The sequence below is a fragment of the Drosophila albomicans genome, chromosome X (genome assembly GCF_009650485.2).
Source record: "Drosophila albomicans strain 15112-1751.03 chromosome X, ASM965048v2, whole genome shotgun sequence".
Taxonomy (NCBI): Eukaryota; Metazoa; Arthropoda; class Insecta; order Diptera; family Drosophilidae; genus Drosophila; species Drosophila albomicans.
In genome coordinates, this window is record NC_047627.2 from 17,868,850 (window position 1) to 18,095,685 (window position 226,836).

At 37.2% G+C, this 226,836-nt stretch overlaps 10 protein-coding genes and 1 long non-coding RNA gene across 21 annotated transcripts in view; 7 read left to right on the forward strand and 4 right to left on the reverse strand.

The window, feature by feature from the left end:
- The window catches only part of LOC117563560 (AP-1 complex subunit gamma-1), a 9,984-nt gene extending 7,206 nt beyond the window's left edge, over window positions 1-2,778 (reverse strand). Inside the window, exons 1-4 of one of the 6 annotated variants that reach the window (XM_034241959.2) lie at window positions 2,299-2,449; window positions 394-604; window positions 236-297; window positions 1-2 (exon numbers count right to left, since the gene is read on the reverse strand). The exon at window positions 1-2 is cut by the window's left edge and continues 140 nt beyond it. In XM_034241959.2, the coding sequence (XP_034097850.1) occupies window positions 1-2; window positions 236-297; window positions 394-410 (81 nt within the window). In that variant the 5' untranslated portion in view covers window positions 411-604; window positions 2,299-2,449. The other 5 variants (XM_052006476.1, XM_052006508.1, XM_034241943.2 and 2 more) reach the window with 5 other exon arrangements.
- Window positions 2,779-3,802: 1,024 nt separating this feature from the next.
- LOC117563588 (ADP-ribosylation factor-related protein 1) lies at window positions 3,803-4,992 on the reverse strand. Its single transcript, XM_034241977.2, has 3 exons — window positions 4,619-4,992; window positions 4,293-4,545; window positions 3,803-4,233 (listed from the first exon to the last, which is right to left on the reverse strand). Exons 1-3 carry the CDS (start codon window positions 4,709-4,711, stop codon window positions 3,977-3,979), a joined length of 603 nt encoding a protein of 200 aa, XP_034097868.1. The 5' UTR covers window positions 4,712-4,992; the 3' UTR covers window positions 3,803-3,976.
- A 175-nt stretch (window positions 4,993-5,167) lies between these two features.
- On the reverse strand, window positions 5,168-16,738 carry LOC117576869 (uncharacterized). Of its 2 annotated transcripts, none has more exons than XM_034261975.2 (9): window positions 16,587-16,738; window positions 16,050-16,242; window positions 10,978-11,071; window positions 10,767-10,870; window positions 6,870-6,980; window positions 6,557-6,791; window positions 5,925-6,045; window positions 5,750-5,866; window positions 5,168-5,679 (listed from the first exon to the last, which is right to left on the reverse strand). In XM_034261975.2, exons 2-9 carry the CDS (start codon window positions 16,146-16,148, stop codon window positions 5,385-5,387), a joined length of 1,176 nt encoding a protein of 391 aa, XP_034117866.1. In that variant the 5' UTR covers window positions 16,149-16,242; window positions 16,587-16,738; the 3' UTR covers window positions 5,168-5,384. The 2 variants fall into 2 exon arrangements, with proteins under 2 accessions (XP_034117866.1, XP_034117875.1); XM_034261984.2 differs by having other exon boundaries at window positions 16,593-16,728.
- On the forward strand, window positions 15,812-16,650 carry LOC127565682 (uncharacterized). Its single transcript, XR_007955012.1, has 2 exons — window positions 15,812-15,930; window positions 15,988-16,650. It is a non-coding gene; the product is annotated as an uncharacterized LOC127565682 (long non-coding RNA).
- A 1,720-nt stretch (window positions 16,739-18,458) lies between the features above and the next one.
- Window positions 18,459-21,442, forward strand: LOC117575534 (atypical kinase COQ8B, mitochondrial). Of its 2 annotated transcripts, XM_034259795.2 has the most exons (3): window positions 18,460-19,406; window positions 19,476-20,268; window positions 20,761-21,442. In XM_034259795.2, the coding sequence occupies exons 1-3, from the start codon at window positions 18,746-18,748 to the stop codon at window positions 21,311-21,313; spliced, it is 2,007 nt and encodes a 668-aa protein (XP_034115686.1). In that variant the 5' UTR covers window positions 18,460-18,745; the 3' UTR covers window positions 21,314-21,442. The 2 variants fall into 2 exon arrangements, with proteins under 2 accessions (XP_034115678.1, XP_034115686.1); XM_034259787.2 differs by having other exon boundaries at window positions 18,459-20,268.
- Window positions 21,443-23,012: 1,570 nt separating this feature from the next.
- LOC117577874 (high affinity cGMP-specific 3',5'-cyclic phosphodiesterase 9A) lies at window positions 23,013-163,874 on the forward strand. Its single transcript, XM_034262832.2, has 11 exons — window positions 23,013-23,349; window positions 38,921-38,967; window positions 58,547-58,582; window positions 110,800-113,696; window positions 143,304-143,629; window positions 149,395-149,546; window positions 149,611-149,718; window positions 159,614-159,740; window positions 160,278-160,573; window positions 160,634-161,132; window positions 161,840-163,874. Exons 4-11 carry the CDS (start codon window positions 111,527-111,529, stop codon window positions 163,250-163,252), a joined length of 5,091 nt encoding a protein of 1,696 aa, XP_034118723.1. The 5' UTR covers window positions 23,013-23,349; window positions 38,921-38,967; window positions 58,547-58,582; window positions 110,800-111,526; the 3' UTR covers window positions 163,253-163,874.
- On the reverse strand, window positions 151,726-154,141 carry LOC117577875 (neprilysin-4). Its single transcript, XM_034262833.2, has one exon. It carries the CDS (start codon window positions 154,060-154,062, stop codon window positions 152,041-152,043), a length of 2,022 nt encoding a protein of 673 aa, XP_034118724.1. The 5' UTR covers window positions 154,063-154,141; the 3' UTR covers window positions 151,726-152,040.
- Window positions 163,875-174,042: 10,168 nt separating the features above from the next.
- On the forward strand, window positions 174,043-180,146 carry LOC117577639 (PDZ domain-containing protein 8). The gene is made up of 8 exons (XM_034262508.2): window positions 174,043-174,549; window positions 174,609-174,851; window positions 174,915-175,107; window positions 175,377-176,664; window positions 176,728-176,868; window positions 177,267-177,869; window positions 177,949-178,201; window positions 178,268-180,146. Exons 1-8 carry the CDS (start codon window positions 174,385-174,387, stop codon window positions 178,478-178,480), a joined length of 3,099 nt encoding a protein of 1,032 aa, XP_034118399.1. The 5' UTR covers window positions 174,043-174,384; the 3' UTR covers window positions 178,481-180,146.
- A 551-nt stretch (window positions 180,147-180,697) lies between these two features.
- On the forward strand, window positions 180,698-184,699 carry LOC117577935 (leucine-rich repeat-containing protein 20). 2 transcript variants are annotated; one of them, XM_034262940.2, is made up of 5 exons: window positions 180,698-181,046; window positions 181,114-181,442; window positions 183,956-184,099; window positions 184,165-184,332; window positions 184,405-184,699. In XM_034262940.2, exons 2-5 carry the CDS (start codon window positions 181,133-181,135, stop codon window positions 184,554-184,556), a joined length of 774 nt encoding a protein of 257 aa, XP_034118831.1. In that variant the 5' UTR covers window positions 180,698-181,046; window positions 181,114-181,132; the 3' UTR covers window positions 184,557-184,699. The 2 variants fall into 2 exon arrangements, with proteins under 2 accessions (XP_034118831.1, XP_034118832.1); XM_034262941.2 differs by lacking the exons at window positions 180,698-181,046; window positions 181,114-181,442 and adding an exon at window positions 182,962-183,128.
- A 2,059-nt stretch (window positions 184,700-186,758) lies between these two features.
- Window positions 186,759-199,035, forward strand: LOC117570887 (uncharacterized). 2 transcript variants are annotated; one of them, XM_034252797.2, is made up of 7 exons: window positions 186,759-186,927; window positions 192,501-192,712; window positions 193,797-193,880; window positions 193,950-194,087; window positions 194,152-194,291; window positions 194,356-196,555; window positions 197,224-199,035. In XM_034252797.2, the coding sequence occupies exons 2-7, from the start codon at window positions 192,533-192,535 to the stop codon at window positions 197,353-197,355; spliced, it is 2,874 nt and encodes a 957-aa protein (XP_034108688.1). In that variant the 5' UTR covers window positions 186,759-186,927; window positions 192,501-192,532; the 3' UTR covers window positions 197,356-199,035. The 2 variants fall into 2 exon arrangements, with proteins under 2 accessions (XP_034108688.1, XP_034108679.1); XM_034252788.2 differs by having other exon boundaries at window positions 192,518-192,712.
- Window positions 199,036-203,018: 3,983 nt separating this feature from the next.
- On the forward strand, window positions 203,019-224,911 carry LOC117577813 (protein lozenge). 2 transcript variants are annotated; one of them, XM_034262744.2, is made up of 5 exons: window positions 203,019-203,685; window positions 205,329-205,568; window positions 213,724-213,837; window positions 215,735-216,019; window positions 223,171-224,909. In XM_034262744.2, the coding sequence occupies exons 1-5, from the start codon at window positions 203,328-203,330 to the stop codon at window positions 224,289-224,291; spliced, it is 2,118 nt and encodes a 705-aa protein (XP_034118635.1). In that variant the 5' UTR covers window positions 203,019-203,327; the 3' UTR covers window positions 224,292-224,909. The 2 variants fall into 2 exon arrangements, with proteins under 2 accessions (XP_034118635.1, XP_051857851.1); XM_052001891.1 differs by lacking the exon at window positions 213,724-213,837 and having other exon boundaries at window positions 223,171-224,911.
- Window positions 224,912-226,836: the final 1,925 nt, after the last annotated feature.

The following is a 226,836-nucleotide window of genomic DNA, read 5'->3' on the forward strand; positions in this document are numbered from 1 at the left end:
CACTGTACATCAACAACAACAACGAATGAAAGAAAGAGAACGAAGTGCGCACACGCGTAGGCGAAGGCAATTCAAGTTGGATGATTAGTTGAGTTGGTTGGCAACACAAGCCATGTAGGCAAATGCATTTAGGTTGGCAACGCGTACAAGTAGGCAAAGGCATGGCAATGCAAAAAGGCATTTCCAATTGGATGCTTGCTTGAATTGGTTGTCAACACATTTCTATTTTGCATACCTCGTTCAACGGCCTCTGTGAATGCCTGGCGTATGGTGGCCATATTGAAGGCTGGATTGAATCTGTAGAGTATTAAAGAGTCAACATTAGTATAGTGAATATTTTGCGCATATGCAGTGAACACTCCCGTTTTCACTGTATTTATTTGAGGCATTTACCCATGCTCGGAATTCATTGTGAGGCGATGCTACTGCTCTACTGCGCTGCTGCGGCGGCCGCACTTTGTAGCACTTTGGTAGTGGCAAGCAGACGAAACTGCTGATGTTGCTTGTTTGCTTTTTTTGTTGCTGTTGTTGTTTGCTTGTTCAACTCTTTATCTTTGCACTTTTTCTTCTTCTGCCGTTGCTGCTGCTTCTTCTTCTTGCCGGCCTATGCTTTCACACACGCAAACACCTTTAGTTGTTGCTGTTGTTACAGCTGCGTTGCGATCGCAGCAACAGTAACAACAACATTGACAGCCGGCCGCTATTTGCTTGCAATTTTTGGTCTCTCTTTTCTTGTGCTCTCCCACACACACGCACACACACACACATGCACATGTATACGCATACACTGAGTTGCACTTGCAAAACTTTTAACACTGCAATATGAACTTTAGCTGCTAACTAGCTACCTCTCGCTCACGCTATCTCTCTATGCTGCTCACTCTTGATATCGGACGGTGATGCTGGGCTTCTTTATTGTTATTACTAACACACACATGCACGCACAAACAATATCAGCACAATCAACACAGTGCTGCTGCTGACTGCGCTAGTTATGAAACGTTTACATACAAAAATACATATGTATGTATGTATATATTTATGAATGTGTGCGTAAGCTGAGGCTTAAAACAAATATACAGTTATATGGATGTGCGTACATATGATCTGTCGCCGTTCAGTGCAAACAAAAAAGCTCTAAGCTTACACACGCATACATAGATTTGTACTTTATGCATGGGCAATGAAGTACCTTTTAGATGGGCATACACGTATGTAAGTATGTGTCCATATGTATGTAGTTGGCCAGTGCTGGCCAACGAAGCGCAGCGCAACGCAAAGGCAGCAAAAAGTAGGCTAGGCTGTGTAGGGTGTTAATTAAGACGACAAAAAAATAAAAAGAAATGGCAGGCTCACACTCAAAGAATGCAAAACACAGTTTTGTTTGCTGCCCCTATGCTGATGAAATGATTAATTCAGTTGTGTGAATAATACGAAAACCGCACTTGAAGCATGAGCCAAGGTAGACGACGATTAGCGCGCATTGAGTTGACAGCAACTCACACAGTCACACACACACTACAGCACACACACATATGTAGAGAAAGAGAGGCGTATTAAAATCCAATTGGAATTTATAGCGTAACTGCTAATTAATTGTATAGATCCTGCAAACGCTATTATTTGTTTGCTAGCAGCAGCACAACACAACGTGAAATTATTGCAATCGCAATTGCCACATCAAATTAACTCTTTAAAAAACTTGATCACACTTTTTGGTTTTGGTTTAAAGAGTAGCCCGAACGGCAGTCACACAGTTTGGTTACAAAGTCAGTCACCAGTCATGGCTAAAAACCAAAACAGCTGCCGTCATTCGTGCGTTGTTTTTCTTATCGATACTCTCGATATCGATATGCACGGCACTTTTTTTTATATCGAGTGCATTGCATGCGTTGCAAAAACACATATATATTTGTTGTATGTATGTATTTGCATAAAATCACAGTGAGAAACACGTATGCGTCGTTTTGTTCCATTCACAACCCCATATGCCACTTGTAACTTAACACGTATTTTTTTTTGCAAAAATATTGCATTACTCTTTTCGGGTTAATGTGATTTCATTGGAAAGCCCAAGTTACATAGACACATCAAAAGAGACACACACACACATATATATATACACTTGTCACACGCACACAACAACACAGCAATGAGCGTTAAGCGTATGCTGCTTTTTGGTCACAAGGAAAACGAAACATTTAATTAATTTGTGTGTGTGCGTGCGTTTTAATGGCTTTTTATAGTTTGCATGCACTAAATGTATACGTTTTTATTTTATTGGGTTTTATTAGCAACCTGGCCGCCTTCAAAACTTCTAAAAAATGCAAATTTTAACAACGCGACAAAAATGCTCCGTCCACACAAATGTTGACGATGGATGGATGAGCGCAACAGTAGTAGTAGTAGTATTTTGTAGTAGTAGTTGTCTTGTGTGTAGCCCAACAGCAGTGAGAGCGAGAGAGCGCTAGCGCGCTCAAGCGGTTGACATTTCGTATTTTTGACAGTAGCAGCAACAGCAGTGCTGTGTTATCGTCAACTATCGATAGGCCTGCCGCCCAATGTAATCGCAAGATATCGCAAAGAAACGCATCGCTCACAAGAATATAACGTCATTTTTGTATTTAAAAACTGAAAACTAACCTGCGATTGTTTTCCGGTGGCAAAACACTCCAATCCTGCTCGTAATAGGGATACATGACGATGATAGCGGCGTATTTTTTTGTTGTTGTTCGTAAATACACTCACACACACGAAAATAAATAAAACTCTTTCACTCCACACGTTGGTGGTATAATATCAATGATAAGCGACTACGACGACGACGACAGTGTGCTCCACATTCGTGTGTAGGTGTTATCTAATGTACATTTATATGTAATTACGATTTCAATCCCTCCCCCCAAAAAACACACACAGACACACGCGCTCTTTTGCTTTCCTTTTTTTGTTTTTCCTCGTTTTTCTGGATGATGCATCGATACCGAACGCAAACAAGAGTCGAAGATCGTTATAAAGAAACAGCACCGATCATAGAGTTCATTATAATTATGACTGTTAGGGCGCCCTGATCTGCGGTTATTGCACACATGAGACACGATATTACAAATATGTTGACTTGTATTATAATATAGTATAATATAATGTTGTGTGTGGTCGCCACAATCCGTGCGGTTGTACCACTAACAGAAGACTAACTGACTGACTGAACATTATTATATATGGGGTGGCATTCATTCCCATTCATCGACATCGCGGACATGGGGCTGGCTGCAGTTGAGCTGCAGATAGACCTAGAGGTAGTATAGTAGTTATCACACAACAACTAGACGCTCTCATATTGCTTTTGCCATGTCAGGCATACCAAAAGCCACTCACACTAACTTATCTCGCTTTTTTAGCTCAGCCCTGATAAGAAACAGGTAAGCAAAGCGCGATAGTTGAGCGTACTCGACTCTCTATCACTGAGTCATAAAATGTTAGTTAAACAGTTTACCATTTTAAAATAGTGAGTGAATTACAAACAATGGCTGAGTATTCAAGGCTTTTAGCTGTTTGACTAGACGGACAGAAAAGCAGATAGTAAGTTTGGAAAGTTATTTACAAATGGTGCTTAATTAATGTCTCCTGCTGGCACACAAACTTATAATACCCAGTGAGTTGCTGAGAGGGAGCGGGTATAACAATCGTGAGAACGCCACACGGCAAATTCATTTGGTTTTCGGATAAGCAAACGGCGTCATCGACTGGGCTGATAAGCTAGCAATAGCGTTGGGTGAAAGTCAATTCTTGAAAATGTATATAATATATAGTACATCTATTATCCTTGTTGAGCTATATAAATATATGAAATGTATTTGATACATGTTTAAACGCTATGTTCTGTACACGTTCCTCTCTCTCTCTCTCTCTGTTTCGCTCTGGAATCATTCGTTGGCCTGTGTTTCTCCTCTCCTCTATAAGCATTAGCTTCTCTCTAGTCGTTTACACGCGGCGGACGCACTACAGCATGTCGTTTGATGGCCTCCACCAGCCATTTGATGCCCTCGTCGACGCCTTCGCCTGTGAGCGCTGAGACGGGAATTGTAAGACAATCACGACGTCCAATTAAGGTACCAGCTTGCTGAAAGACGGGCTTAATCTCGCGCACGCCCATTACATCGGGCAGGTCCTGTTTGTTGGCCAATATCAACAACGGCACACCCGACAACAGCTCGTTCTTAATCATTTTATCTGTCAAACAGAAATATGAACATGAAACATCATTAAGATAATCGACTCTAAAGACATACCAAAGATCACTTTGCTTTCGTCCATGCGTTCGCGATCGTTGGAGTCGATCACATAGATGACGCCATGTGATTCTTGATAGTATTTGTCCCATAGCGATTGCAGCTCCTGTTGTCCACCCAAGTCCCAGAAATTGAGTCGCACGCTCTGCACATCGATGGTGCCTATGTTGAGGCCGACTGTTGTCGTTATCTTGGCCGGATTGAGGCCTTTGTAGTTCTTTGTAAACTTGGTCTTGGCTGCCTCCAGATAGGTCTGCAATTTGTTTAATTACGTTCGAACTTTAAACGTGTCCCAAACAAGTTGTTATCGCTGTTTTTTTGCTTACCGTTTTGCCTGCATTATCAAGGCCCAGAATAACCACGCAATATTCATCTTTTTGTGTCAGATGCTTATAGAAGCCATGCATTAATGTGTACATTGTATTTATTTATAATCTATAAGCTAAGCTAGCAAATATTGCATTTAAATTAAAGTCACAACACAAAATACGAACAAGAGACTGGAGAGACAGTATAGAATTTTGAGATTTCGTTATAGTTGGATGCTTTATGCTTTGGTTTCTACTATGTCGGCATAGCAGAGAGACTATGTATTTTGCATTTGTTTTTGTTTCTTAACAGCAATAATAATGTGTTGTAATTTAGCATTTCTTGTTAACAACTGCGTTTGCTGGCAAATTTCACTTGTCGTTATCGTTGTCATCGATTTATCGATAGGCAACCAGTGGTGATTCAATAGGTAGCAACAGCTGTTTATGCGCCACTGGCAACGCCCTGCACTTTGTTTACATTTTTATTGCGGCGATCTGGCAGCGCCACAACAGAGTTCGGCGACGTGGCGCCAATTAACGTATAAATTTAAAAACACATTTAAAAACCATTTCAAATGTATTTATTTATTGGAATATATGCAGATATCGTTTTAGCTAAACCCACAAACAAAAAAAGTACATATATATGTATATTGTTACGTCTTATATGATATTAATGGAAATTTATAATACCGATAGCACACAAATAAAAAGCGCTAAATAAATTTGTTAAGTAAAATGAGTTCATAATGTGTTTAAAAATAATCACTTTAAAAAAAATCTATTTGTAAAGTAGAGGCAACGTGCAGTGAGGCTCCGTATAACTCGGATTGTCCGAATAGAGTGAAAAGGTTTTGGCATTCAAGTCGAAAATGCCCATAGAAATGGTTTTAACCACTTCATCCGGTTTGCCATTATCACGCCACACACAATAACAGCCGCCCGAAGCATCGCCCAGCATGTTGCGCACATCCTGCTCACTGGCCGGCGGCTTGTAAGTGCAGAAAGTACGCATTCTCGAGACACTCGATTCCACCATGGGCTCATTGGCCTGATCCATGTGAATGCGATCAAATCTGTCAAAAATAATATTTATTTTTTATTTGTTCTTAAAAAAAATGACTAAGAGGGGCAGCTGAAGCTTACTGATTAGCATGGAAATTGAAGGAACCCATGGGCACCTCCTTAATACTTAAATGGGATTCATTTTTACGCTCTGGATTCGGCGCCATCTCCACGTTGTAGAACATTTGCCGAGGATCGCTGCAAGGAAATTAAGTCATAAGTAGTGTTGCAAAACGCAAAACGCGATATTGCATACCCCAAGAAGGTGAAGTTAATGGAGCACGCATCGGCGGCACCAACGCCAGCATCTTGCAGCACCCTGAAGGCATCATCCACATTGCTGGTGGCGAGCAACGCTCGAGTGATGAAATGACGTGCTGCAAGCAAATTGAGTATACGACGTGTATGTTAGTTTAAGGTATCAGAAAAAAACACAAAATTTGTATAAAAAAATTAAAGCCAAAGAATTTGCCACTTTAAAAAAATCAAACAAAATTAAAATTTTTCTTTATCGAATAAAAAAATAATTAAGCTTGAGTACTTCAGTACATCTAAAATGAGGAATTTTTAAAATAATTTTTGAGATAATCGTTATGAAATTAGAAATTAAATTTGTAGTTTGATTTACATAATACTGTATTAATTGAAAATCTTGAGTTTTGCATTAATTTTTTAAATGTTTTATTGAAAAGTCGATAATCTTTATGGAATTTTAAGTTGAATTTAAATTCTTATTTACAGAATACTGTTTGAATTGAAACAGTTTATTTCTACCTTAACCTTTAACAAATTTGAATTTCGAATTGCAATTTCAATAATTAAAATATTCTTAATATTTTTATATTTTTTATTATATTTGAATTCATAGACTGGAAATTGACCACTTACGTGTTTTGCCACTGCGCAACAATTCGGCACTGATCGTGTTAATGCTAAACACGAGACCATGTTGATTGTGGCTCATTGTGTAGCCGGGCAAGTGTCCAGCATAGCAGAGGGACATGAAGTGCTCCTCCTTCACATTGTATTTGCCCTCCGGCTTATCGCTGATGATGTGAGCGACCACAAAGTAATAATGATTGAGCGTCTCTGTCAAAGCATCCTCAGTGTGGCCAAGCAAGCGCTAAAGACATGGGGAGAGAGGGAGAGATAGAAAAGGGGTATGTGATTGCCGTCAACAGTTGAGCAACAGTTGACTTACGCAGTGCGGCTTGTTCACAATGATCGAGGAGCAGCCAGTTGGTTGATTCTTGCTGCGCGGCTGATGCTTCAGAGATTGCGGTAATATTTCATCCAAGTGCAGCAGAAATAGCTAAAAATGAAAAGATTGAAAGCAGAGAACAAATTACTATATAACAACAATATTTATTAAATTTAATTAAACATTGAATATTATAATTATGATTTGATTTCTAAACATTAATACAAATATCAATGCTGAACATTAGATGTAATTTAAATTGAAGTCACTCATCTATAATAAAAAGCCAAACTTTAATTTAAATAGATTTTTATTTTAAAAATCAAAAAATAAACAATCAACTTCCAAGCAATCAGAAACGTTAGAAGCTATCACCGAATAAAAAAGCCTGTTATCGACTAAAAGATCGATAACAGTCCGATGAAGTGATCAACATCTCTTTTTCGCTTATTTTGATCTCTATTGTTGTCGCTGATCCGGGGTTAAGGAACACTTAATGAAAAGCACACACAAAATTGGCGAAGCAATTTAAAAAGCATGTTATTAATTATGATGAATTGCACGTTCAACGCTGAGCTGCAACACTTTGCTGCATATTAATTGAAATGAGCAAAAAACATGCACAAAACAATTTAACTCCCAATTGCAATTAAGTGAAATGTGCAACCCATAATTATACAAAATTTCCATTTTTGGCAATAAATCATATCAAATTTTGAAGACCAAGTGATGCAGTCTGCATTTTAAATAAGGAGATCAATTAGAGATGGGTGCGTGACTGCAATAGTGACGAACCTTCGATCACAATTGTTTATGACAAGTAATTAATTGAAAATTAATTGAAATGTGCAGTTCATAAATATTCAATATTTGAATTTTGAACAATAAATTAAAACCAATTTTAATGAACATGTGATGTATTCTCCTGTTTAATAAGCCAGCTTATTTAGAGATGGATCGATATCGATCGATAACATCGCGAATTCAAGGAATGTTAAATGGTATTTTAAATTTAAATTTTTGGCAATAAATAATACAAATTTTAAAGGCCAAGATGCAGTCTGCATTTTAAATAAGGAGATCAATTAGAGATGGGTGCGTGACTAGAATAGTGACAAACATCGAATAAGTGTATTGCAAATTAAAAGCGAATACAAAGAATGTTAAACAGCATTTAAGAATTCAATATCTGTCAATGAATTATGACAGATTATAATGATCATGCGTTGCATTCTTCATTTGAACAAGCCAGCTTCATTAGAGATGGATGCGTGACTGCAATAGTGACAAAGATCGATCGCGATAGCATCGCGAACTCAAAGCGAATGCAAAGAATTTTAAGTTGTAGGCTTTATGCTGTTAATTGGCAGCTGAAAATTGCTAATTTGATCTGTATTGAATGATAATTATGCAATTGCCAGCCGAATGCAAGCCAAAGCCAAAGCCAAAGTGTTGTCATTCCCTTGACTGGCTTCGTCGTGAGCTCTGATGATAAGCCGACAACGGTCGCTAGGCGGTTAGGCCAAGGTTACTTTTGCGATTTTTGCGTGCATTTAATTGGCCAACTAATAGCACGCAAAAAATTATAACACATTATATTGGCAGCTGCGCATTGCAGCCGAAAAAAAAAATATAAATATACATAAAAAACAACCCGTCATGTTGTTACGATGCTAATAAGCCACGTCTGTGAAGCCAATGTGAGACCCTTGTAACGCTCTCAGACTAGTTCTTCTTCTTCTTCTTCTTGTTCTTCTGCTTCTTCTTATTCAGCACTATTGACGGGCTTCTCTCTGTCACTTGACTGCATTTTCATTTTATATGACCAAATTGGCTTAAAAACAAAAACAAAAAAACAAGAGGCGAAAACGGAACTAGTTCAATGACCAATGTGCGTTTAGCACCTACAGTAAACGCTGCCTACAACTGCTGCTGTCCAATTGGACAGCTAAATTGTGCTGGCAATTAACTGGAAAATCAATCCAAAAATCATCAAAAATATGATCGACATGTTGCATGATCTGGCATGATCTGAATTGGCAGCAGCTGTCGGTATTGCTCAAGAGTATGATTTAAAAATTACTGCACTAAATTGTATTGCGTGTGTGACTTGCATAATTAATTGCCGCAAGTATTTAGCAGTGCAATCAAAATAATAACAAAGAATCGACAGCTCACATCATAATAATAATACTTGATCACAATTTCAGACACTGAATATTATTGATTTTTTTTGATTCGTTACAAAAAACAGACAAACATTGTGTGTAATACTCATTACAATTATTTTAAGTTTTGAAATTCTAATAATAATGATTGAATTTAAGCAGTTTCGTTAATTTCAAATAAAATGTATTATTTTTGAGTATTACTACTTTTTATCGATAAAGATAAAACTTTGTATTTATAACCCTATTGACAATTTTTTACTTTTTCTTATTTTAAAATTTTATAGAATACTATTATTTGAACTGATTGGTTTATTACAAAATATTGAAAAATTTTAAAAGTAGTTTGTAATGGAATTCCCAAATTCATTCTTTAAGTGATTTAAAATTCAAGTAGTTTTATTAAACAACAATTAAGTTTTATTTTGTGCGAACATTTAAAAAAGTCATTAATAAAATATGAGTTTGTTTTTAGTAAAAAGGTAGTATTTACATTGTCGTTTAAATATCTTAAAGTAAATTATAGATCAAATGATTGTATAATTATACTCATATAATACATCCTTTTTATAGAAACAAAATAAAATAAAAACTTGTTAAAACAAAGTTTAATTTTAAATAGGAATAAAAACTTCTTAGGATCAATTATAAATACAGAAAAAATATTATACGTTTTTTTTTTAATGTTTTTGTATTTTAAATTTAGCGTTTTTTAAATACGTTAGTTTTCCTTTATACAATGAAAAAACACTCAAAAAATGATTAATCTCCTATTTTTATGTTTTTCAAATTGCTTTTTTTTTAAATATTATAGTTTTTATTTTATTTTTAGATACGAAATCTATTTTCTTTTTCGTTCTAAGCTAAGATTTGAATCATCAATCTTCCATTCCTAATACTTTTAAAAATGAAAATCTATTTTGTTGTTAATTTTTTTAAAATTGTTTTATTTTTTTTTATTTTAAAAATTATGATAAACTTTAAAAATGCATAAAATTACTAGAGTTTACTAGTTATTAATAGTGAATGTCAAAGAAAAGCTCGGAACATCAAAAGATAATTAAAACAATGGCATTTTTATAAAGCAACTGATAACGATTCCATTCCCTGACAAGTCAAAAAATGAATGAAAAAAGATAGAAAAACAATAGGCGCCACAGTTGAGTGCATCGCTGAGATGGCGATTAATAGTTCATAAATGTAATTTAATTAAAATACACAATTTATATTGAGCGCTAATTATGTTTGTGCTCGTTTTAGGCGAGTGCCAATTGTAATTAACTGTTATACAAACATATATACTTAGTATATCTTGAATTGGTTAAGTATGCATGTGGCATGTTGTTGTGCATAAGTCGTTGTCATTGAAAACATTATGGGCTTTGCAACTTGCAACTTGAACAACAAAAATAGCAACAAAACAAATAGTAAGAAAAAAATAAGTTCGCAGCACGCAACACGCAACAAATGCGACGACGACTTTGGCATTAGCTTTACCGTTAGAAAGCTCAAGTTGAAGTTTGTTTTGGCCCCCGCTTTCCGCCCACAGATTAGCTTATTTCATTTATTTTTTTATATTTTGTATTTGTTTTAATGGCCAGTTAATTGTTAACAGCTGGAGTGCTAATTATTACAGCTACTCAAAGGGGGGTCGATTCATGTTTTTTTTTTCGTTTTTTTTTTTGTTGTGGGGTAATCATAATTTTCAAAATCATTGTGATTCACTCACCTTATGGAATTCAACTTCGGCACCATCGGCCACGCCCTCCAATTCGCGTATATATTGCGGAAAACTACATTTCACCGATTCGAGCGTCTCATTATAGATTTGCCCTGTAACGATTCCATTCGATTCCAAATGATTCACATTAGTCACTCACTTCTTGCTCAATGAGTACTCCAAGTTGATTGCTTTTTGAAGTTCGGGGTAGAATACTTACTGCCTTTTGTGGTCGCATATTGCGGCAAGTAGGTTTCGTTCAGTGGCTGCGATAAGATCAGAAAGTTCTTGATCATCGAGCCGAATGTGCGACCCTGTAATAAAAAAAAAGAACAAAAAATTGAGAAGTGAATACATTTGAGTACTTTCTAACCAATTTGCCAATTGAGTTTGTTCTTGCTTTGTTTATCTCCGCGGGGAGCATTCTTGATTACTAACTAAACGCGATTTCTAATGACCAATCGTAAATTTGATTACTGCTCAAAATTAAACTCGAAGCTGCTTATTAAGAGTTCAAGTAATTTCTTATAATATTTTGCAAGTCAAGTTCTCATTTCCTGAAGTCTTTTTACAATGGCTGTAAAATTAAATTATTGCTTTTGAATGAAGAACATAAGGAAAACAAACATAATTTGTTCTATTTACTAATGACTTATTTTGGCTCTAGTTTAATTGTTGTTCTTTTCAAAAATTTTAAATTACAATTACTTTAGAACACTTTTTTTATTTATATTTATAATACAAAAAAAAGGAATTAAGTCATTTGCACTTTTATTGTTAAGCAGATTAATCATTTCATTTAATTAGAACATTTTATTAAAGCATAAAATTCAAATTTTACAAATGAACTTGTTTAGCGAAAACCCAATTTGGTTTTTTTAACTTAAACAGATGATACTAATTCAAAAGCAAAACATGATATATGATTTATAACTTTAAGAGAAAAAAGGAGTATATAGAACCTCACAGAATAAACTGATTAATAATGAAACTAATGAAAAACAATGTAAAAAAGTAATATAATAAATTGTGGAGGTATTAACAAAAAAAAAGCCCATCAAATGTAAATTCGTAATAAATAGAATGATATAAAAAATATTCAATATACAAAAACCTCACAGAAGCAACTGGTAAATAATTAAGCTAAAGAAAACCATTGTTTAGAACTTAATGTATCAAATTGTTGGGGTAATATATAAGGCAATAATGATTAAGACTAGAAATAATTCAAATAAAAGGCTACAGAGATTCAAATAAAATATAGAATTTGTAAATTACACTTATTATTCAATCTGTTTTCTTTTTCTGCTTTTTTATTATTCTATTTAGGTAAATAAAAACACAACACTGCAAATAAATAGTTATTTTTAGAGTATTATTTTATGAGACTTATTTGGCTACAGATTTTCGCAATTTGAATATGCAAATCAGACAGACAACGAAATATGAGTGCATGTTTCAAGCAATTGCTGAAAGAGATTATAAAATAGACATAGCAACAGCGACAGCAACAAATGTAAGAAAAAAAAAGCATAATCGATCACGACCGATCACAGTGCAAACAAAAAATAAAAAAAAATAAAATAAAGCGACAGTACAGTGAATAGTATGAATAATGGGCATTGTTAGTGAGTCTTGTTCGCCGTTGTTGGCCGCAATTGAATACTTGTATTCATTTTAAAAATAAAATCACCATCAGGGTGGGCCCCCCAACAGGTCGCTCTACGTGAATATGTAACAACAAACTATATATATACATAGAGTAGTCGACAACTAAATGTCCAGAGGTGACTATTGACATTCGACACCCTCGGATTTCTGGCACTGATCTTGGGCCCCGGGAGCGTGCCTGCATGCTAATTGCCATTTGCCCTTGATATTGGCCAATTGTTCACGCTTTTTCGCTTTTTTCTTATACTAAGCTTTATTATATATATTTAGCTGCAACCGATTCCGGTTCAAAGCTACAGCAAGTGAGTGTGAGCGACAAAGTGAAGGTTAAACAGGAACTGGGTCAAGCAACAAAGAAATAATACGATGAAAGCTAGAAAAGAATAAAGTCTAACTTATTTAATTAATATTGAAATTTAATACTCAACTTTGCCTTTAAAAAATTTGAAACTAATTATGAAATGTTCTCTGCAGTAAAGCGAAAATTTGTACATATAAATGTATTGTGTAAAATGATGAAACTAACTGTATCGTTAGAAATTACTCACTTTATTAGTTAAATTATTTTATTTATAGATATTATTTATTTAAAGTATAGTATATCAATGCAAAATGTCCTAAGCTATATACAAATACTTTCAATTTAAATGATAAATTTACATTATTCTTTTTGTGCCAAATCATTGGAGAAATTATGAAAATTTGAATCTTATCTAAATCAAGAATGGATGTTATTAAACTTAATTAATGCTCTAGGGACATATCTGCATCAAATCTTAATACAAATGATGAAAATTTAAAACACCGCTAAATTAAGATACGATCTTCAAATACATATAACTTTCTCGATGCAGAAACTTTAGGTAAATAATTAAGAAATGTATTTTAAAAATATTTGCAGAAATAATTAAAATGGTTAAGACCTTTAAATATATCTTTATAAATGCAAAGTCTTGTTAAACTTTAATTTAGAACTATTAGAATTTTAATCTGAAGATACATTACTTTTATTGGCATCAAATTTATGCAGAAATTTTTATAATTTTCATCATATCTATATAAATACTTTCAATTTAAATGCTGAATTAAATATTTTAGAATTTACATCATCTAATACTTGTAGAAATTATTACAATTTTTAAATATTTGTAAATCAAGATATAATCTTGATATTACTAAACTTTAAATAAATACCTAAGATTTACATGCTGAAGATACATTACTTTTATTGGCATCAAGTCTTTGCAAAAATTATAGAAATGTTAATCATATCAAAGTTTAAGTAGTTTTGCAAGTAAACTTTTTCATTAATAAAGTTCTACATCGACTAAATTAGTTCAATTGAAGCGATATCAAAATCTATAGTATATTTTTGCTATCTACGAAAAATAATTAGGTCAACTATATTTGTGCGATTACTGAAAGCTAAAGTTTACATAGACTTCAGGCAGATTAAAATTGTAGATGAATAGCTAAAAGTTGACAGAAAAGTGCAACGCGCATTAAAAATAAAAATGTAATTTTTTGTCTCTATCTGATTCTCGCTCTCTTTGTAATCTATATGGAGCAACAGATCTATTTTCGTTTTTTATTTGTGCAGTATCATTTAATAATTTCTCTGTCAGTTTGTTTGTTATTTTTATGGATGCGTGGAGAGTGTTAAACGGCTGATTGTTATTAACACAGTTTCGCTTATCGGGATTTTAGTACAACGCCTTCAAGTCTATACATATATATATATATAAATATACGATAAGAATAAAGTACTGGGACAATGCAAAAACAATCTGCAAATAAATGCTAATTGCACTGCGAGAAATAAGTTTTCAATGAACATTTTCGTTTCGTTTTTGAATGAAAGCCAATTGTATTTGGATTTTACGTGTATTCCATATTTATCTATTTGTTTTTTTTTTACTATGCCAATTTCGATTTGAATAGCTAATTAGTTTTGCATTGAGTTTATGCGAATGCAATTTATTTATTTATTTATAGTTTGTTCTTTCCCTTTTTTTTATTTGCAGTTTTCGCAGTTTTTGTATTAATTTTGAATTCGCACATTTTCACAGCACATCCATATAAAAATTTGAATTTTCTGCTTGAATGACAATTCAAAATGCATTGTGAATTCGATCATCATTCGATCATATTACAAATGCAATTTCCAGTCTGCTCTCTTAATTAATCAGCGATCTTGAAAGTTGCCAAGATTGAATAATACTTCCAACTAGATATAGCACACATGCTACAGCTAATTAGATCGCTCAGTTATATACTATATAAAGCGGGGAATGCTGAATTCTGAATTTCATATTTGGGATTATTATTTTTCCAAACAGCTGTCGAATGTTTTAATGTTAGAGCATTAATTAGTCGTTATCGTTGACTTCGCTTCCCATTCGTAATTAGAAATTAAAATCGTATATGTTATCGAACAATTAGAAATTGTAAATTCCCTATAGTCGCTCACGTTTTAATGCCCCAACAGTGGGTATTTCAGATATCAGATTTTTATTTTGAAATTTCTTTAAGTTTTTATTTTTGTTCTTAGAAGTCACTTCAACACTGCTATTGACTTTTTTTGATACAACAATTAACAAGTAACTCGTTTATTTACTTTAAATGTGCTCTATAAAAAATGTAAAATGTAAATTTCTTACTCAGTATTTCTTGTCTATAATCTATAAAAATAATGAAAATTGCCTCAGGAAATTTCTCTTTTGAAGTCTCTTTCAGCTTTTTCGTAGACTAAATTAGAAAACTACAAATTAATAAAATATTTCTAAATATTCAAATTTATCTCTCGGATCTCAGAAGACTTTTTTTACACTATACTTTACAGCACTTACTTACTTACTTTTATTACCTTTACTAAAGCCTTTACTTAACAGTAGATTATAATACTTATATTAAAGCATAGATCTATTAAATTAATTTGTGAAGAATTTTATTTTTGAAATTTGCAGCCCTTTTGTAATTCAGTTTGTTTATAAAAGTTGTTTCTAGTTTTGGAAATATACTATATGTTTCTATGTTGACTGCAACTTATATGATCTATAAAATATTTAAATTGCTTTCTCAGAACTCAGAACATTTCTTCTTTACGAAATTTCTACATGCTGCATGCTCTAGCTGTTTATAATTAATATTATCTCTAAAAAAATATATTTTAATTTTATTTTTATTCATTTCTTTTAAGTTCTAAGTTTTGTTGAAGGTAATTACTGATTGATTTATGATATGATTTGTAAAATAATAAAACAGCAGTTCACGAATGACAAAAAAAAAAAGAATTTTTTTTAAATATATATTTTTAGCAATTATTAATATTTATATCTACAACAATGCAAAATATTTGAAGCAAGTTTTTCGTTTTACGTCAATCTAAACTGTAGTCAAAAATGTTAATATCGATCAAAATTAGTCAAAGAAGCAAAGTGCTCATAAAAAAAAGAATTTTACAATTTCCTGCATTTGAAATCCCCCCAAAACGTAAACTGTGGTATGTCTTTTGTGTGGGTTGCCGTTCTATATAGTTTATTATAGACTCTATAATTAGGTTGGCGTGACTTGAACTTGGTGTTCCCCAGTGAAAGGTCAAAGGACAATTGCAGTGCTTACCATATCGAAGCCGACCTCATAGTGAGTGCCTCTGGTATAGAGAACAGGAATCGCTTGGCGACGGGGCAAAATCTTTCCGGACGACATGCTCGATAGCATTTGGTGGGCGGCGGGGGAGGTGAAAATGGCGGCGTTTGCTTTCGTCCTCGGTTATTTTGTGTGGACCGTTTATCGTTCCTCTCACTTCTTGGCACTGAAATTCGAGCAGAACAGCGATGAGCAATGACTTTAAATCTATCTCTCTCTCTCTCTCTCTTGCTTTCGTTCGCACACTAAAACTGTAAACTCTCTCTTTAGTTTGCGTTCGTATGTGTGTAAGAGTATGTGTGCAAGTGTATGTGTGTGTTTAGGCTTTCGCGACGCGTCTCAGTTTGTTATCAACGAATCGATCGCGTAAGAAAAGCAAAAGCAAACAAAACTAAATTAAAATTGCAAATTGCAACGCTGGAAAACCAAAAACACAACAACAATCCAGACTTAATAATTAATTAATATGTCAAAAAACAATAAAAAAAAACACAACAAATTAATACGCACACACACAATTTCAATGTTTGTGTCAACAATAATTTTTAGCTACAAATAATTCGCGCTAAAATAATGGCCAAGTTTTATTTTATTGTTTTTCTGTGTTTTGTATTTTTTCGTATGTTCTAAAGCGCTTGAAGGCAGAATTCAAACTGAATTGTCTGTGAGTTTTGGCGGCGGCAAATCGAGCTGCCCGAATGAACGGCCAACAATCTAACAGCGGCAACAACAATAACAACAACAAGAACAACCGCAATGCAACAACACGAAGACAGCGACGTCAACGTCAGCGTCAACGACGACGACGACGCCGCGATAACAACAACAGCAACGGCGCTGACTGCGGCGTCAGCAGAGACAGCAGCGACAGCGACTGCGACGCTGATGATCCCAGAGAGTTTGAAACGGATTTCAATTCAAATTTCTTATGCGCCATGCGCAGCAAGAATATTAGTTATTTTGATAAAAATCAACAAATTTATGGATGTCATATGCATATCCAATCAATTATACAATGAAATGTTGCAAAAAAAAAAAGAGAATGCAATGCACAAAGAATTTAAGGTGTATGCTAAAAGCAAAAAGTAATTAGTGAGTGTAAAACTGTAATTGGCTAATTAAATGGCATAATATTTAACTCATCTGCGAGCTGAACTGTTTTACAACGCTCGTAAGCTAATTAGTTGGCTAATAGGCTTTTCTTGTCATACCCTATAATGCAATACATCGGGTATGCTCACTCGATCTGTCTAACACAATACACAGAATAAAAGGCGTTAATGACTAAACAAACGTGTGATGCTGCAAAATAGCGAAATCAAAATCACAACAAAAAAGAATCCAGTTCTGCTTACAACCAAAAAACAAAAAAAAAAAAAGACATTTAAATAACCTGTATGAATGGGGAAGACCTGAAATTGATGTTTGATTATTGTTATTGCTGTTTAACGAAACTAGAAACTAAAAAAAAAAAACGAAATCATTCTAGGCTTTGCTTTGCATTTAATGCCCGACGACTTTTTGTTGTATTTGTTGTTTTCTTTTTGGTTCTAGGGTATAATAGTTTCACGTTACGTATACGCGACGTAATCGACTAAACTTTGACCATGAAAATCTAACGTGCTTTGGTCTGTGTGTCATTTGCCTTTTGCTTAGCTTTTGCTTTCCATGGAAACACGTTTCTTGCCATTTGTTGTGTTCTTTCTCTTCATTTTTTTTTTTGTGTTTTTGTTTTTATTATCGCCTGCATAAATTGTGCATACGCCAAGGCGGATTCCAATGGTCGACAATCACAGTCAGTGTCAAGGACAACCACCAACTGCAGCACTGCATTGCACTCTGGCTAATCTAATTTGCTATCAAAAGCTGTTTTTATTTTTTTTAGGTTGATTGACTGCATCTTCGCATTTATAACTGACAAATTCAATTTTGTTGTTGCCACACACTGGCTAATGGCGCTGCCAGAGCGTTAACTGCTGTGAAGATGGCAGCACTGTAATCAATCAATCAACTGCAGAATTTTTTGCAACTTTGTTGCAACAATTTCAGCAGTAACCTAGTTATGAATTTATTTGAAATGTATGCCCTGTGCATACAAATTTCTGTCTTTTAAATTTATATTTATATTTAAGTGCACGCAAATTTCAGTGTTCGCTCAGATATCGATAACTATATTTTACAAGCTATTTCCTTGGCTTACGTTATTCATTATTTATTTATTGAATTTATTAAAAATAAAACTATTTAAAAGCGTGGTAGTTATTTTACACTTGTTAAAAATTAAAAAAAAAAAGCTACTCTTTTAAATGCAGCGATAATACGCAGCGAATTTATCGATATTACTCGCAGCTGTTGTGCGTTTTCTGGCAACGCTAGCACACACATTGTTGTTGTTGCTGTTTGCTAAACAGCTGTTTTTAATTTCGCAACTTTCGGTGCGAGCATTTTATTTATTTATGTTTACGTAACTGTAAACATTTTTGGACATCAGCGAGCTAAACTAAATTGTGTGTGGCAGCCAAGTGACACAATAATATAACGCTAAATGCAATACCAAAGCAGCCGCTGACTAACGTTGCCGGCAACAACAAGTGACTGAGAGAAGCGTGCGAGAGTGAGAGAGAGATCAAGAGAGTGAGACACCCACTCGTGTGTGAGAGTGAGTGGTCATGAGTCGGGCAGCGCAAGACGTGCTCGGGGTGCTGCGCGGCCTGCAATTGGTTGCGGAGGCGTGCGGACGCGAGCATCTGGCGTTGACTAAGCATCTGTGGAGCAATTCGAGTCTACGCGAACTGCTCAGCGAGAATGTGACTCAGACAACGAACTCGCTGCGTGCAGCACAACAGCAACCAGGTGTCGAGCTGCAGAAGTTGCAACAGCTGCTGCAAGAAAGTGGCGAACGTGGTTACGTAGTGGCCCAGGGATTGTGTCAGCTGTTGGAAACATCGAGATTACGCTGCGATCACTTGGCAGCCATGCAACGCACCAACAACAACATCAACAGCACGCAAAATGTTGCTGCAGGTCCAGCAGCAGCAACAGTTGCTGCTACTCCCAGCAACAACGTCAGCGGTCAAGTGGATGCTAGCCAACTGGATATCTCCTCTATAACGTTGCAAGAATTTGAGGAGATTTTGTCGCAACGTAACAAGAATCGCAATGTGAGCTTGCGCACAGCAAACACTGAGAAGAAGCAGCTGCCTGCCAAGGAGACGCCTCCCGTGGATACCTCGAAGCTCAACAAGGACACACAGTATGTGGACAACATAATGCGCATGGTAGCCAGCGACAACAGCAGCAGCACGGCAACAGCCACTGAAGCTACGCCAGGTAAGTGGCAAATGCGCTTAGCTAATCCTCGCCAGCTTTTAAGTCATTTTCTCTCATTCTCTCGTTTAGTCGCGCTACCCGAACTGAGCAAAGTGGCCAAGCAGCGTCGTGTGCCTGCCTCGCGTCTTGGTCGCATGGCCTCGTTTGGCGGCCTCTTCGCTGGCCTAGGCATCGGCACCATCAACGAGCTGACCAAAGGCGCCCTCGGTTTGGGTGGCTCCACGAATATGCGCGAAGCGTTGCTCAGTCCGGCGAATGCGGAACGCATCGTGGACACGCTGTGCAAGGTGCGTGGCGCAGCGCTGAAGATTGGGCAAATCCTGAGCATTCAGGACACGAATGTAGTGTCGCCGCAGCTGGCCAAGGCTTTCGAGCGTGTGCGTCAGGCGGCGGACTACATGCCCGACTGGCAGGTGGAGCGTGTGATGACCACCCAACTGGGCGCCGAGTGGCGTCAACGTTTGTCCAGCTTCGATGACAAACCATTTGCTGCCGCCTCCATTGGTCAAGTGCATCGAGCCACCTTGCAAGACGGCGGCATGGAAGTGGCTATTAAGATTCAGTATCCCGGTGTGGCACAGAGCATTGAGAGCGATATTGATAATCTGGTGGGCATGCTCAAGGTGTGGGATGTCTTTCCCCAAGGCTTCTTCATTGACAACGTCGTGCGCGTGGCGAAGCGCGAGCTGCAATGGGAGGTGGACTATGCCAGGGAGGCGGAGTACACGGAAAAGTTTCGCCAGATGATTGCCCCCTATCCGGAGTACTATGTGCCCAGAGTGGTGCGTGAGCTGACCACGTCCAGTGTGCTTACCACGGAATTGGTGCCTGGAGTGCCACTCGACAAGTGCTTCGACTTGAGGTGAGTACGAAAGGGAGAGAGAGCGAGAGTGAAAGAAGGAGATGAAGAGAACTATTGTAGCAGATAGAGTAGAGAGACATTATCATAAAGTTATTGCTTGCTGGCATGTCGTCCGTCTTTCAGACTGTCCGCTTATAAAAATAGCTAGAACTTAATAAATATACCGACTAAAAATTTTGTTGATAACAATGCTTATACTCAATGAATGCGTTTTGTAAATCAATAGAAGCATTAAAAGGCAGTTAAAACGCAAAATCTATGTTTGTTCTTCCGTCTTTCTGTCTGTCCGCTTGTAGAAATAGCTATAGCTTAACAAATATAAGAGCTAAAGACAACAAATTTGCTGAGGTTTGAAACTTGTTATACATAAAATTAAACACCTACTTAAATTTCGTAACGAGCGTAAATCGAGACACAAAGTCAATGGGTTCCAAAAAAGGGCCAACCTTCAGCTTATTCGATAACTTATTTTCAATTCTTGTACTCTTTCAGCTATGAACATCGTTCGCATATTGCCGCCTCCGTGTTGAAGCTGTGTTTGCGCGAACTGTTCGAGATTGAGTGCATGCAAACGGATCCCAATTGGTCGAATTTCCTATACGATGCGCCAAGTCGCCGACTGATGCTCATCGACTTTGGCTCGACGCGTTTCTATAAGCACGAATTCATACGCAGCTATCGCCAGGTGATCATCAGTGCGGCGCAAAATAATCGCCAGGGCGTGTTGGAGATGTCACGCGAGATGGGCTTCCTCACTGGCTACGAGACGAAGCAGATGGAGCAGGCGCACGTCGATGCCGTGATGATCTTGGGCGAGATCTTTCGCTATGATGGCGAATTTGATTTTGGCAAACAGAATACGACGGAACGCTTGGCCGCTTTGGTGCCCACAATGGTGGCGCATCGTTTGTGTCCGCCACCCGAGGAGATTTACTCCATTCATCGAAAGTTGTCGGGCATCTTTTTGCTCTGCGCTCGTCTCAATGTGCGTATGAATTGTGTTCCCTTCTACAATGAGATCATCTTGGGCAAGTTCAAGGATTAATTTGATGGAGATATCATTGGCTTCGTTTTTTTTTCTATATATAACTAAGTGCTCTTAATGTAAATGTATTGAAAATATTATTTGTAAACCAGTTGAAAAGGGGATGGAATAAAACAACGTTTGATAAACTTTTGAAAATGAAAAAGACGGTAAACCACAAAGTACGTCTCAAACTGTACAGTTTGAGTGTAGTTCTATGAGCTAATTATTGTGGTTTATTGCTTTGGTTGTTTTTTACGAAAAAGACTTGATTGATCAATGCAATTTGCCATTTATTTGGACATACATGCAACACCACCATCGTTAACAAATGAAAAACGTTTTGCATCAAATATTAATTAAAAAATTCAATTGAATTAGACATAGAATGATAACAGACTCAATTAGTACTGCAGCTTTCTAAGTTTAGTGCAGAAAATGTTAAATACAGCAGCTTAACAGCGCTCTGTTAAATACAGAGTATGATCTGGAGGTGGCTAAACCAAACCAACATAGATCGTTCGCGCGAAAAATTTAAAGTTCGACGTTTTTTAATGCCGCGTTCGGAAAGTGTTATTTTTTAAAGGTAGAAATAGTGATTTGTGAGTTAACGACAGAAATTAATGAAAACCTTTGCAAAACCCCCGTTTTTTAAATCGTCGCGCTTTTTTTACGCGCTTTTTAAATCCAGAGTGACCGTTGACAATTATCACATGCGGTATATGTCTGCGGTATATTTTCACAAGTTTTATTTGAGGTCACATCTCGACACAGCTGTTAAATGAAACCGCAATTGGAAAAGCTAATAACATAAGATATCAATTGAGCTAAATTATAATTTATTCAATAATACAAATATAAAACCAACGAATTTATATGCTTTGATTGGCAATACAGCAATTTTGGCAACAATAAAACGAATTTTGAAAATGTTGAGTAAATCGATTGTGCGCCACCGATATGCTAATTGTGATCGATAACGGTGCCAATTTGAGTAATTTGCGTTATTTTTGCTTTTCATTTGAATGAACCTGTCGTCTTGCAACCTGTGGACAGAATTTTAACAGAAAACGGAAGAAAAACGAGAAACGCAATTAATTTGTGCAGCTAATAAAACGGTATCAGTGCATAATGAAAGGCGGTAAACAAGCTGAAAGAATCAAAAAAATGAATGTGCAATGCAATTTATGGAATAGATTCTCGCTCAAATGCGCGCGCGTGGGCTTCATACGTAAATAAAAAGGAAAAAAAATGTCGCTGCCTACTCTCTTTTAAATATCAGTTTTCAGTGCGTTTTTGCATTTCGTGCGTGTCAGATCGTTGATCGTTCGTCGTGCACTTCGTGCGTTCGTCGTTCGTTGGTGTGGTGACCGTCATCGTAAGCGATAGAGAAGCCGTCGTCGCCGTCGCCGCTGCCGCCGTCACAGTAGCAGCAGCAGCAGCAGAGACAGCAGCAGCAGCAACAAGAATTATTATTATAATAACAATAAAAACAACAGACGGACGTATTATGTACAGACAAACATGCTTGTATTTTACTTAATTTAAATTCTTGACTCTTTATTTAATTCAATATTTGATGCCGCCTGTCGTTTTTGTTGTTGTAGTTGCTGTTGCTCTTATTGTTGTTGCTGTTGTGCGACTTAAAACCGCGCGCGCGCAACTTAAAGCCGCCTTTATTACTATTATTATTTCGTTTTGTTTTTTAATTGTTTTATATTTTTTTCAAGTTTAGTATTTTTTTTATAAACGTGCGTGCAATAAATAATAACAATTGCAATAAGCAAATAGCAAAAACACTACAATAGTGCAAATATTATTACAACAGCAGTGTCAGTGTGTGTGAGTGAGAAAGAGAGAGTGTATTTGTGACTGCATACACACACATATGCATATGTATAACGGCGTGTATATGTGTGAGGAAGTTACAGTTTAATGTTGGTTAGTCTCAATTGTCGACGACGACGACGACGCATTGTAGCTGATTGATGCCAGTTTGCTGTTTTGTTGTTGCGGCTACTTTGGACACATACAAACACATGCAACTACATGTCAATGTAAGTACGAATGCATACGTATTCAAATCTACATATATGTACTCCCATAAAGAGAGACAGAGAGAGAAAGAGCGTAAAACAAAAGCCGCAAAGACAAAGTGCAGCAACAGCAGCCGTTGATCTCTCTGTGTTGCTGTCGTTTATCAATGAAAGTGATTTCAAGTTGTTGTTGCTGTTGTTTCTGTTGTTGTTGTACTTCTTTTCGGGTGCTGCCAACTTGTCGCATAAACGGCAAACTTCAAGTATTATTACTTTTTAATATCATTTTTATTGCATGCACTTCAATTTTTAGTATGTAGTACTTTTTAATATTTTTATTTTATGATTAAGTACTTTGAAATTAATTGGAATTCATTTACTTAATATTATTCCAAGAAATTCCATCAGGTTACTATTAGTAGTATTAATATTCATATTATTTCAATAAAATATGTTATTATTCACATGTGTTTATTACAATCAAGCAGCATTATTATTACACTTCATAATTATATTAAGATCATGTTTTTTTTTTTTTAAGTTTTAAAGCATCGTATTCTAATAATTTATTTGTATGTGCAATTATTATTAGACCAATTAATTTAAATATTATTATTACAATTTAATACATATTCTAAGGTATTCAATTCAAATGAACCTTAGTAATTTGATTAGATTTGCATTATGTTGTCTAAATATTTTGAAAGTGTTAGTGTATACAGCAAGTTAACGTTAACTGTGATAAACGTGACATTTACTTTAGCTTAATTTATAATAATTTTTGCACGAGGGCTTATACGGCTTATTCGCTCTTGTTTATTTAATGTGTACTATCAAAGCACGTCGAAAAATGTCTTTATTATGTAGGTATATAGATTCTGTATAGTATATATATGGTATGTATGTCTGTGATACACACATATGTGCAGACATATGTACGTACGGGGCAAATAAACTGTTTTACATATGTAGCATGTGTATTGAGAAATGCCGTTGCCAGCAACAGCAATAGCAACAGCAACAGCAACAGCAGCAGCAACAATAAGAAGAAACCCCTCTTTTGATAATCATATCACGCAGTCCACTGATAATTCCCATTGTATTCTACTATTGTTGTTGTTGGTGTTGTACTTATTGTTATTGTTGCCAGGGATCGGCGCGCGTTCAGCGTCACATTATCAGCAGCTCTCTTTCTCTCTCCCATTCTCCGGCATTCTCTCGGATCTTTTATTCGCTCTTTCTTGTCGCCCACTCTTTATTATCGTTGTTGTTGTACTTCAAGAGAGACGCATGGTATAAAAAAAGATCGCGACTCTTTTTTGATTGGAATTCTTTCTTTGCATACAAGTAAATTTTGATTTTCTTTTTAGCTATATGTACTTAATTTTAGAATACAGTGAAATTTCCAAGAAAGTTCGATACATCTATTGATAAGAAAATTCTTTACCAACATATTGTATACACACATCAGCATGGAATTGATCTTTCAACAGATTCGAGGAAATCTAGAAATATCTTTTTTGCATTAAACATTTGTTTTTTGCTTTATCATGGGCGAGAGATTTGCTTTATTTATCACATTGTACTCGAGTTGTTCTAATTAAAAATTTATTTACATTTCGCTCAGTGTAATATCAGATAAGTTCCACACCATATCATATCTTTATCATCTGTTAAAGTCTGAGTTTTTATGCCATGTATTCATGAAATGTTGTTTACATATAGTTTTCGCAATATAAGATAAATTCACACTTCCCTTAAACTAAACAATTCTATGTTGCTATGTGTTCTCAAATATTCTAAACAAACTGGAATTGTTTGTATTTAGATATCACTTTCTTTCGAATATCAAATGAGAATGTAACTTTTTGCAATCAATGGAAAATCACAGTTAGCGAATAATGCATACGAATTTGTATGCAATGGAATGGAAAAGAAACGTTAAAGCAACAAAGAATGAAAAAAAAAACACAGAAGAAAAAAAAAAACTGAAAATTATTTCAAACTATTGTGTAATTTACATTAACGAGCGGAAGTCGTTGGCTTCTACAATATAATGAACCAATTACCCAGTTTGTCTCTTGATTCGATTGCTTGCACACACAGAGCCAGAGACAGAGACAGACACAGATACAGCGACAGATACAGATACAGATACAAATACATTCTGAGATACAATGCGAGTATGTGGGTAAATTGTACTACGAGTGAACATTTTGCACAGCAACTGGCGAGATTTGTGCGCCTTTTGCGCTTCCATTTAAATTTCATTCATGTTGGAAGAAGACTCCCACTTGATGATTATCAACATTAAAGCACTGCAAAATGCTGCGAAATACACAGAGATACAGATACAGATACAGTCACAAGATATGAAATACTTGCACATATATTTTTTGAGATTTGTTTCTCTTTCGTTAACTTTTTTCTCATTTTTTCTTTTTGTGGGGGGGACTTCAAGTGCCGCTTCCGCATTTGCCGGCCACCCACGTGCCAAGCGCCAAATATTTACGAGTAGTACTCATAGTTAAGTAGTTGTACTCGAAAAGCATTCCAAAAATGCGAGCCATCTACTCAAGAACACACACAGTGTCTGCCTGGGATGCTGTCACCGGGATTTGCTTGGCAAATATTTCGATTAAATTGTTCAATTTGCTTTGAGCTTAACCAGTGCTTGCACTCTCTATATAGTATACTATATACTCATGTATATAAATGCGTCCTATCTGAATAACCAAATAATCTATCTGAGTACATACGTATCAGTTGATTCTGGCAGAATTCGGCATTTTATTTGACCAAAAGACATTTGCGTACTTCTTTTATGAACTCTCAAATTATACGTTGGCCTTATCTAAATTCTTAATAATTGTCAAATAATGATTTTGCGTAGATAAATTAAATGAGTTGACCCAAGATATTCATAGATCATTGTTATATCGATTTGTGTTAAATTTAAAGTTATAGTTAAAATTATAGTTAAAGTTAAAGTTAAAGTTAAACACAAAAAATCTTAAAATAATTAAAATAAAAAAAAAATTAAAATGTTGTTTATTTGATAAGCTGATTGGCTGTTTAATGAGAGTATTAAATCAGTGTTAAAGCTAACTGTATAGTGTTTATCTAAATGATTATCGTTATTATTGTTGTTGATGTCGTAGTCGTTGTCGTTGTCGCTGTCGTTTGCCGACTCTTATTATTGCTATTACATGTGTAGTTATATACGATACTTGTCTTATTATCATCGTCATATTGTTTCTTGTGTGTTGTATTTCTTACGCTGGTTTGCGCTGTTGACACTTCTAAGACGTTTGTGATTGACACGTTTACTTGATTTTAACACACACACAGACACATACACACACACACACATACGCACTTGTCGCTCTCTTGAATCAACGACTTTACGAGTTTATGCACGATACCCGTGCGATAAAGTGACTAGCCGTGGAGCTCTCGAGCCCCGGAGGCCTTCGCCCGCCTCTTAGTTGAAAGGCGCAGTTCAACAGCTTGTAGTTGAATTCGTTTTGCGCAGCTATTAGATAATGATATAGTACTCGTACTACGAGTACTAACTGTCCCACTGCCCCAGCCCAACCCATCATCATCATCCCCACCAAAAAAAAAAAGAAAAAAAAACAGGAACAAAATACAAACACCCACACCCCGTTATGTAACCAGTTGAGACAGTTTGTATCATTTGTCCAGACCCCTCAGAAGAAGAATACCAAAATTACTCACGAATACCGCCATAAACTGGCTAAGGGCTGATCTGCTCTGATCCGATCTGATCTTAGCTTTAGTCTGACAATTGAGTGAAATCCTTCAATTATGATTAATACAAGACCTGACTTTTCGCCTCGCAGCTATCTCTATTTATTGCAATTACCCAACAAAAATATATGCATATAAAATATGCTGTGGAAAAACACTTTTCGCATTGAATGAAATTTTCCATCGCATTTTGTGTGTTTACTTTGAAATATTTATTTAGATTTTCGATTGCATTTCCGAGAGTTTAAGTTCTAAATAAATATTTTTTTTACGTATACTTTATTTACTTATGCTTGAGCTGATTGAAATTTAATTTCTTTGTTTATTAATCTGTTATTTATTAATTTCATATTGTTACGATGGATTTTCGGTTATATTTCATTGTTGTATATTTATTTTAAATAAATTTATTTAAAAATTGCGTTAAATTTCATGTTATTTATGTTAAAAAACTTTGATTACACATTCATTGAATACGTTCATTTAGTAAACTTTATATCCAAAGCACCATTCATCGCTAAATAAATAAATATAGCCCCGTTTCACATTTTCCATCTGTTTCGCTAGATAATAATATGTTTATTTTAGAATACGCACTCGACTTGAATGCCTATATCAAGTCAATTTGAAATGTATATAATTAAATACGCATAAAATTGTTTTAGGTAACCAGTTAAATTGAATAGAGTAGCTAACAACTGGTTGAGGATGATTATGAAGGCAGCAGAAAAAAAGAGGCAGAGGCAGAAAAAAAAAACAACAATGTTATGTCTTTGGCGCCACTAAGAAACGCCACGAGAACAACAACAAGCACTTATTTCAACAGCAACAGCAACAACAACAACAAACAACAACCACAACCAGCAATTATCAGATCCATAATTTATCAACAATTTTCATACCAAGACCAAGGCGTTTGTTAAGTGTTATTAAAATTACAAACAACAGCAACAATTTAACAGCATGCATGCAATTGTGTGTGTGTGTGTATGAGTGTGTGTGCGTATGCGTATTCGTGTGTGTGTGTGTGTGTGTGTGTGTGTGTGTGTGAATAACTCATTTGTAAGCAAGTTCGAATCTATCGGGGCATTTTGCGAGTCTCATGAATATGCAAAAGGCAACGAACGCATCGAAGGAAATGCCGGATAGTTTTCCAATCATAAATTATAGTGGCAACAACGACAACGACAACAGCAGCAGCAAACAGTAGCAACAGCAACAGCAACAGCAACGACCAAGTTTTCAGCGGAAACTTGCAACCTGACAGCTAGCCTGGGATATTAAAAACAATTATAACTGTCCCAGGCACCGCAAGACTCAGAAAATAAACGCTGAGAATGACAACAGAAAACGCCAAAGAAAAGATACAATATACGATAGTCGAATGTTAGAGACCCATCGTTGTTGTCCTATCATTAAAATACAAAATTCGAAAAAAATTCCAAAAACGAAACGCAGTGGAGCAACTTGTTTTCTTTTTTTCTCTTTTTGTTTAAGTGGAATTGGAAATGCGAGTTGAAACAAATAAAAAAAAAAAACGTATTCTTATCAATTGATAGATGATATTGGTGGTATATACACAAATGGAATAGTTTTTTTTTTTGTAATTTAAGTGTAAATGATATTTTCATTTCATTGTTTTCTATCGTACGTAATTATGTAGGTCAACTACTAAAATGTGGGTATTTTAGAGTGGAAACAACTGCTCAAAGACTGTCGTCGTAGATCTGTGAATCAGCAGTCATATGTGGGCTTCTGAATTGGCATCGCTATCACACACAATATCATCCGATTCATCGGTGCACATAGTATATACATATATAAGAATGAGTATAGAACTTGGGATTGGGAAATGGAAATGAGAATGGGATTGGGATTGGGAATGGGAATTGGAATGGTAATGAGAATCGGAATGGGAATGAGAATAGTAAATAAAAATTCATGTGTTGTTTGCATTTCAACGCAACAAAATTTGCCGCAATGGCAGCTGAGAAAGCTTTAAGGTGGGACTGATAGATACCCTGTAATCGCTTCTCAAACATAATAACTTTTATTCAAAAGTATTGCAGAAATATTTATTCAAGTTTATACTTCTTTTAAGACATTAAAGTTCTAGCTTCGATACCCTTTAGTTGCATTCCAATAAGTACAGGGTATGCAGAATAAACAAAAATTGTCGAAATATTACTTAGTAATACTAATAACGTTATATTGTTTGTGTAGTTTTTGTTTTTTCCTCCTTTTTTGTTTTGTTTTTGGTTTTGTATTTGTTGTTAATATATTTCTGTTGTTGTCGTTGTATATTTAAAATTGTTTCTTTTTTGTTTTGTTTTTTGTTTTTGGCATTTTTAATGTTTTGTTAACTACGAAAAATTGTATAAACAATGAAACACTTAAGCACCGCACCGAAAAAGCAAAAAGCGAAAAGCGCATTGTGCGGGCGTTGTTTGTGCCCGCTAAATCAACTAGTTAAGAATTTAGATTTTTGCTTTCGATTATTTAATTATGGATATGCAAAAATGTTGTGTACATATATTTTAGAAATAATGTAATTACTTCTACAATATTATTGTTTTAGCTAAGAGAAGAAATTTCGATATAAAATACTTTTTTAAAATAAGTATATATAAACAGATATTCTGAAACTGAATGAAGATCATATTTGAAGGCTATGAAATATACTACTTAGTAAAAGAATTTGCTGAAAATTAACAAACTTAAATATGTTTTTAATAATCAGTTAAACAACTATTAAAATGTTGTGTTGCTATAAAACGGATTAGGGGATTTTTTTGAGATGTTTTTAATGCTCTTTTTGGACTTAGAGCTGCCAGAGAATAGTTATTCTAATGATATTCTGTTGATCACAAATATTAACATTTTATTAAATTAAAAATACAAATTTGATAAGTTTGCGTTCAGGTTGCTTGGTTTGGTTTGGTTTGGTGTTGGTTCGCTTAACTTTCTTTGCGAAGATGATGATAATCCCTAAACGAAACCTGATCTTCACTACCTTTTGGCACAGCATGTACTAAGCAACTGCGCTCACGTATAACATTCGACTACATGAACCTGTAAGCCAGTTACCAGTTGTCAGTTGGTGTTGCATGTGCAACAAACTCCTCAAAAACGAAAACTAAAGAAAAAAATGAAAACCCAACCCAGCCCAGAACCCAACCCATAGCATTCGATTCGATCTTGGTCTGTTTATGAACGATCTTGACAGTACACAACACGATCGCAAAACTGAGCGAAACTTGTTCTTGGTCTCTGTATGTGTGTGTGTGAGTGTGTGGATGGAAGATGGGAGGATGAGGTTGGCACATTCTTGAGCGGCGTCATCAATGTTTGCGATGATGACGTTGAGAGAGTGTCGCTGCATGTTGATCACGATGATCATGATGATGATCATTCCGTATTGAACTGGCTGTTTAGCCAGTTGCTGCTGCTTCTGCTTCTTCTTATCTCTCGCTGTCGTCTTTGGGTTCCGTTCTACAGACGACCTTAAGCGGGGCAAAGAACAGGCACCACCAAAGTTGGGGACTGGAGCAAACCACTTTTGGTTTTGTTGTTTTTTTTCTCATTTTTTTTTGTTGTGTTCTCCCTGCTGTTGTTGTTTTTATTTAATAGCAAACAAAGATCGCTACAATGTAGACCTGTTGCCGCATAGTTCGACTCGATTACTACTCACAAGATATTTTCCCGTGCCTTGCCCACCAAGTTTTTACAACCGGTTCGCTTCGTCTCTGCTATTTTTGTGTCTCTGCATCACCAAACAAACTCGACAACAAAATTTACAAAAAAAAAAGCAGAAATCAAACAACGACATTATAAGAAAATAAACGAAGAACAACAAAAAAAAGTGTGTGTGTAATAATAATAAAGGTGTAGGGGGAAGCAGAAGAAAAACAACTAGAAGAGAGTGTAATAAAACGCAAAAGAATTGATAAGGTGTGCAAACGCATTCGAAACGCATTTCCATGAGTACTCGATTATATGGTCAAGAGGTACGCAATTAACTCTGAGAGAGAGACAGAGAGAGAGAGTATACTCCAATTCATTTTAATACTGAATCTGCTATATAGCGAAGCAAAAGTTCACCTCAACCTCTTGCTGCACATTTGTTCTTGTTGTCCTAGTTCTTTTTTGTGTTCGTGAACTTTGGGGGCTTGGACTTGGGAGGGTGGACGGTTGGCTTTCACTTTTGATTACGCGTCGATCGCATACTATATAGCTGCTCATTTGCCATGTTCTTCCCTATCAATGCTACGTAATGAAAATACCCGAGCAACAGCAACAGCAACAGTAACAGAAACAACAACAAATAAATAAATAAAAACTGTCGCCAATCGTTGATAAGAGACCACCGAAAGCAGCTCAAATGACTGGAAAGTACTAGGCACGGGTGATGGCAATGTAATAGCAATAATAATGCCTCAAATAACTAATAATCAAGAGGCTTAATAGTGCGCATTTTGGACTTATTAGTCAGCTGCTGTTGCTGTTGCCGTTGCTATTGCTCATTGTCATTGTTGATCTTGCAAATGATTCAGCTGAGTTGGTTTAGTTTTCAAATGCACTCTCGAGTCCAAAGCTTACAACTGATTGTCATCATCGCTCTCAATCAGCTGATTACGTTGAAATGGAAAAAACTTTCCATTTAAGCGCAACAAATTGTTTGTCAAACTTGTGTCAAATCAATCACATTAATGACGTACATCGTTCACTGAGCAATGAAATAATCTTTTCGAAATCTTTTCTAGAAAAATGAATAGAAATTTCCTGATCTTATATGTGAAATTAATTATTAATTTAATTTAAATGTGAATATACAAATTGCAATTTCTAGCATTTCTTAAGTTCAGAAAAAGCAGAAAACTTCGTTTTGAACTTTTTATTTCAAAGATGTTGATTTTAAATAATAATAATTAGGGTGTCAAATAAATTTGTTTCATCGCCATGTGTATTACAAAATCAAAATCAAATTTGTATATAAATTTTAGCTTAATATAGTAAAATAGTAAAAGAAAGTAAAGCTTTTAATTATGTATTCCATTGCGATAGAAATATAAAGAACTTCAAGTTAAAACTTTGAATTCAGATTTCGAGTGTCAAATAAATGAGCATATGTTTATACCCGCTACCCATAGGGTAGAAGGGTATTATAACTTTGTGCCGACAGGAAATGTATGTAACAGGTAAAAGGAGGCATCTCCGACCCTATAAAGTATATATATTCTTGATCAGCGTCAACAGCCGAGACGATCTAGCCATGTCCGTCTGTCCGTCTGTGTGTCTGTCCGTCTGTCCGTATGAACACCTAGATCTCAGAGACTATAAGAGATAGAGCTATAATTTTTTTTCGACAGCATTTGTTATGTTTGCACGCAGATCAAGTTTGTTTCAAATTTTTGCCACGCCCACTTCCGCCCCCGCAAACCAAAAAATATCGAATAACAAGCGTAATTTTAAAGCTAGAGTTGCAAATTTTGGTACATATAATAACAACTATAGTAGTTATGATTCCTGAAAATTTGGTTGCGATCAGATAAAAATTGTCGAAGTTATTAAAGAAATACTTTTGTATGGGCAAAAAACGCCTACTTATAAGGGTCTTAGTTACTTTGGCTGACAATCTGGTATATTGAGCCGTCTATGGTATATTTTGAATGCGGTACTATATTGATATACCAAACATACCATTTGGTATATTTTTAGTATTTTTTTAAGTATTTTCGGTATATTTTCAAAATGATACCGCAATATTTTGCCTTTATTAAAAATGGGTAGCGGGTATCTCACAGTCGAGCACACTCGACTGTAACTTTCTTACTTGTTTATTTTATGCGATCTAATTTATAGTTTAAAATATTTGTATTATATTATGATTTGATTGATTTGCTTGCATTATGAATACAAAGAATCTTACTAAATAATATTTATTAAATTTCTTATTTTCTGAAATAATATTAATTCTATAATGCAATTTTATTAAAAAAAAGTATTTCAAATGTGAATAAATTAGTTTAACTTTGAATTTATACTTAATTAAATAAGAATTTATCTAAATTATAGTTGAAAACATTATTAATATGATATGGAAATAAAATGATATTCAAATATGAAAATAAATGAGCAATATAATATAAAATATAAAGATAATTAATTCAATTATAGATCATTATTGATAATTAAGACTTTACAATGAAATTAAATTAGTTTGCTAATTTATAGTTCAAAATATTATTAATATATGAAATTGAAGTCTGTTTCACTGACTGTGAATTTGATAATGTTTGCAGTTGATCCTCGCAGAGATCAGAGATTAAATCAAGTTACTTGCGTATCTTGAGTGCATCTTGCACTTTGTAATAATTTTGTGGACTTTGAACGCAATGCCTGGTATGTGTGTGTGAGTGTGTGCGTGTGTGTGTGTGTGTGAGTGACAAACGAGTCTTGCATTGCCCATAAAAGAGCTTAACAGTGAGAGCAAAATAGAGGGAGAGCGAGCGTGCAACTTGCACGTGCTGAGAGAGGAAGAGACAGAAAGAGAGAGAAAGAGAGAGAGAGCAATTGAGCGTCGCGTTAAGTGAGAAAGAATTGAAATTCCAAGCGATTCTACAACAAGGGAGATATGCCGAAGACGCGTCTTCTCTGTATGCAGACAAGTGCACAACATAAATTGCAAAACAATCTGAGCTCGAGACTCACTGTTAACTGGTAAAGCTTATGCTTATATCTCTCTTTGTGTGTGTGTGTGTGTAAAAAACTAAATAAATACAAAAAAAAGGGGCAAAAAATAAAGTTATCAGCGTAACGCTTCGATGAACTGTCAAAAAAGTTTGTGACTCTAAATTTAGAATGTTCAACTACGAGCGTCGTTTTTTCTTTTTTGCTTTTTTTTTTTTTTTTTGGCCAACAGTTCATTCGCATTCGCAATCTCGTATTCACATTCTCCACACTTATTCTTCATACGCATTGCGATTGCGATTCCGATTCCCATTCGCATTCGCATTCCCATTTTCATTAGTCTAGTTAACAATGAGAAGTGCCTTTGCCTGATAACAAGCTACCTTGTCACACGTTGGGCGAGTTCTGTTATTTTCTTTTCCTACTATATCACCAAATGTGTTAAGTGCAATTTGTTAGCCCAATTTGCGTATCAAGCGAATACCTAATGAGCTCTGCAAATGATATTGCTGAAGAGCTGAACTTTGCACCCAAAATCGAATTGATTAATGGATCTTCAAAGTCTTCGAATCATAATCGTCTCACGAAGGTCTTTGATCTGGCGAGTGCCTAACGAAAGCGATCAATAATACTTTTTTTTTTACGATTATGTCTTGCATTGTCTTAGTTTTAAGAGTATCTGAGAGTCGTTCAACTTTGCTGTGTTTAGCTAGTGAATAATCTTGTGATCTTAACGCTCTTGAGTTGTTGAGTTCATAATATGTACAGGTTAAAAACCTTTGTGCTGTTGCTGCTTTGTTCTTTTCAACTTTTATTGGGGCCAAGTGTGGCAAAAATATAATTTAATTATCTTTTCTTTTTGACAGCAGCCGGCAGTTGTGAGAGAAACTATTTTTAAACATTTTTGTTGTGCGAGTGTGTGTGTGCTATTTATGAAAAGATTATTATTATTTTGCATTTGGCAAGTAGATAAAGTGTATTAAGATAAAACGCATAACGTTTTCCAAAACAATTCGAACGAAAGTCAACTAGATAATGCTTTATCATGTGTGATCTTTGTTCTTTGAGTGGGAAGTTGTTACAAATTCCCAAGGGGATTTGACATTAGTTTCATTTTATATCTTGGTATTCATTAGATAAAGCACACGAGCAAATCGACATTGAAGTTCTTCTGTTCGATTCTGTAAATGTATCCGCTAATTAGCGCTTATAAATGACCAGACAATAGAGTTTCCAGACTGAAACCCAGAAGTGAATTGTCACACACAGACTTATTTATTGTGTGGTTTAGTTTCTAACACCTTAACGCTTGCTTTATTATTATTTTGGCTCAATTTGTCAACGCGCTACGTAAAAAATGCCAAAGCCAAAACGTAAAACGACGCGACATGACTCGCAATTTATGAGATACATTTTGTTTTTGTTTTCCGTTTTCTGTCTGTTTTATTTTTTGTCTTTTTTTTTATTTTTGGGGGCAACGCATGCGCAGAGTCGCGTGCCAGCTGAAATTGAAACCGATACAAAACAAAAAAATATAACAAACTGAAATGAAATTGAAACTGAAACAGGAGGCGACAAATTATCAGTTCGCGTCAGAGTCTGACAGTTGGAATCAGTTTAAAGGGTGACACTTATAATTCACAAGCTGCCACTGTCGATTATCGGCAGAAACCTTGGCTTTATTCGCAGTCGCAGTCGCAATCGTCAACGTTGGCCATGCAAATCGCTCTGATCTAAGGGCACCCGCAGAACCGCAATTTTTAGTTTTTTTATATTTTATTTTTGATCAAGGCAAAGTCTTCGTTAAAGAAATCACATGTGTTGTGCGGTTGGCAAGCGTCGAATTTAATAGAAGACACGTGTGAAGACTGGAAGCGATTGGCACACAAACTATAAATAGCATACCACAAGATTAATTTTATCTGGAAAACAATGAAAGAATTTTTAGCAAGTGAAACTGTCTTTTGTATTGCTAATGGCACTTCTGTGCTGTCAATTTATGACGATGCGAAGATAAAAGCTGTTGTAGAAATGATCACCGAATTCTTGAGACTAATTTTCGGCATCGTTAGAGGTAATATTTGTAATTTCATTTAGTTCTTAATTCTTATTAGATTATAAATTAAGCATGTATGAGTTATATAAATATAAAATATTGTATAACAGTTAACAATAGGGAATAACAGAAATAGTGTCAGAACAATCAAAAATATAATTACTTGAAAAACTATAAATTGTTTAATCGCTGTCAATTTATAGGGATGCGAAGCTAAAAGTTCTTGTAGAAAAGATCACGAAATTCTTAAGAGTTTGGTATATCTCTTTTCGCTTAGTATACTAAATAGAATAATTGAAATATCAACAATATAGAAGTATTAGAATATAAAATATGATGTGAATTAAATGGGAAATACTTAAAAAATAATCATGTTTTTGGCCTGTTTATCAAATGCACAGATAGATGTTAATTAAGGAATGATCGCAATATTCTTTTGAGATCAATTTATTAGATTTTTGGTGTTAAAAATAAAATATTGCATTTATTAAAAGTGTAAGTAAATTGTTTAATTTATTATTACTTAAAATGGAAGATACTTAAAATTGAAATATATATTTTCTTTGCACTACTAAATACAAAACTAATGACAAACTAGAAAGAAGTAAACTGAGCGAACTTAATGAATAAAATTCTTAGATGTATGAGAAGTGAAACAGAAAATGATGGGAAACCCATTAAGTGGAAATGTTTGTATATTTTTGTGTTTTTTTATTTCACACAACGCAAGTCCGATCATTTCCTTTGGCCAAGAGTTGCATGCTTGGGTAAACATTTCCAAGTTATTTGTTTGTTTGTTTATTAGTATAGGAATTTCTATGGGCACAACAACAAGTAAATATCTATTTGTATATATTTCGATATATATACATATATCGTGTGTATGTCACTTGGTTTTTGGTTTTCAAAATGTTTTAATCAATTGATTTAAAAAGTTCGCCTTGCAACAACTTATTGTGGCTGGCTGTGTGAGTGTGTGACTGTGCGACTGTGCGTGTGGATGGATGGATGGATAGATGGATGGATGGATACTTCTCGAGTACACTCAAAAGTCCATTAGCAAGTCAAAAAACTTTGCGAGATTTTATAAAGTATTATGTAATAACATTAAGACAAGTTTCGGGGTTTATTTACGCTTTTGCATATTGAAATTGAATTTGTGCCAAACTGCAGATTGAGCTTCAAAAATCAATCTGTTGTGTTTTCGTTCGTTGAATATTGATTAAAATGTGAGCGATGTGCCGTGTAATCCTTAAAGCAAGAAATTATTCAATTGTTTCGTTTTTATCAACTTAACCTATGAGAGAGCCAGTGTGTGTGTGTGTGTGTGTTTGGGTGTGTGTGTTTGTGTGCCACAAAAATGCAGTCCGGAAATGGCTAGTGAAAATATGCAGCTCAATTTGCTCGATTTTGTTCGAGCTTTCGTTGCGTTCAAGTTTGCGGCTTGTGTTGACAATGACAGTGTGTTTTTCTACCTCTCTTTTGTCAGTGTATGTGTGTACCTGAGTATGTGTGTGAAGAGGAATCTGTGTGCACGTAAGTGTGTGTGTGTGTGTTTGTAATTCTTTATTTATTTTTAATAAAGCAGAGACTATCATTTTAGTCCTTTGGAGCTCTTCTGTTGTGTATGTCAAGCACAGAGTTTGCAGGCAATTTTATAGTTATCAACACTCGGCAAATTTAATACATTTCATATGCAGCATGCACACAAACACAGTAAGCCTTAAGCTATGACCACGTTGCGTATGCGTGATATACATACATACGTATGCAATGCTGTCTCGTTGCATCTTTTAATCCCAATTTTCAAATAGTTTCCGCTCGCAATGCTTGTTACAAGTTAATTTTGTACATTTTGTGCAACAACTGCAAATAATTCGAGGTATTAAATCAATCAGCAAATAATTAGTTTGAACTAGGCAAAACCAAATAAATCACTTATGAACTGATTCATATAATTTGCGGATAGTAAAACGAATTGCTTTTATATTTTAGTACTTTTTTTTTATTTCGATGATGGCGGTGAAACACTTTCGGACTTTGTGTGTGCGCGCTGAAATTAAATGCTGTGTGTTTGTGTTTAAAAGTTTATAGCTGGGCAGCTCTCTAATCTATTGATCGTTTTAGTATTTCATATATGTATGTACATACATATATATGCGTACTCATAACTGACCACATAAGTCATAAAAAACACACACATACACTGACACCGACACACAGAAAGATACAAATACAGATACACAGTTAGTCGCAGTTGTAGTTGTAGTTGTGTGTTTGTAGCAGTTACTTTCTGGCCACAACAATTAACAATTGAAATTGATAACAATTTTTAATTACGCCGCCGTCGAAGCCTAAAGGCAACAACACACAACATCAAGCGGCGTTTTGTTTTTTATATACCCTGTAGCCCATAAAAACGAAACGAACAAAAAACAAAATAACACTGAGCAAACAGTCGTCTCATAAAGCGCGACAAAACAGATAGAGATATGCGAGCGATATATTAAGTATACGTACGCTTGGGTTGACCTAGTCAACTAGCTAGAATTTCCGCAACAAAACTCTAGTAAAGTGTTGTAAAATTTAAATAGTGTCATAAAAATCGTAGTGCAAACTGATCACAGGGTAGCTGTGTGTCGTGCAGCATGCTCTATGCTCTTACTTTGTTACATTTGCCTTTGTTTTGCTTTTATATTTATCTTTTGCTGCGGGCAGCATTGAAATGTTGGTCTAGATTTCGAAAGCCGCCATATATGAGTAAATAAATAAATTGACACACACATATGTAGATACCAAACACACACACACACGCACACGCACAATTGTAGATACAATAAAACTTGCAGCAACAGTTACAGCAACAGTTATAGATACAGATATATAGATACAGATACTTATTGGCCATATCAAGGTGCGATTGTTGAATTGTTAACATGTCTGTTTACACACTCATTTTGATGTAACAATTAATCAAATAAATACCATTCTAATTGCATACAAAGATTGTTTTCAAATGAGATTTCAAATGTTTGCCTTTTCCATAATTTGTGTCAATTATTTTACTTACAGTGCGCAACATGAGCTGAGAATTGTATGGAGAATTGGATATCTTTAAAGTAAGTTGAAATAAATACATAAATTCCTATCTTGATTTTTGGATTTCATTTAAATGAATATTTATTTATTTTACCATTAAAATGAATTTCCATTTCTGATGTAAATGCAAAATATTTACTTAATTTTATTCGAGATGAGAGATGGCAAGTTAAGCTGCAAATGAATGTGTGAGTTATATGTATTTATTCACATATCACATTATTCATTATCTGCACCTCCGACTCGCACTCATCTCTCACTGTCAACGGTGGGGCGATTTAAGCAAGCGGAACGAACACTTGTCGCCGTATTCAAAAAAAAAAAAAAAAAAAAAAAAAAAACGGAGCGAGTTGAAGCGAGTTGTGAGTGTAAAGCGCCATTGATCAATGGGTGTATCAAGGCGGTATTAGCCGACTAAAGCCCTTCTCCAGATGTCACTGTGAGCAACGATAACAGCACACTTCAGTTTGTGGCTGTTGTTGTTCTATTTCATTAAATTTCTGTTTATTCCGTGTGCTCTGCGTTATTGTAGATACAATTGTATCTGCAAGTGTCGCTCACATGTCAAGTTCAATTAATTGCGACTTCCTTTAGTTTTTGCCACATTAGCGTAATTATTTATACACATTCATACATATTCTTTATGCTCCCTTCGCCTTAATTACTCAAAACGTTCTCTTAGATGTGAGTCTCACATACAACTAACACTTATCGATATTGGCAAAAAAGTTTTCTCAATTTATGTTGCATGCAAAATTCAAGTTTTTCACTGTCTGACAAATTGCTAACTCTCCAGCTTTCGTTTTGGGATTCAAATGTAGCTATAATATAATATAAGCTTTTGTAGTTTTTAGTATATTGGTTTATTTCTTTAATTTTACAATTAGAAAATAAAAGAAAAAAAAATATATCTGAAATGTGTTTAAAAAGATTAGTACAAAATTTGAAATTTTTCAATTATGAAATGAATTATGTTAAAAATGATAGAAAAGAAAGCGAGAAAAATAGCAAATTGAATTTATGACTAAAATTACTAATAGTAATTTTTAAAATGTTTCTCATACAATTATAAATACTTTTTTTGAGAGTCAGAAAAATTAATATAAATCAGGGTGTCGAAAATGATTTATATGTGTTTTTTTTTTTTAATTAACAAGTTTTGTATGACACTTACTGATATTTAATTAACCTTTATTAATTTGTCAATTATAAAATACAAGATGAAAGCCTAGAATGAAATAAATTACTTTATATCAAATTTGTAATGTAATCTCAATTTTGAAGTAAATTTAATATAAAATAAATTGAATTTAAAGAAGCTTTTGGAAATAAATCAGTGTGTCTAAATTGTTTGCTTCCAATAAGTAGTTGAAACTGTTCATGTATGTGTTTCAAGCAATTTCTTTTGAAATGTGTGCTATTTATTTGTATTTGTCGTTTTACGTTTTGTTTTTTGTTTAAATAGATTGCTTGTCTGTTGCCTGTATCGCTAGGGGCATCATTTAACTGCCTTTCACTTTGAAGTTTTCCCAGCGGTCGCGTTTTGTTTTCGCTTGTTTTTAATCATTTGTCATTGCAATGTAGTTGCAGTTGTTGTTGTTGTTGTTTCTCTTTCTCCGTGTTTTGTTGCATTGTTGTCAGTGTTGCACTGATGGCGGTGCGTGTGTGTTTTCATTGACGTCACAGGGCGAATGCCACCACCAGGCACTCAACCACTTACTCAACCACTGAACTACCGAACGAACCATCATCCAGACAACGACTACAGTATAGTATATAGTATATGGCATAAAGTGTGTTGTGTGTGCATGTTGCACGCAAACACAAAATACCCAAACACAAACTGTTTGCCACATTGTCCCACCAACATTGCCACATTGTCCCAATCGTTGTCGTTGCTCTACTCTATGTGTATGTGTGCCTGTGTGTGTGTGTGTGTAAAGCTCTCTCAAGTAAGCAGGTCAGGCCGCAGTTCGCTGAGTGCGCCTGGCGAGCGGTTCTTGCGGTTGTCCAATCCCTCAACCTCCTCCTCGCTCTTGCTCCTTCTATGCTACTAACATACAACAAGTAAGAAAGCTACAGTCGAGTGTGCTTGACGGTGAGATACCCGTTTATACACTTTTTGAATAGAGGCAAAGCAGTGCGGTATTATTCTTCCAATATACCAAATTACCACAAAATACTAAAGCGTACCGAATGGTATATTTGATATATTGGTATACATATGTAGCTACCCATTTTGAATAAACGCTCAACAGTGCGGTATTATTCGTAAAATATACCAAATTGACATGCCGCAAATATACTTAAATATACCGAATGCTTTATTTGGTATATTGATATATCTACCCATTTTGAATAAACTCAAAACAGTAAGGTATTATTTTTAAATTATTCCAAATTAATATACCAAAATACTAAAATATATCGAATGCTATATTTGGTATATTTATATAATAGCTACCCATTGTGAATAAATACAAATCAGTGAGATATAATAAAATCTACCGAGAGCTATATTTGGTACAGTATTACTGGCAAAATATACCATTAATTACGAAATATATCGAATTTAACCCGATTTCGAAAGTCTCTGAGATCTAGATCGTCGATTCTGTTGACGCTGATTTAGAATAGTACTTTATGGGGTCATGGATGTCTTCTACTGCCTGTTATTATACCCTTCTACCCTATGGGTAGCGGGTATAACATGCAGAAGCAGCAAACGAAGCAGCAACATCAACAGCAACAGCAACTTGGTTGCTTTCGCGGTTAACTTCAAGTTGTTCTGTTCTGCACTTTCTTTTGGCCGCTGCCTTCACCTACACTACTTTGTTGCATAATAATATTTTTCGTTAGTTAAAATTGAAATTGATTTTCATGAGTTGTGACCGCAAGGTGAGATACCCGCTGTACTTTAGCCATGTCTCCGCTTTCGTTTCCGTTGCCGCTGCCTTTGCTGCTGCTCTGTCATTGCCAGTTGTCTGTTTTCCCATTTGCCGTTGTGTTTTGGCCAATTGCAGTTGAATTGGCGCCCGTAAGTATGCAGTCGACTTTTGTGTTTTCGACATAAAAATCAATTTCAATTAACCAAATATGCAAATATTTATGCGACTATATAGTATATCACTGGACTGAGCCATAAATATACACGCCTATTGATCCAATCAAAGCTGTCAGCTTTCCCTCCTTGTTTTCTTTTTTTTTTTTTTTCGATTTTTTTTTGCATTTTATTATATTGGTTGTTTTGGTTTTTTTCCCCCTTTTTGTGACTTTATTCCTGCGCTTTGTAATGCCACGCGCTTATTGATATTTAAAGAACTTTGGCTTGTTGACTTTTCTCGTGCGCCGAGGCAAACAAATTTACAAATTTACCAACACACACAGACGACAGGGTCGGTCCATCAGTTCATCAAGCAGTCGAGGCAGACAGTGGCAGCATTTGGTTGAATCAGTTGATGATGCCTCAGTCGACGGTTGTGGCAAAAGTCACGTTTTGCATATTGCTTGAAATCTTAATAGACTCTTATAGGTGGCAAATAGACTTAATAACTTCATTAAATTTATGAAAATTAACTACGCAAGTGAATGCTACACAAATGCTGCAAATATTGAAATAGGAAAGTAATTAGAAAATAAGTAAAATTGAGGAGGGAAAGAAATGTATAAGAGCCTTGAGTAGATCATTTATTTAATAATATAACGTATCTTGTCTTAAATTGTAGAATAAAGATGGCTGCATAACATTTTTGATCATCAAAAAGTGCATTATGAATTACCCATAAAGAAATTAATTCGACTTATACATAAATAGTGAACAAGTCAATAAATTTGTTGTCTGAATTGCGAAATCTGTGTGAGCCAAAAAAGTAAATAGAATAAGGTAAAAGACGATAAAATAAATATGAAAAAGTTTTGCTTTATTTCTATAAAATCGAAATAGTTTTCTGATGACAGCAGAGTAGTAATCAATCGGGGCTTGAATGCATGATTGTTTATCCTTTATCTTTATTGCTGTTTATTTTGCACGTGTCACAAAGGAAACCGCAACTGGCTCTTCGGGCTCTTTTGTTTTCGAGCATATTTACACTATTGTTTGTCATGTCCTTCAATCTCGGCCCGCCCTTGAAGTTTACACCTGATTTGTGTGCAGCAATTTCGATTGACAAATACTTTGTTTTGAGCACTGAACGACATTGCGTATACGCAATTTGTTTGCCGCATGCCATTTGAATAGAGAGAGAGAGAGAGAGAGAGAGAGAGAGAAAGAGAGGTTGTGAATTGCAACCTCAGACAAACAGAGCAATGCAGCAGAAGGGGTAAACAATGCCACCGGGAGACGGTGGTGGGCGGTTGTGGTACTATATATGTGTGTGGGCGTGGCCCGTAAGTCAGCATCACGAGTGGCAACGCAGGACAAAAGCAAAGCAGAGCAGAGCAAAAGCAGTGCAAAGTGCAAAGTGAAGTAAACAAACAAACAAAAACCAAAAACCATACTCTCGCTCTCTATGCTTTGACTTTTGTTGAGATAACTGTGTGTGCGTGTGTGTGTGTGTTGTGTCCTGTGTGTAGGGTTTGCGGCCAGCTGAAGCAGTTGCTCCTCTTCCTTTTTGCTTTAATAACTGTTGCTACGCAATTGCAGCGACAAGTTAATAATAAGCATAACGCAAAATGCAAAACGAATGAATTTCACGTCCTTTCTGAAAACGTCGATGTGCTGTCCTTTTGTGATGCATCCTCACTTTGTACTCTCACTTTGTGCTCTCTCCTGCCCGTAATTGGAGACACACAAATTTATTGAATTTTCCAACAAATGCCACTGAAATCTTTTGAAGCGTTACAAGCAATAACGTCATTGTGTTCGCAAATTTAATTAGTTTTGATTACAACTTCGAATGCAGCCAAATTTTCTCGTCTTTCATGGATGAAGTCGTTGAAGAACCTTTGAAATTCTATTTCATTTTGATAGTTCCTGAGCAGTGCTAAGAGATTACTCTGCATTGATTTGAGATTTATGTCGAAGAGAGAACGCATTGTTGGAAAAGTGCTTTGTAAAGTGCTTAAAACATTTAATTACTATTTCAGAATTTGAGCTTTCTCTTTAGAACTCTTAGAGTGTAATTGAAGAGTTTAGTTTAGTGTTAGAAAATTGGTTTAGTTGTTTGGAATTATGAAATAAAAATACAATTTTAATTGTATATATTAAACGCATAAAAATCATTCATTCATTCATAACTCAAATGTTATTTTTATTATTTTATTTAATACATAATTCATATTAAATATGAAATTAAAGTGTCTCAGCTTTAAAATGCAGCGCAGTATTATAATGCCGCTAATTATTAATTAGAAACTAATCTGATTTGTAATTAGCAGCTGTTGTTGATCAACTTTACCAATTTAATGTGCCACAAAAAAAGTAGAGAAAGAGATGCGAATGGAAAATAAAATAAAATTCATATCTGTGCGCATATATTGTCTGGTTAATTGCGCGGCTTTGCTTGCCACTTTAAATACATATTTATATGAAAATTAAAACACACTCACACACACACACAAACAGCTGTGTGTGTGCGTGTTGACAATATAAGTTAATTGAGTTATGTTATCAAAGGTATTTGCTGTGTTGCGGCTTTCAGCAGCAACTTTTTGTCAACGCATCACAAACATGAATTCAAGGTGGCCCCCGAGTTTGTGTGTGTGTGTGCGTTCGTATGTGTGTGTATGTGAGGTAGGGTATTTTGGTTTCGAGTCGTTAGTTGGCCATTTGTTTTTTAGTTTTCTAGCTTTGCTCATTTTGGACATTGCTTTGACATGGGTAAACATTTGGCCTAAACATTTTCCGAGTTTAAAGTTCATTGCATTGTGCTCACTCTCTCTTTCGCTCTTCCTTTCTCTTCCTCTCTCTCTTTCGCTTGCTGTCTGTGTAAATATGTGCTGGACTAGCCCTTAATCCATGCATTATTCACCTGCCCTGTCGTAGCCTGGCCTTGTTTTTAGCTGCCCCACTGAATCACTGCCAACACAAAACAGAAATGACTAGAGAAACTACAGAGAAAGCACTAACAAAAAAAAAAACAAAAAAAAAATGAATTGAAAACGTAGAGCAGCACTTTCATTTCCATGCCTAAATGCTTTCACTATTTCCCTTTTGCTCATATCTTACACCGCCTTCGTCTTCAACCACGCCTCTTGCTTCTCGCTTCTCGAGTCTCGTTCTCTTTCTCGTCCTTGTCGCAGCGCCTGTTCAACTTTAGCTATTCAGGCAAAACATTCATTCAAACACTCAAATGTAATGCATTTTTAAAATTTGCATGTGCTTCAGCCAGGCTACAATGGTAGCTGTTAGTGTTTAACTAGTTAGTTAGTGCCCAGGTGCTCTCAGCTGCTCTCTCTCTCTCTTACCTCTTACCTCTCACCTCTCACCTCTCACATCCTCCCTCCCTCTCTCTCGCTTTCTCTCCCTCCTTACTACTTGATGTTCTTCGGCTTGATGATGACTGCTTTGCTTTGCTTGGCTTTGGCTTTGCCTGCTCGAGCTGCGTTTGCTGTTCCAGGCGCAAAAACACGCGAATTGACTTCATCAAACGCTCGCAAGCTGCTCAAAATTGGTTCGCTTCACTGTCGCACAGTGGTGCCTAGTGTTGTTCGTCAGCTCTTAAAGTACATTTTTTTAAGGTTGTACAATTCTAGAAGAATATACAAAACAATCACAAGTGCTCAAAGAAAAATGTATTTAAGAATCAAAGCACTATTTGTCTTGACGTATTAATCCAACTTAAACTATAAATCATCAAAAGTCTAGAATCAGTGAAGTGTTTTTTACGTCGATTTTTCTACAACTTTTTACAGTATTTTAATGTTGTTTTTGACCCACATATTATTATTCCCAACATTTATTTTACAGTAGAATTATTGAATATATCCGACATATGTATGTATCTCTGGATTTGACAGTCTCTATGTTGTTCTGTTCTCTCTGTTACGACATGGATACAATTAAACTGTTTGATTAATTGTGTTGTCATTCAAAAATGCGTATACGTAATTTGCTAAACCATATTTGTCCATTTAAATGTATCTCTTTAAAATTACGTATACGTAATGTGGCCATTTAATGTGGTTGCAAAATGTGACACTGCTAAAAAATTTCCTCTACGCTCTAAATCATCTTTAAAGTCTGTCTAAATGTGCTGCGCCTAAGTATTACGTATACGTCATGTGGTTAATAATCTTTAGAGGCAGCATATTTGTCTGTCTGATTACGTATACGTAATTTGGTAAATCATTTTTGTCTTTTTCAATGTGTTGCTCTCAAGTATTACGTAAACGTAATCTGCTGAATTATTTTGGCCTGTTTTAAGATGTCTCTTAAAATGTATACGAAATATATTGAAATAAGCTTTATAGACAGTATCTCTGCTTGTTTAAATGTGTTGCTATTAAATATTACGTATACGTAATGTTGTAAATTTTCCTTGGTTTTGCTGTTTCTCTATGGTTGGCTTTGAAAAAAAAAAGTTCTTTAAAGATAAGTTCGATACACGCCAGATTAATTGTCGTTGGTCAATTGGTTGCTTGGCAATTTTGGTGACACTGTGCGGTTGAAGGTATTGCTGCCACTGCCATCAGCGATTGCATTCGCTACGACTAGGCAAGAGCAAAAACTACAACTACAATAACGAGTAGCAAGCAGCAAGCAGCAAGTAACGGCAACAATAACAGCAACAATAACAAGCAACACGGTAAACAGCAACAACATTGCACTTTGACTTTAACGCTGTTGCATTTTACTAGGTCAAAAGCAACGTCACCGCCCGCAAAGGTTGTGCATGGCCTGAGACCGAGTGAGAAGGAGTGCCCAAGCGAGAGAGCGGGAGAGAGAGAGTGTAAAAGAGCTAACATATGTGTGTGTGTGTGTGAGTGTGTTTGTCTGCGTGTGTGGTGTCAAACATAAATATGGTGTAAAGGTGAAACTGTTGCTGCTCCTTGCTGACTTCTGGGCATAAATCGGTGCTTGTGTGTGCAACTGTGTGTGTCGCTGTGTTAGTGTGTGTGTGTGTGTGTGTGTGTGTGTTGCAGTATTGCGCGCTAAATTTCACACACACACACTCGCATACATAAGCGAGCGCGGCCAAATAGCAAACTATTTCTAATTGGAGGTCGTTCTGCTTGTGTTGTCTTCGCTGCTCTGCCTTTTGCCCAACTTGTTGTTGTTGTTGTTGTTGTTGTTATCGTTGTTAACTTTGTTGTCGTTGCTGTTGTTGGCAGTTTGCTGCTTATGTTGCGGAGCGCCATCATTTTTCTTATGATATGCACGCAAGGACGAAGGACGAAGCCAGTTGCTAGTAGCAGGCAAAATGTTTGCAAGCTTTTCGTAAATAATGCAATGAGCCAATGCCAACGCAGCCAGCAGAACTTTGGCTAACCAAAAACGCAGTGAGAATTCAAAAATCAAATGCTCTCAAGGGAGTTTGTCACAATTGCAAGCAGCTGATGATTGTGGCGGGGGAGGGGGAAAAGAAAAGGATAACACTTGTTCTAGCATGCTGCATATGGTTTGTGTCTCCTTAGAGTTGCGTAAATTTTGAACTTGCCTTGGGTCCTTGTGTCATCAACGCAATAAGCTGCAAGCCCTGCGGATGCCAACTGCTTAGTTGGTTGGACAGTTTCTTATCAGTTGAATGAAGTAGATGGAATTTATGCGTTTATCGATAAGATCAATTGAAATGAATACTGCATTTGGATTGAATTTATGCGCTGATAGATACGGGTTTGAATTATTGTATGTTATTTATTTTATATAAAATAATGAAAATATATTCTGCTTAGCATTCAAGAGTTTAAACGCACTTTCCATTTGTCACTTTGCATTGTCAAGAATAAATTAAAATTATTATACGTATTTAGTTGTAATTTTTCAATACCAAAATGAAATTGCGATCGTAATATAAACACGAATTGCGTATGTTCTATTGATAGTTTAGTTAGTAAGTCAGCTTAGGCAATATGCCTTTCTGCAAGCTGTTGGTAATCGATCCAATTATACAATTATTACTGCGGTTCCATTTTCAAGTATAAAGTATTTGTAATTAAATTTATTAATAGTAATTTAAAAAAAGAAAATCTAAATATTAAAAGTCAATATTTGAATGTCGTTTTTGAATTTAAGTTTTATTTCATTTCATTACATCGCTTACGTATTATGTAATAATATGAACAAAATGTGAAGAACAACTTTCACATATTTAATTGTGCATTCACTGCATAACAAATAAATTGAATAATAATAAAAACACAAAATTTAATTCTATAATTTTCGTTTTACAAGTTTATTGACTTGTATAAGAGGAAGGCAAGTTTTGCGGTACTAAATCAAATGCAGTTTACCTGCTAAATAACAAATCACCTTTAACAATTTGATCCATCAGAGTTTTGCAGAGTATGTAAATGGTTGCGTCTTACACGAAGTTTTCAGCTTGTTCTTAACTTGTTTGCGTTTCGCATTTATCTTTGGCCACTCTTTGGAAACTCGTTGCAAGCTGGCGACCATGAGCGCTTTTCATTGTCAATGCTGTCGCTGACTGCCGCGCTCCGGCTTTCCATTTATCCTCTTTGCCATTGAGGAGATTGAGAGATGGTGACGCAGATGGAGATGGAGATTCTGCCCACATTCGGGTGGGATTCGATAGGTCGCTTAGTATCTGGTTTAGGCACGTGCGGCATGCCACAAATGATTGACATGGCAGTTTCTGCGGCGAATGGATGTTGGACTGTTCTGGCTTTCAATTGCAACTTAGTTAGTTGTTTAGTTTGTATTTTGCTTAATTTTCCCAATGGCCTTTACCTTGTTGCTTGGTGGCTTGTGTTTGTGTTGTTGCTCTTTGTTGCTTTCATTCTGTTTTTGTTGAGTTTTCGTTCAATGTTTGTGTTTGTGTTTGTGTATGTGTGGTGACCTGTCCGGTCATTTAATTGAATCGTGAATGCACTCATGTAAAATTCAATAATTTCCACCTACTAACTCAATTAAATTGCCATTTAAGTTGTACGTTATGTGGGTGGAGACAGAGGCGGGGGCGGCGGTGAAAGGAAATGATGTGAGGTGTTTATCCATCAGCAGCAGCATCAATAGCAACAGCAATACCAACACTTTGCAGCATCGTCTTTATCTTTATCAGGCGACTTGGCTCAAAAGAATCTTCTTGATTTTCGTCAAGACCGAAAAGGTCACTTGACATCGCATCTGCAGCTCACACAAAAATTAAGCAAAATCAATTTGATGCTGACATTCTGCACATTTGACTTAAGGTCACAAGTTCACGGCTTTGCTAAAATAACACACATCAATGCATTTGAAGTTTCATTATCAAATGTCTGACAATTAGCTAAGCAACCGAGCTAAGTGTTTACTTAACTGAGCACCGAAAGACAGGTGAATTTATATTAAATTAAATAAACAATGCAATCCACACAAATGGATTCTCATAATTGACAGCGAATAATTGCTAAAGTGGTATTTTAAGCAAAGACAATTTGAGAAGAAGAACATGAAATGTTTATTGAGACTAGAAGTAAAAGTGGAACTAGAAGTAAGAGTGGGAGGAGAAGTATACAAGAATGTAAGTATTGAGGAATAGAAGTATAGAAGAGTATAAGTATAGCGAAATAAAATAATAGAGAAATAGAAGTATAGAGAAATAAAATAATAGAAGAATAGAACTAAAATTATAGAAGAGTAAAAGTATAAAAGAATGGAAGTATGAAAGAATAAATGTACAGAAAAATAAAAGCATTGAAGTATTGAAGAATAATAAGTATACAAGCATTGAGGACTATAGGTATATAAGAAAATAAGTATAGAAGTGTAGAAGAATAGAATACTAAAAGAATAGAGGAATAAAAGTATATAAGAATTAAAGAATAGAAAAATAGAAGTGTTGAGGAATAGACGTATAGAACTTTAAAGGTATATCATACTAATAAAAATTAAAACAAGTAAGAAAGCTACAGTCGAGTGTACTCTACAGTGAGATACCCGCTACCCATTTTGAATAAAAGAAATATATTTTGCGGTATTTTTCTCAAAATATGCCGATTATACTGCAAAAATACTAAAAATATACCAAATGATATATTTGGTATATCGATATAGTACTGCATTCAAAATATATGTACCATAGACGGCACAATATACCAGAATGTCAGTCAAAGCAACTAAGACCCCTAGTAAGTAGGCGTTTTTGCACATACAAAATTATTTCTTTAATAACTTCGACAATTTTTATCTGATCGCAACCAAATGTTCAGGAATCATAACTACTATAGTAATTATTGTATATACCAATTCGCAACTAGCTTGAAAACTACGCTTGTTATTAGATTTTTTGATTTGCGGGGGCGGAGGTGGACGTGGCAAAAATTTGAAACAAACTTGATCTGCGTGCAAACATAACAAATGCTGTCGAAAAATATAGCTCTATCTTTTATAGTCTCTGAGATCTAGGTGTTCATACGGACGGACGGACAGACGGACATGGCTAGATCGTCTCGGCTGTTGACGCTGATCAAGAATATATACTTTATAGGGTCGGAGATGCCTCGTTCTACCTGTTACATACATTTCCTGCCGGCACAAAGTTATAATACCCTTCTACTCTATGGGTAGCGGGTATAAAAAACTGTCATGCAACTTTACGACATATTAACTACATATGTATATTTCCTCATTTGTACTTAATGATGCCTTAATATATTCATTTAAAGCCTTTGATTGGTATTATTGTAATACAGATACAGTTATTATTTATTATTTAGAAAATTATTAAGAAACAAATGTGGAGAGAAAACCGTACATTTACTTTATTACTTTACTTACAGTACATTCAAATACTTAGTATTTAGTACGCTGCACTTTTAGAATAACAAATGAATATTTCCGGATATATATCTGTTACTTCATACAGATAACAGATAAATAAAGCTCGCATTGCGATGCGGATGTGAAAAGCAGCGTGCGGAAATGTGCGATGATGATTGATTGATCGATTGATTGAATTATGGACAATGCTGAGCAGCTGCATTTACTAGAGAGCTTCGCTAAGCTGCTGCTGCTGTTGTTGTTGTTGTTGTTGTTGTTGATGCTCTTGTTAGTGGCAGATAGCAGAGATAGTAGACTGTTGATGCCGCCTTGTGGCAAACGCAACAACATCGCTATAAACGGGCGAACGGAGTGTGATTATGGCTGGCCAAATAGGTGTTGTAGCGAGTGCGATTGCTATTGCGATTGTGAGTGCGAGCGCGATTGCTGTTGGCTGTTGGCGTCGCATTTGGTCAAGAAATGCCACCTTGCCCTTGTCAATGTGATCCACTTGATGGCAGCGAGCGATGGCATCCTCATTAATCACAACGCCCAATCGCTCAAAGTGCTTCGACAATGCTGCCGCTGCTGCTGCTTGTGGCAACATTCGTGCTGTTGCTGCTGCAAATTGCATTCAACAGTGGCGCATATAATTGCAGCTTGCTGCGCTGCTGCTGCTGCTGCTGCTGTCTGTGGCATTAATATTTGAACTTGCGTCGTGCTACTGCGAATTTATGGTATGCCAGACAATGGCAATTACCTCACCATCGTTGAGCGGACATTTGATGCTGTCGCTGAAATTGTCACATAATGTCGCAAGCACACTTGCACCTGCGGCAACTTGGCGCAAAACGTTGCAACGTTGCCTCGTGCTATTATGATTATCGCAATGAATTTATGTTGCTAATACAACTGACGAGAGCAGAGATCACTGCGCGATAGCAAACTAATGATCTTGCAAGATTTCTTGAGCAGCAGCTGCTTAAGTTTCTAAACTTTTAAGTTTAGAAAACTTCGATGGGAAAAATTCTACAATGTTAACCAATGACAGAAAATACTCTCATCAACATGGCAAGGCGTTCAGACAGCATTGAGGTGCTGCATTGAAGTTGCTTAATTAACTCCTCATAGCCATGAAGAGCTTTGAGCGAATTCTGGCTGTTGAGCACACTCCCTGGTAATTTTAGATCATCGCGAGTCGAGAAAAGTTGTCCTTGGGACAATGTAATACCTTGCAGCTGCTCTTAAGTTTGCCTCAGCAATACTTAATCTTTTTCTAAAAGAAAATAATATTTACCTCGTTACCACGCTTAAGTCAAATGTACTGCAGCAATAGAAACTACTTTTACACTGTCTTTATCTTTTGTGATTAGCTTAAATATAAAAAAAAAAACAGTTAAGTTAATAAAATGAAGACAATGAATACCTCAATAAATAAAATTCCTAAGAACTGAGAAAACCAAAAAAAAAAAAAATTAAATTTTAAATAAAAGTAAGAAAACTGTGAGAATGAAATAAAATAAAAATAGGAAAAATGTGTGAATGAAATAAAATGAAATAATGAGTAACTTTTACTCTCCAGTTATTCATTTAATGCTGCCAAAATACTAAAGAGTTGCGTTGGTTAATTTTCTGGAAGCATTTTTTGTTTTTTGTTTTTTGTTTTTTTTTTTTGTGGAACTGGAGTGTTAGCCGCAACCCTTGACCTGGGCTGAGAACAGCCAGCAGCTGTGTTCGGTTGATGCAAAAATTCCCTTAGATCTGTTTGCTTTCTAAGAAGTCGAACTGGGTAACCATTATCTTAATTAGGAGTTGGGACAATCGCATGTTGTTCGGGCTGTGTAACTGGGTTTGTTTATTTTGGCCAGTTGATTCCATATTTCGTTTGTTGTGCCATATCATTTGTCATATCATAGTGATAACTTTATGTGTATGCGTGTGTGTTTGTGTGTTGAAAAGTAGACATGATAAAATGGCCGCTTAGGCGCTGTCAGCAGCACAAAATGCAAATACCAAACACAGATACACACACACAGAGGCAACTAAAGCTACACTTTATGGTATATGCTTGAAAGATTATATTGTGGAGTGTGTGTGTGTTGGAATGTATGCCTGACAAATGAGACACTGACGAGCAACAATGTTGACATGTAGATGTCTTTAGACAAGTATATTTCTTTACAGCCAGTTATTCTCTTTATTCTCCCCCATCGAAGATGATGATGTAGACGATGATAGATAGCATCAATCAATTGTAAATAGCTGAAAAAGGACACAACGTCGAGGTGAATTAAGCGATTAATGTTAAATCAACATCGACAACCAATTGCTGTTAATATTAATGTTGTCCTAATTGAGCTCGCTTCGCGATTTGATTTAAGCTTTGACACAAGTTTTGTGTCCAATAATTTAAATGAATTCATATTTACTCAGCTGACACTCGGTAATTATTGTCCAATATTATCAAATGTGTTGCCCGTATGCCATTTTGACGTTTGGCAACACTGGCTGGCTGATTGATTGATTGATTCATGCGTATAATCGACGCAAATCTGATTACTTGAGTTAACTCTAATTGCAATCATTTCATTTGATTGATCTTTGACAACGCGGCCCTTGGTTATGATGCTATCAGTTAAGCATTTCACATCACTGATTTGATTGATTGATATAAGTTTATAATTTATTTATGTGAATGATTTTAATTACTGTTTTGTAAAAATTGTAAATGATTGTGATTGATTTATCACACTCACTTTGAAAGATAAGAAGACTTTTTAGTCAAGTGTAATTTGATTGCATTGCCGATAAGCGGCTTAGTTCTCTTCACATATTATTGATGTCTTAGTTTGTCTCTGATTGACAACTTGACACACGATAATCGCAGCAATTTCCATGGCCAAGTGAGAAAGCAGATTACTTACTGTTTAGTATGCCGATGCAGCATCAATCAGATGTTCCAATTGACGCAGACATGGCTCATTCAATTACAGGCTAAAGTTGCCACTTTTAGTTGTCAGTTTTCTCCTATTTTTTTTGTTTTGTTTTTGAGTTTTGTAATTTGATACTGGGGACTGACTTGATAACGCCTTTGATTAAGTGACTGCCAGGCAAGACACTTATTGATGGCACACTAGCTATTTATCTATTTGTTGTTGTGCTTGCTTTATTTTAGTAATCGAGATATGTTTAACTGATTGATGATTGACGAAATAATTTGCCCAGATCAATAACGAGTAATTCCCCCAATTGATTGAAGTTAATCGATAATAGCTTTTAATATTTTGTTTGGTAAATTTGTATTAAATTATGAGCCACTTCTTCTTATCCACAGTTTGGCAAAGCGAAACAGTAAATAAACGCTGCCAAGTCCTTAAGCTATTTACTGCTTGACCCCTTTTTTCCGAACCTGAATTGGATATACATGAGAATGTATCTTGAAGTTCGTCGCTCGCTTTCAATGTATCCAGTGTAGGCAGCTTTGCTTCGAGTACTTCTGTGGAAGCCCGAAAAAAAAACTTTTTTTTTGAGACCAGTTGTGCTGCCGCCGCCTTTCGTTTTATTGACATTGGAAGCAGCAGCTCAAATATTTAGATAAGCCGAAAGGTGTCGCTGGCAGAGAGACGAGTATATCCTGTAGATACACACAAACACACACACAGATACAGACACAGAGAAATTAGGATGGGTCGTGTTGCAACCGCTGGCTGTTACCTGCTGCCTGCCGCTGTCATGTAAACGGTTTCATAATCCAAACGAAACGCTTGAAGATGTAACTAGACCGCGATTTTTCATGACAGCGCCCAAGCCCAAGCCCAAAAATGAAACAAGTACGAAAGCTACAGTCAAGTGTGCTCGACTGTGTGATATCCGCTACTAATTCTGAATAAAACCAAAGCAATGCGGAATTATTTTTGAAATATACCAAATACCTAAAAATACTAAAATATGCCATAGGTTATATTTTGTATATTGCTATATTATTAGTGGAAAATATACCATTGTGTGCAAAAAACATTGCGGTATTATTCTTAAAATACCAAATACTAAAAAATACAAATTATACCAAATCATATATTTGGTATATAGATACATATGTAGATACATTATTATTATTCTTCAAATATACCAAATCATTATACGGAATGATTCTGTTTTTGGTAGATCGTTATATTATTGGGTGCAAAAAATACCATTGAATACACTAATATTTTGGTATTATATACCAAATCAACACACTGAAAAATATTAAATGAAATAACCATAGGCTATATTTAGTATATCGAATATTGTAACGTAATAAATATATCTTATAGTCTATGAGATACCGTGTTTCACACGCACATATGGACATGGCTATAACGGGTCGAAAATGTCTCCTTCAGCCTATTGCATACATTTCCTGTAGTCACAATGTTATGATACCCTTCTACTCTGTGGGTAGCGGGTATGAAAACTCCAGCCCAAGCCCAAGTCCAACTTCAGCTGCTGTTCGCCACGCACATAGTTGTCAGTTATTTTATTTTGTATTTTCATTTTTTTTTTGTGTGTTTGGTAGGGAAACGGCCCTGGAAAGGATTTGCCTGTCATCTTTAGCCAAATGCCATTTGACATTTATGTTGGTCCCGTAGCCTCGCTGTGATTTGCTTTTTTGTCACATTAAATCTTGTTTATGATGTTTAAGCACTTTATTTTCGCTCGATTAAATTGCCATAATGACAGGCTGAGAATTTTCATTATATTTCGCTTGGCTTTTTTCTTCGTTTCTCGTTTCTCGTTGTTTTTTGTTTTTCATCTTTTCTTGCGCTGCTTTTACCTTTCGAGGAGTTTGACAACAAACAAACAGACAGCGGAAAAAAGAGACAGCAGCGAAACAGAGAGAAATGGACGGCGAAAAGAGCAACGAAAAACGGGCTAAAACAGCTGGTTGCTGCATTAACTTCAATTGACTGTAATGAGCATCAAGTGGGCAGGACAACGGGTCGTCTCTTGCTCTCTCTCTCTCTCTCCCTGTCGCTCTTTAGCTCTATGCTTTGCTCTTTGTCAGTCTGTGTCTGTGGGCATCATCAACATCAACATCGTCATCGTCATCCTCATCGTCATTCGCTGGCATCCAACCGATTTGGGTAACAGCTTCTGGCATGCGGCACAATGCTCCATTTGCTGCAACTCGTCCATAAAATTTAAGTGTGCATTTTGTCGCTCGCCTTTTGGCCAGCATTTCAAATGTGTTTGATCTTCGTTGTCGTTGTCGTTGTTGTCTTTGCCGTTGTTGTTGTTGTTGTTGTTGGTGTTGTCGACGCTGCCAAAATGTATTGGCATGTTTTAATTAAACGAAATTGCTTGTATCCATTGATGGCCTAATACGACGAGTGACTGTTTCTCTCACATCCCCTTGCCCCTGCTTCCTCGCTTCTGTGTCCCCTGTACTAATTCCAAACAATTTTGTCTCCACTTGCCGGGGATAATTTAACCAAGTGTGAAGCCATCGTTTTGTCTGCCTCCTTGTATTCTTGTCTACAATATACGAGTATGTATGTATCTCACCAAATTGCTAAGATATTGACACTTTTGTTGACCAGGCAATGTTTCAATTATTACACGTACTTGCTGTCGCCCATCTTTGGTAATTAAAAGCATGCTAAAGAGACTTAAGCGCCTTATCACAGCATTAAGATATTAGATGCAACAATTTATTTCACTGCAAACTGAACAGTATTTAAAACTTGTTTATTTGCCAGTTGCTTTTTCTTGGAATTATGAATTTAATTGTAATAATTCACACAATATTTCTGAAGTGTTTATGCTTTTACGCTACTTTAATTATTGCTATAGTGAACAAATATATTTATGTGCTGTCAAATTATGATATTGAAGTTATGATAATAAAGATGGCTGACACAAAATTTGAATCTTAAAATAATATGTTTTTAATCCTAGAATGCAAATTTAGCATTCATATCTTGATTTAAGATTTTTCGACTTAAAATTCTTATTTTAAGATTGATGTTTGTTAAGGTTGAAAAAATCTTAAATCAAGATTTACAATCTACTTTTCAATCTCGATTTTTTTCTCTCTGTGCAGTTAATCTCTTAATTGAGTAAGCCAACATGAAGTTCATTCTATTTATTTGATATTTTGTTGCACTAACTTGACTTAATGGATAACGATAAGGAACGGTTTGGAAGTCGTGTAAGTAGTAATGCTAATGGCTGTATTTATGTCTTTGCTCGCTAGCTAATCATATGAAAACAAGGTAAACCATCATGGGCCATAATTCGAGCCATGCTTTTTGGGTAGCAACTGGCATAAGTAAGTACGAACGTGAATTGCTTGCTTAGTTTGCCATTTGTCGTTTGTCGTTTGTTGTTCGTCGTTCGCTGTTTGCTGTTCGTTGTCGTTCTGCCACACTAACTGAACCATTCAAAAGTTACAAAAATCAACAAAAGCCACAGCACACACCACAGCACACACTAGCTGTAATTTATGCAGACACAACAACACACGACACACTCTTGCCTTTTTGGCAGGCTGCTGCTGCTGCTGCTGCTGGGAAGGAGCGTTGTGGGTGATGATAAGATAAACTCAAACTAAGGCCTCGTCCTTCCTGTAAAGTGTACAATACGACAGCAGAAGCAGCGTGTATTGTGTACCTCACTTTCTCTCTCACTCTCTCTCTCTCTGTCGCTTGCTCTGCCTATCGCACTTATTGTTGCTTGTTGTAATGCCATAACAATCAACTGAAATTACGCTAAATGACATGCTCATTACGGCTACTTGCCCGGAATTTAAAGAGCGACAAAGAGAGAGAGAGAGAGAGTGTGAGACGGGAGGGAAGGGAGTAGGGAAGTCTCACAAGCCACAACAAAGCAAAAGTTATTGCCTACTTATGAGCGCCTCTCTGATGATCGACTCGACCTAAGCTCGCGCCCATTTATTATTTAAATAATCACATACAAATAAGCGCTTTAAAAGCGCTTTACAACACTTTAACACACGCACACACACACACACACACACACACTGGCACATTATTATGATTATTTGCATATAAAAAGTGTTCATTGTGTTGTGAGCACAGAGATGACGACGACAATACGCATTGTTGTTGCTTGTTGTTGGCATTCTGATACCCTGTAATTGACAGAATTTAATAAGCAGGAGTTTAATCAAATGAACCGGGCTTATAGCTAGATAATTGACAATTTGGAAGGGACGAAAAGAGAAGAGAGGATAGCAAATATATTTAAAATGTGTCGTTAACAATATTATTATTACTGCAGTCTAAAAATTGAGATTGATAAAATAGTATTAAAGTTTGTGTAGTCACTTTTTTATTCTAAAATTCATATACTATGTTTCTTTCATTATTTTTCTTTCATTTAAGGTAAAAAAGTTCAAATATATTCTTTTACTTTTCTGTTTTTTTCTTTCAAACAAGTTCATATTTACATTTTATTCCCATAAAGTGTACCAATTATCATCTTTTCTTTGAAGAAATCATACACATCAATTTATTTGTATATTACATAAATATATTAAATATGTAATATATATTAATTATTATTTCTGCAGTGTCAAAAAGTTATATTAAAAATTATATTACGAAAATTATTTATTAAATGTGGTTTCTTTAAAGAAATATTATTATTACTTCAACTGTTGTTGACTGCATAATATTAATTATGATTTCTTTAAACATACTAATTAATTTTGATGTGTTTTCTTCTTTTATTTTTAGCTCAGCGCACAGAAGAATTTTATCTTTAACATACAGGTAAATTTCTCTTTAAATTAGTAATTTCTAATTTTTATTTGCTCGCTTTTAATTCACTTCTCTGGTTGCTCTTAGTAACCGAGCTAATTGTTGTTGCCTATGCCTTGGAGGGTATCTCTAGCCTAGTCACATTTGTGCCTCCAGTTCATGTTAATTTTTGTGTGCCTCCGCGAAAGTTGTCCACTAAAATCTGTCACGCATTTGGCTTGATGAGCCGCACTGAATGTGGGCGACGCGGAGGCAGAGGCCGGGCGGAGTCTTTGCTTTGAAACGGCTCTTTAAACGCTTTTATTGGCTCTCAAATTGGCTACAGGCACAGCAACAGCAACAGCAACGGCAACAAAAACAACAACAACGAAAGCAGAAACAGAAAGAAAAAATATTGTACATAAAGTCAAATTATATTGCGCCCAGTGAATCGCGCAAAGTTTGCTTCTGGACGAGAGGCTTTTGAAGTTTTTTACCCCGCCAAAACGCCGACGTTCAAGCCGAAGTCGAAGTCGCTCTCGAAGTCGCCTTCGTTGTCGCCCCTTTCCTTCCCCTCCCTCTCGGCTCTCCCCTGGCCCTGCACTTACCTTGTAAGTATCTGGCAAAAGTGAAAGTGAAAGTAAAGTGTAATTAGGTTTATTTTGTGTTGCGTCTGCAAATGAAATGCCTGCGTCTCTGACTTCGTCCTGGTAGCGTCCTTTCGAAGCAACAGGACGAAGGAAATAGCATTGAGCCGTTCATTATTGGACACAGAACGCGTTGGCAAAGCTGTAAAATTTAATAGACTTTTAACTACAATTTCGATTGGCACATGCAAATCCATCTACGTGTATATCACGTATACGCAGCGTACAACAACAATTGCCATTGCCAAGCACATAATAAAGCCTTGTTCTACACGTTCTCAATAAACACCGGCGTCCATTTTGAACGTCCATTTCGAACAGGCATATAATGAACTTCACATTGCAGATTTAAGGCTTACAGCCATATAATCCGATTTAGTAATTTGCAATTGATTTCGCTAGGCGTAACAAAAGAGTTTTCCCCATTGTGTTTGACAATGCATGTACACGGGAGCCATTTCGCATAGAAAATAGCGACAAATGTTTTGGTTTATGAAGCATCAAGCAATTTGCTTAGATGTAGTTGCGATTAATTATCATAAAGTTCAAAAATATAAAGGGAGATTTAATGTCGAAAATGTTTTTGAAGAAGAACTCACACAAAATTTCTACTCCACTCTTTCTTTCCTTTTTTGGTTTAAGAAAAGGAGCGTTGAATATGTTTTGTTATGAAATACTTTTTTGGTAAAGTGTTTTGGAAGCTGAACTTGTAATCAATATCAAAAACATCTTCCTCAATATTTATCAAAAAGCGTTGAATATGCTGCGTAATTTAAATTATGTTATTTATGAAGCACTTTTTGCGATATTAAAAACAATTACTCACTACTATTTTTAAGTGGTTAAATTTAGTTTAAATTCTTTATTTTACAAAGCTCGACATTAATTTTACTTACTTTTTCTATTTTAAGGTGAATGAATATGTTTTTTTTTTGTTTCGTTTTTTACGAGTGTGTTTTAGAAAGACAACTTTCATTTCATATAAAATACATTTTGCAGACTATTTGTATACCCGCTATTTCTCTTGTTTACAATTTGCAAGGTTTGCAATTCTTAATCATACATTGAGTAATAAAAACATGTATAATTGCATATTGAATCATTCAGCAAAAACAAAAAAAATCGAGGGCTATTTATTTAGCGACGCCTCAAGAGCTTCCAGCGAATTTATTGGCTTCAGTTCACTCACTCACTCAACGGCGGCATTGTGTTAAAGTCAAAGGGAAAAATATCGATAAAAAAAAAAATAGAAACAAAAAGTATGCAGACATAAAGACATGTTGTGAGTATGACAAGTAGAGTACAATATCTATCATTGGCATTTCTTCAAATGCTAAGAGACGCAAAAAAGAAACACAAAAAATAAACAAAACCAAAAAGAAACAAAAACAACTGATGGTTAAGTGTCAATTGAGGACTGAGGACTGGTGAAGTCAGACACACGATTGCCTTGTCAACTGTTATCTGGCCATAAATAAGCCGGTCAATGCGACTCTCTGATACCATCAAAGATTATTATTAAAGTCTATGGCCAATGCCCAATATGGAGGGTTAGACTCTGCCTGTGCTGCTAACATACAAGTATATTCCGCATCCATCCCCGCAAAACTTGTACACATAATCTGCTTCATAAGTATTTGATGTGTTCGAAAATAATTTGATTTGCATGGTTGTCCCAGTGGTTTATTTTCTTCGGGCATTGATTGTGCAGCCTCTCCTCCTTCCCCTCCTCACCACATAGTAATAAAGACATAAGTATTATCCCATCAATTTTCCTCGGCCCCCTTTTTTTTTTGCAATTAACGTCGTACAAAAGTTTATGACAAACCACATTTATGAACTGGCCAAAAATATCATTACTTTTTATAGATAAATACATATATGTGATCTGCCCCTAAATATAATGGACCAGTAAAACTTGACCTTGAGCGAATTGTAATAACAGTGGGAATGAGTTAAGGAAATATTCTTTCTTATTTTGTTAATAAGTTAGAACTGTCTAGGGTCAAAATCGACAAGTCAGAGCAACTAAATTCTTTAAGCTAAATAAAATATTTATAAAATGATACTGCGCTACAATTTTTTCTAAATATAATTCGACTTCTTCTTTTCTTTGGCGAATAAGTTTTGTCTAAATTCATTATTTTGCAAAAGTATTTTAGCAGCTAAGCTTTCATTCCACATTAAAACAATCTCCCACAATATTTCTACTCCCATTTTGATATTGTTAGCTAAAAAAAAGTAACTAACTCTGTTATTTAAGTTTTTGCCTTTGCTGGTCTAATAATTCAATCATTGCAAAATATATCACTTTTAAGCAGAATTGGGTTTGCTTATTTTTTAATAGAATTTACATTATTTATTTTTTAAACTAAGGATAAATCTTGTTTTTCAGTTTTCATCTTAAATTATACAAACTTCTATATCTTAAAATGTTGAGTATAAAAGTTAACTCCTAATAAATGGGATACCTATATTTTAATCTGCAAGAATGTGAAAATTAACATAACAAACGCTTATTAAATGTTAAATATTCGAATCTAAGAATCTTCGAATCAACATCAAAACAATTCAAAATAAACAATTTATAGTACTGAAAATGTGAAAATTTTGATTTAAATCGAAAAACAAGATCAACAACTTTTTTTAAATCGTACATTTCAAAACTAAAAATGATTAATTTTGGTTTGTAAGTTCTTGAATCACATTATTTGAAACATAATCAATACTTTTAAATTGAATTTAGCTTGCCTTTTATATAATTAAATATCTTTTATTAATTCATGAATTTCCTAAAAAAGAAGGACAACCTTATTATATTTACTATACTTATTGGCAAGTATTATCAACATTTTTGTAGCAGAATTTCGTTTGCTTTCAGAATGTATTTTTTCGTAGGCGTCGACAATGTTTAATAAGCCTTTTTTCGCGGAAGTCAAGTTAATTTGCCTGTTTCTAGCCTGCTATTTAAATAAAGTCATGGTACAAAATAAACCCAGTTAATTTTATAAAGTGCTAAAAAAAGCAGAGCAGAACAGAGAAAGTTGAGAAATCAGTCGATGACAGCCTTCAGGTTCGGTTCATAAGCCATATCCAAATGGGAAGCAGCTTCATTACAAACTTCTGGCACTCAAAAAAAAAAAAAAAACAAAAAATAAAAGCAAACGTGTAAAAAAATGACGAAGTGACTGGCTGACTGAGTGACTGGCGGACTACTTTAAGCAACGGCAAACATTAGCATAAACCAGGGCTATCATTCCTAAGTGCGTTTGTGAATAAAGCGTTGCGTTATTGTTGTTGTGTCTAGTGTTGCTTTTTTGTTTCTCGTTATCTTTTTTTGTTTTTTTTTTTTTTGTTGTCGTTGTCGTCTTCTTCTTCGTGGTGTTGCTGCTTGGCTGTGGGGAATAAGGTAAATATCAGCTGGCAGCAAGCTGGCAACGAGGACAACGTGGACAACTCTCGGCCTCGTCCACGTCCTCGTCGACGTCGACGTCCTCGTGCACGTCCTCGCCAAATCACAGGTGTGCGAGACCAGCAACAACAACAGCAACGTGCGAAACATAAGAAGCCTTTCGTCCTTTCTCTCTCTCTCTGTCTCTCTCTGTGCTATAAGCTATGCTTTGGCTATGCTATCCTATGCTATCCTATGCTCAACTCTCTTTATCCCTGCGTCGAAGCGCAGGCGCCGAGAGCAGTCGCCGAAAGCTTCGCAGGATAACACGAAATTGTTGAATTAAATTGCATGACTGTGTATGCTTCTCACTCTACTCGCTGTCGCGCCGTCTCCCTCTCTCGCTCTTTCCCATTCGCCAGAGCCTTGAAAGCTCAGCTCTCAAAGGACAAAAAGCTCGCTCTTTCTCGCTCTCTGTGTGTGTTATACTGCTTGCAGTCGGTTTTTGTAAACTGTTCGTTCTGTTCGGTCAGTCAGTTGTTGCTTCACTTCAGTTCTGTACAGTTCACAGCAGTCACAGCTGAGAGAAGTCGCTCAAAGAGTCATTTTTCAACCGTTAGAGAAGCGCAGTGATTATTTTCAAAGTGTTTCCCCAAATTCAACTATTTTCGATTTATTTTTTAATTTTATTAATTTTTAAAATCATATTTCTTATTATTTTTATTTGAGTGTGTGTTTTGTGTGTCTGACAAAACTCTTAGAAAAATTTAAATATATTAAAAGTTTAAAAATGAAGATGAGTAAATCATATTTTTCAATTGCGATCAGCAATTTTTGAAGCACTGTTGATAATAGCAAAGATCTTGCGGGCTGTTATACACGTACAGTGCATTGTATAACAGTTGTTAAAATGCAACGTTTTCAATGATAACGGATATTTCGTGCCAAATATTGGCCAGAAAACGAAAAAAAAGAACAGAAATATAAAATAAAATAGGTGCAAACCTGTTTGAAAGTTTTTTTTACTTGGTGAGCTTTTCACGCGTTCGCTCTCTTCTTCCCGAACTTTTGTTCAGCCTCGTTCCTCGTTTTTGGTCTGTGGCGGCATCGCTCGGACATTGTTCGTGTGCGACTCATCGTCGCACAGTCGTCAGTCGTCGTCAGTCGCAAGTTGCGAGCGCAACGCCAATCAACTGAACCGTTTCGGTATGCTAACTCATTTTAGCTTTTGAACTCATTCAGTTCAAATTTACCAGCGGATTTGTGCGGATTACAGAGCACACGCACACACACACACTTTTACACAGAGAGAAAGACACACTCGCGCGTTGACACGCAAACAAACCATAGTTACACACACACACACACACACACATTTATGCACTCAGCGAAACCGAAAGTCGCATCAAGTGCCACACACACACACACACACTCTCACACAGTCAACGTCGCGAACGCAAACAAAACAAAAGCGTGACCAAAAAACAAAAAAAAAAAAAAAATGAAAACGAAATAATATAAAAAAAGCGAATGCGAAAAAAATTATATTAAAATAACACAAAAAAAGAAAGCGAGCGAATCAAATTTAATTATTTAAAGCTAAACGAAAACTAGAATATATCTGAGAGCTTGTGCGCGAAATTTGTTAATTTTGTGTTCTTCATGTTTGTTTATTATTCCATCTCTCTCCCCCATTGTTTTTAACTTTATACTGTATGTGAGTCAACTATAACAAATAGTAAAAAGAAAGAAATCTATATTTTTTTGCAATTGTTTTTTCTGGTGCAATCAGTCTACAGTGCGTATGTGCAATATTTTTGGAGAAGCAGTGCTCGATGCATACTAATTATAGCAACAACAACAACAAAAATATAGATAAACAAACAAAAATCAAACAACAACAAAGACAACAAGTCTCCGACAACGATAACAACAACAACAACAAGAACAACAACTGCATCAGCAGCAGCAACAAAAACAAATTGAAAAGCAAAGCAAACGGAGACACAGGCAAGTCTTAGTAGAATCCTAACATTCTACGGCTAAGCTGTGTATGAGTAATCTAAACACACACACACACACACACACACACACACACACACACACACACACACACACACACACAGACGATTGCAACTACACACATGCACATCAATTTTATTCATTTTGCCTTTTGCTTTTTATGTGGTTTTTGCCTCGTATGTCGCAATCTTCGCCCCTGCTGTGCCCGCCCCCTCTTTACTCAACCTCCTCCTGCTCCTCGCATCTTATCCTACTTTTCATCTGTGTTCATTTGTCTGTCTGCCTGCATAGCTTGTGTGTGCCTAGCTAGCTTGTCTGCCTGTTTTCCCCCCATTGTTGGGGTTAGCGGCAAACAACAGAAATTAACAAAAGCAAAACACACACACATACACATGGAATTCAAGTCAAGTGTTGCGGCAAATGCTCAAGTTCCCATCTGAAAGGGGCACTAAGACCCAGGCTCTAACCCCACTCTAACCCTTTTATTTTTTTATTTTTGTGCTCGTGCCCTAACAAGCTACAACTTTTACTTCTAAGCTAATCGATTTCCCAGCATTGTATTCCCATTTCAATTTGATTTCAAGTTGCATGCTGCCAACACACAAAAATAAATGCAAACAACTAATACGTAACGCGTTGCACTAATTAAGCAAAAATTTCCCTAGATACTCGGCTCAGTTCTTTGTGCGTTGCTTTTGCTTTGGCGAGCTTTTCCTTAATCCCCCCGTCGAGCATACGGCGAAATAGTTTTGCTGCTACCAAGTGCAAAAAGTTGTAATAATAATTATAATATGGCCAAGCATTAAATCGGGTTATCGCTGCAGCAACAGCCACAGAGAGTTGGCAAAAATACAAAGCAGTTGACATTTTAATTATAAACAAGTTTTTACACAACAAAAAAATGCGACTTTGTGTGTGTGTGTGTGTAAAATACAAAATAGTACAATCATCATTATAGCACGCTGGTTTTTTTTCTTTTTTTTTTTTTTGGGGTCAGCAAGCCAAGGCAAGTCAGGAAGTTAACACGATAAGCAGGCTGAAGCCAGACAGCCAGCAACACGCCTTGAAGCAAGCCTTTCTTTTTGACTGGCATGTCATTTAATGTGCGCCTAAGTGTAGGCTATAAATTTTTTATATGCATTTTAACGCATTTCGAGTTATGATTTCGCTCGCTCACTGACGTGCATAAAAATTTCATTTGTTTAATGAACATGAAAATGCATATGGAACGCCTAGAAATATACACATGTATTTGAAATAAGAAAGAGCCGTCGAAGGTGATCGACTGCGAGATACCCATACACATAAAATCAGTTGATAGAAAAGATACTAAGATATCGTAAAGATCATGTTTGGTATACATATACTATTGCTTTAAATATATACCGTATTGTTCAAAATATACCAAAGTGTCAAAAATACTATAATATATCATAATCGATATACTACTACATTTCAAATATACCAGAGTATTCAAAGTATACCAGATTGCAATAATATGCAAATATTAAGCAGACCACAATTAGTATATTGATATACCATTAAGTTAAAAGTTTACTAGATTTTTATAATACCCTTCTACTCTGTGGGTAGCGGGTATAGAAATTGACTCTTCTAGCTCCACTTTGGGTAAATGGGTAATGATACTGCAACGACAATTTGACGACCTAGTTATGTCAAGACTGCGGTTGCTTTTCTTTTCGTTTTTTTTTTTTTATTAAAACATATTTCACTCGATAGGTGCAAAATTTATGTTGAAATCGAAAAAAGCCAATTTGTGGCGTTTTTAGAATCTTCTTTGAATATTTAGTGTAAGTCTTGTAGCGTAAATGGCAGAGAGAGACTATGCCAATATATTTATAAATTCAATTTGCTGAAATTGCTCACATTATTGATTTTGTGTGTGTGAGTGTTGTGTGTGTGTGTGTGTGCGGAGGGTGCAGTCGGGGAAAAAACATGTTGAGCTGAAGAAGTTTATGATTCAATCAGCAATTTGGATCAGCTAAGTGCCGTTGCTCCCTCATTAACTTGACTCGTAAATTTTAAAAGCATTCAAACTACGAGCAACTGCAATAGTTTCGCTTTCATCTCTCTCTCTCTCTCTGTCTCTTGCAAAGGTGTCGCAAGCTATATAAATATATGTACCATATATAGAGAGAGAGTGAGAGAGAGTGCGAGGGAAGCTGCTTGGTTGAGCTGAGCGCTGTGTGCAGCTTAAGTACTATATATATATGCATATACATGTCCTGATACGTACTTTATCACCTATAAATTTTTATGGAACTCTATACAAAATGCCTGAAAACTCGGTTTTTGCGATTGACTTGAGTTCGAATTGGGGAATTTTCTTTTCTATTTTCGTTTTTTTTTGTTGGTGTGGTTTCAAGTGTTCTTCAAAAATTCCATTTTACTACTGACCTGTCTGTCTGTCTGTCTGACTGTCTGGCGCTTTGCTTGTGCTTGTCAAGCTCGTAAAATTATGGAAATTTTCTTGCCCTTTTCCGGCCATTACCAAAAAGCATCTTCTCACTGTTCGCTTTCTCTCTCTTTCTCTTTCGCTTCACGCATAGATAACAGAGAGATAGCATTTTTAACGATGCGAACTCTGTGTTGGGTGATGTTTGTATGTGTGTGTGTGTGCTCTGTGCACCTGTCCAAGTTTTGCGGCTTGAGCAAAGTTTCCGAAATTTCCCGGTCGCTGCAACAAACAAAGGCAGCTGCCAATCAAAACTTTACCTCAGGCGATTCACTTCAATACACGCTGTCTGTCTCGACTGCCTCGACTGCGTTTGTCTGCCTGCTAACTACAGGCTTAATAACATCCAACAGCGTTTGGCAAGTTAGTTAGCATTTTGTGGCTACAAGCAAGCATACATACCTATACAAAACAGTTGCTGACAGTTTCAGGGAAGGGGAGGAGGAGGAGAAGGGGAAGAAAGGGTGTTGTAGGGTGTCTACTAGCATTGTCATCAACTTTCATCGTTTCAATGCACGCCGCGCGCTTTGCCTTCAGTCATCGCCTGTCAAGCGTGAATTTTGTTGTACTCAAGCCACACGCTGATAGTAATGACAAAGCAATCAGCAGCGAGAGACAGATACATGGAACGAACAGGAAATAGTGCTTAAAAAGAAAAGGGCAAAACGCATAAAGAGAGAGAGAGACTATTAGAAATGGTCAGTTTATTAACTAGCTTTTGTATTCACTTTGGTCTAGCGAAAAAGAGGATAAGCCAGTAATTATTATTTATTGATTAGCTGTAAGTATAATAGATTTAAATTATTGCCAGAGTTACAATAAAAAAAGACTCTTTAACACATTTGGCTACATAAAATTAAAGGAGAGATTTATAGTGAGAAGGACAGATGAAGCATTCATTTGCTTGCAAGTAATGAACATTTAAATTTAAAAAAGTCAAACATACACTGGCAACATTGTTGTAGCAATAAAATAAATATATTTACGATTTATTATTCAGTTTCTTTTGATTTTTAAATACATATATTTTAGTTTAGCTAACTGTTCTATTATTTGCATTTTAAATTATTATTACGCATTGAAGATAACCTTGCAATATTCATTTTATTTTAAAAGACTTTAGTTGTCAAAATGTGATATATAAAATTTAAAGTTCAACTATTGTATTATGGAAAAATAATGCTAAAAAAATATAACCCAAAATAAAAAGAACCTTCCAAAATTGATCATAAATCTATAGAACCAAATTCGAATAAAATTATAATTGAAAAAAAGTTGTTTCGTAAAAAGGTATTTACAAAAACAATTATAAAAGACAACCTGTTGTTTCCATGCTTGATTTCAATTGTTGCGCTGATTAGCAACTCTATGCAAGCGAATAGCTATAACAAAAATATGTATTTAACATATATGATATAGCCATTGTATAATCAAGATGGCTGCTCAATTGCTCTAATTTTATGGAGATTCACTCCTTAACGAATGCAACAATTCGCGTGCTCATGTGGTGACAGATTTGCTTGCCTTCGTAGCTAAATGAAAACGTTGTGCTCGAATGGCTTTCGCATTCAGCTTGTAAACTTTGCCGCAAGTTTTTCTTTTTTTTTTTTTTGTTCCTATCCGCTTGCTACCCACGCAACTCATATTCATACAACATGATGGAAAGATGGATGTGTGACAGGCTGTGACATAATTGCATGCATTTGCCTGACATTCGCATAGACAGGGGCCCCGCTTCAAGTTAATTATATGCACCAAAAAAAAAAAACGAAACCACAAACAACAACAAAGAAGATGACAAAATTATGAGTAAAAACAGCAAAGAGTAGAAAACAAAAGCAACAAAACATGAGAAATAAAAAATAAGAAATGAAAAGAGGGTTCCGAGTAACATGCAAATTTCATCAGCAACCGCAAGCAAACTAACAAACATGTCTTTGCCCCTCTCTCTCTCTTTCTATCTCTCTCTAAGTGTGTGTGTGTGCATGTGTGTGTGTGTCAAGTGGAGGCAAAAAATTTGTAAGCCAAGCTTACATTAATTTGTTGATAAATTGCGCAAAAATAGGAAAATAGGTTAAAAGCACTTAACAGCTATGAGACAAGAATAAAAAAAAAACGAAAAACGAAATAAGACGACGAAGGCGACGCTTGTTTTATACACTGTACGACTGGACGATACCCTAGAAAATATGAATATTTTTTAGAGAATTTTCAATACTTGTAGATGCTTCTATAAATCTTGGCAACATTCAATTTACGATGCTACTTATTTCCTTCGGAAATTGCTCAAGTGATTTCAACTCACTTCGGTGTAAAATACCATGCGTATACTTAATTTACTAGATCTCAAGATGACGCATTCCCTTACTATCCGCTTTCCACATACATTAATTTCCCCCGCTCTCTGCTCGCTTTCGTTAATAATGATGATGTTCTATGGAAATGGAAAATGATGGCCGCAGACTTGAGCACAACTTTGCTCAACGCAAGAGCAACGACTGCAGGGGTAAATGCTTTGTGAAAACTCTCGCGTTAAGATACGGAAATTATTTTTGCTACCGTTGGTTTTCAGCTGATGTGTGTGTGTGTGTGTGCTGACAGCGCTTAAAATATGTGCGTATGTATGTGTGTGTGTGTATGAAATTTATGCCTGTGTATGTTGTGTGTGTGTGTATGTTTTTTTATAATGCGCGCGAAATTAGCAAAATAATAAAAATGGCGCAAAACAAGGTCGCGCATAAATAATGAGAAAAGAGCGCGAGCTGCTCGCTTCGGTGGGTCGATTGGAGCGCTGTGTTGTGCACCTCTATGACGTTGTGTCATGCTCTTGCAGCGCAAAAGAGACAGCAATCGAGAGAGAGAGAGAGAGAGAGAGAGAGAGAGAGAGAGAGAGACGACCACGACGAGAAGGAAAGAAAGCGGCGGTGTCGACGGCGGGGAAATGTGTGCAAAGAGTTTTCCTCATTGTTTGCGCGTATGTGTGTCAATTGTAGATTAGGCGTTCAGTTTGTTTTCCTTTTCTCTGTCTGTGTGTGTGTGTGTGTAAGCATTTATGCATGTGTGTGTGTGTGGTGGGGGAGCAGAAGGCAGAGGGGAGCAAGTTATGCGCCAATTAACTGCCAAGGCGCCATTGTTTGTGGAAAAAACAATTTGGTTGAACAACAATGCTGCGAAAATTTTGTTTTGCAATGATAAAACTCAAAAGTTGATTTCAACAGCAATTCCAATGGCCCAAAAGCCCGGCATTTCAATTCAACACACCCCCCCCACGTCCCGCACAAAACAACAGCAGCAGCAGCATATCAATTTACAGCGCTCAGTTATGAACAATACACGAAATCAAGCAACGCGGCAAATGCTTGCCTTCTATATTTCGATATTGGGACTATGCGAAAACAACATTAATTGTGTACTCCAAATATGGTGTAAACAAAACTATAGATACGAGATGTGCATATGTAAATATATCAATTTGTCATTATCTTAAATAAGTCGTTGAATATTTGTGTCCTGCTACTTTTTAATTTAATGTATTAACTTGAAATTAATTAAATTGAGAAATATGTGTTTCTTCAGAATGTATGCAGTACTTTATTTATAAAAAGTGAAACCTATCTAATTTTTTTAATTTTAGCATTTAAGTAAATAATTATAGCCTTATTATTACACATTAACTAGATTTACGCTAAAACAAAATTTACCAAAACATTGTTAAATCTTTGGTGTTGTCTAATAGTCATTTTCTCACTTATTTAAACGAATCGATTACCAGTCACTTACTTGCACTTACTCTGTCAGTACCTTTCAAAATTTATTAAATTTCTTATCTTGACTTCTGCCTTGGAAGTTATTTAAAATTATTATTTTTTTATATATTAAGTCAAGTAAGAAAGATACAGTAAAAAATACTGTTGTCAGTATCGTCTGTAACAAAATTCTCGACAATTGAAAATATTCTAAAATTGTATTTTTATATATAATTTTAAAAATAATATTATGAAATTATTCTAAAAATGTATTTTTTATATTTATTTTAATTCACTTTAATTTATTTTTCTTTTTCAATTTAATGTAATATATATGTATTATGTTTTATTTTGAAGTGAAGCGATGCTTCTTTTAATACTTTTAAATACTCTATTTCCATTACATAAATAGAAATTATGTATTTACATTTATGTGGGTAAAAATGCAAAATCGTATGTCAAATGCGCAGTGTACGCTTCATTTTAATGCGATTTTCATTGAGCTGCTAATGGAATCGCATCGCATGTTTAATGCTATTTTGTGGTTATGCTTAAGATGTCGTTTCAGCGACGCGCTGCAGGATGCGATGGAGGGAAGTGGAGGTGGGTGAGGATGGGAAGAGGATGCGAAGGGTGCGAGTATGCAATGGCACTTGAAAGTTAAACCATAATTAGCGCAACGCATCAGACGGGCCCACTTTGAGTAGCACAATTTTCTCGCGCTGAAATCCATTTAACTACTTAATTTTTCTTCGTTTTTTTTTTGTTGCTGTTGCTGCTGCTGATGTATATTATATATTATATGCATATATACGTATATATTTTTATTAAAATTATGAAGATTGCAGCAGTAACAGCAGTGGCAAATGGCATTGCCTACTTAGCGGCGCTGCTGAGTGGCCCTTAATGTGTGTGTGTGAGAGAGAGAGTGTGTGTGTATGTGTGTGTGGGTGTTGCTCTTAATGCTAATAACATTTTCGCATTTTGCGCTGAAAGCAAGAAAACAAAAGCAAAATAAGATGATGAAGCAGAATTAAATACGAAATGGACAACGAGCTAAATTTGTATGTGTGTGTGTGTGTGCAGTAGTAGTAGTAGTGTTTGTGTGTGTGTGTGTGTCATTAGCTGTGAATGGCAGCCATGTTGCATTTTTGCCATGCTGTAAATAAACGTAGTAAAGCGTCAAATGCAAATGTTAAAACCGCATTTTCATTTGCCAGCTGTCAACGTTCGCAGTCTACGCTAATGGGATGTCGAGGGGCGTGGCAAACATCACACACACACTCACATCAAAAGAGAAAGCGAGTGAGAGAGAGAAAAGTCTAACACGTCCATTAGCTATGCCAGAAATGTCTTCGAGATGCAACTGAAAATCCAATATAAAATGGAATACAGACTTTCGCTCTCCCTCTTTCTCTCTTTTATGTAGCCATTATATTTGTATTATAAGCTAGTTGAGTATAGGAAGGGACTGCGACTTATAGACTGATATAAGCGGATGCGTAGACACAAGTGGCATTATGCCATGAGAATATAACAAGCATGAAAATGTGAAAAGTGCATTTTTTCTGCTTTTTTTGTTTTCGTTTCGTTCTGATTTCTTATGCAGAGCAGAACGCAAGGGGCGAGTGCATTAAATTCGAATTCGAATGAATGCCTCAAACACACGCAAACGCAATACAACATACAAGTTGCCTGTGGCAAGGACCTCGACTGCTTAAATTATTAAACACCTTGGCCGAATGGCAAAGTAAGCCCTCCAGAAATAGTCAAATTGAATGCCATAAACCAATGCACGCATCACGCGCGATTCTCTCAATGTGTATTAGAGAGAGAGAGAGCGAGAAAGTGCGAGAGAGAGAGAGAGAGAGAGAGAGAGAGAGAGATGGAGCGTGGGCCGGGCAAATATGGATATGTTATAATTAGTTGTGTGGATTAGTTACCCAGTACAGCAAACCAAATGTGGCTGCTTTATCTTGCGTGCCTCATTTGAGAATCGCCGAGAGAGGCGTGCTCGCATATTTAACTAACTAACATTTCGGTTAAGCACAGTTAACTTTTGCATTCATTAGTTATATTATACTACATCAACATATCTAGAAATGTGTTTATCGATCTGCGAACTAACTCAAATCCATGTTACTTTAATTAATTTCAAATTCAATGCAATTACTATTACACAGATATTCGATAAACTCAAGTGTTGAGTTACATCTACTGTCCACATTTGACCTTTAACATTTGCAATAGTCGTCTGCATATATTAATTTCAACTACTATTTTCCTTTTTCTATTTACAGGTGAGCTGATAATTAAATGAAAATCAATTAAACACAAGCCAACGGTGAGTTGGATGCAATCCAAATCAAATCCAAATTGATGGAAATTGTTATGCAAAATATATGAAAAGTTTTGTTTACTAGCTAAACGATTCTTTAATTTCTGGTTTATAAATAACTTTGATTTTGAGTATAGCTTCGAACATTGATACTGACTGCATTAATGTGCTCGCATTGTATTATTATCTTAGGTTTGGGGTATTGGGACGTGTCTTTTTCTTCTTTCTTGTTTTTTTTTAATGGTCGCATTCAATGAAGCGTTTAAATTGAGCACTTGATAGCTGTAAGCATATCGCATTACTTCCCACTGCCAACTCGATTGCCATACACTATATTGCTTTCTATCCATGTCCGTGTCCGTGTCCATGTTTCGTGTCCCTCTCTCTCTCTCTCTCTCTCTCTCTCTCTCTCTCTCTTTCTCTCTGTCTCTGTCGCTTTTGGCTGCTCGCGTTCACGTTGACGACGTTCACGTAATATGGCTCTTATCCCTCATATGGTCGTTATCTACATATTGTCTCGCGACAGGCCCAGACGACGCCCCTATGCCTTCAACGTCGTCGCTGTCGTTGTAGTTGTCGTTGTCGCTGACCTGCCAATTAACACTGAAACATTATCATCCATGAGCAAGCAAGCAACACATTCACATATGCATATACATATGTGCATGTGTGTGAGTGTGTGGCCAAGCACTTTGGCCAAGTAAAACGGCGGCTCAACCAACAACATCAATTAACCTCGTCGACGCTCGCCTTTTCTTACCCGCAAACCAAGATATACATACAAACACACAAACACATCTATGGGAATGTCTGCAAGTGTGGAAGTGTGAGTGGTTCATTATTATGTGTGCTTGTCCATGTGTGTGTGTGTCTCTCTCTCTCTCTCTCTCTCTCTCTCTGGCTCTGTGCTGTGCTGTGCCTCTTGATGTGCCGTCGTGTCCGAGCTGAGCTCTGGTGTCCGTTCTTCATCTTGGGCAAATAAACAATCAATGTTCATTATTTATTTACGTTTGTTTACGTTAGCATTTTACGTTTTTCTTTTCACGCTATTACGCACGGCCATTTGCCTTTGGGCTAATGAAATTTCCGCCACGGATTGCTTACCATTAAGGATTGTAGCTTCGTCCACTACTACTTCGCGTCGATAGCTCAATCTGCCGCCCGAGTGGGTAAAGCCTGAAGTTGATGAAAACCGCACACAGAAAATCCAATTGATTAACTAAATTCCTAGCGTATTAGAGGTAAAAATTATAAAAGGGGGAAAGAAATATATAATTAAACTCAATAAATTACCAAAGAACAATCGATAAACTAAGCGATAGTGTTGTGAAGTATTAACAATCGATAGTATTAGTACTATCTAATTTACCACAGTTACTTACAGTTGTGTATATATATATGTTTATATATTTCAATTCTGTGCAGCATCTAATAAGTTGTTTCAAAATAGTCGAAACCCTTAAAATCAGCATTCAATAGTCTAAGCGATAGTGATTGTTATCGATAGTATTATTATACGATAGCGTTAGAAATATTTTTTATATTTTACTACAGATGATAATTGTCATACAATTTTATATTAATTGTATTTGCATTTTTTTTTGCAAATTGTTATTTCAATGAAAGCCAACCGTAAGCGTCAGCGATAGTATTGCTTATCGATAGTATTAGAACTATTATTACCACTATTTAACTACAGATTCTATTTGTGTTGAGCAGTTGTTTTTGTTGCTTTCTTTATATCATGGTAATGCAGTTCAGCATTTGATAACTTGCTGTTTCGTTATATAGTATAGCCAAACAAGCCCCAAAAAGGCATCATTCAATATTATATTGCCAGCTGAGTTTGTTTAGCTAACTTACGAAAAATAATAGCAATAATAATTATAAGCTGTTGTACGTGCTGGCGAAATTTCGCGCAGCACTTAAAGCTGCAGCAGAGTTTTTTAATCGAATCTCGATGGCAAACAAACCCAAAACAAAACTGCAGCCAAGTGAGGCTATAAAATACCAATCGGATTACGCGGCGTATTATCAACGACACACGCACGTAGCGGCAATAGTTTGGCTGTTTGTACAAAACACATATAATATATATAATAGAATTTAAAATACAATCTGTTTACTTGGTGGTATTTCATTTATGTCCCAGCACACACACGCACACAGCACAATAAATGCGAGTAGCAAATCACACAAATTGCATTTTCGCAAGTCTTTTGAAATGCCATTTGATTCGATTTACAATAGTTGTATAGAGAGAACAGCGCTCTCCATGCATGTCATCGCTCAATTAGCGCTGCGGCAGACAATATAATTTCACTGCCATAAGCACTAAGCTATGGTATGTTGTGTGCAGCAGTAGTAACATAAAAAGAGAGTCTACTCGACACAGCGAGACGCTGCAGCAGGTATTTCTAATAAACTTTGATAGCAGTTTCAAAGTGAAGCCAATATACCCATTTGATTGCAGCAAAGCTATTTTAAGCTCACTCTGCCATACCACATCCATATTTATGATATATATGCGTAGCTATTTGTGAGATTTTCCATATATGCAAATGACTGCCTATAATTGCATTTGCTGCCTATGTGTGTGCGTGGATGTTTTATGGTTCAATTAATGCTTTTTTAATAGACGACATCAAACCAAACCGAAAAAAAACTCAATTCTGAGGCTAACATTTGTTTATTGGTAATTATGACAAGCAATTTATTTGCTTTCTTATTTGTAATTTGTAATTGGCGTATTATAAACAAATAAACGCGAGCGCGTTAAGTTAATTAACTAAATTTGTTAGCTTTATTTAAAGTACAAATTGGATTAGTATATTTTAGTTTTATCAGGTATCTGTTGGTCATGCAACAGCAAAAGTATTGCGCAAAGTTTTGTTGCTTGGCAAGTTTGTTATGCTATGTTTCGCCTAAAACATCCATTTATCGTCATAAAAGTCTGTGATCTGTTGATCCTTCAGCCACTTAGTTATGGGGCAAACACATGCAACTGCGCCGTCAAGTTTGTGCAGCAGCAGCATGAAAACTTTTTACGTATAGTTTGCAGTTTTCCTTCGGGGCGTATACTTGTTTTTTTTTTCTTCCTCGTTTTGGGGTTCGTTTTGGTATTTAGTTTTTGGTTTTCTGGCAAGTTATAAGCTGATAACTTGCTGTCTAAGTTGATTGATTAGTCGGGTTAAAGTTGATAAAACAGATTTCAAAAGCAACAGAAACAGGACCAAATGCAACCAACGTTTATGATTAGCTTCTGGCCTTTAAACACACTCGCACACACACTCATATACACTCAAGAGATTGCATGAGTAGACAGAGTGAAATTCAGATGGGTTATTTTTACGTATTCGTTTTTCCAGCTCTTGCATTTTGCTGGCAGGTCTTAACCAACACACACCCAAATACACACTCACACACAGACTCACACACACGACAGAAACAACTGCAACTTGTCGTATCCTTTTGCCCATTTCAGTTGCTGTTTCAGTTCCTGTCGTTGTTGCGTTCTGCATTCGCTTAAGCCGCAATGCAAATTGACTTGTTTCCGCTTTTTTCTTTTTGCTCTCTTTCTTTTTTTTTTTACCTGTGCTCTCCGCCATGTATTATGTACATAGCAAAAGCAACCAGCAAAAAGAGAAAAAAGAAAGCGAAACGAAACGAGTCACTTTTCCTCCTTCATGGTGTCCTTCTTGAAATTGTTTCGATTTTCTCCATTTTCCATTCTCGCTGTTCGCTGTTCGCTTCGCTTGCTGCAAAATACTCTAACTAAAGGGCAACAGCACTTTGTCGAGTGGCTCAACTAAAAACTTTGCTAGTTGTTCGAGTGGAAAGTGAAGACGAAAGTTCGGCTTGCCTTTCCCATTTCGCCTTTGCTTTAACCGTTCGGGTTTAAGTTTGTAATTTTGAGCTAATTCCTGCGCCTTTACTGCCAGCAGCCAGCAGCCAGCTCCGGTTTGTTTATCTGCCTCGTACCGCAGCTGTCCTTAAAAATGGCTCGATTTCCAGATTTATGCGTTGTCCTGGCAACACACAGTCACAGCCACAGCCACTGCCACAGCCACTGCCACAGTCACTGCCACAGCCTTGTCCTTGTCTTTTTGTCTTTGTCTCTTTCATGAAGATTTATTATTGTTGCACTCTAATTACAATATAGCATTGTGGCGTCGCCTTCGTCGCTGTTGCTGTTGCTGCCGCAAACGAAGCGCACTCAGAAATTGAATTTAAATGACTTTTTAATTTGCTTCTGCTGTTGCTCGGCTGACTCGATTAGTTTTACTTGAAATTGCATTTCATTTGGGGCCGAAGACCTTTTGCCAAGCATTATTATTATGTATAGTATATTTAACCCCAGCTGAGAATCGACTTTCTTTTTATTTTGGTTTCAATAATTTCACATATCAAATACATTTTTGCATATGGCAATATTCGCTACGTACTTAGAACGGATTATTTGCTTTGATTTCTTCTTTCAAACATGCATAAATAAATTCATATGCAGATATTGCGACTGTTACACTGCTATAAATTTGCGGTGGAGTTAAGGTATTTTGAATCATATATTTCTGAGATTTTCTTGGTGAATTGTTGAAGCTTATAAACAGAATTTGTCTCTTCTTTCATCCGCCTCTTTCCTTGCCATTTATTGTGTCGATATTGAAGTTATCCGAATATATGCTGAGATTATATTGATAGCACTAATATTCAACACAAACTTATTCACTATGTGTACGCAAATTTCTTGAATAATCTCAGAATTTTTTACTAAGCATAAAATCAACAAGTGCTGCAACAATTTCTTCGAGTGTAATAGGATGACACGAGTGAGAAGTTGCGCATATTTTGGCACTCAACATGAATTTTGAAAGTATGTTAAGCCTTTTTTTTTCAAATAATCTGCTTAGAAGCGAAGGCTTTTCTAGTAGCCTTCGACTTTGACATTGTGTTTGAGTTTTGTTCGCAGCGCACACAAAATACACATAAAGCACAACGAACACGAGCGAAGAAACACACAACGTAATATTCTAACTGGAATAGAATTACAATCACTACAACAATAACAACAACAATCACAAAAGTTACGCTCATCAGACTAGACACACAACAATCTCAACAATAACAAAAAAACCAAAATTTAAAAAAGGATTTTTTTTTTTTGCAATTTTGGTTGGGCACAAAAAAATGTTGGCGCTAATCACGCAGACGAAGGTGCAGCGTGCTTGGATTCAGTTGGGCACTGGCAGCGGCATTCCCCTAGCCTTGAAGCCCTCAGATGAGGAAAAGGCAACGCCAACAGAGTTGTCAGCGGCGGAAGAGTTTCAAGTGGAAACAGAGTCGACAGTGTTACCAGTAAGGACGGATCTGGAATTACCAGTGGAAACAGAGTTGCCAACGATGTCGGAGTTGCAATCGCAAATCGAGTTGCCAGGGTTGCCAACACAAACAGAGTTGCCAAAACATCCAATATTACAAGAGCAATCAGAGTTGCCAGAACTGTCAGCGCAAAAAGCGTTGCCAACGCTTTCAGAGTTTCAATCGCAAACGGATTTGCCAGGGTTGGCAAAGCAAATAGAGTTGCCAGCATTGTCTACGCAGACTGAGTTGCAACTTTTCCCAGATCTGTTGACGTTACCATCACAAACAGAGTTGCCAGAATTGCCATCACAAACAGAGTTGCCAGCGTTGCCAGAGTTGAAGACTCCTATTAAGAGTTGCCAGCGAAAGAAGTCGAGAATCCCTCGCATGATCAGGCCAGCAAACAATCAGCCTAAGGAGCCACGGCAAGCCAACGAAGTCGTGATCAATCGACAACCTGTGGCAACAATAAGCACACCACTTGTGGTACGTAGCACACGCACTTCGCGATGTCGCATTAAATTGGCGCATCCCGAGTGGGAAGACACGCAAGAGGACTCGCTACATCCTCTCAGCTCCAGTCCCAGCGTCAGTTGCTGCAGCAAACGCGACGTCTCGGAGCCACAGAATGCAGTAGGAGGCAAGCGCAAGCGTCTTACAGAGCCGCAAACCTCGACAATAGTGATTGAGATCAGTGATCGATTGCAGAATGGTCACAAGCAGCGTCTGTGGCGCTTGAAGTGTTGCGATCAGAAGCAGATTCATGTGCCCAGCCAGCTGATCAATCGCTACTCAGTCGCATTGAGTGAACGCGAAAGGGAGCCAAGCTTTAGCTTCAGTCGTGCCATCTACTTGGACTCGATTAGCTCGTTGACGGTGCTGCGTGTGGTGCAGTGGATGCAACATCATTGCAACGAGGATATCTCGCAGCTGTCGAAGACATTGCCATCGTTGCACAATGCCCAAAGCACCGACTGCACTTGGGATGAACGCTTTTTGGGTGTCGAGCTGGAGCCGGTGTTGCAGCTGCTGTTGGCCGCCAGAGTTTTGGGCATCAATCCGTTAATGGAGCACACAATGCTCTATTTTATGCAGCTTATCGAGCAACGGCCGAATGCACAATCAACTGCTGTTGCTGCTGCTGCTGCTGGCGATGATCAACTGCAAATGCAGCTGCAGCTGCAGCTGGCATTAGACAATGTGACAGAGACAGACGCCACTTCAGAGTTGCCGCAAACTGTTGCAGATGACGAAGATGGCAGCACAGTTGAAGTTGAGTTTAAGTAAAATTAGAAGCCCAACAAAATTCTATTATTTCTTTCCTTCTCTTTTTTTTATTTATTTATTATATGTGTATATGTTTCTATATATCTGTGGATAGTATATACATATATTTCTGTCACTCGCACACACCTTGAATTCAATTAACGGTCATTCGCACAAATAATGGCCACAATTTTCTCCATTTCTCTGTTCGCTATTCACTGCAGACATTGCTGTCTCCGCGTGGGCAAAAAGATTTCGCCCGCGACACACCTTAAAATCGTTGAAAGCCAAAGGCAGCACATTTAGCTGGTTATTTTCTACAGTATTGTAATCCTTTTTTGTACACCCGCTAGCTATAGGGTAGAAGGGTATTATAACTTTGTGCCTGCAGGAAATGTGTGTAACAGTCAGAAGGAGGCATCTCTGACTCTATAAAGTATATATATTCTTAATCTTAATCTTTTCAAATTAATACTGCACTGTTTTACTTTTATTCACCATGGGTAGCACATACTTGTTTTTGTAGAATTTGTAGTATTGATATCAATATTTAATATCAGTTTGAAGAATATGTTTCTGTATAACAAGTCGCTGTTCTGCAGTGCTCTTTAAGTGCACTCATGTTTCACATCGCACTCTCTTTAAAGTGGCCATGGAGGGGCGTTGAACTTAATTGCTTTCTCCACAAGCATTTCGCATTCAGTTAACACATTTGCAAGTTTTATGTGATGCTGCTTCTGTTGCTGCTGCTGTGCTTTGTAGTCTTCAAAACCTGACCATGGAGGGCGCCGAGCATGAAAAGCATTTTCGCCTGGTCACTTAGCACGCAACAGTAACAGCAATAGCAACAGCAACAGTAGTCGCAGTTTTACATTTGGCACTTCGCGCACTTCATGGTCACATTAAAAATAAGTACACATTTCCGACGTCGCGACGTCTCAGGCTTTAGTTCTCAGCAACTACTTTAATTACTTAAGACTTATGAGTGTGTGTGTGGTTGTGGGTGTGTGTTTGTGCTTGTGCTTGTATTTCGTATTTTGTATTTTGCCTGCCTTGAAATGCGTAGCAATTAAGCGATAAAATATGCAAGAAGCCAATTATGCGCACATTAAATGCTTCGAACTACCTTTTTGTGCTCTCCTCTGCTCTGCTCTGCTCTGCCAGCACATCCCACAAAAGCAAAGATCATTTACACAGCTGTGACACGCCCACCATTTTTGCCAATTGTCTTGTGCCAACAAAGCAGCCCAGGTCCTGAACTCCAGGTAGACAGACTACAGGCAAGGCGCGCAGAGAGAGAGAGATAAAAAAACAAAGTTTTCGACAAGTTGTTTGGCTTGCTGAAAGGTCAGGACGCATAAATATTTAATGTCATTGCCGCGAATTGGAAAGGTTTTTGTTTTTTTTTTCTTCATTGACTTTGCGCCTGAGGTCGCTGCCATAAGCCTTTAAGCAAGCTGTCTGATTGTTGGCTATTCGCACGCACGTTGGGCGCCAATGTTGCAGCTCACTTGCCAGTGAATGAAGCTGAAACGTTTTGTGTGTTGAGTTGAGTTAAGTTGAATTTAGAAGTTTGCAATGCAATTGTTTAGCGACTGTATCTCACTTGCCAATCTCACTTGCCATTGATTGAATTCAAGTAAAGTACGAATTGCGTTGCCGATGAGCTGACACGTTATGTGAGTTGAGAAGTTTGCAATTGTTTTATCTACCGCACGTTGGGCGCCACATTACTCCAGAATTCCTGTCCCACTGTCACCGTGTCAGTCTTAAACTTAGCTTTGGTCCAACTTGCAACTGGCAACTGCAGAGCTTAGACTAAAGCTCAACTGTGGCGAATCTGCGTCTTGACATGCAGAACAGTGCGAGAGTCAGTGTGTTGACTGGCAATTGTTCTGTGCTGTGTGTGTGTGCATTGAGCAAAGTCAGTTAGCAGCGTGTCAGCTGGCAATCACATTGCACATTGCCTCGCCTCGTTGCGCCTCGCACACAACACCTCTAATAGCAATCACAAACAAAGAGCACACACAGTCATCGCTTCATCTCTGTCGCTCTGGTGTGAAGTTCAAGGACCTGGTTGACTTGGTCGTAACTAAAAATACGTAAAAATAATGTACGTAACGGCGTCGTCATAATGAGTAGCTATGCCACGTTACACACCCAGTTTTCCCAGCTGTTTGTCTCTGTGTGTGTTCCTGCGTGGGTGTGTGTGTGTGTGTGTGTCTGTAACCATTTTTATTTTTGTATCACGCATACGCCACGGTGACAGCTCGTGGGGTGGTTGAGGATTAGTCTTGCTCTGGTCTTTCGCCTTTCGTTGGGCGCCAGTTTCTTGACAGTTGCCTCACCTCACCATTCACCACTCACCTCTTCCCCCTCTCTCTCTTTGGCTTTGCTTTGCTTCGCTTCGCGTCACGTCGCGTGAGCGCCTTAAATGTTATAAATTTATTTGGCCCGCTGAGCGCAGCGTCAAATCGACTTCGATTGCTTTTCGGTTGTGTGTGTGTGTATGTGTTTGTGTGTTTTGTGTGTCTCGCAACAGGTAGAACAATCCGTTTGCTCTTTCTCCCTTCCTATGGTTGGTCGTATGTATGTTTCATTTATTTGATTTCATTGCTGGCCATTGTCATTGCTAATGAAAATCTACACGAAACTTGTAGACTTGTTTTAGTTGTGGTTTCTATTTTTATAAAAGTATTTTATTATTTTGCTCTCGTCTAGCTAGCTCCTCTTCCTTCTGTTATGTTTGTCTGTCATTTTCAGTCTGTTACTGCAATTTAACAGTTGGTATTTGTCGTTAACGTTAATATATAGCAGCTTGCACAACTTAGCCCCTCCCAGTTGGCAAAAAGGAGGAAAAAAAAAGAAACGAAACGAGAAAAACTTATAACCACCCATGGACCCTTGAGTATACGCGTTGGGGCGCACAATAAAACACGATTCGCGCGCCCCGCCCTCCATTTACTGCCTCCATCCACAAACGAAATAAAAAAGGAAAACTTTTCGTTTTCGTCGTTGTTGTTGTTTTTCCATGTTGTTGCTGTCGTCCACCCCCCCCTGAAAGAAGTAAAGTGAAAATCGTCCATTGAACTGTGAGCGCGCCCTTCTTCCTTTCTCTCCTTATGTGTTTTGCCTCTAGTTGAATTTAGCACGATTCTGTTGAGAGCTGCTGCGCTGCTTACTGCGCTTACTTCCCTGCTTCTCGATGCTTTGTCATTTACTTAATACGCTTTCACGTTGTTGCGCTTTAAGCATTCAACAACATTTTTTTTTTGAAGTGCTATCGCAACTTTTATCTGCAAAAACTATACTAAGCGAGATGTCTTTAAGGCACAACTTAAACGTAGTTCAACAATGTACGAAGAAGCTAGCACATTTTAATTAAGAAGCGAGAAAAAGTATAAAGACCTTTCATTAAGTGGCAAATACAAATGTATAAGTATAATAACAAAATGAATTAAGAAGCAATCAATTGCAGCTGCATTTAATGCACTCGAAATGTGCGTTGTATCAAAGTAAATGAAGTGGCTGGAAGATTACTACTTAAGCTGCTGACAATTATAGCTTAATTAATCAAGGAAAGGAAACGAATGGAAAGGAAAGGAAAGGAATTCATGCAATTAATTGCATACAAATTGAAACAAAGAAAACCAGCAAGTGGCGAAACTGCGATTGATTCAAGTATTTTGGTTGCAGTGCAAAAGATAATATAAATGTGGCCAAGAAAGTGAATGAGAGAGAGAGAGACAGAGACAGAGACAAAGGCTAATTCAGCCACATAATCAAATGAAAGCCAGTGAATGTGAGCGGGTGAGTGTGAGTCAACAATTTGTTTTACAGCTTTTATGCTCAATTACTTTTGTTGATGCTTTCAATTTATGCCACACACACACACACACACACACACAGACGCACACACGTATGATTTTTAATGCTATTGTTGCTGCAACAGCATCTTGCAACGTCTCCGAGTGGACAGCATAATTAAGTTTAATTGACAACCGCTGACTGTTTGATTGGCTTCGCTTTTCGGGGTGGGTTCTTGCTCTCTCCCCCCTTCCCTCCCTCTCCGTCTCTCGCTTTTTGTTATTGCTCTGCGACCTCATGCTGTCGTGGCAGTCTCTCCGCCCCTCCCACCGCCCACTTTTGCTGTGGCTTTTGCCTATGCATGCGCAACAATTGCTGTTTGCTTTCGCACGTCTCAGTTGCCGCTCTTGCGGTCAACGCTGGCGTATACTTAATGTCAGCCCCATTGCGTATGCAATGTGCATTTACATTGTGGCAAGATTAAAACATTTGCACTTGAAATGCGCATACTTAAATCATTAATCCGCTGGCAAAATCCATGCTCGCTCATGTTCGTTCGCTTCACTTCGATTCTCTTAATTCATACGTGTGTGTGTGTGTACTACACACGCTTTATTTATTCATCATCGATTTTTAGCAGTGCATAAGTGTTTGTGTGTGTGTGTATTTTCTCGAGTGTATGTGCGTGCGTCATCAGGCTATGGCTCAGATAATTGCCGTAATTGCGCACATAATTAATTTATGTCGCAACTTGTGTCGTCTATTGTTCTTGTTGTTGTTGTTGTTGCTCCTCTTCCAATTGTTCCAAATGCTCATTTTGTATTTTCTTTTCGACGTTACACATTTTATTTAGCTTTATTTTTGCTATTTTGTTAATCTAATTCATGTTTTGGGACTGCATTTTCATGATGATCGCCATTGCATGGCTATTTTCCATTATCTAACTGGCAATTCGATACCAAAAAGGGCAGCGTTTAATGGCCATATGAGAGCTAATTGCCAAACTCGCGTTTCAGGGGCTTAAAGTGCATTTAAATTGTTAACAATTTTGTTGTGTAGCATAATGTAGTCATTAGTGTTGCAATTAATTAAAATGTAATTAAGCTTTAGTTTAGCGTTTAGCTTTAAAATTTAAGGCGCATAGCAAATAAATATTAGGTGTTTTAATTTTCGTAATTTTATTTCACGTAATTTTTCGTAATTTTATTTTATTCTACAATTTTATGGTTTTAATCTTTATGTGCTAAACGTTTTAATAATTTATGTTCAAGCTTTTAATTTTAAACGCTTGATGTGCAGTAGTTTTATTTTACGTTTACGTTTAGCTTTTGAATTTTAGGCGTTTAATCTTTGTGTGTTAAGCGATTACGCTTACGACTAAAATTGTAAGAGGTTAAATTGTGGTATTGATTGTAAATTGGTTGCGATCAGATCAAAATTGCAAAAGTTGATCAAGAAATACTTTTGAATAAGGAAAAACGCCTATCAACTAGGGTTTTTACTTGCTTTGGCTGACAATCAGGTATATTTTGCACTCCATGGTATATTTTCAATGTCGTTCCATATTAATAAAATAAATTCAGCTTTTGGTATATTTTTAGTAATTTTACGGTATATTAATTTGCACGAGCACGCTAGACTATAACTTTTATATTTGTTATTTCATTTTCATTTCTTAATATTCAAATGGCCATAACATTATTTAAATTGGCAAGCAAAAAGAATCAAAATTCAAAGGACGAGATTCAAAGGCATCGCCAAATGTATCAGCAATTGATTCCCATTTAATATTAATGTTCACAATTTGTGCAAACAACCGCCCGTTGCGCCTGCTATGAAGGTAAGACAAGTCGTAACAATTAGCTAAATGCGAAGGCAGTTCAAGCAAGTTGAATATTACAAAATATGAGAGGCTAACAAGGAGCAAAACAATCGAATAATGGGCAGCAATTAATTTGTAAACATAATTAAACTTATAATTAAAGTCTGGCAGACTGCTGGCTGGCTGGCTGAACCCTCAATTGACCTCGTTTAATGATGATGCCAGATGGCAAACTGTGTTTGAACCAGCTTCTGTGTTGACCATTTGTAAATGCATTTGATAATTCTAGACAGTGTGTGTGTGTGTGTGTGTGTAAGCAGAGATTGAAATGCAAATTGCATTGCAGTTTGCCCTCACTTAATCTGGCGCCCACACATGAAGTTAAAACACAGCAAGGAAGAGACAGTGAAAGAGGGAGAGAGCGAGAGCGAGAGGAGTGAGATGGCAAGCAAATTACATAGTACTAATGGCATTTCGCACAGCTCTGGAAATGAAATTTAAGATACTCTTGATACGCACTTACGACTTGCTTCTTGTCTTCGTCTTCGTCTTCGTCTTCGACTTGTGTCTTTGGTTATGCAAATAACAATTTACTTGGCAGTTTATTGCGCAAAACTTTTGCCCAAAACACACGACTGGACGGAAGCCAAGCAATTTATGCATTAATATGCAAATCTTATAAAACAAGTTTTAGGCTAGAAATTAAAATCGTTCAACTACACAAATTGACATTAAAAACCGTTAAGGTAGCGATCCTTATTCTGCCTAAAACGTTAAAGCAACTTTTTTTTCTTCGGAAAATGCTCGAAATCTGCTTTCACTGCCTGCAAAATGGATTTTCACTTGAGAAAAAAAGGGACATAACTTTTCGCAAAATAGTAATGAGATTTCACAAACTTTATCACAAGTTGTTTAAAAAACAACTCTTGCTCTGCTCTGCTCTGCGTTGTGATTTCTCTGTGTATTCATTGATCTCAGCAATATACACCATATACATATACATACATATATACGACTTGTCAATCTAATGTTCATCTTCTTCTCGCTTTTGCGCTCCTGTTTTCATTAAAGTAAATTGGATTCGTCCATATCAATCATATTAAGGTCTGGCAGAAAACTTTTCTGGCTTCAGGTTTCCTTAGCGAAGCGCACAAAAAAAACCATTGCCTACTTATTGGCGCAGCGTTTTTTCGTTTTTCGTTTTTTTTTTTTAAAGAGCCCCAAAGAACATTGAATGCGTAATGTGTATTTGACATGGCGCGAACTCGTCACTCAAGCAGCTGTAATGAGTTTTGATTTTGTACACAGGGCGTATAAATAAATAAATAAGTAAATAAATAAATAAAATATATATATTGCTAAGCGCCACCAGCAACAGCATTTAAATCAAGAAAATAAAACAAAAAAAAAAGAATGCTGAGTGGATTTTGAAGCTGAATTCATATTTGATATTTATTTGTGCAAACGTTTTGCGCCTCATCGTTTTCCCCACACACTCCCTCTGTGTGCGAGAACAGCCTGAGCTCTATTTATGGAAAATCGTTATGCAAAAAAAACTCGAGAAAAAAACTGCAGAAAATAACAATAACAAATACAACGAAACCCTTTTTTTCTGTGTGTTGGTTGGCCAGGATATGTGGGGAGCTCGTTTTTATGATTGTCTTGAGGATTTTCGTTTTACATTTGTATGAAATTTTAATATGCCAAGATATAAAACAAAAACAACAACAATAACAACAAGAGCAACAAATGCGTATATCGTGCAGCATAAATAGCAAACAGCCAAAAGCGAAAAAGGAATCGGAATCAAAATCAGCAACAGCAACAGCAATAGAGAAACCAAGCAAGATGATGTGGTAGACATATCAACGGGGGGAGGGGAGGAGGAGAAACGGAAGAGGAAAAGAAGTGGGGGAGAGCGGGCGGGAACAAAGAAACGACAGGCCAACAAAATATAAAGATAAAAAGGAATATCAAGCCAAATAAACCTTAAGGACATTGTAATATTAATTCAAACGGACATATACAAAAGTCAAAATACATATGTACACACAAACACACACTCACTCACACACACACACACACACACACACACTCGCACACTCACTCAGTTGTCTTTTTGCCAAAATTGAAGCGGTCTTAAGGCTTTTTTTCTTGGTCGCTTTCTTTCATTTCTCTCAGTTTCTCTGTTCTTGCTACTTGTGGCTTATAAAAGCGAAAGCTGGCGCTGCTTTTGATTGCGAGCTACACACACATACGTGCATATATAAATACATTCATAATATATTTTTATATATATTATTTATGTGTACCTTCAACGTGTGCTCAAGATATACAAACATGATATATTATGTAATATATTTGATATTATAAAATGCGCTAATAATATGCCCAAATCACACACACAAAACGTGTTTTTCAGTTCTTCCTCCAAACGGAACCGCCAAATAGAGAATCTCTAACTATTTGAATTCTATTTCGTCTTGGCCTTTGATCCCTTTTTTGCGAAATATCAAAGAAACTGTTTGCAAGAACTCGCCTGGAACTTGTGTGTGTCTTTGCTGTCGGCGATGTCAGAGCCTTAAATAAAATATATATACGTCAGTGCTTTGTACATTATACATAACCTAGGCAACTTTACAAGAGTCAAACGCGAAACGAATACACTCACTCACTCACTCATCGAGTGAGTATTTACAATCACAGTCGAAGTGTATTTATACCACGTTGAACTTTTATTTAATGAGCCGAGTCTAGAACATAATGGATATGTCTCTGACATCCGATATGGTTTGATTTCCAAAACTAAACTTGATCGATATAAATCGCGCATCAATTCGTCTTTAAAGATTCAATTTGCTGGTGATTAAATGCAGAATGATTTCATTATACTTTGCTTTACTTTTAGTAGCTGATTTCGTGTCGAAAGCAAACTTGTTCAGAGCAATAGACTTTGTAGCGGGTTATTAAATTTCGATGATATTTTATAAGACTTTACACGTTTAATATTTGTGTTAGTGTGGCTGCCACTTTTTCTCTATGCTTTTGCTGCGTATACTTAATAAAATAGGTAGAAAAAGCAAAAGCAATTTAAAACAAGAAGAAAGCTGAGGTACTGTGCGCTCGACTGTAGGATACTCGCTACCCATTTTGAATAAAATGAAAGCACTGCGATATTAACTTTGAAATTAACCAAATTAATATACCGGAAAAATACTGACATGAACATACATTTCCTACCGGCATCAAGTTATAATACCCTTCTACCCTATGGGTAGCGGATATTAAAAACCTTTTAAATCATTTTAAGAATCGAATATGAAAAGCAATTGCTTTAGATCTTTCGGGCTCATAATCAAAGTCGACAAAGCCAATTTAGCTGCCTCTGATGTTGGCAAACAGAAAAGCAAAGAGTTGAGCTCAAAGCGCGGCTAATTGCATAAAATCAAAATGAGATTGAATTTTATAAATGTGTTCAGTTATTTGACTAACCAATACCCGGTACCTGAAGCATGTTTATGTGTGCCAAGCGTATAATAATAATAATAACAATATCTTGATAATGATAATTAAATGATCAAACAATGATGCTTGCTGGCCTTGGCCCATTATGGCATTTTGTTTGTTCTTCATCTTTTATGATAATCGTAGTGAATGCATCAAAAGTTGCTCTTAAATGTTCTTAAGACCCACTTGAGAGAGCGTTGAGTGTGTGCAAATGATATTTCTTGCTTATACAAAAAAAAAAAAGAAAAATGAAATGAAATGCCATGCGCAAAAATATATACATAATTTGCCTTGTTTCTTCAACTCACCAAATGCACATAGGTGTAGGAGTGTGTGTGTGTATGTGTTTGTGGATTGCGGTCAGCAGAAGCACACACACACACACACAGATATACCGCTTAAGTGTGTAATAAGGATAACAATTTCCCATGGCACTAAAACTGACCTTTCTCAAGTGCCTCATACACACACACACACGCACACTCACACGGGAGACGTCGCTAAGGGCGCCCAGAAAATGGAGACACACGGCACATGAAACCGCAACATGGCTGCATATACACTACGGTCTATATGGTATAGCTAAAACATGCTTCAATATGCAACATTTACTTTCTATTGATTGCTGTGCAGTATTTAGCATTCGACTTTGCTTCAGTTTTTATATATTATATTTTTTGTTTCATTTTTCAAATTACAATAAGTCATAAGAAAAAGGTCCAAAAGAAGAATTGTGTGTGTGTGGCAAAAAATCTATAAGCTCAGCATGTTGTTATTTTAACATTAGCTTTGGCCAATTAACTCTGAACAACTTTTTTTTTTGCTTTTTTCTTTTGGCTTGCGGCTTGCGCATAAATTATGTAGAAATATCAAGTGGGACTTTAAATTGCGGCAAATGTCAAAGTCAATCACAAATATTTTATTGATATGCAATATCAATAAAAATATATGAAAACTTTCAACGAAAATAATTTGCTTCCATTTTTTTTTATCGCAGTTGTTGTGGTTAAGCTTGATTTAATAAAAACGTAATTAAATTGGTAAAGTTGTGATAAATTAACAATTGAGAAATGAAGCTCGATCTTTTTTGTGGAGTGAAATTTATTCAATTTTCTTATGTGCAAATTAAATTTAAATATTAAATTTTTGTAGTGTTCTAAGCTTAGCTCGCTTTTTCAAGCACCATTCTGTTTTGCGATCTTGGCCTCATTTGACTGCATGTTTTATATTGTTTTTTCTCTTGAATAGCAAACCACACAGCTGGAGTGGTGTAAAACCCGCTGGCTGCTTGTGTATTGTGTGGTTCATTTAAAGGCAAGTGGGGAACGCACATGCAGCAGGAAACAACGCGCAGCAGGCGAGCGATTCGCAACAGAATCCCAAATCGAGCGAGTAAATTCGTTTGCCCGCTGCGTTCAATCGCCCCTCGCTTATTGGTGGCTTTATCTGCTTGCTGCTGTCTTGGCCCCATTTTTCCCCCATCGTTTTTTGGAGTAGCCTTTCATGCCTGAATTCACGTCGCATTTCCGCGCATTTATGCCAAAGGAAATTGCCACACAGAACTGCAGAAAACATGTCGTCAACTTACCCTTGAGGAAATGCTTCGAAAGATGAGTTGAAAATATCGCTCTAGCTTTGCCACAAAATTCGTTTTGTTCTCACGTTTTGTTTGTTATTGTTTATTGAAATTTCAATTGAACAAACAACAAAGACAGAGAGGGAGAAAAAGAGAGGAAAACGAAGATGAATTTCATGCAAAAGATCATGCAAGTGCTGCGTGTGGATGGCATCAGTTTTATGCTAACTCTGGGCTTGGCTCTGACGCTCCACTTTGGCGGCCTCATCTGGGACCCGTTGGTCAGTCATCAGCCCGATCTCAGCTCGGGATTGTTTATCAGTGCCGTGCTGTTGCTGTTGTTGCAGCCATTTAGGCGGCAGGCAGCGCAACGATTTTGGCGCTCCGTTTGGCTCAACTCGCTGAAGATTTCGTTATCGATGTTGCTGCTGCAGCATATGGCACTCATCGGCATCTGGGATAACTGCGGTTGGCTGTTCAATTGCATCGCTGGCCACCACTGGGCGCCCAAATGTCGACTGCTGCTCTCCATGCTGCTGCTCTCGTATGCCGTCTATCGTTGGCTCAGTCGACAGCGTGCCGAGGCCTTCATTCCCATGCCAGCGACGGTGCCGGAGCACTTTTGTCCCTACTGTTCGGGGCTGGGCGCGGATCAACAACTGTCCAATTTCAACGAGAACGTATTGGATTCATTTTTGCCAGACATGTTGCTGAGCTGAACTGTGTGTGTTAACTTTACAAATTAGATTCTCTTCTGCAGTTATATATTTTCTAAAAAAAAAAAAAAAATTGTTTGTGTAGAATTGTGGTTAATTAAAAACAGTAATGTAAAAGAAACGTGTCTCACTTGTAATCATTTTTAATGAAATTTTGGGGTGAAGGAACTTAATGCATATATAGCTTAAGAGCGCCCCTTTTTGTTAGTATTATGTTACATTAAAAAATACTGAAGCATACCATTAAGTACAATATTTACCAGATCGTCATTAAATTCAGCCGTTTTTATACACGTTTATAAAAATACTGAACTATACCGAAAGCTACATTTCATCATTCAAAATGAATGAAGTACTAAATATATATCAGATTGACATTCAATCCAGCCGTTTTCGTTAAATTCATTATGATTCAATGTTAAGATTGAATGTTCAATGTATCCTCTAAAGTATATTGACAAAAGTAAAAGTATATAGAATTGAATAAAATTAATTGTTAATATATAAGTGAACTTTATGTTGTGACTTCAACTTGCGCTGCTTTGAAATATAGTTTATGAATATTCTGATTTTGCAATTCTGTATTTAAGAAAACAAACTCTATGTTTGTGTGGAATTGTGAGCAATTCAAAATAGTTAGGTCTAATAACTTTACTCAAGTTGTTACATTATTTCTTTGCTACTGACTAACATTTCTAATTTCTAATTCGACTTGATGTGGCTTTGACTTGCGCTCTTTGTAGCATAACTTCTAGACGTGCATCTAAAGCTTCAATATATATGTGTATAGTATACATATGTCGAACTCTGGTAGACTGATGTGTTAACTGGTTTCTTGTTTTTATGTGGCTGCTGCTGCTGCGTTGCTGCATGGCGAATTGATTTTCCATGTAAGCGCATTAAGCAGCACACTGCACAATCTTTCTCTGTGTGTGTGTGTGTGTGTGTCAACTTGAATGAGTGTGTGCCAGTCAGTCAGTCAGTCAGTTTGTCAGTCAGTCAATCTGGTGTCAGTTATTGCAGCATCATAAAGAGTTGTACGCACATCATAAGAGCCAACTGAGGGCAAAACCCATTTGAGGTTACACGAAAAATCGCTTTACTTTTCGACCCAACCGATGAGGTGGCTTCGGTTGCTCCTTCGCCTGCTGTGACTGTGTGTGTATGTGTGTGTGGTTGTGTGTTTGCTCTTAGGTGTATACTATGTCCATTAATTGAATTGCCAAAAATTTGATGGCACACATCACTTGGGCTCCCGCTCAATGTTTAACAGCATTAACAATTTTTTATTGTCTGGTGCTGTTGCTGCTTCTGCTCCTATATATAAAGTATCTATATAGTAGTAGTAACAATGTCGCTGCAGGATATTGTGCGTTAAAATCTGTCAACAGAAATTCAATTACATTGTGTGCGCTGTCCAGCAAAAATAGAATAAAAAAGGAGAAGAAAAAAATCGCCCCCAAGCTGGAAGCAACACACTTCCGCCATCCTTTCGGTGTGTCCTTCTTAGTCCTACTTGTTGTCGTCGCTGTCAGCAGCTTACAACTGTTACAACACGAACAGAGACAGAGAGAGAGAGAGAGAGAGAGAGAGAGAGAGAGAGAGAGAGAGAGAGAGAGAGAGAGAGAGAGAGAGAGAGAGAGTAAAGAGAGCGAGAGAGAACAACACATTGACTGTCTTTTCAACGCCATTCTCTATATTCTTTTTTTTTTTTTTTGTCTGTTTTTCTTTGCGTCGCCAAGTCTTTGTCATCTGCAGCCCGTTAGCTGTGCTCTCTCTTTAACTATCGCCGCAACCGCAACATCCGCTAAGCAGAATTGAGCCATCGATTCACTTGCTGCATTCTCTCTGAGCACGTTCCGTCATCTTCTTCCATCAACTACTGATGCATAAGCTGCCATTGATTGCGACGCGTCCAAGTCCAAGTTGAGTCTAAGTGGATTCTGATTCGGCTGCTTGACCACTGGATGAGGCCGAAGTGGTAGATTAGTTTCGCACTGACTAAAAATGAGAAATGGATGATAATAAAGAGACAGAAAGCATATAAATATAATTTACTTGGCAGTAGCTTTTGTTGCTTGCACTGTACGTTGATGTTTAATACGTGAATCAGTGACGAAGAATTGATAGAAAACAAATTTGAAGAAAATAATAAATAAACTCAAAGTTTACATTTTAAAATTATTTTACTTATTTCTGAAATGTAGAAATCGTTCTATTTATTTTCTACTATAAACCTATAAAATTATATGATATATTAAATCTTAATATAGTTACTAGTTACCACTTTTACCTTTTTGCTATATATTTAAAGGGTATTTTAGTGATAATCAAGTCGAGCAATTTAATCTATTTGTTGTATATTTTGGTCTTGTGTTTATTTTATTACAACATAAAGTGCTTAAGGACATAGAAGTTATGATTTAAGTCAATGATTAGTGTACAATTAAAAGACTCTAATATTTGTAGACGCGAGGCAAACAATTGTAATTTTTTAATGGTTTTATTTTAAATCGCAATCGCAAGACAAATTCAGTAAAATCGAGTTGTTAAGTAGAAGTGAAAAATATAAATGTTTTACTGTATTTCATTAAACAAAATTAAAAAAAAAATTATTAAGGAGAGTTACATTAAGCTATATAAAAATATAGAAATTTTACTGTATTCTTTTGCACATAATCTAAAATATAAAAGGTATAAAGTAAATTTCATTTAACAAAGTTAAAAAAGAAAAGATACTAAGGAGAGTAAAAATAAGCTATATAAAAATACATAAATTTGATTATATTTGATCCAACAAAATTAAAAGTAAAGTTAGTATAAAAATATATAAGTTTTTACTATATTTCTTACCAAAAAATTTAAAATAAAAATGCTGCGTACAAGCGCCATTTTTTTAACGCTGAAAAGTATGCAACGTTTTTCGCATTAACTCAGCAGCTTTTGGCTTCGCTTGACCTTCAGCTGCGCTTATTTGCAATGAAATGAAATGCGATTTGAACGTGGTGGATTTGTGCCCAGAGGTTGGATTTAGTTATGACAAAAATGTAGAAGAAGAAGATGACGATGCAGAGAAAGCTGTTTTGTTCTTGCGTAGTTTTTATTTTATTTGTGCTCGGCGGAATATTATACAAAATTAATATCCTCCGCAGCTAGATTGAATGGCCAAACAGATGGATTGATGGCATGGATGGCATTCCGCGTGAAAGTAAAGCGCAAAATCTGTCAACATTCCAAAGTCAAGTCCAAGTTATGCCAGAGTTTCATTCCTTCAGAGTTCTTGGCAAGCAACAGGCTTGGAAAGGAGAAAGGAGAATGGAAAACGGAAAACGGAGAAGAGCGAACTGTCATTCATTCGTTTATTGATTCATGAACGCTTTTATTCGTCTAATTTGAATAGCAGCTTTTTAATAAGCTCATTTTGGCTGGATTTATTGCAAATCATTTCGTTTATTATTGTGTTTTCGGATATCATCAAAGATTCCTATGCCATTCGCTCCGCTTAAGCTGCGTGGGAGCAAAATACTTGTGAAATTCGTAGGATTTCATCTGCTTAGCTTGCTTTTGATACAAATTGATTCCAAAACTCTTCTACTATTGTCTTTGAACGATTGCTAATCAAATGATGAATTCTTTTTCTCTGCAACTTTTGCAATTGAAATTTTGTTTCTCTTATCGCTGTCTTCATATAAACTCAAGCCTAATTGTTCTTTACGAAAAAAGTTTATTTCTAATTCAGACTCGAAGTCAATTCGAACTGTCGATTGCTTTATTTAGCTCGCATTTGATTGCTAAAGCAAAATAAAAATAAGTAAGTAGTTGAGCTTCGGAGGTGTTAAGAGGTGTGGTAGGGGGTGGGGGCAAAAGTTAATCTTCCAATAGAAGAAGCCGGACATAGTTAACACTGATTGGTAATCGATAAAAGACACGAATGAGCACGAAATGCAATGAGAAAGTTGAATTAATAATTGAATTCGGGTTGCTTCCACATCCAATTGGAGGGCGTTCCGGCAAAAGTAGTTGACTTGACTTGACTTGAGTTCTGTGCTGTTCAGTTGAGTTGAATTAAGTCAAAAAGTTGAGTTCTCTGTGTTCGACTCTTTTTCTGTTGCTCACCTTTGCTTCTCCTCCTTCTCCTTCTTCTTTACTTCTAGCTAGATATTTGTGTGTGTTTGTCCAGGATCCATCGTCGTCTTAAAATAGCAAATTGAGGCAATGAAAGCAAAAGTTTTTAATCAGTTATGTAAATTTGTTTCCTCAAACTTTTACCGGGTTTTTGCTGCTGTCAAAGTTATGTTTTTGTTGTTACCGCTGCCAGTCGACTCCTCATTCCCCAGTCAGCGAAATATTTAATTGGCTTTTATTTTATGAATTTATACAAATATCTGGCGCACATGATAAGTTCTTGCCACTTGACATTCAGCATTCACCGAACAGCATCGAAATAAAATGGAAAGCAAAAGCAAAGGAAACGATACGAAATAAAATGAAACCAAACCAAACCAATGCGATTCCTGTGCTGCAATTGGCCACGCAATTGATTTATTTTCATTGCAGTCTTCTTCTTTTTAATTCAGTTATCGATGAACAAACATTAATGCCATAATATTGATATTCGAGTGCGCGAATTTTTCTGCGCAAATGTCAAACGCTGAATAAATGTTTGCACACAGTTGTTGCACTTGCTGCAGTTAACAATAAATACAAACAAAAAAAAACTCAATCTTTTAGATGCTTTGCTAATAATCAACTTTAAGCGAAAAGTTATTGTCAAACAAGCAGATAGAATATATCCAGTTATCATCCACTTAAAGCACATTAACGGTCTGACGGTTCGAGTCAAGTTTTTTTGTGTTGCGTCGAGTCGAGTCGAGTTGAATGCGGGATTTGTAAATCTTAAACTTAAGTCCCGCCAATATTATCCATCACTCAGCAGAGCTGAAAGGTTATTTAAATCGCCACGCGTTTCCGCTTCACTGAATGCTTCTTACCTACGCTTTCTCCAACTCTATCGACATCTCCATCGACATCTCCATCGACATCTCCATCGACATCTCCATCGCCATGGCATCTTCATCTACATTGCTCTATCGTCGTCAGGCATCGCACTTTCCTGTGCTCTCTCTCTCTCTCTCTCTCTCTCTCTCTGTCTCTCTTACTCTCTCCTTTTCTCTTCTCTAACACTTACTCACTCATCCGCCATTCGATTGTCTGTGATTTTCCGGCTGGAGACGACGAAGGCGCAACTGCCAAATGGATGATGGCAATGTCGATGTCGATGGCGTTGTCTGTGCTAGTTCCCACGGTAAAAGTTGCTTGAGCGACGAATGACCTAAAGAATTTTGTGATACCAACTGCTTGAAATACTTGAAATGTATCTCAGCTATGCTATATAGAGCAATCTGCATACGTCGCTGTAACTGTGACTGTAACAGCCCAGCCAACCTCAATAGTGTAAAGCAGAAGTGTTAGAGAGTAATCAAATATAAATTATACGAAGCGTTGTTTTTTACTGCTGCTCATTTATTGTTTTTATATTGCAATGAAATTGATGGTAATAGTTATTGATAGATTGATTCAATTAATAATCACAATTTTAATTTATGATTTGTATTTTTCTGCACAATTAATGACAAAGTTGTACAACCTTTAAAAATCATTATTATTTATGTTTATACAAAATCCTTATCGAAACTTTATAATTAGTATTTTATAGTTATAATCATTTTGCAAATTTTCATAACTACAAACTACTATTAAAAAGAAATATTAATAATAAAAATAATAAGAAATTCGCATAAATAAAAAATACTATTAAAAATAATGAATCATGTAAAATAGTTGAAATTAATTAACAAATGTAATAAAATAAAATTTAGTAAAAACACTTGTGATTTAAAATCTAATTATTTTTTGCCAAATTCAGTATTTTTATATGTTTCGCTAAAGCCAATTTAAAGTATTAAAAGTAAGCTAAGCAATATTTTTATATTTGAATTTTTTGCTTAGAAGTGTATGTAATAGTTATAACTATTTAAAATTATATACATATATAATACTTATTTTAAATTCCTCAAACTAAGCAATAGTTTTTAGTATGACTTTTTATCAAATTTTCTTCTTTTAATTGGAAATCGTTTCAAAAGATGGCAGAAGATACATTTGTTATTAAATTTGACTCGTTTGCTTTAGTAGGGAGAAAAAAAGAAAGACTGTGAGTAACTACGACTGCAACTGTAACTGTAACTGTAGCTGTATCTATGACTTTGACTCTGACTCTTTGAATGTATCTGAATCTAAATCTGTAGCTGAAACTGAAACTGAAGCTGAAGCTGTGAGTGCTTCTCCCTGTGGCTGGCTCTGCAACTGGCTGCTGTCAGTTTGTTGTCGTTGTTCTCGTTGTTGTTTCTGTTGCTGCTGCTTCTTCTGCAATATGCATGACATGTGCGGTACACACACACACACACATACACTCGTACACACAGAGTCACATTCACAGTGTCTCTCTCGGCCATTAATTGTGTGGCCCGGACAGGCATTGTGAGTGACTTGGGCCAGGCAGGTAAGCAGCTGCGATAACTCAACGACATTTCATTAGACCATTAACTGTCAACTGCATGGGGCATGCGGCATGATTCTCCATCTCTTTCTAGCTCTCCTCTGTGTGTGTGTGTGTGTGTTTACATTGTTGCTTTTGTTGGTTGGTTTTTCGTTTACTTCCGCTGCTTTTCACATTTTGGGACTTGCTTGGCTGTTGTGTCTGAACAAATTGGCCAGAAAACATTATTTATGGTCGACCTTCAGTCATTTTTGAATTGTCTCTTGTGCAAGCAGACCACAACGAGGCAGAGAGAGAGAGAGAGAGAGACATAAAAAGAGAGAGAGAGATAGAGAAGGGACAGATTTTATGTAAGGTAATCACTTGATGCTTCAATCGATTGTGATGCTGGCAATTTCTTATAAATATTATTAGCATGCATCATTTCATAGTATCATCATATTTTAAATAGTATTTGCTAATTTTATTTTGTAATTATTATTATACATCATTATTTTTAATAGCATTTATTATATTTTTTGTTAATTCATATAAGTGTTTTGTATGTATTGGAACTTAAAACTGTCAATTTTGAAAGATTTCTAATAATTACTTTTCATTTTGCATAATTATATTATTATACATATTTATTCCTAAAATGAAAGTAACAATGAAATTTCTTATTTGCTGCAATCACTGTGAATATCTCTTAATGGATAATTTATTTAATTTGTTGTAAATATTCGGCAGTCATCAAGTTATTTGCTGCTCATTTAATTGTGTCCAGTGTTGCACACCGTGAAAACCGCAGAGAAATGTCGTTAACCAACACATTTTGCGGCTAGCCACTGCAATTGCTGCTGCCGTAAGACGATGAGTGGGATTCAAGCAATAATCCTTCGAGTTATATGCAGCTAACACACACAGATATACTCGCAATTTGTAGACATTTACATACATAGTGTAGTATACTATATAAAGCGTGTGTGTGTGTGTGTGTGTAGTTGTAACAATGTTGTAACTGGTAACTGTCAAATTGCTTGATAGAGCAGCAGCACAGTAAACTCATCCAGAGAATGGTCCGGCAAATTGAAGCTGGTTGTGTAAAGCACACACACACACACATACAGGAAGTGGGCGGATGAGAAGAAGAGAAGAGAGAGGGAGGGGAGTGCGAGAAAGGCAGCTAGAGGCTGTCAAACAAATAGTTTGCGTTTTGTTGACTCGGCTTGCTTTTTGCCCAAGAAGCTGCCCTTTCACCTCCCACTAAATATGTATGTGTGTGTTGTGTGTGTTGGTGTGTGTTTGTGTGTGTTGGTGTGTGTTTGTGTGTGTGCGATTGTTTGTGACTTTTGATTAGGCCGAATGTTTGCATGGCGGTCAAAATGTCCGACCCAACGTCCTAGGCAAATACATTTTGACCTGACTGAGTGAACGGTTGCTGCTGCTGCTGCTGTTCCACTTGTTTTTGTTGCCTACTTTCAGGCGCGCATTGCGGTTGCTTTGTGGCCCAATTGCTGTTGCTGACAACAACGGCAACAACATACAGCGGACAGCAGCAACTGTCAAGTTTGTTGCTGCCTTTCATGTGGCAGGCGGCGATACCCTGCAGTAATTAAACAGCTGACAATGGGGTATACGAAGACTTAATAAAGTTGGACAGAGAGTGAAACTTATTTGATGTCAAAACTATAGAATGAAGCTTCAAATTCTCAAGTATCTCAAGCTACATTTTAATACATTTATTTTATTGAGTGAAAAACTGTAGAATTACTCGTCGATTAAGATTAAATCTCAATTTAACTTACACTAAGAAATAACCAAATTATTTGAGTAGATTTCTGACGAAAATGTTGCGTGCAACACTATCTAAAGTAAGCTTGACTTTAAAACTTGACTTTCTTGCAAATGTTGTTCATAATTTGAACAGCTTTTTTTTAAACATATTTTCTACCTAATAAACTAAAGTACATTCTACTCGAGTAACTATTGGAAATGTGCTCTGTCTATTTAGTTGACTTTTGTGTGTAGACAAGGCCAAATATTTGGTGTGTTTGTTGTGTGTATGTGTGTGTGTTTATCTGCTCGGCTCGACGAATATTGTCTTTATTTGCAGGCAGCGGCTCAATTTCTTCTTCATGTCGACACACACACACACATATACAAAAATGTCAACTGTTATTTTTATTTTTATGTGGGGTCTTCTCTCTTTTTGTTTGTGTGTGCTCTGCTGCTCCATCTAGTTGTGTAGCTGCTGCTGCTGTTGTTGTTTATCTTGCGGACATTTCATTTGACTCACAGCTATCATCATTTGTTTTGCCACGTTGACACGTTGACCACGTGCCACACACACACACACACACACACACACACACACATATTTACAACCATGTCTAATGTTTATTTGTACACATTGTCGACGTACCTGGTCTCTGTCTCTCTGTCTCCCCCCCTTGGGAGCAGCGCCTCTTTGTCATTTTGATTAATTCTCGTTTTATTTAATTGAAAGTTTAGTTGGCGATTTACTTGGATTAGCCGCAAATGCATTTAATTTATTAAAAGCAAGCTTCTTCGTCCCTCAATCAATTCAACTTGAAATTGAACTCGAGTGGACGCAAATTAAAATAAATACACGAATGAATGTAAAGATATTTTTCTGACCTCGAAAAAAAAAACGAAATGCAAGCATTAATTACAAATTGCAATTGGCAGAAATTTTAATGGAATGACAGCGAAAAAATTGCTATGGAAAATATGCATTGCATTGCTTTTATTTATCGCGCAATTTTACAATGCGCAATTAAATTACACAAAAATCGAATGCAGAGAAACAACAACAAAAATACAGAATGAAATGAAATGCTGCAGTAATGCGATCTGATTGCATGTTGCCCTTGAAAATTATGATTAAAATATGTTAATTTGCAATTATTCGAGTGAAATGAGATGCCAATTTGCAAATGCAATTTCAGCTTAGATTTATGCATTATCAGAGTCAATTTTAAATTCGCTATTTTTTTGTTTTTCCTCTTTAAATTGAAATCGCGTAATCGCATAAATATTTATTGGCTTAGTTGAGTTTAGCAGCGCCATCTATCGGCAAGTAGCTATCCCAACAACGCAATAACGCGTATACGCAACGTTGTCGTTCTCGATGTTAATTGCGTGTTGAGCTGCAGCAAAATTGCAACTGTTGCTGTTAATTAGCTGAGCTCAGCTCTCTTTTACTCCACTCGATACGAGTTGCAACTCATACCGAAAAATACTTTCTATAGCTATGTGAGTGTGTGTGTGTGTGGCATGTGGCATGTGGCATGTGTTGGCGTTGGTGTATTGACAGTCGTCCTTAACCACCATCGTCATCGTGGTGCTCATCGTTGTTGCTGCTGTTCGTCGCTTGTTTACCGGACTTATTTATAGATTGTCAGGGATTGTGCCCAGAACCTGACACACAAACACACACACACACATACAGTGCGTGCGTGGGTTGAAGCTGCCGCTACTGTTGGATGGCTGGCTGGCTGGTTGGTTGGCAAGCTCGTAATTTCCATATTAAACCCACATGAGGGTCACAAATACCGAAAAGGTGGCGAAAAGAGGCGACACAAGAAAAACTACAACTAATGCGACTGCCGCTGTCGTTGTCGCTGTCGCTGCCGCTGCAAAAGCGGAAAATGGAAAATGGCAAATGTGTGTCTGACAACTGCAAACAAGTAAAATGGCAAAAACGAGCGTGCGTCTCTCTCTTTTCGCTTCACTAGTTCACTCACTCTCTTTCTGTATCTCTCTCTCTCTATCTCTGGCTGAGCCGTTGGACAAACAAACTGACACTGGAGACGTTGGAGCAGTGGATAGAAAGACTCGGTGAAGGGCGAAGAAATGTAAGAAAAGTGAAGAGCAGAAGCAGGAGCCAGCAGACTTTTGATTTATCACCTTAATAAGCGCAAAGAATCCTGTGGGTAACATTATTTACAACTAGCATGAATGATGAATGATGCCAGCTCTCTCCTCACTCTCCCCTCCTCACTGTTGCTAACTGGCGAACAGGTGAGACAAACAAAGCCCAAGGATATCCCAATACACACTCACACACTTGCGTTTTCAATGGCATCATCAGCAGCACATTATTGACATGAAATAGAAATTAAAAACCCACACACACACACACACACGGAACAACACACACACACTTCGCTGCAGAGCGGAAAATCTGAAAATCAGTTGCTTAAGTAAGTTCGCTCTGGCGGCGTCCGTTTGCCATCTCCGTGTCCTGAGTGTCCTGTGTGTGTCCTCACATCCTGCTGCCTGTTTATTTTATACGGTTCGTTGGCTTTGCTTTTAACCGCTCTGCACGCTCTGCGTCTCTTTCTATCTCCATATCTCGCATCTCTTTCTCAGTATCTTGGCTTGTTTGCGCTTAGTTTGATTGAACACCAATGCGTGTCTGTGTGTGTGTGTGTGATTGTGTGTATAACATGAAGGGAATGTCAAGGCATCAGACAACATGATTGCTCAGACAAAACGCTTGCTTGGACTTTGTGCTTTGCTCTGTGTTTAGCATATCCCAAAATGTCACGAGCTTTCTTTTTTCTTCTGAGTTCATCCTCACAAATTCACAGATTCACTCTTCACGGCATTTGCATAACTTTTCATCTGGGTTTCGCCTGCTTTGTTTATGCACTCAATTGTCTAGTTTATTCGCCAATTCTCTAAAATATTGTTCGTCAATTTTCAATCATTTTTCGCAGCAATAAATTTGCGATAGTTGTTTATTTGCTATACGTAAAAGTCACAGTGAAAATTATTCAATGAGAATTTGTCGGAAAGCAAATGTTATGCATACAACACATTTCATTAAAACTAACATTTTAAATAGCGTTATTAAAAAGTAAAGATTAAAGACATATTTATAATAAAATTTAAAGCAATAAAACTAAAGTAGCAGTAAAAAAAAAACAAAAACACTTTAATGAAAATTGATTAAGAAAATAAATTAAATAATTTTTGGCTGAGTTTCCAATATAGAACTAAGAGTATAGAATTATGTTAGATATAGTTGTTTAATTTAATTTAATCACATATAATAAAATGAATTTAAACTATAGAAAATAGATTACAGAATGGACTTCGATATAATTCGAAAAGTGAAAAAGAAAATTGTGTCGTAATAACGTATAGAACACATTAAACCACAAAGTAGTTGTATGATAATTGTGATTTGCGAATGATTCTACTGTCATTTAAATGCGTTTAAAAGACCAAAAATTGGCCATTTGAATATTATTTGATTGTACCGAGAAGTGCTTACACGTAATGCTTAAATGAAAATGGGACAGACACACACATTTATTCGAAGAAGCACAACCAACTAGATGCACTAGATGTGTGTATTTGTGGAGAGTGACTCGTAACTGTGTTTACAACTGCCATAAAAGTGCCCAAAATGCAAACATGTTGAATGCATTTAATTAGTTGCAGATTAGCTGCGACTAAGAGGCGCCCAGCAAAGCTCAGACAGAGCAGAGCAGGGCAGAGAGAGAGATAGAGAGCAGAGAACTTGGCTGCTGGATGCTAGATGACGATGGCATATATGATGGCAGGATGCCAACGTTTTTGCCACTGCCAACTGGCCAACTGGCGAACCAGGCTAAAACCGGCCAAGTTGGCTGGCCAAGCCATTATTTAGGGTTGTTAAGCGATTTCCGTTGTGGGATTGAATATTTTGCAGGCGCTTCAAGTTCTTCTCTTTCCCCATATGTGTTTGTGTATGTGTGTGTGTGTGTGTGTGGTGCGTGAGTGTCTGGTATATTTATATTTTAAGCAAATGCACAATGCAGCACACACACACACGCTTAGGGACAGCGTTGAGCACGAAAAGCTGCAAAAATATGCAAAGGCAAAACAAGCAACCAAAAGCCCAATTCTCACACACACACACATACATACACACTCATACATACTCGTAGCTGGCAAATAAAACGTTGGCAACCGCACGCCATTTTCATGTTGCATCCTGTCATTACACACAAATACTCTCACACAAACTCACACACACTCACACACACAGTTGCCGGCTTCACGGCTTCTCTGGGTCTCGGTTCTCGGGTCTCTCGCATACACTGGCCGCATATGCAAAACTGCTCGTTTATTCAACAACATAAACATTGTTGTGCACATAAATTTATACAAAGTTCTAGTTTACATACCAACACACACACACACACACACACACACACACACACACACACACACACACACACTCATATAGAGGGCAGGGCTGGCACAGTTAAACGGGCCGAATCGATATTCATATCAACCGCAAAATGTGTGTCGACGTCGCCGCCGTTGCTGCTGCTGCAGCATTTCAAGCTCTCTTTTTTCCATTCTCGATATACTCTAGGTCAGCGGGGTAGATGGATTTCTTCGAGTCAGCTGGCTGGTGAAGGCTTTAAACAATAGTTTAATATATATATATATAACATTTTACGGTTCAAAAAGATTTTTATATTTGTGAAAACTTTTTGTTCTTATTTATAATACTATTATTATAAAGTAGAAGTTTTCAAAAATAGTTCATATTTAAATAGTTAACATTTGATGATTTGAAATGTAAAAGAAAAAAATCTTTCGTATACATTGCAATTTTACAATATTTTAATTATGTGAATCGAATTTATTTTTAATGCTACATATGTTATATTGTAAGTAGAAGCAATAAACAAATTTTTGGTATATATAAAACATGTTAAAGTTCAATTACAAAAATCTCTTTTTGATTTATTTAAAAACTTGTACGATTTATTTGTATTGCTTTGTTATAATGTAAAGGCTTCCACAAATAGTTAAATATGTATTTATATTTTAACATTCAATAGAATCTTTCTCAATAAGATGCAATGCTTTATTATAATATACAGACTTTCAAAATTAGTTAAAAATATGTTACAAATATTATGATTTCAAGAAATAAAATCTCTTTCTGATGAATATTACAAATAAATGTTACAATATTTCAATTATGTGAAATACTTTTGTTGCTTTTCCTTTAAAGAATAGTTGAATATATATTTAACAAATTATGGTTTATTAGAAAAAATGACCCATTTAGTATACATTTAAAAAAAAGGTATTTATCTTATATTTATATTTGTAAAATACTGGTATTAAACAATAATCAAATATATATGTTACATATTTTTTGGTTTAATAGAAAAATGTTTTCTTTTTATATTATAAATTTCAAAATGATTTTTGCTATTAAAAACTTTAATGCCACATTATTGTGTGAAATCTATTTGTATTTTATAAAGCCTTTCCTTTTAATGCTCTATTTTTTATTAATTAATTTATTGATTATACCCGCTACCCATAGGGTAGAAGGGTATTATAACTTTGTGCCGGCAGGAAATGTATGTAACAGGTAGAAGGAGGCATCTCCGACCCTATAAAGTATATATATTCTTGATCAGCGTCAACAGCCGAGACGATATAGCCATGTCCGTCTGTCCGTCTGTGTGTCTGTCCGTCCGTCCGTATGAAACACTGGATCTCAGAGACTATAAGAGATAGAGCTACAATTTTTTTTCGACAGCATTTGTTATGTTTGCACGCAGATCAAGTTTGTTTCAAATTTTTGCCACGCCCACTTCCGCCCCCGCAAATCAAAAAAATCGAATAACAAGCGTAATTTTAAAGCTAGAGTTACGAATTTTGGTTTATACAATAATTACTATAGTAGTTATGATTCCTGAAAATTTGGTTGCGATCAGATAAAAATTGTGGAAGTTATTAAAGAAATACTTTTGTATGGGCAAAAACGCCTACTTACTAGGGCTCTTAGTTGCTTTGGCCGACAATCTGGTACATTGTGCCGTCTATGGTATATTTTGAATGGTGTGCTGTATCGATATACCAAACATACCATTTGGTATATTTTTAGTATTTTTTTTTAGTATTTTCGGTATATTTTGAAAATAATACCGCAATATTTTGCACTTATTAAAAATGGGTAGCGGGTATCTCACAGTCGAGCACACTCGACTGTAAATTTCTTACTTGTTTTTATGCTCAACGTGTGACAACTTTTTACATTTATTTTTATTGCTACATTTTAGTTTATTAATTATTTCACACTCATTTATAGCGCATTTGTATATTGTACTCATTGCTGCAACGTTTTCTGTATTTAATGTTGTTTTGGGTCATGCGGGCGATTTGCCTTAAAGTAAGGCTGCACAATTGATGCATTTAAAGCACCTGCATATTGTCAGGGTTGCCACCTCTTTTCCCCTCTTTTACCCTCCTCTCATGGCCGATTTCGGGTAGCATATGTTTGTTGTAATTGTAATGCGCCCATCAATCAGTTAGTCAAATAAATGCTATAAAACACTTTCGTAATTAAAGACTTTGGTCAGTGTTTTGACTATAAACAAGTTTTTGTCAGCTTTAAAGTTCGAGAAGTTCTTTAAAGTTTTAACTGCGAGTATTTCGAGACTCTGTTTGCAGTCTCTGCATCTTTACTTGTTGTTGTTGTTGTTGTTGTCTTATTGCCACCAGCTTCACTCTTCTGTTAATTGCGACAATTCGCAGCTCATCTTCCACCACCAGAACCTTGGTTTCAGCCTCCGTCTCTGCCTCCATCTCTTGTCTTCGTCTCCGTCTCCATCTCCATCTCAGTTTCAGCTTCTGGTGCTGCTGCTGCACGCCTACTCAACCTCAAGGACTTGCAAAAAGCTTTCTGGCATGTCAGATGCGCTCCACTGCACTCTTCTTCTCTCTCTCGGAGTTCGTGTGTTTATCTGTGCCTGGCAGCAGAGAACAGGACACGCCAAATGCTATCTATGCCAACACTCAACAGACTCTAAATCTGAATCTGGCACCTCTCGTTGAGATGTGGTTACCTCCATCTAGGTGGTCACATTCAAGGCAAGCAGCCGCTTCTCGCCATCACACAACTTACACAGCTTCTCACAGCTCGCAGCTCACTATTCTCTATATATCCTTAGTACTTGCTAGTTGTGAGACTGCTGTGGAATCATAGGATTTATTTACAAGGAATCAATTGCTGGCAAAGCCAACTTAATAGATTATTGACTACACTCGAAATAAAACGTGTATTCGTATATGGTTTTATTGTCGATTATTTTGGCATTTGAGTATGTGAAACGTTTGAGTTATATGCTTCAGAATGCTAGAAACTTTTTTTAGTCCTTAGAAATAAATTTGTATTTTGTATAAAATGTGTTTAGTTGTATTCTGCTTTTGAGAGACTTAATTAATTGATGTTTAAACATTAGAGTCATAGAAACTTGATGAATAGTTTTGAAATTTGCTTAAAATATGTATATATAATTTTTATTTGAGATTGCTTTCATTTCTCAGAATATGAAACAATTAAGCGACCAACTTGGAATGTTAGAATGATGTCAACTTGTTTTATTCCCTAAGAAAAAATTTTAAATTAAATAAAATATGTATATTCTACGTTATTTTTGCCTTTGAGAATATGGATCAATTCAAGTTTAAACTTAGAGATTAAACAGATTAGAGATTAGTTTCAAATTTGATTAAAATATATACAGTTTTATTTAGGATTGCTTTCACTAGTGAGAATATGAAACGATTAATCGATAAGTTGTATAATGTTAACGACTTTATTTATAATTTCAAAATTAATTTGGAACTTGTATAAAATATGATTCATTTTTTCTGGATTATATTTTCATTTGAGAATATGAATCACTAAAAGTTTAAGCTTCACAGTTTTGGAAACTAGATGATTTAAATTTTATTAAAATGTAGAAAGTTTTATTTAGGATTGTTTTCACTTCCGAGAACATGAAACGATTAAGCTACAAGCTTCAGTATGCTAACAACTTGTGTTATTCTTTAAAAATACATTTAAACAAAATTGAATAATACGACATTTATATGAAATTTATATAACTTCTTTCTCGCATTAAAAATTATTTAGGCATTTCAGTTCAAATTATTTGAAATTTGTCTTAAATATAAAGTACAATATTAATGTCAATATTTCTTAAATTTATCGTACAACACACTCTCAGATTAGTTAGCTTAAGTTGTAGTACTATTCACATTATTTGCAATTAATTATACGAAGAAACTATAAAAAGAAAAACAGCTTTAAAGCAATGAATATACGTGCCTGGGTATTTAATCTGAGACACCCCCCAAAAAAAGTAAAAAAGCAGCTCGCGCCGCGTTTTTGTTTTGTTTTTTGTGAGTGTGTGTGTGTTTTTTATTATTTGTATTTAACGTGGCAAAAATGCCAAACCGAAGCTTATTAAAAAACATTTCATTTCATTTGCTGGCTGGCGTTTCGCTTTGCGCTCTCAGTTGTTTTGTTGCTGTTTTGCTTGCCTTATGCTGTAAATAAATAAAATGGCAACAACAGCAACGATGGCAACCAGCAACTTGGCAAGCACCCAAAATTGTTGTTACCATTCAACAGTTGGCCACGTTCATTGAGGTTGTCTGGTGCCCTGCCGCCTGCTGCTATCGTGTAAGTTGTTGGGGGGAGAAAGACGTATGAAGACGTATGAAGGGAAGTTGCTGGCGTGTTTTGGATACGAAGCCGCATTTGCGTCCTCGGCGGTTTTTGTTTGCGTTTGCGTTTTGTCAGCCATGTGACAGCAGCGGCAAAACAGCGCCTCCATATTGACACTTCTCTCTCTCTCTCCCACTCTCTTCCTCTCTCTCTCTCTCCCTCTCCCTTCGTATTTGTATGTGCGCCTTTTTGATCGTATTTGCCGAAGAGCTTTAATCAAACAGCCCATAATTAAATGTTGCAAGTTTTTCAGTGGCAAATAAACAACAATAAACGAAATGAGCAAGCAGCAATACTTTTCTTTCTCTTTCTCCCTTTCATTTGTTGATTATCTACCTGTATAACCTTTGTCTCGCATTTTTTGCTCGTGACAAAATTGTCAGCATGCCAAAGGACCTCGACACCATCATCGACACACAAATAACATGCCACGTTAACTGCTCGCAATGCGTTCGACATTCCAAAACTGAAGCTGACATTGCACAGAGAACGTTGAGAGCGTCGAGTAAGCCAATCAGAACTTTGTCTAGTCAGAAGGGCGGAAGGTGGGAGTCAAGGACAAAGACAGCAGTTGTGTTAACAAGGCTGCTAAATGAGTATTGATTTAAGCCAGGGTAATGCAAAAAGTCAAGCCTAGCCGACAAACTTGCCAAACATTTCGAGTTAGCGCAGTGCGGAATTCATTGAAATTATAAACAAATCATAGATTTAGATTTAATAGACTATGAACTTGCACAGCTTATTCAATTTGCAAACAAGTCTCGTACAAATTGTTATTTTTCTGAAATAGTTCTGTTAACATGCTCCCAATGCTTTAATTTGCTTACATTGAGCCCAAAAATGTTCAGTATTTAATGTGCGAAGTATTCGTCCAAAACACTTAATAATAGAAAGACGTTAAATACAAAATTGCAACCATTTTAAACACTTGCTTGCAACTTTCTAAAACCTTTGTGTATTTCTTCCTTGTTCTATTCTTTATATAGTATATCTCAATATAACTTACATATGGTATACTTATCTCGCTCAATTTATGTTTTTCTCCCCCTCGCTGCGTGTCTTTAGCAGTTGACACACTTTAAACTTTTGCCGTACAAAGTGTAGCTTAAGTTTGACGTATCTTCAAACATGAATCTGGTTTTTATTTGATGCCCGTAGGGCAAGAGCTATGTTGCAATACCCTGTAAATGCCATTGCCTCCAAGGGTATGTAGTAGCAAATGTGTAATTCGAATGAGATTTATAAAATAAAGTTATCTACTCGCTAAACAGATAATGAACAAGCAAAACGGTAAAGCAAGGAGGTTGTAATTTGTATAAGGCTGGGTTAAGGTTGTCTAATATACTAGAAATTGAGTTGCTGGGTATCTGCTAGTCACAACTCGGTAGGCGACCCTCTCGTTGGTGTGGCAACAAAGAATTCTTCCGAACACCATGCACTATTCTGTACTCCACTCCACTCCACGTCGCTCCATGTGGCATTCAGTTGGCGCTTTGTCTTGCCGCACACACGAGCTGTGCTGACAAAGATGACAGACTGAATGACAGCTGGACGGACAGCGGCTGCCTTCAGCTTTTGCCCGTAACGCCTGCTGACCACATGCGTTTATGTGTGTGTGTATGAGTGTGTGTATTTGTGTGGGTGTGTGTAAGTTGCACTTAACCGACTGAAGCCATGAGCCACGGGGAAAGTAACTGTTTGACATTTGCTGTCATTGTCAACGTCCTCGACAATTGTTATTGTTATTGTTTTTCCTGCTGCTGCCTGCTGCTGCTGTTGTCAGTGTTGCTGCTGCTGCCTGCTGCTGCTGTTGCTGGTATTGTGGCCTTTTGTGCAATTGCCGTTGTTTATCCAGAACCTTTGGCCATCATTGCTTTTGTATCTGTTTCTGTGGTCGCTCCTTGTACCTTATATATGAGAAATTTTAAAACCATCTCTGGTCTTGAGTTGCACTTTCCAATCAATCCCTCGGCAACAATAATGCTTAAGTGCAACAGCAGCAGCAGCAACCGAGGCTACAAATGTAATGCGAGTTGGCAAATACTTTTTAAAGTTTTAATTGTCTGGCATTTCTATATTATTTATGTGCAATTTATGCGACGTTTTGCCTCATTAAACTGACAGCGATTGAGGGCTTACATTTCAGTTGATATTAGAACAAATTATGCAACTTTCAATGTAAAAATATAAAAGGAAAAAAACTATAACACGTATATATATAAAATAAGATTATTTTTTAGTATAAATAAAAAAACTAAACAAACCAAATACTTAAACAGAGAAAAGTGAGGTACATAGCCGTGACATTTCTCGTTACTCGTTACTCGCTACTCGTTACTTTGGTTTTGTGCACTAGAACTAAGTTAAGCGCTTAAACTATGCATAAATGATGAAGTCAATATGCATGACTGACATTTCTAATTAATGTTGAATGCAATTTTTTCTTTGTTTGTTTGTATCTTTGCAGGCATTGCGATTGTTTCACAAAAACGGAAACGGAAGTGACGTGCCGGCTGCGCCAAAAGCGACAACGTTTTCAGACAGTTGAAAAATGCAAATTAAAATACAATAAAATGTAAAACACGACACTGACAACAGCGACAACAACAGCCACAGCAACAACAATATCTGCAGCAGCAGTTGAAGCAGAAAAGACTAAAACTCTGATAGAGAGAGAGAGAGTGAAAGCTAGTATATGTGAAAAAGAGATAGAAGGAAAGCGAGAGTGAGTGAGAGAGGGGAGAAGTAGAAAGTGAATCGTGGAAATGGAAATGAGAAACGCAAAGTGGCGGCAACTTTTCCACTGAATTGATTTGAGCAATCGGCATCAACGACATCTCAACGGTCACAGGATACGCTATAGATATCAGCAACAGCAACAGCAGTAGCATTAATTTGCATAATTTTCAGAGCATTAGCAAACAAAAGCGAACGCGGCCATAAAAAGGCGTCACGCAAACGCATAAAGAAATTACACCAAAAAAAAAAATAAAGGAGAGAGAAGCAAATGAAATTAAAACAATGAAAGCCAAAGGCTGTGCTAACATCGTGATGTCTTCGCCTGCAGCAATTGTTGTGCAAGCAAATTAATGCAAACAGCAGCAACAGAAACAGCAACAACACTTTGACCACGTGTAACGCGCGCCCCAAACGCGACATTTACGAGAAAGAAACGGACGCGAGGGTTGCTATAAATGTACCAGGACAGCGGCTGCAGCAGCAGTAGTCGACGTGGCAGCGCAGCAGCCGCAGCAGCAGCAGCACCAACAACAGCAGCCGCAGCAGCAACTGGCGACGAGGATACGTTGGAGGCGCTGACAATAATCACAACCACAACGATCACAACGACAACGGCTGATGCGAAAATTGGCGCTGCCGACACCACAGCAACAACCACAACAACAACAACCACAGTAATCACAGCAGCAGCCGCCGCCGCAGCAGCAACAGCAGCGACAACAACAACAAGCGCCACAGTCGATAGCATCGCTAGCAGCAGCAGCAGTAGCAGCAATCAAGGCAGCAACAGCGACGACGACGACGTTTACGCTGACGCCGACGCTTACATTGACGTAGACGTCGACGTTGACGTGGATATTGAGTGCACAACAGCGCACGGTTCGCGATTGCCATCGTCAAACAGCAGCAGCAGCTGCGGAAATGCTGCAGCATTGCAACAGCAGCAACAACAAGCACTGCAGCCACAGCAACAACAACCACTACAACAACAACTACACTCGCAGCAACAACAGCTACAACAGCAACTGCAACGTGGCAACGCGGCTTCGTTGAACGCCGATGTGCGGCTGCTGCGTAAAATTGGATACATTGCATCGCGAGTTCGTTGCTTGGCCAAATATTACGGCGACTTTCGGCTCGTTAATCCGTACAGTGCTCAGCGGCAGCGGCGACAACTGCAGGAGATCTTGCTAAAGCACTCGATCTTTGATCCGGGACGCGAACGCGAACGGGCGCTGGTGCTGGCCGCGGCAGCGGTTGCCGTGGGTGCAGCCTCAGCAGCAGCAGCATTAGCAACAGCAACAGCTGTGACACGCAGTCAAAGCTGCAGCAGTTGCTTTGAGGAGCAACAACTGGAAGAGGAAAGCGAATTGCAACACGAATCGGAGCCAGAAGAGGAGCAAGAGTTGCCCCCAGTCACACCAGCAGCAGCAGCAACAGCAGCAACGACAACAACAACCACAACAGCGACGGCAACAGTGAGACGCAAATCGTCGAGCAGCTCGGCGAGTGCAACAGCCACAGCATCGGCATCAGCTTCGGCATCGACATCGGCTTCAGCGTCCGCATCAACATCGCTGCTGGCAGCTGCCACGCCCATTGCGCTGCTTGAAGAGTTGTTGATACAGTTCTACGAGGATCAGGATCAGTGCAGTCACAAGTTGACTGTGATACGCAGACGTTTGGCCTGCAGCGACAACCTCAACAACAATAACAACAATAACGCCAGCAACAACAACAATAATAATAGCAGCGACAACAGCAACAGCAGTGACACTCGTCAGCATAACAACAACAGCAGCAACAGCAATAGTAACAGCAACAGCAACAGCATTAGCAACGGCCAAAGTCTGACCATGTCCACGTCCATGTCGAACATGGTGGAAGCAACAACAGCAGCAGCAGCCGCCGCAAGCGCAGCAGCGGCCGCCGCAGCAGCAGCAGCTGCGGCAGCAACCACAGCTGCTGCAGCGGCAGCAACAACTGGCGGCGAGACAGCCACTGATGGCGGCAACGCGACAACAGCAACCACAACAACAGCAACTAGTCATCAGACACGCGCTTATCTGCAACCATCGCATGATGCGGACAATCCACGACGTCGTCGGGCCAGCGATTGCTCCGCTGTGCAGGCAGCGGCCGCTTTGTCCAATCAGCTGCACTGTATCACGCTCAAGAACAACAATTGCACAGCGGCAACAGCCACGGCCGCAACGACGGCAGCCAAGTTGCCGTTTCATCGCGGCAGCTGCGGCGCTGCCGGCGAACATTTGCTGGCGGCGAATTCAATTGCCAATCGTGCCACGATCATATTGAGCAAATCGTGCAGCAATGTGGATGGCGATGCCGGTCTCCGGGCGGCGAATGTTGTCGGGAGCAACAAGTTGCGTGCCAGCGCCACCGACATTGAGAGCAATTCGAATGCTTTGAATGGGGCACGCGATGCGATGACAACAATTGCGAATGCCGCCGCCGCGGCTGCCTCCAACAATGGCAACAATGAGTTCAGCATCCTGCAGCTGAACAACACGATCATCCAGTGTCACTTCAATGACGACGATTTTCGCGCCCTTGTCAAGGATCTCAAGCGCAAGGTTGAGTACACGGAGCGCATGAATTGGCTATGTAAGTACATGATATTGCTTTTTACTTCTTTACTTTACAACAATCGATCAAGTATGTTGTCTAAAAATACCTTTTATGAATTGTTTCGATGCTCGAAGTACGCACAAAACGTACAGTTTTTATTAGCTACTTAATTACATACGTGACTCATTTGCTTACTTCCCATTCGAGAAGGGCTTGGCTCATAAATACAAAGAACAAACAAAGCCATTTGCAAAACCAAACTTTTAAGGGTTAAATATTTGCCAGAAGGAACAATTGTTGAATATTACAAAACCGCAACTGGACCGAGAAACAAGTTAAATACAAAATAGAAAAATTGAAGGTGAGCTCGTCTAAGACAAATATGGACAAAGTATGCAGCAAAACCGCAAAACTAACTGAATTGTAGCCTAGCACAGCAACAACAACAAGAAGTACAATATTGATGACCAGAACTGTCTTTTATTTTTTACTTATTTACATTACAACAATCGAAATGCCCCCTTTATGTTGTCCTCAAATTACTTTTATGAATTAATACTGTCTGAGTTCAATTCACAGTAAACTGAAGAACTTGCTAAAGAACTTCCTTGTGATTTTTTTGGAAATGTTCTTAAATTTGATCACAGCTTCTTAGATATTATTAATTAATTAAATCATAATCCCAACTGCCTAGAAATAAATCTAGTATAGACTATATTTAAATGACATAAATTTGCCTTAGAAATCTTGCAGAATTTGTTGTATAAAACGTTTATTATAAAGCAAAGTTCTTGTAAGAAGACCTCGGCTGGAAATCAAATGCTCAACTCTATAGCTAAACGTTGAGATATTTGTCATAGAAATTGCTGCTAACAAATTGTCGGTCGCTCAAGTTTTGATGTGTAAATGCCTCAAATGAGCCGTAAGCAAAAGCAACAGAAGCAAGAGCAACAACAACGAACTAAAAGCAAATGCAAAATTGTTTAAATGGAACTACAATGAAATGTAAAAATCATTTCAAATTGTTGTGTTCACAATTGCTAAAGGGGTCGCCCATTCGTATTCACATTCGCATTCAACATCGCCATCGCATCGCCATCGCAATCGCAATCGCAATTTATTCGGTTCGCTGCCTTCGATGACCTCGCTTGATACGCATTTTCGCCCACACGGTCCAGAGTAAAGCGCAAAGCAAAGGAAAGCATTAAGCGATTTAGCTCAAGTGTTGAGGAATCAGACGAAAACGAGTTGAACTGAGCTGCTGCGACTTATGTATTAAGAAGTTAAGTCAAACATGCTGCAAATTTATTTTTGTCTCACTTCAACTTGTTGCTAGGCAAAGGCAATATAAAAAGTGACGCTTAGTTGCATTGTTGATTGCTCAACCGCAAGAAAGTCGACACTCGATTGATTAATTTTCTCTGCTCAATGGCTAAATTGAATTTTGTTTTCAATTAGTTGCATAATTACTTACGTGGTTGCTGCGACACTAAAAATAAAGTCAGTTTCGATACTCGAAATACGAATTAAGCGGAAAGTTTTTATTAGCTACTTAATTACATACGTGACTCATTTGCTTGTTTTCCATGCGAGAGGGGTTTGGCTCATAAATACAAAGAACAAACCAACAACAAAACCATTTGCAAAACCAAACTGTTAAGGGTTAAATATTTGCCAGGAAGAACAATTGTTAAATATTGCAAAACCGCAACTGGACCGAGAAACAAGTTGAATACAAAGTAGCAAAATTAAAGGTGAGCTCGACTAAGATACTTAAGCTCGAAGACGACGACAAAGACGCAGACAAAGTATGCAGCAAAACCGCAAAACTAACTAAATTGTAGACGATAAACTGGCAAAAAACCCGTGCGACAAGGACGACAGTCGAGGACAGCAACAAGAAGAACAACATTGATGGACAGGCAATACAGTCATGTGACTTCTGATGCTCATCAAAAGTTACGCTACTTTTGGGCCACGACAACAACAACTCGAGCAACAAATATAAAGACAACTACAGCTGGCAATGTCCAGTTTGTGTCTCTGTCTGTGTCTGTGTCTAGGGCTTGGCTTCTTTCTCCTTCTCTCTCTAACGCTTTCACTGTGCTTCTTGTGGCTGCCACATTTTGCTTTTACAGCTTACGCCTTTTATGTGTTCTCTGTACTATGCCGCCTTCTCTTTTCTTCCTCTCTCTCTCTGTCGCTGAGTACCTGAGTTCATCCAAGGACAACGGCAACAACTTTGTTGAATGGCATTAAAAGTTGTCTTTGTATCGACGCGCGACGTTTGCCACGTTTTTGTTTGTTTCCTTGCGCCCTTGCACTTGCCCAGCAATATATAGTTTTATATCTACATATATATATGTATATATCTCTATGTGTGTGAGTTGGCATTCTTCCTGCACATTGTCGCATTTTAAACATTTCAATTAAACTCGAACTGAAATTGGAATACAGAAAGTGTTGCCTACTTTTTGGCGCCTGTTGATTGCCTTCCATTCAATTGCACTGCAATATTTTTGCGATGCCACGTGACATCACACGCATTCTTCTACTGCTCTCTCTGTCTCTCTCTCTCTCTTTCGCTCTTTCCCTTTCTTTCTTTGTCCTTGGTTCTTCTGCTGCTGTTGTCTGTCCGCGTTGATTTTTATTGTTGTTGTTAATCTCTTAAGTTGATTACGCGCTCAAGCGTATGACGTTCCGCACCGACGTGTGCGAATCTCTTTCTCTATGTGTATGTGTGTGTATTTTACCGGTGTGTGTGTATGTGTGTGTGGCCACACAATTTTCTTTAAGCTGCGCTGGCAATCATCGCCATCGTTACTTCATTTTCTACTTTTCTGCTTCCGCTTCCTATTGGCCTTGCATAATTTTATAGCTCGTTTTTAACTGTTTTTACCACCCCGTTTATTCAGCTGAATCTCGCTTTTCCTTCTGCTTGGTCTTGGGCTGCATTTACAACCCAAAAGCTGCTTTCGGATTTAACAATTAAGTCCGAAAGACGCTCAGCGCCGCCAAAGCTGCCGCAATTTCCAACGATGGCAAAAGTTTTTTTTCCTTTTTGTTTTCTGTTTTTGCTCTCGCTTTTTAATTGAACTGTGTTGTGTCGTAAATTTGCCAGATTTTATCGCAACGCGTGACGCTCTGTGTGTGAGGTGTCGGTGTGTGTGCGTTTTCCAACACTGCTACATTTACTTTAATTACTTAACAATACTGCACGCAATTAAATTCCATCTCAGAGATCCCGAGCGCCTTTTAATGCCTATTTCGGTGACTTTTATCTTTAGTGTTTATTTGGCGAGCACACGAATTAAATGAAAATGGAAAATATATAGAATTTAACTGAAGGAAATTGTAGTGCAAGGAAATAGCAGCTGCTATTAATCAGAGCATTAGAAAGATTTCATTCAATATGAAACTTTACTCCAAACAAAACTAAAATAAGAAATTTCTTACATTACAAGACAGCATAATTCAGGCAAGAACTTATTGTAGAAAGAAAAGCAATAGCAAAAAGTAAAGCCATCATACCCGCTCACACTTACAGAGTATTTGTTGTCCTATCTCGTTTGTGTGTTACAAAATAACACCTGGTGTATTTTGTTGACTTTTAATCTGCATTCAGCAACGCAGAAAACGCGAATTTAATGTTGATGTCGATTTTGATATGGCCAAAAGATGAAGTCTCAAAACTCAGCTCAAAAGTAGGAGAAGGAAGCAGCGACTCGTCAAGTGGGTCAAGCACGTAGCGTTGTGGCCCAGTCAGCGCTCTGGGTCGTAAATCAAAACACAGTTACACACGTAGCGTAGAATGTGAATGCGAATACGAGTACGAGAGCCAGAGCCAGAGCCAGAGCCAGAGCATGTGTCAAAGGTCGCAAAACCTAAATTGCCGCAGGGGCAAAGGAAACGAAGGAGACATTTCAAAAAGCAGAAAAAAAAGACGACAACAAAAAAAAGCCACAAAACGCAAAATGGCCATAAATTCAAAAAGCCTAAATGGCTTGGCAATACTTACTTACAACAAGCGGCCACGAAAATTTCAACACTCTTGGCATCAACAACAACAACAACAGCAACACAAAGAAAAAACGCTTGGGAAAGAGAAAGAGAGCGAGGCCCACATAATACAAATGACAAATAACAAGAGGCAAGAAATATGTCGGAAATCTACTCGAGACAGCCGCAAGCCTCCAAATGCCAAACGCTAACCGCCAGGCATATCCCAACAGTCATATCACAGAGCCAAAAGGCACTTAAGGCCAACAGCAGCAGCGGCAGATGGAGAAGGAGAAGAAGAATAAGAATAAAGCCATGAGATGAGAGAGCAAAGAGGAGACTGGTTTTCTTCTCTGTTGGCGACAAAAGCAATGGCCAAATGCTGAACTGAACAGCAAGCAAAAATCTAATAATAATAAAATACTTTATTGTTCGGTTAACAATTCAATTGTTTCACTTAACAGGACTTGGCTAACACAGCAGATACAGCAGATACAGATACAGATACAGACAAGGACAAAATATGCGCAAATGAAATGAGAAATAAAAAATAAATTGCCACAAAACAACATTAAGTGATAAAGTGTTTGGCAAATCAAAACGAATGACTTGAATGACTGCAACGCACACACAAAGTGATTGTTCAACACAGACACAGGCAGAGAAAGAAGAGAGAAGAGAAAAGTGAAAAGTGAAAATATGGTCAAACTACACACACACACACACATATGTGAAAGAGACAACGAAAGAGAGTGAAGGTAAAGGTGAAGGTGAAGGTGAAGAGGTGAAAGAGAGAGAGAGAGGCCACTTTCATTCATTAAAAGAAATATCCTTGGATCTGTGTGAGCCAACAAGTGAGTGTTGATTCAACATCAATGCGAAACCATGAGAGTTGAGCTGCAATCGATTTCCCAGAGTGCCATTTCACTTTGCTTAACTCCAAACCACACACACACACACACACACACACAGCATCGAGCACTTGTGTGTGTACTTGAGCTGAATCTGAGAATGGTTTAGTCACTCCTCAAAGCAAACAGATGTGCTGTCCATGTTGTTTATTCGATTCGCTTCGAATCGATGCCATGCTTCAAATATCATTAGCAAATTTGTTTATTAGAAAATTATTGAGAGCGTAACTAGCAGTTATGTAAGGTTAATATAGTGCAAAGAAATTTAATTGTCAATTAAGAAAATAATTTTACAATTTGTTGGCATTTATTGAGAATTTAATTTGTAACAAAAGAAGAATAAATTAAATGCTGGTGTGTAAGAAGTAAAATCAAGCAAGATAGTGCGGCATTATTATTAAAATATACTCAGTTAATATACTTCAAAAAATGAAATATGCCAGTGGATATATTTCATATATTGTGCGGTTTTATTTTTAAAATAGCATATATTAATATATCGAAAAAATGTACATTCTAAATGTGCAAACAGCAGCTGGATTTAGCCCTTTAAAACAATTTCTTAAGCACATTTTAATAACAACAAAATATTTATACACTACTTGCACTCGAACAATTGTTAATTACAACACATTATCCGGCATAATCGTTTAACATAATGCAGCAAAACTGTTAACACAACTGTTTAGCATATGTACATTAAAAAGTTAGACAACCGCACGTCTTTTGCGCAACTGTTTAACATCATCATGATGGCAAAAGAAGAATTTGAATTTGAATAAAAAACTCGCCTCTTACAGCTGTTTAACATGCTTTACGAAATGTTAATGCTGCTTGCTGCTTTCTGCTCATGAATAAATTTCCATTTGGTGGAAAATAAAACAGCTGCGACTTGTTTACTTTTTGTGCCTAGTTTGCAACGATGACGATGATGATGTTGATGATGGCAAATCTGTTTCATCACATAAGTAGTAGAGATGAAATCAGTTGTTCTGCAAGTATTTAAGCTCACTTTAAGCAGCCCACACACACATTATCATCTTATATTTCTTATTTGTGGTAGAAACTATAAATACGCGTTTTGCATTTTGCAAAGATTTCTCGCTTGATACTCGCTATCAAGGTTTCGATATGAGAGCAGAAGTTTCTGCTATCCCCAAAGCACGAAGCTGTTTATAGCACTGAGCTGCATCTCCCTCTATCTCGCTATCTATCTATCGCGCTCTTTAGCTGTCTCTGTCTAGCAGTAATGGGCGTGTGCACACATGTCCACGCGTGACATTTAATGCGTCGACAAAAGGCCGCATCAACGGGAATATTGTGCAGCAAACTATTTATGCACCTCAGCCTGCAGGCAACACGGCATCGCGGGGTGGGTGGGCAAAAGGGGCGTGGTCTGTCAGTCGAGTTGGTAGGGAAAATATTTGTTAACAAAGCACAAACATATAAATTTCATTATCTTCTTCGCTGCGGCGTTGTTGGAAAATAAAATGGCATTCCATATTGCGCTTTTATTATGTCAGTGTTGAGCAAATATTTGCTCTGGCGTCGTCGTTTGTACGTCGTCGTCGTCGTCGCCATCGTGTTGCAAGGTTGCCGTGGCTGCCAGTTAAATTGCAGCCGCAATCTCTTACTTAGCCTGCTGCTCGTTGCAGCACATTAATAGTCATAATACAGTTCCAAAAAAAAAAAAAGAAACAAGAAAGAAACAAGCAAAAATGCTGAGGCAAGCAGCTCATGTTGCAAGCCAAAGCACACACACACAACTTGCCTCTCAGCCATACAACACTCGAGAGCAGCAACAGCAACTAAAGCAACAGCAACTGAAGCTGATGAGTAAACAGAGAGAATGTTGCGTCTTTTTTGGTTTCATTAACTCCTGGCCAAATAACCTGCAGCACTTTTTTGCCTAATTTCAAGAACAATCTTTTGCACACTCGAATGACTCGATAAATGTTCTGCCTCTCTGTGTTTCCAGTTCGAATAGCTTCTGAAAATATGTCCGACTTCATCAGCATTATGTGTGGCTGCTGCTGTGATAAACAAGCTCATCATGACTCCATCTAAATAAATTGCTGCCACTTTTCAGTGCTGTTGCTGTTCGCATTGTTATTCTGCTTTCGCACTGCCTAATTTGGCCCTCAGTTTTTTGTTTTGTTTTTTCTGTTTTTCGCTTGTATGTGCAACCAAAAGTTACGATGAACCCGTCAAATAAAAAGCAAAGTTTGTTTTTGGCAACAGCTGCAAGATTGTTGTATTGTTTTCATGACTCTGTTGACTGTTTTCCCCCCCTTTACAACACATATTCTGAGTGTTTGTGTGTGTGTGTGTGTGGTTTGTGGCAAGTGCAACCTTCTCGTAGTTGCAACAGCTTGCGCGATTCATTGACGTTCTGCCGGCTCGCTCTCCCTTCCCCTCTCTCTCTCTCTCTCTCTCTCTCTCTCTCTCTCTCTCTCTCTCTCTCTCTCTCTCTCTCTCTCTCTCTGTATATGCACTCAACACTGAACGCATTAACATGACAACAGGAAATGTTCTTCACTTACAACACACACACACACACACTAACAACACACACACGCACACACTTGTGTCAGACAAAGTCGATAAAGTTGTTGAGCGTCACAAGAGCATTATCAATGCCGAGTATAATGTCTACGAAAGCAGCTGATGCAATTACAATTTGATTGACACACGAACTACAGCTGATGCAACTATAACCATAAACATTATTATGCTCTTGACGAAGTAACTTTCGTAGTGCTGAAAATATTGGTAAACAAAATATGGAAGCATTTCATTGTGTTGACTTAACTTTTGAAGTGATGAACATGATGTTCTTAATATAGAAGAATTTTGTTACAATTCGCTGTCAAAACAGAATTGAATCCTTTGAACAGACTTAGACTTAACATCTCTATATTATTTAAATTGTATTTAAATTATTTCCCTTGACTTTTATTGTATAAATTTTTACCTATTTTATTTATATTGAAGAATCCTTACAAATGAATAAAAATAGTTCCATAACTTCGCTGCTAAAACGCTTAAGAATGGACCCAACCGAACTTGTTTTAACATTCAATAATACTCCTCACCGAATGTGCCATAACAATAGCTGACTTAAATTGACAATTGCTTCGCAAATAGTTGCAGTAAATAAAACAAACGAACTATAAAATACAATAGCTCGAGGCAAGAATTTATGTTTTTGAAGCGTCATCGAATCCATCATCGAAACTCGCACACACATACATCCAAGGCAATCAGTCAAGGCAATGTGTGAGTGTGTGTGTAAGTGTGGCGCGTTTATTTGATTTCTATATTATCGATACAGTGACAGATGCTTTTTACAGTCGGTTAGACGCATGAGTTGCCAGCGCTTAAAAGTATGCTATAGTTTTTTTTGTTTTCGCCAACACAAAATTGCTACGCACAACACAAAAACCACCCTCTCGCATTGTGACTGTTGCTGTGTATGTAAGTGTGTGTGTGTGTGTGTGTGTGTGTGTGTGAATGACTCTCTAATCTGGCTAACAGTCACACCTAGTCACACACACACACACACCACACACTCACATGGAAAGAGGGCGAACGCACGCACAACAAACACACACCTTGCTTCGCTTGTTCGCTAATAAAGTTAAGCAATCAATAAAAATGTTGATTTTGTGCGCCAGCGGCAACAACTAGAACAAAAGCTTTAAGCAGCACACACACACGCACACCCAAGAGTGTGTAAATGCGTGCGTGTGTGTGTCTGTGAGTATGCAAATTTCATGCTGTGCCGCGCATAACACACAAAATAATCAAAGTGCTGTTTAACTGACGCCGTTACATCCATTGCTGAGGCTCTCTCGCTTTCTCACTCTCTCGTGCTCTCTTTCTTTTTCTTTCTCGCATTGCATTTGAACGCCTAGTCACCAAAAAAAAAATGGAGGAAAAGGGATGAAAGGGTTTCTCATTCTATGTTCATTGCTAGTTCAACTTTTTGGCTAATCATAAATTTGTTATTGACTCGTGTTGAGACTCATAAATGTATAGCGAGATAGAGAAAAGAGAGAGAGAGAGAGAGAGAGAGAGAGAGAGACAGCTCGCGAAACATGCCCAATACTCGTAAATACATTTATGTTAGCAACAATTTTAATGAGCAATAAAATGTTGCATACTTAAGAACGCAACAACAACCGCAAAACAGCGCCCATAAATTATGATATGTCTCTGTATGCGCGCGCGTGTGTGTGGGTGTGTGCCAGTGTATGTGCAAACACTCGCTCCACACTTTTGACACCTTTTCGTTAGACTTTTGCTGGCACTTTTCAAAACTTTTCGCAGCAACAGCAGCAACCGGAAGCAGCGGGAAAAGGGATAGGAACGAAACGTTGCTGGCAACAGACGCAAAGCTGCCAAACACCTTCACAATACGCTTGCGTGTATTTGTGTGTGTGTGTGTTTGTGTGTTTGTATGTTTGCTATACCCTTCTGGAAATTTTCATTGTTTGGCGCTGTTGGTAAACAGGCATTTAACTTAAATTATTTTACAACAAATGAGCAAAGTTTTTGCCGTCTTGCGGCTTAGAATTGAGTCAAGGCCGGAAAAGTGAGCCAACTCTTCTCTCTGCTGAATGCCTTCTAATGGCGTCCTTATAATCCGTGCTTGCCAAAGATATGTCATTGAAAGCTCGCTCACTCACTGCTTATTATTAAAGCATTTATTGTTGCAAATTCTCATTTGAAATGAATATTTCAATTTGTGTTTGTTGCAGTTTTAATTTGAAATCAACGCAGACAAAGAAGAGCTACTAAATATGATATTTATGTGATTACAGTTTAGTTTGCTGTTGTTTACTGGTTAGTGCTCTCTTTGCATTTATTTAGCTGCTGCTTAATTAAACCAATAGACAAACCACAGGCACAAGAATTTGCTATGCTTTAGCTTCGGCTTGCCTCGAAATTTTGCTCCATTAGAAAGTTAACGAAATGCTTGCAGCAAATTCACTTCTCTCGTGGATACAAGGAATTCCTCTCATATTTTTGCCGATAACTTACTGTGGCAGTTCTTTGAAATTAACGTGCAACAACCAACAGCCAGCAATAACATTAGAAGTAGAAGTCGAAAAAGAAAAAATACTAAAAACAAGTAAGAAAGCTACAGTCGAGTGTGTTCGACTTTGAGATACCCGGTGACCATTTTTAAAGCAAAACACTGAGGTATTATTTTTAACATATACCACAAAATACTAAAAATATACTAAAGGCTATTTTAAAATCAAAATACAGCATATTAATAGACCAGAAAAATACTACAAATATACCAAAGGCTGATTTAGATTCAAAATATTCAATACAGTGCAAATTATAGCAGAATGTCAGTCAAAGCAACTGAGACCCGTAGTAAGTAGGCGTTTTTTCCCATACAGTGCAGGCACAAAGTTATAATACACTTTTACCCTATGGGTAGCGGGTATCGAAATGAACAGAAACCACCAACAACAACAACAACACTTAGAATGTGTATGCTTACAAAAATAATTATAATAATTCTCGGGCAGACATTCCACTCAATTAAGATGCCTGTCTGTTGCCCTGTGCATGGGTTTGCGTGTGTGTGTATGTGTGTGTGTGTGTGGCAAGGTGTCCTGTTGGCAGTGAAAGTCTACACCTGCCCAGAACATACAATGCAGCAGCAGCAAGGGAAAGCAAAAAAGAGAAGGTTGCCCCTTCTAGTTGACTGTGATTTTTATTTCAATGTATGAAATGCTTGGCATTGTTTTGCACATTCAAATACCTCTGGCCATATCTAGTTACATGCTGCGTATACTTGATTATGAGTGCATACATTTAATGTGTATAATCAATCCAATTAGCATTTCTGCATTGCTATTTGACAATGTTAATTGAAAGCTACGCGTATTAAATTACTAGTTTTGCACAATTAATTGACGCATTCGATAACGCGTGTTGTATTTAATAATTCGCATCACAGAATTGCAGTTGTTCTGAACTGAACTGAACTGAAATTCAAGACGTGATTCAATAAGTGTGACATTTGAAAATATGCACATAAAATACGTTTTCTATTCGAATGTCGAAAATATACATGTGCATATGTAAATTATTTCTATTTCTAGTCGCACTTATGTCTAAAAAAAAAAGAAAAAAGTGAGTACCTATGTTATGCTGGCACGTGCGGCTGTCAGGACTCATTGAATATTTTTCGTGCATATTCTTCCTGAGTGTGTGTTGCCTCACAGCGAATATATATATTTTTTTTTTTGGTGCCTCTTGTTCCTTGTTTCCCCTTCTTCTTCGTCTTTCGTTTTCTCATTTCCCCATTTCTATGCCATTGACGCCCACGGTGACGCTTACGCCCACTCCCTTGCCCATGTCTGTTGTCTGCTGTCTGCTGTCTGCTGTCTCCTGTCCATGTCCAACTGCCACCTGCCACATTTCTCATGACGCGTGCCACTTGCCCCCGTTCTTCACTTCTCTTCTTCGTGTTTTGTTGTGTGCCACATTTTGTTTTATTCATTGTTGTTATTGTTGTTGTTGCTGCTGTAATTTATACGTGTTGTTTATTTTATGCCAATTTAATGCAACTTCTACACCCCACGCACACACAGTTACACACACTCATAAATTCATACACACACACACACACTCACTCTCTCACACATTCACACATTGCCGCAAGGCAAAGAAAACAAACGAGCCGCGATTTGACTGACGATTCGCAAATTCTAAAAAAAAGAACGTGTGGAAACCTGTCTCTATGTGTGTGTGTGTGTGGGTGTATGTGTGTGTGTTTGATATGAAATATTTGACATATTGTTCACAATGAAGTGCAGTTACGTTACGCTGCTCCTCTTGTCGTTGTTGTCATTGTTGCCGCCGTGCAGCAGCTCCAGAAACAGCCATCGAACAGCCTCAGCATAAGCACGCACATAATATTCATATTAGCTTAGCGGGAGCTTGGCTCAATGACAGACTAGCGTATACCTTATAAATGGTGAATCTGTAAAATAGTATAGAGAATTTCTTACGTATACTTAATATAAAGCCGGGAAATAAAAAAACATTCTTTCGCTAAAAAATAATCTGCTTAACAAAACAATCCAGTTATACTTTGATTACAATAATAAGTAACGTAAAATTAATACTAATATTGATTAAATACATTTAGTTGAAATGCAAGCTCATAAATTATTTTTAGGCCAAAAATGCAGTTAGTAATTTGCATTTCTAATTACTATAATCAATCAAATACACTCTTTAAAATTATAGCAATTATTTGCAAAAATAAATAAAATTGAGCTTTGCATATCAGTTTGTCTAAAAACCGTTGAAATTTTCGCTGAATTCTCCAATTATTCTGCAGTTCCAAGCAATCCATCATTATTGCGAATATCGATTGTTGAGATCGAGCAATTCACTCGAGATTATTTAGGAAAGCTTTTTCTTTGGTTGCCAATGCGGGTTGGCCTTAAGGAAGTTGTGATCATTGAGCAAATGTGCAATGTGTTGTTATTCAGCATCGAAAACGAATTGAATGAATTAAATCGAAATATTGAGCACTATTTAATGCAGAATTTTCAGTTCCATAAATGTTGCTAGCATTTAATAATTTAAAGTTGTCTCTTAATGTTTTTGTGTGTATATAAGAAACAAACAAAAACAAACGAATCGTAAGATACAATCTTATAAGCTGTATCCCGCCTGTGTTTTGGCTGCTTTTTATTGCCCCAAAAAAAGCTGCCCATAATGTATTAACAGCATGTTGTTACCCTTTACATTTATTTGTTTCATTTCATCTGCAAATGCGATAAATTTCGTGTGCGTTTTGTTTGTTGTTTAAATTTAAATAAACACATATTTTTACAGCCAGAGTTATTTTTTTTGTTTGTCTGGCAACATTCGGCAGCTTCATACGCATCGGCGTTGCTATTCATTAGATGCGCTTAATCAACTGTATTTTGGGTTGTCTGGCATGCATATGCCACATACCACATGCCACACGCCGCATGCCACATTAAAATTGACTTAATGCCCCCTGCGAAATTGTCGTGACGTGCAAATAAAATGCGAAATAAAAATGGCGAATGAAATATACATATATATACATATATATATATAATATATATGAACATATGTATGTATAAAATAAAGGTAAAATAAAATTAAAAACAAAAAAGAAACCAATAAAGAAGGAAGAGAAAATGCGTCAAGCGGAAAGCGCTGGCAAAGTTTCGCTCGGCTTCTCGGTTACCTAGCAAAAACCTAAATAATTAAAAATGAAAAATTCATGTTGTCGTTGCTTTTATTGTTGTTGTTGTTGCTGCGTGGTTCGTCTTCATATTTATTGCGCCCACCTGCTGTGTGTGTGTGAGCGTTGCCTTTGACAGTTGAAAGGATTATGAATCTGTTGGCAAAGTAAATGAGAGGCAAAACTAAGCACAAAGTGGACAAATACACACAAGACGCCCCCAGCTGGGGCAGCCAATGGAACAGGAGAAGGACACCGTGACATGACACTTTAAAGACGTGCCGCAAATTGTTTGTGGTTAACAACGGGAGTTGCTTACTAAATTTACATTTTTCGGGTGAATCTGACACCTTGTCTCTATCCTCTATTCTCTAACCTCTATTGCCTTCGTCAGGCTGCTGCCAATGAAATCATTTGAGTATATTAATTAAAAGCACTCGGTAAATACACTGCCAACTAAGTCCCAGCTGTGTGCGGTGCTGTCCGCTGTCCGCTGGCGTGTTTGCCAGCAAATTATCAAGGCAACAAGTTCAATAGCCAAATTCCCCAAACACTGCTCTCTGCTGCTGCTCAAGATCGAAAAAGCTTCGCTTCTCCGATGGCACCATTTGCATTAATTGCCCTCTCTCTCCATCTCTCTCTTGGTATCTCTCTCTCTCTCTCTCTTTCTCTCTCGACGTATCTCACGCAATGACGACGCCATTTTTTCGACCATTGCATGCGATTTTTATGACAGCTGCGCGCAGCTGCCACGCTGCCTTCTTGCCACAAAACTCGACTTTATTTCAAAGGTCGCAGCTTCAATGTTCGTTCTCTTGTCTTTTTTTTTAGGGCAGTGTTGTAAAGTAGCAGCCTCAACTGCTCGCGAACTATGCGTATGTAAATAGAGAAGTCTACTCATATAAAAGCAATTTCTTGGAACTTTAAGCGACTCACAAAATTGCATTGAAATCTATTCTTTAGACAGAAAAAATCTTTGGCTCAAACGAAATCAAATATAGTTTAACCAGATTTGATTTAGTCTTATTTATCTGGTTTATGAGATGTGAAATAAATTTGTCACTGTCAAATGAAGTTTTAAAAAAGACCGAAAATATGACCATATGGTTATTTATTTGATTATCACCACCTAATCAAAAGTCTTGAAAATTACCAAAATTTTTGCCATATGATCACACTGAATACAAAATAAATAAAACTATGAGAGTACTGTCAGCTCTGAATGTCAGTCTATAAAAATAAAGTCGTTTTTCTAAGTTTTGTTCTCTCGTTCATGGATCCCATGAGCAATCGGCTAATGGTGTTGGAGGCCATCAAGGAGAATGTTGCGAATGTGTTGCACGAACATCGATTGTTGGGAACGAGCAATGCACCCGACATTATTCAGCGACGCAATGCGATGAAAAGAGAAGCCTTCGCTATGGTGGCCAATGCTGTGGCTGTGGAAACTGATATCGTTGAGGAAGATATGATCATTGTGGAAATGTTCAATCTGTTGTTAGACACCATCGAAAACGAATTGAATGAATGAAGCGTAACTTGTTGAGCACTCTTTAATGCTGAATGTGAATGCGAATACGAATGTTACCTTGGCTTAAAAATACACTTTCAGTTCTATAAATGTTGCTTGCATTAAATAATTCAGCACGTCCCCCCAAAGAGGGAGGAGGAACGACAGCGGCAAAGATAGATATGTATCTGCGAGTGGAGTAGAGTCGAGTCGTTTTGCGATATGAATTTCAAATTCATAATTTTAATGTAATAAAAATTTATCATGAGTTTCACTTTTCCAAGCGTGTGCTCAAACAAAAAGTTTGGCACGTTTCGGCTCTGGCAATTCCCAAACGTGTTGTCCCTATTTGTACATCCCTCTCTCTCTCTTCCTATCTCTCTCTCTCTCTCTCTCTCTCTCTCTCTCTCGTTCTGTGATGGCTGTGCTATGCTGTGTCACATGAGCCTGGGCCATTTTTATTTTTGATGGTGCAACTGGAGACGAGCTGAGTGAAAAGTGTATTTTTATTTGTCATGTATCTGCAAGTTGAAGTTTTCAGTTCAGGTTCGTGGGCGTCGACTCTTTCATTATGATTAGACTATAACTATTTATGGCACATAACAACAGCAACGACAACAACAATAACAGCAAAGAGATAGGGTCTCAAATTCAAATTCAAATTTTAACGTTAAATACAAAATACAGAAAACAGAATTCTAAATTCAAATTCACGTTGAATTGTTTGCTCGGGCAACGAAAAAGAAATCAAATTTGCATTTTCGCCTTTAGCTGTTTTCCCACTGAGCTCGAAGAGTGTGTCTGTGTGTGTGTGTGTAAAGTGTGTATTGCGTGTGTTTTTGCTTTTTAGCTTCTGTTAGTGGCAGTTTGCTTTCATTTCACTCTGCATACACAACTCTCGCACTCTCTCGATGCCATTCTCCATTTTTTTTTTTTATTTGTGTGCTACGCTTTTTAATTTATCGCAATACCACGCCCCCTTCACAGTCACACCCCAGACTCATGCTTGATCACCTTACCCTTTAGCTTGCAGCGTTGCTCTGTCAATCAACAACTTGCAAATCACAAGTTCACTTGCCAACAATAATTTTACAGCTTTTTTCTGGCGATCATAATGCAGTCTGTTCTGGCTTATTGTGTCTTTTACTTGTATTTGTAAATTCAATACCAAAACTTTTATCAATAAGTTCATATATTGGTATATTCATTCATATATTTGAATAGAACATTTGGTGGAGCTAAGAAAAAGAGAGAGAATTGAAAATTTAAAACGATTTTTTATACACTTACACTTAACTTACATAAAATTGGTCTTCTTTGTTAAATACTAGAATAATATGCACTTCGTTTTACAAAACGTGCAGGGTATATGGCCGTCGAGCATTCGCCTTTTGAGCCACAGCGACGTCGCAACATTATTGTTGGACTAGATGAGTGAACATCTTCTAATTGCATAGCACAAGTTCGTGGAGCTTTGTCTGTCAGTTATCCTGTGTGGCTTGTTACATCCTGTTATGCTGGCATTTTAATGCCACACGTCACTCCCCTCGTCCCTTGCTCCTCTCTCTCTCTCTCTCTCTCTCTCTCTCTCTCACTGTGTTTTGCTAAGCCCAACTGGGCTGGTCCATTTCACTCCGTTTAGCATCTTAGCTTGTTTTCATTAACTGTTTGGCTTTCAGTTAACTGCTGATGCAGGATTTGCCAATCAGTGGAGTTGCCTTCGTCCTTCATCCTGCGTCCGTTGTCGTCCTTTGTCCTTTGGCCTGCGCCCCTGGCTGACAGCATAAAAACACAAATTACCGCAAATTTGCAAATTTCTGCACGGAAAATGGAAAGAATGAAAGAAATGCGGTTCATATGCGCATGAGTGTATGTGTGTGTGTGTGTGTGTGCCACATTTTGTGGCATATGCGTTGTATTGATGCCTGCTGCCGGAAGGACATTGCAAAACATTGCGATAAAAATCCATTTAGATGCGCAAATAAGCAAAAATCAACAAGGAAATTGACTTTGATGAGAGACGACAACGGCAGACTCTCACACACACACGCACACACACATACGCATACACACACTGAGATGCCTAGACACGCCCATACCACAAACAATCACACACACACACACGCCTCCAATTGCCGCCCTGCTTTCTGCTCGCATATATGATGAGATATTTATTTGCGCTAATTTTTTGTTCGCCTGCGAATTTTTTGACACGAGCGAGAGAGAAAACTGTCTCCAAGGATGCCAGCAATTGTTTCCATTTTGATTTTTGCACATTCTCATTCCATTTAGCTCTCTCTCTTTCTCTTTTTCTCCCCACCCAACAATTCTTTCTCTTCCCTTTGCCGTAGGCGTAACGTTTTTGACAGCTGTCAAAACTTGACTGCAGGCCTCAGCGGTCCCCGCACATAATTCATTTATTGACAGTTGAAGCAATTAAAGTGTACTCCCTTTCCCCTCTCTTTCCCCTTCCCCCTTTCGCTTTGACGACCCCGCTGTCAACTCTTAATACGTTTATTTTGCATTAAATTTGCTCCACAACAACGTGACAAAAAAGACAAAATAAAATGAGGGAGTTAACGAGAAAACCTTCCTCCGATTTTTGTCAGGCCTTGTTAATCGCATTTGGGTTTGCATTTCACGTGGCCAACTTCAAAACTTGAGCTTAAACTGCCTAAGCAGCAAAAACAGCGAAATTTAAATGAGAATGTGGAAAATGTCGCACATGCTTCAAATAATGCATTACAGATAATGTTTAAACGATTCAAATTATAATTTAACATTTTCGAATTGTGAGTGGAATTGTCAAAGAATATTCTGTTACAGAGTTCTCAGAAGAAAAAAAGTTGCTTTTATTGAAAGTGAATTATATAATAGCACAAATTTTATTTTGCAATAATTAAATTTATAATTTGTGAATAGATATCAAAGAGTCTATTTTAACGAGTATTGTAGAATTTTTTATTAGAAGTTAGTGTTCATATATTAATTAAGGTATACTTCAAGTTAAGATATATATTATTTAGAGAAAAAAAGATCATATTTCAATTTTTAAATTTATACTTTGTGAATGGAATTCTTAAGATTAAGATTAGAAAGAAAATAAGTTGCTTTGTAGAGTCGAAAAATTAATAACACAATTTTAATGTAGCCAAAAAAGTTAAGCAAAGTTTAATACATATTTGAAATTTATTTATAGTAAAGATTTCGATTCGAAAAAACTTAAAATAGCATAAGAAACGAAATAAGTAAATATTTGAGCAACTAGTGAAACTAAATACGCTGCGAAATATGATGATATTTGTTAATTCATAGCTGATGTTGATATTTAATATTAATAACAATAATCTTGGTTGATATTTGCATAAGTTCGATCAAGCTTGGCATAAATATTTAAAGTTTCGCTCAACTTGAACTGCTAATTTGTGATTTAAGGTCAGTTATAGATTGACGAAATTCAGTTGCATAATTTCTCTGTGTATTTCTGGCAGAGTGTGTGTATAAGGTGTGTGTGTATGCGTGTGTGTGCGTGTGTGTATGCGTGTGTGTGTGTGTGTCTTTGTCAAGGGAATGGCCGAAGTGACGCACATGAAAACTTCATTTGTGTGAAGCTTTTAATTTGTTGAAGGCACAGCAGAAGGGAGAACAAGTGAAGAGAGAGAGAGAAAAATACTGTGCCAAAAATGTCAACTAACCTTATATGAATGTATGTGTGTGTGGGTGAGTGAGACAGTATGCGTGTGTGTGTTTGGAGCTAAAATTGGAAAGGGAAGCGGAAAGGAGAGTTGGCCGACTGCAAACTCTCTAAACTCATTTAATCAGCACAAAGCGTTTAATCTCGCAAAATGTATAATACGAAAACAAACACACGCACACATACACAGAAAAAAACGCAGAGGCAAGAACAACGAAGAGAGAAGAACGTGATTACGCGCATATTAATCAGTGTGAGTGTGTGTGTGAGCCCAAGAGTGTATGAGTATGTGCCCTGCGAATGTGGGTGTGTGTGTGTGCTGCCACCTTGCAAATTTAATCAGTTATAATACACTCTATCATGAACCTGACCGACGCTTCCTCGCCCTCCGTCTCCGTCTCAGCTTCAGGTTTCGGTTCGGTTTATGCCTCACTTCTCAGCAACGAATCTGCATGAATATATCGAATGAATGTATGTGTATCGAGTACTCGTGAATAATGATTCGCATTTAAAATGCGTTAGGCCAAATGGAAAAAGAAGTGAAAGCGTAAGCGAAACAAAAAGCAACACAAGTACAATACGAAAAAAAAGCGAATAAAACCGGGAATAAAATAAAAAGGCAGGAAAATAAATAAAATTAAAGATACAGATACAGATGCAGATAAAGATAAGAATAAACCAAATGAAAATGCGAAATCCACAAGTGAAACTTTCATTAATTTAAAAGTCAAGGGAATTAATGAGACTCGTTTATCAGACTCAAGCAAAACTTAAGCAAATTGTTTCAAAGCATTTTCATTTACACAGCAGAAAATTAAACGCAAAATTAGCTATAAATTAGATATTGCTAGAGAGCTCTTAAAACCATAAAGAAAAATTTAGTATTTATTTCAAAGTATTTACTTAAGAAAATTGTATTAGTCGGTTTTTAGTGGCTGGTATATTTTGTAGTGTGTGGTATTTTGAATGTAGTACTATATCGATATACTTTCGTATTTTTATACCCGCTACCCATAGGGTAGAAGGGTATTATAACTTTGTGCCGACAGGAAATGTATGTAACAGGTAAAAGGAGGCATCTCCGACCCTATAAAGTATATATATTCATGATCAGCGTCAACAGCCGAGACGATCTAGCCATGTCCGTCTGTCCGTCTGTGTGTCTGTGTGTCTGTGTGTCCGTCCGTCTGTCCGTATGAACACCTAGATCTCAGAGACTACGAGAGATAGAGCTATAATTTTTTTTCGACAGCATTTGTTATGTTTGCACGCAGATCAAGTTTGTTTCAAATTTTTGCCACGCCCACTTACGCCCCCGCAAATCAAAGCTAGAGTTGCAAATTTTGGTATATATAATAATAACTATAGTAGTTATGATTCCTGAAAATTTGGTTGCGATCAGATAAAAATTGTCGAAGTTATAAAAGAAATACTTTTGTATGGGCAAAAACGCCTACTTATAAGGGTCTTAGTTACTTTGGCTGACAATCTGGTATATTGAGCCGTCTATGGTATATTTTGAATGCGGTACTATATTGATATACCAAACATATCATTTGGTATATTTTTAGTATTTTTTTTAAGTATTTTCGGTATATTTTCAAAATGATACCGCAATATTTTGCCTTTATTAAAAATGGGTAGCGGGTATCTCACAGTCGAGCACACTCGACTGTAACTTTCTTACTTGTTTTATATTTATTGTATGGAATGGTATGGTATATTTTGAGCGTAGTACCATATCGATATACCAAATATAGCATTCGGTACATATTTAATATTTTTTTCGGTATATTATAAGAATAAAACCCACTATTTTGCTATTATTGCAAATTAATAGCCGTTACCTCTAAATCGAGCTTAGTTACTTGTCTTCAATTTTAGTCTAAGCTGTCTAAGCTGATTAAACTGTCTAAGCTGATTAAACTGTAATTTCTTTTGCTATTGCAATTAATTTAACTGTGCATTTAATATATGGTTGCATAAAAAAGCGATAAAGTGAGCTAGCTGACGAAATCATCGAGCAATTTAATTGCAAAACGTTCGCAATTCGAATTCGGAAATTGAAAAGCAATGGACACAAGCGAAGACAGCAAAAGAAATGTCAAAGACAAGTTTCAATTAAGTGTAGAGAGGAGACGCTCAAATATTCTTACACACACACACACACACACATCGCATTGGCAATCGTTTTTATTTGCTTCGCTTTCACTCTCGTTGCTGCTGCTCTTCTTCCTGTTGCTATTGTTGTTTGCAAGCTGTTGGCCATCAATTTGCAAATTTTTCACTGTGCGTGTGCATGTGTGTGTGTGTGTGTGTGTGTATGTGTGTTACCTGCGGCTGCAGTGTTTTTACTTTTGCTTTATTTGCATTAACCGCAAGCGTTTTTGTGGCTCTCCTTCGGTCCCCGTCCTTCCCCCTTCGCACCCGGCGGCGGCAGCAACCGCAGTCGAAATGAGTTTGCTGGCCAGCAACATACACACAAAACAAGCGACAGCAACAGCAACAGCAACAACAATAACAATCACAAATAATGCATAACGACGAGGAATGCAATAATTAATTTGTAGCTCGCACACACGCATACGCACACGCACAACGTGGCGTATGCGCAACGATTGAGCACGCCAATAAATGTAATTACCAAAATAAAGTAAAGCCCGGGCATTATAAATAATATATGTATGCAGCCCGACAAAATATATAGATACGATGTGTTATGCTCTGTTTTGCTGTGCTGTGCACACAAATCAACATAATGATTAGCCCAAGGGCCAAGCGAGAGCACGAAACTAAATTCAAATTGCAAAATTAAATCAAAATTTCGAAAACTCGCATTTGTATTGTGTTATTTGCGTTGTAATTGTTGTTTCATTATGCGCGCATATCAATACAATTAAAATTCGAAATGAGAGCATAATTAATAAACACAATAGCATATTTTTAAAGGTTTCGACTCCAACTTGACTTCATCACTGAATTTCTGAATTTCACCCCTCCAACATCAAGTGTTGGCTAGCTTGTTAAGCTGTAGCAGCAGTCGATTGACTTTTGTGGTTTTTCTGCCTCATCGGGCGCACATTTTGCCATTGCGGTCAAATCATATTCCCAAAGAGCCACCTAATTGGCAACAAGTGGTGCATTCCAGAGTCTAGACTGCGACAACAACATGTTGTATGTACGTACGTATGTTGAGTGGGAGGCGAGCTTAGAATGCCATATCATAAATTAAACAATTAGCTTTTGACCTTTGGCAGCGTCACAAAAAAGAAAAAGAGAAAACGCAACCAAACAATAGCAAAATCTGTAAAAGAGAAAGAGAGAGAACGTGCCCAGAGGTTCATAAATCAATGCAAGTCCAAAAGGCAAGCAGCGAAAAATTACAGAGCGAGAGAGAGACTGAGAGAGAGAGAGTGAAAAAGGGAAAGGGACACTTTTGGGGCAGCCATTAATTATGCGAGTGTATAAGCCATCATTTCACGCCTAACAATATGCAATAAAATATGAGTTCTCGCTGTGTTTTTGTGTGTGGCATTTGAAGCTGAAGCGAAGGCCGAAAAAAACAACCGAGAAACAAGGCAAAAAGCACAAGAGAAAAACGTGGCAGCAGCAGCAGCAGGAAAAAAAAGGGCAAGCAAAACGTGCGCTGATGTTGATTATGGCCACATTATGTATACAAGTTGCTTATGGCAGTTGTTCTTGTTGTTGTTGTTGTCCTTTTTGGCCTGTTGCTGCCGGCTGTTTAGTCCTAATGACCCCCCGTTTGCGTTCTCTAATTAATTAATTGATTGTAATTAATTATTTAACGCAATGTTATTCGTCGTCTTTTTACAGTTGCTTTTCCTTTTGTCGTTGTCTCATTCTCTCTCTGTGTGTATGCGTGTGTATGGCTGTGTGTGTGTGTGTGGGCGTGTTTTAGCTGTTCAATGTCTTGAATACATTCGATATGCATGTTTGACAAAACGAACAACATGCAACAACAACATCGAGAACAACATTGACAACAACTAATGACTGAAATGAAAGCAAAGCTCAACTGCAAGATATCCTATGAATATCATGTTTATGAATGAGCGAAAAGAGCAGCTTAAGCAAAGCGAGTAAATGGAGAAATTAAATGCAACAACTTGAGTGGAAAAACCAAATTAATTCTGGTTGAAATCACAGCAAAACAAAAAGCAACACAATGCTATGCTAATTCGCTGGAACATTATATCTAATGATAATGATAAGCAACTCAGGTTGCCAACGTCTTAAATTAAGCGCAAGGTGAATGACACATTAAGACTTTGTTGAAAGGCAAATGCAGAGAAGTATGAATAAAAGTGCGAAATGTTATTCAGAAATAAAGCAGAAAATTTACTTTTTATTAAATAATAATTAAGCAATGATTTTTTATATGTAAAAAAGTACGAAATGTAATTCAGAAATTAAACAGAAAATCTGCTTTTTAATATGAATTAAAATACTAAATAAAGCAAAGAAATAAATCTATGATTCTACTTTGTAATATGAATTAAAATACTAAATAATGAATCTTATTTTTACTAAAAATTTAAATAGTAAATACAATTTAGAAATAAAACAGATATAAATAATTTGATTTTTAATATGAATTCAAGTACTAAATGCAATTCAGAAATAATGTGAAACAAATTTTGAAATAGGTAAACATAAACGCATTAATTTATCGCAAAATTTAAATAGAAATCAATCACATTGAAGCTTGTAGCCATGGAAATAACAGGGAAAACGTAAAAATGTAGAACAAAACACGACGAATCCAATCAAATGGAAAGCAGCCTGCAGACACTACACAATGATGACCGAAAGAATGTTGACCAAGCGCTGCCTTCAATTCGCTCCCTCTTTCACTCTCTCTCTTTCTCTATCTCTCTCCTTCACTCAGAATTTGCTGCGGGGCGGGCAAATATGTTAACTTGGCTTGCCCACTGATTAATGGGGCAGCAGCGAGCTTCAGGAAAATGTTGGGCCAGGTATGTGCAGGTACACTTACATGGGGCCACATGGCGTATGCGCAATGGGGGATGCATACTACGAGGAAGCGAAGAAGCTCGAAGCGAGCAATTGCAATATTTGGCAATTGGTTTGGTTTGGTTAGCTTGGCTTGCCGCTTCGTCTACCCACAAAATATTGAGTTAATTTATCAAACAGCTCGCATGCAGCATGTCCTCTCTCTTTCCAAGTGTGTGTGTGTGTGTGTGAGTGTATCCTGGCGACAAATTGGCAAATGAAACTGTGCTTTCTGCTTTGGCACAATTACTTTGATTGCGCATCACATGAGTGTGCATGTGTGTGTGGGGGTGTGTGTGTGTGGTTTTGAGGTGTGCCCAAAGAATCCTTGGAATTTCATATAATTGAGGCAGCAGGTGTCAAAGGGTCGTCACTACTTTCCCCTCGCCTCTTCTCCCCCCTTGACAGCTGTCACTCGCCATTCTTTATGCAATGCAAGAAATGCGAATTCCACACACATACATAAATGGCAAAGTAACCTCAACTCCTTTCACTTCTCACTTCACTCAAGTGCAGTCCACCACACATGCCACATCCCTTTCACTCAGCAGGCACTCAGAGACCCAAACATAATTGACAGTTAATATTTTGCAGCTGCCGCAAAACGAACAAGAACAAGAAGAAGCAGCTTAAGATGCTGCTGTGGCAAAAGGAAATGCAGAAATGCAGTAAAAATTGGCACAGCAAAGTGCGCTGCGCTCTTCATCGATCAAATTGTCACGCTTCATGTTTGTTTTTCTTTCTTTTTGTTGTATTTCTTTCGAGGCAACGTAAAAATGTGTAATTCAATTTTCCATTAAGGCAAACAAACGCACCAGAGAGAGAGAATGCATGCAAAAGAAAAGTTGGCCAACGCAACACAAAGAAAGCAAGAAAGAAAGCAAAAAAGAATGAAGGAAAGCAGCCTGAGTTGGCGACACTCTGAATAAAGCACTCGTTATGCCATGAGTGCATTTGATGGCATTCACTTTGTTGCATGCAACACACACACACTCACACACACACACATGCAAGATAATCCACTGACAATTTTTCATCAACTTTTATTTTTCTTTATTCTTCATTATTGCGAACAAAAACGCTGAGTGCGTAATAAGTCAAGTTAAGCTTGGCTCTGGCCAAAAGAGAAATGCTGCTTAAAGCAATTGCGAATTATACGCAAATTATTGCTGCCAAAGCTTGCGCAAATCAGCACACTTAAAGCTGTTATACGCAACTGTTATACTTTGTGGAATAAGTTGACTTTTTTTTAATGAAATCAATTTATACATATATAAACATCACTTAAAGACATCACAAATAATTCCATCTACAACATTTGAGTAAGGAAATTATTGAACTTATTTAGAGCTATTATACTTTGTGGAATAAATAGACTTTTATTAAGAAAAACTATTTTTTTGTAGTAAACTTTTTTAAACATTGTTTAAAGCAATCACGAATAATAGTTTTAACATCATTTAGCTAAGAAAATATGGAAAGCTGTTGTAAACAACTGTTATACCTTTGAAAAAGGTAGATTTTGTGGAATAAATATATTTTACACCTAATATTTAACATATATCTCAAATAATCCTATTTTGAAAATTTGAGCTTCGATAATCAACCTATACTCAGAAAATGAATAGTAAAAAATATAAAAATATTTGATAGTTACAATTTAAAAGCAATGTTGAAAAAAAAAATAATTGCATTTACATCATTTGAGCTTAGAAAATATTTATCTTTTGAATAGCATAATTAAAATGAAAATTAGTTACTGAATGGAATGTTATTTTTTTCTTAACTATTATTTGAATATGAATTCAACAACATTGAATTCATTAAGAAATTTGCTAATCGAGTTTTTTTTTACTATTTCTTTTTTTTTTTTGGTGTTTATGTTTGTGGATTGATTGAAACTCAAATAAATTTGCCCGTAATATTATTGATCAAGTGGTTGGGCTCTTTGCGATTGCAGTCCATTAGTTTGAGCTGCAGCACGCGGCGTATACGCAATGTAATGCAAATCCATCTGCAGTTTATTAACGAAATGAAACGAAAGGTGAATTAAGTATTTGCAGGCATTTCAATTCAGCAAATGGCCTTAACATTGTTGTTGGTGCTGCTGCGGTGGGCGCAAAAAGGAAAAAAGAAGGAAAAACGAACGAGAAACGAGGAAAAAAAAAAAGAAATCTGCCAGCTGATGGTGCTGCAGGTGACTGAAGGTGGTTGAAGTGGTTGGTCGCGTAAGGGGCGGGGGGAGAACGGGGGGTAAATAGAAATGCGCTCAGAACTGTGCTTAATTAAAAATTGTAAGTGGCAGTAAATTAATTATAACCGCGGCCCGCAAAGTGTTTGGTTTATAGCAACAGCAGCAGCAACAGCAGCTCCACATGTGGGCGTGCAAGCAACGAACTGTGGGGGCGTGGCCCGTTTTGCTTTCTTTCAGCTCCAGCTCCGTTTTTGCCAGCTGTCAGCATTTTAATTTCTTTGTGCATCAAAAGCAGCAATTTTAATCAAATTTCCATCCTTGATTATGTGTGTGTGCTCGCTGTCGCTACTTCGCTCTCTCTCTTATGTATTTGCCTATTTGTGGCGGGGGAGGAGAGAGAGAGAGAGAGAGCAAAGTGGCTCTGGGTATTGCGTTGTCAGTTGTCACTTTTCAAATATGAGAGAGTCGAGTTTAGAGTCCCAACTATATGCGTATGAGTATTGTGGCATTTCAGCCTGCCCCATGGCAAATTGTTGTCAACGCAACACAATTAACAGCGAAACATTTCAAACGATGCTGCGCTTTCGCTTTCGCTATCGCTTTCCCGCTGTGCTCTGTGCTCTGCTCTGTGTTATGTGCAACTGACACTCGAGGTGGAAGCAATGCGAAACAAAACGAAAGTCACGCAAACGCAGCGACCGAGAAAGCGACTTGAATGTGCTTTTAATTGGCAAATATTTGCAACTATGACAAATACAACTTTCAGCCCAAAAACTCATAATTAATTAATATGCACACGAATTATGCTTGAAAAGTTTCATAAATGAAAATGCTTAAAATTTGAAATTGACAGCATGTTAATTAATATATTAAAATGATCGTAATGGATTAGAAATTGAATTTAGCTTAGCAGACAAACTTTGCTGATACTCTGTAGAAAGTATTTCCTGCTTGACTCGCAGTGAATTAACTAATAAATGAACAATATGACTAAATAATTGAATAAATAAATAAATAAATGAAGTCATAATTAATTAAGTTAATATAATATAAAAGATTATATTATAATATACTGTAATCAAACCAACCATCCAGGTGGTAATCATTTGGTAATTGAATTGAGTCAAAAAATGCTATGCCAAAAATTTTCGTTTGTGTCTTTCAAATGGCTCTGAATATGCTTGGTGAGGTGGCGGAGCGAGCTAAAACTGAAGGCGGATGTGTTAAGTGGGCGTGTTCGAGCAGTAGAGCTTCACAAAGATTGGCGAGGGTACATTTGATCAACTGTTGCTCAACAGTTGAGCAGAACCGATCGAGTGTAAAAATGGCTTACCAAAACTTTTAGTTTGTGTCATTCAAATACCTCTGAATGTGTTTACGAGTAACTTGGCGGCGGACCGATAAATTTGTGTGGGCGGATGTGTTAAGGAGGCATGGTCAATCAGAAGAGCTTCAGAAAGATTGTCTGGCTAGCTTAGGTAGTGCTTACGCTGCTTTTAATCAACAGTTGTGACTATTACTTAACTGTTGTGCAGAAATCAAAGGCATTGTAAAGCATTGAGAGCGAAGCTGCTGCTGGTTGATTTCAACGTGTGACTGAAAAAGTCATTGCCAAAAATTTGTGAGTATGTGTGTCATATGTTGTGTGTGTGTTTGACTAGGCGCCGGACCGAGATAATTGTGTAGGCGGAGGTGTTATCCAGGCATGGTCCAGCAGGGGATCTTCAGGAAGATTGCACAGCTTGATTTGGTGCATAATTTCGTGCTTCTACTCAACTGTTCCTAAACAGTTGAGCTGAAAGGGATTCATTGAAAAAATGAGCTACCAAAAATTTGAGAATTTTTATGAAATTTACATGTTGAGGTGTTTGACTAGGCGGCGGACCGAAATAAAAATGAAGGCGGATCAGCTAAGTGGGCGTGGTCGACCAATAGAGCTTTACAAAGATTGCACAGCCTAGATATGCATGTGTGAATTTGTTTATATGTGTTTCTACTCAACTGTTTGAGCAGAACTGAAAGGCATTCAGAATGTAAGCTACCAGGTAACTGCTTTTTAATGGAACTGTGGAAAAAAGTGATATGCCAAATATTTGAAGATATGTATGTCTTCCGAATACCTCTAAATGCGTTTGACAAGGCGGCGGACCGACCTAATAGTGAATGCGAAGGTGTTAAGTGGGCGTGGTCAGCGAGCAAAGTTTACTTAAGGTACTTTTGATCAACAGTTGCTCAACAGTTGTGCAGAACCTTAACGCATTGCGGGTTAGCGATCGTGCTTGAAAATTTTAGCTTACGTCTGCGAAATGCATGCGAAAGAAGAAGAATGTCAAAATGTAGCAAATCTCCAACTGAAATTAAGTTAATCATAGAAAACCAACTTGATAGAAATAAGACACAGTAAATGAGAGTACATACAAAATTACAATTTTAATTTAGCTAAGGTTAATTTTAAATTAAGTTAATCAGACGACATTATATTTAGTGAGAAGCAAATACGATTTTCAGTAAAAAGAAATAATTGAATTAGAAAATTTGAATTTTTATTTAGCAACTATCAATTTAAAATGAAATTAAACAGAGAAAATTCAAATTTATATAATAGTACAACAATTAATACTTTTAGTATATGGAAAAAGGGTAATAAAGTGCAGCTAAATTATAATATTGTAGTGTGAATGTATTAAATCTCAATTGAAAGTGCAATTAGTAGTGTTTTAAATGCAAGCAAAGAATATGGCAATCGATTATCATGTAAAGAATTGCAAATAGTTTGAATATGCTTACAGCAAATAGCAAAAGCAGAGCAAGCAAATAGAGTTCTCTCTGCCACTCTCTGCCTCTGTCTTTTCTTCTTTCTCTATCTCGCTCCTTCTCTCTTGCTTCACACATAAAGTGACAATGAAGGACGCTACGCTCAGCAAACACGGCCAAAGTTATGTGAGCTATTCAACTGAGTTGCTGTTGCTGCTTTGGCTGCTCTGGCTGCTGTGGCTGCTGCTGTGGGCACATATTCAAAATGGAAATTGAAGTGCTCCATTGCCAGCAATCGCTGGCGGACAAAAAGGGGGCATGGAGAGGTGGAAGGTGGGCTAGAGTTGTTGGCCAGCTGTGTGTGTGTGTTGGATATGTGCCCTGTAGAAAATTGCCATAGAAATTCTATTCGATACGCACGGCTGACAATTTGAAACGCAGTCAAGTTTTGGCCCGGCGGCCACAGATCGACAGCTCAGCTGTCGCACCTCACGCACACCTGTGCGACCTGCAAAACACACGCGCACACACACACACATACACACTCGAGAGAAACCGAAACAAAAAACCCCAAAAAAAAAGAGAAAAATACTGCAGTTGTTGTTCCTGGTTTCTTTCTTTCGCTTGGGTTTTTCCTCATTTTTTTTGTTGCTTTTTCGCTTTTTTTTTTTGTTTTTTTGGTGTGTAGTTGTTTCATTTGGTCAGCGAAGCGTGCGGCCGATTGAAAATTTAATTTCCCGCCCATGGCACCGTCGCTTTCTCTCTCTTTTTCTCTCTATGGCCATCTCTTTCTGGCTGTGCTTGGCCAGTGTATTTCCGCCATTTCAGCGTTTGCTGTTCCGTTTCGCTTTTCAGTGGACTTTGATTTGGTCGCTTGGCCACGCTTCCCTCTCTCTCTCTCTCTCTCTCTCTCACACACTCTTTTACTATATCTCTCCATCTCTTTCGCACGCTGTTAGTGTCAGTCAGTCAGTCAGTCAGTCAGCGTGTCAGTCTGGCTGTCGTTTTTCAATGCGCCTTGTTTATGGCTCTTCATTTGCAATAATCCAAATTGCCATGGCTACCAGTCGACTTCCCAGCTGTATTTCCTGTTTCAATTTGCTGATTTATTTATTGCCACTGTCGACAGTGGCAACAACACTTGGCTGATTTCCGTTCCGTCACCAAAGTCTGCAAAGCATCTCTTAGCACACACACACACACACATATATATATATACATCCACATAAACATCTATATCTGCATCTCCATCTATAACTTTTTCTTCTTTTCACATTTCCATTTCAGGTCTCTCCAATCGGCCATTGGGCCCACCACATCGCAAGAGCAGTCTACCAAAGCATCAGGAGGTGAAGCGTCGCTTCCTGGAAATTTGTGATACCAACTTTTCGGACGAGGTGAAGGCGGCTTTGCGTCTGCCAGCTTTCGATTCATATGAATGGGGCGATGCGGATGTCATACACCTAATGCAGACCATGTTCCTCGAGCTGGGCTTCATCGAGAAGTTCAGCATACCGGTCGATACGCTGCGCGAGTGGCTCTATGAGGTCTACAAGCACTACAACGAGGTGCCATTTCACAATTTTCGGCATTGCTTCTGTGTCGCCCAAATGGTAAGTTTTACTCCCATCCGACCCCCAAAAGTATGCTACATATTTTGCTTGCTAAAAGTGCTTGTAAATTCTGCTGGGAATCACACAATATTTAAGCTGTTTGTTTAGCTTTCATTTAAATTGCATTCAAAGCTAGCTATTCTTTATATATTGTTTTTTTATGATTTTGATTGCAAAGAAAACATTATGACAGAGTTAAAGCACAACATTTCAATTGTTCAGGGCATCAACACTCAAAGAGTGTGAATACAACTTAAGGCAAACTCCTTTAGAAATATCAATGACAGTTACTAAAGAGAAATGTATTAAAAGAAAATAATTGAACTTACTTTGAAATATCAATGACAGTCTCTACATAAAAATGTATTAAATGAAAATAATTGAATTGAGGCATTTTTGGCATTGTTCTGTGGAAAGTGTTGCCCAGCAATCACTTGCGCTCAAAAGTATGCTACAAAATTTAGTAGTATTAATGCAATTGCAGTTGGAAATCATTTAGTATTATAATATGATTAGTCTATGAACGTATATTAAAATGAAATATTAAAAAAAAAACGTTGTGCAGCTCAGATTTAGTTGCATTCAAATTGGAAATTAAATGGTTTTATGTAATTTTAGAACTTTCCTTTCAAATGCATTCACAATTATTTTTCGTTTCTTTCATTTATTATTGTGTCTGCGTAGAAACCAGAAACAAATGGCACATAGTTTCATTGCCCAAGATAAAATCAAATTTCTATTGTTGTGGTGTGAATAAGACTATTGTGAAATCTATTTACGAATATCAATGACAAAAATCTGTATTAAATGAAAATAATTGAATTGAGAGTTACATAATAAACAGTTTTGTTTTGTGTTTTAAATAATAGACAGACGAAGCAAGCGTTGAGAACAGTTAACAACAGCTTGATAAGCATAACAACAAAAGTGTTTTGCATTTAATGGCTTATTATGCTTGGTTGGACTGCATTATAATTAGGCGTACGATGTGTGAAACCGCACTTGAAAATGAGTTCACATTCAACAAGACGTGCACAGAACTTGAAATATATCAATAACAATCGGGCATCGAATGTTGGCGTATTTTTAGATATGCACAGTAAGCACATAATAAATGCAATATTTGTGCCATTTGTGGGCTTTAAGTGCAGCCATGTGCTATATAATTAAGTGTGAATCTATTATTAACTTGGAATATGAAATTGAACTAGTTTATTTATAAGCCATGTCTTGCCTTGCCTCCCCCGCTTGTTGTCGCTGCTTGTTCAATTTGAATTGTTTTGCGAGATGCTTTCGCAGCATTGGGAAATGTGCAAGTACCGAACATAGATAGTTTTATGTGTACGATATATATATACATACATATATATATATATTTATTATGTGGCTATAAAGAATAAACGATGTCCAGGCTCAATGAAATCGATATCCGTTTTCGTCTCTATCTCTTGCTCTTGCTCTCCTTCTGTGTGCCGTACAAAAATATATGTACGAAACGCCAAAGGGGCGAAAATAAGACAAGAAACATACGCACACACATGCATGTGAAGAAAGGCCTATTTATAGGCAACAAGACAGACACAGACACACACACGTGCATGCATAAAGAGACAGCGCAACAATAGCTAAAGAAAGCGCACAACAAGTTTTTTAGCATTTAAAAATAGCAACAACTGAAGAGACCAAGAAATGGACGCGCCAAATGTTGCCAAGCACAGTAACAACAACAATAGCAGCAGCAACAACTGACTCGCTGACTGACTGACTGACTGACCGACAAAAAATACTCGTCAAGCATTTGCAGTACAAATAAAACCACATCAAGTATACGACTATTGCACACAGTTTGCACAGCGAAAAGTATCAGATATTTAGTATGCAAAATACATTGCTGCTGACATAGCTAGCATACCCAAAGCTGAACAGCGTATGCATGAAAAAAAGAAACATTAAAAAAGGAAAACAAAAAAAAGGCAAATGGCGACTGCAAATTGCAGCCAAAATACTGAGGCCATCGCCATTCGCTCTCTCTCTCTCTTTCACTCACTCTGCTGGGCGACCAGCTGGCCAAAGCAAACAACAAACGAAACGCCACAAAACGAAAAGAAATGAAAATAAAAGAAAAGAAGAGAGAAGAGAAGAAAAGCCACCGCACCAGCACCGCATCAACCCACTGACAGCGACCCACTTAGATGCTCAAGTACCAAGTTTGGGACGAAGTATTTTCCAAGCCGACTTTTTAACCTACATTTTTGGCAAATGAAACTTGCTTGTACAAGTGTACATACACACACACATATATATATATTTATATATAGTATATGTGTTATTGTTGTTGTTCTTGTTGTTTGCTCTGCTCAACATTTATATGAAATATTAATTCTCTGTTAGTTGGCATCTTGAGTTGCAGCAACAGCAACAGCAGCAGCTGCTTTGCCGCAAATTGTTGCACCGCACAGCTTAAGACAAAGCAAAATGGGGTCACCACTAGAATGCAATACACAACTATCGATAGAATCCATTTCATAGAATGCTTTGGCAATTATTTATTGCCTATTTTTGTTTAATAATGTTAAACGTTTTATTATAAACATTCAAAAACCAAATCTGTTGTGGAAGTTGTGCTTACTAAGTAATATTCCAACTATCGTCGCGACAAACTCTAAACGCTCATGCCAAACTCAATCTTAATTCTTATCTGCGTTAAATACAATTTTATTGTCTTATTCATTTAATATATTTTATTATTCATATATATATTTAATTGTATGCTATTAGGCTAATTCAATTTATTACTCAACTGGTTATTTAATCGCAAACTATCGTTATGATAACTGTCTTAAGTTTAATTTGAATATTTAACTGTTTAGTTACTATAAATACTTATTGAATCTAATAGTCAACTGAGAATTTAAACGTAAGCTATCGTAAAAACGAATCTTTTAATTTTAAATTTTTGTTAATCTTCTTCTATTAAATTTTTTAATTATATTGTTTTTATTCAATCCTTACTTAACTTCACAATCAATTGCAAACTATTGATAGAATTCGTAACTTCAAAATCTTTAAATTTTTTGCCGCAATATTTTCACAGATTTTATTCACATTTTGCATACGTTGGCCATGAAGTTGCGAAACTTTTGCACAACTAAATGAAAACTTGAATAAATTGTTTAATTTGACAACAAAAGCCAACGACAAAGTTAATGTCGACTTTTGCTGAAGAAAAGAGGAAGAATGAAAGAAAGGAAAGAGTTGTAAGAGTTGATCAGCTTGAATAATGCAAATAGAAAGAGAGAGCGAGAGAGAAAGAGCATTAGCTGATTTCTTTATTACGCATACGCACTGTTGCCGCAAAGCTTTTACGCATTCTCGTTGCCAGCTAGCCACAAAACAATGCGAACAATTTGAAGCATTTTAGCTGTCGAAAGCAGCAGCAACAAAAACTCTGCCGGTTGTCACGACAGTTGCAGTTAAAGTGTTATCGATAGCACGACAAACTGTTTAAGCTCCCCTCGCTTTGGTTTCAGTCTCTATGCATGTGGCATTCGGCGGCCTCTAAGCTGCAAAATGGCCGCTAGACTCGTCTGCATATGCGATGGTGCGTATTTTACAATTCAATGGACGGCCATTTGCATAGGCACTCATGTATGTAGAGCCCATGTAATTTCCTCTCTCGCTTCCTCTCTGTCTCTCTCTCTCTCTCGCTCTCTTTCTGTCCCTCTGCGAATAGCACAGAAGAGTCGTTAAGCGGCTTTCGCTTTTGCCTTCCTGCCAGCGACAACAACAACAACAACGACAAAAAAAAACGAACTCAAAACGGGGCAACAAAAAAAGAAAATACTGCGGCTGAATTATTGAGTTTACAGTGGACCACGACACACACACTCTCACACACACACACACACACACACACTCACACACAGACACTCAAGCGAATGGTGACAAATTCTTGCAGCAAAATGAGCGACTCATCGCCTGAGCTTTTCATTACCAAAGTGCAGTTGCAAGTTGCCAGTTTTGCCGGTTGCCGGTTGCAAGTTGCAAGTTGCACTTGATTTCCTTTGGGTGTTTGACGCCCGCCCAGCAAAACTTTTGCCACTGGCAACACTTGAGGCAGGCTGGCAGCAGATGCATCTGCAAATGTTGCCAACGGCTCTGAGCTGATGATGATCCAAGAGTTGAGAGTTGAGAGAGCAGGAATTTGGATTCTCGCTGTTGACAATGAATTTAGATAAACTTGCGAAATTCGAAATGCAAACAGCATTTTGCATTTGCATAAATTTATAGCACTTGCCAAGCGAGCGAGCGTCGAACGCACAATCATTGCTCCTTAGTTACCTCTGCGACGCATTAACGACGATTTCGCCTTTAAAGAGAGACAGAGAACGTGAAAGAGATGGAGTGAGGGAGATAGAGAGACAGACCTTCATTGGCGTCGCTTAATGCGAAGACCAAAGTTGTGCAGCAACTTTTACGACACCCTTCAGCCACCCTTTCACTACCCACCGCGTTGCTAGTGCAACTTTAGGTGCGCAGCAAAGCGCAAAGCAAACTTTACGCTGCTTTTGTATTTCAAAAAGCTTAAATTGAACGCTGTTGAAATTCCTTAAGGGTCTCCAACGGGCCAAGTCATTTTCCTTCGAGGTGTCTAGGCGTGCTACCAACTTTAAGGGGTGGGGGAAATGCAATTGGGGTTAAAGGGAAAGGGAAGATCTGTAGATATAGCTGCTCCTGGTAATTGCAAAGGTTTCGCAGCAGACAAATTAAGTTGCCTTTCAACTTTACCTTTACCATTTTTGCCATTGGCTTAAGCTTTAGCTTGTTTCTTTTGCCACAGTTGCTGCTCTCTGGCCACGTTGCAGCATCAAATGTGATTTAGCTTAATGGTTAGCAACATTAAAAGTGCTCCTTTTGTGCCAGCCATTGGCATTCTTTAAGATATTAGCAACAACAGTAGCCAGACACTTCATTTAATTAACCAAATTGAGAGACAATATTCCAAAGAGCAGCTAGCAAAGAGATATCCAAGAAATTAGAGTGCAGTAGAGATTGCCAGAGTTGGATAGTAAAACCGACTCTGCAATTGCCCTGTGAATGTTAAATCACTTTACAATTACGGCTCACAGCTCAACGATTAATCCGATAGTGCTTCTAATGCCCTAGCTTAGAAACGCGCTTTTGACTATGCTCTTTCAAACATAGTTGTATTTGGATTAAATTGTGAAACTCTCTTGAAATAATTTTATTTAAACATTTGTTTTTACTTACACATTTTGTTTCTCTAGTTAAGCTACTAAAATTTAATCAATATTTATCAAAAGTCTTTATGTCACCTTATCTCATTTAATCTCATCTTCAGCTTTTAAATTCCTTAGAAAAAAAAACTATATGGGACTCTCTAAATAACTGGAAAAACAATTTTTCGAAAAGAGTAGAAAATAAATTATTGTTTTTAGAAATAGTATTTATTGATAAGGCAAAATATGTATATTTATAGAATAATATAAATAGCTGTATCAGTTGCACATTATGTATCCATAAAGAAGAAGAAGAAAAGAAAAATAAATTACAATAAATACTTTTCTTATTATTTTTAAAATTAAGTCATTTTTGTTTATAGATTTAAATTTATTAAATTATTAGATTTAAATTTATTTATTATTTTGATTAAATTTGCATTTTGCCAACTACAAGGCAGCTTCAACTCATAAAATATATTTTTCATAATAAAAAGATGATTTGTGTATGCTTTTTATTTGCAGATGTATGCGATTACACGCCAAGCGAATTTACTGAATCGTCTGGGCGATCTGGAATGCTTGATCCTGCTGGTGTCCTGCATTTGCCACGACCTCGATCATCCCGGCTACAACAATATCTATCAAATCAATGCACGCACTGAGCTAGCACTCAGGTGAGTCAAGAAAAATGGGTGATTATATAACATATATTAATTTCAATATATTCTTCTCAACCAGATATAATGACATCTCGCCGTTGGAGAATCATCATTGTTCGATTGCATTCCGTTTGCTGGAGCATCCCGAGTGCAATATATTCAAAAACTTTAGCCGTGACACATTCAAGTGAGTTCTAACAACGTTTTCTGCTTTTACATTGTGCTTGGGTCAGGAGGTCGAATCCGTGGGTCATCGTCGTAGTCGTGGCCATTTAATTGCCAAGTTTTGCTTTGCTCGACTTCTGCTTGTATTTTATGCGCGGCACGTACAAAATGATGTTGCATTAAACGACGGCCCATTGGCCGGGTCTAATTAACAACAGTCAGCAGGCAGCAGGCAACAGGCCAACAGACCAACAGCTGGCTGCAACCGTGCCACTTGCCCCATATCGATTTAGTGTCTAGAAACTTTAAAAGGCGAAGCCCAACTCGAAACTCGCAACTCGTGCTTTGTTCTTGTTTCTGCCACAAAGCCAAAGAAATGCTCAGCGAGAAATTAACTGATTACATTTCATAACAAGCGTTTCACATTTCGATTTAAATGCCAACGCGCATTTTAAATTTCGTTTGTATTCGTTTAATATGCGCATGATTAATTCCCCTACTTGCAATTGGAAATAATGCAATTAGAGCTGCAGCTAATTGGCTTGTAATTGGCCTGCTGCTGTAATTAATGCAAATCTGAAGAATGCATTTTATGCTCATCCAATTTCATATTGCTAATCAGTGCATTAATTATTTCGCTTGGCTTTTCTTTTCGATTTTTTTTCCGCTGCTGCTGGTGATTAATTGCATTCCATTCTTTATTTTCTGCACATTAATTAAATGGATTAGAAGTGGAGACAAATACATTTTATTTGTCGGTTTTGGGCTCACGACTCACGTAGACAAAATAGCAGCAGTCAAAAGCGAGGCCATCATCATCATCATCATCGACAGCATTTGCAACTTCATAGCTGAGTGTGCAACATCATCAACAAAACAGAGCAGTGAGTGTGTGGCAAGCTTCTGAGGCAATGCCCTAAGGACTAACCACACTTTTGCCCACTTCAGTTTGGTTTCTGCGACGCGCGCCGTCGCCTTCACATCGCGTCGTTTTGCTGCCAAGTTTGCGTGCATAAACTGCTGCATACTTTTGGGAGTTTTTGATGGCAAAACTTGGCTGAAATGCCATATGCACAATATGCTCGTAAATGTTATGCAGCAGCCGTAGCAGCAACAGCATCAGCAACAGCCTCGAAAAGTGCCAACAACTTGCCTCTGTTTGCTTAAGTATATATCACACACTCACTCACAGACTCGCAGATATATAGCTCATTGTTATTGCTATTATTACTATGATGCATTAAGTAATCAGCAGACGACGACGACGGCAACAAGCGGCTTTTCAAATTGTGTCGCATATTTCGAGTCAGTCTCTCTCTCTCTCTCTCTCTCTCTCTCTCTCTCTCTCTTTTCCTCTGTGTGACATCCATAAACATTAAAATGCCATTTGTAAACATTGTGCGAACATCATTCCATCTTCCTCGCTTCGATGCAATTGCCAAGAGCTCCCAAGTACGAGCGTTTTTGCTGTCAGCTTGAGTAGCATAGAAGCATAAAGTATTCTGTGCAACTTGACAACACTGTCAGCATTTGGATAGTTAATCAACACTTGCGAAATAAAGCACACAATGTTGCTGAAACTCTGAAATTAGTAAAACACTTGCGAAAGACAAAGCTAGATTAAATGACATGAAATATAATCAATTTTAAGTATGTAGCAGCCTATTTATTGCTTAATAGTCAAATTGAATCAAATTCAACAAAACAATGTTAGCTATTACAGAATTATTATTAGTTTTATTGCATAATTTTTAAATTAATTCATATTACATTTTACACTTAGCAACACTTGCTTACAGAGTTGAGTTTAATATAATATAAACTTATTTGCAGAAAGTATAATGAGCTTAATTTTTCTGGAATTTTGTGAGTTTCAAGTGCACTCTATATATTTTTGTTATACTTTACTTTCTATTCAATTATCTAATGCAAGTTTTAATACCTCTCCACTTTTTTATGTGTTAGTGAAATTTATTTTACTTTATTTGCCGTTCATTCTTCATATTTGATTTAATTAAAATTTGGCTAGTTTTTTATTCTAGCTTGTTAAAACCTTTTATTTAGTTTTGTTGAAGCTTATCAGCTTTTGAGAGCGTTGGCAGCTAAAAATAGAATCGCAGCAGAGCAATTTGTTGTTTTCATTTTTAATCTACGGCGCTTGATTCAAATGAAAGTGTTGAGCAGCAACTGCAGATTAGAAGCTGTGAAGCGTACTTTTAAAGCACTTTGCAACACTAATTTATTAGTTAAGGCAACGATTCGTAAGGGAAATGCAGCTTCATTTTTTTTGCATTGCTTTAATAACAATCTACGAGCAGCTTCGCCTTCCTTCCCTCTCCTCCGCTCACCACATGCGGCACTTGTCCGGCGGATTCATCAAGCTGCCCGCACGACAATCGAAAGCCTCAGCGAACTCGGCAAAGTTACCCAGCACATTGTTGACACGCTCCCAATGAGCGGGATGCTGTTGCTGCTGTCCACTAGATGGCGCTGCTGTTCCTACTGCGGCCGAGTGTCCGCACCAGTTCTGAGCAAATGCCACAAAGAAGCTGCCCAAGGCAGTGCTGTTGAGCTGCTGCTGCGCCAGCTGCTCGCGATATGCACTGAAAGCGAGTCGCAATCCCTCGCTGTCTGCCATATTCTCGTTGATCATCACCGTGGCATTGCTGTAGCGATAGTTCAAATAGCATTGAGAGCGCACGCCAAAGCGTATAATAGTTCTTGCCGGCCAATCCTCTGCAGCCAAATGACCAGCTGCATCGTAGTGAATGCCCACATAGTCAAAGCCGTGCACCATCTCGTGGGCAATCATAAAGCCAAGTCCGCCATAGAGTCGCGCCACTTGATGAAAGTTGCTCGGCGCGACGGAGTTGTGCAACAGCGGGGCACGCAGCAGTCCCAACGGCAACTCGATGGCATTCAGCTTCAGTCTGTAGTAGACATTGACGTCCAGCGAGCCAAGTGAAGGTCCCGTCGATGCACTCACTGATGTGTCGCAAGGCAGCTGGAGACAAGACAACGCAAGGCGAAACTGTTGCAAGCTTTGCGCCTGCGACAGCTGCAAAAGCTTGGCATCGTAGCTGAGCGCAGGTTGTAGTTGTTGCTGCGACTGTTGCCGCACTGGTTGCACCTGCGGCAACAGCAGCCGCATGGCGCGCACCTTATGCAGCGCCTGCGCCTGTGACGTGGCGTCCAGCTCAAAGATGTAGGTGTCATTCATCAGGCGTTCGAATTGCAGTTTCAACCTGTCGAACACTTGCTGTAGTTCGTGTTGCGTGCGACTGTAGAAGGCGGCGGCGGCAGCATCGCTGCCGTGCAGCAGCCGCAACAACAGCTGCGACAACTGCTGCGGCATCAGGCGATTCAATTGCTGCAGGCACTGCTCTCGCTGTGCGGCCAGCGACAGATCCTCGTGCAGATGCAGCTCAAAGTGCGCCGGCAGCTGCAACAGCAGCCAGCTGGACACGATCAGCGGATCCGTCGTCTCCAACAGACGTGGCAGGCGTTGCAGATACTCCGTGTCTGCCACCAGCAGCAGTTGCGGCGTAAACTCATCGCCCAGCAGCAGTTGAAAGTACTCGAGCAGCTGCAGCTGCGGGAATTGTGTGTGCAGCTGTTGCAGCGTCTGCGGGGCATGCAACACCAGCGCCTCGGCGCTATCCTGTGCTGCCGGCAGCAACTGTTGCAGCTGCTCCTCGAAGGCGCTCAGCTGCTCTGCCAGATCGGCAGCACGACGCACTCGCAGCCCCAACTCGAGCAGCAGATACTTGAGATAGCGGCGATAGAGAAACCGGCTCATGTCGCTGCGTCCGATCAGCTCAAAGCTCGGCGGCAGCACATAGAAGACTTGCTGCTCCCCGGCCTGCCAATTCTGTTGCACCAGTAGACGCCACAGACCGTGGGCGCCAAAGCGACGCACAGCGGCGCTGCCTCGCGACCAGCTAAACTGCGTCGCATTGTTGAGAAGCGGCCAATCGGGCAGCACTCGCTGCACCGCATCCATGTAGACGTGCAACGCCTGTCGTCCGTTCATGCAGCTATCGTAGAGCGAGTGCAGTTCTTGTTCCCCTTCCGGTAGTCCGTTGCCGTTGCCGCTGCCGCTGCCGCTGTTGCTTGCCTCAAAGTGTCGCACGAAGAGCTGCTTATTCAGCGCACGCAATCGCGAACGCATATCGTGAGCGCCGAGAGCACGCAACCCGTATGGTGCATGCCAATTGCCGCAGGCGTGTTCGTGGAAATTCTCACACGGCGACTTCTGCACATCCATCGCATCCTCCACATCCTGCTCCCAGGGCGCGTGGCTCAGCGAGAGAGCGTCGCTGCCTCCCCAGAGTAAGGCACAGACAAAGAGCAGCTTTCGCCACATTGTTCGCGTTTGTTTCGTTCTGTGACTGATCGAAACTGCGACGCGATTAGCAGAGACTTTTTGGTGGCGAAAGCTTCAGCTCCGGCCTCAGATTGATAAGCGCTGACATTGAGCGACAGCTTTATGCAATGCCAAATGCGTTGATAACTGGTAACCACGAGAGGGCAGCCACAAGAGTTGTGTTCACTAATTAATCCTAAAGTGGTAGAACAACAGAATAAAAGTGACAGCGACGCTGGCAATTTGCAATTAAAGCAACGAGAGACAGATAGACAGTCGAGAGTGAGAGGGAAACACGTGTAATCAATTAATCATTACTTATACGCCATGTACAACCAAATTAGCTACACATCTTCTTACGCCCACTGCACGCTGCTCTCTGTCTCTGCTCTGCTCTCCTCTCCTCTCCTCTGGTTCTAATCAAATTGAAAGCCAAAGTTTACATTAGAGCACATTTGAAAACAAATCAAGCGAGAGCTTGAGAGGGGAAAACCCTTAATCATCAGTAGCTGAGCTGAGCTAAAGTCATTTTTATTTATTTATAGGGTAACAGCAGCTTCTTAGCTCAAATCTTCGACTCCCCAAAATTATAGAAAAGAAAATATACTAATATATTGTCCTTCAAAATATTAATTTATTTGTTTAGTTGCGTAGTTAAATCAAACTGTTGGTTACTCAACAAATTATCCCCTTATCCTGATGTGCAACTTACAATCAAATTGTGGAATACAATCAAATTGTAGCTTCTGCAGCTGGGAACTGTATTTATATTTATAGCGTAGCAGCAGTCTGTCAGCTTGACGAACTGTATTGCATGTTGTTTAGTCAAAATGTTTGACGACTTTGGCTGCACCAAAAAATTTAGCAATCGTCCTACAAATTATCTCCTTATTGTGATGCGCAACTTGCAATAAAATTATAGCTTAAGCAGTTAGGAACTATTACACTTCTAGTTATAGGGTACCAGCAGTCTGATTTCTAAATATAAGTACATGTATTAACAACAATTTTATACTTAACAATATTTCTACTATTTTTCTCGACTTTTTCTGCTTCGCAATGTATAGAGTGACAGCAGACTGTTAGCTTTGCAATTGTTAATTATCACAACTAAAATGATTTAGTTTAACATTTTTAGGGTAGCAGCTATCAGCTATCAGCCTGTCAAAAATTCCTATAATACAATTGTACAAAATTATCTGCCACTTTTGCTGTTCCAACAAACTGGCAATCTATTGTCCATTTATTTAATTCTTTTCTTTATCGTAATTTAATTCTATGCTTCAAATTGCAGCTAGAGCTAAATCGTATATTACGAAACGTTACGCAATGCTTAACTTCCATAAAAGTATAAATTATTTCTTAGTTGCAGATTGATGTTCATTAAAGATTTATAGAACAGCAAAAATCTGTTAAAATAAACATTGACAATTGTTTGCTACTAGTTAAAGAATTTTCTTCTAGATAATTTGCTATTGATTGTTACAAATTCGAAATGAATGCTTAATATTTGTGAGAACCGAATTAAGCAAAATTAAATTATGTTTAAACACTTTAGTCAAATTATCGATGGCCAACAAATTTTCCAGATCAAATCAATTGTTGCAACTGCAATTTGTAACTCAAAATTGCTCTTAAATCAAATGCGCTAATTATATATTTTGTAATTCTCACATTGTTCAAATTAACTTTGGCAATTACTGGCATTACGTATACGACTAGTTGTGCTCTATATATATTTAGTAGATATTCAACTGGCAATTTAAAGACGAATTGCGTGTGCAGCTGCAGCACTTTGGCAATTGCCATGGAAATTCATTGAAATGAAAAACCTGCCCGTTGAAACAGGTGTCAAACAATTAACGCGACTCTTCTCAAGTGACCCCAAAAAAACAGTGAAGTGAAGTGAAGCTGCTCCGCCCAGCAAATTGGGGCCAAGCCAAGCTGACTACGAAATGCAAATGAAATGGCCATTGTTTTTCTTTTCTTTTTTTGGGTTTGAAAGAATGCGCGAGCGCCAGGGCAAGATGTGAAGTGCGTGGGCAAATTATGCGATAATTAAGCTGAAAAATGTTGGCATTTCATAATAATCAAAGCAAATGAAATGCCAAGCAACCAACAGCACAAGAGACAGAGAGAGAGAGAGTGAGCGAGAATGTCGCTTAATTTCAATCACAAAAATTCTAAAGTCTAAAGTCTAATAAAATATTCGGCAGGCTGAAGAATGCGGCTGAACTTTAAAATGCGCCTGAAAGTTGGGCCAATAAATTCACAGATTTTTCGTTGATTGATGACATGTGAAGAGCGAGCGGGAAATACATAATTTGCTCATAATTAGGCAGCCATTAATCATCCATTTCATCAGCCGCTCATTAACTGCAGCTTAACACGTGTTCAGCAAAAATATTCAAATTGCAAAAATATAATATTTTATGATGTGTGTGTGGTAATTAGACGCATAAACGGCGGCAACAGATGGCAAACAGTCTTCGTTGCTGTCATGGCAACCTACCTGGAGGCATGCCACATGTGGCATCAGCTGATGCTTAATGCACTCTTGTGGCACTTTCTGCCAATTACTTTGCCTGCCTCTTCCATTGAAGGGATAAAAGATAAGGGATAAAGCAAAAACTGTTGCATAGCTTTGTGCGCTTTGCTGCACACGCGCACTCACACACACACAAACACACACGCACACGCAGCAAATGCAATGCAAATCTTTTGCAAATCCTCTCAGCTGTGTCTTTGCTACACGTGCATCAATCGCCCACAATAATTAAGCTTCAATTCAAGTGACAAGACGTCACACACACACGCACACATACACTTTTGCAACAAAGAACACATCACATTCCCCTCTCATATCTCTTCCCCTCCCCACTACCACACGCATTTCTTCACAATTTTCAAGGGCAGAAATCGATATACGTAATCAGAGTGCAAATCCCATCCAGCTTACATGCAGCTGAACAGAGAGAGATGCCAGATAACAGAGCATAAAAGAATGCAGCAAAGAGTTTAGAGGATAAAAGAATGAAGAGCATAGAAATTATAACGAGAATAAGCGAATACATGTTGAACACATTTAAAGTAACATTTATTATCAAGTAGTTTAGATATAGAAAGTTATACGGTTATTGTATATTTATATAATACTTAATATTTGTAATTAATTGTTCTACTGGATATGCAAAGTTTTTTACATATGTAATGTAAATTGAAATAATTTTCAAAATAAGTAAAGGTTATTCTAATAGATCTGGATTAGCACTATTAATTTAAACTAAGATTGATTTTAGGATCGTTTTCTGTTAAACGACAAAATATATAAATTCGTTCTTTTTTTGGTTTGCTTACGAGTTTGTTAATTTTTTAAATTATCTTAAAACAGAAAAAAAATCTGTGATAAATACACCGCATTTACTTTAATTTAACATCTAAATCATGCCTTAAGTATTTCAAATGTCAAATTAAACCTAAAATACTAGACTCAGGCTTCAAATTAGGGTTAGAAAATTAGGCTTAAATCAAAACGAAAATACTTGATTTTCTTTAAGAAGTTCTTTTTGGTGTACAATAAACACACCAAGCTTATCAAATGAAAAATATCTTTTTCTTTCATGTTAAGTTTCACTCAAGAGTGCAGAAATATCTAATTTCTCAACATGTAGAGAACTTCATAGTCCTTTTAAAGTAGGAAATGACTTACTTTTTAAAAAGAAAGTGTAACTTTTTTTGCTTGTAATGCAAATAGTGGCAGTTAGACGTAAAATATGTTTAACCAAACTGTAACTCTGTTTACGTTATTTACCAAAAAAAAAAAGCGAAAGACTATTAGAAGAGCAGAGATATAGAGAAAGGGAGAGAGAGAGAGAGAGAATTGCAGCAAGACTGCGAGCAGTTGGCAAAGTTGGGACAGTAAATGCAATAAGTTGAGCCCCAAAGCTGATCTAATGTAGCCAAGTTAATGCCGCTTCCCTTTAGTCTGTCAGTGTGTTGGTGGGTTTCGGTTCGCACTTCTTGCATTGTGGTGCATGGTGCACGGTGCATGGAAATGCATAGAAGGTGCGACGTTGACGCAGTGAGAACACAATAGAGTCTCGCCCTCCATTATGGTCTTGGATTGCACAAAGGAAACACATAAATACAGAGACATGCAATTGTAATAGTCGCAAAGAGGATTACAAAATGTGCAATTTGAAATTTGAAATTTCTTCTCCATTTTTTTTTTCTTTCTTTTGTGCAAAATTCGATTAACGACAGCAGAGAGCAAGTAATAGAGAAAGTGAGAGCGAGAGAGCAAGCGACCTTCAGCTTGTTAGCTCTCTTCTGACCTTGTCATCTAGTTGGCATTGCCATTGCATTTGCCTTTGGCTGCCATTGTGTGTATTGTGCGTAGTAGATTTTGCACACTGATGATGATGATGTGCCACCATAATTATCTTGTGTAAAATCACAGAATAGCAAAGGCAAGGCAAAAAGCAAAAAAAAAATGGAAACTCAATTCGTTGGCAAGTCGAGTGCATAAAATGCTTCGCTCTATTTGCAGTATAAACGTGGCAGGTGTTGAGTTTCCAATGCTATCTCTCACTCTCTTTCTCTCTCTCTCTCTCTCTCTCTCTCTCTCTCTTTCTCTCAAGTGCTTTACCCATCCCACACTGACACTAGCTGCAGCTGTTGGCTCTTAGCTGTGCTGTCTGTGCAACGTCAATGCTACTTGACACGAAAAAATTCAATTTTCTGCTCGTATATGACGCGACTTTTTCAAATTTTTCATTTTCTTTTGAAATAAAAATAAAACGAAATGCAATTTAATATTTACGCGTCGCATACTTTTTACTCGGTTCTTTCTCGTCGCTCTCGTCTTCGGTCTTCGTTCTATTGCTCTTCTTAAATGTCAACATATATATTTGCACTTTTAACCGTTTAGCAGCCGTCTCAAGTCGCACGTGAGCCAAAACATCAGTAAACAACGCACATGCGGCGTATACGCAATATGTCTGTGTGTGTATGTGCACTGCAAGCATGTCCTGTTTAATGACAGCTTCCACCTTTATATTGTTTCCACACATATTCTTCATTAGCTTTGCCCGCCAGAAAGATTGTTTGTGAAACGCTTCAATTGTGGTTCACAAATTGATGTTCACAAAGTGAATGCAAAAACTGACTTAATGGTGCATTAAGCGTATTTATTTGTTTGTACACATCCAATTCATGAATGATATACTTGTCGTAATTATATGAAAGGTTTAAATTGTTTGTATAGCTCTTGAAAATTCGAAAATTCAGTTGAGTTTTCAGCTATGTTTTTATGTATTATAATTATTTTTGTTAAATTGATTGAACTTTTTCTGTACAAGTCTAAATAGGAAAAAGAGACTAAGAGAAAATCTTCAGGAACATAATTTTATTTCAATTGATGACCAGATATTATAAGTTTTATTTAAGTCCTATATAAAGTTATTATTGCTAGTACTTATTCCAAATACAAGTACAAAGTACAAGTACAAATATTATACCTTAGTTAATTAATAAATGTTTCTGCTTGCAGCACAATTCGGGAGGGCATCATTCGCTGCATCCTTGCCACCGATATGGCGCGCCACAATGAGATCCTAACGCAGTTTATTGAGATCACGCCCATCTTCGACTACAACAATCGTGCACACATCAATCTGGTAAGCAAACAAACGGCGCACTTATCTCACTTAACGAACAATTTTAATCAATTAACTGTCGCTGGCTACAAATACATGTATTTTTTCATAGATGTGGCCGTTAAGTAAGATTTAATTGTTCTTAGTATTGCTTACACTTACTGACACTGAAGTGCCGCTTAACGAAATTCACTTAGTTATTTTTTATCGCTTGAATAGTCATGAAAAGAAAATGTCTAAATAATACGTTTCCTTTTTTTTATTATGAAAATGAATGTAGTTGTGGTTGACACTGAACATTATTTACTTAACTGCCACTTAACAAAATGCACTTTGTGACATTCTTTTAATCGATTAACTACCACACCCAAGCAACGAAAATATCTGAAAACTATATTAATTTTCTCCTAGCTTTAGCTGTTATTTAAGATTTAGTTGTATTAAGCAATCACTCGTTATTCACTTAACCGTTTTCTAAATTGCACTTAGTGACATACTTTTAGCTGTTAAGTGAAATTGAGTTGTACTTAACATTACTCATCATGAACTTTATTCCAGCTATGCATGATACTTATCAAGGTGGCGGACATATCGAACGAAGCACGGCCCATGGACGTGGCCGAGCCGTGGCTGGATCGCCTGCTGCAGGAGTTCTTCGCTCAGAGCGCGGCGGAGAAATCGGAGGGATTGCCGGTGACGCCATTCATGGATCCGGACAAGGTGAGCAAGCCGGGTTCGCAGGTGCGTTTCATTGGCCTCGTGCTGTTGCCCCTCTTCGAAGCCCTGGGCGAATTGGTGCCCGAGTTGACTGAGCTGATCATCATCCCAGTACGCATAGCACTTGAGTACTACAGGTGAGAATGATTTCATTTAGCTAGTGAGTGCACCCGTAGCAAACTTTCGTTTTTGTTTAGACGCTTAAATGATGCACAGACCAAGACACGCAAATCGGTGGCAGACAGCAACACATCGGCCACGTCGGCCACATCGGACAGCAACAGCGGCAACATGGACTCGAATGCGGCCATGGCCAGCACACCGGGCAACAACAGCAGCGACAAACTCGACAAGCAGGGACAATCGCAGTCGGGCAATGCTGCTGGAGGTGGAGGCGGAGGAGGAGGCGGCGGTGGTAGCTGCGGTGGCAGCTCAACTGCTACTGCTGCATCATCATCAGCTGGCGGCAATGCTTCAAGCGGCGGCGGCGTCGGAGGCGGCACAACAACTGGCAGCAGCTCACCACAAATGCCGCGCTCGGGATCCGGCATCAGCGTTAAGTCTCGTCGCAGCATCCCATCGCAGAAGTCGGCGTCGCGCACCTCGGTGGATGAGCCCGGTGGCATGGCCGCTGAGTTGCACGATCTGCCAGAGGGAAGCGAGAGCGGCGACTCCGAAACAGCCACCGAAGTCGATGTAAGTACAAGCAGCGAATAAAGCGCATTTAACTCGAAAGCAGAGCTAGAAAATTTCTGAAAGCTTATTGAATTCACCATCACATTAGAATTGCAGGGACAAATTTTTACTGGATATTACTTGAATTGAAATGAATTTAATTTTTGTTCGAACTAAAGTTAAATTTCAAGATTAAGTTCAATTTAGTTGTCTATTACAAAACATATTAAAAAATGCAAACTTATTTCTAAAATGCAGTACATCTTCTATTAAATTAAAAGTACAATATCTAACAGAAAATGAATGAATAGTCTACATTGCTTTTGAAGGCATATTACCAAATGATTGTACTACGTTCTTTAGTCTTCTTTCAGTCATCTAAAGTAGAAGTAAAGTGCACTTTATTTTGAATTTTATTTAACTCGTGCTTCTTTTAACATCACATTACAGTACTTATTCCTATTTATGTTAATGTTACAATATCGCCTTACCTTGCCATCATACTATTATGTATCCAGCACTGTCAACCTGCTACAATAAGAAACCTTTTTTCACGTAATTTTATGCGGTTTCAAAAAAGCGACACTCGTTAAAGAATGAAATAAGCTTTAAGCTTGTTGCTTAGCTTGTTGCAACAAGTATAAGTGGACAGCAGACTACACCAAGACTAACCATTTCATTAGCAAACACTCATACTTTCTCTCTCTCCTATTTACTTATTCTCGCAGGTGGCCGAGAAGACGTCCAAGTTCAAGGTGGACACGGAAGGCTGCAGCAACCGGAGCAAGAGCTCGCACTCGACATCGCGCAAATCGTCGCGCGAGAAGCGACCATCGATGATCGGCGAGTTGTGCAGCAGCGGCGGCGGCCAAAGGATGCGCAACTCGTACGGCAACATACACGGTTACCACGCCAATCGCTGTCACTTTGGCAGCAATCGGGCCGTCAGCCTCGATCAGTACAGCACCAACAATCGCCGGTTGTCCGATGGACTGCCGCAGGTCATATCCGACAGCAACGTGTTCTACGGTCGACACAATCGCAGCAGCCTCGAAGCGCATGCAGCACAAGCTCAAGTGACAATGGGAGCAACAACAACAGGAACAGCAGCAACTGTTGCTCGTATCGGGGAGGATCTCAATATGAATACGAGCAGCAATCAGATGGGGCCGGTGGTGCAGCAGCCACACAGTCAGCTGGACAAGTTGCAGCTGCAGCTGCAGCAAGTGGAGCTGGACAAGTTGCCAAGCCAGGCAACAGCCACAGCAGCTGCTGCTGCTGCTGCCACATCGAATGGCAACATATCGCCCACACTGATGCAGCAGCAGCCTCTTAATCAGCAGGCGAGCAATGGCAGCGCACGCAGCAGCAGCGTTGGCAGCACTCGCCTGGCTGCCACACAACAGCAACATTCGGGGCAGCAGCAACCACAAGCGGGACAGCAACAACCGAGTGGCAGCAGCAGCAGCAGCTGGAAATCGCGACTGCGTCAATTCTCCGACTATTTCAGCTTTAGCTTTGACAAGGGCAACAAACGCTTTGGCAGCACACGCAGCAGCCCTTGTGCCCCAACCCGTGGCAACAACAATGCAACGGCAGCCGCAAATGGTGGCGGCGGTGGCGATGTCACAGCGGACGGCGGCTGCAACATGCAACAGCCAGCGACCTGTTGCACCATTTCGAATAGCATGCCATCGCCAGTTGCTCCGACTTCAGCTGCTGCCGGTGGAGGAGGCGCCTCCGCTCACCTGGGAGGCATAGCGCGGCATCGAGCGTACAGCTTGGATGTGCCGTGCAGCAGGCACATGGCGGGGGGCACACGCTACTCCTCGGGCGACAGCAGCAGTCGCAAGTCGTCGCGCCACGACGAGCACAACAACATGAGCAACATGAGCAACAATAGCAACAACAGCAACATGAGCAACAACACGTTGCACAGCAGCGGAGGCCTCATGATTGGCGAGCAATTGTCCGGAATACGCATTCGCATCGGTAGCGCAGATGCCACAACAGTTGTGGCAGCAGCAGCAACAGGAGCACCAACTACGGCAGCTGGGGAGCCCGCTTTGATGCCGCCCAGCGTCAGCTGTGAGCTGGGCTTGGCCAGCGGATCGTCGTCGGAGGCGGGGCCAAAGATTTGACAACAGGGGAGTTCCGATACGAGCAACACGAACAATTCGCTGTGCAATCAGGCGCCGTTCACCGAGGGCGAAGCGGAGGCCGAGGCGGAGGCGGAGGCCATCGTCAATGACAGCGACAACGATGCGATGGATGGGCCCAGCGAGGAGGCGGATGCTTTGCAGCAGGACACGTCCAGCTGTGAAGTGTCGTCGATGTCGATGACCGTCTGGTCGGCGATTGGTCAGCGATTGAATGCGCTCGTCTGTCATTGCTGTGAGCGGAAGTTGCCCGAGCCGGAGAATGTGTAAGCCACCGAAAAGAGAGGATCGATCAATCAAACAAACAAACAAACAAACAAACAATCTGTCAGTCAGTCAGTCAGTCAATCAGCCAACTAGCCAGTCAATCAAATCAGTCATTGCCATTCACACAGTCATCGATTCATTCACCCAGCGCAACTTTCTCTTTCTATCGCTCTTTCTGTGCATCTATCTCGCTCTATTCCCAGTTTCTTGCGCACAGGGTAACTTCTAGTCGAGCACACTCGACTGCAGCGCTCTCACTTGTGTGTGCTGACGATGCACATTCTTCATGCCTAGCAAATAATTTAAATCAATTCTACACACCAACACACACACACAATTCAATTAAATATATGCTATATAATCTTATATTATTATATTATACATTATTATTATTATTATTATTATTATTATTATTATTATTATTATATACAATTATTATTTTTTAATTTACAACAAACTAGTTTTATTTATTTTTTTGTTATTAATCAGAGATAGAAATGCAGTTTTATTCGCAATTCGGTAATTCATTGAAGTGAAGAAAACATATACCAAACAAGAAAGAAAGCAACAGTCGAGTGTGCTAGACTGTGAGATACCCGTTATTCATTTTGAATAAGTGTAAAACAGTGTGCTATTATTCTTTAAATATACTAAATTCATATACAAAATACTAAAAATAGCAAAACTTATATTTGGTATATCGTTGCAACACTAAATGTGTAAAATACCATAAAAGTCAAAATATACTAGATTGTCAGACAAAAAACCTGAAGCCCGTAGTAAGTAGTCGAATTTTCCCATTCAAAAGAAATTCTTATATAACTTTTACAATAATCCGATCGTAATCAAATTCTGATCGTAATCTGACGCTGATTTAGAATATATACACTTAAAGGTTTCGGAGATGTCTTTTTTCTCTGTTACACAGATTTCCTACAGTCACGTAGTTATAATACCTTTCTACCGAAACATTCTTTAGATGAATCTTATAGCTTAGCACGACAAACTGCAATTGGGGCATTAGCAAACTGATTAGCCAAAGGATGCGGCTTATGGCGATTCATTTTCATGCATCGCCATCGGCTGGGACATGTCGCCTCATTATGGGGCCGCGGCGTTGGCCCCTGGTTGCCGCATGTTGCATGGCATATGCTGCTGCTACTGCTGCTGCTGCTGCCACATACCACACACTGTATGCGTCTGCGTTCACGTTTAATTACGCAAAACAAATTTTTGCATTTTGCATACGCCAACGTGGAGCGCGTTCCCCATGCAACCTTGCTGCCACCCTTTGCCCCCCGCCCCCGCCACACACACTCCACACTCCACACTCGGCGGACAAGATAGCTGGCCACCAGGAGCGACCATGTATGTATGCCTAATTTCATTTGGTGCTACGTGGTTTTCTTTTTTTTTCGTTAGTGTGTGTGGAGGGGAGAGGCAACACCACATGGGGCAGCTGCTGACACGGACTACGCTTGCAGCATGCAGCGTGCCACGTTATTGAAAGTCAGCGTGGGGCTCAATTCGATTTTGTAGCACGCAGCGCAGCGCAGCTGTTGCAGGTGCTGCTTGTGGCACACAATTAAACGCCAAAACCAATGGCTCTGCTGCCTCATCTGCTGCAGTTGCTGCTTCTGCTGCTGCAATTGAAGCGAATGACACTCAACTGAACGCAACGCAACGCATCGCATCGAAACTCGAATTTTGCATGCCCCGCAGCCTTTCAGCCATTCAAATGTACCACAAAAATTTGTTTAGCAGTTTTTGAAGGGAATCCTAATTGCAACCAGCCATGCCCCCAGGGACACTCCCACTTCAGTTCGGTTCGGTTCGGTTCGCTTTGGCTAAAAAGTTTTTCGACGCCGTCGAGATATACATTTTGTTGCAACTCGATTGCGATACCAATTTCGTCTTTCTTTTTGCTCATTTCGTGTTGCCCAAAAACTTTTCAACAACTCGTTGATGGGCAGTCGCTCGCCACATGTGGCGAATTAACAATTAGCACCTTGTCAGTTCCAGCTCGAAACATATTCAATTGCAGTTTTTTTTGATTGAGCAAATAACATTGGCACAGCTTAACAATGTTTACTGAATTCCATGGCGATGCATTTGAAGTTGCTTGAAAGTTTAGTTGGTTTATTGTCGGTGCATTTCAATTTGATTAAAAGTTTAACTGATTTTTTGTCAATCAAACACATTTTGAGTTCTAAACCTTCTTTGTCTCCTTATTTTAATGGATTCATGTCAAATGCAGCTCATCATCCAGTGGAATACATGGGACATTTTCAGTTTCAGCCAAAGTATTTGCTTTACACACAATAAATGTTTAATACTTTCTTTCACTATCATAAGCTTGATATTCACTTTTTTTAGTGGAATATTTTGTATATGCGTTTGACTTCTCATATTCATTAACTATTTTAAATACAAATTTTGATGACTATAAAAGACTATACTGTGAAATCCATTAATAGTACTTGAATATGTCATCAATACAATTCACTTGCAAACATTTTTTCTCGCTCTTAGCTTTTGAATTTAAAATTTTTGTATGTTAAGTAAACACACAATATTAAATTTTATTACATTTTCAAGTCGAACTTTAAACAACTTTCCACAAACGAAAAGAGTCTATTCAATATTTCAACATAATTGAAACTCAATTCGATAAATATGGCTCAATACTCATCTTAAGCTCATTAATTATTGCTGGCGTTGCCTCCACACACACACATACACATCTCCAAAGATATACGAAAAGTGCAGGACACATCGCATCGTGCATTTCCGGTAAGATGGCAATGAAGGAGCGAGTTAAGCAAAATAAAAGAAAATGAAGAAAAAACATCCCGACAAAAGAACAAACAAATTAACCACACAGAACTGCAAAAAGCGAAGCATTTGTATTTGCAAAATGCAACAAAACCCGAACTTGACATCCCAAGCAGGATGAAAAATGAAAAACTATTGACGAACTGGAAAATGGAGAATGAAAATAAAAGCTGGGCGAACTTGTGTCCCAAAGCAAACAAAGAAAACAAATTGAAATGAAAAATTATAGAAAAATAATATATATATAAATAATATCAATGTAAATTTCTGTATGTAATTATGTTAAATTTGCGATACGCGCACATACACACACTCACACACACAACCAAACACACACGCATGTCATGTTGAAAATACATAGCATACTTTTTAGCGCCAGGGTCACACAGTGGCAATTGGTTTTAAGACAAGGGGCAAGGGGACTGGGGACGGAAAGTAAATATAGTAGGAAAATAATATTAAAAAAAAAAAGTAAAAAAGAAAGAAAGAAAAATACACAAAACACACACAAATTTCAATTAAAAGTTAAGCGCAGCTGGCAACCAAGCTGGTACTTGGCCAAACTTATATGGAGAACTAAACTATGTGCATTTTCATAGAAATTTTCTTCGTTTTTTTTTTTTTTTTGTTTTTTGTTTAATTTACAATAAACAATGAAAACACAAAATGAATACAAACTACGATACGATTTTAAGACACAATATGGCAAAATGGTGGAAATCTGTTTAAATTTAACGACGTTAATTAAATGTACATTTAAATGTCTAGCTAAAAATACGAAATTGATGGCAAAATATTATAACTAAATGGTAAACGATATCAAATTTGTGTACGTACATACATTTATTGTTAATTGTAATTGGAGACATATACGGACATACATATATCTATATTTTTTCAGTTTGTAGTCAACGTCAACGCAATCGTCGTTATTGTTATTGTTGTTGTTGTTGCTCAAGATGTCTATGAGTATGTTGATCAAAGCGAAAACAATGACAAAACTAAAAGAAAACAATATTAATGTTTGCGATGTCAAAATTTTTTTTTTTTTTTTTTTTTTTTTGAGCATAGTTAGAGCTGACTTAGTGCAGCTGAAAGTAATGTCTACAGATACCAAAATACCAAAACAAAAATCAATATATACTAGAAACAAACTGAAATCTTTAGGTGTATAAATGTATTACGAGTATGTATTAGCTATAAGTATGATCTACCAAGTATCGCTTCAACAAATCAACCACACAATGAATTGTTTCACACACACACACATACACACACGCACACAGAGAGGCTTGCGTGTGTATTGAAAGCGCTTTCAAACTTTGAACGAGGCCCATTGCAAAATGCCACAACTTCCCTTGTTTGATGAAAAACATAAAGACTAATACTTGAATTTACAAACCTTTCCAACAAAAACCAAAAAACAAAAATCTAAATATATATATATATATGCAATTGAACAAACTAAAAAGAAAAAAATAAAACTATATATGTTAAATTAAACTAAACAAAAAAAAACTCTAGGTGTTTTACAAATGTATAAAAACAAAAAAAAAATGTCAATGAAAACTTACAAAAAAAAAAAAAAAATGAGAAGAGAAAACAAAATAAAACTGAAACTACAAAAACCATTTTAAGCATAATTTAATTAGACTAGAAAAAAATGAAAATGAAAATGCTTTTCAATGTACAATTTAAATATTAGTCTACATTTTTGGCAGTCAATTACAAAAATAATGAACAAGAACAAAACAGAAAAACACAAATAAAACACACGCTTCCCCCTCCACCTCCAAAATGCAGCAAAGGCAAAAATAAATAAACTAAACGAAAAATATAAACAAAAAGCAAAGCAAAAATTGTTTGCAAAATATGTTCGAAATGTATCAATTATAAAATCAGATGTATGTATGTAGGTAGGTGACGAGTTAAAGTTATCGGATGGGCAAATGTTTGTTTATATTTTGTAGAACGGTAGTACGAATAGTTAAGAGCAAATTGTGTACGATATATGTGTGGCTAGGCAGAAAAACAAAAATGTTAAAACAAATATTATGAGCAATTTGGACCAAATCACTAAATACTCTCTATCTCTATCTTTCACTCTGTCTATCTATGTTTCTCTCTCACACACACACAGACTAAATCTGTAACTTTCTCACTGTCTGAATACTGAAAGCAGCATGCATTATAAATAAATACGCGTAAAAAACATTATATAGCATACACACACACACACATATAGATATATTACTTGTTCTTGCGAATAGTTAAATGTAAACTACAAAACCCAAAAGAAAAAAGACAACTGATAAATCAATATTAAATGTAAAAGTCAAATGAAAACAAAGAAATACACGTAACTCTCAACCACAACTACCTGTCGACTATCTACAGCACAGCTAAGCTGAAGCCTGATCAAATCGATGGCAGCAATTGCGATTGCGATAAACGATAAATCGATTTTTGTTGTCAGGCGACAGCATCTAATTTATACTTTTCTACGTATCTTACACAAAAAATGGAGTGGCAGCAAAAAAGAACTTTCCAAAATAAAGGTTTCCATACCACTAATCTCTGCAATAGTCAGTCAGAATCCCCTCCAAAAAAGGCAGACGGACGGACGGACGGACAGACAGACAGACAGACTGTCGTATCGAACATTCAACATGCAAATAACCACCGATAACGGACCACAGTAGTGCATCAACGCGCTTCCCAAGAGCCCAAGAAGATCATTTATTATCGATAACTGTTGAATATCGGACAGCAGATACTTCCTACCATATAAACATATATGCTCAATTATTGCGTTTACGTTTTTCTCTCTCTCTCTCTATATATATAAACCTGTATCTGTCCCTCTTTCTCTCACTCTTTCCCGCTACCTTCCCTGACCCACTGCAAATACTGCACGCGACAGTTAAAAAAGAGCTCTTAGAGAAGTACATTTAAGTGCATAGACTATATATACTACTTATATACATATATACTATATATATATATATATATATATATACATACTAGAGACCCTCCTGAACTTCAAAACCAAAAGCCTTTAAATTCAACAAAACAAAAACAAAGACTACATTTTATTATACAACAAACAAACCAACAAAAAAAAAACTAAAAAAAATACAAAATGGGGACAAGATGAAAGCGAAACTTTGATGCAATTTTAAATGGAGTAAAACGAGTAAAAGTTATTAAAGCATTCTTCGGCAGGCCGAAGCTTAGATGCTCTCTTTAAAGGCCCACACACACACACACACTGACACACACTCACATCGACAGACACACTCACACATGAAAAGTTTCAATCGAGAGAAAATAACGAAATACGTGTACTACAAGTATGTTTAACAGGAGCTTTGGAGACTAACCCCGCTTTCTTTGGTGGATTGAGAACTTCTAGGATTACCTACTAAATCGAAATCTAGTCAAAGTTTATGATCTTTTTGAAAGAGTCTAAGCAAATGAAAGTCTACATATAAATAATGCTATATATATATTTTCAAAAGGTGTATGTCAATGGAAATGAAATCTCTACAAATAATTGACTAGAGTAATATACACACAAACATACATACTAAAAGTTATTATTATTATTATTTTTAAGTAAAAATTGTTGATAACAAAAAAAAAACAAAAAAAATAATTAAATGAATATGGCATCAATTATGTGGAAACTAGCTTGAAGGAGTAGGAAAACTACTAAAAATATATACAAAAACTAAAAAATATATATAGAGAGAAATGCCTATTCAGCGTATCATACACAAAAAAGATTCAAAAGAAACAAAGAATTAATACTACAAAATAAAAGAAACTTTGCATGCACGTCGTGTTGAATAAGTGGCAATTACATACATACAAATAAATATATTAGCAGCTGCAAAGATTAAGTGTAAAATATTAAATAATATGTATTAAAATCAAATAAGTCATACAAATATGTGTGTGTTAACTACGCATCTCTTTCCCCCTGCCACAGTTGACCATAAATCGCAAAAAAAAAGAAAATATATATGAAATGTCGAGTATATGAATAAATTGCATTTGAGTGGAAATTACTAGGTAAAGCAGTTGGAAACTATTTACAAGTGGTATAAATACAGCACCCACAACAACAAAGAAAAAAGAGAAAAGAAAAACTATGAAACAAAGGAAAACAAGTCAAACTTGTCGTAATGGAACCCAAAGAAACATTTCAAATGAATAAACCAACACAAAAAAAAGTATATATAAATCTCTAAATAATGATGACGAAGGCGAGCAAAGCAAAAACAATTCTAAGTGTACAATGAATCAAGTTAAATGCATTAACGAAATCAAGCAACAATAAAACTTAAGTACATACATAGACACACAGACACTCACATAAACATAAATCTACTAGTACTACTCACATTTGATGTCAACTCTTGTCAACTACAAAAACTACACTGGCCATATTGAAGAGCTAATCGCAGAAGCCGTATATCAACAAATACTAATTATACAATATGTACGAGTATATATGTGAAACCCCAATTCCAATCTGCAACAAAACCGAACAACAATAAAAATAAAAAATACAAATAAACACACAAAAAAAGAGTGAAAAACCAAATAAGCAGACAACAGATAAAAGGATAAAATAACAACAACAACAAAACGCAAAAAAAATTATTAAAAACAAAAAAAAAAGAAACACTCAAAAATGAAGAACCATACCAAAAAAAAAACTTTTCTGAAATGCATTTAAATGGAAAATATTCAAATGAAAATTGTATTTAAAATTTAAGTTTCGTCCGAGGGGCAAAATGGGGGTGGGCGAGTACCCATGAGTACACTCGTTAGTCTAACTAAATTGCCAACGAGTGCTCGTCCAAAGCGGACTTCACTCACAGCATTCGCTCACCCATACAAAAACACAAATCATACACACATACACACTCACACAACACGTATTTTTGTGTAAAAGTTTAAAACAAAATAAATATATATATAATTAAAAAAAGAGCAGAAAATATGAACTACTGATTAATATGAAATATATTGAAATAAAATAATTTCCAAACTAACTTGGAAAGCGTTTTTCTTTAGCTTTTGATTTGCAACTTTATAAACTAATTATAAATATAAAGTATGTTTGTAGTTGTGAAAAGCTATTAAATAAATACCCAACTCTACTTACTTAATTAACATCGAAAACAAGCCCTAACTATAAAGAATCATAGAATTATAGCCTCGTCACTAACTGCTTTGTAGCGCCATCTATGATTCGTTAGCGCAATAAGTATTTAAATTTGTGCATCCTAAAAGTATGCTACATATATTTATTGTTGCTCCAACTTACCACCTAAAGGCCACTGCAAAAATATGTAAATTGTTGTAGCATACTTTAAGAAGCGAAAGTTACCAACACAAAATAGGTAAGTGACGTGCTGCATATCTGCTTGCTGCTGATTTATGTTCGCCTGGTATTTCATCAGCTGACTTGGTTCTTTTCAGCCGTTCGTGGTTGTTTCAAGTGGTCAAGAACAACATCAAATGACGGTAAAACCTGTCCAGTCAGCAAACGAAATACCAGGAGAACATGAATCAGCAGCTAGCAGAACTTCTCTAAATCAGCTACAAAATTAATGACGTCAGCCATTTTGGAACTAATTTAAATTTAAAAAGGAACCGCCGTTAAAATTCAAATATAATTTGTTTATATAGTATTTCGTTTTTCTGTTACATCTCAGCGAAATCTTAAAGGATATTGCCGGAACTTTCCTTTTCGTAATCAGGATAATTAATTCTTTGAAGTAACATGCAAGGACTTTAAGCATATTCCCATAACCTTAATAATGAGCGAACATTTAAAAAATTGACTGTATCTCGGTCATTTGAAGGGCGATTGCAAAATCCTTTGACACAAGAATTGCTCTTATAAACGCAAACTTATAAATACACTTAAAAGGATGAATGTCCTTACAGGACGCGAGATAAATTTACTTTTTTGTAATTTGAAAATTGCTTATATCTCAGTAATATCCTTTTTGATCCTGCAGTAACTATGCGAAACGATGTAATTTTATGGGAGCTATTATCGTGCCAAAGGACATACTAATAGTCCTTGCAGTTTTCGAGTTATCCTGGAATTTGCAATTCTCATATCCAGCTGCTTAGTAGCGCCATCTATTGTTTGTTGATACAATGAGGGTTCAATTGGTGCAGCCTGAAAGTATGCTTCATCTGTTTGCAGCACTTCCAATATTTTTTGAATATAGCGCGCAATTTCAATTTTAAAATATGAAATTTTTGTTGCTTACTTTTGAGAGCTAAAGTTGCCGCCATCAAATAAGCAAGCGATTTGCTGTATTTCTACTTACTACTGACTTATGTTCGCCTGGTATTTTATCAGCTTACTTGATTCTTTTAGCCGTTCACGGCTGCTTTTAAATGACCTGCAACAGCAACAGATGAGGCCATAAAATGCTCAGTCAACAAATGAAATACCAGGAGAACATAAATCAGCAGCAAGCAGAACTACAGTAAGTCACCAACTGAATTAGTAGCGCTATCCACTTGGGCGCCAATTTAAAATATAAAATTAACCGCCAAAAAAGAATCCGTTAAAATTCCGATATAATTTTTCGTTTAATATTTGCGTTTCTCCCTCATATCTCGGCCAAATCCTAAATGATCTTGCCTGGACTTACCTTTTTGTAATCAGGATAACTAGTTCTATCGATTGAAATTCAAGGACACAGTTTAGAAATCCACTTTATCTCGGTCACTAAGAGGACGATCTCGATGTCCTTTGGCGTAAGGATTGCTCTTATAAAAATAAACTGATTGGTGACTGTGACATAAAGGTAGTTCTTCATAAACCAAAATTGCGTATATCTTGGCCAAACTCTGTCAGATCTTTCCAGCACCTATGACAAGCGAAGCTTTTTGATTAGAGCTATCATCGTGCTAAAGAATATAACAAATTTTGAATGTGAAATGAAAACGACAAAAAATGAGATTCGTTAAAATTTTAAAATAATTTATTTGTATTATCCAGCAAGTGACTTGGTGTATTTCTGCTTGATGTTGATTTATGTTATGTTGGCAACCTAAATCTACCACAATTATGTCATTTACTTAATTAATTATTTCAATCATCCATAATCCTTGTCAATATCCGCAAAAGTAATTCAAACAGCCTCGAATGGAAGTTTTTTGTGTGCAGAAAACTCGTTTTACATATCTCTGGATACATCTGAAATTGGAGTTAAATAATATATTATTTATTACTGATATATCCCAACTACGTATAAAGTGCCCTGCTAGTTTTGGCTGTAGCCAAGAGGTTAATATTCTTTTAATGTTATCAATTTAAACATCTAGAAAATATCGCTTGAGTTAATGTAGGTTTCAGCTGTGAAATGTTAAAAAGAGAAGAGACTTAAAAAATGTCCTGTTACCAACTAAAACTCATCATTATTCAATGCACCCCAGTTGCCATTCAAATTTTACATTCAAAGCAAGCAATATTTAGCGCCAAGGACATGCCGGACGTCAACAAAGGCAATCAGCTGTTTGTCCTTACAAGTTCTGGAAATGTTTGTGTGGTGTTCTTGTGTATGGTCACTCTCTTACGCAAGACTTAACAGCTGATAGTCGGGTCATGCGCAGTGAAAGTAATCAGCAGTATTGATTTTAATTTGTCGTTTGTTGTAGTATATTTAAGCAAACGTTGGTGGAATTAACAAAGTACGAAATTTTAATGAATAACAATATACAAATGGACGGAGTGATTAGCTAGCACTCAAAGTCCAATTGTCAATCCATATGGATATTGACGAGATGATGGGTAGCAAATTGTGAATGCACGTACGATATGTACTACTCATACATATAGTATCTAACCCGTATTTGAAAAGACTGAAACCGATTTGACGTATGCAATTACAAGAGGAAGGGAAATAAAACAGAGAATTAGAATCAGAGCGAAGCTGAAACTTTTGAAGGACTCGATAGCAACAAGCAAAATGGAGATTCCCATATCAAATATATTATTGCTCTGTCTAATATTCCTGCTAATCGGTGGCGTAGTTATGATATTACTGCAGTATTTGCTCTTTATCAAATTCTCAAATCTACCCGATGAAAGCGAGGAACAGAAACAAATGAGCGCTATGTATACATTACCCACGGTGAGTTAGAGAATGTTTGTAAGTATTATCAATAAATATTAATATTTATTAATCATCAGAATATAAAGCAAACGGCACGAAATCTAAACACTGGCCAAAACGATGGCACCAACTACGAAGTTCATCACAATAATGTGCAAAACTCATCCACGTTGGGTTCCTTCAATTTCGTTATGCAGTTCCTGTTTCACGAATTCAAAAACTCAAATCGTGTACGCAAATGGTTTTATCGCAAGCTCACTATTGAGCTAGATGAGCTAATTACTAAAACAACTACTGGAAAATTACTGGACAAATTAACGGTTTGCTTATTAGTTGCAGTTGTAGCGGCTAGAAAACATTAATGCAAATATATCTACTTTCAGATCAGGGAACTTGAGTTGGGCGACCAGTTTCCAGACATTAAATCTCTATCGGTGCATAATGTGCAACTCGATGAGGCAGAACAGCGCATCGAAAACTTAGACTTGTTAATGGATATTAACTACATAGGGAATTTCTCTACTTCCATCGATGCGGACATGGTGCTGGGAAAGAAAGGTTCCATTATGCTAAAAGGTAAATATTATAGCGAAGGAGAGATTACAACAATGAAAATGCAATTGATTTATTGCTGGCATCATTTTCTAGATAATTTCTACTTCCGTTCATGCTCTAACTAACTAAACCATTTTTAATTCAATTATTTTTCATTTCAAGACCAATTTGATTGACCTTCAAGGCCAAAGATCATTATTTAGTATCGTATAGACTTTTGACCCGCTTAAAGCATATACTTAATTGCGTCATAAATAATTCTTTGCTATTGAATGTTTTGTTTTTTTTAGTGAAACAGCTATCTGGCTTGGTCCGTCTACAGTTCACACGCAAACCGTACACGCACTGGTCGCTTAGCTTTTTGGGCGATCCGGAACTCAATTTGGTGGTTGAATCCAAGTATCAAGGGCGGCAAATGCAATCAAATATTACGAACCTCATATCGAATCAAATACGCAAAGCAGTCCGACGAAAACACACGCTGCCCAACTACAAACTGCGCTACAAACCCTTCTTCCACTGGACAGCCGAGACGCCGGACGAGGCGGGCGGGGAGTGCGACATACAGCCAAACGGTGGACTCACAGTGCGTGTGGCCGAGCTGTCACGATTGATGGCCTGCCCCGGCACCAGTCACATCTATTGCACCATTACGCTTGCGCCGGTTCCATTCATTGAGGCACAACAAAAGGATAATCGCAATGTGCTCATCTCACTGGATGTTATCATACACAAGGCGAAGAATCAGCAAATCGGCATTGTGTTCAAGCAGAGCACCAGTCAGGTGGTGAAAATCGAATCGATACTGCCCAACACACCGGCCTGCAAATCGAATCTATTGTCGGGCGATATTCTTGTTGCGATTGAGGGCAAACAGGTGACGACGATTCAGCAAATCGCCAAGGTGGTCAAAAATCTGCAGTCGACGGTCTGTTGCCTCCGCATCGAACGCATTATTCCGGGCATCATACGCAACGATGCCATATTGGAGGATCTGGAGAAATACGATGATCTATGCGATATTCCAGCCACAGTTTCTGCTGCAGCGAAATCGGATGCTGACGATGCAACTGAGATCAACACCAAACTTTTGGCAGTGCAAAAAAGTCGCAACTCGAGCGAGTCGAGTCTAAGTGCAACGCCCACGAATTCACCTAAAAAATCAAATATTATTGCCAAGGCCATCAAGAAGACGATGAGCCGTGAAAGCGGCGATGCACATAAATCAGATGAGACGCCTTCAAAGTCCGCTGCCACTTTAACAGCTGATGACAAGTCAACAGTCACAGGTACAGCGGCTGGTGAAAAGTCGCTAGATGATGTCAACTATTTCTATCAACACTCGACGATCGACTGTCCGTTCAGTCCGCTCATTCATATGGGCGATTTGTCCAACTTTCAGCTGGATGCCAACAGTCGGTATATCAATGTATGCGTCTTTGGCAAGTGTGCGGGCGAGAGTGTGCTACTCGGCTACAATAACATACAGATTGGTCAGATATTGGTCGAGTGCTGTGAAACAACGCTAAGTCAATGTCTCAAACAAATAATTCTGAATCCGGCCAATCTATTGCCTGTGTGAGTAGAGAATATAAAAACTTATATTACTTGATTATTTATTAATATTGTATTCCTTTGCAGTAAATCACATCCATTGTCGAATCAGTCTGGCTTCAATCCGAATCTTTGCTTTGGCGATATTCTATTCGGTTTTTCGTGGAATGGCAGTCCAAATAGTGAGAGCACATCAAAAACTCCCGGCAAGAGTTTGTCTCCTGTTAGGTAAGTTTAGGCAAACATGTTGTTATGCCAGCTATCTATAGGGTAGAAGGGTATTATAACTTTGTGCCTCCAGGAAATCAATGTAACAGGCAGAAAGAGGCATCTCCGACTCTATAAAATCTATGTAGCGACTATAAGAGACTATAAGAGACAGAAATATAAATTTTGCCACGCTCAGTTCCGCTACGATCGCGATACATATGCAAGTCTTTATAATTTCTAGTTACGATTAGATAAACATTGTTAAAATTATTTGAGAAATACACCTACAAACTTACAATCTGGTATATTTTGAATGTAGTGATATATCAATATACCAAATATAGAATTAGGTATATTAGTAATATTTTTCAGATTGCTTGTTTTTTACTTGAGTTTTATTTCGTTGTTTTTTTTAGAAGTCAATCAACTACCAGTGATAAAAACACCGAAGATGGAAATGCAGAGGCGGTAGCTGCAAAATCCACGTATTCAGATGGCGCTGCAACAGCGGCGACAACGACAAAAGCCCACAACTTTATACGCACCCATTTCCACCGTGCCACACAGTGTGATTTCTGTGGCAAGAAGATCTGGCTAAAGGATGCGATGCAGTGCAAAGATTGCACCATGTGCTGTCACAAGAAATGCATTGCCAAATGTCAAAACGCCACCGTCTGCGGCCCCGTCGAGTGCTATGCACCCCCAACTACAACCCAGACAACAGTTGTCAATAAGCCCGAGTTTACAATTACCCAAGCCGAGTACATCGACCTCGTGGAGCCAAAAAGTTCGAGTGGTGCCATGCAACCCGATGAGGCGAGCTTCGATGGCGGCATTGAGCCAACGCAGCAGGGCAATCTCGATGTGCACCGAGCGAGTCTAACCGAAATGCTTGCCCAGGGCATCAAGCGACAGGCAAGCAATCTGGATATACCCGGCATAGTGTCATCATTATCCGGCAACAATTCGCCAATTAACTCCAAGAGTCTACCTCCGAGTCCGCAGCAGTCGCTATCGCGGTGAGTTCTCTCTCTCTCTCTCCCTCTCTCGCTCTTTCTTTCTGTTGCCATCTCTCTCTGAACCGAGTTTGAATTTCAGAAAGACGTCAATGTCCGAAGAAGCATTGAAGCAACAACTTCCAAATCAAAATCCTTTTGTGCGCGTTACACAGCATTTAGATGCTTTGCCATTGGAGTGTGCAACATTCAGCTTCGAACAAGTCGTGCTCATCACTGAGCCCATTGTCAAGCATTCTCGTAACGAGGATCTTATGAATCTGGCCAAAAGTTACAGCAAGGATCTCTATACGGAAATTCCACCCAATGAGCGTGTGGCCAAAATTAATGAACTGGTAAGACTTGACTTCTCTCCTCTCTCTCTCTCTCTGCGAAATTAACAACAAATTGTTGTGTTGCAGCTGACGAAACTGAAGATTGCATTGGATGCCGAAACTGAGGGTTACACAACGCCTCAAAGTGATGGCCAAAAGTTGAAGTTGAAATCAGACTCGCCGTGGAAAGCAATGGCTAGCACAAAGAATCAGTCAGAGGAGCGGGTCCAGGCCCTCAGCATTATAATGCTCTATTTGTGCACAGGGCTGCAGCATGCCCAGGGCGTGGTAACGCAGTAGAGAAGAGGAAGAAGCGAGGCATATTAAATGAATGAATCCAGTTTTATATACTTACATTTGACTCGACTGTAAATGTGTGTTAGTGAGTAACCTAAGGGCATTTTTAATCCGTGTTGTGTTACGAAAATAATCCCAATCGTTTAGACCGTTTGTTTGTCAAAAAAAAAAAAAAAAAATAGTATGTCTATATATGTAATTATTTCTAATCGCAAAATTTGTCGAATTACAAAATCATTGATATATCATAGACGTAGACTTTGAACAGCAAAAATTCAAAATAAAATACTAAAAACAAAAGCCACATATTTTGAGTCCTCCCGACTAGACTATACCGGGTAGGTATGTTTTTATTGTATTTTAGAGTTGCCCAAACATTACTGTAAAAACGAAACTTAAAATAAAATATATATAAATCGTATTGTAGTGAAGTGGGTAAAAATATTCGTTTTACCTACTTCAAACTCTTTCAATTAACGAACTATAAAAGTTGCAGTTCTATAGATCCAAAGATGTCAATCAGAATTTTCTTCTCTTTTCCTGATATAACAATGTATAATTATTAATTTTGGGTGTAAGATCGGGCGTAAGATTGGTTCGTCATGCAGCAAAGCTTTAATTGCATTTCAAAAAGAAGTATCTCAAAGAATTCCTATCTCTTTATCTGATATAACAATGTATAATTATTGGTTTGGGTGTAAGAAAAAACGTAATAACCATTTGATCAATCGAAAGAGATTGGTTCGTCATGCAGCAAAGCTTAAAGTGCATGACATTCTAATGAAAGCTTTTTGGTTCACTTTTAAAATCAAATCAAAATAGAAAAGCTTTTAAAAGTTAATTTAAGAACTTTCTGCGTAATGCATTGAAAGACGCAAAGCTGCGTTATTACGCATACATCGATATGCGTTGTACACAAATCGTAATTTTCACGGTCTGCTTTGTTGTGACGAGGACGTCCTCGTCTTTAAATACCCAAACACTTTCCATCAATTACAATATGTACATTGTATGTCTGTTTTTCATTAATTTTTCTCAGAAAATAATTACTTACATATATGCTATGTATTCAGATTCACTTGCATATATTCTGCAAGTGTGCGGAAAATATTTACAAATAGTTCCGGTATCTGAACAACGCCATATTTCAGATGCGCAATAGTCGGATCTGCTTCTACACATATATATAGTAGTAGTATCTGCATTGTGTATCTGTGTGTTTGAGTTTGTATAAGCACAATTTTTTATTTTGTATATTTTGAGCTTGTACGCATTACATTCTACTCATTTAACGATATGCTCTCTCTCTCTCTCTCTTTCTGTGTCTCTCTCACTTTCAAAGTGATGAACTTTTACACTTTTCCGTGGTCAGAACTGAGCGGGCCAAGAGAAAGAGTGTTTATAACAGAGGCTATTGCTCTTATGATGACAAGACGTTTTTGTAGAATGCAACAATACCCTTTTCAGGATTTCATTCTATTCTTATATCATAATCTTTGCAACATGTGTATATAATCAAAAACATTTAACCATTTAAGTTAATCCAAAAATTGTTAGTGTCTTAAGTCTACGTTTCACAAGTATACACAAAATGTATAAAATTGTTATTTGAAATAATAATGAATAATCATATATATTTAATTAATCTTGATTTCTTAATTTAATTTAAACAGGGAATATACTCATTAGAGTTTATTTTAGGTATTTTTAAAAATGAATGCATTTTTTTTGCAAAATTTTCAAAAATTTATTAAATTTGTGAAAATTATTTATACATATATCGATTTTTAAGATTTAAGAATTAAATAAATATTATGTTTAGCGCATCTATGTTTTTAAGAATGTATTATATAAGATATTTATATTAAAAAAAAGGAAACTACCCATTCAGTATTTCGCTTTTTTAACATTAATTTCTAATTTCCTTTTATTTCGAGCTTATACATATTTTAAAATTTTAAAGCAGTCAATTTCAGCATTAATAAAAATAACTGATATTTAAAATTGTATTACTAAAACCTTCTCTTAGAATAAATATTTTTTTTTTTCAAAATCAAAAACATTTGGAAAGGGTATATGAAAAATATCTAGCCGGTAGTAATGTCGATTTCTGGCCAATTATTTGTTTTTCTTGCCATTTTATTTTTCATTTATTTTGTTATGCGCAGTTTTTCTTTCTTCTTCCGTGCTATAAAAACCGAAAGTAAAAAGCATTTTCAATATTTCAATGCGCAAGAGAGTCACGATCAGTTGGTTGTGGAAAAGTTAACGCTTTTTTGAAAACATTTTTTTTTCTTGTTAAAGTGTGTGCGAATACTTGATAATTGATTCAGTTGAGAATTGAACGCGTAACAGAAGAAAATACATAAATTTATCGAGTGATATATATTTTTTAAAGTGTAGTTTGAGTGCAGCAAGATAAGCTTCGAATATTGCTAGTATAAAGGCAATAATAGAAGTATTACGACTTTAATCGGGAGTGCACGACTTCGGCATACTTCGCGTCAAGCTCTGAAAGATTCTCGATTCCAGACTGGAAAACGAGTTCACACCGATTTACACACACAAAGTAAGAACGGAGTTGAGCCTCGAAGGATTACAATGTTATAAAACACAATTTTATTTTTGGGACGCAGGATAAAAACACATTGAAGGATGCGTCCTTTTGGCAATGACATTACAAACATCGCAAATAACAGCGGAGCGGGGAATGGCGACGATAATGGAAATGACAACAACAGAGACAGAGACAGAAACAATGATGATGAGAACGACAACGAGGACCCCGACAGAGGCAACTCAGACTCATCGGGCAATGAGGCAACATCAGAGACAGAAGCAGATCCCCGCATACCGCCGCATATAGCCAGAATCGGTGGCATAGTGACATTCTCTCCAATCGCCGGACGTGGAGTAATTCGTGTGGTTCATCGCTGCGAGGCAGCCAAAGAGAATCGCAAATTAGGTACGTATGGTGGATGAGTGGAAAATCTTTACACCATTCGAATGGTAGTTTTTGAAATGGAAATTCGGCGTAGTTTATTCATCGCACAATTAATGTTTATAACAAAATACGTATTTGGACAACTGCCAATTGCAGTAATAGCGCGTCAAGTATCTCGTGAACTTGTTTGTTTATCAGACAAATACACATGTAAACGCAACTCGATTTTTATGGCATGCCAATTGAAGATAATTGATTTAAAAACAAAAGCAATTCAATTACTGATAACTCCAGACTGAATGACGACGAACTCGACACATTCAACTAACGCAATAAGACCTCAATTTTGTGCTTTCTGAGTCAACAAAGAGCTGCAATTACATATAGATACTATATATATATACTTCGTGTTCAGGGCTGATAGGGGGACTACATCACTGCTGGTATATTTGCCTAACGTTGCAGTCGAATTATATGTGCTCTTTTTGAAAGATTTGCTCTCTTCAGAAGCCGAATGCTAACACAGTGCGCATAGAGAAAGCTAAATAAAGCAGCATTATCAATCTCTTACGTTGTGACCAAAGCTGATTCATTCAAGACCCCAGCGAAGCAATACGTCATTGAGATGTGCATTACGGAAGCATTACTTAGCCATCAAAGAGGCAACAATGGTTAATCCAGAAATCGAAATAATACTTGCTCAAGCTTGTATTCGTGATTTCTCTTGGCAATTGCACAGTTTTGCCAAATTTTAATCCCAAATTAATGCAGTCCAAATAAAATGCGTTATACAACTTAGGAATCGTGTATGCACTCGTAACATACAAAAGTACGTACAGCACAGCCTACTACTGATCAGTGTTGGCCGGTTTTAAATCCCATAAAAAAGCTAATATAAAAATGCTATAGATGTTACAAAAAATATATCAATCTAGAAGAGTCGCATTTGTAGAAAGGTTTGAAACATTATTTATAAGGATTATTATAATACATAATATAGCATATAATATATTACTACTCTCTTCATCTGTACTTTGAACAACTGTTTTTTTCCATATGGTAGAAGTGTTTAATAACTAATTGATATGTTAATGTATGCTCCAGATTGATGCAAAAATCGATCCATTGAAATATGTATATATTCATAATATATACTATTCATATAGATGAAGAATTCCAAATAAGTGATATACATATAATTGGTTAAAATGTGGCTGTAATTAAACGTAATTTACTGTGAACAATATAAAAAAGTATAATTTTGACATCCTTCTCATATAAAATCTCTCGATCAATCGATCATCATAATAAGGCAAAGTTGACGGTAAAATAGCTAAATTAGCAACACTGCTGAGAGCCCGTCTGATGAGAGACCATACAAAACTTAAAATTGTATTCTCCCCTCACAAAAGCAAATGCGAGTGCTCTCTCCGGCAAGTTTTGGTATACAAAGAGAGAATACGAGTGAGTGGTGGGTAGCGCATAAAACATATGCTATTTAGTATTGCCCCATTCGTTTAGTGCGTTAGGTCATGCTTACACATCTTTGGAACGGCAGCAGCAACAGACGACACATGTGAGCACATTGCTAGCTCATTATTATTTTAGAGACTGCAGAACTTAGTTATTTTTATGGAACAATAATGGCACACTTGGTGGTTCAAGTTGTGGAGCGTTGTGAAAATGCTGCGGAAAATGCTCATCTAGGTAAGAGATTATCTTGCCAAAACCATAACCAAGTTATTGGCTAGATCTACACACATTTAATACATCCATATATGTATGTACTTATGCATATATGAATAAGCGATAGCGAAAAGTTTCGATATTGCCTAAATGTTGTGGCGCCATCTATTGCAAGCTTTCGACAGCCAACACCTTTTGCTTGCTTATTGCTGATAAAACAAACTTATTATGTTCATATCTAAATGTACTATAAGTAAGTTCTAAATATGTATTTCCTTTTTTTGTAATTCTGTACATAAAGATTCAACAATTTTGTTTTATTATTTTTTGGAAAAAATTAATAGTAAAGTTTTTATGAATTTCCGCAACAATTGTCTATTTTTGTGTCATCATCATACTCCGAGAAATAATGCTAAATATAATTGAACTTGACCATTATCAAAAATGAAACATAGCCACGCATACTTTAAATTTTCTTTCAAGGAGAACGCATGACATTGACCTTATAATTCGATTTATTCATTTCACTTTTTGTTTGAGTATTCCCTCCTTTGTAAAATATAATTCCATTAATTTTTATATATTGGACGTGCTTATTTAATTATTCTAAAGTTTTTATATTTACAAATTTTATATAATTTCCCCAAATTTCGTAAATGAATCTGACCAAAAAGAAAGTTTTAAGCTGAAAACCTTTGCAGCACTAGTGTTAATTTTAATTACATATAATCTTCTTAATTAAATACTTAAAAGAAAGTTTATATAGATTATCAGTTTATGATTGTATTACATAAGCCTTTCTAACTTGTAATATAAACACAAAATGAAAAGTCTCTGCTTCTTTTCAGATCTATCACAATGTGAACTGATGCAAATTCCAGATGCAGTTTATCACCTTATGCGCAATACAGAGCTAAAGACATGCAACTTTAGCGGTAATGTGCTCAAAAAGGTGACACCAAAGTTTGCGCTGAAATTTAGCGCAATTACAGGCATGTACAACATACAGATTTAAATCTAATTGAATTGATTTTAATACTTTTACTTTTACTTGCAGATCTCAATCTCTCACACAACCAGCTATCAAGGCTGCCCGATGAATTCTCTAGTCTTAGTGAATTAACCACACTCAACATTTCGCACAATTCATTTATTGTTCTACCTCAAGTCGTTTTCAAGTTGAAGAAGCTTGCCAATTTAGATGCTCAGCATAATGCTATTTTTGGTAAGTCAAAACTCAATCGAAATACACACTGTAAACGATTGTTATCAACTTTCTTAATTCACAAAAACACAGAGATCGATACTGAAGAGGCGATTAGCAGTGATTGCTTGGCTGTGGTGGATCTGCGCAACAATCCGATAAGCAAAAACTGTCGTGACAAATTGCAGGATATCAAAACTAGTTTTCGTCTCGAGCTTTCCGAAGAAGTTGAAGATGATTGGTAGCAGCAGAAGCATTGGCGACATCAAATGCACAACCAAAAATACTCTTGCTGTAGTTTAAAAAAATGTTTATTGATCATTTAATTTATTGTGTTTTGAAAAATACACGTATTTTTATATAAATCATACCCCATTGAAAAATGTTATACATCATTTTGTAATTTATATTTGGATAAGAGTTTGAAGAGTTTAAAGATTATGTTATTTGTATTTTTAATGGCATACTTGTCAATCGAATTGAAAAGAAGCTAAAGTATGCATTACAAAGAGATATAAATCATCAACCCCATGGATCAAAATTGGCATCAATACTTCTTAGCATTCCAGACAGATCAAATGCTGTCTGTTCAGACTTTATCAATTGCAAAGCCATTCACCTGCAAGTACTCTCTATTCCGCTTACAATTGTTGCTACAATTTCCAGGAATTACATTGTGCACATCTTGTCTCGCTTCAACATGGCAAATGATTCATCAATGAATCAAGAATTTTTAGACTCCAACCTCTATGCGTCATACGCATACGTCCCTAAAGATTGGAGATTGCGATCTGATTGTCAACTAGAAAGTGGAGTAACTCCATAAAGAAATATATATACATATATGAATATATTCCTATTGGATCCGAGACCAATAATAACAATATTTCACACGTTGCATATGCTCAAGTTCAAATTGACATTTTCAATGCGGAAAAAACTTGTCAAATTTAGGAATCAATCAGACAGCTCTAGGCAGAGTTCATGAATATGAATTTGTTGCTTGGCCATGTGCAATTGCGAGTGCGTTAATAAATACACTCGATCATTACCTTATTCTTTCTTTATCTTCACCGCCGAAAAGCTTTTAAGCTCCGTGTGGTTTTTTTCATTTTTGTTTGATGTGTTGCGTGGGTTATTTGACGCCTTTGCTAAAGATTTCATAACCACTTTTTTTATACACAGTCAAGTACCGTTGTCGCTAACAGCTGCCTTGTTTATTTCAATTTATACCAAAAAAATGAATGTTAAAGGTCAATGCATTATTTAAGGTTTTGTTTAAACAAAAATGATTCCACTTTTCAAAATAATCGCATTAAAGGCATTTCAATCAGCGATTTGTTTGCTGCGACAATAAATCAGCAATTTAACTGGTGCAACAATTTATAATTATATCTTTACTCATTTGATGCGAATTTATAAACTTTGCTAGATATGTAGGCTTTGCCATATTAAGTATACGCATGTAACAAGTACTTTTTAATTGCAAAATCTCGTATGTTGTAGATCACTTTCAATTGAGCTACATATGCAATTATTTGCAGCGAATGACAGATTTGAAAAAGCCGTAAGAAAGCTGCTGTCGAGTGTGCTCAACTGTAAAATACCCGTCACGCTTTTAAATAATAACTTCTGCTGTTGATGTTGATACAGAATATGTGGTATATTCTGATGCTAATCAAGCTAATTGTTATATTTAAAACAATAATAAATGGTTACAAAAACAATTAACTAAGAATTCTAATATATTTGATGATTAATTAGCAAATGAGAAATGAATTACTTGCGAGAAATGTTCAAGTATATGTTTTCAATGCAAGTCGTAAGCAATTTTCGGTGCCTCAGAGAGACTTTTTCGCTCGCTCACTTGTGAGAGACTTTTATTTTGGCAAGAGAGAGACAGAGATTGAGAGAGAGACTGTCTAATGCATAACAAACGGCAGAGCAAAAACCAGTGCTAGGCGCAATTAAAGCCAGCGCAACAGGTTTGACATCATGCCGAGAAATACTCGACTACAAAGCCGACGATGACGATGCCGATGTTGATGCCGAATGCTGATATGGCCCTCCACTTTACTTCACTCCACTCCACTTCACTCCACTCGCTGTCGCGGTTAGTTGATCATGGCCAAGTTGGTTGGGGTGGGGAATGAGGCATGAGGGGAATGGGAGGCCGAAAGTGGCTCTGGCTAAAATAAATTCGTTGTGCATCGTTGGCCAGCTGAATGAAAATGAGAAATGAGCAGTGCAATGCTGAGCGAGTTGAGTGTTAAAATTGCCTCAGCGTGCACAGAGAGAGAGAGAGAGAGAGAGACTAAGACACAAAGCTTGGCTCGCATGTTGGTGGGAGCCAAAGCCTCGTCGAGAGCGTGAGAGAGCGGAGCGGAAGTCGCTGATGTTGTTAGGAGCTCCAAGCGCCAAGTTCCCAGCTACTGCCAAATAGCAAACTGGCTCAACAGTCGTTAGCTGGTAATCTTTTCGAGCACGTACGGGCACGGATCAGTTTTTGCGTGATTCAAGAGAAAAAAGAATTGATTCAAAATATACAGTAGAAAAAAGCAGAGAACAAAAACATAAAACATAATAACACACATAACGGTCGATCTAACGAACGCGGTAAGCAAAACGTGAAAACAACAACAACAACAACGAAAATCAACAACGACGACGAACAACAAAAATTGCAAAACACGAATACCAAAAAAAAAAAAAGAAAAAATAAATTGAAAAAGTTTGAAAGAGTCGTAGAAAAGCAAATTCCCATCGGCAACATCGTTGCAAAATTCTGTTATTAATGGCTTAAAACTTACATACCTATATGTATGTACGAATGTATGTATGTATGTACATAATCAATTATGTAAATGATAGCAACAAGAGTGAGCTTTTAGCCCAAACTGAAGTTGGTCAATACGTTGCTAAAACAAACAAATATTCAAGTTTAAAAAGCAATACGCTCAATTCATTTACATTACTTATGTACGTACGTATATACATTTGTATGTATATAATTAAAGACATACATCAACGTATGTAGACATGCACGCATTATAATCGTAATCGGCTTACAATTATTTCGTTTTTTTTTTTTGCTTTGATTTTTTTTACTGTGTTCAAAAGGTGATCAAACACACAACGCTGCATATACACATAATTTGTATATGCTTTGAAAAAAGACGTTGGCAGCAAAATTAATAGTTGACCATTTGTTCGGAGTACGAAGAAGTGAAGAAGTCTTCAAGCATCTCTGAGCACTTGAGGAATGTATGTAATTAGCTGCATTAAGCGTACATACGTGCATTCAAACGAACAACAAATGTACTAAGAATGTACTAAAAAGTGTACTAAATATTGTACTACGAAAATATGCAAAGTATTTTTTATATTTTCGAGTGAATTCCAAAACAAAATCTTGAACCTGCGAAATACGTTTTCAAGAAACACATGTGATGTCATAGCTAAGTTGTTCAGCGAATGAGTCTTAACGTTATTTATTTTTAATAGCTTATATCTAAAACGCTGGCCTTTAGCTTGCGGAGTTTTAAAGTATTTGTTAAGGATCAGTTCTGGTATTAGATACAATACAATAACCAAATCTCTAACTATATGCATCATTTGTATGAACTCTACCTCTATATGGTACTTGAGCATTTCGTCAAGTTTCAAAGCAGCCTAGCCAAAGTAGCATCCGCGTCACGTAATCATTAAGTCGGGTATGTATCAGAGTTGAGCGCCAAGGCAAGTTGAGTCAAGGGACAGACCTGAGAGCGAGAGCGGGAGCGAGATTGAGATCGAGAAAGACGGGGGGCCAAAATGAGAGTACTAGCGAGTGAGCGAGAGCGAGAGAGAGAGAGAGAGAGAGAGAGAGAGAGAGAGAGAGACAAAAGACAGACAACAAGTTAAAATACCAGTTTTGCTCGAAATCGTCGTCATCTGGGCTGCTTCGCTAAAGCTTTTGCCAGCCAGGTAAAGCATTACCTCTGACTCTAGAGCTACGACAGAGACTCAGACTCAGACTGAGTCTGAGTTCCAGTACCCTAATGTACACAGGTACATACATGCAATCGCTCTGATATACTATATAAATAAGTAAATATATATGCATGCAAGTAAATTCATTCCTTGTAGGTGCGTGCTCATGCATTCTAAGTATGTTGTTGCTGGATTGAGGCCTTTTCAGCTGCACAAATGTGCAAAAGCTTTATTTATTGTTTATTGAGCACTTGTTCACGGATTAGACTCTTTGTCATAGCTGCACATTTGTAGCCACTGAAAATATATATTAGCATTTTCAAGGCATTAGCATTTTATGACCAATCATTTTCCATACATACTTATTATACCATATCGTATTTTATAAATATTACTACTATACCATACTCTATCTCTTATTTCTGAAATATTTAAAGAGTGTTAAAAGATAATAAATAGCTTGATAGATAGTTAGAACATACACAGACTGCAAAACTATATTAATGATTTCCTTTTTAATAAGTAAGAAATTATTTATTTTTGATGAAACTCTCATGAATCAAGGAATTATTAAGAACCTAATAATATCAATAAATTTACTATTTAAAAGGAAAATCCTCAATGTATGTATATACATATGTTTTGTTGTCTGTATACATGTGAATTATCTATATTTTAATCTGTATTGTCTATCTTTCAAACTTGGCTTCATTTAACTATCCCCTAAAACGCTAATTTAAGAAACTGATACAGCAGTAAAATCTCTGATCCAAGAGTATTAACTATAATAAACAAAGACATATATATTTCAAGTACAATTTTACATACCTCAGATTTAACTTTTAAAAATTTGACATATTTTCTACAACGCCTAATTACAACAATAGAACTTCTTCTAAATAATTCATAATATTTTAAAAACTAAGCAATGGGCAGTGCTGCATATATTAATATATGTTCTTATGATATAAATATGAGATTTGTCCTGAATCTGTTTTCCCTTGAATGTGTTGATATGATACTTTATTATTATTGGTCAACTAACTTAATAAATATAAAATCGAAAAATTAAACTCCAGTCAACAGCAAATTTACGCGCATAAGTTAGAGTATCTTAAAAAGTGAAGTAAAGCGCAGACAGAGACGAAGTATCTGGTAGTTGAGCACTTTCCAATTGCAGCATTTTGTTTTCTTTTGTTGTCATTTGAAACTCGCTAAACATGTTCGAATAACCTTCAAAATATATATTTATTTTTTCAAATGAAGTCATGACTAAACTAAAACTAAAACTCTGCGAAGCGAGTCAAAGTAGCGAGCAGCGCAGGCAGCAACTCGATCCGTGGCGAATCTTTTGCCAACAAATTTCATATGCATGCAGTATTTTGTACTTTGTACAGTACGTACCCACTAAGTACATACGATGAATACGAATGTGTTATGGTGTGTGCTTACTACACATTATTGCAATGTACACGTACTCCGTTAAGAATTCGCCAGAGTCTGAGTCTGAGTCGGAGTCTGAACCTGAGCCTAAGCCGGTCCCAGTCGAGAGGCTTAACTTCAAGTCCATACCTTACTTAGGTCGATCTCCAAGCAACAGCAACAACTATACAGCCCATGTATATTCCATGTCGGTGTGTGGGAGAATGTGTGCTTGTCTCTCTGTGTGTGTGTGTGTGTGTGTGCTTGGCCAAAACTTGTTTGGACACAAATGCTCAAATGAAGTAGAATTTTAAGCCAAGCCACAAAGCCAAGTCTACCTCTAAAGATTTTGCTTTCGACGCATTGCAGCGCAGCTGTCTGCTGGTTATCCAAGGCGACAAGCTGACAAATATAGCAAAATTGTCGTAGGAGTTGTTTCATTGCTGTTGTTTCTTTTTTTTTATTATTTTTTTTTTTTATTATACAGACACATGTATCAATACTTGCATAAGTATACTATGTATATCGATATGACGTCTGTTGTTGCATAATTTTGCTTTCCCCATCCAAAATATATATTTTCGGTGTCGAAGTCGATGTCGATGTCGAAGACACACTTAACTTTGACCCTGATTTGTGAGGAATCGAATATAGAAATGGAATCAACAATAGATCAATTCAATTCATCCATTGTTTGCATTTCTATGCCACTCTCCACTCTTTATATCTGTAACAATTTGATGGCCAAAGAAAGCCAACAAGAATGTGCTTAATCTCTCTCACAATGTTCTTGCGACGAACGAAGAACAACAACATGATAATGATAATGATGATGATGATGATAAAGTCTGAAGACTATGAAGACTTTGCTTTTCTCATGGTTGTGCCACAGTCTCTTTTTTGAATATAGAGAAACCATGTACTAGAGTTTGTCTTTTATCTTTTGCTACCCTGCTATGGGCATAGTCAAAACATTGTTCAACCCAAAAACTATTTTCTTGCGAAATATGACTACACATTTGATATTTATTTCTTCAAGTTTTGGCAATTTTTCATCTGCTGAACACGCTAACTATGTTTTCTTTTTAAGGGGGTATATCGCAGGGTATCTATTAGTCATGTTTTCGCGCGTTGTCGCGCATTTTTATTTGTTCTGCAGATTCGGTGAGTGTGGCAACTGCGATTTGGGCCGAAGGTCGTTGACAGTGGTGGGCCGACCGGCCGCCATCTAACGGTAACGGTCTCCATGTCCGCTCCAGCGCAATTCCAATTTCAATTCAAATTCAAATCGAAATAGGGCGTTCTTAATGTCTATTTAGAGCTGGTCAAACGACAATTGCCCAGTGGTGTCCAAGTATCTAAGATCAACTTTCAGGTACTTAAATCGCAAGTAGGATGGAAAGACTTTCTCATTATCGCATTTCCTATTAATACATATGTAAACTTGTGTACTTAAAGTTACAAAATTAACGAGCATCACAATTAAACACATGTTTTTTTCTGTGCTAGTTCGATAGTTCCAACATCATTTAAAGTGACTGCCAGCAATAGATCTATGTAAGTGTACCATTTTGTACCCTTTTTTGTACCGACATGCCCCCATGTGTACCGTTATGTGCCATTATGTACTTGTGTACTTAAAGCTTCAAAATTACAAGAAACATTTACTCTTTCTTTTGCTAGCAATAGTTCGAACATAATATAAAGTGTGTGCTAGCAATAGATCTATGTAAGTGTACCTATTTGTACCCATATGCACCATTATGTACCAATATATACCGAGCATTGCAATTATCCATTTGTTTCTTATGTCAGTGATAGTTCGATCATATTAAATGTGTGTAAATGTACCTTTTTCTACTTTGTTATACCCATATGTACTATTATGTACCAATGTATACCTGAATGCACCAATGTGTACCTAAGAGTACCTATGTGCATGTGAATGTATAAGGTATTTTGTTTTGCACTAAAATGGTAACCCCAATTTGGCAACTTGTTTGCAATTGCTGTCAGTTTAACTTATGCAGCTGTGCAGCTGTGATCACTAACAAAAGACAACAGCAACAGCCACAACAACTACAACAACATCAACAACAATGCAAGTACTGCAGCTGCGAGTTGCTCTCCCCATTTGCGTCACGGTTGCAACTCCAGTCGATTGCAGTCGACCAACTGGGGCCACTGGGGAGCACATTGCCTCTCCTCAGTCCAAGCTCGAATATTGAATATGTGGGATTTTCGTGGGCATTCGTCGCCATCGCAGTTCACTCTATTTTACAAGATTTTGTTGCTGTTGTTCTCAGATAGAGCAAATGCATAACAGCTGCAGTAGTCTAGAATATATTCTCGATCAGCTCGAGTACTTTTGACACTCAATTAAGAACGTAACGGATTAATAGGAAGATAAGATATTATTGGCATATCATTAAAGTATTTGAATTCATATTGTATTTACATTAAGCTCAAATTATGCAAAAAGGAAGACAATTATTAAAGTAAAGTTAAACGAAATGAATAAATAGAAAAATAAAAAATAACAAATTAAAATAAAACCTAAAAACATTAAAAAAAAAAACAAAATAACAAATTAAATAAAATAATATAAAATAAAAACAAGTAAACAAAACCAAACAAAATAAAATACAATTTAATAAAATAAGATATAATTATCTGTTCAGTGCATTTGATGTAGATCTTAAAATATGACTTTAAGTGAAATATATTGAAAATTCTGTGATTCGGAATCAGTTTCTAGACAATCACCGCCTTTGGTTGATTTCTTCTACATATAGTTTTATTCCCTTAACAGATAAATTCGAGCAAAATGAAGTCGGATCCGTGGCCGATGTTGGTCAGCGGTTTGCGTTGCATATCCCTCACTGCCCTCCTCTTGCTGCTGTGCGGCGGGCAGCAAACAGCAGCGCAATCGAATTACGTGCAACATGGCGAAAGTGGCAACTACTCCACAAACGGACTGCCCGAGGAGGCCACTCTGGATGGAAAGGTAAGTGTAATTTGTATTTTGTTAAACTATTTTTTGTGGATCATATAACAAATGGTACTTGCAGTAAATATGAATTAATTCCATGCGAAACTATTTGTAGTGAAAACAATACAAATTGAAACAATTTTAAAAGTATGATATAATATATAGAAGTATTCTTATACATAGCACTGCTATATTGATGTAATGAACTTTTTCTGTTTTACGATAAAATATATGAATTCGTTCATTTTTGGATTGCGTACGAATTCGATAATTTTTGCAACTATATAAAAACAGAAAAAAATTTCCGAAATCAATTAGTAAATGTTAAAATTGTTTAGCGGAAGTATTTTCAAAAGCAATGCCTATTTTAATTGAGCATCTGTAGATATTCTCAGCACAGAGAAACATTAGAGTTGAAATGTTAGATTAAATTCTCAAAATAATTACAAAGTCAATTCGAGTAGAATAGCAAATATTGTGAGATCTTAGAAAATTTGTGATTGACTGATTTGCTTTTCTCACAGCTGTTCCATTGTTCAATTATCAGCTGTAAAATATAGCAATTATTAACAAAAAAAAAATAAACTAGCATTCTCGTACTTCCTCTCAATGATTTTGACTAGCAATGCAACTGTATCTACGCTGTTCAAATAAACCTAGTTATATCAAAAATCTGAACACACAAGTTTCTTATCAATTCCGCAAACATACACATAATTATATGCCTTATGTAGGAAAATGTGAAAATATAAGTAAATACACATAACACAGTTAATATGCAAGACTATGGGAAGCAGTGCTCGAATTTCTTTCGCTGAAACTGAGGCAGTAACAATAAAAAATTAACTTACTACCTCGTGAGTATCGAGGACAAGCAAAACAAAGTCAGATGATGGGAGCCCACACTGGTAGCTTACATAATAATCACACAACGAGTATATCAAAAAATTAGCCTATTGAATAATTAATTTACTCGACTGGAGCCAGAGAGTCAGAGATACATACATCGACAGAGCTTCTTCCCACACGATGAGCACACGCGATTACAATTACGTTTGTTATTGTTTTTCTTTGTTTTGTGCTTTGCTCTTTTCTGCAGGTGACCAAGCTCGATGACATTAGCCCCTTGATCTTTCTGAATCGCACCAAGGCCGCTCTCAACTGTGCAGCCGGCTCAATGCAAGTATGTGAATTGAATTTGCTTCACTTGATGACAAGATTAACCGATTAATAATCGATTCGATGTAAACAGGTTGATTTGAAATTCAACGATCCGTTCCATGGCATCATCCAAGCGGACTACGATCGTGGCAGCGCTTGTCGTGTCAGTGGCAAGGGATCGCTTAACTATCGCCTCGAGTTGCCCTTGAAAGGATGCGGCACCATTCAAGTAAGAATTGCACAGCTCTTCAATTGAATACGCAGCTTAACTATTTTACTGATATTGCTTGTAGAATCCCACACGCGTGTTCACCAACAACATCATTGTACGCTTCCATGCCAATCTGGAGATGGATGGCGATGAGATCATCACAATTGTGTGCCGCTACCCGCCGCCGATTCCCTCACTGCCACCAGCACTGCCAGCTCCCATGTGAGTCTTGATTATCAATCATAATCATAATCCCCGATTACTAAACGCTATCTTCTCTTCAAAGTTTGAATCCAATTGCCACAAGCGCGATCATACAGCCACCGCTGAAGAGCATACAGATCCTCATGATCATCTGTGCCATCATGTTCCTCACTCTGTTGCTCCTGGGTCTCGCCGTCTCCTACTATTGTCTGCGCAGTCGCCCCATTCCCGTGGTGCGTCGCCTGCCCATGAGCATGGGCAGTGGCTCCGAGATCACTAAGTTGAGTGGCAGCAGCGTGGGCAACATCAGTGCCTTCGAGGGCGTCAAGATACCGCGTGCCCATGCCGCACTTCAGGCCGTCTACAGCTCGTCGGGCAGCGAGGGCGCACTGATCCCATCGGATTATCCCAGTGAATCGCATTCTGAGATCGAGGAGATCGACACACGTTCGTTGCCCTTCAGTTCGGCGGGCAGCTTCGAGAATCGTGCCTTTGTCCAGGAGACTTCGAGCATTTACAGTGATCATTATGCGCCCGCTCAGGAGATGCCCGCTGCCAATGCAGTGATGACAACGGTGCAGCAGGAAATCATCGCCGGTTCACCCAAGTTCGATGTGCAGGTGCGTGTCAAGAAATCACCTATACCCAACTCACAATCGCCTGTTACCTCGGACACGGAAAGTGTTGCCACGCTGCGTCCCGATCGCAACAATCTGTCCACGATCATGGAGGCCTACGAGGATCGCGAGAGTGTGCTGACAATGGACACACTGCCCACGCACGTCGAGGAGACAATGCAATCGCAGTTCACCTATGTGCCCGAGCTGCATCCGGCACCGCAACCCCAACCCTTGCCCCACGTGGCCGAACCCATGTTCTCGGTGTACACGCGCACACATCACGAAGTCGTCGATGGACGTCCCGAGACCTGGTCGGATTACACAGACGGACCAGCGCCCAGCGAGATAACCGATCTGTCATCAGAAGTACCCGACAATCATGTGCATGAGACGTCCACGACAGCCCTGCACTACTATGAGGATGAGTATGTGCCCGTCGAGCCGATGGTAATGCCCAAGCCACTGCCAGTGACATCGCACACGGTGGACGATGTCTATTTGCGCACGGTTACCGAGAAGAAGACCATCGAGGACATTGAGAGCCACAAACGTCGCGTCACCGAGTACAAGAGCAAACCGAAGGCACCACTGCCGCCACTGCCACCAGCTGTCGTTGTACCCGATCCCAAGTTCGATGTGCGTGTGCGTAAATATCCCAGCGAAAGGGAGCAACAACAGTGGGAGAACTTCTCGGACATTTCCAGTGCCTCGGGTCTGACGCTAACACCCAAGATGGAGCGCTCGGAGTTGAGTCTGGCACCACCCGCTGAGCCACCGGCACAGATCCATGACAACAAACTGAAGTTGACCAGTCCCGAGCTGGTGGGCAACATGAAACCGATCGAAGTGCCGCCCCAGGATAAGGATGTGCCCAACTGGGATGTGCTCATACGCATTCTGGAGGAGCCCGAGATGTCCGAGATGGGTGCCGATGACGCCAGTTCGGTGCACAACATTAGCTACGACGATCGGGCCAAGTGGAAGGAGATCATCACCACGCAGTCCTCGTTGCGCACAATGCTCACCGAGGCGGTGGTGCGTGAGGACTTTGAGCGCATCCGCCAGGACACGCGTTACGAGCGCATGTTTGAGCCACAAACCTGGGACGTCATCATCCGCATTCTGGCACCGCCGCGCGACGATGATCCCGACGTCGAGCTGCGCACCCCGAAGCGTGGCAAGAAGTCGGCGCCACAGCCGTGGGACACACGCTCGCGCCGCAGCTCGCTGCCCACGCTCTATGAGTACGACAGCGATGGCGGCTCGAGTGTGCGCACCATACGCAACGATCCCTCGATGCCGCTGCATGGCATGGGACCCGTTGGTGTCGGACCTGGTTCGTTCCACATGCAACAACAGCGATCGCAGCGCAGTTCGCGTGCCTCGTATCAAACGGATCACAACGACTTCCGTTCCATGTCCGAGGTGACGGTCGACTTTGGCCGCCCGCAGCCTGATCATTTGGATAACTTTAGCGATGCCAGCTCGTACTATCGCATGCAGTATGATGACGACGAGGACAGACGCTCCTCGTTCCATCGCTCGATCAGTCACCCGTCGTTGGCTCGCTCGGCCAGCGAGTTCACCGAGCACTGGACTGCACCCGATGACATTGAGATCTCTTCGCCGGAAGGCACGCCCAGGGCGCACCGTGCTCGTCAGGTAAGTTTATAGCATCTCGGAAGTTTATTTAGAGAGGTTGTTTTTTTCTTAGAGAAAAACTATATATCCGAAATATTTTATGGCTAATTTAATAAATGTTTAATAACACTTTTTAGTGCAGTTCTTTCACGAAAAAAATATATTATAAGATAATAAGATAAATATTCGAAACATTTTCAGAAAGCAAATGTAGTTTGAAAAAACAGTTGGAAAACTATTATATTTTCCAATTAAGATAACTATTCGGAATATTATTTAAAGGAAAAATGTATAGGTTGAAAATAGAAGAAAAGTACTTGATAGCAAATAAATATCAGAAACATTTTATATCGGAACGCACATATTATCGTTTAGTCTTATATCAAAAAGTCCAATAATAATTTAAAAAATCGAATTCGATGTCAATAGCTTAATTTCAAATATTTTAAATGTGAGAAAATAGAAAAAAGAGTACTATATTGTTGAACAAAACTAAATCTCTGTTGGTTCTAAGAACTATTTCACAAAGCCCAACCAAGTTTAGAATGTTGGTTTGACTAAATTGAGTTCGTTTAGAATTTAGAACTTCGGTGTGAGTCGGTACTAAATTGTATTCCTCTTTTACACAGCCACTACTAAGTTTAGAATTTCGGTTTAAGTCGAGACTAAATAGTTTTCCTATTTCACAGCCATTGCAGCTGCTGCCTGGCCAGGCCGGAGAACAACGCATCGTGGCCCAATCGCAGAGCGAATACGTGGAGACACATCGCAGCATTTACCAGGCCGAAAAGCAGCTACCACAGCCACCACAAAAGTGGTAGGCGTTCGATCCTTAAAACGATTCAATTCAATACAATTTTCCACTATTCAAAACTAAACAACACACAAGCAAATGAAATGCGCTTCGGAGAGGGGTATATATAATGCATAACACACACATGATATTAAACAAAAATGAAAACTTGTAGTAAATTGCTTAAATTCAGTTGAATCGCTTTATGGAATAATCCGAAAAACTATCTAAGTATAATAACAATACAATACTACTATATAAATCTAACAAAAGTGCCAATTATAATTGCCTGACATACTAGTTAGCAGCATTAACGAAAATTCAATTATGTCTCTCATATGCATTTACCTTCAATACAAAATTATCGATCGATCGATCAGTCGATCGCATGCGAAACCCTTTTTAATGCATATTTAATTAAACACACACACACACACACACAGCACACACACTTTACTATTGTAAGCGAGAGTCAGCCGAAAGTTGAGCATGCTGATTGAATTTATTTTTAGTACATAAAGAAAATATAAATACATTCTATCTACATACATACTTATATACTCACATCGAAGCTAAACAAACGAATGTTTAACTTTGAGAATATATACTAAAAAATTATGCTGCCTTTTTGTCGTATATTCTGCAGTCACAAGTCAAGCATGAAATTATTGTTTATGCCTTTTAAATATAATTTAATTACATATACATTTACAAACTACTCAATATTGCATGACATTCCTAATTATCGCCGTGACACAAGAGACAAGTTAACCATAAACGATTATGGGGAAACTTCACAATTGAACAAGTATTATTAAAAACACTATTGATCGAAGGCATTATACAATTATTTATATATAGACATGTGCACAATTGTGCTTTGGTCCCGAACTCGTTCTTTTGAAATCGAAATATATTTCCCTTTCAAATAAATGATTTTGGGACCAATGACAAGTTTTCTAAAATGGTGAAATTTCTTAATTCGAAGTTGCAGACGAAGATTTTTAGTTTAGAGCTGAACAAAAACATCGCTGCAATACAAATTTGTTTTTGTACGTATCTTACACTTTGATCAACCCACCAGTAAGATAGAGAAATTGCTTTTTTTTATTTTATATATAGTACAATCTGCACTAAATTGAAAAATATGAGAAATCTAGATAACTGCAACAGCATCGATGTTTTTAAGGCTCTATTTTAAGTGTATAACGTTCACTAATCCGTCCAATATATAAATATATATATTTAAGCTAACAAAAAGTATGAAAGGAATGAAACTAATAGTATGAAGCGTGTATTTAAAATACCGTTTGATTGGATTTATGTACAATGTTTTTTTGTATTTCAGTTTCTAAAACTTATTAAGAACTACAAATTATATATGTTTGCATAATGTTAGTGACAGTGCTTTAGTGATCAAATAATACTTATGTACTCTCATGTACATATGTATGAAAACCGCTTAACAAAAGACGAAACTATAAAAAACTCACTTAATATACTGCCTGCATAAAGCAATATTAATATTACTATTAATATAATTACGTAGTGGTATTCAATGTTTTCGCATAAACTCAATTCTAGGTGAATATAAACGAATACTGCATACGAGCAAACAAACAATACTAGATTATTATTTTGTATCGTAATAGAAATATGCCTGTAATTGAAATACTACAAAGACAATAAATAAATAAATCTACTAACAATCCGATTACTGTTTTATTTCCACAATATTCAATATTTACATTAAATACATGTCCAAACAACAAAAAAATGTGTATGCTATCCCGCTCACACAAACTTGTCACCTTGTCTTATCCATGTTCAAAAATTCCCTTATTATTGGAATTTTTGTTCCGCACAGAAGTATGCAACATTTTTTTCAATATGGGAAAACAAGTTCAAGACTCCGCGCACCTGTTCGAAATTCGTGATCAGCCAAAGGCAGGTTTTAAGCCAAGCTTAGCGGCGTTCAAATCGGTTAACACCATTTTGCACAATGGTTTGTGTTTTCGCATAAAGTTGACAAAAGCGCCATCTTTTGGAAAAAATACAAACTTTTCAAACGGGTATATTTGAAATTTAGCTGCATTCAAACCGTTTGTTTGCTTTTTGGTACGTACATTGGCAAAATGGTTTGTGTCTCAGTGAAGATGAAGAAAGTAGCCATCTTTTGTAAAAAATAGGTACTTCCTCAATTGAACAGTCCATTTTTGAATTCAATTCACACTCAATTTACGCAATTCATTTAAATATTTCAAATATATTTATAAAAGTGATGTCGATTACAGTCTTATGTCTTAATCTATTTACTCGGTATTCAGTAGCGTTTACTATAAAATGGAATACGAAATTACTACTATTGTTAAATTGCTAAGGTACTTCGAACAAGAACACCGAAGATATATTAGATTTTTTTTAATTTGCGGTATATATTCTTAAATATTGTTCCCTTCCTTTGAATACTACTTTCAATGTTTTCAAAGTCTATCAAATTTATTTAGGTAGATATTATTTGGAGAACAAATTAATAAAGCAAAGAAAAAACAAGCATATATCAGTACTAATCAATTTTTCATAAACAAATACCTGGAAAATTGAGGACTTTTAAACAAATCAATTGGATAAAATATTTTTAAAATAAAAAACTGAAAGATGGTGGAAAATAAAGACCTTTACTTTATTTTACACCAACTATCAGACATCCTTTCAGTTTCATCCTTGAGTATGATATGATATCTTAACCCATCCATCCTATTTAATAAAGCGGTACCCAATTTTTGTCATATAAAAAAATGTATTTCAATGCAAAATTACGAGAACATACGATCCTGATATATTCGTGTTCTTTTATCTTATAGTACAATGTTAGTTCTCATGTTCATAAATGTTTATCTAAGGCATGGGAAAATATTTAAGTAGTATGCTTGACCTTCAGCACACACACATACATACATCAACACACACTCACATAGCAAGTGGAGCGATATGCGCATTTTTGCACACAAAATATGTTAATATAAATGTTTGTGTATGTGTGAGTAATACTTATTGTTGTTATTATTATATTCGCCTGATAAGCTGCCAGTTTCCCACAGTAGCGAACGAAATAAACCAATGAAAATATTTAGATATCACATGGGAGTAGAGCTAAAGACTGATAAACAATTATTATGAAGCCTAACAATGGCAACGACATAAAAGCAGAAATAAGTCAATATGTGCAAATTTTGCAGAATTTATTTATTTCAATTTTTGTGAAACTTGAAAATTTCTTAATTTTATTTTATAAAATGTTGAAATACTCGCACACAAGGAATTCTCAGATTGCAACTTGCGGACTTGCAGCAAACATTGTTTGGTCTAGACTCTAGACTCGGGCGACTTTCGAAATTGTTGAGTTCGAGTTCTTTGGTGAGACCACAAAAAGAGGTTGTGTGTGGCAACCGCAGCCCAATCGTTTTTTGTATGATAACTTTTTATCTCAGTGCTATCAACATTTGTAAAAAAAAAAATAATAAGAAGAATATTTATTTGGTAGTAGAACATTTCGTATTTATTTATTTATTCAGCAGCAATTGAAAACAACACTCAAATTGATAATGAACTTGAGCTCAACGCATAAATCAAAGTCACTCTTTTATGTTTTTATTTGGTTCGCCATGTGTCGAACAAGTCGAACACATGTAGCTGAGGAGGAATGATGCAGACAAAGTGTGAAAGAGCGAACCAAAGAGCGTGCTCTGGCCAATTGGCGAGACAACGAGGCCTGGCCCAGGCTCCACCCAATGGTAGACAGCAATTGTCGCCCCAGAAAGCAAAGCGAGCGACAACAGCAACAGCAACAACAACAACAACGACAAGAAGCGAGTGAAAAGCCAAAGCATGCCTCAACCACCATGACCTACAATGCACACAGTTACGCACACACTCTGATGCACACGCACACACACACGGAAACGTTGACCAATCAGCAATCGTTGTATGCGCACAATGCAAAGGCAACGCGAAGCCGATTGGCTGCCAAGCGACGCCGACGCACAGTCAGGAGTCAAAGGCAGAGAGCCGAACGTAACTTCAGCTATGCAAGCGTCAATTGCTGAATACACAACAAAAGAGCGCAGCCAAACCGAAGAGAGCCGAAGTGAGAGAGAGAGAGAGAGAGCGCCTGCTTTGTGTAAAGCAGCTTATCAGCACAGCAAGTGTTGTTGTTGCTGTTGGTGTGAGCTCGGCTCAACTCGGCTCAGTTCGGCTCGAATGACTTGTTGGCTGGCTCGCGGCTGCTGCTGCTGCTGTCGTTGGCGCTGCTGCTGCTGCTGTTGCGGCTGCTGCTGCTGCTGCTGATGTTGTTCTATGGGTTAAGTCGCCGCTGGTGGCCACGTTAGGTGTCAGTAACAATTGACTTCGACACGCGGACGCACCTGTTTTTTTACATATTTTGTTTGTTGCCAAAATCCAAAATACAAATAACAAAATAAACAACAAAAACTCCCCCCTCAAATGCAACTGTGTGTGTGTGTGTGTGTGTGTGTACGTGTGTTCGATATTAATTAATTACAATATCATTTTGTAAGCCGGGTAAATACAACAACGAAATTCGCATTTAGTTTTGCGATCGTCTCGCGAGCTACAAAAAAAAAATCCCCAAAATAATTCAATACAAATAAAAAAAAAAAAACAAACATCTACAAAACCTATAAACAAATAGTAAAATACTTGTGAACTTTTCTACAAATGTTTTTGGTACTTTAAAACCAAACAACATTTGATGTTGTTGCTGTCCCTGCAGTGGTTGTTGTGGCTGCTGCTGTTGCAGTTGTTGTGTATTTCTGTGAAACACTTAAAAAGAAACAAAATTGTTGACAAAATATTGTCGAAATAAAACAAGAAAAACTCTGGCATTGCTGCTCGCTGATCTTAATATTGTTGCTGTCGTTATTGTTGGTGTTGTTGCTGTTGTTGCTGCTGACGCATTGCTTGATGAGGGCGCTTAAATGAGGGCGCATCTAAAATAATTCCACAGAATATGATTTACATGCTATATACATATGTATATGTATTATAATATAGTACAACTTTGATAATGCATGTAGCAACAACAGCAGCAACATTTATAGTTACTAAGGCAAAAGGGCAACAATAGTTGCAACGCCTGAAAATAGGCAACAGCAACATCAGAACACGGCTTCATGTTTTCATGTTTTTTGCATCTTTTTTTCTGTGTGAGTGTGTGTGTGTGTGTGTGCACGATGTGGTATTGTGTGTGTAGTTGTGTATGCGTGTGTTTGTGTGTGGTTGTCAAATCAGAAACATAAAAGAGTTGCTGTCTAGAGTGATAACAGCAGCAGCAACACACATTACAATTTTCAAATTATTGAACTGAGAAATAGCAGCAAATCAAAGCAATCACACTTGCAACACGCAACCCGCACAATCAATCGCGTCAACTTGGCGCCACAGTGGCAACAACAGCGGCGACAACAGCACCAGCAACAGCAACAACATCAGCGCCATCAGCTGTTGGCGTCATCGATACTAAGAGCACTTTATACTTTATAGGGGCTCGTCAGCAGTAGCAACAGCAACAGCAAAAGCAACAGCAATAGTTTAAGTAATAGTGACAGCAACAGCCACTGAAATAAGAGCAACAGCAGCGTCAACATTAACAATAATTGTATTTACAACAGTTTGAAAAGCGGGATCAACAACAGCATCAACAACCACATTAACCAGCAACGAATCTGCAGGATTAAACACAAAAAACAGCAATTGCAACAGCAGTATCAATTGATTGCATGAACAGCAGCAGCAACTGCCTTAACAGCAACAGAAGCATTAACATAAATAGCAACAGCAGCAACTGCAACTGCAACTGTAGCAAACTGCAAGAGCAGCAGCAGCAGCAGCAACAGCGACAGCGCCGACGAGAGCAGCAACATCGATTGCAACTGCGAGTGCAAGTGAAATTGCCGCAACTGCGTCGGCAAGCAACGCAGAATGGTCACATCGTCGGCATCGCCAACAGGAACGGGAACGGGCTGGTCGGCACCTGGGGACTACAAGAGCGCCAACACAGCGGTCACAGCGGCAACGGCTGCTGCTGCCACTGGGATCATGTGCGAAGTGTTGCCGTCGAGCAGCGCCAGCGTTGGCAGCAGTTCGCCAACGGGAGGTGCCAGCAATGGCACCGCCAATAGTGCGCACAGTGGCAGCAATAAGAATAGCAACAGCAACAGTATCAACAACAACAATAACAACAACAACAACAGCAACAATAACAATGCAGTGCATCAGGATCTGCTTTGGATGGAACGATTTGTGCTGGAAAGACAACAGGAATTTCCAGGCGAGTTGGGTAAGGCAACACTACAGTGATCTCTGGATAAAGTGAACGAATTACAAAGCAATGAAAATTAGTTTCTAAATCAATTACACAGAGTTAAACAAAGATCTCAAGGAGAACTTATTATTTAAGAAGGATCAATCTTCTCAGTTCATCGAAGTTTTTAGTGTCCAAATTTAAGTGTCAGAGTGACCACTGTACGGTTAAGATATGTACTTAAAGTCTTCACAAAAAAAAAGAACTATTTGTGATATAACTTTGATACAAATTGAACTGAAAGCGTCGCGAATCTCTGATCTCTTTATCGCTTAAACTCTTAAAGTACTACAGTGAATACTCATACTTTCATACTCTTGAGCTTATTTTTAGTTAGCTTAATGCATTCTAAACATTAAATATTCAAATTTGTTAAAAATTGCAATTAAAAATTAAATTCTTAATACAAAAAATTTTGATTAATACGATTTCTTAGAAATTATATCCTAGAAATTTATGGAAGCAATTTAAGGAAATTTCAAGTACAAAAGCCATTCAATCATCACAATTTTTTGTGTAATTTTAATCAGCTTCCAATGGATATTTCGATATACGCATTTATTACCAAATTCTCTCTTAAATCAATCAATATACATTTTAAAATTTCGTTCAAGACTCAAATTTAACATCTCCTAGAAATTTGAATTTAAAAAGGAAATTTCATATGCAAAAGCATTTAAATTATTACAAGCTCTGATGTAATTTTTTTATCGATATTTCGTTATGCGAATTTATATTTATCACAAAAAAAGTCTTAAATCAATCTTGACACAGTTTGAAGATTAGTTTCTGACTCAACACATTTCAGAAGAATAGATCAATTTCTACATTTATGTTAAACTTGTGGCGTCGCGTAAAAGCAAGATATACTGTAGCACACTCAAGGATAATGCGATACACCTTAAAGAAAGTCAATGAAATCAACGATGCAATGTCCTCAGACTCAGATTGAAACATCAGCGCGTGTCAATTATTGAAGACAGGAGAAAATGTGCATGCAGCACTTGTTGGGCTTTTTTTACGGGTTCCTCGATGGTTATTCGATGATGCTGCCAATGCGAAAATGCGTAAATTGATATCAATAATTGTTATTGATATCGAAGCACGTTCGCTACGAAAGTCGTGAATAAAATCACAGCGAGTGAAATATGACTCTTGTTCTCCTTATAAAAAATTAAGGACAAAAATGTTAAACAAAGAATTTGAGCCCCATTCATAAATTCGCAGGTTAATGAAATCTGCTCAAAATGTAGCTTCGACTTTTGGCCACCTAATTATTGTGTTATTATAACAACAAACAGCCGGCGCTTTAATCGCCATTCTGGGGTTATCCGGTCTGTATCCTGTTTGGCCGTCAACTGTCAACAAGGGTCAGAACAAAATATCACAGCCGCCCACTAATTAATTATGTAGCGTTTTTGAGTGGAGTGAAACCAGCGGATGTGGAGTCCTGATGATTGACTATCAATTATAGAAAAATTATGCCGCCAAATAACTATTAATTATTTACATTATTTTACACAAAAATCAATTAAATAAGCTGATTGAATTGCCATATTTTTTGTTGTTTTTTGTTTTATTTATTGTCATTTTATATTCTTTGTTTTGTTGTTTTCTAGTGCGAACGAGCAATCCATATTTCCTATGCTCAGCTCTGCCCTCCCATTGGCGTTCAAATAAAACGCTGCCGATGGCATTTAAAGTTGTCGCTCTAGCGGATGTCGGAGATGGAACTTATGTCACCATACGAGCGGGAAATGATGAAAACTGTTGCGCCGAATTGCGCAATTACACAGCACAGATGAAGAGCGGCGTTGCCAAATTCAACGATCTGCGCTTCGTCGGACGCAGCGGAAGAGGTGAGTGGCTTAGAACTTTGAATATGCTATAATTCATGTTCAACTCTTTTCATTTAAAACAAATGAAACTAGCAGCAGCATTTATAGTTGCAATGGCAAAAAGTCTGCGATATACAAATTCATTGAAAAGGTTTAGAAAAACAATAAAGAAACACAAACAGCTGACCATCTATCAAGAAAAAACGTTCTTTATCAGCTACAACAGTTTTGTTGCAATCTAAAGCGCTTTAAATTATTTATCATCTATACAAAAGAATATCTAATAAAAAACAAAAACAATTAAGATAGGGTTAAAGTTTCTAGCTTTCAATTATAGTACGTTCACAATTGTATATCACTTTGGTATTTTAAATAATTGTGATCTTGCTTATTCATATGGAATCGTATATGATTCCTTGTAAAAAAGTTAAAAATAACTCAATAGCCTTTTAGTCTCAGATCGAAAATGTAGAATACTTTTAAACAATGTTCAAGAAATGTAACAACAATCTTAGCAATTATTAATGCTTTATAATAGAGCAGAATCTTCAGATGGTTAATGTTAATAATATTGGTTGAGGAGACAGTCAAAGAATTATAATTTGAAGAAAATAGAAGTAGGTATAAAAGTAAAGAGGCAAGTGCGAAAATAAACCCCTCAACCAACAGCATGTTTAAGGATGTCTCTAATTTGAAAAGAAAGTAAAGACAGACAGCAAACATTGAACAATGCACTTGATTGCAATTCTATGCAACAAGACCCGAAATACAAAACGTGGCAATAATTCGGGCTTTTAGTACAAATTATACGAGCACACATGCGATATAAAGATGCACATTTCCTTGGGCGAATTATATTGCATGCATTTGAATGCTCATTTTACGCCTTTTCATTTGTATCTCACACATTGTATACGAATATCGTAACAATGAGTTCATTCACAAATCAATGCTGAGAGCGGAAGCTCTCTGAAGAGCGGAAATGTTTTGATTGAGTGACGTGAGCTTCTCATATCGATCGATTGATCGGTCTGCAAGTGAAGACTAACACGCATCAAGGATCAACAATGTTCAGCAGTCATCACATTAGGCAGAGAGAGAGAAAGAGAGAAGCGACTGCTGCTGCTGCAGTTAGCGCTGGCCCCGAGGACAACATGCAATGAAATGTGAATAACATTAAAGGCAGCACACATCGTCAACGACTCGTGATCGTCTCGTGATCGTTCTCGTGCTCGTGCTCGTGCTCGTCGTGATCGGGTCGCGAATGTTGAGAGACGGTCGGCTGCTCAAAGTGCGCTGGCAAAAGTCGCTTGAGTGTCACGCGATGCTCGTTGCCAGCCAATAGCATAATCGATTTGAGCCCACCATTAATATGGGATATGCATAGAATTTGCAGCAACAGCAGCAAAAGCAGCAGCAGCAGTTGGCTAATTAGCTGCAACTGTTGTCGCCCTGACTGACTGACTGACTGGCTGGCTGACTGAATGGCTGCCCGCCACTTTTGCCTGCTGGCCCGGTCTCTGACGAGCATGCCTGCAAATTGGCTGCCCGTGCCGCAAAAGGCCAGCACATAATTACTGCCCCAGCAACAGCAACAGCAGCAGCAACAGCAACAGCAGCGGCAGCAATCGGTCGCGGCAGCGGCGGCGGCGACGTTCGTCAGGCATGCAAATAACAAGCTAATGATGTAAAAACATAAGCGCTGACCAAATTGTCAAAAACAGCCTCAGCACACGTAACTCACCCGGCACTCACCCCACATTCACCACTCACCACCCACTTCTCCACTCCCTCACTCCCCACACCGTTCGCGATGTAAATCGCCAACCGGGACATCATGCGGCGAATTCTGATTAAATAACAAAACACATTCTCAGTGGCAGCAACAACAACAACAGCAACAACAAAACAAAACACATTATATGCATTCAACAAAAAATCACATCCTCTCCCTTCCCCACTCCCTTCTATCCCCTTCGCTGTGGGCGGGGCTGAAGTTGCCTGACAATGTCATGCGCTGAAATTTTTGATGTTTTAATTTTCACTTGATTTTGTTTTTTCGTTGTTTTGTGTTTTTTTTTTGCGTATCATAAATGTTGTCCACCAACGCAAGCGAGCGGCTCTTAATTCCATACTCTTATCGCTTAGTTGATTAATATTCATCATCTCTGCCTATCAGCTGGCCATCTAGCAACGCTCTAATCATATCAAAGGACTTGACTTCCACAAGTCAACAAGCCGAGCAAAGGATTAAAAGTACTCGCAAACAAATTGACAAATAAGTGGCACGCGCCAAAGCTATTTATAAGTCGCTTAACTCTGTCCCTAAAAACTTGGTTTCGCAAATGCTTCACAAAACATGAAATGCCTGGGTGTGAGTACACACAAGTATTTGTAAGATAGGGGAGGTACTCAATTCTAATAGATATAGGCGGGGTCAGAGAGTTTATTAAGAGTTGTGGGGAGCATATGAGAATTTGTCTTTAAATTAGTTATCAAACATGCTTTACTCCTGACTGACTGACTGACTGAGTAAACTATTCACGCCCAACTTAAATGGTAAGAGCGAGGAGGCTGCACTTTATAAAGAGCAAAGCTTCTATTTTAGACTCTAGCTGAGAGTTTATTAGGAAGTGTGTGCCATAAAATAATGACAATCTCAATTCTGTTTACTCCTTGATTAACTGAGTAAACTATTCACGCTCAACTTAAATGGTAAGAGCGAGGAGGCTGCACTTTATATAGGGCAAAGCTTCTATTTGAGACTCTAGCTGAGAGTTTATTAGGAAGTGTGTGCCATAAAATAATGACAATCTCAATTCAGTTTACTACTTGATTAACTGAGTAAACTATTCAATCTTAAATCAAAAGGTAAGAGCGAGGAGGCTCCAGTTTGTATAGAGCAAAGATTCTACAATATCAGAGAGTTTATTAGGAAGTGTGTGGCATGAAATAACGAATACAGATAATATAAATTTTGTTTACTTCTTAATTGAACGAATAAGCTACGCTTAATCTAAACAGTAAGGGTTAAGGAGGCTGCACTTTGTATAGATTAAAGCTCCTAGCACAATTCCAAGTAGAAGAATATCTAAATTCATACGAATTTCTTTCATTTTCCTTCTACACATTTTTAAATATTATATATTTCATACGACAAAAAATTATAAGAACAGAAGCAAAATACAGATTTCAATAATAACAAACAATGAAAATATTTTAATTAAATATTGCGGAGTTTAATCATTTCCAGTTCGGTGATTAATTTCATTTCTTCATATCGTTAATCATACTTTATTTGTCCATTATTATTATTTAAGAACTACTTCTTATCAGTGTTGAAACTAATTAAATTTTATAAATATTGCACGAGCAATGTAAAGTAATTTTGTAAAAAAATAAATGCGTGTAGCTGAAAATGCCGCATAGCAACAATTATACAGGTCAAAGATCGACTCATACTATATTTATTAGGTCGCAATACCGTTACAATTTACATTTATCGTTTTTTTTTTTATCAACATAAACCTGCATATTCATCTGAGAAACGAAAAGTTTCTTCAAAAACAAATTGAAAATAAATATTGAAATTGTATTTCATTAAAGAAATGAGCTTAACAATCTTTTTGAGATCACAGTTGTTGTTTCCGACAAAAAGTGAGAAAACAAAGAAATGTTCAAAACAATTGTTGAAGGTTCTACTAACTCATTTCACTTGTGGTTGCATCAGATATAAACGGCCATACAAAAAAGTATCCTGTAAACGCGCTCTGAGCAACAAGCTGCTCATCAGTAAGACAATTATAATGTAGTATTGGGACATATGGACCGCCTACGACGAAAGTCCTTCATGAAACCGGTTCAGGTATAAAGCACTCTTCATAAAAGATAAAAACACGACTAGGCGAAAGAATTAAATTCAACCCGAAGCCTTTAGCTAATTGCCTTTATAAATGTTATAAAAACTACTTGGATAACGATATACTATATCTCTCATTATTCGATTTTACTTTTAAAATGTATATCATTAACTTTTGTAATCAGCTGTTAAGTAAAATATAATAAAATAATATGTGATGTTGTTCAATTTGAATCGAATTTAGTTTTTGCAAATTTTCTATTTAAAATCATAATTGTGTAACTATAAAAATGTCCTCGAATTTCCTTGAATGAACAGGAGACAATAATGAAAATATCAGATGGCATATCAAATGTTGATTAAGCAAGAAAGATGAATATTCATATGTTTATCGAGATTGTCATGGTTAAAAACGTATTGTATTTATGCAAATGACATTATGACACACTCACTTTTGTGTGACCAAGAGCTATGAGTAAGAGAAGTCAAGAAGCTATAGCCTTGAATAATAATACACGTGAAATCGTTCTTCTCACCGATTATTGCCTAAATACTAGTGAAATGCATTTACTGTCTTTTCATCAGCCGTCTCTAAATCAAAATTTGTCCATTTGCAGCCCTCGTTTAGGGTTTTGTTTTTTTGTGTAATTCTCTCGTGGCTCTTGCAGTTTATTTTTAATTCGATTGCTGCTACCAATTACTCTGATTATGATTACGATTACGAGGAGAGCCCAGAAGCCAGAAAACCCCGAAACGATTTTTATTGGATCGCTGTGCGTGGCTTATGATGCGTTATATGTTAGTTCAATGCTTCGCCTCCACTTGCCTCTATTGTTGAAATGTGGTTGAAGCTGATGACTTATTTAGATTGCATGCTTTGTTTTGCTTTTTACCGAATCAACTCAACTCACCCGCGAATAAGATCGACTGCTCTCGGCTGCTGCTGCTGCTGCTACTGCTGCTTATTATGATTATTATGTATTATCATTTACATTGAGTCTTTAGTGCTCCAAAGTAGTGTCATATTTTATCATAACCAACAAAAGGCAGACACACGAGAGCATATCTCGCACTCGTACATAGATTCCCTTGTTATACCCTGCAACGGACTTTGGCTGCGTGGGGTATGCTGTTCTATGCTGTTCGATGTTGCCATTACATATAATATACAACTAGCATTCAAAGTCTCCTATTTATCTCATTAAAATATAATATATTCGAATTAAATAGAATTTACTTTTGTTCTTACTTTACCAACTATATTTTTGTAAATTATTTAAAAGCATTCAGTGTCATTTTTATGTCTGCTGGAATGCAATTTCGAAATTTAACAATCACAACTTAATTCTTTATTCTGAATCACATTTTGATTAACTTATTATTTGTTAACAATTTTTGTAAATTACTTAAATGCATTCTATATCATTTTATTGTGTCTACAGGGAATTAAATTTCTAATTTTAAAAATCACAATTTAATTCGTATATATTTATTTTCATTTTTCCCTAATTTAAAACTTAACTCTGAATTTAATTTTTATTAATCTATGTATGTCAACTTTTGGCATTAAGAGCAACTCTGATCACAGGGTATCGCTTAGTCAAGCACTCCACTAGAGAGTTCTTACTTGATTTTAATTGTGTGTGCTCAAGAGTCCGATTGGTTGCTTGATTGCCACACGAAAGTGCGTGCATATACATATATACGATGATGTTGCTCCAGATTTCCTTACCCATAACCCTTTTTCCATTCCCGTTAAGCAAACCAATTCAAGGTAACAACAATTCAACGACTTCGAGTCGGTTGAATTATGAGCTTCCCCCCCGCTCATAAAAAACAAAAAGGAAAGCAACTAAAATGGACTAGGAGTCTCTTTCAAAGAGATTTTGGTATTCGCTTTTGACTTTTTGATTTTTGTTTCATTACATCTTTGTTAGTTTTGTTTCTCTTGTTTTTTCGCTTTTTGTTTTTGTTGTTTTGTTGAAGCGCTTTTGATTAATTTGCCTGCTCGTTTCAATAGATTTAACTTTCAAACGCAAACGCGAGCTCAACTCCCAAAGTAATGAAGACATTTGTAGCCCACTTCTTTTCTATCATCTATGTACACGTAGCACGCCAATATGTCTAAATGACAGCAGAGGGAATAGAGGGGACTGTCAGAAATGGAACAACGCTCTTTTGGAGGACAAAACGCTTTCTAACTGATGAACACACAATTTAAAGAGCCAGCATACACAAAATATATAGATATAATTATAATAGTAGTCGTCGCATATCAGGTTAACGAACTTTTCACAATATATTCATGTGCTAGATAAATAAAATAACCTCGCTACTTACCTTATTAATTATCATGAGCTCTGCTTAATTGAATTCGAATTATGACAGTTTCGAAAATTAGTGCTTCCTAGTTATCGAACATCGATGAGCTGCTCTCGTGAGTTATCGTTGCGATGCATTTAAAAGTTTATCGACGAAATATTAACGAAAAATGTCGAATTATACCGAATGTTATTCCTGAAAACAAAAACAAAGAACTTTAATTTTATTCAAATGAAAAAGTATAACTTTGAAACATAGAAACAGCAAAGTAATTTTGTAGAATTATGCACTTTGCTAGGGCACAACAAAGACTCAGAAAGACACTGAGGATGGGCCTAAGGTTTTGCGGTTTTTACACACAAATACACACACTTACACACATATACACAATGGCGTGTATATGAATTTATGTCTGATTTCTGTTCTCTTGTTTTTCTGACCCTTGAGCTCCGTTTCGGCTTTGTAACTTAACTTACAAAGTAAATATAATGTCGCTGTTGTGGGTGTTTAATTATATACGAAAATAAATGCACAAGAAAGTGTGTTACATTCCATGTGCCATGTGTCTGTATGTCTGTCTCTCCATCTGCTCATCTGTCTGTCTCTATCTGTTTGTCGGTGTGCTAACCACAGAACACAATAACGAAGGCAGTGCTCTTATTATTTAACAACCAGACAGTGTGAAGGAGCAATCATTGCCACAAAGAAGTCAAAATGTTGACCAGCCTCCGCTTGATTTGTAGCACTCAAAACTGGGGCATTCGTTAATTTATTCGATTATGAAGAAGAATTGTGAATTGTTTTTTGGTTTCTATCGATACCAATCCACCACAAGTGTGTAAAAAGAATCTATGTGAGTTATGGCAAGTTTTCGAATAAATTAGTGAGCTTACAATAAAAAAATATTATTATTAGAAAATATAAAAGTAGTTTACAATAATTTATAATAATATAATATGAAAAATATAAACAAGCACATAACATGTGTAATCCACTTTTGTAAACCTTATTTAAATTAATAACATTCATATACATCTTTTATCTAAATAAATTTTTTTTTTGTGATTTAAGATTTTAACACACAAATTTGTATTTGATTCAAATGAATTTACAATAGTGTTAACAACAAAATCTAAAATTCAACATAGCATATGCCCAATTTGATCTATTCCTATTTCTCCGACACTCTTCAAAGCCTTTTCTTCTATTATATCGCAATTACTCCTTAGAAAACAACAATATATCTAGATGTTTTTGCTTTTAACAAGTTAAGTTAGAAACCCAAAAGATAAGTAGAAGTTTAGAATAAATCTAAAACTTTTTTAAAAGCTAAACTATTTATTTTTGAAGTTGCATTAGTGTTTCTGAGGATAAGCTAATTTCTATTGAGATAATGTATCAAGTGCAGCATGAATCGGATGGCGATTTATCGTCCTTCTAAGCATTAACACAGTCTGATGCTTTAAAAGAGCACAATGTTGCCCAACATGAGGCAGTCAACAGACAAACAGACAGGTTTCAACATTTTTATGGCGTTATTATTATTTTGTTTAGTTGTAAAGGTTTTACGGGGCGCAAACTCAACGTCCATCAAGAGAAGATCAACAAAATTTATGCAGAAAGTGTTCACATGAATTGCACCACACAGAAGCTAAAGGATTAGTTGAAATTTTGCTACTCTACAACATGAGTAATATAGATTTATTTGCTATATATTCTTTTGTCAAAATTAATATTAATTATTGATGCAATTTTATTGAAATATTCAACACACTCGATTTGCAATGTAGTATGACAATATTGTTCATGTAGCCGTTATGCTCTTTCGTAAAGAAAGGGAAATCGTTGTGAGGATTATGCTGTGTTTGTGTTGTGTGTGGGGCGGAGTTGAAAATTGATTCGGTAGCCAATTTGTTGTCGCATAAATCAGTGAATGACTTTTACCACCGCTTTTGTACCTTCTGTTTCTGTATCTTGTTCTTGTTCTTGTTGCAGGGAAAAGTTTTACGCTAACAATTACCGTTGCAACAAGTCCGCCACAGGTGGCTACCTACGCCAAAGCCATCAAAGTGACCGTTGACGGTCCAAGGGAACCGCGCTCCAAAACGAGTAAGTAACAACAAACAACAATAAAGAAGCATATCCCATAGCAATTAACACCCTGCACTTTACTAGCACTAAAAAGAAACAAAACAGAAAACAGAAAACAAAGAAAGAAAAGCAAAATCGCAAAATCGCAAAAAGAAAGGCTCGCCATCGATATGTGCAGTAGAGAGAGGCTTAAGCGTCTTTTAGCCATGTGGCCAATAATCCGCCTTAAATAAGTGTCTAATTAATGTAAATGGCTAAGCCGAGTTGCTCAATTGCACACACACTGAGCTAATCATTCATAATCCCTCGTGGCACAACATAAGGTCTGTTTGTTATTGTTGTGCTCGACATACGCTCAAAATATTTTCAAATTAGATTGACTTTAAAAATCGCACACACACACACACACACACACATCGTGTGTATGTGACAGATGACTGCCATTTTCTCTGGTTCTCGTATTAAGAAACCTTTCGGAAAGGTGTTTGAAAAGTGCAGCCGGTTGTTGCCTGTTAACGGACAGAAAGACAGACAGACAGACACACATACAGTAAGACATGCGGACAGACACGACGAGCTCAACCCAACTGAACTGAACTCAACCGAACTGAACTGAGCTGCTTCCTACGGTTTCTGAAAATTTTGCGGTTTTCAAAGAAAACCTTTTTGCAAAGGCGGCAACGTCGGCGTTACTCGTATTGAGTTTTTAGTTCATGTAATGCATATACGTGTATAAATTAATTTTTTTTTTCTTTACTTATTTATTTATTTTTATTATGTATATATGTATACATATATTTTTTTCGTTAAGGCATTTTTATGTCTTCACTCCACACAACACACTTAATGCGCCGACTCGAGTGTAGATAAGAATAAACTTATGCCCCGGTTAGCGGCCATTTGCTTATTTGTAAATTTGTTCATAACTTGCATTTACAGTCAAACAGATGGCTATGCTGACGAGGCTACGCTTTTTGTCCATTTAAGCTGCACTTCTTTTATATAAAAATATTTGAAATTTTAATTCATTTAGAGGTTAATGTAAATTTTGGAATTATTTGTTATCTAGTAAAGAGTTTCAAAGTAATGTACTTTAGTTTAAATTGTTTTTATCTGATTCAAGTTATTCACAAAAACAGTTCGATTACTAAAATATAGAACTGTTAACTGATACACACCATAGAAAGACTATATACCATAAATTATGTAATATACCGTAAAGCATTAAATATACCAGAAAATATGATCAAATAACTGACAGCTTTAAAAACCATATATATACCATACAAAAACTATATACCATAAATTATTAAATATACCAAATAATATATAATACCTACAAATATACCATTATATTTAATCTACTATATACTAAATATCATAACAAGTATTGAACATACCCTATAATATACTAAATACCATAAATTATAAATATACTCAAACTCAGAACCATATAATATATACCGTGAAGTATACTACATACCACAAAATATTCAATATACCATACAATATACTATATAATAATAACATACTATATATAAGAAAGTATTCAATATACCATACAATATACTATATACAAAAACATATTGAGTATACCATACAATATACTATATACCATAACTTATCCAATTCACTATATAATATGATATTCACTATAAAACACGGCACAGTTTATCACACTTAATACAAATGTTAAAGCGGCCAAATAAATATATAAATAGTAGATGGCAACAGTTTGCTAGCTTGTGAATTATTCGTAAGGTGTTATAGTGACTGGATCTAACTAGTTAACAAAAGGGGGAATAATAAAGCACAAAAAGTCGCTGTGATCCAAATCAAAAAGTGTAAAACACAGACGAACTTATGCAAAAGTTAATTGAAATATACGTATATTAATTAGGAATTTTCATTTCAGGTCCTCCAGGTGCACAACCATATCGAGCACTGGGTCTCGGCCAACGGCCATTCATAGATGGTTTTCCCAAAACTTTTCACGAACTGGAAACGCTGCGACGATCGGCAAAAGTGGCGGCAGCGACAACAGCAGCGGCTGCGGCGGCATCGACTGTGGCATCGGTGGCAACAGCAGGCAATGGGTTAACAACGAGTGCACAGCAATTGGAGAGCAATTATTCGTCGTCAAATAGTACAATAAATTCAGATTGCCAGATCTATAAGCCAAACGCGCCACAAATTCAAGGTAAGTGACGAGAAACAAACGCTTTCTCAATAACTTTTCCACACACGCTTTCCACTTTTCCCTCCCCCCTCAGACATCCATCAAAAACAAAAATAATAAAACTGAACCAGGAAAGTTAAACGTTATAATTGAGTTAATAAAGTGCCTCAGTCTCAGTCTCTGTGTCTGTCTCTGTCTCTGTCTTAGTGCTAGTCTCGATTTATTTTTGGTATTTATTACTTTTGACATTGTGACGCTAATTTATTTATTTTTTCTTGAACATAACTTAAAAATAGTTCAGTTCAACGTCGCGTAGTCGTATATATATATATATAAATTTGTACCCGCCAAACATTGATTGATTAGGAAATCGCAATATATAATTCGATTACTGTAAGTGAAAGTCGTGCTCAAGCTTTAACTAAAGTTAAAACTTAATTAAAGTATATCTTCCATTTGACATTGTCTAACAATGTAAAGCGAAGGGAATTTTGAAATTTAAGAATTGAAAACATGCAAATTACTCGCAAATGCGCTAATTTGAGAGCAGAGAATCTGTAAAGAATCTCTGTGTGTAGCGAAACAAATTAAAGAAGCTGTGAACTGTTGAATCTAAATCTGGATCGGGGACTGGTACGAACAGCAGGCACTGGCTATGTGAATGTGAGAAATGGAAATGGGTATACGACTGGACTGAACTCAACTGACTCACTTTATTCATGACTCAGCAGTTGCTTGGCCGCTAGACAAATCTGTAACACGAAACAAAAACAAACTCAGATGCGACGACTAAGCGTTACTTATGCTAATTAATTTATTAATTTTGTATACTGTTTTATTTTTTGTTGTTGTTTGTTTTTTGTGAGTTTCGCGCGCGCTCGCATTTTTTTGTTTCGTTGCCAAGAGATCGAGCGAGTCGTCTGTGTGGAGTAGACCTGGCTCATCGAACTGGTCAAATACGTTTCAAGTATAAATATATGCGTACTCTCTTATTCGCATGTGTGTGTGCATGCGTGTGCGTGTGTGAATAAAATGACACATCGTTGATATCGCAGCGTCGTCGTTGGGTGTGTCAGTTATCGAAAAGCAATAGCAACCATAAAGCTCAACAATACAGCTATAGATACAGATACAGATACTGATACAGCTACACAGCTACAGATACTTTTTGGCGCTGCAATCGTTTTCGTTTTCGTTTCGGTTCCGAAAATAAACTTTGCCGGAAATGCCCCGAGCTTATTTTTAAAAATCTCTCAGCAATGTTTTGCACTGTGAAAAGCTTTAAGTTTGCTTTTTGTTTATTGTTGTTGTTGCTAGTCATAAATTAACTCATGAATATTTAAATGTGGCGCTTAAAGTTTCCAATAGACACACTCGATTGTCGCTGAAATCATAGATGATGCACAACATTTTGTGTTTGGCACAAAAAATCATTGAGAATTCCCAGAATAAAAGGCAGCAAAAAGTTGGTAGAAATATGCGTCGATCAGCTTACGCATCTGTTTGATTGCTTATTAACGTTGTAATGACCGAGAAAGAGAATTCTTTTTGTACTGAAATAACAAATATTCTTAGGCAAGGTGTTGGCAAATAATTAGTTAATGTTAATCAACATTTTATAAAAGAAAGTCTGTTCGATATAGTCAAGAAAAGTTCAAACTTCATAGATGAAAAGTCAAACTAATTAATTACAAATTATACATTATTCCAATTAAAATAGTTAACGCAGTCAGGATAATGAACAAATATGATTTATATAAATATTGTTTATTATTCAGACTGTGTTACATATTTTAATTAGAATAATGAATAATTTGCAACCTTTTTAAAATTTATTTATAGTTTAATAACACAAGCTTATGCTTATTAAATCGATTGTTTGTCATATACAAATTTCAAACCAAATGGGAATAAGCAATAATTAGGATCCGATTTACAAATTTGTTACTATCTCAATAACACAAATAGCTTCTTATCAAATCGTAAATTTATTCATTTGTTTGTCAATTACATACAAAATTCAAACCAAATGGGAATAAGGAATAATTCGCATCTAACAAAAATTGTTGCTTATCAAATCGCAAATAAACAATATTTAAACCAAAATTGGAATAATGGATAAATGACCGATCTACAAATTTATTACTATTCCTGCTTATTAATTCGTAAATGAAATCAATTGTTTATTACACACAAGATTAAAACAAAAATCGTTATTTTAATTTTGATGGATCTTTGGATCGGTGTTGTGTTCTATTTTTGCTTGAGGGCTAAACACCTGTGCAACAAATTACGAGCATGTGGCAAGTGGGAAACAAATTCTTTTATTTTTTGCATCTGAATCGATTATTTCCTGTGCTCGCAGACATCGAAGAAGATGCCATCCATCGATTGATGTGTGTGTGTGCTGTATGAGCTTCAAACGTTGCAGCACTTGACATGCGGCCGATGCGTTCGTGTTGCAATATAGTTTGAAACTACATCTGTTTGGCGTGTGTAGCGTTTTTTTCGGTGTTTTTGGTGTTGTTATATTTTGGGGTAATGGCGAGAGCTTTTTACTTGATGGTAGTATGTGAGTTCAAGCCACAAATCAATCCAAATGCGGTTACGCAGCTGTTGCTGTTGCTGTTGCTGCACCAACAGCAGCCAGCATTCAACATCAAATTGCAAGATGCATCCAGAAATGTGTGCCGTGTGTGCAAGACTCACACACACACATACACACTCACACACTGTCAACCATCGCACATTGAAATGAAATCTTTTTGGCCCATAAAACGCCAACTGTGGCCAAGTTGGTGCGCCACCAAACTCCAACCGCAAACTCACTTCCGTTTCGTGCCGTTTGCTGTTTTACAACGACGTCCACATTATTGTTGTTGCTGCTGCAATTTTTTTAAGCGTCCGCCATTTTGTAAGTTATACACAACAAAAAACGAACAAAAAAACGCAACATTTAAGTTGAAGCTAAGGCAAAGAAGGCAAGCTTACATATATTTCTATATGTAGAGGCACTTTAATTAACATTACTAGTATAAGCACTCGTTGCCGTTGTGGCAAATACTTCAAGCTCTGCTCTCACTCTTTCTGTCTCTGTCTTTGTCTCACTCTCTCTCTCTCTCTGCTTATAATGAGACCCAAGATGGCGACGACTTCGAAAGCTGTGAGAACCGGGAAAAGGGTCGCTGAGCGGAGCTTCAACTTCGGCTTCAACTTTTGCTTTAACTTCTACTTCTACTTCTGCTTCTACTTCAACTTCTGCTTCTGCTTGAAACTTGTGCCCCAATATTGCCAATGCCCTGCTGCCGCCGATTATTGGTTTTGCCGGGGCTGCGGTTTTTCTTCCAGCCGATTCGTTTTCGATGATGCACAGTGTCTCTTCCTCGTTTGCACGTTTCTTCCTCGCCCCGTTCCTTCCTCGCTCACGCTTGATTGCATGCCAAACGGATATGGGATATGGCCAGCGAAAATCGAAGATATCCGGGCGAGACTCTCTGGCCAAAACAATTGCTGCATGTGCTGCAAGTGCTATGAGAATCAATCTGCTGCTGTCTTTTGCTTCGGCCTATTCTGCCGCTTTTGCTTCTTACCAATTTGTATTCTGCACTTTGCATATAGTCTAGAGCTGTCTCAGTTCGTAACCCAATAAAAAGTTCAACAAGTGCATCTCGATATGCAAATTATTATAATTGAATATTGCATTCAAGCTAGGAGAATAATTTGCAATGAAATAGCTTAGAATGCTAGACTTATTCTGGTGTTCTTAGCTTAAAATGTTTTAAAGTTTGCACATGCATTAAATTTCTTTTGTTTTCTATATTTAATACTTTTGTGTGTTTGGTTGATAATTGTTTACAATCAATTTTTTATTAAACTTCCAAATTGAAATAGTTTACAAATATTAATAATAAATCAATGCCTCCAGCTGTTACTCATAAAACTTTGTTTAATTTGAAATATTTAAGCGTTTGTTAGGTTTCAAGATTGAAGTAATAAAAATTATATACTCGCAGTTTGAAGCTAAAAGCAATATGTATTTGCAATGGATGATAAGTTAAAATTAAATGCCAATTCTATCAGCTAATTAAAATGTTCTCTTAAAGTTTAAAAGCTCAATGAAAATGGTAAAGAGAAACAGTAGAAGAGCCACAAAATTGGTAAACACATAAAATAAAATCTATCACATAATTTATTGACCTTAAGTGACGGTAAAACACCCACTTTAAAACAATGTTTGCGTTGCATTTCTAATTTGCGCCTTGCCGCAAATTATGTTAGTTAAATAAACCTGGCATTACGTATACGCACCGTGAGAGAACGGCCGGCAATTACAGTCAACGCAAGTGACATTAATGAGTGAGTGAGTGGACTATGACCAAGGTCTAATAGCAGTCTCTGTCTTAACTTCCCCTCCACTGGCGCCAGCCTTTAAATGCCCGATGTACATATAAGTACGTGCTGCCCTGGCTCAGTTGAGTTAAGTTGAGTTCTCTGCTCTCTGGGCCATTATTCGCCCCGTTTGCTTTCACCCCGATGGTCTCGCTTCATTGCAACCTCGGCAATGTTGCGGTAGTTGTGTTTTGTGATTACTACAACCAACGGCTACATGCTTTCTGCTTTTGCAATGCAATTTGGCGCCTTAATTGAAACATTAAAATGTGATAAGTGCCGGGTGAAAAGTTGCATGCATGCCCTACTACAATATTACGATCCGCCTTCTCCTCCTCCTTCGTCACCCAACCCTTTCATTACCTATAGGCGGTAAATGCAAAAGAGGACTAACATTTCAATGAATGTGATGCGTATGCGAATGGAAATGCTTGGACAGAAAGCGTAAGATGCAGATGAAGCTTTGATCCTTTGATCTTTGACCTTTGGTCAAATAAAAGTGTACTTAAATATGTATATTGAAATGTATATATAATTTGGTGTGTAATTAAATGTACATGTATATACATGATAATAAACGTACATAAATATACATACATATATCTGTACATATTGTATTTACTTATGTCAAATTATAAATGAACATACCCGAGTTTATTGAAATGTTTAAATGTATATATTTATATTATATATACAAACAATATGTATTTATGTAATTAAATGTACATATATGTGTTCAAATTTAAACATAACATATGCAACATATCCATGTGTATATCTTAAAATGCATTTTTATGTATAAGAATTCAAATTTTTTTACATATTCACTTTATACTGCTATTGCAATGAAAATCATAATACATCCTTTTACTTTGGTTATTAGAGGTATTTGCTGAAATATTGAGATACCAAAAAACATAATAAATACATTTAGCTTTTGTAACTAAATTTTATTTTGAAGTTGCGTTTGTAACATTCTTTTTCAATTTCAAACCGTTGATCGTAAGCACTGCTATTTCAAAGTTCATAGCAGTATTTATATTATATGTGATAAATATACATATATATAGATATACATATGTATATCTACTAATGGATATAGATGTACGTAAATCTATGTACATCTTTTTAAATAAATAAATTGATGCAAATATTGATAAATTCAAATGTTCATATGAAATTGTGCATAGATTCACTTGTTTATATGTGTTTATATATGCGCATCTACGTACATATGGGCAAATCCCAGAAACAGACCACCAGCGACCAATTTTTAAATTTCACATTTTCTAATTTTTCTTTAAAGTAGATATGGCATCTTAAGAATTTAAAGCAAAAAAGAAATTTCGATCATTATAAATGCACAAATTTGTATCAAACCCAATTTTATTTATAATTTTCATAATTTTACTTGAATTCGTGCTCTGCGCACACCTTCAAATCCCTATTTTATTCTTCACAATTTTTTGCCTCTGCTTGGGCTCACACACAAATCTAAACTAAATCAAGTTGAAATAATAATAAATAATGTTTAGTTCAAATTAAAAGATTTTTGTCTTATGTTAATGTCAGCGGAAAAAGTGTAGCGTGCGACACAATGGGTTTACGGCTTTGCTAAAAATCTATAAACATTATTAAGACCAAACGATCGGTTTTTGTCTTCTAATATTCTTAACTTTCTTTAGGATATTAACTTTTATAGGGTTTATTTTGCAGAATTCGCTAAAAATTGCGTTTGAAATGAAAATTTTGAAACTAACTTCCACTTTGTGTAGCGTGCGACACGTCACAATTTTATTAATTATTTTCAAAACAGTGACTCCAGTGAAATTGAATCTTATACCCTCCGAAAGTACTCTCAATTCACTCTAAATACATAACAAAAGTTTACGGTAAATCTTTAAAAAACCCCCCAAAAAATTGATTTTCATTAGCTAAAATCGTGTGAATGTAGAGTGCGACACGTGGGATTTGCCCATATGTAGATATATATATATACATATATACAACTGTACATATGTATTTGTGTATATAAGTCTATGCATGTATGCTAATGTAATCGATTTATTTACGCAATTGATGCACATTTTTATATGTCTTCATAATGTATGTATAATTATACATACTTCTATGTTTATGTATAAAAAGGTATGCCTGTGTATACGCGTTTAGCTTTTCATTAACAAGCTCTGAGATTATGAGCACGATAATTGAAAAGTCTTCAACCTGGCGCCTTCTAATAAATTTGATTAATTAAACGACATTTTTGGCATCTTGTTTTCACCGACTTTTTGAACTTTATACTTTACGCTGTCACTTGCTTGTAGCAGCTTCCTGAGCCCGCTCGCTGGCTTGCAACATAATTAATCAAAATATGTGCGTCGCAGCATTGATGATGTCGCTTGAGTAAGGAGGATTGAGGACGATGAAGGCGTCCCGCTGTTTTTGTTTTGCCATTTGTCTGGGAATGCCTTGGAATTTTCTTTTGCTCTGCCAATTTGTTAACCCTTTTTTTTGTCAAAGGGATAGGTGGTGGGTGGTGAAATGTTCGATGCTGGGTGACTGAAAAGTACAGTGGAAGGGCAAGACACACACGTGGGTCTCGTCAGCGCATATGAAATTATTTTACAATTATCCATTTCTGCAACGCCCACGCATGCGACTGACAAGTGCATAGAGTGAGAGAGAGAGAGAGAGAGAGAGACAGAGATTGGGAATTGCTTGTTAATTGGCTTTTGTGTCTATCAAAGCTGACAATATGTATTTATGAAATTTATTTACAGAGTCCGATATGATAGGCGCAGCCGAGTGGACAGGCTCAAGTGGGTCCGCTGGCAATGTTGCGTATCCCGTTGGAGTTGGCGTTGGCGTTGGAGTCGGTGTTGGAGTTGGAGTGCCGTATCATCATGCCCATCACAGTCACTCGCATTCGCATTCGCACACCCATTCGCACTCACACTCGCACTCGCATTCACATTCGGCGGCGCATCATCATCATGCGCACCACTTGCAGCATCAAGTGGCCTTGCCACCGCCACCGCCACCGCCGGCCGCAGCGCCCGTCGCTGTGCCGGTGGTGAATGCGACGGCCATGAATCATTATGGCAGCGCCATGGGTGGCTATGACACAACCACACTGGACGCCGCTGGCAATTATCACATATCGACCGTGCTCCCCGATATGCACGGCTTTACCACCGACCCCTATCAGACGGCCACCTCGGCCGGCTATGGGGGTGTCGGTGTCGGAGTTGGAGTTGGTGGCGGTGGCGGCGGTGGCATTGGCAATAAATCGGATCTGGATTCGATCAGCTATGGCGCAACGCCAGCGGCTGCGTACAATAATGCCGCTGCCTGGTCGAATGGCTACAACAACTATCAATACGGCAGCTGTTCGGCGGCAACGGCGGCGGCGGCTCAATATGCGGGCGCCGGTGGGCATGGCAGTGCACCGCCACCGCCGCCGCCAGTGGTGCTCTATCCGCAACTCTACTCGACGGTCAATCAGAATCAAATCCATCTGCATCTGCATAGCAGCGAGAAGCTGGAGCAATATCTGGCCACCGATCAGCAGCTGACAATAAGCTCATTAGCTGGCAATCGTTCGGGCATTGAGATTGGTCTCGGCGGCGGAGGTGGCGGAGGCGGAGGCGGTAATAATGCTGGCATTGCTTTGGGTTCGGAGCAGGAGCAGCAGGCGGCGGCTGTTGCCATTGCGGAGCAGGCGGCCGAAGGTGCCGCCTCGCAGAACTATCATTTGCATCATCATCACCATCATCACGACTCGCAGCGGCAGGCGGAAGCTCAACAGCAGCAGCAGCAGCAGCATCAGAGCGAAGTCAACAGCGATGCGGCGAGGGACGAAGATGTCACTGATCTCACCCAGGTCTGGCGTCCCTATTGACCCAATCTCATATCGCGCGCACTTCTGCACATAGAACTGAACTAGAATTAAAAAACAACAAACAAACAACAAACAAAACAGAATACTCTCCTCCCTCTGTCGCGTACACTTTTTTTTTTTTTTTGCTTCCCAATCGTTATACTGATACCCTGAGCAATGGATCGAAAGCGGGCATATTTTGTTTAGTGCAATAAGCAAAACTTTGTTCGATTCTACCATATTCAAAGTTTGTACATAGCTTCCTCTTAGATAGATTCTTTATTTATAATCAACATACATATATAATATTTCTCGCCAAAGTACACAGCTTAGAGCTCAGGGTATCTTCTCCAAACTCTAGAGCGCTCTTGTTTTGTTTTTTTTTTTTTTTTTTTTTTTTTTTGTACTATCCTTAAGAGTTGTAAATAATACCGATACTATATGTATGTGTAATAATAGTAAAACGTATACCATCTGTACATGACTAAGAATAATACAATATATATGGTATAAATATAATATATATATATATTTTTTTTTTGGAATTTACTCTTAAGTCTAGACTCTAGTTTATAACTAGGATAATGTATTGAATATTTTCGATTATTTCGTTCAAAAATTTACGAAAGGCGTTAAATAATATAACTGAAGACTATAAATAAAGTTATTGTATTTATTTAAAAACAATTCATACGCATCCCTCGTTTACCTTCATTGCAAAGACAAAAAAAAGTAGCTAAAAACTAAGAAATGTACGATTATGCAAAAAGTTAACCACAAAACGAATGAAATGCAGGGAAAATGGTAAAAATACTCCGAAACAATAAAATAATAATGGCAACAACAATTACAACAGTTAATTATGCACATATTTTAAAGAGAAAGAGAGAGAGAGAGAAGCAAGCAAAAATAAGAGATACAAAAAAAAAAAAGCATTTGTGAAAATCATGAATTTTGAATGAAGCCATAAAAGTGAGTTCAAATAAGTTATGCCTTGAGTAATGCAACAAAACCACACAAAAGATGAACATCCATGCCCCTCTGACTCTCTCATGTTACACACATAGTTGCATTTGGGGGCATCAACAACAGCAACAACAACAACAACAACAACTACTGTGATACACTCTGCTGCAGTTGAGTTGGCTGCAAGCTCTTCTTCTTGATCCAGAGATCTCCGTCTACATTTTTCTCTTTTACAGTTTTGCAGTTTGAACTAGAGCAAAATGTACTACAATTGTGTTGTGTGTGCAAATCGATAGCACGCAGTCAGTTGTTAAATTGAAAAAGACATTGCCAAAGACTGCATGCGTATAGCATAACTATGCGTGTGCCATGCATGTGTCCAACCAGCCAGTCAGTCAGTCATTCAGGCGAAGGAGATGGAGCTGGAGCTGGAGCTGGAACTGGAGAAGAAACTCTAGCCAGTGGCGAGAAGCCAAATGCAAGCAGCGGCAATTCGAGTACTCATTCTTGTACTCAGAGTCGAGAGTCGCGCGTTAAGATCGATGCCTCGATGACTCGACGATCGACAATCGACGGCAGACGAACGACAGACGACTGAAAGAAGCCCGACACACGCCTGATCAAGAAGAAGCAGATCGCGATCGTTGTGCTCATCTCTTTATTCGCATTTGCTTTGGTCGTTTGTCGCTTGTTGTACATTCAATCAACCCGCTTGCGGTGAAAACAGAAGAAAAAAAAATCAGAACTTTGCTTGTGCTGATCTACTTGAATTACCTTAGCACCGAGTACTTCATTTACCTTCCACTCCTAGCGTCTAATTAACTCTCTTTCTCTATCTCTCTTGCTTAATACACTGCGAGTACTTAATACTTTATATACCCACTTTAACTAGACGAGTTACGAGTTACGATTTGCGAGTACAACAACAACTGGCTACAGCTACCGTTCATTATTGTTGTGTATGGTTCCCGACTGTGTGGTCCTGTCAGCACACTGAGCTCAAATCGCAACTAGATATGCTCATTTTAATAGGCCAGCTCATTGGAGTATAAGGTAACACCTACGTATACGTAAGAGTGCGTTGCATTTTTCTAAACTTGTTTGGCATTTTATTTATCATTTTCTTAAAATATAATTATTGACTTAAGTCGAAATTATGTTCAATTGATCACTTCATTACTTACTATATAAAGGGAATTTCGCAAGTGTTTAAAGAGTAGAATAAAGAGTATGGGCCAATTTGATCAGAACAAATGCACTCAGCAATCAAACAATTTGAGAAGAAATTAAAATAACAATTATTAAGAATTCAGTTATCTTTTTGCCTTATTACATTATTCATACTGTTTTAAAAGAAGTCAGAGATAACAAGTAAGAAATCTATAGTCGACTGTGAAATTAAAACAGTGCGGTATTATTCTTAAAATATACCATTTGAATATAATGAAAAATACTAAAAATACATTTTAAAGTAAAGTAGCTATATATTTCTAAAATCAAAACAAACTATGAATATGTTATGTTATGTTTCTTTTATTTTTGGAGATAGGTAATATGGAGTTCGATTCATAAGTAAGTATTCCATTCGTTTTTTAAGATA

Excerpts from the sequence above, each read along its gene's own strand:
- LOC117577639 (XM_034262508.2), top strand. The coding sequence starts at position 174,385 with ATGGAGATTCCCATATCAAATATATTATTGCTCTGTCTAATATTCCTG. Across the intron at positions 176,869-177,266 it reads AAGAGTTTGTCTCCTGTTAG|AAGTCAATCAACTACCAGTG; the intron begins GTAAGTTTAGGC and ends TGTTTTTTTTAG. Across the intron at positions 178,202-178,267 it reads TGGCCAAAATTAATGAACTG|CTGACGAAACTGAAGATTGC; the intron begins GTAAGACTTGAC and ends GTTGTGTTGCAG.
- LOC117575534 (XM_034259787.2), top strand. The coding sequence starts at position 18,746 with ATGAGTCGGGCAGCGCAAGACGTGCTCGGGGTGCTGCGCGGCCTGCAA. Across the intron at positions 20,269-20,760 it reads GACAAGTGCTTCGACTTGAG|CTATGAACATCGTTCGCATA; the intron begins GTGAGTACGAAA and ends GTACTCTTTCAG.
- LOC117576869 (XM_034261975.2), bottom strand. The coding sequence starts at position 16,148 with ATGCTATCGAGCATGTCGTCCGGAAAGATTTTGCCCCGTCGCCAAGCG. Across the intron at positions 6,792-6,869 it reads TTGTGAACAAGCCGCACTGC|CGCTTGCTTGGCCACACTGA; the intron begins GTAAGTCAACTG and ends CCATGTCTTTAG. Across the intron at positions 5,867-5,924 it reads ATTAACTTCACCTTCTTGGG|CGATCCTCGGCAAATGTTCT; the intron begins GTATGCAATATC and ends ATTTCCTTGCAG.
- LOC117577874 (XM_034262832.2), top strand. The coding sequence starts at position 111,527 with ATGTACCAGGACAGCGGCTGCAGCAGCAGTAGTCGACGTGGCAGCGCA. Across the intron at positions 113,697-143,303 it reads GGAGCGCATGAATTGGCTAT|GTCTCTCCAATCGGCCATTG; the intron begins GTAAGTACATGA and ends TTTCCATTTCAG. Across the intron at positions 149,719-159,613 it reads TTTAGCCGTGACACATTCAA|CACAATTCGGGAGGGCATCA; the intron begins GTGAGTTCTAAC and ends TTCTGCTTGCAG.
- LOC117577813 (XM_034262744.2), top strand. The coding sequence starts at position 203,328 with ATGGTCACATCGTCGGCATCGCCAACAGGAACGGGAACGGGCTGGTCG. Across the intron at positions 203,686-205,328 it reads GGAATTTCCAGGCGAGTTGG|TGCGAACGAGCAATCCATAT; the intron begins GTAAGGCAACAC and ends GTTGTTTTCTAG. Across the intron at positions 205,569-213,723 it reads CGTCGGACGCAGCGGAAGAG|GGAAAAGTTTTACGCTAACA; the intron begins GTGAGTGGCTTA and ends TTCTTGTTGCAG.
- LOC117563588 (XM_034241977.2), bottom strand. The coding sequence starts at position 4,711 with ATGTACACATTAATGCATGGCTTCTATAAGCATCTGACACAAAAAGAT. Across the intron at positions 4,546-4,618 it reads TTGATAATGCAGGCAAAACG|ACCTATCTGGAGGCAGCCAA; the intron begins GTAAGCAAAAAA and ends AACAAATTGCAG. Across the intron at positions 4,234-4,292 it reads CGAAAGCAAAGTGATCTTTG|ATAAAATGATTAAGAACGAG; the intron begins GTATGTCTTTAG and ends TCTGTTTGACAG.
- LOC117570887 (XM_034252797.2), top strand. The coding sequence starts at position 192,533 with ATGAAGTCGGATCCGTGGCCGATGTTGGTCAGCGGTTTGCGTTGCATA. Across the intron at positions 192,713-193,796 it reads AGGCCACTCTGGATGGAAAG|GTGACCAAGCTCGATGACAT; the intron begins GTAAGTGTAATT and ends TCTTTTCTGCAG. Across the intron at positions 193,881-193,949 it reads GTGCAGCCGGCTCAATGCAA|GTTGATTTGAAATTCAACGA; the intron begins GTATGTGAATTG and ends CGATGTAAACAG.
- LOC117577875 (XM_034262833.2), bottom strand. The coding sequence starts at position 154,062 with ATGTGGCGAAAGCTGCTCTTTGTCTGTGCCTTACTCTGGGGAGGCAGC.
- LOC117577935 (XM_034262940.2), top strand. The coding sequence starts at position 181,133 with ATGCGTCCTTTTGGCAATGACATTACAAACATCGCAAATAACAGCGGA. Across the intron at positions 181,443-183,955 it reads CAAAGAGAATCGCAAATTAG|ATCTATCACAATGTGAACTG; the intron begins GTACGTATGGTG and ends GCTTCTTTTCAG. Across the intron at positions 184,100-184,164 it reads GAAATTTAGCGCAATTACAG|ATCTCAATCTCTCACACAAC; the intron begins GCATGTACAACA and ends TTTTACTTGCAG.